Source organism: Coffea eugenioides, chromosome 11 (genome assembly GCF_003713205.1).
Source record: "Coffea eugenioides isolate CCC68of chromosome 11, Ceug_1.0, whole genome shotgun sequence".
In the NCBI taxonomy this organism is placed as follows: Eukaryota; Viridiplantae; Streptophyta; class Magnoliopsida; order Gentianales; family Rubiaceae; genus Coffea; species Coffea eugenioides.
The window spans coordinates 50,247,507-50,526,439 of NC_040045.1; the positions used below are offsets into that span (position 1 = coordinate 50,247,507).

Below are 278,933 nucleotides of genomic sequence, written 5' to 3' on the forward strand. Positions count from 1 at the left end.
TTTAGTTAACGTGTCATGAAAATTAATCCCAATGAGTGCAAAAATTTCAACTCGATGTTTGGGGTGGAGATGAGATTTAACTCCCTCTAATTCCTCTTCTCCCAAAGGAATGATTTCACAAACCCCCCTTGATCTGTAATAATTGCAGAGAGCTCTCCCCAAATTTTAAAAATTATATTTACCTCCATTATATTTACTGTTTATATAACGATGTTGGTCCAACGATCCAGATTTTCTTTCAAAGACCCTAAATTGCTTTTTTGTACAATACTAAAAAAGAAAAATAAAGCATACTCGATCACTTTCTTTCATATTTTACACAAATTTACTATCCTAATCCTTTGAACAACCGCCCAAGCATAAATTCCAATTCCAATTTCGAGCAGCCACTTAAAAGTTCCTAAATTGCATATATAACATCAATATGTGCCACGTCAAAACACACACACACACACATATACCTGATAATCAATTTTATTCTCAAAAATTAAATCTCAATGCCCCAACGCCTTTCCAATACTAATCTAAGCTAATCTTGTCCTTAAAAATATTAACATCTAAGAAATAGAGAATAAATTTTACCTCCACAACAAAATCATAAACAACAATTATTAATCCAACAAAAGAAATCCTTATGCAAATTATTGATATTTTAAAAAAAATCTTGATAACAGATAAAATGCGATGACTTTCACATTTTTGGTCATTCTTCCTATTTTAATCATCAATTCATTATTTATTTCTCTGTCACTGCAAATCTCTTCATTTACTTTTAGCTTGACATATAATCTTCTTTGTGTGTTGATTTTGCAACTTCAATTTACTAATACCCATAAAACTCAAGATAATAAAAGAGGGAATAGCAGCGTAACATGTAAAAAAGAGAGAAGCAGAAATGGACATGAGATAGAGACACAGGATTTTTTTTGGGGGTTTTGTAAATCATTGTCTTAAACCGTGAATTGTCCACTAAGTGAAGGATATCATAGGTACTTTACTATGTTAAGGGAAATAAGTGTAATTATTTAAACCAAAGGGGAGCTAGATGAAATTGTTAGAAACTTCAAGGAAGGTTTGTGAAGTTATCCTTTTCCGAAAAGCCTGTTAGAAACTTTCTACAAGTAAGGTAATAAGAGAAGAACTTTTGCCCTTTGTTCGAAACAACAATACTAGTGCTTTAATATTTTCTTCCCTCAAACTTCTCACTTCAGATTTGATGGAGAATGAAAAATCGGACGGTACATTCTTCTAGATATCATGCAAATATATATCCCTCATAATATTTTCATTTTCTAACAGGAGTAGTTGGCAATCAAAAGTGCCTTATGTTTATTTCTTGACCTACATTTTTTAATCCATAATTTTCTGAAATGTTCCCCCAATGGGTACAAAGGCATTCATCTGAGTCGGTGGTGGTTTAATTCCTGTCGAATTACCCCTTTGGGGGTGCATAGGCATCCGTTTGAGCTGACGGTGATTCAGTTCTCATCGAGAGTCGATGGTGGTTTAGTCCCCCTGAATTATCTCATTATAGAAGAATAGGTATATCATAGGATTTATCGTGTCCGACAAAAAAAAATAACATTTTCATTTCCTCGAAAAAGAATCTTTAGCATGAATTGGTAAGTGGCTTACTAAGTGGCCAAAGACAGTAACTTGTTTTGCACAGCCATAGTGGGTGTTTTAATAGTGGCCACTGCCCGTCTGAGCCTGCTTTTAGTTCGAACGTACCAAGACGGTCGCAAATGCAATGGAGCCTGGCCAAGAGATTTTAATTGCTACTTGGTACTAACGAAACAATAATAATAATGGCAATATTTGTGCAGAGCAACAGAGGTAAGGAATGGCAACTGGCAAAGGAACCAACCACCACCTCCAGCAGCAAGCTATGGGAAAGGATGAGGCGTACGTACGGGCCCTATGTTTGGCAGACCGACGAAAGAAAGGCCAACAATTATTGGAGAAGACATGGAGGGGTTCCGTTCCCTTACATATACAACATGCTCCTATTGTGTGATGCTTTATGCCCTGCAGCTAAGCCAAATAGTAGCAATTTCTTGGCTTTGTTAATAAATGTTTTTCACTGTTAGACTTTGGCCAGTACTGGCCAACGAAGAATGGTGCGATAACAGAGTGTGAGTATGATTAATGTTGTTTACATGATTTAGTACGACAATGATACTTTAGTGGTGGTCAATTGTCTCAACAACTCAGTATATAGTAACTATTTTTTTCCAATTACATGTGGCTGATGAGCAAAACTTCCCATGACACAGTTTTGAAAATTTCCCAATATCCTTGCCCTTTAGTTAGATTAGGAGTTAAATCCAAATATGGGCTCGCGCTTGTTTATCTCGGAGCCTGTAGTGTTACATTACATATTTACATTACGTACCCTTGGTGGGTTGAGAAACTCTTCCCTATTTAATTTGCATGACTAAATAATTCCATATATTGCGTTTCTCTTTATTTTCTCAAAAAAAAAAAAGGTGTCATTACTGCAAAGAAATTTATGAAATCTGGTACAAATTATGAGAAAGTGTTAGTTATGAAGTGTCTATCTTTCTTTTTTCACGTACAATTGCCAAATATATCGTAACGAGAAACATGGTAGTACTGGATATAACAGGAAATCCGTGACCTTTATAGTCTATTATCAAGAAAAAAGAGTTCAATTTTACCTAATTCAATCACTCAACAAAATCAATCAATTGGCCACCACCATAGTCTTTTAAGGCTTGATGTGGTGGAAGGTTAAGGATACAAACATTACCTCCCACCATGTGCCCACTGTAGTGGCTTAAATCCACACGAATGCACTACGCATCGCATGTGCACTATGCACCGTTTGGCCTAAAGTTGATTTAGTTCCCGTCGGTTTCTCAACAAGTCCAATTGGACTTTCCTTTTTAAAATAGGTTAGAATAAAAATAGAAGTAAGTGTGGAATATGCAAACCGCGATTGACCAAAAATATATATATGTATATATATATATATATATCAGTGAACAAAACCAGGGAGCCTGAATATATGAAGGACGTCCTTCTCTTTCTTAGGTGACTGATGGTTTTTAGCAGTATTAATCTAGCAGTCTACTACTGCTATTACCGAGAGCATATCTTCGCGTGAGACAGACGTTACTGATTTTCTGTTCCTTTGCTAAACCCGATCTCTTCTTCTCCTTCTTTGAAATCCCAAAATAAATAAATATACATACATACATATGTATATATATACTGTACATCTTCCCATTTTTTAGTTGCAGTGTTAGTACAAGCATACGGAGCGGCTTAACTCGCGAAGTTTCAACTTTAATGTTGTTTATGTTTGATGTTAAAATATTTTACAGGAGACCACATTTGATTTGACTACTTGGTTTCAAAGCTTTGAATTTGATGGCAGCGGTCTTTCCATCGCTGAGTCCATGGGAAATGTACTCATTTATACCGCATTTTTTCGTTTCTTTTTTTTTTTGTTTGGAGGTGGGGAGAATGAGGGAGCAATGTTGAAACCAACTTGTTTTAGACAAGTTAACCACAAAAATAGATTTAGAATCTTTCATTGATTGGTAAGTTCAAGGTTCAAGTCTCACGTTTTAAAGTTAAAAAAAATTCAAATTATGCGTCAAAACATACTTTTAAATTAGATGATTTCTCTTTTTTTTTTTTTTTATTGACAAAGGGGTAGGGGTGAGCAAATTCGGTTCTTACCGAATTCATAACCGATTTCAAATTCAATTCGGTAATTTGAAATCGGGTATTTGGTAATTTGGTACAAATTCGGTACGTACCAAATTCACCGAATTCTAATATGGTATGAAATAGGTAATGAGATTATGAATTAGGTAATAACCGATTTCGCATTCAAATTCGGTAATTGAAATCGGGTACCGCATTACCGCATTCGAATTACCAAATTGGTATATAAAATTATATAATATATAGATAAATGCTATTTAGTATTAGTATATACTACTAATACTTTATTATATTATATAGGTAAATGCTATTAATATTAATTAGTATATGGTATTATCAATTTATCATCATATCATGTACTTATAATAATAATAATATATAATAATGTACAATATATTATTTTAGTATTTGTTAATTGTTATATGACTATAATAATACCAATATATAGTAATACATAACAATATAAGATAACTATAATACTTATTATTTTATACATGAGTAACATGACTAGAATTAGATAATAATTAACACATATATGTATAATACTAAATATTAAACAATAAACATAATTAGTAATTAAATTTAGATATTGGTAATTTGATACATCATTCATGTTTGAATTTATTGAATATTTGAATGCGTAATCTCTAACTTGCAAGTATTAGTGTACTTTACATATTTAACATAAAAATTCATATTATCTATTCACTAATCTTAATTCTTAAGACTTTACGTACAGATAAGACAACTAAGTAGTTAGCAGTGTAAGTGAATGCATATGAATTGCAAATCAATGTACTAGTGTATTGACTTTCACAATAATATATGTAAGTAAATAAGTTTTATTTTGATTTGAAATAAATTATAAGTTTGTAAGTAATATAACTTATCACTACTCATTGTAATTTGTAAGTTTGTAACTAATATTACTTATTATTAATCATTGTAAATTATAAATTCATAAATTATCACTAATCATTGTACAGTCTAAGGTTTATTCTAGTTTAAATTAATCACTTTTTATGTGTTCCTTAAATCATAGACTAATGATTTTAGGCATAAGTTATCAAATAAGTTAAAATTCATATTATCTATTTACTAATCTTAAGGCTTTAAGTATAGACAAGACAACTAAGCAGTGTAAGACTGTAAGTGAATGTATGTGAATTGCAAATCAATGTATTAGTGTATTGACTTTCACAATAACATGTGTAAGTAAATAAGTTTTTATTTTGATTTGAAATAAATTATAAGTTTGTAACTAATATAACTTATCACTAATCATTGTAGTTTGTAAGTTTGTAACTAATATTACTTATTATTAATCAGTGTAAATTATAAATTCATTGTAACTACTAACTAATATTGCTTATAATTAATCATTGTAAATTATAAATTCATAAATTATCACCAATCATTGTATAGTCTAAGGTTTATTTTAGTTTAAATTAATCACTTTTTATGTGTTTCTTAAATCATAGACTAAGGATTCTAGGTATAAGTGATCAAATAAATGCCAATTAAACCACAAAATGATTAGAACATAAGTAATGTGTTCAATTATGAATAAATTTAGGGATCAAATCAGTAATAATTTATAAATCATAGATGAATTCGGTTAAACCGAATTCATTACCGTTTTCGAATTTGAAATCGGTTGCGGAATGAATTCTGTTATGCCCAATTCGGAATTGAAAACGGTTTAAATTTTTACAGGTAGAATAACCGAATTCACCGAATTCAGTGCACCGAATTACCGAATTTGCACCGAATGCACACCCCTACACAGGGGTGTCCGGATCAATCCTTACAGGGCCCGACTAATCCCCTGCGGCCCGGATTCGGCGTCCCAACCCGACCCGAACGCATTAAGTGCGCGGAGGAATCGAGCGGAACGGAGACTCGAATTTGTGACCTCACTTCACTTAAAGCTTTCTCGATAAAAAGAGAGAGATAGCGCAATCACAATCGGGGCAGGTGAACGGAGGAATCAAGTTCAACATTTATGTTTGGTGAATTAGATCAAATTTTCTATCTACCTTTTCATCGAAATTAACTAAGCATGAGCAATTTTTTTTCAGCTTCGCCCAAACTTCTATTTGAGCCTCTGCGGAGCACAACTTTTCTTTCCTTTTGTTTTTTTTTTAAAAAAAAAATTTAAAAATTGAAGTGTTTGTTTTCTTTTCTGGGGTAATTGGTCTCATTTGGTATTGCACTGAAGGTTTTGTAGATTCTCGTGCTAATTAATATGAGCAGAATTAGTAGGTGATTGTGATTTTGTTCTTTTCAAAATTAAAATTTTTTTAACGATATTTTAATTGCTTCTTTTGATGTTTTTAGCATAGTTCAAATAGAACGGTTGATGTTGATAATCACATCACATTAGCGTTAATATATAGTAATTAGGTTGGTAACCTCAAAACTTCAAACATCCTGAAAATCGAGAGCCCCACAAAATTTTTCCCCAGTCCAGTGTAAGACAAACGGGGACAATTGACAAACCGGGTTGGACATGGTCAACCCTTTTGAGTTTCTCCCCAGAGCTTTCCACCCCCCGCCCATCTCAATCACGTGTAGACCGTAGACTCTACACACTCCCTCCAAAAAATCCATCCATGATTAATTCCATAATCAAGCCATTAGAGGCGCATAATCTGAGATGTGATACTACCATTATTCATTGGTGTTAGCTAATTCATTGTTAAAACCACAAAAGAAACCTTCTTAGACTAGAAATCTTGTGTCTCACTTTTACTTGGGAAACAGTTATAGGCACCTTTCTTAGACTGATTTGCACTTACAATGGGTTTGTTTAGATGATTTATTTGAGATAATTACTGTAGCACTTTTTGTGATGTAATATATGTGAAATAGAAAGGTGATTGAAAAGATAAAAAAGTGATTAAAATTTGTGAAGCAAATTATTTTACTTGAAATTTGGAAAGATAAAAAGGTGATTGGAATGTGTTTACTAGTATTAAGTTTTTACCAAATACGCACGATCATTGTGCAATTTATGCTTTGATGTTCCTTGATCAAAAGATTTAGTTCAACACGGTCCCGTTTGGCAAGTGAGTTTTTTTTGTGTTTGTTTAAAACTTTATTGTAGTTTCCTGTAGAAGTTTTTTAAAAAATTTTTGAAGTGTATAATTTAAAAACTTTGAGAAGTTTTTTGAGATTGCCGTAATTAGGTTGTGTTTGGATTGCATTTTCTAAGTTTTTTTGTAGAAAAATTACTGTAGTAATTTGATGTATGCAAGGAAAACGATGCAATTTTTCGACGAAAATGACTATTCAAACAAGGCCTAGTTTTTAAAAAACTTGTAACAGATAAACTTGGCAAAAAACTCAAGTGTCAAAAGGGCCGGAGTTTACTTGGCTGACTGCAATTAGGAAACTTATGGCTATTTGTTATCAATATCAAGACCGTCATGTCTTGTAGACTACCAAACCAAACGAATTGAATTTGTTCAAATGCCTTGTAGGTAATCACTTAAGATTCACTCTGTTGGTGGTAATATGCTTCACTTATTTAACTGTGTGTATATACACACAATCATATATATATATATATATATATAGATACATATGTATCTATACATATATATATTCTTGATATATGTATTTAGTTGGTACAGTATCCTCAGTGTACTATCAAAGTTTTCATGCTCTATTTTCAATTTAAAGACTTGTAATAGTCCGCTACCATTAATTGGCAAAAATAGGAGGATGTGGAATTATCTACAATGGGCTTGGGCGAATGTGCCGTTACACAAGGAGTTACATGCTTGTGGTTCTGGTCCAGTATCTATCCCCATCTTGGCTGAGCGCCAAAATCCTCCGAATCACACTTTAAAGTTTAAAAACTGAGACAAAAATTGAGAAAGAAAATTCATTAAGGAAGAGAGAGAAGTCTAAGGGGGGGAAAAAGGACAGGCGTGAAAGCTATCCCAAATAAAATCCATCCTGCGCTTCCTTTCTTTGGTATACGCCACCCTTCGTTACCAAGCCCAGTATCCCACCCCCACCCCTCCTCAAACCCCAAGCCCCCAACCCTTGTCTCTCTCTCTCTCTCTCTCTAGGACAGAAAAGAGAGAAAGAGGCAGATATGTTACTGGGTCCAAGATTGGGTTAGAGTACTACTAGTATGAGGAGCTTCTCCTCCTAAAGATAATGAGAATAGCCTTCACTGTCTTCTTCTCATCAGAAGAAGATGGTTACCCTTTCACATTCTCAACAACAGCCACCACAAATCCAGCTCCAAAATCTAATCTTTGATGGCCTTTACTGTGAGGAAGAGCGTTTTGATGAGGTTTTGGGAAGTGGGCTTGGTTTTGAACAAGATGAGAGTGACTACTACTACTACTGTGACAAAAAGAGCTTAACTTTATTAGAAAATGACCTATTTTGGGAAGATGAGGAGCTTGTCTCTCTTTTATCTAAAGAAAAAGAGGCTCATTTGGGGAATAATAGGAGCAGTAATCTTGACTCAGATGGGCTTTTAATGGTGGCTAGAAAAGAGGGTGTTGGATGGATGTTAAGGGTCATTGGACATTATGGTTTTACCCCGATGACTGCTGTTTTAGCTGTGAGTTACTATGATAGATTCATATCTAGCCTCTGTTTTCAGAGGGATAAGCCATGGATGAGTCAACTCGCTGCTGTCGCTTGTCTTTCTATTGCTGCCAAGGTGGAGGAGATCCAAGTGCCCCTTCTGTTAGACTTTCAAGTATGTACTTCAATTGTAATTTTTTAAATCAGTACTGCTCTCTCTGTTTTCTGTGTACTTATAACTTGATTTTGGAATGTGGGGTGTTTGATTTGTTGCCGTGTTGCTTTTCTGTTTCCATAAGGTGGAAAGTGCGAAATTTGTTTTTGAGGCGAAGACCATTCAGAGAATGGAACTTCTGGTGCTGTCTACTCTTCAATGGAAGATGAAGCTGGTGACACCTCTTTCATTCATTGACCACATCGTGAGGAGATTTGGATTGATGACTAACAGGAATTTGGAGTTTCTTAAGAGGTGTGAGGACCTCCTTCTCTCTGTCATTGCTGGTAAGGAGATCAAGTCCTTGTAGCATTATTGCTTTGGATTGAAACCATGGATCATTTATCCGTTCTTTCTATGGTGAAGTAATCTATACATTATATGATGAACCTACTTGGAATGCAGATGCTAAGCTTGTGCATTATCTCCCATCTGTGATTGCTTCTGCTACAATGTTGATCGTTGTTAAAGACATTGATCCTTGTAGATTAATGGAATATCAGAATCAGCTGATGGATGCTCTGAAGGTTAGCAAGGTGGGTGCTAATTTGATAATTTCGGTCCTTGCTTCTGCAATTTACAGATTTCGATATCCTTATTTCGTACTAAATTTGCAATTGGTGAATCTTGATTGTTCATTTGAATTAATGCAGGAGACCATAAATGAGTGCTATAAACTCATCCTGGAGATAATGGATGATCAAGGAAACAAGCATTACCAAAATGGCAAGCGCAAACATCAGCCGATACCAGGCAGCCCAAATGGTGTCGTTGATGCATACTTTAGCTGCGACAGCTCTAATGATTCGTGGGATGTGGTACTTTCTGCATCACCATCGAAGCAGATGTTCAAGAGAAGCAGAGTTCAGGACAAGTTAATGATGTTATAAGTTCACCTAGCAGTTTGTCTGTGAGTTTGGATAATTGTCCTTTATAACTCTCACGCTGTTGTTGGTAGATTCTGTTGGCAATATTTATCTAATATACTGAGGATGGCGCTACATATAGTCTCTTTTTTATGTGCGCTCTTAGAATGCCATGCAATATTATGGAATGCTCTCATATCTGACTGATTTTCCGGCCAAATTCATGTAATGGATCAGAAAACTATTTGCTAGAGGGAATGAATCTTGAAATTGAAAGAGAGCTTGGTTAAACTTTTTCTTGCATTGTATCCATAGTTCTGATAATTTCATAGACTAGCATCAATGGCAAAGGACATTAAGCAGAGACATAGTACTTACTTTATATCTGCCTGTTATCCTCCTTTCACCCATTCACATGAGACATGAATGACACCTACACAAAAGGTTGGTTAGAATCATAGACAGTGATGGGTGTGGGAAGTCTTTGGTTGTTCCTTAAAGGACTAATTAATGGAGTGACATAATTTTCAACTTAGAACAGGTTGGCACTAGACTATGTGCTTGTAACTAGTTAAGTAAATTGTGTGTAGAAAGATTTATTCTTGGAGGCAGGAATAGATTGTCGGCCAGTGGGATTTCAGTAGTTGCTGATATGCTTTTTCTTGCTGGCTTTGACCTTATGTAGAAAAATTGCGGTTGTAGTAGTAATCAAAGCTTGATAGGTTGGGGGAGGGATGGGTTGGGATAAAGCTTGATAAAATGTTGGACTTGTGTCTTTGGATCAAAGAGAGGCTAGAATAATCTGTATGATTAGATGCAACCAGAACATGTTATCGGACTGAAGAGCTAGCTCTTCTGTGAAAAACATGATGCGGCAACTACCTTGTGAGAGTGGGTTATGAATCTGAGAATCAGTCAAAAAGACTGTGAAATGATGATTCAAGCTTCATCGTGACAATACAGAAGAGACCTCGGGAAAGAAGGGTGATCACAATGGTGAGATAAAACTTCCAAACCAAAATAAGAGAGACAGTTTAAAAGATTTCAAGTCCCTGAATTAGCTCTTCTCTTTTGAAATCAGATGCGTAATTGTCAGTCATAATTGTGCTTGATGTTCATGAGGTGATGACGAGTGAAATCACAATACAAGGAATTTCCCTGATTATGCTTTGCATGCATAAAAGGATTCTTTCTCATATGCTGTACCGGCCAATGATATCTTTGATTGATCCATAAAAGTTCATCTGATTCCTGATTAACTTGTTTGGCCACTCTATGGTTGTGGGTTTTCAGGTGTCTAATAATTTGGCTATAGTGGGAACCCAAGAGAGAGTCATGGTTTTGACAATAGTTCTTGCGAGCCAATAGGTACCTCACCTTGTGGGGTGTGTTTGGATACGTGGTAGCTCCTTGAGCTAGGCTTGTAACATTATTTTAACTTAGAAAAAAAAAGAAAAAGAGGAGTTCAATTCCAGCTCAAGGAGGAATGTGATGTTGGTTGGGACTTGGGAGGTTTTTAAATATGGATATTGATGGACTTGTCCACCCTTTTTGATTTTGTGGGGAAGGGCTTGTCCATATAGAGACTTTTGGGGGGGAAGGAGGGGGGGGGGTCCTCCCAGACCCTGTTCCAAGGGCTTTTCAGCTTTTAAGGCCGGTACCGGTATGGCCTGATGATGGTTGAGGATCATCAACAGCAAAATGATGGATTTTTTTAAGGAAAATGATTTTTCAACTTAACAGCTACTGTAATTCAATTGGACCCACCCAATTATTCCGGAATGATAGTACGTAAATAGTACATTATTACTTTCGAGCATCGACCATTAGTACAGAAGAAGACTAGTAGCCTGCTTGCCCTCCTTTTTATTAAAAATAAAATAAAATAAAATACGTACTCCTCTGCTGTTTGACCGGTCAGTCTGACCACTTTGGGAAGCCCCGCCTCCGTTACAGCCTTGCAGGTTCGCAACTTTCTGACTTTAGCATGCCATGAGCAAACGGCTTCAATAATCAATAGTACTACTAACACTTCTATGTTTTTTTTTTTTAATTACACTTCCATTATCATTTTAATTATACGGTTTTAATTGATTAGATTATGTGATCAAACTAATGATGAAAGTGCAAATAACAAAAATGGAAGTATAAATAACATTCGATATGATGTTAAATAATTTTATGAGTTCTTATTATATGGTGGGAATTAAATATCCATTCGATTTTTACCCGAAAAGAAAAGATGGTACGTATTTAAATATGATTTCACTGTCATGCAGTTCTTTTTTTTTTTTTTTCATTTTTATGATAGGACATTCAAATTTTAGTTTGTATATAAAAATGATTATTATTGTCTCTCTTTTCCATATCAAATTATTTACTGCATTAAATTATGAAGATCATGTCCCGTCTTGATTTTAAAAGTTATATACTAACAAGTTTATTACATTAGCACCTAACATTACATGAACCTCAGAGAAAATGTTTGGCATATGATTTTGCTAATCTGAAAAATTCCGATCTAACAATACGAAGAGGAAAAAAATGAGCAATAAGATCCAAGCTATTCTATCTAAGCAGTAGATAGCGGGCGTGAAAGTTCTCCTAGTGAGCTGTGCTACATAGGAGAGAGTAAAAACTAAAAGCAAAAGGAGATTAAACTTTAGCATTAGTCGTAGAATTTTTTTAATTCGTTAATTAATTGGGGAATACTCTTATTCTTATAGGGGCGTTAAAGAAAATATCCACATAGTACAAATGCATGAACTTTCAAAGAGGATTCTTTTAACATGTGTCCAATAAGTATCTGGTTAGTCCACTTAATTTATCTAATTTACCATTTAAATGCAGACAACCATATGTATAGTCTTCTTGCATTTAGTCATTCCTCAACCTAACTTTAAATTTCTAAAAAACGAACACGTGTTTGATGGAATCACGTTTTACCATGAACTAGTCTTTTTCTCCTCTTGACTATGAGAATGATAACGGATAGCAGATTATTTACCAAATTTTATTTACTTGCATTATCAACACATTTTTTAGTCACCTTTTTATTTCATATACATCACATCAAAAAGATACTGTAATATTTTTTTTCAAAAAATTATTCCAAGTAGTCTACTATCCCAAACCACTCACTAATTGGAGTACTTGTCAAAGCAATACTTCTATGCACACACACACATATAAATATATATATATATACATATAAATGCTTTCCAAGACTTTGATATGATATATCAAACGGTGAAACTGCAAGCATGGAGTTGGGGGAAAGAAACAGTGGGGGGAACATGAGATGCGGATTCACAAACAAAAAAGGGTTCTTCAATAATAGTAGTAGAATGGTCAGATAAGAAGAACATTCAACCAACGAACAGATGAAATTATTTCAATCTAAACTTTTTCCAAGGGAATTGTAGCACAGCTTGCTTTCGTGTCAGCACATTACTCGCAGAGTTTTCTGAAAAGAAAGCTGGACGATCATTTAAGTTCTATACAAACTAGTCCATATATTCATTCCATAAATGTTGTACCTAAGGACCGAAATTTAGTAATGGTTTTAGTTGAATGTAGTCCCACCCGTATGACTCCTGTGCAAATGAAGTTGATTCTTCAGAATCGCAACATCTTCATCCATTTTTGTCTCTCGTGATACTTTTAGCATTAGCTTTTAACTTTAATGGGCTCTCGTAAAACGTCATTAACCACCAAAGAAAGATGTTAATCACATTCCACTGTTTGTTAATGATATTTTTATTATTTATTTTATCATATAGTCTAATAAATAAAAATTGAGGAGACCTCACTCAGTCTAGCAATTAAAATTGAAATCTCACTAATTACAAATCCTGCAGTCAAATTTTCCTCAGATTGTTATCTCTCAGCTTCTTTAAATCTCACCCTCTCTCCTGCCAAAAAAATTCTGAAAAAAATCTTATGTTAAAAATGATAGTGAAGGTGTCATTAACAAAAAGTTGACTGCACTGAACAATTCTCTTTAAAATTGGAAATGTTAAAATTTAAAAATTGGGAACCGAGGAGTGATGGGCTAAGAATGAAAAGCCGTAGAGCAAGCTGTACGATAGTGAATTAGTGAGGAAACTTCGCATTTTGTGGTATCGAAATCGGCGCCATTTCCGACGACTTTTTCTTTTTCTTTTCTCCATAGATTTCTTTCTATAACTCCGCAATTGTTTTATCCATTATATCGAACTTTCACCTTTTCTTTTTCAAAAGTTTTTCTCCACAGAATTAATTTAATTCTGCAACATGTGATAATATTCATGAGTGCATTTTTAATCACAATAATTACCGCATTTGCAGCACCATTGTATGGTTTTTGCCGGGGGGCTGGGAATCCTAAAGAGTGTGTTGGTTGAACTGCCGGTGCCACGGCAGATTAGTTCTATTTCCCTTTTCCTAATTTATGGCCATTTAATTTTTGTTTCAACGTGATCTTTCTTTGGTGGTTAGAAAAAATAAAATAAAATCACTGTTGCTTTATTCTCCCCCACCCTTCATTGTTGTCTATGCTCGGATAATAGGTAAAATTTCACTTTGAACCCTTAAATTATAAATGCACTTCCATCTCAAATTTTAAGCTTTCTTGTTGGAATCTTTGCCCCTAAAATATGAAATCTATTTCACTTTAGTTCTTAAACTTCAGTTTTGGACACACCACCTTTTAAAGTATGAAAATCTAAAATAACTTGTTCAACATCTTAACGAAATTGTTCCGGGTTGTCTGGTCTTTGCCAGAATCACATAGCTTGACAATCCTTCCAGGTTCAGTTTAAAAAGGATCATTCAACGGTTTATTTGTTCGGCTGCACAGATTCTTAAAATATTGCAGCTGTGCCAGATAATGTATTGTCCTAACTTCGTCGATGAAATTCAGATCACCCCGGTTAATTTGCCAGTGGTTTGGCCATTTCTATGAATTTAGTTGAAGCCCTTGCTGCATTTTGTATCAGCTTTCGATACATTTAATCACACATAACATTTATCCGGATTTTCACATACAAATCACAATTGAATTCTCCAACGAAAACTTGCTCCCTATAAGCTTACATTTTTCCAGGCTACATTTCTTGACATATATGTATACGTGGCAAGAAACGTCTGCTTTTTAACTGCCTGAGTAATTTTGTTCTTCAGCTTGGTGCTTCTTGAATAAATTTAGGCGTGCCTTTTCAAGCAATCAAAGTTTCACTTCTTAAGTGTCTAAGTGCGAACAAAACTAGTTCAGGCAGGGGCTAAGAAGTGATTCATTACCATCACAGCAAAAAAGGCAAAAAGAAAAATAGGAACAGAAGAAGATGCCATTTCGCACACAGTATCAGACCTTCTGCATTACACTTACTCGATGCAAAATGACAGGGCTTAATATCTAAATTTTACATGCTTTCACTTGCTCATGCCCGTTCTGCATCCTAAATTTCTTTAGCAGGAATTTGTGATTCATTACCTGTCTAGACGTAAGGAAATAAGTTCTGGAGGCGCCAAGTTGACAGCTTCTGCAGTTATGCCTGAATGGCAAATACAAAACACGCTTAGTGGTAGTGCATAATTTGTTAGGGAATGGGGATCGGGTAGGATCTAAGTATTCAGTTTAATTGGGAAAATTCTAGAGAATCAAGATGCCATGTTAGTTAGCTTGCCTTGCTTGAGATATTGCTAGACAACCAATCTAGGCCCTCGTAGAGTCCCTGACCCGAAGTTGCGCAGGCACTCTGGATATACCTGCATCAGTCATATCCTATAAGATAAATCCCATAGAGTAACTCCTCAGGATTTCTTAGAACCGTGTTATGGTGTTTTTATGTAGTCTTATAGTTTCTCTTTGTGCACATAATTGTTGATGTGTCTAAACAGCACTACTTTAGGCAGATCGATTGCACAGGTTTAGTCGTGCATACCAGCGGCGCTGACGGAGTGAGTGGAGGCCAAGTTTATCTGTGATTTCAGAAACTCTCATGGCATTTGGGAGATCTTGCTTATTGGCAAAGACAAGAAGGATGGCATCACGTAGTTCCTCCTAGGAAAAGAGAAGCAAATTGTGGGCATGAATCTCATGACAACTACTTCGTGGAGGATTTTTTTTTTTTAAACTTTTTTGGGTAAGCACTTCGTGTAGGATAGTCGATTCGTGTTAAGCGTTCTACAGAACGTACCTCATTAAGCATTCGATGGAGCTCATCTCTTGCTTCTGAAATTCTTTCTTTGTCATTACTATCAACTACGAAAATAAGGCCCTGAGTGTTCTGAAAGTAGTGCCTCCATAAAGGTCGAATCTGTAGATGAATGAGTATAGTAGTAAGAGAAGCTCTTTCGATGTGTGATTAGCATGCCTGATATGCAGATAGCAGTGATTTGTAACGCATGCGTGCATGAGGAGACCATAAGACGTGCATGGGTTTTGCCCTTGGCTAGTAAAGATTTTTGCCAATTGATTTTCATAAGTAAAGAAAGATTAGGTAATTGATAAGAAAAAGTACCTTATCCTGCCCTCCTACATCCCATACTGTGAAACTCGCGTTTTTGTATTCCACTGTCTCTACATTGAAGCCTGTTTGATCCCAAAAAACCGTTGAGACCAGATACATCATACAATTTTCAAGTTTTACAAGCACCCTCTGGGCAAACAAATTTAATTAGGGAAGATTGAGAGCTTTGTGTAGGATAAATACAACATCCTAGTTAGCAATCCATGTAACTAGTGCTTACATATGAACTTGAAACACATACACAACACACACAGTAAGAAGTTCCAAGCAGATACCTATAGTGGGGATGGTAGTAACAATCTCTCCAAGCTTTAACTTGTACAGAATAGTAGTTTTGCCAGCGGCATCAAGACCAACCATCAGAATCCTCATTTCTTTCTTCGCAAAGAGCATTTTTGCAAACCTTGATATTGCCAAACCCATTTCTGTACCAAATAATCAGGAAAATAGAAAAAGAAAATTAGGTACGTCGTACTTTAAGCTGTCCAAATTCACTCACTTGAAAAATTTAATAGAAGATGCCAGTGGAGACACACAGAAAATGCATTGCTTTCTGTTCTTGCTTGTATTTAATTGACGAACGTGCTGAGAAGCATAAAGAGGAAAGGTGGATGGGATCATGGTTCGAAGTCTCGGCCGAGACCGAGACGACTCGGCCGAGTCGTCACCGTCTCGGCTCTTACCGATACGATACCGTGACGAAACAATACCGAGATACTTGACTCGCCGAGAAATTGGCCGAGACGTCACCGCGACGGATTGACTCGGCCGAGTCACTCCGAGTTATCCCGAGTCAAGATGAAAAATCGGCCGAGTTACATCGTGACGGATTGACTTGGCCATTTCTTTTGCTATTTTTTATTATTTTTGTTTAGCATACTTTTTTTATATTATTAATAATTTTTAGAATATTAAATACTTTAAAATTTGCGTCTCACCGAGACCGCGACCGATATGCCGAAACCGATGTGGAACGTTCCGGGCCGCGACCGTGACCGCGACCACGACTTTGAACCATGGATGGGATTCAGCCAGGGGCCGAGGTAGAATAAAGGGCACTGAATTGTTATGCTTTCGGCTGTGAAGAAAAATTCGATTTGGCATATTCCTGGAATAGCCTAATACCAGTCCAGATGAGTGACATGAGCTGAGATTCGCTCTTTGAGTTGGACGTTTATAGAATCTAATGACGCCCAATTTGCAGGGAATCGGATTCACTTTTTTTTGGATGAAGAGCACCACATAAAAGTAAACTAGTTGGCCGGTATTTCCTTTCAAGATTGCTTTCTTCGCTTGGACTTCTATTAAGCGCCATATTGCTCTACATCACCATATGCTGATACTGGTGTGTGGTTTACGGGATCATCTCGCTTGAGGGTTATCCTTTTTTGTGGGGATCATGATTACGTGCTACATTGTTTTTTCCTTCCCTTGGCATTAAGAATTACATCACTTTGTGAATCGGTTGCTCACGGAAAAAAGCAACGAAGAGGCCTTTCTGGCCAGCTTCTTCAGGAATTAATAATCGTCAATCCTGACCTTTGATAATAAAAGCATCAACAAGGGGTTTAATACATTAATGTTAATATATAGGCATGTTCATGGCTGCCAGTCTACGGATGCCAACCAAAGTACGAGCAAATGAATTGGGGGCATAAGTCATAACAAGTGACGTGTCCATAACATTTTCGGTAATCAGATTGATTAGAGAGAGCAAACAAAGATACCCAACATTCCATAGACAGCAAGGGAAAACAGATAGTAAATCATAAGCCAAAGTCTACTATAAATAATTCACTTGTGTAGTTAAAAAAGGCGTTATCCTTGGTCCTGGAGATGGAGTGATGAGTAGTGAAAAACACTCTCCAATCAAACATGAAATTCTTGAACTAGAACTAAACCTGAATAAACAAGCGAAAGCTGACACAGAGATGAAGTAGAACAATAGAAGTGCCAAAAAAAAAAGGGCCTATTGTGAAGTTACTTCCGAGAGATAGCCTCCTTGGCAGACTCTAAGGTTGAGGCAATGGAAGCAGCAGCATTGGCCAAGACACCGCCACTAGTTTTTGAATCCGGGGATGAGTCATGATGCTGATGTATGACCTGCACTGGCTTCTGGTCTAGGCCTCCTCCGGCAGATGACCTATAATCTGTTGAGTCCACCCTCCTCTCAACCTGACCTTGTGCATTTACAGCGCCAGTTTCCTAGCACAACAAGAACCTAAATAAATCATTTATGCAACAAATTAATTCGATGCGGAAATTATTAGTGAAACATGCTGTCCAACATGGATACATGTACATACAGTCTTACCCTGTTCGCCGATGGGTTCATACTGCTGACGTTGGTGATGGGTTGTCCTAAATTTAGAAAACGAGGTCTTGACTGCGTTTGTTTGGGTTTTTAACGTTCCAAATGAAACATTTTTGCCATTTATTTATGCGTGCATTGGCCGAATCTGTTGGCAGTCGAAGGAAGAAAAAGTCTTTAGGATTTAGCAGCAACCAACCGAAGGCGATTACTGCGTTTCAGTTATGGCCAAGGTTTTTTCAAAAATTTTCCCCTTCCGTGTTTTACATAGTTGTGATGGAAAGATTATTATAGCTTTTCAAAGCGGCAGCCAAAGATTATAGTCATGCGAAGAGATGTACTTGCCATTAACCAGGAAGTTGGTCTAACAAAATAATTTTGCCAAGATGAGACATTTGGCTTCTCCAGCTCCTTCATTATCTTTTTCAATACCTCCACTCCGACCCCATAAGCATCCATCCTCATTGCGTTGCATTGAGGAGAAAGGAGACCAAGACCAAAATCACAACCATGTCATCACAAGGGGTTCTGCACCAGTAAACCTCTTGGCTTGCCTAACAACTGATACTACATAATAGATTGAATTTAATTCGCTCGTTTCTCTCTTATTATTATGTTTTGGCTCAAAAATGCCAACGTTATACAACCACTTCATGAAATTCACCTGATGGCATTTGAACATATTTCTGGGCATGTAATAAAATTGTAACTACTAGCTAGTAATCAGCTAACTTTTGAAGTTGGTTAAAAACTTACTGTTTTCCCCTTGCATTTTTTAAGACCTTAGGTTAAATGGTGTAAGGTATCGCTTAGAGCTACCATGGAAGTAAGCCTTATTCTGCTGATAAATCCTAAATGAAGTGCTCAAGGACCTCTTCTTACAAAAATATATTTCCAGTCATGCAGCATGTCCCTAAGATATACCCAGACAGTTGTTCCTACTTTATGTTCTAAGTAGGACTATTTGCAACTAAAAGAAGCAAAAACTTTGAGATACACTAAGTAGTTTTTGAACAGACAACAACGACTAGCATAGCTGCTAGATTGTGTACACCATTGAAGTCCAAATTCTCATAGACAATCAATATGTCACCAGGGGTGATCCACTGCAATGGACATCAGAAGCATCAGAAATCCTTTGCCTCGGGGACAAGGTACTGTTTGCAGCTGCATCCACATCAACATTGATGAAACTTTTCCTCTTTTGAGTTTCTAGTTTCAGCAGGTCTTCCTCCTCCTCAGGTATGGTATCCAATGGTTCTATTTGCTGCTGGTTCTGAGATATCATAGCTTGAGCTTCTGCAACCACTGAAGCATCATCATCTGTAGCATATAGAATCCTCTTTATTGCCTCAACCACCTGCAACATAGAATGCTATCAGATGAAACATTTAACCACAAAACCCTATGCTTGTACAATTGCTGAAATAAAGATGGTCGGAGAATACTACAGGTAGGTTCTCAATCTCAGGGCACTGGCACAAGATTTCAATGTCCCTCAACTTGGCGAAGTAGAAGTCCCTCTCCTTCTCAAGACTATCCACGGATAATTTCAACTCTGTTATCTGCGTTAGAACATATTCATTACCCCTTGAAGTCTCAATATCTTCAGATCAAAATCATTTTCATAATGGATGAAGTATAGTACCTGTTGTTCATATGCAGTTCGTTCGGCTTCAGAATAGACTGAAGACCCTCCGCTTGAAGAAGGCCTAGAGGACTTGACAGCTTGACTTGCAATATTGACATGGGGTGCATCACTTCTTCGAGCATTGTGAGGAGCATGTTTGGCAGCAGCAGGAGCTGCACTTTTAGTTGAAGGCTGTGATGGAACAGATTTCTTGCTAGTATCTTTTCCACCCTTGGAGGCCTCTCTTCTCCTCTCAAGAGCATTGTAACTGTTGTTTGACATTCAAGAGTTACAAAAAAAAAAAAAACATTCGTCAAAAGCTGAGTCGGAGTCCTTTAAAATAACAGCTAATGAAATTCTCAATTAGACATGGATAGTTGAGGCTCCGACCACATGATTAAGTAGTGTCATGTAGCTTAACTATTTCTGAGCAATTACAGAGATTCAGAGATAAATATATAAGTATCTGCAACATGTTTACATTCTTGTTTTGTTTTGCATAATTCTGAGTTCAAGTACCTTGGTGATAAGTAAAACTTACGAGCTACTAATTTTACAATACTCACACACAATACCAACGTAGTGGCAGATCTAACCTACTTGAGAATGAAGAAAACTAAAGTAGCAAACACAAAGTGCTTATCAAATGATTGGCGTCCAGCCCAAAAATAAAACATCCCATAAGCTCAGCAAATTCACAATCCAAATTCATGCTGGGAACAGAGCATTGATTCTTAGGAGATCTTTAAAATAGAAACCAAATAAACAGTACAAAGAAAAGAGATGATACAACATTACCCCAAAAGAAGGGAGGAAGAAGAAAAAGAAGAAGAAATAAAGCAGCTAGATATACCAGAAATTATTAAATGAATACAGCAGAGTGAACCACAGAGATAGTTTTCCTCAATTGAGGTAAGACAGAAAGGTCAGGGAGCAGTCAGGTTCAGAGAAAACCTGTTGATAGATCCTCCATTAACAGTGTCACAGTAGCGCTTCATCCACTGCATGAATTCCAAATTGTCCAAAGGCCTTCCTTTGATCAGCTTATTAACCTCAATGTGCTATACTACGACAAACAAAGACTATTAATCAACTGGTTAAACATAATTTTAGGAGAAAACGAAACTGCTACCATCTTCAAATCTCAGCACCAAAAAAGGAAAAGCAAAGAACCTTGTAAAATTGTCCAATTTCATATTCTAGGAGACAATAAATATGTTCTTCTATGAGATCAAACAGGACCTTTCCCCCAAGAAAAAAAATCCTTAAAAACTAGAGCAAAAGGGGGAGAGGGAGAGAGGACCTTGGTGATTTTGAGCTTGTTGAAAACGTCCTGGAGGACTTTGTAGTTCTGAATCATTTCATACTCGGTCTTGGCATCGAAATTGACCTTGTGCATCGGCACAGTTCCTGGATGAACGGCGTCCATCAGCTGGCACTGGACCGCACCTGTACATGCCTGTGTAGAAATGATTTTACGAAAATTCACAATTTGCAAGGCAAAAAAAAGAAACACAGAGAGAGAGAGAGAGAGAGAACGGCGAAAAGGATCTAGGGTTCGTAAGGCATGTCGAGAGGGAAATGGGAAAGTAGTGTACCTCTTCGACTTTGGTGAGATTGAGATGTAGCGTGGAATTAATCCAAGTTAAGATCTCCGATCTGCCGACGAAGTAAGCCGAGTCCATCATCCCTATGTTCGTCGCCATTCCTCTTCGAATCTCTCTGCTCCTTCTCCTGAATCGATATCGGCGATGTGTGGGTGCGCGTGTGTTATTTGAAATGAGGGGAGAGCGGGATGGAGTGTTCTTTTTCAACATAAGTAGATAACATGGCAACTCCATTCAGCCAGAATTTTCGTCGTCCTCTCACGTGCCCGGCATGTGGATTGGAATCATCATGTTGTTCGCGCATCGCGCGTTAGTTTTCCCATCTGGCCTCGCCTGCCAGTGTCCCATGTGCCCGCGCTTCCGTCTTTCTGTTCTTCTGCTGCATTTGCTCTCTTCCCGCTGCATTCTCTCTCCCACTACATTCTCTTTCTTTCTTTTTTTGGTTTTTTTTTGGGATAATGTTGCTCTATCACTTATCCGCATCCTCTGGAAACTGGTACAAAATTTTGTTGACCTCCTCCTTTGTTGTAATAGGCTTTCTTCTTCATCTCCGGTGAGGTCAGATCTTCTCTTCAGGTTGCCTCTGCTCTGCCCCTCTTTTTTTTTTTTGCTAAAGTTCGTATTTCTTTTGTCCCTTGTCCACTGACGTGCAGTTTTCTGCTTTTTTTTTTCTCATCCACGGGCTTGTTACCGCCCAAGGACGTGTCATCTTCACTGTTGGTTACAGATCTTGTGCTTTCTTCTTCCTCTCCAGTGAGGTCGGGTCTTCTCTTCAGGTTGCCTCTGTTCTTTTTTTTTTTGTTTGTAAAATTCGTGTTTCTTTGTCCCTTCTCCACTGACGTGCAGCTTTCTGCTTTTTTTGCTTAGCCACAGCCTTCTTACCGCCCAAGGAGGTCCCATCTTCACTGTTGGTTGCAGATCTTGTGCCGTTCGTTTGGAAAAAACTTCGGTCTCCTCCTCCTTTGTTGTATTAAGCTTTCTTCTTCCTCTCCGGTGAGGTCGGATCTTCTCTTCAGGTTGCCTCTGCTCTGCCCCCTTTTTTTTGGCTAAAGTTCGTATTTCTTTTGTCCCTTGTCCCTGACGTGCAATTTTCTGCTTTTTTTTCTCATCCACGGGCTTGTTACCGCCCAAGGACGTGCCACTGCTATAATAGCGTCCATGTCGATTTCTGGAATTCAAGGTCAACCCCTGGAGATCACCGGTAGTATGAAAAGTCAATCTGGAAACTTGAAGCCTGTTGCAGGTGACATGAGTGTGGAAGCTGAAAAATCAGTGTCACTATCTACAGAATCTCATGTTGAGACTGATGCCATTGAAGACATTCTTGTCTGATTCTGCTTTTACTCGGTTAAAAGAGTCAGAGACTGGGCTTCATCGCAAGGTACAAGATTTTATTTTTGGCAGTTGATATAAAGATTCCCTAAACTGCATGATTTGCACTAACCTGCTACTTGCGATTGGTAGTCAATGCAAGAGCTGATTGGCTTATCACAGAAGTATTACAATGAAATTGCTCTTCCTAAACTGGTAATAATGGAATATCTTCTTCTCCCTCTCTCTGGTTCTGTTTTAATTTTTTTTTTTAACATAACAACCAAATTAAGTTTCCCTGGCATTTCATTATGCAATACAGGTTGCTGATTTTGGTTCTTTGGAACTCTCACCAGTGGATGGTCGAACGTTGACTGATTTTATGCATACAAGAGGCCTTAGGATGCGTTCTCTTGGACAAGTTGTAAGTGCTTCTCCTCTTTTGTTCTGGTTCTTGCTTCTATCTCTATCTCTCTCTCTGGTTCATTGAACTACATTTAATGGCACCTCTGAGTCCGTGTTCATATTTTTGAAAAAGTGCTTACATTTTTCTTTTCATCCTTGCAAACTGGATATGTTTTATTTGATTTCCATCACTAAAATCTTGAGAAAGTGGAACTTGAGGTCCATTGCTCTCTGGTTGCTTGTTGGCATCAATATCAGTCTAACTTTCTTCGCTGTTGTGAATCTTCTATTTTGCATCTGATTTAATTTCAATATTTAAAAGATTAATCAATGGTTTAGCTGTGAATTATAGCAAAAATAAATTTAAGTTTTGAACTTTTATCAAATTATATTTGTTGTTGGTGGACTGCAATGAGCATAAGAGCCTTTGCAGCGAATATGGTGTTTCTGTTTACCCCCACCGTCCAATGGTTTGCAAAAGGTTCTTTGGAACCCAAAAAGTGAGTATATGTGAAATATTGGAGTTTTCAAAAAGGCTTGTTTTTTTACCTTGCTCTGTTGAAATTATATTTGTCCTGATGTTGACTCTATGTAAATACAACTTACATGGCTTGAGTTCATACAATTGTATTCCTCATGAATTTATTTTTATTCTCAGGTATGAGGGTGCACGATCTGCAGAAGCCTTGCTAAGTTTGTGAACAGTGAAAAAGGTAATGTTATTGGCTAGCTGGCTTGTATTTTGTGGTCCACAAGTGTAATCCATGTCAACAAGTTTGATAGATTAACGTTAAACCATATTTTGGTAAAAGTGTTGATTAATCCATGAGATTGTTAAAATCCAATACATATTACTTGTGAAGATTAGAAATTTACTTCACCTTAAGATATCACAACGAAGAATTGTGCGGTGATTTCTTAAGGGGCAAAATATCAATCTTTTTTTTGTAATGTTTTCTATATTGGTTAAAATCTACAATGGATTAATTCAGGTTGTGATAGCACTGAAGGCTACAATTAAGAAACAGGTTAGTTATTAATTTGCTTCTTATGTTTTTTTTTTTTTTGGCCTCAGTTGTCTATTACTAACCCTCACTATTTCTTTAATTCTTTCTTCTATTTCGATTTTTCCCTTACCAAAAGGTCTATCTACAATGGATTATTTCAGGTTATGATAGCACTGAAGGCTACGATTAAGAGACACGTTAGTTTTTAATTTGCTTCTTATGTGGTTTTAATTCTTTTTTTGGGCTCTGTGGTCTATTACTAACCCTGAATTGCTACCAGTGATGACAAAGAAACTATTCAGATAATTTTAAGGAGTTCCAAAGTAGCTAGCTTAAAAAGTTGTATGAATTCGGCCTTATTCTTTCAACTACAATTAAATATTAGGACCTTGGCCATGTGGTTTTCTTGTTTTATTCTTTATTGTTTATTTCATGTGACAGGTACACCTTGATTACCTAAAAATTGGTGGTAATATCATAATATCTGCATCATATCAGGTTATATGGCTGTCTTTTTAATTTTTTAATTTTTCGAGCCTTCCTATGGCTATTGTTTAATTATTATTGGAAGTATTTATCATGAAGTTGAGGACTTTTGATTTGCCTTTTTTGGGAGACAGGCTACTCTTCAGGAATTTGCAACTAAGGGGATATCAAGAGAAGATGGTGAAGCTTTACTCAGGAAAAGTGTTGAAATAGCCCGCGAGATACGGGATATATATTATGATAGAGCCAGCAAAGGTTCTTGGGATGTTATTGGAGATCCAAAAGCTTTAAACGTCAACTCCTTGTTGCTGTTTCTGTTGGAAGCCAATGCGTATCTTGCTGATGGTTCTAAATATAGGTGAATCTTTTAATTCTCTTCTTACATTGGAAGCAGAGTAGTATTTCAGTGCCCAAATACTGAATTGAAATATTTGAACTTGTGCTAGAAACTTTTCCTCTCGAGGACTTGTGACCTTCTCATGCATTGCAGTGGCATATATGGGGATGCAGTGACTCTAGAGACTTTGAAGCATTTCCATAAAAGAATGAGTTCAAGTTCTTGCTGACTCTGGTGCTGACCTGATTGCATTTGAGACAATTCCAAACAAATTGGAAGCTATGGTATTGTTTTTGAGTTGTGACTATCTCAGTGTACCTTAAACATTTCTTACGCTAGAGCAATTTAGATGATTTGCTGTCTATTTTGCCTGATTGCTTCTTGATATAGGACTATGCTGAGATTCTTGAGGAAGGGGATCCTATATCAGATTGTGCTGCAATTGCTGATTTATGCGACTGAGTTGTTGCTGTTGGAATCAACTGTACTGCTCCTAGATATATATTGATGGACTTGTCCAATCAATCAAGAAGGTATAACCAATTCTAGGATGCATTTGAAATGAATGAAATTGAAAATGATAATCAAATTTAATTAGGAACATTGATTTTAATTCTCTCGGGAAATCCAGGTAGTTTGTTGTCATGTCTTAGCTCTAATTGCAGTCTTTTAATCACAAGATCTTTTTTTTTTTTTTGGTTTCTAAGAATTCTCATTAGAGAAACCAATTCTGGGTCATGATTATTAGATGAATAAATTAGAAGTCAGAAAATCTTGGATGTCTATTTATGTACGTGGAACTTATTGCTTTACTTGCTAATATACTGAACCGATCCTGATATATCAGCGTTTTCCTTTTTTTCTTTCCATAGTCTTCCCAAGTTAAGGGCTCAATTGAAAAAAAGAAAAGAAAAAACCAGAAACCATATATATGTATATATACACATTCTAAGTATAAAACTATGAAGTGAAGTACATCTTTAAACAGATGTACCAACATTTCAGCTGTGTGTGAAGTGAAGATCATCCTAACAATGTTAGTTATTCTAAGCATAAAACTATGAGAGTGTTTGCTGATACTTTTTGTTGGCTGATTTCAATTACCGAAGAAAGGAAAATGCTGTGTTATTAGGATTTTATGGTTCTTAAGGTATTTAAACTTGCTGAATTGCTACTGGGTATTTTCCTTGGATTTCTTGTTGGATTATGCATCTGTTTGCACGACTGTTTTCAAATCACTTATTCTTAGGGTGAGGATTACTGATCAAACTTTTGTTTGCTTGTACTTGTCAAATTAGATAATGTGGAAGTGAATAAAGAGAGGCTGGGAGAATTCCTTGAGGAGTTGCAGAGGAAAGAGGACACAAATGACAGCTATGTTGCTGCTCTGAAAGGGGAAACGTTGATTAGAAACTCATATGTGAGAATGCAACCTTTCCCGGAGCAAAGCACAGCTAAAGTTAGCAAGGAACAAGAGTAGATAATGAGACTGCTTTTGGCAGATTTTTGTACCCAGAACTTTTTTCTATTTTTCTCCCTTTTCACTACCATTGTAGAGCACTATTATGTGTGTCTAACGGTGTCTAACGGTGGCTTCTGGTTTACTGGTTCTTTATTACAATGGGATCGCCAAAACTGAAGCTTAGCTTGTATACATTTGTACTTTATAAAAAGGACAAATATTAAGTGGTATAAGGATAGATATTATAAAAAGGACAAATATTAGCTTTGTTATAGCTTCAGAATTTATCTTTAGTTAGTTTATGTAAGCTAAGAAAGTGTCCCACCGCAGGATGATTATTGATTTTTATATTGTTAGTATATATTTGTATCCATCCCTTTGTGATTTTCGTACTTTCGCTATATTTGAGTTATATGAATCAGTATTTGAGTTCTTATATGAATGAGGAAGATTTGAAATATGGTCTATTTTCTGCATTAAAAGCTCAAAAATTATATTAATATAAATATTTTCACTATTTTGAGAGCATATCCATTTTTGATTAAGTATAAATCATTTTATCAAATTGGGCATGTTCATTTCTTTTTTCCACCGCGCACAGCGCGGTTTATGCCTCCTAGTAGTATTTGAGTATGATTATAGGTGGACTACTTTTTTTGACACTGAGACTCTTGTGGTTTTTATACTAGTTTTGGGCCGTAATGATCTCAGGGCCCAACAAGTCAAGCAATCTTCAGTCTGGCCCATTGTTTATTAGGCACCATTTGGGATTTTGACACTGATAGTTTTGTTTTTCCCAGCCTCATGGATGCCTCTCTCTGAAACAAACAATGGGTCTTATTCCATAATCGAGTTGGTTTGTTTTTTTTTTTTTTTGTCAGACTTTTTCAAGTAAAGCAATTAAACCTAATCCCAAAGTCCACCTCAAAAGCCGGCAACTCTTGAGGCAACCTTGGGGACTTAACTACCCGACCCTCAAACCCCTTAGAATCGATGTGGGACAACGGGAAGGTTGGAAGGGAAGCTTCTACTAGACCTTAACTAAGACCCACTTACCCCAGAATTCCCCCCTGACTTACGTCTTTGTCTTTTTTTGTCAGACTTTTTCAAATCGAGTTGGTTTGTTTGGATGGTAGATTATTGGTAAATTCTTAGTTGCTCGCATTATTGTCAACATATTTTTTAATTATTTTTTTATCTTATATTTATCATATCAAAAAATTGTTACAATATTTAAAAAAAAAAAAATCATTCCAAATAATCTACTGTTCCGAGCACACTCACGTGACATTTTAAAATGATCCTGTCTTTTTTTTTTAAGATTTAAAAAAAAGGCCATCTTATTGCTATGTACGATCATGTATGCAAGTAATTTTTTTTTTTTGTATGAAAGTTTACATCAAATATATTATCTGAAAATTTGCTATAGATGTATTTCCTTTGAAGATAAGATATGGCGGCCGCTGGATACTTTCATATTTGGTCACAAAAAGACGGGTTAATTCTTTCCACGTTTCCCTAATGCTGTTAATGGTGACCTAAAAAGATCAAGTTTTTGTTGGTAAATATTACAGTACATGCAGAACACAGTGGTGTCCCATTACTACCAGTTTACTTTCCTCAAACAGAATTCCTTGCGTTAACTGCACCACCCATTAAACTGTACCAACAACAAAGAAATTCCACATGTTTGCTTTCCTCATTGCAGTAACCATAAAAGTCTTATGGCTATACATATTCGAGGGCTGAGCTTTAGTAGTGTAGTGGAGTATAGTTTATCCTCTTCTCGTAATCCCTTGACCTCGATAAAATGATGCGCTTAGGAGGATGCCAAACTCTTTTATTAGTGCCATTATAGCATCTTTATGCATCATTAAACCATCAAATTTGTTCATCTAGAAAACATAATTCCCACGTAATCCATGCCAATTATCATAAACCCATTCCTGCCATTAAAAGTCCCATTAGTCGGGGATGCTTAATAAGAGGATTATCTTAAATAAAATCCCATTAGTCGTCACCTTTAAGCGATCTCTTCATCCGCATTGCGTATCTAGTCAATTATGTCAAAGTGCATTTTAAGTCTAAAACCACCTAGCAAGGTGTGCCATTTTGCCCATGACATAACCATCGGAAAAAGCTACTGGTACAATTCCCATACTGTTCTTGGTCAAATTACAAACACATACCTGAAGACTTTTCGAGTCCAAAAGCCCAACTACTATTTAATTTTTTTTTTAAAATCCTATCCTATTACAAAGAGAGGTTTGGAAAAGGGGAAATCCTATATTATTATAATGGGAGAAGCTTTTTTTTTTTTTTTTCCTGTCATATTACAAGGAGGGGTTTTTGGGGATGGCGGAACATCCTATTCTATTACCAAGGGGGAGGCTTTTTTTGTTTCTGTTTTTTTAATCCTATTCTATTGTAAAGGATGACACTTCGTGCGTCTTTTGAGTGGCACTTGCCTATTATCCTATAAATTTGTGATGATATTTGGAAACCTGACAAAGGTAGGAATCGAACCCCCAACTACTAGAAAGGAGTCATAGAGTTCAAACCGCTCAACTCATTGTCCATTCCTTATTTGATTCACTGATGTTCCCCTCACTTTTTAGATTGTCACTCTAACAAGATTTTTGTATATGATTGGGTGTGTTTGGATTGCAATTTTTCTTGAAAAATTGCTACTTTTTCGTGGACATATTTTTCAATTATTTTTTTTTCTCACATATATCAAATAGCTATAGTAATTTTTCTATAAAAAGTACAGAAAAATGCAATCCAAACAAAGACAATTGCTTTTCTGTATTTGGTTTTCTTATCATTTTAACCCCCAAATAGGTAAATAACTCTATTATATATATAAAAAAAAAAAAAACAGGTAAATAACTCTCCGGGGTCCAACAAGACAAAACTGGAATTTTACAAAAAAGAAAATGAATATCATAGGGAGAAACATGGGTTGAGTCCAAAATTAGCAAAAGTTACTTGATGTTAGAAGACAACAATATCTGAGTGTGGCTTTGGACATGACAAATTCCTATCACCAATCTTCACAATCAACAGCACTCCCTAAGAAAACCACCTCCACCTACCAGTCAATAATCTACATACACAGTCCTCTCTAATTGGGCCAATTTATGATTGGACTAGTGCCCATAATAATACGAGGAAGAACTTGAACAAGGAAACTTGTCAAGTGCTTGAAGAACTTCTTTCATGGTTGGTCTCTTCTGCGGAACAGTAGAGATACAACCGTAACCTACTTTCAGAAGGGCCAACAAAGCTTCCTCCTTGCCTTCCAGGTCAGCTCGAATTGCCACATCAGCCATCTTCAGTACCTTACTCTTCTCTTCATCATCTAGTGCAGTTGCCCCGGTTATCGGGCCTGGGCCTGGGCCTGTTTCATCAGAAACAACGATTTTCGCTGTCAACAGTTCAAGTAAAACCACACCAAATGCGAAAACATCCCACTTGGGGTTGGGTTTGATGCTACGGAGAGACTCAGGTGCGTGATAAGGCGAAATGCCCAATGTACTAGGGCTCGGGCTTGGAGTAGGCCCAAATGTAAGGTCTTGGAAGCTATCTCGTGAAGCTGTTGACCTCTTGCTACCAAAGATGCGCGAAGATCCACCTGCCTTGGAGCTGTTATCCCCAGCGACCAGTCTTTCAAGCCCAAAATCACCAATCTTCGGTTCCATATCGACACCCAAGAGAATGTTGTTGGGCTTCAAGTTCCCATGCACATGTTTCTTGTCGTGGATGTAACAGAGCCCACGAGCCACTCCTTTAGCTATCTTGAGCCGCATCTCCCAGGGCATAGGACAAGGAGAAGAGCCGGCTTTCCCTAAAAATTAGTAGAAGCCAAAACAAAAAGATAGGTTTCCAGATTAGCCAAATTAGGTGGACACAGATCCACAGAAATCAAATGATAAACTATACCAAAATATATTTTTTAAAAAAAGGTTATGCACAGTCCTTTTCCATGCAAGTGACCACTGAAAATGAGCCTGGCGTATTAAGTATTTATGGATACGTGTATCAATCACTATCGGGCACGTGGGCCCGGTGGAGGAAGTGCGAACCACGGGCTACAGATATGGTTGACTTGTAGTAGCAGTTCGCCTATTCACCTTTCAGTGCATTTAAAAACAAGCTTCAGATACAACCACTCCACCGTAATAGGAAAAGAATTTATGCTACGCCACATACAATTCTCGTACTGCTAATGTGTGAAAACTTGAGTCAAAATTCTCTCATTTTGGTCAGATTCCTTTATTATCATATCCGACCCCTTTAATGTGTAGTGTACTTTGACTAGATTCACGAAATTTCATCAGAGCAGATTTTGCTTCATTGTGCAGCGTACCCGGATTAAAATGTACCGTCCATATGGGAATGGAGTAAAATATTTTGGTGCACACATTCGAACGGACGGCCGTGGAAGTTGTAGCTGTTGCGGTCACTGGGTTGTGGGGAGAAAAATTTAGAGGGACGAGGGTGGCCATTGCTGGTCATTCCATGCCCACTTATTACAAACCAACCACATGACAGACATTTCCCTAACACCACGTTACTAAATAAAACAGCAGCCTAAAGGGTTTATCAGTAAACTTGCAGACTCTGTGATCTGGTGTTTTTGCAGAAACATAAAATTATTGTCGGCGCACATATGTGTGACATTATTATGAATCTTAAACAAAGGGTTCCTCAACTTGACTCTCTTACTTAGTGTTTATTATTTTGACCATGTAAGATTAACCAAGAAAAAAGGAGGAGGAGCAATTTGCTAATTTGAGCATCAAGGGAGGGTCGAGGGAAAGAGGACTTACTGTGACGTGCATTGGCAAGACTCCCGTTGGGAACAAAATCGTAGATGATCAATTTCTCATCAGCGCCCCAATAGAACCCACGAATTTTCACCAAATTTGGATGCACCAACTTGGCAATTACTCTGATCTGGTTCTCAAAGTCTCTGAACCTTTCCATGCCACTCTCGCCAATTCTTCGAACGGCTAGAGTAGTCCCGTCTTCAAGAACGGCCTTGTACATGATACTGGACCCCGTGGCACCCAAAATGTAAGCAGAGGCCTTAAGCAACGTCTCTAGCTCGAGTTCCTTCTCCCCATCAACGGTAACAAGTGCCCCATCTTTCTGTTCCTGTTGCAAACTGGCATTATTTTCCTGACCCCCTTGCAAATCTTCTTGATCCTCACTTTCTGAATTGGTGGCTTGTGATGTTTCTTCACCGTCTTCTTCTTGTCTTTGCTTTCTCAAGCAAGTCCACGCCCTTAACCAATTGTACTCTCCCGAGGATGCCGATGACGATGACGATGATGCCCAGTCAAAGTCCTTGGCACTCTCGGCCTCTTTCTTTATGCTGCTTTTGATGCTTTTCCTTTTCTTTAACTGATACAGGTAGATGAAAACCGACGCAAGAATCCCAATTCCCGCGATGTCACCCACGACGATACCCACAATAGTGGTGATTCTCATCCCACCACCCCTTTGCGGACTTGGTGCAGCAGCTCCACCGGGGGACAGTGCCGCAGGGCTGGAGTCAATGGTCTTGGGAATTGCTGCAATTGCTGGCGGGGATGTTGGAGCAGAGGTATTTGGCTGGGTGTCAATGCTAGAAGGAATAGGACACAAATTTTTCAGTGGTAGACCGCATAATTCAGGATTCCCAGAAAATGACTTCACATCTTGGCTTAAGAAAACACTAGAATCTGGAATTTCACCCGTAAAGTTATTGAAAGAAAGATCAACAGTTGCATTTGAGGGGAAATTGTCACCAAATTCTGGTGGGATTTCTCCAGAAAACCTGTTAAACGACAGGTTGAGATAACGAAAGCCACTGCCTCCAAAATTTGAGGGCAGTGATCCATTCACAAGGTTAAAGGACAGATCTAGAAACTGGACTGATTCAAAACCACCAGGAAGTGTGCCGTAAAAGTAGTTATTTTTCAAAGAAATCGCGGTTAAATTAGAGAGAGCAGACAATTTTTCCGGTATATTACCCGCCAAAGCATTTTCAGAGAGATTAAGAAGCTGGAGACTCTTTAGACCTCCAATATTCTCCGGCAGCGGACCAGAAATCAGGTTATTAGAAAAATCAAGAACTCTAAGCTGGGAAGCACGGAATAGATACAAAGGAAGAGAGCCGTTAATTGAATTGTTGGAAAGGTCGAGACTTGTTAGGTGGGGGATCATACCAAGATTAGCAGGGAGAGAACCAAGAAGCTGAGAGTTTGGAAGAGAGAGGTTGGTGACTCGGTTAGCCTCAGGTGAGCCAGGTGCACCACAGGTGACTCCTTTCCAGGAGCAAGGTGTCTCATTGTGGAAGTCCCAACTCTGTAGCACGCCAAGGGGGTCCTTGAGAATGCTGTACTTCAAGGATAGCAATAAAACTCCATCTACGTTGAGCCCAGCAGAAAATTGAATTTCTAGAAGAAGAAGAACAAGTGCAATAACTCTCCACCATAAATGGAGATCAAAGCTTTTGCAGGAGGCAGAGGATGAGGAGGAGGAGGAGCTCATCATGTCATCTCACAGCGATCCCACATCTCTGTACTTTCTACTAAAACAACTGTGAAAGAGGGGCAATTGAGGGAGGGGTGGGGGAGACTAACAATAACTGAGATTTACGATATTCAGGGGACCATGTGAGGGAAGTTTGTATAATATTGAGAGCAAGTGCAGCAAGACGCACAGCTCACCCAAAACCAAACTTCCCTCACCAATATGCTCTCGCTTCAGACTTCAGGCTACGTTAAATCTACAAATTAATATTCTAGTCACCATACTAATATGATATCGTACTAGAACAAATATGATATTAAATCTTATACTAGTAATCTTCTCATAGTTGTTGGCTCCCTGTCTCTTATTATTATTATTATTATTATCATTAATTTTATTTTGGTGCCATGCCTTACCTGCAAAGATTGGTGAAAACAAATTACAAAGTCTCACAGACTTGCACAGGATTCTTTAATGGATTACATCAGAGATAATAAGGCGCCCCGGAGGGGGGGGGGGAGGAGGGGGGAGATAGCATCTTTGCTAGGTGACAGAAAGGTGGAGTTGGAAAGTGCAGAACTCGCACTTATTGACTTTGCTGATGCTTCTTAAATAATTAAAGGTTACTGGTGTGTACTTCTGTTGTTATTCGCATCAGCATTAGCCCGGAACTGAAAAGTATTCACGTTTATATTGTAGCATCCCTTCTAGCCTGTGATTTCTTGAATTTTAGCAGGCCTGTGAAAGTGCCAAGAAAATCTGATTGAAATTTAAGGAATCATTCGTATTAAATGTTATAAGTAGTGCCGTCTGATGAAGCTACTGGTGACAAAAGCCAGTAGGGAACTAGCTTTGCTTATTTGGGTCTATCTAATTCTTTTGTGTAGTGCAGTCACCGGCGTTAAACGTAGCTGTAAAGGGGTGTGGCATTCATTACTGCCCTCATAAATAATCTCCAGAAATTCGGTGGCACAGTTTTATTGCACGAAGCTGTTACGTTCATTTTCCAAAAATATGCCATGCTATGGAACTCAAGCATGCTGATTTAAGATGCGTTTTTGATCATCTAAGACGAAAAAACACATAGGGCCTAGTCTTGGTAGGCTTCTCTCTTTCGGGAATTAGGAAAATTATGGTGTTTTTTAATTTTTTTTTTCCGACATAAAGAGTATTTCAATTTTGACAGACTAATCTTCCTGCGCCCGTACACCCACCCCCAAGGATACATAGAGCAGTAAAAGGGACGACTCGAACACATGACCTCAGGATTCAAAGGTGTTACCCCGATGCCATCCAAACCAACCCTGAGGGGCTAGGAAAACTAGAGTTTGGATTGCAATTTTCTATTAAAAATTTTTTTATGCTTTTCTCGTTATTATATTTTTAAATTTCTTTTTTACCTTATATATATCGAATCATTGTAATATAGTTTTGGGTAAAATACAAAAAATTCCATGTGATAAATCTAATACACATAAAAGCCTCCCATGATTTCAAAATATATAACACGACAACTCGTATTTTGAACTAAATTATAAATGTGACGGAATCCGTTAAACTTAACGGAATGAACCTAAAAAAAAAAAATTTATACCTAATTTTTAACAAATATATTTGTTTTACCTCTTAACGCTCAATTCTCTCTATCTAGAAAATAAAACTATGATTTTTTAAGCTGTCTTTTACTTAATTATATCAGGGCATTTTTGTCATTTCATCCAATTCCGTTAAGTTTAACGGATTCCGTCACCTTTACAATTTAGTTCAAAGTACGGGATATCGTGTTGTAAATTTTGAAACAACGAGAGGCTTTTCTATGTATTAAGTTTACCATAGTAATTTTTTTGTTTTTTACCCTATAGTTTTTTACAAAAATTTCAAAAAATAGCAATCCAAATGGAAAGCGCCAGTAGTAGAAAATTGAATTAATGCCATTCATGTGCTTAGTGAGCACAATGTGCACGAGCTACATCAGGAAACAATTGGCTGGAGCATCAAGAACCCGCTCAATTAATCTACTAACATTTTCAAGACAATTGACTCGTTCCACTGACCAAATCTTGTGGAACAAATCCTTGATACGAGACTACCGCGCCCCATGCATCGCAATTCCTCATTTTCTTTCACAGACTGGATATCTAGAATAAGAGTGGTCAAAGTTGATGCATGATGGATTATCTCTCCACCAACTGAACTTGACTTTGTATTAACACATTAAATTAGGGAATGTATTACATTATTAAGAGCTAGCGCCTGCTACTGGTCACAGACATTTGGCTCTCGAAGACCATTTAAATCGTCATCCAATTAGATGGACGATCTAACTAATTTTTTCTAAAAGAGTTGACCACCACATGTATTGTCGGGTGGGAGGTTAAGAATTTAAACCTTACTTCTCATCAATGTGTCACTATATGTGACTTCCTCTAAAATCATACGAGTATGTGATACATCCGTCTGGTTCAATAATGGTTCAATTCCCATAGATTTTCTCGATTTGGTTGGGCCACCTCTTTAGAGTAAGAGTAGAAAAAAAAATTAGATGGACGACCTCATCGCAAACGGACATCCACCAGGACATGCCCTTTTCTGGTCACGTTTAGCCTTTTTTCCTCTTCTTGGTCCATAAATTCCAGAAAAGAAAAAGTGAGGCATTCACTTGAAATAGACACTGGGGGACTTCAATGATTTCGCTTCTTTCACTTACTAACGGACGATAAAATTTTGGACCACCAAAAAATAGTGTGGACCTTAGTACAAAATCATAATACTTATTGTCCCTTAGCATTTGGCTCCAGTGGTAAGATTCAAACTTGAGTTCCTTATCAGCAAAGATGTCTGTTGGGTCTGTATTCGAAAACTTTCTGATGGAAATACCACTCCCCGGACAGGATGTGTGGTGATCAGATGTTGCAGTACACAAAAAGTCTGTGTTTTTGCATTATAATTCGACCCACAGATGATTATGTATACGCCAAAGTGAAATGCTACGTACTTCGTTTTGATACCCCCTGTTTTCCTCGCTTGGCCCTTTTCAAAAGTGGTTGTTTCAGCTTTTACTTTAATAGTGTACTAATCAGTCAATTAGGAACATGACGAACCTTTAACAAGATTTCCATTTAGTCCAGCTGAAAGGGTCTTTAGGCTAATAAATTAATTTGGTGGACCGCTCACCTTTTTTGATGCAGAGAATAGTAGTAGTACTGAAATATATATATATATATATATATATATTTATATCACTAGTGTTAGACGTCTGTGGATCTGCTGTCTCAAGGGGAAAAAGCTACAAGTGTTAATTGGAAAAGGGAAAGAAAAGCTTCCCTACTGATTCAAGCTCTCTCTCCAAACCCATCTTAATGATACTTAATTTTTTCTTTCCCTGACGACTATTTGGAAAACAGACACAAAAGTACTCTCCATCAGTCATTGAATTTTGGGTTCTATAGGACAAGCTAGAACACGAAATTTTACAATCCTGCAGGGAAAATCATTGACAATGGAGACACTCCAAAAAATCAAACCGTACTCGAGGAAAAAATGACAGAAAACGATAGCCTCAAGCTAAAAAATCATCCTCGATGTCATAAGCTCGTGCAAAATTATGAGAGTAGGACGGGGATGAAACTATGGGGTACAAATGCGGGGATGCCCGGTGTCATAGAATTATACGTTGTCTTAAAATCTCTCTTAAAGCATTAAATTTGTAACATTCCAACATTCAGAAACTGCAGATTCCTGCAGCCGGGATTCTACAGATCCACTCCTGTGGATTTTAGTATAACTTCGTTGACTTATAACACACTAGTGACATGCTAACAGATACTCGTTCAATGTCAAGCGGCCATCATCTTCCATCCCTATCAATGCTTAAGACAGCTTTTGTTGAGCGGCAAGATGCCACAATAAGAATTTCACGAACTATTATCCTCTGCCGGTATCTTTTTCATTTATCAAAAAATGTCTAGCAAAAATAATATGACGCCATGTATTTGAAAAAGACTCCGTAAAAGGGAAATCAATCTTGGGATGAAAAGAAAAGGCGTAGGGATGAGAGAGAATGCATTTGGAATCCAATTCTCGGATGGTTTATTCGTTTGCACCGACACATAAAGGCACATTCCACAACTAGCCCATGTCTGTACACCACTTCCGAAACCATCAAACCATGTTTGAACGAATTATTGGAGCAATGTAGCTTACCGCAACTTCCCCCTTTTTTTCCGGACGCAGGGGTATTGGGGCTTTCGACCCGACTAAATCCTTCTGTGACCTGAGAGGAGAGGTCCCATCCCCTCGAACACGTTAAACTTGGGACTCAAATCCTGGGGAGGGAGATAGACAACGCTTCCTGAGGAGGGTACGTGGCCAACCGAGCTACTCAGGAGTGGCGACTTATTGCAACTTCCCTTGAATCGTCATATTTATTAGATATATGATGAAACGGCCAAAGAGTCTCTTCTGATATAGACACAAAGAATACAAGCGAAGCTCAATTATCAGTCCAGATATTTGGATCAATAGGCTGCTCATTCTCTCTTTCTCTAGCACTAGAAATTAGTACGAAAAGAGAAAGAAAGCAGAGACGTCCATCTTAAAGTCTTATTGCCATGGTGGGACTTGGGAGTTTTCCTTGAAATGATGAATTGAAGCCAAAAGTATCAATATTCAATTACAAGGCAGATGTGACTTAACTAGGACCGAGTACACAGTGCATATTATTCTCAAAAAGGCTAATCCAATTAAAGCAAAGTCAAAAGAAAGCTAAAATGAGATGTAAGTGCACGTGGGTTGCTGCTTCTTTACTGAGTAGGAGTTTATTAACAAGTACATTAGCCTTCAAATGCGTACGAGTATTGGTGAAAATGAAGAGACCAGGAAAGCTGGCTTCAGCAGGTCGTAGCCTGAACTTGAAATGAAGTGGGATTAAGGGAATCCATTAGAGGACAATATCAGATTCAGATGCAGTTAACCATTGGCCTTAGCTTCGATTATTGAAGTTCGCTTTTCAACAAATAGGACTTGAATCATGTGATGCGAGTGTCTGTTTTATTGACCACCCAACCTTAAAACTTGCGACTTTCGGTGGTGACTTTTTTGTCCGGACTCTTAATGGTGTCTTTGAGGCAACGAGCTCTTCACAGGAAGAAAGAAAGAAATATATATCAATTTCTTTCAGATCAAAACTCAGGCAACTGTTTTAAGTGCGATATAAGACGTTTCAGCCTGTGAATTTGTCCCAAATTTTGGAGCAACATATGTTGTTAGTGTGGTATTGGCGTTACCGAGCGGAGCGGATAAATATACGGATCCCAGAATTCGTGGAAAACTAAATATAACTGATGACTGATTCTGTACTGATGAGAATGAATTGTTTTCCCTCCACTTAAGGTAAATTAATCTCCCCAATTCCCCAAAACACAAAGTTGGATGCGAAGGGGACATAAATTGGTCGGTGTTGCGGGCGTATGAACTTGCCAAACGAGACCTCATCCAAATCAGGTTACAAATAGGTATTTGTGCGTTGGAATCTGAAAAATGGGAAAATACTCGTACGAGTCTAGTGATGTAGTAATTGATATTCAATTATCTGGTCTGGTGTAAAGGGTAAAGGGTCTTACACACTAATTTAAGAACTAAGACCAGAAACCGGTGCCAAATTAGTTAAAAGAACAATAATAAAGGAGTTCACAAAGGAAGTGGATCACTTTTACATCCTGAGAGTACAGAACACACTAATTAAATTTGACCAGTCCATTTGTATCGAACATCGTGCATGACGTTTCTCCTACGCCATCCATCACCACCATTTTCGCTCCCTGAATCTCGTGTTTCAGCTATGAGCTAACTTGTCCCCCATTTTAAAGAAGCGATGAAATGCAGATTACAGATTCAGTTAAAAAAAAAAAAAGCACTACTCTTGGCTCTGATGTCCGTTTGATGAATAGTTTAGAATTTAGATTACATCACTAATGACTGAGCCGTCTGTGCTGTGTCTGTTCCCTTCTTCATTGGAGAAATCAGCTTCCCAATACCCCCATAATCACTACTGATATTTACTAACCATGGTGAATACGCTTTAAACTGCACCATTACTCACTTGAATCTATGCATTAATTACGGCTAAATGTTCACAACGAGTTGGGCTGGGCAGCAACATTGATCAGTGACACTGGCCTAAGCCCGTGCATGACAATTCGTACAACAAGACAACATCCACTATGGAAACAGAGAGACGACGGATTCACTCCCTAGTCTGCAACAACATCTCAATTATTTAGGCTAGCACCTTTTCTACCGCTTCCTAACAAGAGCAAATCTGTATGGACTAAACGGGGTAATATCAACAATGCTGGAATGACCGACCACCAACCACAAGCTCAGCCAAGGCGGCACCAGTGGCAGGGCCATTCACCAACAGCTATGTCCAGTCCCCACAAAACACCCCTTTACACCAGGCATTTCCCCTATAACTGGCACTCCATCATCCGTGCACGGCAAAGAGCACGGTTGCTCTGCCTTTACTGTTGCTTCACCTTCTGTTAGGTGGCTTGATACATTGCCAGCTACTCTCTTGAGCACTCCTTGTGGATTCTGGGACAGGTGATCTTTGCTCCGGATCATCCGGAACCTCAGCCTCTGCTGACATTCCACATATGTAAACTTCCCCGGACAAAAATTTAACCACCAAAAAACACCACAACCTTCTTAATCAACACAACAGGGAACACCAAATAAATTGTAATCATACTCATTACTGGCAATTGTCACCTTCCATTTTATGAACTACTTGTTCAATAATCACTACTAATTTCATTTTTGTTTACTACAAATTTAGGATTGTTATTTCGGTATTTTTAAGAGTTTTTATAGAAAAATATACTGTAATAATTGATGCATGTGAAATGAAAAGATGATTGAAAATTATACCGTCCATAGAAAATGCGAAAATGTTTAGAAATACATGACCAATGACAGTTTTGCTGGTACGATTGGAAATTCGTGGTCGTATACTGTGGACGAGGATAGACTTCTGGGTCCATGGGCTTCCCACCTTGGGCCATACAATAACTCAGAAACAGTGCATGCGGAGTCATAGCATATGGATCTTTGGGTTTCAAGACGTCACGATACTGTGGGCTTTAAGCCCAGACACGCTAAATAAGGAGCTTAACGGCGACAATTTTAAGGCCCGAGAGGCGGCACAACGGCATTAGCGTTGATCCTTGTCCCTCCCTCCAGCACCGCCGCCCTAGCTCTACCCTCCACGACCTCCACCTCCTCCAGCTTCCCAGTCACCACCTCAAGGCCATATTCCTCAATCGCCTTGTTTAAAAGCGTTTTGGCGAAGAGCTGAGGATGCACTTGGGCCGTTGTCTCCGCTGTACCGATAGTCCTGGGGCTTTTGGGTGGGCCGTCGATCCAAGAAGGGAGTTTTGACCCTGGAGTTTTATACAATGGGCTCTCCGAAGATGATGATGATGATGCTTCGGTGATGGCTAGATTGAGGGGACGGGAACCGTACGACTGGGGACCATTGAGCTCCTCGGAGAGTAAGCGGTGGAGAATCAGATTGAAGCTGGGGGGTGCGAGGGACGAGAGGGGCCTCCAGCCTTGCCTGTGGCAGCACAGGCGACGGAGGATTTCTCGCAAAATTGGCACAAGGAATACCCTTGCTCCAGAAGTTGGACAGGAATCAAGAGGGTGAAGGAATTAGTGTTGCATTTTTATTAACCCAAGTCCGAAAATTCTCAAGAATCTCAACTTAATTCTGTAGATTATATTACTAATTTGCTTAACAATCCCTTTTCAACTTTCTAGTTTTTCCAGAAGTTTCCAAAAACCACCACGAACGAACGAACGAATATAGCAATCTGGGACTGTGAGTGGTCACTGCTGAGTTGATTATTCCTTGACTTCTTCTCTCTTTTCCCGGAGCACAGAATATTGAAAACCAACAAAATTCCAGACCAAACCAATGGCAACTGCTGCCGCAATGGAACCACGGGATAAATATAGCATAGGCTTGCAGCTTCAAAGCCACTCTATCACCCGTCAATATTATTGATAATCATAAAACTCCAAGCAAAGGAAAATCAGTGGGAAATGGTCCGTTATGTATGGTCTGTATTCGGATTAATCCATAATTTTATGGATTAAAATCGTCAGCACATTCCAAAATGCTATGTATCTAGTCTGAAATCATCAAAAAGAAAAAGCAAAGACGCCTCATTTGTTTCTAAGTTGTCTCAGTAGCACTTTTTCAAAACTTTCAGCTGCTGTTGCCATGCATGCGGAGCTCTTAGTCTTAGGGCCCTCCTTATCTCAAAGCTACGCCGGTCTAAGACAGTAGCCACTAAACTAAGGCGACAGAAATTCCATTAGCCGAACATTAGCCATTCCCTCTTCTTTTACATCATCAGAGGAATGATTAGTTTTTGCCATTAACGACTTCTTTTTTTTTTATTATTTATTAAAATGACATTAACCACTTAAAGAAAGCAAACTAGTGCTTGCCAATTCGACTGCATGAATTAGGTGCATGATCTAACACCTCTATTATCGGTCCAAACTAACCTTTTTTTATTTTTGTGGGCGTTGAGATAAAGCCAGTATAAATATCTTGCTTAAATTAATTGACGCAAAGATTCTTGAGCAAATTGTTAATCTGCAGCAATCCATCCACTAAAATAAATTACAGGGAGCATTTCTTTTTCTTTTTTTTTTTGCCTCTTGTTCCTCATAAATCAATCATCCATAAAATTAATTTGGTTACACTCTCCCTTGAGTATCTAAGAAAATATAAAGGTATTGAGAAAGGGTTGGATTAGATGGAAAAGTAGGAGAAATTGTAAATAAAAAAAATTTGATTTTAAGACTTTTCATTTAAAAAAAATAAAGAAAAAAAAAAAGAGCCTTTGAAAAAGTTCGCCGACAAAGCCTCCCGTAAAGACCTTAAATAGTCATACACGTGAAATCAAACGGAACAACATGTAGCATCACGTCGTAATCCAAAAAGAAAAATAAAAAACATGGATTTGGATGGAAATGTTAAAAGTTTGAATTGCTGCGTACCCCAAGACTCCTCTTGCTAAAGCATCTGCAATAATTTTATTTACCTCTAAAATAGACTCAATTTACATTCACAATCTCGACAAAGTAGCTCGCTAGGTGCCATAACCCACCCCCAAAAAAAACAAAACAAAACAAAAAAACTACTCAAATGCATCCTCTCATTTTGTATCAAAACTCTTCTGCCTGCCATGCCTGGATTCTTCCTCCACGAACCATCAGCATTAATCTTCGCCCCACCACCACAAGCAGGAAAAATTCCAAGCCAAAAAAAAAAAAGCTCTTTTGGCAGAAAAATTTTGTATGCATTCTCAATTTACTCGTGCCCATTTCACCAAACAGGAGTCAGAAATGGGCGGTCACGCATAAGGACCCACAGATCCAGAGTTAACATCAAAATCACAGTCGCCCGCGGCCCACAAATGGCAAAAGTCTACGGTCCTCCAAGTCGCAAAGCCATCTTCTTAGCTTCAAACCCTAGTAGTTGAATTGCGGGCAAAATTATTACAACAAAGAACAAAAGGGTGTAAGACAATAATTCCCCGTCCAGATAAAATGTGTTTGGGCGGTTGTCATCAATAAAAGCCGGAACGCCCACAAATCGAATGGACAAAATTTTAGCAGTCTTACAAAATGCTTTAATGCTCCTAGTTAAGAAAAGGCAATAAACCGGCTTTTATACCAACTTATCACTCCCTAACTCGGTGGGACTGGCACCAAATATAAGTTTAAAGCCTAATTGAAACATGAAATTTCGATCCTTTTCCATAGCACTTTGGTCCTAACTGATTCATTGGCGCATTTTTATAATTGACACGAGATGAAGAACATACAAAGAAAAAAAAAAGCAATCGTAGCAAAAGCACATGAATTCGATCAATTTACACGAGAACACGTATATTTAGCGCAATTATGAGTTTAATGGATGAAACAAAGCAACACCAATACCGAAAGATCAGAAAATGGGTGGTGGAGGTGGGGGGGGGGGGGGGGGAGTAAAAAGAAATAAATGCATTTCTTGATTAATAATATGGCCAGATAATTAAGACAGGTGAACAAGTAGCTATTCTGATTTCTGTCCAATTAGGCTGCGTCGAATGTCGATCACTGATTTTTGGATGTGTTCGTGGAAAAAGGTAGCATGTGTAGCTGTAGCGGGTGAGAAGTCATCATCGGTTTTTAAGTACTTTGCTGTTGAAATGAGATGCTACAACGAAATGGAAGCTGATATCTCGTCAGAAAAGCTCTCTCTCCAATTTCTATCCTTCTTCACAAGATAGACGGTGACTCTTAACCTAACTCTGAAGATTAAGGGGCTCCACCCATTTGGACAAATTCCCTTCCATGTTGTCGTGGGACTTTTAGCTCTTGTTTAACGCTGCATATATATATTTTTGCTTGCTTTGAGTTTTCGGTCCCTGAGAACTTGGAAGAATTAATGGCGGCTTCCATTTTCCAAACTGCTCGGCTTGGTTAATTTTCTGCATGCCCTTTGTTTTCTTCATTAGAAGGATAAGAGCTAGGAGAAAAGAAGACAAGCCAGAATACTTGCCCAAAACTTTACTTGTAATTATAATATATGTTCTCGTGAGAAGTACTACACTGGAAGTGGAAACTCTCTCATCTCTCTCCATGAAGCTACTGAGAAAATCAAATGCATGAAAGTGAAACTCACTATCACTTTCTTTTCTTTTCTCGTTCTTTTTTTTTTTTTTTTGGAGCTAAGTCAATACCCCTTGACTCTTGATTAAAATTTAAGAGAAAATAAAAAAAAATTAATGGTAGTTACAAAAAAATTTTATGTCCGACTAAACTTCTTTGCAATCTTACGACACAAAATGCAGGAAGCTGTATGTAAAACTTTTCTTTACTATCTCACGCTTGCAAAGGTCTGAGGTTGGAGATTGGTCATGTTTGATTGCCTCTAGCTTGGAATGGCTTGCGCTTGAATTAAATATGGTAGAATCCCATTTGATATATGGATACTGTTCTGGATTTGGTTGATGGCGCTTCAATAATTGGATGACATAATTAAGGAGTTGGGCTCCTCGATCGCTAGCCCGCAAAAGAATTTTGAACTATACAATCAGATGAATAATGCAAGCCATTATCGACTTGAACTGTCTAATCAACGAACCATGTTTTTTAACTTTAATGATGCCATCACAACTGTTTCTCTTTTTAAGTGGAACATTTTTGACTGCTATCTGTTAACTAATCCCTCTTTGCTTTGCCTAAGAAATAATGACCCCATGCCGAAGTAGGCAATGACATACACGGGATTAAACATATAACGCTGATGGCGACTTTGGCAGCTGCTAGGACTATTTATTGTTACGATAAAACCATGCAAGAATTGCCAGTCAACCCCATGCATGTTGAGACAAAATTGGCCAGAGCAGATTACGAATTAGGTAAAAGCTCTATGTTCTTACCTCGATGATTTTCAGAAAGTAATTGTGGACTAAGTCAAAAGCTCGATGAATGATCGCTACTGTTAGTGATCACGCTGGAAGCCACAGCCTTATTGACGAAGCTTACCAAAGTTTCGAGGATAAAAAAACATGCCACAGAGATAAACACTTAGCGGTAAGCTACATCTTAGAAACTCAACTTAGCACAATTAACTTAATATAGTCAAGTTGAAATGCTAAAGCTGTGTACGGAACTGCAAATGTTAATTAATGCAAGATCTGAAGCATTTCTTCAGGTTTCTTAGTCAACCGTATCTTCATTTGTTTTATATCCTAGGTCACTTTTTCTACATTAATAAAAATCTCGTGCTTTTGTGATTTTCTCCAAAATTGATCGAACTAGAAAGGAATATTCCTTCATTTTTCATCGTTAAATGGAAACCCTTTTTCAGCAAATCACTACTATGTTTTCATAATTCAATTTTTTGTACATTAAAAAATCTAGCCAAGCACTGTGTGACGGACGGATGTGACAGGAGAGGTTCGAATATGAGTTAGCAGAAAGGTATGATATCAATTCTAACATCTCGGCAAATTCAAGGAACTTCTTTTTCACCTTTATTGTCAAGAATGAAGATATATGAGTTACGATGACTAGAATCCTGTAGTGCCATGCTCGAGCTTTTAATCCTCTTCTTACAATTGGTACTAGATGATGCGCATGTCTACCGAGAGAGGTAGAAAATTAGAGCACTTCTCCTTTTAGTGAAAAGAATACTTATTAATGATAGAATTTGGTGAGGCGTGTGTCATGTTCATAATCGCTAGGGACCTGTCATCTGTTCCTATTATGTTTTGCAGTACGCGAATTTCTTTGGTGATTTATAGATGCAAGACATAGACCAACCTTACACAACAGAAAATGCCAGTTACTGTAGAGTACGATGACCAGAAAGGTCAAACAAATGGTTGCCACAATATTAATTGTTTCAAAAGTGTTGCAGTGTGATTTATCAGTGGCAATGGATACAGAAACCCCTGATGATGCAGAAGAAATGCATGCATTACAAGGCGCTTACAAAATACAAAGTACTCCCACACCTTCTTGTTTTTAAATCTTTAAAGAAGCTTTTGAAACAGAGTCAGAATGGTATCCCCTCGTCATTCAAGAAGGGTCCATGATGAAGATGGTTGAAATAAGTGGTTATGCTGGAAACCTCAGATCATGTCATATTTGTCTCTGTCTTTGTTTAAGAAATGAAATGGATAAAAACCAACGGCTTCCCCTGTCTTGAGGTCTGGTGGTATGCAGTTGGAGGATGACAGTTTTGGATTGAAATGCGGCTTTTTGGTAGCTTTCCATCTGTTTTGATGCGACTTTAGTTACTAAGATTGCTATATAATAAGCATTTAGCACATACTTTTCAGTTAATAATTTCGCAAATTGAGGCAAACAAATCCCCAGATTGGATATTCAAACTTTGATCATTTAAAAGTGGAACAAAAGCTAGCAGCTTTTAAATGTTGGACTATTAAGAATACCATAATATTGTGACTGCAGTAGTTGCTTTTCTGACATGTATACGGACCAAGAAGATCAAGGGGTTTTAGATCTCCCAGCTAAGCCATCATGATTTTGTGGCACAATGAACTTGAATAGATCTCTTTCCAGCAAGGTTCAAACCTTGCCTCCTATCAAAAATATCACTCTTGTGGCTCGGGTGCACTCGCACCCGTCTGGTCCGGTGATGGTTCTGTCTCTATCGATTTCTATAGGCTCAGTTGAGTCTCCCCAGTAGATAGAGTAGGAGTAGGAGTAGGAGTAGAGATGACAATAAAAAAAAAAAAAAGAATAAATCTCCTTCCAAAAAAAAAAAAAAGAAAAGAACTTGAATAGATGGTGGCACTATGACAAAAGACCATTTCTTTCTTGGGGCTTCTATGCTATACTTTATGGAGTACGACTTATTCCGGCAAAATTCGTTATGAACTTTGATTTTCCCGAAGCTAGGAGGAAAAAGGCCACTTCAATATCCAAGTTGATTTGCATTATGCTGTCCTCTTAACTTAGATAAAAGGGAGAAGAAAAAAATTACTTCAAGAAAGAAAGAGAATGAGTTAACGAAAAACCTCCAAGAAAACCAAACGTTTTGTTATTATTTTGTTATTCGCGTTTGTCTCTCTCTTCCCAGCAATAATTAGTAACAGTAATTCAGAAGAAATGGTCAAAATTGTGAAACACAAGTGCCCCAATACATTATTATTATTGATTTCTTCAATCAAATCAATTGACAAGATGCAACTTCTTCAGCACTTTAGAAAGAAAGCGTTTTGCTTTGCCTTGCTTTTTTGTTCTCTTGGCGTCTTATCGGATTACGTGGACAATTTTTATTTTGCCCCCCAGCAAAAACACCTTATTAATAAATACCCATGCAATATCGGAGAAATTAATAAGCCATTCTAATCTAACTAATCATTTAGATCGCTATCCCCCGGAGAGAGAGAGAGAGAGAGAGAGAGAGAAGCCCAGTCCAATTATAGGGGAAAGGAAAGCATTCCAAAAAAGAAAGTGAACAGGATTTAATCAAAGTGGTTAGAGTGGAGGAGCGCTGGATTAGAAATTAGATTAGCTTAGAAGAAAGAGGGAGACTGGGGGCGGGGGTAGGAAGGATGCATACGGCTTACGATAGCGGGAATCATGGGATGTGTGGGTGCTACTAATTTGCACCTCCGTCCAAGTTTCGAATCCCAACGAGCAGATGCTGTCTTTTTCGAGGATCGTTACATGCAATAAATTATACTGCTACCAATAAAGGAGGAAAAGATTAATTATTACTAACAAATCTTCATCTCCATTCTCTGCTGCTGTTATTATCATTCCCGGCCAAAAGTTTAATGCGATATAGCTGGCGATGGCCCCATTCTTTTTTCCCCTTTTTTTTATGTGACGTTGGTCGTCCTTTGCCTTTCTTCTTGCCTGCTGCCCACTGGTGCTAGTATTGTTCGGCATAGTTATCTCCAATGATGGTTCAAAAGCAGACAGCTGCAGTTTACTCTGAAAAAAAAAAAAAAAAATCTTCATTTTTTGTTTCGTTTATTTTTATTTTGCATCACGGGGTTGAAGAAAAAGTCGAGGTTGTTGCGGATGAGCTGCTAGACACCGTGCAAATGTGTTTATTATTTGCGACGCTTAGCCCATTTCTTTTTTTTTTTTCTTTCTTTTTAAATGTCCCGTTGTTTTGATGGAAAAATATGCTTCAGAATAGAAAAGAATATGATGTATATAAAATTAAAAAAAAATAAATTTCTGAAAAATTCGGAATCCAAAGGACCTTTACATAAATTATTAACGTCGCCTTAACTAAAAACGCAGGGGGAGGAAAGAAAGAACAGTAGTGCTGACTGCTGAGTAACACATTCCCGCGAGCCAGTTGGGGGAGAGAGGTGACAGAGAATTTTGTGGTTTAATAAATGAGTGAGGTGACAAGTACCACGTCATCTAACAAAACGACAAGATGGTGGTGGGCAATGTTGTCAACTAACTTTGCTTACGTGGCTTTTGAACAGGGAAAAACCCGACGTGACTGAGCTGGACGGCTCTGTCTGAGGTTGAGTTTCAATAGTCGGACACGTGGTGCCCGGAAACCTCCTCCGCCATGTGTTTTGCGTGAGTTCCTCAGAAAGAGAAAACCCCACTGCCGTCTCGTCGGCGCCCTTTGCCCTTCGGGAATCGCTATGGAGTATTGTATTGTATCCCCTGCGCTATATATTCACGTGCTTTAAAAGTTCCTGCCCCACCCGCAATAATGCAGCGACTCGCCAGATTAGGACCGGTGAAGCAATTTGAATCGCAAGAACTGCAACAGAACAGCAATTGGATTTTCATTTTCCTCTCGTTGGATTAGATAAATTGCTAGCTAATGAGGAAGAAATCTCTCAATCTTCTCTAACATGCATTTATTGTCTTATATAAAACTTTTTTTGGTGTCACATAAACTCAAAAGGTAAACCCCTTCTGACTTTTGCCTTCCCTTTATTAGCATTATTATGTCCGAGAATAATAGCCTATGAAGATACGATGCTCAATCTTTTTTTTTTTAATCCATGAATATATATATATATATATATATGTATATATGTGTGTGTGTTTTCCTTCTCTGCATGAAAGGGCAACCCACATATACCACAAAGTCAATCTAAATTGCCACTGGACACATTGAGATAATTGTTTTGAGAAAAGTTTTGTCTATATGTTATCTCCAAAATCGACATTGAAACATTGCAAACTGCCATACGCATCGTCAGAAAAGCATTAACAATGTTCCAACACAACCACAATACCTATAGTAAAGCTTCAAATAAACACTTGTTAAAATAGATTTTTTTTTTCTCCTCAAAGAAGAACTCACGAGTTTAGGTTGTGTTTAGATTGCATTTTTCTAAATTTTTTTGTAGAAAAATTACTGTAGCGATTTGATATATGCGAAATAAAAAGGTGATTGAAAAATGTGTTCACGAAAAACGTAACAATTGCTGTCCAAACAATGCCTTAAGTTGCTTACAAGAGATATCAAATCTCGAAAATACGTATAAAGAATTTGGTATTTCATGTGAAAGAAGTGCGTTTGGACAGGAGATTATTCGTCCAAACATATTTGTTTACATCACCATTACAATTTCCAATATATATTTTTATCTTCCCAATTACCTTTTTATCTCACATACATCACATCAAAAAAAGTGATACAGTAAAAATATCTCAAATAATTTACAATCCAAACACATTCGCCCGCGATTCGCACTCAAATGTTGAGAGTTTTGTCCATGGAAGACTGATCCAACATATAGGATAATAAAATAAAAATGAGAAAAAATAAGAAAGAAGAAAATACAAACTAAAAATTCCAAAAACTTTTTTCAATTTATTATGTATCTGTTTTTGTGTGTGTGTAGCATCAATATTGATACAACCTAGACAGTAAGTGGGCAGCTCTTGTCTAACCCACCGTATTTATTGAAAAAAAGGGATAAAATGTTAGATCCCATTTCTAATTAAATAAATAAATTGATTTATATTCATTTTTGTTCTTAAAAAGTATAATTTTGACCTGAGTCATATTTTTTCTCTAAAAAAATAGAATCTGACTATGTTCATATTTAGTTTTAATACTAAAAAAGTGCGATCTGACATTTTTATACATAAAAAATGATTGCATATAAATCACGTAATGATTTTAGATTAAAAAAATTAACAAATACTTAAGTTGAGATCAAATTTATTAATTTAAATTTATAAAGCACGTAGAATTAATATTTTAAAAACGAGGAGAAAATTGTTTATCAAAGTACAAAGAATATGTTTGAAACGATTTTCTCTTTTTTCCTTTTAAACTTTAAAACGTGGGAAGGGGTGGGAGGTGGCGTTTTGGGGAAATGGATTCTGCTGCTCCAATAGAGGACGCAACCCGCACGTGTGTCTCCTTTCATGAATGTCTCCAGCACGTGATAAAAGTACCATTTGCACATGCCTGCGGTTACGGTTAGTCTGTGGGATTTCCTTGCAGATAAGAAAGAGACGGATCGGCTGTTGTGAAAAAACCGGTTTAGAAAACAAAACCCAACAAGTTTACGACATTAACCCTTTTTTTTGCCCCCTTAACGACATTTTCTTACAAGAACACGAAAGATGGTCCGTGAGCCTGACACGGACATCTGTCTCATTGCAACGGTGAGGTGTTCAAATACGATTTCCCCTCTGTATCTCTCTCTCTCTCACTCTCTTCATTTTGTTGATTTTCCTCTATACTTTCCAGACCCCACCCCCCCACCCCCTTTTTTTTTTTTTTTTTCCTGTTTTCTTCCCAAAAGTTTGTACTTTCGTATTTATTTATTTATTTATCCATGAGGCACTAGGATGGATCATGGATGGGCTCCACTCTGTTCATTTTTGTATAACTTTGTCAGTCCAAAGTCTATCTATTTGATTTTTCATCTGGCTATTTATATCACTTGAAAGGTAGTAAGTAGCTCAACAACGGCTATTGGCAATTTCATTGCCACTCGTTGATAGCAATAAAAATGTTTTTATCTTCCAAATTGGTGCTTTATTAGCCTCATTTCAGTTATTAGTTGGACAAAATTTGGAAAATTTTCATCCCAAAAAAAAAAAAGAAAAACAAGAAACCCTTAATTACCTTTGTATTGCATATAAATAAGGATTAATTTTTTCTACATTGACAGTGTATACACCATCAATATTGGATGAATGACAACTATATAAAATTTGAATTTAAAATCTAATTTTCGCATATGTGTCATGAATTCAATAATGATACTATATACACTGTCAGTGTATATAAGAGTTACTCTGTAAATAATAGGAATTTCGTAGTCTAGATGCTTATTTGTAACGAGAAAAGCAAGAACTAACTCAAAGAAGAAATAAAAAGAAAAAAAAAAAAAAAAGCTTCCAGTTGCATGTTTCAGGATGAAAATGTGCTGTATTCAACGCTAACAGGCCAAATTTCAGGGGTACCGATAAAGTTGATCTTCAGTGCTTTACTTTCCTGTCCAGGTGTTAAAATGTTAGTACTGGTAAATGTATCATATGATTCATGACTTGATGCTGCAGCTCATATATTGGTCATGACCGATTGGCAGACTTTGCCTTGGGTGGTTTAATACTTGAAGCAATGTACGGTCAGATGAGACTCATAAGGATCAAAACTGGTAGAAATTGAAACAAAAGAAAAAGAGAGACCAGTCTTCATCAAACAGGAGACAACAATTCAGTTGGGCATCTATTTAATTCAGTTTCTGGTTTCCGATCATGTTAGTTAGTTGTGGAGAGAATATCTGAAATTGAGGCCGGAAAAATATCCCTTTTGAGAATTCGTTTTCCGATGCCACCACCAGCAGGCAGCGAAAGGTAAAGTCAAAAGTTCGGACCTTATGCAACCGAAAAAGAAAAAGAGTGTGCACGAAAAAGTAGTAGCAGTGCACGAAATTTGTCCGAATTTGCGATATTAGCCATTAATTTTTTTTCGTTTTACATATTTTAAAGAAGATATTGATATTCTACAAAAGAAAAATAGTTCAAAACGTCCTTCACAGTTTACAAAATGATTTTTTTCGTCACTTATTTTTAAAAATATAATTTTACGTCCCTTACAAATTTATATTATCAAACTTGGTCCCTACCTAAGTTTCTAGCAAGTTTTTGGTCGGAATCTATCACATGCTTTGCACGTGATCATTTTTTAAGGGTAAAGTTGTCAAATTAATTTTACACAATTCGATCCATAGTCCTTCATATTTCACAAAATAAATTTTTTCGTCCCTTACATTTCACAACATGAATTTTTTTGTCCCTCACATTTCATAAAATGAATTTTTTCATCCCTTACTGATCATGTGTATAAATAATTTTTTTAATCCATATATATATATATATTTAATTTCACCTGAATAATACGAATAACATGTGTACAACTATAATTAGTTTATTTAGATGTAATCAAATAATTTGGCCATTATTTAGTGTTTATATCGAATTAAATTTGGATAAAAAAATAATCAAAGAAAAAGTATGATAAAAAAAGTAAGTAATTGACACTTTCAAATTTTAAGACAATCACAAGGCAAGTAATTCAATTATTAATTTTAAAAGTGGCGAGTAGAAATTTCAAATTTAAATTGCAATTCATTAGCATGACTATAGAATTCGAGTTAGGACTCATTAATTAGATGGCTTTATTATACAATTCAATAAATAAATTATCACTAAAAGAGAAAAGACCACAAATATTGAACAAATTCACATGGCGAACTCAAATAAATATATACATGGGTTTAAAATAAAATTGTTAGTTTTAAATAGCATGTGTACAATTACAATTAACCTGTTTATGTAAAATCAAATAGAGATATATTACATGTTATTCGTCTTATTCAGGTGAAATCAAATACACATACACGTATATTAAAAAAAACTATTCATACACATGGTCAATAAGGGATAAAAAAATTTATTTTATGAAATGTGAGGGATGAAAAATTTATTTTGTGAAATGTGAGGGACTATGGATCAGATTATGTAAATTTTGATTTGATAATTTTGTCCTTAAAAAATACTTATGTGCAAGGCACATGGTGGGTTCCGACTAAAAACTAGTCAGAAATTTAGGTAAGGATCAAATTTGATCAATGTGAATTTGTAAGGGAAGTAAAATTACAGTTTTAAAAGTGAGAGACGAAAAAAGTTATTTTACAGAATGTGAGGGATGTTTTAAACGATTTTCCCTTCTCCAAATATCAAAGGTGTACTAAACAAATCGAGTTCTATATCAACAAAACCTAAAAGCTCTCTGTTTTAACAAATAGAGACATCAATCACTCACATTTTTGTATTATTTCTATCATTGTTCAACATAGTATTTCACCGTGCCATAGGAATTCATAATTTTTTGTGATTGGTAAATCTGTCCACACAAAGAACTAATCATAAGAGTAGTATTTTTCAAAAGAAATCAAGTAGGAGGTGTTTGGATACTATACACGAATTTCATAACTTTTACAGGGATTCAATTGCTCGGATCTATATTACTATTTAAATTGAAAACGATATTGTTTGAATTGTCATTTTTTTTTCTAAAAGAGTTATATATCTTTTGGGATTAAATTGTTTCAATCACTTTTTTTATTTTACATACATTAAATTAGTACAGTACATAATTTTATAAAAAAACTCAAATAATATTTCGCTTGCATCATAAACACATTTTTCAACCCACCTTTTTATTTCACATACATCACATTACAAAAAATGCTACAGTAATTATTCCAAATTATATTTCAAATAATACCCTATCCAAACAAACCCATTAATAATCCATGAATCAATTTAGGGAGTAGATTGTTAGTAGGAGGGGAAAAAAGTGTAGAGCTACCAAACAGTAGGGGGCTTGAGTAATAGGCAGGTGGGTTGTAGGCACTACATACGACTACGAGTTGCAGTAGCAGATACCGACCACTTCTAACATATTTTTCGGCTCTACTGCCCCCGTAACGCCCAAACCCGGCCCTCCGCCACTGTCTCCCTCATTTTTAAGTTTTATCTGTCAATTACTCACAAATTTAGGTATGTTAGACGCAAATTTTTTTAGTTCTTATTATTTTTTTGGGGCGGGAGGGCCGGGGGTGTTGAATTGTACGGGGTAGTAGAGAGATTTAGTGGCGATGGAATCCGTATAAATTAATCAATCAAAGCAATTATGTTGGGTTTATTTGAGGGGGGGATTGATTAATTAAAGGTGAGGAGGAAGGCTGTAGGAAAGTCGCTGGGCTTTGGGAACCGTGTATGCAAGCGTGGGATTACCTGAATCCGTACAATTTCTTTCTAATTTTATTAATTTTCTTTTTTTTTTCTAGGGTTAGGGAGTGCTACTTGATTTTTTGTGTACTACTCCATGAAAAAGGAGTGGGAGAGAGGTAACCGACTGACCGGTTACAGGTTACAGCCGGTGAAGGAGAGAAAGGTGTGATGGGAGGTGTGAAAAGAAATTGGGTGGGAAGCCGTTACAAGGAGAGAGAGAGAGGGGGGGGGAGAAAGTAGTAGTAGATGAAGTCGAGGGAGTGAGAGAGAGAGAGGGATTTAAAATATCACAGGCTGGACTGACAGGATAGCAGTAATGATTCGCCCTCCGATTAGGCGACCAATCTTGTCGTTTTCTGCCAGCTCAGCAATTCCGTGCGGCCGTTTTGATTTTCTCTTTACTTTCATTTTATTATTAGAGTACACCTAAAATTTTAAAAAAAATATATATATATTAAAATATTGGGCCGGGGGGGGGGGTTAAGATAATAACTCATATCATAATATCCTTCCCACCCACACGAAAGCCAAAATGCTCGCCAGCCTGGCCCTCCCTCTCTCCCTTCGGTCAAAGCTGATCGGCTCCCTATCTTTTCTTTCTTCCTCCTACCGCTACCGCTACTGCCAGGAGTGTACAGTAGGTAGGGCCGCACCAGAGCTACAAAAATTCAATAAAATAAATACAGCTGAGTACTTCTTCGTCTTTTTCTACCCGTTTTGCCACCTCCGAAAATCCACTCACTCTGTTACTGTTACTAGCAGCATGTACAAAAACAAAAATTGGATATACCCAATTGAAACAGCCAAAAAGCAAGCGAGTGTAATACTGCTTTGTTTGGATAGTAAGTTATTTGAGATATTTTTACTGTAATATTTTTTATGATGTGATGTATGTGAGATAAAAAAATGTATTAAAAATTATAATGATAATGTAAGTAAATATATTTGAAAAAATAATCCGCTGTCCAAACAAACCCAATACTGTAATGGGCTTAGGTCCTGTATGAATTGCCATCTTCTAAATTTTTTATTTAAAAAATATAGTATTAAAAATTTATAGTAATGACTCTATCTATATATATAAAATAAAAAGAGTTTGTTGGCAAATGCGATCGCAAAAAGTATGAATTTTTTTTTTTTTTTTGTCGAAAAACTTCAATCCAACGCAGGGAGAGAGAGGGAGCGTTTGAGAAAAAACGTAAAAGTGGAAAAAAGAAAAAGAAAATCAAATGAGAAGACTACGTACGTACGATTCGATTAGTTTTTTGATGTGTAAATCAGTGCAGGGGGTCGGACGTGACGCGTGTCCGTTTGCCAGCTGTATCCCAAATCCCCCAATACCCCTCCCATCCCAAGCGCCCCGCACCCCTCTGCTCATTTCAACCGCTTGCCTCGAAATAGCGGTGCCCATAACGCCCACCATAACCAACTCCCCCTCCCTGTCCCCGTTTCTCACCCGTCTAACCGGTCAACCCCCTGCTCTCCTTGTCCTCCTTCAACCCTATCTCTTCCTCCACACGACCCTTCCCCCCTCATATATTACGGTAGAGTACTACTCTCAGATATATATAAACCCATAATCCCACCACTCCCATTTCCGTCCCTCTCAAACTCATATCCCTAAGAAACACTAACCAAAACACACTGCCCCTCTCTCTTTTCTCTTCTCTTCTCTCTCTAACTTACATCATCTCTCTCTACTGCCCAGAATATCCGATTACATGTTCTTCTTGCTTTGAGAAAAAAAAAAAAAGGCAATGGCAAATATAAACAATAATATCAGTGCTAGTACTACTATTACCGTGAGAAAAGATGCTGATCGAATCAAAGGTCCGTGGAGTCCCGAAGAGGATGATCTCTTGCAACAACTGGTTCAAAAGCATGGACCTAGAAACTGGTCCTTGATTAGCAAATCCATTCCCGGAAGATCCGGCAAGTCATGCCGCTTACGCTGGTGTAACCAGCTTTCTCCTCAAGTCGAGCACCGGGCCTTCACTCCCGAGGAAGATGACGCCATCATCCGGGCTCATGCCAAGTTCGGCAACAAATGGGCCACCATAGCCCGATTGCTCTCCGGTCGCACCGATAACGCCATCAAGAATCATTGGAATTCCACTCTCAAGAGAAAGTGCTCTTCCATCACTTCCTCCGACGAAGCTACCAACGACTATTCCAACGACTTTCCACTCCACCACCACCAACCCTTGAAGAGAACCGCCAGCACTGGGTCCGGCGGACACGTCTCGGGTGGCTTGTCCTTGAACCCGGGCAGTCCGTCCGGCTCCGACGTCAGCTCTTCAAGCCTTCCCAATACCTCCTCTTCTCACGTATTTAAACCCGTTGCTAGGGCTGGCCCCGTTTTTCCTCCTCATCAGGTGGTGGAGACGACTTCGGAAAACATTACTGATCCTCCTACTTCTTTGAGCCTCTCCTTACCTGGAGTTGACTCCACCGAGGCGTCCACCCGCTCAACCGACTCAACTCAACCAAAGGCTCCGATTCAACTCCTTCCTCCTCCCCCGCCTCCATCACCACCAGCACCGGTTGACCAGCAGAACGGCCGTAAACAAATAGCTTTTGGGTCTCAGGTTCAGCCGCAGGATAAGGTATTTGTTCCTTTCACCGGGGAGTTGTTGGCGGTGATGCAAGAGATGATAAGGAACGAGGTGAGAAACTACATGATGGGAATGGAGCAGCAGCAGAATCTTCATCAACAGCATCAGCAGCAGCAGCAGCAGATGATGATGATGCACGGCGGGATTGGAATGGGGATGGGGATGGGGATGTGCATGCAGCAGGCCTCTGTTGCTAATGAGGGGTTTAGGAATGCGGCCGTCAAGCGTGTTGGAATCAACAAGATCGATTGAGGGTAAGATGTTGAAATTCGATCAGTTGAAGCTTCTGGGATGTTCGAGAAAGAAACGACCTTTGTTTCGGTTTCTCAGTAGAGTCCCAAATGGGCCTTCATAAGAATGATGGAAAGAGACGATTTTGGCCTATGTACAGAAGAGAGAGAAGGCGTAGTAGGCAAGGGGGAAGATAGCAGGAGTGAAGAGAGTTTGGGAAAGAACCGGGAGAGAAACAAACACCCCCCAAATTAACTCCCCCTCCCCCCAGCAAAAAAGAATTAAGTTTATTTTCTTTCATTTTTTTTTTCGCCCTTAAAAATTGTAGCTCCGGCAGTTTAGGAACAGAAAACATGGGACAGAAAATGTGAAGTACCCCAAAAAAAGAGGAAAAAAAAACCTAATTTTAAATTTTCAATCAATCTTAAGCTTTTTGTATGCATGCTCGGATATCACTTTACCAGTTTTGTGATATTTTTTTTTGTTTTTAAATTTTTGGCCATTTTGAGTTTTTGATAACTGTGGGCAGTGGTAATGATTATTAAGCAGCCCGGAAATCTGGAAAGAATAATCAAAGGTGGGGGAACTGAAAGCAAGACGGTGAAAAAGTAGGAAATTTTTGTCGCTGCTCTGCTCTAGTTAGTGTCTATCCTATCCTACCAATAGCGATAGCGGTGTAGCTGAGGAGATTACAGCTGGGATCCATGGTGACAGAGGATAAAATGGACTGTCAAGACAGTAAATTGCACCGCTACTGCTACTGTTGTGAGAGGGACTGAATGGTGATATTCCCCCGGCCACAGAATTTACCCTATCGGTAAAAAATTGTTACAGCGCATAGATGATATATCTGTGTTCTTTTTGTTTTTTTGGGCATCATAGAGAGAGAGAGAGAGACTGAAAGCTGAAGCTTCCTGATCGGAATTAATTCTAGAATCATAAAATGTCGAGTGACAAATACTTGCTACCTAAGGAGGAAGAAAATACTTACTACTATACCTCGAGTATTAATGATGGATTTGAAATGGACAAATTCCATAAACGGATTATGGAAGGACTCTCTGGACACTGCTAACAGATACGATGGTAACCCACAACAGAGTAGCCACTTAATTGAAGCTTCAAAATCCAAATTATCTATCTTTATGGGATGGGAGGGCGTATATATATATATATATATATATATATATATATTTTTTTTTTGGCATTAAATAACTGACTCAAATGTACATGATTCAATCCTCTCTAGGTGCTACTGCTCTTAATTGCAACATATTGCTAAAGATTCAAACATTAGTATCCCCTCTGTCTCTCTGTTGACGAATGAGGTTGTCCTGCGTTATTATATGGGTCTTTTTCTGTAGGGATCAGTAAATGCCGAATTCTGATGGCTTTCTTTTCAATTCTTGTCCGTGTACGATGATTTGATTGTGTATACACCATCATCATTGGATCCATGATTTAAATTTAAAATTCAAATTTTGTATAACTGTTACTAACACAGTGCGTGTGTGTATATAATATTAGAGGGCTGCGGTTAACTGAAGGTTGGAGGAGGATGAGGCGTTGTGAGCTAACTGAATTTGGTGGTTAGGTTACAGCTGAGGCAGGAAATGTAGCTGGTATGACGCTGCTGAAGTTCTTCTCTATAACTCTCGGCTTGAGTTGCAAAAGTTGCAATGGCCAGCTCAACCATATGACCCATATAAGCAAAGCAATTATACAATACTGGTAGAGATCCGATCCACCCTTGAGAACCTTCAAAGTCACACAGAAAAGAGAGAGGGAGAGTCCAGGACGTAACCGTACCAACTGCAATTTTTTAGATATCGGATCGGATCGCTACAGCGTGCGTGTTGGACTCCCCTTCTCATCTCTTCCGTGTGTCGACGCGCAATGCCGGTGGCCCGGGAACAAGCATATGAACTGCGTCATCTTTGCAGTTGGGCTATCTATGCATCCGGGAAGCTCAAGGAATTTAAAGCAACCAAACCTGCAATTCCACAATTAAATATCAAAATCCAAAGAGGATAATGATCGCAGCGCAACAGAATTTGATTGGGACACAAGAAAAATAGGAGATGTCATTTCCTGTTTTGATCAGGTCATCATTGTCGCCATTAAAAATCGTCTGTTGGAGAGAAATTTACAGTTGACAACTAATGTCTGTCTTGTTTCTAAAAGCTATCCACAACTCCAGAATGAATATGGTCCTCCTTCTACCTATAATATTCATAAATCACAATTCACAAAAGCCTGGAGGGTTATGGCTTCCAACTGAATGACTCGAGGCGGTACATCCATCCATCCATCACGAGGGTGCCGCCGCCTGTGCTGCGCTTTGGGTTTCCGGGTGGCTGACACCCATCACAAACATAAATACAGATCTCAATTTGTTAACAAGTTGTGGAATGTCGTCTCTCCATGACCATGTTGGGGGATTTAAAGCCCGGATGGAATTGAGACAAACAAGTAGAGTACCACCTTCATGCAGAAGCACCTGCAATCATCAACAAGAAAAGGCAACATGTGAAAACATTTTGTTCTGGGTGCTTCTGAGGCATTTCTTATGGTCATATAGTATATATCATCTCCATTGCCTATCATGTATTGCAGCAGACCGTTTACAAGTTGATTCATACCGTTAACCACAATGGAAGGTATCCCAAAACTGACGTAAGAGATGCCACTACAATGCTACATAAAGCTAGGGCCACGTTTTGCTTGACCTGCAAGGAGTGTTACAGCCAATATTAGGTTTACGAAGCATACATATTTGCAATGAAATGGGAAAAGGAAAACTACCAGGGAAGTTGTTTGCCAAGATTTCGCTATACAAAATGGGACACCAGAAATGTTGTCCTGGAGCAATAGCACATCTGCAACCCCAATAGCAGCTGCACTGGCCCGACCTGCTAGCACAATACCCACAGTTGCAGCAGCCAGGGCTGGGGCATCATTGATACCATCACCAACCATTATAAGCCCGCCTCCTGTCGGGAATATTCAAGGCAAATATTAATGAACTAAAATGCAAGAATTTGAGCAACACGATGCTTTGATTGGAATTCCAAGATTGTAAAAACACAAAGCCACGTGAATAGGCATACGGTGAGAGTAAGTTATTTGATGGAGTTAAAATGTTAATCTTACATAGCATAGAAAAAGTAATTTTTCAGAAGAATGAAGAAATCTTACATGTATAAGATCTTCACTACACATTCCAACATATTTTTTCTAAATGCTTCACAAAAAAATTTATACTGCATAAATTCACATAGCATTCAATTGCTGATTCAGTGGAAATCTCATTTGGCCTATGGTTTGTCCACTGCCTTGACTAAAAGTCAAATTGAAGAAAAGAAACCAGATATATAATTCTTACTGACGCCAAAAAATATTTTACATCTCTATTAGTGGAAGGCAGCAGATGATTCAGCATGATGAATTACACAGAATGTAAATATCACCTGTATTTCTAGATATACTTGTCACATGATACAGCTTATCCTCTGGCTTAAGGCTGCAGTATACCTCATCGATACCCACAGCATTGGCCACTCTCCGCGCACTTGACTTGTGGTCACCAGTTAACATCATTACACGGAGCTTTGCTTGATCTTTTAATACCCGGACAACATCAAAAGCTCCAGGTCGAGGCTTATCTTCAAAATGAAAAAGGGTCACCTGTAGTCCCCAAATTCAACCCAGATTTAGCATCATACGGTAAAGAAGTCTGCATAACAATTCACTACAACATGCGCATGGAGATATCCAATGTCAACTCATAATCCTAATTCTTATCTCAGAACTAAGTCACCAAACTTGAATGTGATTAAGAAAATCCACTAGTGTCCATTTCAATAGGTTTTAAGAGGTATCCAAATCCATTTGCAAAACACATGAAGAGTTAACTACATTTATTTAACAATTATGCCTATCCAGGGAAAAAATGCTTGCCTTCTTATTATTAACAGATAGAGCAGCTCGAACAAAATCGCCTTCATAAGTAGAAGCGCTCACTGCATCCTTAATTTTACTTGATTCGTCTTCAGAGTTATAAAGCGAAGCAATGTAATCCACAGAGCCCAGCGAAGCTCTTAATGTTTTACCGTCACCAAGTCCTGGCTGTAAACATTACAAAATCCTACGAATTAAATGATTTCGACCTGGATAAAGCAGTGACAAACTGAGAAGATCTTTACGAAAGGAACTTAAATTCAATCGTCATGCCAGAATACTGAAACACATAATGAAAAATGACTACCATGAATCTTCAAAGGACCATGATGCATAACCCCATATAGGAGATACCTATGGCAAAATTACTTGGTGGAATATATGAAAAGTTAGAAATTCATGCAGCATGTCTGTCACAAGGGGGAAAAAGGAATTAAGTAAAAAATCCAGAATGTGAAGATTTTGATGTATTTAGTGCATCATAGTTGATAATCGAAGAAGACCACTAGTTATTCCATTTTAGGGTGGCCAGCATGGCAGCCCGGGATCTCTCATGGATCTCCACATCACAAGAAGTTTGCAAATAGTTCCTAGAAGCACAACAAACTCAATAGAATACCACATCCAAAACAGAAGTCAGAGCAAACAAAGAAAAGTTAGCAGTGCCGGTAAAATGAGAAGGGCATGTGTTTGACCCAAAAATTGGATAACAGTTCAATCTCTAAATGTAAGTCAACATAAACAACTAGTTAACCAAATGCTAAAATACAACACTACCTCAATGCTAGATAATGTTGCAAAAAGACCTCTACCAGGCAAATTCTCAAAGCTTTCAACAGAAACAGAAGGAAGATCTTTTCCCACACTATGATCCACAACAGCTCTGCATCACAAACAAAAACAGCTAATGTTGCAAAACATAAAAATCAACAATTCATAACAGTTGCACTCATCAGAGAAACCATTCAGACAGCATAGTTAAGCAATCTGAGGGATAAAAAACATTCTCCAGCTAATTAAAAACCTTCCAATTGGGTGAGTAGTACCCTTCTCCATCGCAGCAGCCACAGCAAGCGCTTCTTTTTCACAGCTGGGTACACAACATGAAGCAAGTTGTTTTTCAGCATTCCTGAGATGTCCACGTATAGGTTCAATTGCTTTACATGTGAACTCTCCAGTTGTCAAGGTACCAGTTTTGTCAAACGCAATAGTGTGGCAAGATGCTAGAGCATCAAAAACATGTCCACCTTTGAGCAGTATTCCCTGTAAGCCAAATTGATATTGTAGAATCATATTAAGTCATTTTCAAGGTGCTAGTACATATTATAAAAGCTTGATGCTGTCATTATTAGAGACATTGCTCTTTAAAAAACCTGCAAACATGAAGCGTAGGTAAAAGTAGATCAATAGCTTAGTTCCTCATAATTTGTTTTGCCATCAGGCAACGTAGAAGAACAAGATACCCCCATTCTTAGGACAAGAAGGGCTGGTATATCAACAGTTCTGTTATAATGGTATTTATATTCAGATACTTAAAAAAAATTGCAAGAACTTGTGATAAATTAGGTATAAATACAGTGGTTGACCCATAGACAACCTTTCAAACCATACTAGGACTTCAATGTAAATGTGTATGGGATAGCAAATACCTTTTTAGCACAGGCACTAATTGCCGTGGCATAGGCCAACGGTGCTACAGCTAGTGCACATGGTGATGCGGCCACCATAAGCCCCAATGCCCTATAAATTGATCCTCTGCAAACTACAGTCATAAAATATATAACTATAACCCAGTATGCTATAAATCCATCCTCTGCATACTACAGTCAAAAGACATTACTATTATAAAGGTGGACATTCAAAAAAAATAAAGGAAAAATTACTTCCAGAGCCAGGTCTAGGTCTGCAAAAGTCCAAGACACCATCATCTAACTATATTTATAATGCCAGAGCTGGTTTACAACTTCCATTAACTTGTTAATGATAGCAAAGTTTCAGTGCTAGTTGAGATAGCAATGTCATATGAGAAGCCTTTAGACAGTGTGAAGCGTCCTCAATTGTATTGATTACATAAAAGAGCAAAGAGCATAGTTAAAAGGCGACCGTGAATGTTATTTTTTAGTATATTTCAATTAACACATGACAATCGTTCCTCCTTAGCCACTGAACACGGTATACAACAAGACTTCATTGATCTACACAAATTTTCAAATTCTTCCTATAAAATGTTGCTGATGAAGAAATAGTGTAAACTCAACATGGATAACAAACGACCTCCACAAGTTCCTTATCTTGAGTTTTTAGCCCTCTTCATGCGATGGGCTAACAGAGTACAATTAGCTCAAACGAAATCTAGATCAAGGTAAGCATTTTGGATATTCCGGCATTAACGATAAAATAGGAAAATGAAGATCCTAAAAGTTACCTGACGTGCCAACCAATGGCCACTTGAAAATAAGTGGCCCAAGGAGTGCAACAGCTATAGACCAAAATACAACTGCTTGACTGTAGATCTCACCAAATTTATCCAACCACCTCTGGAGCTTTGGTTTGCTTAGCTGAGCTTCTTCAGTCAGCTGGACAATCCTGCTAAGCATAGATTCTTTCCATGTTTTCTTTGCCTACAAGAGTTGAAATGAGGAAGGACTACGATGATTTAAAACAGCTTTAAGGTAAAAAAATCAAAAAACAAAATAAAAATTTCATCTTATCACAAACTATTGGAGACTACTATTATAATTTCGAACATGAGAATATGTCACCTAAAAGAAAGACATGGAAATATGTCCCATATGTCAAAAACCAGCAGGAACATACCTTACGCATTTGTATATCTGAAAGTATTTACTTATTTAGTATTTTACTGGGAGTGTTGGAAAAACAGTCCTTACCTTTACTATCATCATACCATCCAAGTTTCTTGCTCCGCCAGGAATGCTGTCCCCAGTTTTTCTTTCAATTGGCTTGACTTCCCCAGTCAAATGCTCAATTGTAATTGTTGATCTACCTTGGTAAACTTCACAATCCACTGGAACTGACTGTTTATATCAACAAACCAGCATCAATCAAGGTTCTAGACAGTCATGTAAAGAACACATTTGTGCAAAAATAGAACATAAGGAAATTAACATAACCAAAATTCTGCATAAAACGTAAGGAATTCAAGGAAAAGAGAAAATAATAATTGTGCAGGTATTAATCCTCAAAATGGAAACTTGGTCAAAGGTGAACTGTCATGCCAAGTATGACAAGCTGGGACAATGAACGAAGTTTTCAGTCTTGAGACAAGAAGTTAAGACAAAAACAGGCCTCTTCTGCTTTGACAAAGTCAGGACAAGTTAGTTTTGAAACCAGAACACAATGTCACCAAGTGATTTTGACATTAGGCATGAGTTTTAGCTAATAAAACAAGTATTAAAGCAAGAGGTTAAACTATTCATCATGATAAAATAAAACTGCAGGTTAGGCACATCTTATAAGCATTACACAATAAAAATAGTAGTACTACAATTCTAAGATCAATAAATTGCCTGCAGAAAAGTATCTGAAGATGTTAGTCTGTGAAAGCAAAGAGCTCAGTATATTGTCCGATTCTTTTACCACCCCATACTGATATGGTTATCCATATACATTCAATAGATCAAACAATCTGAATTTCCTTTTTATTCTTCTTGTAAACATCCTTTGTGTAGGCAGTGGAACTTTAACAACAAAGAAGAAACCAAGATTATTAGACAAGGTACCTACAACCTTCCTTTTGTAGTGCATAATACACTATTTTCACCAGCTACATCATCAAAAATCAAACAGAAAAGCATAAAATATTTCATTGACAAAAATTCACGTAATAAGATCTCTACAAAAATGAAAACGAAGGCAACAAAGAATCAAGAAAGAATTTAAGGGCAAAAAAATTTTTTATGGACAAATTAAAGTGAGGGACTTCAATGTCATCATTCACAGGGAAAAGTAGCAGATGAAGATAAGGCTATAATATTTTCAAGTACGAACCTCACCGGCTTTGACTAATATATATGAGTTAACTTCCAGATCATTCACAGGGACTTCATGATATGTCAAGTCTGAAAAACTAGGCAGTTTTCCATATTTTGTATCCAACACGAGAGCAAATTCTGGATGATTCTCCTTCAACTCCTTGACATCAATCTTTGACTGGCTGGTAAAGTACTCCTCAGCTGCAAAATCCATATATTCAACCTACAGAAACTTCATTTATAGCTAGATTCAAGCTTCTGCTATCTAATCTTGTACAAGAAACTTGCCTATATGAGCCAAATTAAACATTGCCAGAAGCAAGCCTCCTTCCAAGAAGTTCCCCATGAAAACTGATGCAAAGGCCGCAAGGGCCATTAGTACATGAATATTAATTTTTCCCCCCGCTATGTCCAATATAGCATCAAATGATGCTGAGACCTGACAGCAAAAAATTCCAAAGATAACCAATTTCAAAATACAGTAAATAGACAGTTACAGGTCCCTAGCCTTAAGTTAAGAAATCAACAGCATGCTGATAACAATAAATGCCTACAAAGACACACAATATCCAAACTAGTTTTTCAGTGCATAAGGATGATTAAAAAGTGTTGACATGCTATAACCTTCAATTAAATGCAGGGAAAACAAAAGGAAATTGCTGATTAACCTGTAGTGGCTTCTCTAATATAGGAAAGGTACAGGCTTAATAAGATTTAAAAGGTAGAATAGAAATGTGAAAACAAGGTCTTCTAATCTAATCAATTGCAGATATCCCCCAACGTTCCACCTAGGACATAATCTCAGAACCATTCAAAAAAAGATTAAAGCCGTAAGGATTTCTTGCGCTGTCATAAGATAACATGTAGCCTCTAAAAGTATTCAATGTCAAACACACAAATAGGGACTAAAATCAACTAAGAAAACATATTTTGCCCACTAAAAAAAGACAAAATGATAATCATGAAGCTTAGTTAAAGTATTCAGTTAGCCGCAATGAGCTAAAAAGGTCAGTTCATACACATCGATGAAACTTAGCACGATCATTCACTAACACAGTAATTTTCCCATTCAACCATTTGCACGAGCAACAACTTAAAAGTCAAAAGGAACAAAATCATGTCAAAAATTGCTTCTTTTTAGCAAGCCATAGTTCATTTACACACACAAACATGGACTTAAAGGTCATAAGGTACAAAACCATGTCCAAAATCAAGTACCCCTCTCCCCTATCTCCCTGTATTCTCTTCGACAAAAAGAAGATAGTCAGATAGGGGTTCAATTAAGTGCTTCAAACTCGCAGTCTTACTAGTAGCAAGTAATGAAGATTGAAGGAATCCAAAATGAAGAAAATGAGTATTACCCCGACAAGAGGAAAAGCAACGAGAGTGAAAACTTGCTGGAGAGTCCTGGCAACAGCCTTGGGGGCCAAGTAAGGGGAAGCAGCAGCCGCAATGAACAGAGCAGCGGAGCAGCAGCACAACTCCAAATGCTCTCTCAAGAAGTTGGCCAATTGGGTCCATTTAACCGCCATGGCGAAATTCAGAAACGCCAACTGGGATTTGGTTAGCTTCACCTCAGACCCCACATCATCATGATGACCATGGTGGTGGTGGTGGTGGTGGTGGTGAGATTCATGAAGATGTTCGTCATGGTGCTTGCAATTGATTGGGGTTACAAAAGTAAGCTTGCGAGGAGTGGTTAGGGAGGGTTTGGGTTTGAGGCGGAGATTAAAGGGGGAAAAAAGTGAAAACTGGGGTTTGACTTTGATAGCTTTTCTAGTGATATTTTGGTGGGTAGGGAGGATCAATTGTGTGAAGGTAAATTTGGGTTGTAGACGAAAGGCTTCCATGTTTGAACAGGGCAGCTTGAATTAGAGAAGAGAATCAAATTTGTAAAGAAATCGACATCAACTAGGACATTGCTAGTGTTTGAAGAAACAAACTGCTGGAGGAGCAGTAATCATCCAAATTACGATCATAATTATAGTCAGCAGCTTTTCCTTTTTTTGGGTTAATGAAGTGTGGACTAGTAGACTATGAGTGATGGAAAGCAAAGTAGGTGGATACCTTGCCTGTGTATTGCACTAGTGAATATGGCAAATGGAGACTGAGGGAAGAGGAGGCTAGATGGAAGGGGACGGGACGGGACGGGAGAGGGAAAGGGGAGGAGGGAGTAGGACCGGTGCGTAGGAGGCTAGAGGCAGGAGGGTGGCCGATGGCTTTCAGTTTGCAGAAGAGAGGAGCGCTCACTTTATTTTTATTTTTTATTTTTTCCCCTACGATATAAACTGATGTCGAAATGAACTGAAGTAGATTTCGACATAAGCGTCAAATTGCCCATTCTTATTTCTTCTTTTTAATTTTTTTTTTGAAAATTTTTCTTCTTTTTATTTTTAAATTAATTTTCTAGATACTAACAATATACACTATAAATATATACAATATTAACCCTCTCCTTATTTTTGTGCAAATTTGCCCAACCCTTCTTTTTCCCAGTCAAAATCTTCTTTTGGATTTGATGAAAACTGCATCCGCTCCTGAAATAGATCATCGATTTCCTAAATATTTTGATCCAAAGGGTGTGCTAGCGGTATCGCCATCTTTGCCACAGAATGTGCTCATTCATTCAGAATTTTTTATCTACCCCATTCAAGCCCGCGTAAATGTCTTTTACCAGTTAGTAGTAGTGTTACTTGGTATTTCTGATTTTGATTTTACAGTTGCTTCGATAATATATATATATATATGTATGTATGTATGTATTGTAGAGAGGGTTTTTAGGATGGTTAAATCAAAATATTTCTAACTCCACATTCTTTTCTTTTTTATAGAATTTTGAATTTTTTAATTATTATATAGGTTTACAATTACTCTATCATGTAAATCATTATAAACTAAATTATTTTATTCAAATTGTGCTCATATATCGACAAACAATAATAGGTAATCAAATTTTGGTTTCAACTTATTGAGATATTAAATTTTAAAAATTCCATTTTGTACTTACGAAATAAACTTTTGTTAAACATGTTCAATATACACATCTTTGAATTTTTTTTACCTTTTCATATACTTTATCCTATACTATACTATATAAGTATATATATTATTGTTTTAAATTGAAATATAAATCCCATATAATATATAAGTATACATATTAGTATTGTTTTGAATTGAAATATAAACCTATACATAACATGGATCAAAATGCTAGTCATATAGGACACTTCAAAGCAAAATTATATAGTTTTACTTAAGTGCTGATATGTCCATTATCTTAACCACTAGATTTTGAGAATTGATAGAAGTCCAATGGTATGCATAGCTAAAGATTACCTCATCCTCTGAAATGGACCAGATGCACTAAGACAATAGGTAATTAAATTTTGGTTTCAACTTATATCATGTCAATCAATAATATAAACTAAATTATTTTATTCAAACTGTTATCATATATCGACGGACGATAGGTAATCAAATTTTGGTTTCAACTTATTTGAGATATTAAATTTAAATCTCTTAGATTATAACATAAGTTCAGTTAGTCCCCGTAAAATACAGCTTCATTACACGTGCCAACCCGGAAAACCAAAAATCCTCGGAAAGAAACATTCGACGGAAAAAGCTGAACTTTTATTGCAGGTACTCAGTAGAACAAATTGAACAGCAATAACTGGATATTCCTATACTGATAGTTCATAGGACCAGTTTTGGTCCTTCGAATGCACAAATCTATAGAGAGCATGCTGCTGCTTTCTCCATGTATCATTACAACATATCCCAAGTCCTCCACCCAAATCTAATGGTATGGACTGTTATCCTTGATCCTCATTAGAGTTTGCCAAAAGCTATACAGCTTTACTTGGACGGAAGTTTCAAAAAACAAACAAATAAAGCACTGTACAAATATAGCGGTGGAGCTGCTCGGCCCGCTGGGGAAGTCCAACTGTTCAGAGGTGTTAAACTAACTATAATCATTCACCATTTACTGTTACAACATCTTGGCGGATCATCAATTGTCTTCCATTTCCAAGTCAATTATCTTTCCCTTTTCCACTTCCTTCAGAAACTTTAGGGCTGTCATAAGCTGAAAGAAAGAAGGTGCCCTGGTTTTTCTGTAGAAACCTGCCATGACAAGCACCAAAAAGGCCACAAAAAAAAAAGCAGTCAGAATTGCATTACAGCTTTCAAGAAATCAGGTTTGATTCTTTCAGAAGAGATAACCACAGTGACACCATACATCAACACCACCACCTCCTTCTATGTGCAACTAAAAATTGATAGAAATGCAAAAGCATGATATGTGTTAAAAGTTATAAATTGAAAATATATACGCAACATGATTGTTCTCATCATCTTAACAAATTCATAATCCAATCTTCCACAAGGATAGGAAGCAGCAAATAAAAGATTATGTAAAACATACTTGAGAAAGTCAAGCAGTTTCTGCTGGAGCTGAATTTGTGTCTCCTCTTCAATTTTCACATAAGCCAATAACTCCGGTAATTTTACTGCAAACAAGAGCAATCATGACAAATGCTCCTCTCCATAGAGCCAGCAATGAAGACAAAACAGCATTTGGCATCTAAGGAAATAAACCTACTGAAAGTCCAATTTCTCGGTAATTCATTCAATTTAAAGGCATTGAACTGAGTACACATGTTAAACATTTTCTTTTTCCAAAAAACATGGAATACCTCCCTCAAAGATAACCAGTTTCACTACTTAGCAACAAAAAGGTCCTCAATCTCATTAAAGCAAGTGAAATAGTATCAATTCCAGTATGATAAGTATTACATAAGATGGTTCTATAAATAAGTATAAAGCATACCAAAGAGGCGCAAAAGATGTTCGGCACCATAAACACTAGATGGAGAAACATTATCTGAAATAGCTTCATCATACTGCTGGCGCTCCTTTTTATATAAAAGCATGACTCTTAATGCTTTGTCAAAGTAACACCGCAGTCCATTTAGAATTTCTCCAACTGAATCAGTCATCCTGAATCCAGAAGAAACAGATTCATGGGGATAATTCACAAAGCAAATCGCATGCCCTTTAAAAATCATTTCAATTTTTACCAAATGCGCAAAATTTGACATAAAAGTGCTCAATATCAACCTTGTCAAAACATGGTTGAGCAACATTGCAAACTGAATCTGATAGATTTTTAAAATGCTCAGATATGCACTAGTCAATTATGCACGGTAGGAACTGAAGCTCAGTTGGTCAACAACTGAAAGTTACATATATACAACAGGAATCAACAGTAAGTGTTGTAGAAAACATACACAGAAAGGTCACACTTCATACAAAGCCCAAAGGTGTAAAAGAAACTTACATGCCATCCTTTTTTGACCTGTAATCAAGGTACTTTGTCAATATGTCATCAATTGTGGGGGATCGTGGAAGTTTTACCAACTGCAACCGAAAAAAATAAATCAACCTCTATGAGAGCTGCCACGCCCAGCACTTTAATACAGAAACCGAAGCCAAAAACTAAACTACTTCAACTTGAGCATAAGAAGCAGAGATGTAAAGCTTTGCAATTGTCAAAGTTGCTTGTCCTGTCGCGATGATATTTTTCGTTTAAGGACAAGGAAAGGCAGAGTCAGCACAAAATCATAAGATAGAATTACTGAATGCTGAATAAAACATTGATACAATATCATTCAGACTGTATAACAGCATGCCTAGTAGTCGTCTGGCAAGTCTTATTATTGGTGTTGGGTCATGCTACTTAATTTTCTTTTCCATGCAAATGCCATTGTTATGAATTCTCTTTTGAGAAAGAGAGAGAAAGGACCTTATTCTGCTGAGTGACCAACTCCCAATCATCAACCAGTTGCTTCTTCAAAGTTGATGGAATTTGAATCTTAATGAGTTTCTCTGCAGATACATTTTCCTTCTACAAATAAACAAATTCAAACTTCATCAATCAATCTCAAAGACAACTCTCACAAGAAATTGAAATGAAAACCAACTTAAAAGATGCCCAAGGAAAAACCATATAACAAGATATGTAAGAGGAAGCGAAGAACTAGCAAAACAGAGAACACAACCATACAGTGAAGACAAAAATACCCCTGCATTTGAACCACCTAATCAAAGTTAACAGACTTGCAAAGGAACAATTAGTTTGAGTCTAACTGAGGGTTGAGATCAAACGTTTTAGAAAGGTGACGAACATGCAGGCCTTTTGGCCCAAAATCCTCAGAACAGAATCTAAGAATTCAAAAGAATACAGGGTAATTTAAAATGTTTTAGTAAGTAGGAAACTCCAAGTGACAAATGGGAATGAGAACAAAACAGCTTTGGGCAAGTATGAGAGAATGGCACTATCATACTATAGGAAAGATAAACGGACACTTTGAATATAAAAACAACAGACTGGAGCAAACCTCTGGTCCTGAATCAGCCTTACGCTTCTTTCCTTTTGATGCTGCAATATTTCAAGGGGAAAAAACGGAACACGGAGAAATTAAATCCCTTTAAAGTACATATATCACAAGATTGCCTAAAATATGGTGCAGCCCAAACATTTTAAATCATTATCAACAAACTATTTGCCTTGAATTTTAGCAATCCTTCACATCACGAATCTTAGTAAATTGCAGAAAAGGCTTTATCTGAAGAGAAGCCATTACACAAGTATATTGACCACATTACTATACTTTATAAGCATATACTCGGTAAAGCAATGCTACTCACAAAGTTTAGAACTTCTTGAACAACAGCTGCTAAAAACAACAACAAATTATGTCCAACAGGAGCTTTGTTTTTCAGGAAAATATCAGGTAAGCACATGGAATAATAAACAAACAACAAAAGAAAGGCAATATGGTATATTTGCCATTAGGCTACTTCAGTGCCCGAAACTCCACCCACTCAACTTGACAGCATTATTATCTGCTTTATTATGACAGAGATAAGGTTATCAAAATGAAAAACAGAGTTCAGAAACTCGAGTAATACTAAACCCCTGACTTTAGAGATTAATATGGAATTCTACCTTAACCAGTCACTCCATCCTTCTAGTTACACATAACCTACTTCATAACAATATTAATACCTTAAGATGGTGATGCCCAAGGTTCCAATACAAATATGCAAACATTACCAAATATCCAGAGAAAGGAGATTTTTCTTGGTGCAGTGGACAAAAAAAAAAAAATGATTAAGCTAAGGTCTAAAACAGCAAGCCAACAAAATCCAAGAAAGATGCACTACCAGTGTTCTTGATTTCCTCCTTATCCACTTTCGTATCTGTTGAATTCAACAAACAAACAGCACACAGAATGTAAGACAACCATATAATTAAGCTTTCAAAGAATATACAAAATTGGCATTTTACCACAGCTGAAAGAAAATCAAAAAATCAATTTTTATTTCAGCTACATTTGTAACTGACACAACAATCTTTGCTTCACCTGTCCATTCATCAAGGTACTTCGAAAATTTTGCGTAAAACAAATGTGAAAGGAAAGCACAATGTGGTACAGATATATACATATGCACATGTCAGCATGTGGTTGGGCGAACATGTCAATATGTTTGTACAGATGGACGAAATATAGATGTACAGATAGTGTAGTCTTATATATGTGGTTTTTCCTGCAGTTGGCTTTAAAACACAGATAGTGTAACATACCAGCAGAGGTTTTGGGTTTCGATTGTGTTGAACGACCTGATTTTGTGTTCACTCCTTTTTTCTTGTCAAGAGCCTTCTGCTTCAAAACATTTTCTTCGGTGTATTTCATCAGGCGCCCCGCATCTACCCATTCATCCCAACTGTTGACCCACCAAAAAAAAAAAAGAAACAAATGAACTTTACAGTTGGTTCACAAATCCCACACACACATTGCCTTTCAGTAGAACATTTTCCTTTCTTATCTTCCCAGGTAAAAGTTACACCAAATACATTGTCCAGACTCTTCTATTTCCCTACACATTTCTGTATCAAACACATATCAAACAAGCATGATGTTTTTCTGGATCAAAAACGTAGTATGTTTAGCACACAAATAAATCTCCAAATTCTTGTGCCTGAGTCTTAAGCTAGTAGATTGGTCAAGTACAAAAAGCTTATGTATATTTCAACACTTGATTTCTTAAGCTTCTTCTCTAGCTCTATCAATGTATATAACATGGGCACAAACAATGTAGCCAAACGCTAGTCAAAACTCCTGCTACAAATAACATATCGGCCCCATTCACAAGGCCAAGTTAGATACAAACCGCCTTAACATGGGAAATAAAACACGAATGGCTTTTTAAGCACGTATTCTTAGGATAAAAGGCTGAAGAAAGCTGGGCAGCTAGTCTAGAATTTAGTCAGAATGACAAGAATATCATACTCTGTATATACCTCCAAAAATAGTTTTCAAAGAAATTTGATTTAATTACAACACATACTATTTCAGGGCTTCATTGTATATCTTCTCAGAGTCAAAACCACATGAAGAAACCTAAATGGAAAGGGAATGTCTAATCAGGAAACACAAGACCCAACATCTAACTCGGACAAATTCTAATAGCCAACACTGATGTGCATCTCATATCTCATAGAGCACAAGTATCCACATTTGACATTATGACGTTACATGAGAGCCCCAGAAAATGGCAAGAGCAAATCGAAAGAAATGGGTCAGATTTCAATGGAATAATTAAAACCATTTTTGAGCTTAACAATTCTTTAGAAGCAACTCACTTCTTATTCCAACCCTGTAAAATAAAAAAGGAAGTGTGTTAGGTTGATGGCTAAAACACAAGCTCTGCTCAAGGCAAACAAAATGGAAACATGGATAAAAGTATTATCTATCGGACTTACAAGGTAATGGACAAAATATCTCCACTCATTTTTGCGAACTTCAGCTTTTTGAACCTACAAATTGGCAGATAGAAGTTATAAATAGCCCTTGGAGTGCTAATGGACAAACTATAAACTATCAAGAGAAATGCTAAATAAAGAATCTTTACAATGAAAAGAAGCAGTTCAAACAATATAGAGGCATTAAAACACACGTACTACGTGCAAAACAAGGGTATTCAAAGTGTTAAGCTCGTTTTAAAGAATCCAATGCACATAGTTACCAGATCTCAGCTATATTAGAAGTAGTAAGACTAAAGCAGTTCTAAAGCATTGATTAACCCTGTAGGAAAAAAAAGAAGAAATTAGTTCACCCAAAAGCTCATTTACACTGAATTACTTGCCCCTAAACCCTAGAGTAATGTCTCTACGCCAATAGTTCCAAGTCTCGGAAATGGAAGCGAACAGAAAAATCATACTACATTCAGAAATTTATAACAAATTTCCACTAGACCATCTCAAATCCTAACAGAATTCCAAGAAAAAGATGCATAATCAGGAATTTGACATTGATAAATTGAATAGAACAATATCGCAAGAGCAAGATTCACAAACCAAAACTGAAATTACCACCAAAACCCGCACAAAAGTTGACTATATTTAAAATTAACAAATAAAAAATTAGTGGTATGGAAATTTCTATTCTGAAAATAGAGAAAATTAGGGTTTTAGGGCATGCCTTGGCTTCGTAAATTTTAGGGCCATGGTAAGCTAAGACTTTTTCGCCTTCGGAGAACAGACAGGACTTCTTTGACTCCGGTACGTCGCCAGATGAGTTCTCGCCGTCGCTAGCTGAGTCATCCTTGGAACTCACCATTCCCTTCTTCGTTTTACGCTTTTTCCCTATCAGATTTATATCTTGACTAGAAGGAACAAGAAAATATGGGGTTTTAGCAGGTGAGGTTGCTTGCTTCAGTCCTTTGGCTGGGGGATAACCTAACGCCAAACAAGAGCGCTTGAGCGTCAGGTTTGGAATGGTTAGCCGCGGCGGCGTACGGTGGCGAATTAGCGAGTAAAAATTTTACGTTTCCCACCTCTTTCTTGGTCCGTTCAATTGAGGCACGAGTGGGTAATCCCCGCGTCACGTGCGTGCTGTGCCTGTATGCCTCTATGTTGCTTTTCTACGGGTCTCCGCCCATGTTACATGTGCTAGTGGCTAAGGCTCACCCAGTGATAATAATAAACGGTTTGTATAGTGAACTCGTTAAAATGTATTTTCATATTAAAATTTTATAAATATAAAATTAATTAAAAAATTATATAAATATAAAAGAAAACAGTAATTATTAGTGTGTATATACATGATTGATTAGGTGAAATATAGGTGTATTAACAAAAATTATAGGGTACTTGTTAGAAAAATTTCTAGTCACCCGTTAGAAAAACACCTTAATAAAAAGATATTAAAAATTATTAGAATTATTTTTTTGGTCAGACAATAGTAATAATTTAAAATAGTTAAATTGTTGTAATTTTAAAAAAAAAAAATTTTGGAAAAGTGGTGGTTAATTCAATACATATGGATTTATTTTTTTTTTAGGGGTGTCCCGCTGGGAGTGGACCTCGCAAACTATTCCCTACCCTCCATAACTTGCTAGTAGTAAGATTCGAACCAGGGATCTAAGGCTCCATCTTCAGCAACCTCAACCACCAGACCAAGCCCCGGAGGGCAATTCAATACATATGGAATGATTGTAGAAAAGTGAGTAATTAAAATAATGTAATTCTCTTTAGAAGTAAGGGCATATTAGACTATGTATTAAAGACATAATTTGTTTATCCCAAATTCCTCCCCCTCACTCTATTTTGGATTAGTCCCAATCTCCAACATAAATACTCCCTCCCTTTTTTTATAACTAACGTTTAAGATTTTGCACACCAATTAAGAAAAGTTTTTCATTGCTTAAATCTGTACACTACTTTCCTTTTGTACCCTCATTAATTGTCCAATTACTAGGGTTGTTACAAAGAGAGAAACAATAATTACTAGGAGTAGTAATTAAGAACCCTGTATTGGAAAAGAGAGATAAAAGGGTAAAATTGTGAAAAAATAATTAATACTGTATGGGGATAATAAAACGACAGATAAAAGTACACTAGAACAAATTTCTTAAACGTCAGTTATAAAAAAAGGGAGAGAGTAAATAATAACAATGATTGATCTTTTATACATCAATAGTGTATACACTTTCAACCTTAGATGCATGATACATAATTCGAATTTGAATTTGAAATTCAAATTTTGCATTTATCATATATCTAACCGTGATGGTGTATATATCGTCAGTGTATATAAGATTTACTCTAATAATAATAAGATTTATTTGCAAATAAATAATTTTAATTCAAAAAAACTAAAATGCAAGGTGCAATAAATATGTCTATTAATATACTGAAATTTAAGTGTACTAACAAATACTAATTGCACACCAGTTAAAGAAATCCATAATCAAAGTAAGATGACCATTTTGAACTTAAATTGACGATAATTTGTTATAAACATCAATAGTACTTGTTAGGCTCACGAGTCTGATAAAACTCTCCAAGCATGAGAGCATGCCTCGCCTGAAAGCTGACACACGCATTACAGATCCATACAGTTGACATCAAAATCAAAAGCCTTTGGCCTTCGGTGAACCTTAACTTGTGGAGAGAATTTCTTAACAATTTAGTGAAACAATTTTAAACAAAAAAAAAGACAGAGCAAAAGAAGAAGAATATGTTGTTTAACATGTACACATACAACAACAAAATAGGGAAAAGACAGATAGGAAAGGTCTGATGAAAAGAAATGCAGTTGCGCCAGAGTTTTTTTTTTTTTTTTTTTTGAAAAAAAAAGTGGCAGCGAGATCTTTGATTTTATCATGTCGCCTCATGCAGGTGTTTTTGAGTTGTACAATCTCCATGCATTATGCCGCGGGGTTTACGAACGATTTACAATGGAAGAAATCATTTTTGTTCTTAAAAACTACTACTACCACACTAGAGTGTTAAGAAGCAATAAAGCTCGTGACAGAAAAATGCAAGCAAGCAACAGAGAGAATCATGCGATGCGAACTTGAACGCTAATGTTTTGATCTCCGGGCTTCTTTTTTTTTTTTTTTTTTTGGGTCTGGCCGTCTGAGTCACAAGCCATTATCTCTAACTCCGCAATATGACTTTCGATGAACACCTTCAAAGTTACGTTTTAATCTTGTGGAGGAGATCAACTTGAACTAGAAGGGAAGAAATAGTAGCGCTTTCACTCAATTCAATTATTTATCTATGTATAATTGTTCCACCGAAGATGGAGTCGGCGGTAATCTGCACAGTCGTATCATGTATGCATGCATGTACATACATGTGCAGCTAACATGGTTGGTACTGCTTCTGAGATGAATTATTCCCAGGGAATGTAGTTCATATTCACTCACCAATCACCATCGAGACTTAATTACTACTGTTGGTTGCTTCAGCCAGGGGAAGCATACCGCTAGTTCCTGAGAAAAAAATCTACTACATGATCAGAATTGGTGGGAAGAGAAATGCGTGCTTCTCTACCCTCCCTGTTCTGGTAATGGGTGAAAAGGAAAGAAACAAACTGGAAAAGGCAAGGAAAATCAGATTGCTCCTGCTTTTTCAGGAGATCAGGCACCAGAACAAAATTGTTGGAATTCATGACTATGGTATTACTACGGACAGGGCAAATGTTCAAGTTCCCCTCTGGCGACTGCTAATAAAGTATACTTTCCCACTGGCTACATCTAAAGTCAACGGTGCTGGAAAAGGTGAAGCGCACAGGGCAACTAACTACTAGCAAACTTGAAGAAAACTCAATGATCTGACAAACACAAAATAGTTAAAAGGTGCATTATTGCTTTCAATCTTATTACCGACCGAAAATCCAGAGCGGAATGATAAGGTCCCACCCTGAAAAGCTAATTCACCCGTCCTTGAGAAATTTATTCGACCATGACAAGTTCAAGATCTCGGGCACAACTGGCTTAGACCATAGAGATGCCATGCGCACCAGTTCCGCAGCTTCAACACCAAAAGCTGACGCTACATATTGAGCCAAGAGCTGGAGAGAATGACAAACACAAACATGAGAGGCATGTGGGCGATGCTGATTCTATTAGTCTCTCTTCAATGCACATTTCTTCCATGTTATATTGACTCTAGAATTCTTCTTTCGACTTGTGCAGCAGGGAACGAGACTGCAAGCCCCGAAGTTCCCCGGGAATCTGCCAAGCTATGCCCATCTTCTGAACCATGGGAGAGCACGAGAAGCCCCTTTGGCATGAGATCCAGAATGCGTTCCCTCGCTTCTGGCCCAAATCGAAGGGGCAATGGGCACAAGTGAAATTTGTTTCTACTTGGAGTCTACCGACGAAAGATGTTTTCCAGTTCCATTTCATAGAGTCCAACAATGCAACTGCTGCATGTTATACGCATTCCATCTTATGAATCAAGAAAATTCTTATCAAGTAACAGCCCTTATCCAGCAAGCAATTGCTGATGAGTCTTTTTTATCTTTGTCACATTGCAATGGCGATTATCAGAACTAGATATTTGGGAACAATCCTTTTTCTTTTTTTTTTCTTTTGGGTTACAACCATGTATTAGCAGAAGTATTCTTTTCGTTTTATCTCCATAAGAAGTCTCTAACTTTTTAGTCAAAGCTGTTAAAGAGATGCCAACACCAATATGCGGAATCTCATTACCTTCCTAAGAATTGCTAAACTAATTAATAAGCTTTTGGTAGCTCGACTTGCATTCCGCATCACAGAAAAAATTTACTAATGCCATTACAGGAAGGATTCAAAATATTTCTCGAACAGGCAATAGATCTACGCGGATAAAACAAAGTAGACGGCAATCACATATAACTCACAACATCATCTAGCATCATCCATCCATAGCTGAGAGAGCACCTCGCTATCTAGTATTTGTGCTACTTTTGTCAGATGAGTACCTGAACCCATTTCATCTTCACTGATGGCAATGCTGTGAGAAGGCAAGCGACGAATTACTGGCAATGGCGAGTTGTATGAAATATCCGTATTGCCGTCTTCATGCGATTGTTCTGGAACTGCAGTGTGTTGAAGCTGCAATGCATGCTCAAGATCCCACAACACGTCAACCATATTAGGCCTATTAACTTTACATTCTTTTAAACGCTTCTCAACAGTTTCCCCATATCTTCTCGATGAATTCCAGTTAATCTTACCAAGAGTAGAGGGTCAGCGATTTTGTGAAGTTCTCCTTTCGTTAGACAAGACATTCCCCAGTCAGCAAGGTTTACTTGCTGCCTGGGAAGTGAGTTATCAATGGCTGGCCTTGCACAAAGCACTTCAAGAAGTACAACGACAAAAGAATACGCATCAGATTTTTGAGTTAATTGAAGGCATCTAAAGTACTTCGAATCAAGATAACCAAACCTGCCTTTCACCTCCGTACTGACATGGCTTTGATCAAGAGGACCAAATTGAAGGCATCTAATTAGGCCACCTCCGACACGTACAATAAGTACGTCCAATTCAACGACTAATTAGTGCCTTTTAATTATAGATTGAGGCCACCACCTTTTTTTTTTGCTATATATATATATAGAAAATTAAAATTTAGCCGTCATATATAGAAAATTTAAAATTTGGCTGTCGACATGTACTACTCTCATGACTAGATTCCGGTAATAATTTGCCAAAACTAGTTAATTAGACTAAATGTGCTTAAAAATTAAAACATTCAGTACTAAATTTGCTTTCGTCTAAACTTTAGGAACTAAAATTGTGGATCTGCAAATATTTGGTACCAAAACTTCAATTTTCTCTTTCATCTAAGAAAGAATTGCAATTTTGATCCCAAATATTTCGAAAATGAGCCCTTTTAGTCTCCAAAGTTCTAAAAAAATAAATGTGATTCCAAATGTTTTAATCTCTAAACACATTTAATCTTATTAATTTATTTTTACCAATTGATATCGGAATCTAGTCACTTGCTATTATGTATTGGCAGTTAATTTGTTAAAAAAGAATTTAAAAAACTTGAAATAAATATTGTTGACCATAATTTGTAGTAGAAAAGAACTAATTACTTGCATGACGATTGTTTGAGTAATTAACCTTTAATCCATAAATACAAAAATTCAATTGATAAAAAAAAGTTAAAGGCTAAGTAGTCATGTAACCAATATATGAGTAATTAGTCATATTTTATTATAGATTATGGCTAAAAAAATTTTATTGATTTTTTTTTTTCAAAAATTAGTTATTGACACTTGACCATGATGCAGCAGTAATTGATAAAATTCGTCATTAGGACTACATGTGCATATAAACTGAAATATTTGGGACTAGTTTTACTTTTATTCAAACTTTAGATCCGTAACTTTGGGTCCATGGCTTAGTTATTACCCATTGAAAATTCAATAAACTATATGTTTTTTTTTTAGGAAAAATTCAATAAACTATTTTGATACCACTTTTACCCCCACACTTCCCATTGTATTTACCTCATTGCAGTATTAAACAAATTAGATGACTTTCGTCAACTCAGATGGTAAAAGAAAGCCTGCTCCCTCTAAATCATCATCGTATTCTCAATTTCTCATTCTATCCCTCAACTCCTTTCAACACCAGAAAGAGTATCAGCTGGGTCTTTCAGACTTCCCTTTCTTCACCATGGTGGGACAGCCGACGGTGACCAAACCTAGCCGGAGCGATGAGGTGGTAGATGCAGATCAGCAACAACAGATCACCAACCAGGTCAGAGCCCACTTCGAGTCCCTGGCACCCAACCGACCCACCAAGCCCAATAGAAGCGAATCGGATTCTACATCCACCCCACCAATAACATCCTACGTCCCTGATCAACACGGCTTCGCTGTCCCGGAGCTGGACAAGCTTAGATCTCTTCAATCTCAATCTCATGTCTGCTTCTTTCTCATGATTCCCCCCCCCCCGGGCGGCGGGCCTCTTCTATTTATGTCCTTTCAATTTTAATATTCAAATATTGAACAAAGATGCATGATTTTTTTTTCTGTAGGCAACTTTATTTGGCACGAGCCCAGTGGTGCAAGAAGAGTTCATGGAGACCCATTACTATGAAGAATTGGATTCCGTTGACAAACAGCACCATAAGGTCCAGTCAATGCACTGTTTGCCTTTCTTCAGAAGATCTTGTTTTGTAATAGCAAAAATTTTTTTTTTTGGGGTGTTAAAAAAGTGCAGTGACGATATTGCCTAAAGCTTAATTATAAGTGGTGCTTTATTGGCCAGACGGGAAGCGGTTTCATAAAGGTGGCGAGCGAGATCAACGGAAATGATTATGATCTTCGGCTGGAGAATAATCACGGAGGAATTAGAGAGGTGGTTTTCAAAACCAACCCGGCAACGAACGAGTGGATTCCCAGCCTTGATAACCATCAGGTGCGGTCGAGCTGAAATGCTATTGCTAATCAATTGACAAATCCGTAGAATTACGAAACATATACTATTAAAATTAATTAACGTTAGTACAACACGGATTGGTATCTTATGTTGTTAACCTGTTGTTTTGACTTAGGTTGCATGCAAGTCTTCCAAACCCGACCGGAGTGAGAGCTCTTAGATGGTCTTGGATTGGTATCTGCCGTTGGATTCATCTTTTCACCCTGTTTATGATAATATTCATCTGCAATTCAGATTATTGCTATTATTATATACTACTATTATTGGAGAGAGATTGTATGGATGAGACTTTTTCTTCTTTGTTTTTTTTTATTACTACCGGCGATGAACATTTGTGGACTGTGGAGTACAATAAATTCGAGGGCTTTCTTTCTTGGATTAATAAGGGAAAGGAGTAGAGGTGGCTCCCAATGGCCACCCATGCCGGTGGGGAATTTGGACGGGATGAGTATTGTAATTTGATATTGGGTTTAAAATGAGACAAATTTTAATTATATCCATTAATTGATGGGAAATTTTGGAAAATACTTGGTTATCCATTGGGTCCAAATATCTCACCAAAAAATTTAGTTTATTCAAAAATTATCTCTAATAGTTTTTCTAGTCATACCAGCGAATATAATCTAGCAGTCTTTCTAGTCATTATTCACAAGAATTTTCAGCATTTCAGTTAGTTTAGACATGCTATTCTTGGACAATGATGAGGATAAATATTCAACATTCTAAGTGCCTTGGTCATCTTGATATCTGTTGGAATATGATTATATATCTATCTTTTTCTTTATTTGTTAATCCAATTTTTGGTGGGAATCCTGAGTATAAGGCACTTGCATGTTTTTTTTTCTTGTTAGCTATTTCCTTAACCATTTTGTTTTCATGCTTTTGAGGAAGTGAAAACATCAACTTCATATATGAATAAACCAAAATGTTCATTCTTTTGATTTAATCCAGGGAAAAGATATGTGTATTCTTACCAAAATGTTATGTCTTTTTTAAGCAATTATTGATCATTCTAGAGCGTAAATCAATGTTATTCAGACTCGGTGGACTAATTCGATTACCCAATGCTACTACTTGCTAACTCAAAGATCATTTTTTATGGTAATATGATTTTGTCGGAAATTGCATTACATTCCCTATTTGATGAAAAAATGAATTCATGAAAATATAAATTCACAATAAGACTAAAAAAATTTAATAAATAAAAAATATTAAAGTTATATAAAAAATAAAAAATGAATTAAAGGAAAAAATATATAGAAAATAGATTTGAATATTGGGCAGGATTAATCTAAACTCATCTCAAAGTGATCCCGCCCAAATTAGTCTTAAAATACATATGGGTAAGGTTGGATCCAAATCCATATGACTCGATTCCATCTCAAACCCAAGTAAATTTCGTGCATCTCACCCATTTTGCCACCTCTAGGAAGGAGGTCTTGTACTGGTGTTGGCCTGGCGCATAGGGTGGTCGGTCGGTTTAGCATTGGATCTTTAACAATTTAATTCAGAGTTTTGATTGGAAAAGGATTATCGAGGAATAAATTGATTTGGCTGGAGGCATCCAAAGCTCAGCCATTGGAGGCCATGTGCAAAGATCGCCATATGATTAACAAGAAGGTTGTTTTACAAGCCTCCTCGTCGAGCACTTAATTTTTTTTTTGTTTCAAGGGTATAGCTAATAAATAGGTGCATTATGATTCAACAATAAACTAAATAGATGCTAGGCAATTTATGGGATGATATAGACGCCATTTTGATGAATAGTCTTCAATTTTCATATATGGAGCAGCATGTTGAGCTTAACCATCTGAATGAGCTTGTGTTTGGGGTTCTTCATGATAACAATGCAGTTAAGTCTGAGAGTAAATTATTTTTTTTTGGCAATGAATATTCAATTAAATTGTTTTTTTTTTTTTGTTACACCTTAACGTATACATTTGTTTCATATCATAACAAAAAAACTACTTCGATTGGAAATTGAATTTTTTTAAAAAAACAAAAGTAAGAAGAAAGAAAAATGTCTAAAGAAAGGAAAGAGTAATTCCTTCCTCGAGCTCAAACTCAATCACGTGCTTTTGAGATTCTTACATGCTTTAAGGCGGTGACATAAAGATATGAAGTCCAAGCAAGTATCTCTCCAAGTCCCCATAATGTCATAGATTAGCTACTGTACATGAAAAATGATTACATATGTATGGATCATGTAGTGATTTTAGGCTAAAAAATAGTTAAAAATTTAGGTTGAAATTAAATTTTGTTAACTTAAATTTATAAGGGATGTAAAGTTAATATTTTAAAAGTGAATGACGTATAAAAATTCATTTGGCGAATTTTTTGAGATGTTTCAAATGATTTTCCTTATTTAATAATTCGTAAAAGTTTAAATTATTTTCACTAAAATTTTATCAATTCAGGGTGGTTTATAACAATATGTGAAATTTATAGTACGGTTGTTCCATTTATTTTATGTGCTTATCTTGCAAATATGATAAATCTTTATACAAATATTTATTCAATTAATGGTGTGTACAAGTTTTACCATAAACTAGTATACATGCAATAATTGTGGAAAGAGCTACACATTATTCTTGTTCCAGAAACATAACAATACATTCGAAGGACTTTCTTCAATAAAGCCGGAAAAAATAGAAAAAAGAAAAATGGTGTAGTGACTTTTGTTTGCTTTCACTGGTACACCAAGTAAATTGAACATGTAATTACCAACAAACAATATATACATATATATTGAAATATATATTGAACATGTAATTGAATATTCTATCTTCTCCCCAAACAGGCAATCTAATCACACTTGTCGTCAAATTGGCCACCCCCACCAACACTTATTTGTTACAAAACGAAATTGAACTCTTGCTTATTGTCACGTATTTACCGATCCTCCACGACTATTTACATCTCTTTATTAGTATTGGGTAATTAGTGGTTTAGATTTTTTTTCCTCCAAATTCCGAATCATACACTCAAAATTTTTCTAGTTTCGATTTACAGTCCTTGGAGTATAATTTTTATGGGTCATTGATGGTGATGCAAACCATTCGAAACGACTAAGAAGTCACTTGCATGCACTGCAATACTAGCAAATGTCAAACATGCAAAACTAAACATTCTTATGTTTAATTATTTCTTACTTGAGATGAATCCACTTTTTATTTTTTATTTTTTATTGTGTAAGTGGGAGGGTTTGAATCCGGATTTCCCATTTACACTTCTTCCAGTGCTTCACCCAACTCATTCCCTTGAATGAATTCACTTGACTGTTGTTATTCTTCTGTAACCTTTAATTTTAAGTAATATAAGACTGACAATTTTTTTCCTTTTTATTTTTAAGACTTTTTTTTTTAAAAAAAAAATTGCGCTTAATACTACTAACTACTAAGGACATTTTTGTTTCCCTTTTCCTTTTACCGTCCAATTCCATCACTAGCCTACTGAGAATTTTCTTATGGCATCACCTTAATTTAATCTCCATACCATACCAGTGACTTCTTTGACAAGAGGAAAAGTTAATTATGGGAAAGTGAAAATAGCTAAGACTGTCTGTGACAAAGAAATTTGCAGAATAGGTTTTCTTTTTTTTTTTTAAACACTTTGCGTTTTTTTTTTTTTATTATTTTTCCCCTTAGTCCGCAGAGCAAAATAAAATCGTGTAGAATTTGGATAAGGAAGAGCACTGCTGCTATTCACGACCCTGTCTGTATTGTATCAGGACTCAGGGAGCTGTTTGGCTCAGCTGTTGAGAATATCTCCCTAAACGTCATCATCTTCCCTATTCTCTACCTCCACACCCCCTCCCGTCGCGCCTCTGAGGTAACGGCAAGAGCGTAACAGTCCACCTGAATTTTCTAACCGGCAAATAGCCACCAACTGTTATTTCCGCTGAAAACCAAGCCGCTTAGGTCTCACATGATCCTGAAGTAGCAACAGCATTGTCAACTTCGGGTGGGGCTCTGCTAGCATGGCCTCCATCACCTCCGTTGAATTGAATTATCTCATCTTTCGTTATCTCCAAGAGTCAGGTCTATATCTTTTCTCCCTACCTAGTTTAATGGAGCGTTTTCAGCATGCTAGGGTTTGTGTTTCTTTCTCTTTTTTTTCCCCGTTTTTCTTTTCTTTTCGGTGGGTTTTCTTTTCCTTTTGTAATGTCATGCATGTAATGCTGTTAATTTTTTCAATTATGGTTGGGTAAATGACGCCCACATTAAGCTTTTTGTAGTGAAATTTTGTGCTAAAGTTTCTGATTAGGGCATGTCTAGCTGTGGTTAGTATTTCTGGGAGGTCCATTTGGGTTCACATCAAGAAAAGTAAAGAACTTTATTGTTAATTTCCTATAATTTGATTTATTTTTGGGTTAATCTTTGAAAAGAGGATAAAAGAGGGGGGAAATAAAGGATTAGGCCTTAATTGACTGTTAATTCAGAGTGATTTACTATTGGTTGATAGGTACTGGCTGGGTCTTTTTTCCTTTTCACCCTTCTGAAATGCTTGAGAAATTTCACGCATCCCTCCTCTGTCTGTGCCCAAAATGAGAAAAAAAATGGAAGATTGAGGAAAAGAGGTTTCTCTTTGCTAAGCTGGAACATGTTATAGCTGAAGTGGAAATGGTGCTGATAACTTATTTAAGCTATTGTAGTTTAGTTTTATCTTATTTTTTAAATGAAGACGGTGTTTTTTTAAAGCCCCGTAAAGTACTTTCACAAAGTAGCTTATTCTTTTCAGAATATCTAACATAGTAGTATCCTTTCAATTTGTTAACCAAGTTTTTCAAAATTGAATTTTCATAAGCAATCCTTACAAATACAATTTTTTCTTATATACGCTTGTGAGATAGAAATGGATTTCCAATCTATCAAACAACTTTTTTTTTCCTTATAGGATTTAATGCAGCTGTGACGGCTTTATGGCCATTATTGTATGCAGCTAGATGTATTGAGTGCTGATACCAGTCAAAGTGTTTGATCACTTAAATGTCCAAAAAGTGATCTGCAATAACATTACAAAATTAATAGTAATGGTTTAATAATTACTTTTTAGTTTCCATTTAATATTGTTAAAAAAAAAATGTGTCATTTCGTCAGTTTTGGACTTGTTGTTTGTCATAGGAACACATCTTAAGGTGCTCAGACAGAGTGTTGTTTGTAACTGTGAACAGTAAAATATCCTCACTGGATTTACATGTCAGGATCTGTTGATCCATATTCCAGAGTCTTGTCGAGATGCATGGCATCAACCTAGTACAATTTACCAGGGCTCAGTTAGACAGGAGGAAACTGGTTACAATGCTAAATGATCAGAGGAATCTCTAGCATATTTTGAATTTAATAGCAAACCTTCTGCAGGGACCAAGAGATTGGATCTAACCGTAAGAAGAATATTTGGTATAAATAATTCACTTCTTGGTCACTAACCCCCTAAGTCACTATGACTGCCCCCGATCAGTGCAATGGGATAGCAAAATATAGTTCAGTTTTTTAAATTACATCTTATTATTTGTAGTTAGTGGGATCTACACTGAACAGGATCACTCTCTGCTATACACAATAGATGGCATGATTTTCCAGGAGCCAAGTTTGGGAAAAAGGTGGAACTTATTGATTATTTGAGTCAAGACAAAGAAGAATGTCCGTGTTGTTTTTTTTCTTCTTCTCATGGATTGCAATAGACGCTTCTTTCTCTCTTCTTGTCTGTACATTTTGTCACTTGTTATACTTTTTGGCAGGTTTTACTCATTCAGCTTTTGCTTTTGGGTATGAGGCATGTATCAACAAGTGCCAGATTGATGGCAGTTTGGTTCCACCTGGAGCACTTGTCACTTTTGTACAAAAAGGACTTCAGTACTTAGAGATGGAAGCAAACTTGAGTAATGTTAGGATTGCAGGATTGCACTGCACTTGTTTGTTTCTTTATCAATTCCTAATTTAAGTTGGATGGATCTATAAATGTGTCATTTTGGCTTGATATAGAATTTGTTTTAAGCCTGCAGGCTGACTCTGATGTGGATGAGGATTTTTCATTTCTACAACCTCTCGATCTCATCACAAAGGATGTTTATGAGTTGCGTCGTACAATAAAGGAGAGGAGAAAGAATGAACTGAAAAAAACAAAGGAGAAAGAATTGGATAAGCAACATGAAGAAGCACATGGGCTGGTGAAAGATAGGGAAAAACAAGTGAGGAAAAGAGAGCGTGAAAAGGAGACAGAGCGAACAGAAGAGAAGCCAAGAGAAAAGGAGCATAGCTATCACAATGACAAAGAGGTTGATACCAATCATGAAGACCAGAAAAATGTTAGAAATGAAGAAAATGGGGTTTCTGGGGGTAAAGCTGCATAAACTTCTTCATTTCCATTGGGTTTTGGGATTTTGCATGTTAATTTGATGTGGATTTGATACTTGAAGACTAGTCAAGTGCATGTGATATCTTGATATTATATCTATGCTGCAACTTAGAGGCAAAATGTTGTAGTTTTCTCTTGCCTTTTCTCTTATATTTTCTTTGCTTAAAGATAGTTGCCTTGGCATTTTGTCGGGCCATGGTCACTTATTCGATACAGTCAGGGATCTATAGTTATTCATACTACGATTTATGATTTTTCTGTACATTTTCTTTGCATAAAGATTGTTGCCTTGACATTTTCTGGTGCTGTGGTCACTGATTCAATCCTGCCATGGATGTATAGTTATTCATACTACAATTTATGCTTTTGTGGAAATTTTCCTTTCAAATTGAACCTGGTAGATTGATCCATTTACTCACCTGGTGCGAGCCACATTTCTTAAATTATACATGAAAGTTATATATATTTTACTTAGATGGTTAGTTTTTTATCTAATCTTTTTAAAAAATTTTATTTCTTTACCATGTCCTAGTATTTAACTTTAATCCACATTCTGGCCTTGGATAAACGTTAATAATTAAATCATGGATTTGGATTGGCATCTTTCTTGTTCCAGACACGTCATCTCTTGCATGGTCAAAAATCTGTCCACACTAATTGATTAATTTTCTGTAATTCTTATCAAATAGAAAGGGATTCTGTTAGCACAATTAGGCAGTCAAATGTTAGTATTCAGGAAACTGTGCTTATATTAAATGCTTAGTTCCTGCTTAGGTTTGATTTTCATAGTTTGGATTCTTTCCCACCAATTGCTGTTTTCTGATGCTGGTCAATTATCTGTAAGTGATTTTTCTCTGTGATTGGCTATTGGACCAGAACCAATGGAAATCTCTACCACCTCTACATCTCAAATTGTTGAACTTACTAGCTGTGATGTCACGATTTTGGAAGGCCACACTTCTGAGGTTTGTTATTTCCTGAATTTTTCATGTTTGCAATTTTACTATCTTGTTCTATATTTCTTTCATATCAGTCCTGGTGATTTTCTTCTTTGTAGGTCTGTGCTTGTGCATGGAGCCCGTCAGGTTCACTCCTTGCATCAGGGTGGGTCTTCATGTTTCAGAACTTGTATTGGAGTGACATGTTTGTCTTTATTTAAGTTCCTAATAATTCTCAAGTTGAATCAATTTTTGGTTAACTGGCTATATTGCTATAGTTGTCAGTTTGCTTCTAGGAGAAGGTTGTCATTTGTATTCTATAGCTATGGCAGGGAAATGACAGTTAATTTTTGCTGATTTAGGTCATTTTTTCAAGTAGTAGTTGCTGAATTAGGTCATCTTTTCATGTAGTAGTTTCTGAATTAGCTGTTTGTCTCCATGTTTAGTTGGCCTGCTTATAGTCACAAGGAACAAAATTGGTGAAGAAAATTTATCTTGGAAATATTGGTACTTAATTTGAAGACTTTTCTTGGGATTGGTTGTTTGTTTCAAACTAGGTGCTTGTATTCAAAGAAGAGTAACTAATTTTAACAGTATAGTGCCAATAAGAATTTAGAATATCAGGCAAATGCCTTACACTAGTTATACAGGGAAACTTTTTATTCGTTTGTTGGGGACTCCATAGTTAGACCCCCTTTAAGCAGTTTCTTAAATAAGTTCCTCCCTTTGTGAGTAACAGTTTTCAGCATAAACAGCTACTTGTACTGGCTTAGGAAATGATATTATAATGTAGTTACTTTTCAACTTTTGCTTGCAGGCATAAATTTACCTGTGTCTTTTTTGCAATTTCAGGTAAAATACTAGAGTTTGTTCTGTGTAGCTCTTAGCAAATTTTATTTGGTTGCACAGTGAGAGTCCAATTTTTACTGTTGATACTTATCGGCTGCACATCCACATTGGGGAAGTCCTATCTAGGCCATTCTTTTACAGCTATTCTGTGGCTTTCTATTATCTTTTTTTTTTGGATGAATATTTTCCAAATTTTAAAATTGTGTTTTCATTATCTTTCTCTTCTTGAAATAAATTGGGGTCAACTTAGCTTGGCAAATAATCATCTAATTCATTAAACCAGAGTCTTTTCCTGTGTATACATAGGGTACCCTTTGCACAGCTGTAAGAATTATCATTGGTAACGGTAACAACCACACTTGCAGTGTTCCGAGCCTCCTTATTGAAATTCTTCTTATGTTGTGGCTGATTGTTTTATGCAACCAGATCTGGAGATTCAACAGCGCGGATTTGGAGAATTGGTGATGGGACCAATCAATCAAGTTCACAAAATGGTCCTGCTGGTGAAATAGTATTGCTGCATGTAAAAGCTAAAACAAATGAGAAAAGCAAAGATGTCACAGCTATTGATTGGAATGTGAGTATTAAATTTTTTTGGATTGGTTTCTCGTTATTGCTTAACATCCTATCAATTTAATTGATTACTTAATGCCCTGAGAAAGAGGAGTAATGCAAGCAAAGTAGGCACCACAGAGTGACTTTCAGGTCCAGGGATACCTTTTTATATCTTTATACTGGGTTAAAATCTCTCTGTCAAATTAGACTAGTGATCTATTACATTTCTCTTAGAAGGGGTTGCTTTCAAGGGCACCTCCTGGTTGCTATCGGTTGGTGACTTATCTGGACTCATGATTATGTCTTTGGAAAGGCTTTACTGTCTGTAACTAAAAGCTTATATAAACCAAACAATCTTCTATTCCTTATTCCCACTTTAGCCTGTTCTTCACTTGTTTGTTCCTATATGCTCCAAACCTTCAAGACCTGGATTCTCATGCCTAAGTCAGTTTTCTGCTTTCATTCTTAGATTGATGGGACGCTGCTAGCAACAGGATCTTATGATGGGCAAGCTAGAATTTGGAGCACAGATGGTGAGATATTTGGCTGGTCCTTTTGTTATGTCATTGGTAGTGGAAATTATGCTCTTTATGTTGTTTTCTGTTCAAGATATTGCATTTAGAATTTTAGATTCTAATTTTGCCTTTCTGGAATTGTCTCAAGCTTATAGTAAGTGTACATAATCCTGCGCTTTCAGGTGAACTGAAAAGTACTTTAACCAGACACAAGGGACCCATTTTCTCCTTGAAATGGAACAAGAAATGTGACTATATTGTTACTGGAAGCTGTGACAAGACTGCAGTTGTATGGGACGTAAAAACTGAGGGATTCAAACAACAGTTTGAGTTCCATTCAGGTGCTGTGTTGTTAATTTTGTCCTTGAGAAATCATTTCTTTGTGGAGCAGTTTTAGCATAATTGCCAACACCTTTAAATGTGTTTCTTTGTAGGCCCAATACTAGATGTTGACTGGAGAAATAATGTTTCTTTTGCAACCAGCTCCACTGACCATATGATCTATGTGTGCAAGATTGGAGAGACTTCACCAATAAAAACCTTCTCTGATCATCAGGTTTGCACTCACAATTTGGGCCCCTGCAATTGTGAATTTGTTTTTCCTAGTTACTACAGGTCATGTTTGCATTTTATACAAATCTCAGACTTATTATCATTGTTGCAATGCCTAGAAAATCTTACAAAAGGTTCAAAGTTTGCCTAGCAGTTTCAGTTTTCTAGTTGGGGCTTGCCAGTTTTGTTAGGCAATCTTAACTTTGGAAGTTTGTTTAGCTTTGCTCTTGTGGTATTCTGATTGGACTGTGAGGTTTATCAGATGGAGGTAAGCGTAGCATAAAACTTTTGAAGAAGCTGATGCCTCTGCCTCGACAATTTTGATTTCAGGGTGAAGTTAATTGTCTCAAGTGGGATCCAACTGGTACGTTGTTGGCATCCTGCTCCGATGATGTCACTGCAAAGGTTTAATATGGCTCCCTTTTCCCTCGATAAATGTGTTCTTTGCTTCCTCATTTGTCATGAAATTAGAAAGCTCTTCAACACAGTTAGAATATTTGTAGCCTCATTCTTTTCTGTAACCTTTAGTCGAGGGTCTTTTTTTTTTTGCTTAGGAATGGCACTGTCTTAAGTTATGATCCCATACAGCTAAGTAATATACATGCGTATTTCATGCGAAATGTGTGAGTTTATAAGTTCCCCAACAAAAATACACATAGACTTGCACGTTTTCTGTAAGATATTCCGATATTCTCTTCAACGGCGTGGGAGTCATATTGCAGATATGGAGCCTGAAGCAGGACAAGTGCATTCATGATTTTAAGGAACATGATAAAGTACTACTCTTTTTGAATTCTGCTAAAATTCACATTCTTTAGCTCTTGCATTCCATTTGAATCTCATTTGTGTCATCTGTTAATTACAGGAGATATATACTATCAGATGGAGTCCCACCGGACCTGGCACAAATAATCCAAATCTGCCGTTATTGTTGGCAAGGTTGCTTTAAATGGTTATACTGTGCACTTGTAGCTTTTCATGATTTTCAATTATCAACTACGTTGTCTGATGCTGATGATTATTAACCGCAATGCAATTTTAAAATAAGAAGCTCATGGAAATTGTTTTTCATTAGAAAGCATTTCCATTTAGTGCATCTCATTCTCTGTATTGCTGTGTCTCCTGAAACGCGCATCACAGGGGGAATGCCCTTTTTAAAGTAGAAATTATGGGGTGCTTTTTTTAAAAGAATTTGGTGAAAATTTTAGTCAGGAAGCCTGATTTGGGCTCTTGAGTCCTGTTCCCTCTATTTGATGATTAATGGGCTTCCACCCTCAAATGCAAGTTTAGGACTTTTGCATTCACTCTGTCTGGTCAAGAGTGGTTTGATAAGATACATTAGGCTTTTTATTTATTTATTTTAAATAATGGGACTTATATTTATCCTTTGGCATTGTTAACCATGTATTTATCCTTCGGCATTGTTAATCTGTCCAGAGTGAGATTACAGCTGGCATCTTTTCATGGATGGAGTGTAGTAAGGGGGATGCCATATAAAACTATTTTCATTTTTAAATGTTTAGGCATCCTGAGAAGGGCCTAAATTAAGATAAATCAGTTTATTTACTTGGTATTCGAATATGATTTATTGAAAAATAAAATTATCATTCATACACTAGAGTTAGTGGAATCGGATCTTGGTCAAGGAATTGTTCCTTTGCAAGAAACATGCACTAGCTTCTGCAGACAGTAGATCAGTTTATGATTATATGAATGCCAACCTATTTTTTATATATTATTTGACTTTTCTTTGTTTTTCTCCTTGTTTATATGTAATATGCTATTGGGCTAAGTAACTAGGTGAAGTGGTTTTAGGATGAAAAGTGCTATTTTTCTTGCAAAGACTTGTAGAATAAAATCTGCTCACCCATTCCCACCTGCAGTGCATCATTTGACTCAACAGTTAAGCTATGGGATGTTGAACAGGGGAGACTTCTCTGCAGCCTGACCGGTCACAGGTGCAAAACCTCTAAAATCTTTTGTCTGTTGCATTGTAGGTGCAGGCATTACAAAGCAGAATAGGGATTTAATGTTTTGTATCGCATAATCACATTGTTCTTTGGGTAGAGAGTTCACTAAATATCATGATAATTTAAGGAGAAATTTGGAACAATTACAATTTGTGTACCTAGAGGCAATTTACCTAGGTATAGAATCACTCAGGCTCTTTGCAGTTTATCTCACCTTCTGATCTAAAGCATGGGTATATAGTGCATGCCACTAACAGTCTGAATATATTGGAGATGTTTCTAAAGTATTAGTTTCTGACTTCCAGGGCTTGGATCAGTTACCTTCTAAATGTAAAACAAATTTCATCTTTATAAAATTGTTCAATTCTTGAAAGTTTTTGAGTTTTTAGAGATTAATTGTTACTAGCTTATTGATCTGATGAGTTTACCTTGTTTTAGAAATGCTCAAAGGTCTATGTGGGGGAAACATCTTTGTTGATTCTTGCTTTTTGACCACATACTTGTGCATCTGGGTGTATAACTACAGCAGCATTTTGATTGGATTGGCAGGGAACCTGTGTACTCTGTTGCTTTTAGCCCAAATGGTGAGTACCTGGCCAGTGGCTCTCTTGACAAGAGTGTGCTCATTTGGTCCCTGAAAGAAAGCAAGATTATCAAAAGATATACTGGCAATGGAGGCATATTCGAAGTCTGCTGGAACAAGGAAGGTGATAAAATTGCTGCTTGTTTTGCCAATAACGTAGTTTGCGTTTTGGATTTCAGAAGGTAGGATGAAGCATTTTTTAGATGATCTAATTCACAATTGAAAGTCATGGACATAGTCTGGAAGGGGGAAGAGTTTCACTGATTTCAAGGTTGATTTACCATGTAGATGTGTGGTTTCATTGTCTAACCCAGAAACTGATATGCTCTGAGGTAATTGGCGAGCAGTCATGTACAGATTAGAGTGAACCATGAATAGTTAGTTAGAGAAGTTCCCTTGGATAGACTCTAAATTTTTTTTTTTTAAATTTTAGCCTTTTAGGTCTAAATACTACTAGCTTTTTAGTTTCATTGGTTGTTGAAAATTTAAAATTGCTCGTCATGTAGTTGGATGGATGTTTGTGCTGCGGAATTTGATTCATTTCATGTCTAATTCAAGATTAGAAAGCGTTGCAACCTTTACATAAATCTGAAGTAGACATAGTTGATGAGCTTAGTCTATGTTGAGCTCTCACGTATGGTATAATTTTCTTTGTTGAACGCTTGGATAGATTCGGTCTATATAAATCTAGTGGCTCAAAATTTGTCACATTATCTCACCAACTTAACTCAAGTTCTGAAGACTTGACAAAGTATGGGTCACTAGACCTACAAGACTAGGTCTATCCAAGGTTTTACCCTTTTCTGCTGTTCGCCATAAGTAAAAATGCTGACATTACAAGATTTGTCAATCTAAAGATATTCTGTTCTACCCCATCTTTTCTATTATAAATATAAATCTAAAACCAAACCAGCAGCCTGCGGTGGCTGAGCTGTGATGTAAGACATCGAAGCTATAACCAGCTCCTTAGTGATTTTATTATCTTTCCGACTCACTACGCCTTGGTTGTGTACGTTATAGAAGACTAAAGTAAAATTCAGAACTAACAGGAGCGACTACCTACTATGGAAGTTCTACCGTCACTGTGAATATTGCAAATCTAAGTAGCAGGATTCAGGTGGTATGGATAATCCCATCCAGGCATGGTTTTCTCTGTTTCTCCTCAACTCCCACTGTATATTTGCACCTGGCGAAACGATAACAGTTCTCAAAGGATCGTTACCTTGTCAGTACATTCTCATCATCTTCGTCATCTTTCCACTCTTCATTCCATATTTTTTCGTATCTGAGCTTTCCGAGAACACCTTCAACGGCAATCTCAAAAGCATCTCCAATACTCTCTGACGGATCTTTAGGCCTAGCATACACAAGACTTGGTACAGTCTCGATCACTTTCTCTCTCATCTTCCTCACCTCCTCTTTGCTATACCCCTCCAACACTTTCCTTATCGACTTCCCTTTCCTCACGTCCTCATGGTCTATGTAGACCGAGTAACTCTTGGGTTTCCCCGGCAAGAACCATTGGTACTGATCATAAGCCGTTCTCTTCCAGAAAAACACCGGGATTGAACCTGCCACCATGCAATCAAAAACCCCTCTCCTCGTATAGCTATCGCCTTTGGGCTGTAAACAGAAATGGGAACTCAAGGAAGCCTTCAACACCACCGACGAACCGTTGTTGCAGGGAGTCAGGGCGCAGTCCACAACATGGCAAGCCGTCGACTCGTTGTAGCAATAACTCAGCAGTAATGACCTAAAATCGTCGTCTAAGCTGCCGTGTGAGGCCCCGATGAACGTGAACAAACTGGTGCGGTTTTGTTTGCGCAGGAAGCTTTGCCATTGGAGGATCTGTTTCTTGGAGTGAGGGTGGAATCCAGTTGGGTAAGGTACGCTGATATCCAGGTCGATCCCGGGGGCTTTCTCCAGGTTGAAGCGCATGACTTTCTCCATCTCCGGCAAGTTGAGGAAGCTGGAGCCCCACTCTCTTCCCGGATCGGATAACCGGCGGAAATCCCATGTGATGCGGCCCAGCGTGATGAAATGATCCGAGCCCTTGTTCTTCTGCCAGTAGGTTTGGTTCTTGACCCACTTGAGGAACATATTGCAATGCCAATCACGCTTGGCAGTGTCGTTGATCCAGAGGTACTTGGCAACCGCCAGTCCAGCGTAGAAGGGCATGTAGAACGCCGTAGCAGACTCTGGCTCCCGAGTTCTGCACCTGTAGTTTAACATGCGGTAGTGAAAGATAAGTTCTAAAGAGAATTGGTTGGTACGGTACCAGGCCGGAACGAAATTATCCGGCAGAATTCCGGCGAGCTCAACGGCGTCTTTGCCGTAGCCGTCGTTGGGACCAATGCCGCATTGCCATCTCCACGGATGAAGATCGTTGCATTCGGAAAGCACCAAGTCCTTGGTGAACATAGAAGGGATGTCGTAGATGTAGACCCTGCCGGACTGGCATTCCGGGTCATCGGGAATGGAAGGCCTGTTGCTGCGTTGGTCACGGACATCACTTTCGGTAGGGAAGCGATGCTGGATAAAATGGGGTTGGTTCGTTGCTGGGGGCTTAGGGGAAAGAGAGAGCGGTGCAGAACGAGTGATGAAAAGAATGAGAGCTTGGGCAGAGAGAAAGGCGGCTAAGAGCCAGAATCGAGGGTTGGCAGAGATGTGGGTGTGGAGGAAATTGAAGGTGGTGGCGTTCTTCATGGGAAGGTGGTGTTCAGGGGTTTTGGGTTTCTTTAAATTATGGAGGTCCGACGAATAAGATGATGATGATGATGATGAGATTGGGTTGTTGGAGCAGGCCGGAAGCATTTTTCTTATAAATTTTTTTGGACGTGGTGGTGGGAAAGAAGTGGAAATGTTAGCAGGTATGGGAGCTACTGACTAGGGAGTGATTGAGGGCGGATGTGGGTTCTGATATCGTGAGGGAGGTTTCCACCGACAGAGACAAGGTATAGTTTTATTGGTTCATGCATTTGACGATCGATTCTCTACTACTTTGTCCAGCACACACGTTAGTCGTCTAAAACTAAAAGATTTTAGGAAGATTTGGGGGTAAAGTGAAATGAAATGTGCTCATTCACCATTAATTATTCACCAGCAATGTCCCTCTCCAACACCCCCAGTTTAACCTTCAATCACTACCCAGTGACTATGGTACTAGCAGGGTAAGTTTCCTTATTCGGACTGATATTCTTTTATTAGAAATCGAAGGACTGGTGATTACCCCCTTTTTGTTCTTTTGCTTGGGCAATGAAAGGGAGGGAAGGAAACCCGCCGTAAAGAGCACGCAAGTCTTATCCTTTAGTAGTTATTTATTTATTTTTCTTGTTTTCTCAAATAGTCGTAAAATTTTTCTTAACAAGGGAACTTTAAACGAGGCTCCTCCTCCGAGTTGGTTCGGTTGGTGTTGGGATTGTCTAGTTAGATCTTGGTACCTTGTGGTCAGGTTTGATTCCTTCTATCGTCTTGTATATTTTTTGGGTCGGGGTGCATATGCGCAGGAAAATTAGTTTGGTAAAAGGTTGGAACAGTAATATCTATGTTGACAAAGAAGAGAAAGAAAAAGAAAAAGGGAGCTTTAAACGAGGGGTTTGCCACCCTTGTCATCCATCTCGGGACTAAGTTTGTCCTTTTAAATTATCCGGTTGGTACTATATTTACTATCTCCTGTGCTGGCGCCACAGGATAGGACTTGTACTTGTTTGCAATTCTGTAGCTTCCAACGGATCTGGGGGAAATAGTAACTACTCCTGCTACTACTATAAGAAGTTAATGCACTATTCGAAAAGAAGACTTGACTTCGCCCGGTGGGCGGCGGCTGTGGGTTGACAAAGAAAATTCTGGAGCCCCGCTGATGAAGGCGTGAGTGCGTGGGGTGTTTCCCCTTTGGTCGACTCATTTCCTGAAATTATGGCTTAAATTACAGATTACACTACCAAAATTCAGGAGGAATTAAAAAAAATTTATTGTACTCCATCTTAAAAAACATCATGGACATGGACGTGGGCTTAAAAATACGTCCTCCTCTTCTCTGATACGCTGTTTGTTCAAAGCATTGAATGTTTACCACTTATCCCCACCACGCTCTTCTTTTCTTTCTTTTTCTGCTTTTGAGGCGCTCTGTATCTTTAACGTGAGTTGGAAAACTTTCATTAAAATGCAGACGAAACATTCAAGTGTGATCTGCCTGAGGAAAAAGTTACCCATGGAGAAATTGTTTTTTGGCTGGAAATGATTTGTCAGAACAGAAAACATAACACCACAGACCAACAGAAGAAGAATATTATTATGTGACGTTCGTTGAAGCACTAATTTAACCAAGCCTTCTGGAGCTTAAAAATTAAAAAAAAAAAATTGACTATCAAATGCAAAAGCTCGCGTGTCTTTTCTCTTTCAAATACTGGGTTGTAGCCCTGAGCTGATGATGAAGCCCAACAAAAAAGTCGGCCTCAAATTACGAAGGCTGACCATGGCCCAAAGTTCTCTAACGGGCTTGAGGTAAGTCTGCCCCAATAAGTATACATCTCCTGGTCATTTTTACATTTTTGTGAGCCTTCTGGAACACTGGGCTTTACTCGCCGTCCATTGCCCGCCAAAGCTCTTTTTCCAAAAAAAAAAAAAAAAATTTTTTTTAGCTGACACCAATGCAAAACTGACATTCTTATTAACAGAAAAGTTACGAAGCCCTAGCTGAAACAGCTAACTTATGGGCATGGTACATTGTTCTAGTCGTTGAAATACAAATCGATGAGCGTGTTCGAATATGAGTATTTTTAAATTAATGTGATGTATGTAAAATAAAAAATATATTTATAATAAAAAAATCATGTACGTAAATTTGTGTACCTTGCTATCTTGAAATAGTGCCACGACGCTTTCGTGGCCTTTGGAATATTATTTGTAGCACCCCCTCAACGGCAATGTCGCAGGCATCTTTGGCGTCACTGCCCAATCCTTCGCTGGGAAAAGCATACACAAACCTGGGAATAAACTCTCAATTATCTTGTCCCTCATCCTCTTGATATCTTCTTCACTAAAACCCTCCCTCCAGCACTCTCCTTACTGAAGTCCCATCTCTCACCTCTTTCCGGTCTATGAACACAGAAAAGCTCAGGTTTTGAACCATCTTTGGAGTTCCACACCACCAGTTCTTGAACTGGCATTTAGTAGAAAAAGTAAGGAACCTAATTCAAGGATTCCATAAAATCTAATGTGGTTCATGCCTGTAGAATTGGAAATGTCCCAGCTCATTTGCTCGCTAAGTTAGTTTTAAATTTCGAGAACAGATTTGTATGTTGGGATAATTTTCCACCCCCATTATAAAAGCTGCTAAAACTGATATGCATTAATGAAAGTTTTCTTTCCTAAAAGAAAAAAAGAAACTGGCATTTTTTAACTTTTGAAAACCAAGAGGACTGCCAACATGCGGCATCATACATGCACATACTTCTACACCCCAGGCCAATACCTTATTCACCGCTCACTCGTCAACAGAGAGGATACTAACAAAAGTTACCATATGTATTTTGCTAATTTTAGATAAGTAAATATACTAAGAAGAAAAAGTTCTAATTACCTGCGTATTGTACTTGTGACTCTCATTTATTTCTAATTATTGACGTTTCCTATTTTTACTTTAGAAGTTATTATTCTAGTCAAATTTTAGTAGTTTATTTGTTTAAAACATAGAATAATTATTTAATCTCTTCTTAATTACTTTTGAATCTTTGTTTTGGAGTGTTTTAGTATTGTACTACTGGAATCTTTGAAGTAATAACGGCGTTATTCAATGTGTATCCACCGGATTGCCAACTTCGGACAAAGAGAAAGGAAAAAGGGAACCACCCACAGCTTTAAAAAGTAAAGATAAATGAAAGCATTGATCATAAAATCAAAGGGATCCATATTGGAGTTGTCCGACTTTGAGACCTCAAACTTTAGACGTCTTAGATTCAAATATCCCTTCTTTTTTTCATTCAGCGATCGACAGAATGCTGCTAATTACGTAACTCCCTCCTTAATAACTCTAGCAAAATATCATTCCACGAGTCGATCGGTCCAGGCAAACACCAATGCACACAATCTCTGGGCAACTCCAACTTCTGACCAGCCAAATGGCCATACACGCTGGGGTGACCATCCGGTCTCAGCAGCATAGCTTTCGTTGCATCAAATAACCTAAACCTCAATCCTGGTTTCCTTCTTCCTTCTTCCTGCGCAATTCTAAGTTCCTCTAATTGGATCTTGTACAACTCTAAATTATATCCCTCTAAGACGGCTTCATTTCTCTTGTAAGGCCTGGTCCTAGGACAGTTTCCACCGCTATCCCAAGTTCCATTTTCAAAGTGTGAGGGGGCAAATGTCCTCAGAAATATTACACTCTTGAAATTTTGCAGGCTATTAATGGCTCTAAATGCTGTTCTCAAAGCCCTTTGATAGCTAAAGTATGCTGTCAAGCGAGTGACATTCTCCTGTGGACAATATTGGCAGCCGACCAAATTGCCCTTTTCGTAGAACATGGTTGGACGGAAGAACCAGTGGCCAGCGGAGATGATAAAGTAGTCATATTCTTCAATTTTGGTCGTCCAATTTTCATCGAACTCGTCAAGATATAGACTAAAAGAGCGGGTCCTGTCCTTGGGACCAGTTACCTCAACTGACCTTACCAAATAAGGAGCCCAAAAGATTGACATTCTAAAATTGTATCCTTGGTACTCCCAGTGCCTGTTCTCATCAGTTGACTTTGAAATTTCTCGAGGATAAAGCACCTGGAAATAACGTGAAAAGATTTAATTTCTCCATCTGATCATAGGGAGAGAAGTTTAATTTACACAAAATCAAATGGGACAACAATAAGTTTCTCTCCCCACCCCACACACACACACACAACAAAAAAAGGGTTTCCTTTTTGGGGGGTGTCTGTGAAACGCACTACATTTTTTTACTTGTAGTGAACTATGATAGCAATGATTTCTTTGATGTATGAAATTAGGTAGCACTTTAGCTTCAATGCTAATTAGGATTTCAGTACTAATACGTGTATATTATGCCAAAGGTGACATTGATGCATTTAATCTCAGTCGTAGAAGAATTCAGGGAAACTAGCAACAACCGATCAAATATTTTGCCTGCTGTCCACCAATCATCGTAAAGCCTCACAAACTTTTCTTTTAATTATTATTTTTATTTCCAGAGATCCTATCTTCTGATATTGATGAAAACAAGATGTAACAATGAGGTGATACTGGTGATCTTGGACAATAAATTAGATCTCGGACAATACGTTGAATTAGCAAATTTTTTTAGAGGTGATAGTTAACTTACACTGGACAAGAGACACATCAATGACTGCAGGTGATTTCTTGCCACGGAGTCTCCGACAAAGGCAATAGACTTTCCCCTGACGAGTTGCAAGAATTGGCGTGGATCGAATATGGGCAGTTCGCAGCCGTCTGGTTTCCACCTCCATTTCAAGAACTCTATGTCAGGCCTTCCATATTTCATGCAATTCTGATGTTCTTGAATTCCATAACAAGAGTTGGTATAGTACGGTGCCTCAGGGTTCGGAACCCACTCCCCTGAGAATAAGTCACAGTATTCTTCTTCTTGTGATCCCCGTGCTTCTATTTCTGCTGACTTTGTAACCTCAACTTCCTCTCCCTTTAGTCTTGGTGGCTCCTCCTCGTCCGCTTTTGTTACTTTTTGGTCCTCTACTTCTGTTTCTCTGTGGTTACAGGGCTCAGAACCATCATGCTCATTACGACATGCCTCCAAAAGGGCACCCGAAGGAGCAGTTGGCTTTACTGGTTCCTCCGCAGAATCAAACTCAGAAGGAAGTTTGGATGCTCTCTTCGTATGGAATTGTGTTGAAGGGGAATAAATGGAGATAACTGATAACAGAATAGTTAGGGCTACAACCGAGGCTATCTTTGGTATTTTTCTTCTAGTTTGATGTTTCCTTAGTGAATGCTCAATGGCTCGGAACTTCATTTTTAAGGAAAACTAATTAAGCCAGAGAAAGAGAGAATGAGGGAGAAGGAGCCACCAAGGAATTACACACAGCAGTAGATCAGATTCAGAAAGAACTTGTAGCCAACATTCCACTCGAGTTTTTAATAACGGCACGTATTGGAAGTGCCTCCACAAAACCAAATACAAATAATAAAACACGTATTAGCATGTGAGAGTTGGAGGTTTTTCTTACGCAGAGCATGTGAGACATAAGGAGCAGAAAACTGCAGAGCAGTGCAATTCATAGTTATTTTCTCTGATTACACCCAGAAACAACAGTACAAGAAATAATTTTAGTAATGGAAGTTCTGCATTGACTCTGGCACAGTTGCGTATAGATTAATACTGTACTTTAAAGTTGAAACTAGGAAATGATAAAGAATGCCTCGTATGCAGTCAATTCAGATCTGAATAAAAACTGGAAAATTGTGGACTATGGACTGTGGAGCCATTATGTTTTCTTGGTATTAACAGTTGATGTTACTGCAACTGAAAGTATCACCAGCTTAACTCAAGCATCAATGTATACAAAGTTAAGAACATGATTGCTACAACTTCAACGACTCCTCTTTTTTTCTTAACTTTTTTTTTTTTTAACTAACATATTGTACAACTCGGTAAACAAGCTTGGGCATCTTTTCAATGCTGAAACATGATAAAAGGGTTAGCTAAATGACCTATTTGTTAGTGGCGAAACATGGAAGAATTTAATGGTTAGATTTGAAAATTCCGAGTATCAGTTCCATGGTGAGAATATAACCGTACGAACAAAAAGCCAATTTAATCTGTCAGCAGGTTAGTATAACAGTCTTTAGATGTTACTTAATGGTTAGTAACAAAGAGTCATGCAAGATGAGCAATGATTAATGGAAGTCTTTAGATGTTTCTTTCAATTATGAACAGAATCGATGCACATGCACATGCACATGCGCATAGAAAGTCAAATTTTAGTAGTTTAGTTATTTAAAATATGCAATAATTATTTAGTAGTTTCTTAATTACTAATTAGGCTTTGTTTGGATCTCCTGTTTTTGGAGTGTTTTTCAAAAACTAGTTTTTCAAATACAATAAAAGTTACAATAAAGTACTCTAAAAGATAATCTAAAAATTAGTTTAAATTTTTTTTAAAATTTTACCAAATATCTCATAATAAAGTGCCAATAAAAAATATTTCAAAACATTTTCTAAAAATATTTCAAAATATACTCTAAAAACTCTGCTACACCAAAGTTATAGGGTATTTTGTAGGGTATTTTAGTGTTGTATTAATGAGGTGAGAAGAGTGAGACAGAAAAATATTTTAGTGTTGTACTCTATAAGTCTTTGTTATAGGGTATTTTAGTGTTGTATTAATGAGGTGAGAAGAGTGAGACAGAAAAAAATTATTATGAAATGCTAGTAAGAGTTTCCATTGTTTATAAAGGTAATTTTGCTTTTTATATGTGCCAAATATGCTTTCATTATGTACTTTTTATATGCTAGCAGTATTGTAAAATTAAATTTCCGCAAAACTAGGCAGTAAGCACTAATTGTCATCAACTAAAAGACTAGGAGTATTACTAAACGACTTCCAAAATATCACAAAACAATAAATGTCCTTCAAGTATAACCAGGGTCCATATAAATTACTACATATTTTCTATAGATATTTTTGAAAAATTCTACTGTAACCTTTGGTGCGTTGCAGTTTACTACTAAAAATGCACTCAAGATCATCATCCAACCCCCACTTTCTTTGTCAACTTTGTGAAATCAGAGTTTTGGTACTTAGTGTACCACTCATATCAACACTAACAACAAAAACGTTTGACATGAATATTTCTTCCCTCTGTTTTACTGTACTTTTTTCCCCAGCGAGGACCCTGTTAAGCTAGCTTAAGTATCGAATGTATATTCAACACTTCAATCAAGAGGGAATGCTTTGAAAAGATAAGGAAATAAAAAGAAAAAAGAAAATGGCACTTGGGCATTTTAAGTACCTATTTTAATTGGCTAACCAAGAATTTTAAAAAATAAAAAAATAAAGGCTTTCGTATCCTTGGTCCCTAAAAAGGAAGCTTCAGCCAAATGTACTCAAAACTTTTTGCATTATTCTTGGATTTCCTTTTTGAATAAAGGACGTATTGATCACTTAACTGTAGATCATGACCAATGACATCCGCAGTTAACAACATATTGGTTTACTCGACAGATGAGGGGAAAAAAAAAAAAGAAAAATGCTCTAGAAAACGTCTAGAGAAAGGGAGGGGGAAGTAAACACACTACTATTAACGACCGCAAAAGTTACATCCATTTGTCTTAGTGGAATTATCTCTTTGGTACTGCCATGGCTGGCCAAATGTGGCAACTCTTTCTGTAAAATGAATTGCAGAAGGTATAGGCAAATATAAACTCGTCCAAAACTAAATTTTGTTAGCTTGAATTTGTAAGGGACGCAAAATTAACATTTTAAAAGTAAATGACTAAAAAATTCGTTTAGCAAAATATAAGATACGTTTTTCCCACAAAATAACACAATAGTTTAGCAAGTGTATATGGTTAGTCAACGATTGGGATGGGCCTAATGGTTAGAGGAAGGCTTTAGCATTCTCTCTACTGTTAGATTCAGAATTCGAATTATGTATTTGATAGTTGGGCACCCAATAGCAAGAGCAGAGCACTTAGAGTTCATTTCACTGATAGATTCAGGATTCGAATCATGTACCTGACGATTAGAGTGAAAAGGATATAAGGAGAGGTGGTAGAGCTCAGATGTTAAAATTTCTATTTAAATATACTTTTGAGTGGAAAGTATGTGAAGAGAGAGAGAGAGAAGAATTCAGGTATTAAAATATCTATTTAAATCTATCTTTATCGGATTTTTTTTTTAACTTGCAGGCATATGAAGTACTCAGTTTGGTTGAGTGGTGGATCGATTGTGAAGTCTACATATAAAAAGGAACGAGGACAGATTTAAAAAAAAAAAAAAAAGAAGATAGTAAAGTGGTTTGACTCGATAATATTTGTTGCCAATCTTTACCTTTTTGTTACACTTTTACAGTTTTATTCATTCAATTCAATATGCCATCAAATTTGTCTAGTTCCTGCCCTCATTTTCTTTTAAAAATTCTGCATGTCCATTTTTCACGATGAATACTTACATGCTTTGAACAAGCTTTAACACGTCGATAATGGCAGTAACATTCCAATACTTCAAAACACCCATTATTTCTAAGGAATGTGAACAAGCCTAACAAATGAAACTGGAGGCCAATTCCTTTAAACTGGAGGACAAAACCCAGCACTATGGCCACTGGAATGATATACCCCAACGTTGACATTTGCCCCTAAATGCTGCCACCCACTTCCTTCCTCTTGCAATTCCTGAATCGACAGAGAAACTATCAGGTTGTGTGCTTGATTATTGATCAAACCTTAACATAAAAGAAACAAGACAAGGCAAACCAGAAAGTGCTCCTTGAACGCCATCTATGACAACCAAAAGACACACCAGCGGAGTGAGCTCCTTGACTACTTCCTTCGCATCGCTTAATGCATATCCCAGAAAATGACGGCGGCAGAGGAGACTTGTTGCTGCAATGCTCACTTCTGCAATCGAAAATGCAATCGCTACCCAGACAGCAACTCGAGCTGCCTCTGGATTCTTAGCTCCCAGTTCATTTGAAACTCGAGTGCTACGAAAACAAAAGAGTTGGGTCGATGTATTCTTTTTCTGGGGGCAATAACTCTGTATACAGAACTAAAATTAGAGCTGGAGGGAATCAAGGCAAACCTTGCAGCAGCACAACAAAGAGAGTACGCTACATAGTAATGCAACGAAGTAATCGAGTGGCTGTTGGATCATTGGAAGGAGAACTAAGCATTAGTATCGAAAAAACTGGAGCTTCAATACTAACTAAATATAGGATAAATGTACTTCTAAAATGCGGAAAAATACCATATCGAAATCACTGTAGCTTCAAATGGGACATTTGACATAAGTCCAGAAGGTAAAGCCAGTACTTCAAACTTCCACCATTCAAGACTGTAATCATCATGATAGTATTATAATCCATAAAAGATGATGTAAAATCAGGAACAATTTCTGCTCCTGGGAAGAAGGATCCAGAGAGTTACCATACCGTGACCGCTGAAGGGATAGCAACTTTGATGAACTCTCCCATGCTTAAGAAAGCATCTGTTGAGAAAGAAATACGGGTCTTTTCACATATAAAACAAGCAATATGACATTAAACCAATAGGATAACCCAAGTGCCAAGGCAGCTCCAGTATTCCCCAGTTTCAAGTAGAACACGAAAGCCCAACAAACAGGCAAATGGAAACATAGTGCTGCAACTGAACTTAAGACCAGTGGGAGGATCAAATTCTGAGTCTGCAAGTAGCGAATCAGCGCTTGGAGAACAGCATAAGGAAATAATGCAGGAATGAGCCAAAATGCATATCCGCTAGCTTCGGCTGAAATCAAATGGTTTTGACCAGTGAAGATCAGTAGTTTGTCCAATAAGAGCCACAGTAGTGATATTGGTATGCAGACCATGATTAGAGATATGATGGCACCATAAGTATTCATCCCTAGCTTGTGGTAAAGCCCTGCTCCACCAGCTTGGTAAAGCCCTGCTCCACCAGCTTGGCCACAGAGAGATTCCAATGCACTAGCCATTCCAAACTGCGTGGAAATCAATCGACTGTTGGATTAGCTCTGATACGATTTGCGCAAAAATCACAATTTCATAATGTAGAGTTGTGCAATAATTTAATTGTGACAATTGCATGGTTGCTTCTAATCTCATGTGAAAGATTGCGAGTTATAAGGAAATCATAGACAAGGGAACCACAATTTAGCTACATCAATGGTGGGATCCAGGTGCAAAGGGTACCTGCTTAAAATCATTTTACCAAAAGCTGTTAATAATCTCATCAGATTTAGCATTACAACAGAACCACTAAATTAAGCTTATAATCTACTAGCCTCCTGGACAAATGCCTACGCATTCTAATTCAAATTCAAAACAAGCCTTTACGAGTAATATCTTTATGAAAAACATCAGAAAAAACTAACAAACGACGCTGCATTAATACAGGATTACTTTAAAAGATTACTAATATTGCTACAGAAACCGATAGCTCTGGAAGATATCATAAGGAAAGAAGATATTACAAGGAGAGTGAAGCCGGTGACATCGGTAAGGTAAGTAGCAATTGATGTGCCAGAGAAGGAGTCTTCACCAAAATGTCCAACCATGATCATCGATGCAATCCGGGAGAAGTGCTGTGAAGCTGTCACCACCACCAAGGGCTATGCTATGCTGCCAAACATCTTCAATTCTTGGAGAAATAAATCCCATCTTGGAACCACCCTTTTCCTCTGTACCATATCTCCAAGCAGCGGTTCTTCCATTCTCCAATGTATTCTTGCACTTGCAGTGACTTTTTTCAATCTGGTCTGTCAAAGAGACAGAGTGTGGCTTTCACTTGTACATTTACTTATACGTTGAACTAACACAGTGGATTCCGAAGAAGTTTATGAGTTATGATAGGTTGATGGGGTATTGAACTTGAACCGCACTCTGTTGTCAGAGCAGGGGGAAGCAACAAAAGAAATTGTACAACTAGTTAGCTACTTAGCTCCCCATCGCTGGTTAGCTAACGTGCATGTGCCGGACTTGGAGCCAACCCTCGCAGTTGACTTTGAATAGCGTAGACAATTAATGTTGTGAGATTAAGAAAAAAACAAAGGTAAATAAAATACTAGGATAATTTAAGAAACCTCCCTTGGAAGTCGTTTTGACAATTTCAAGGAGCTCCTTTGAGGTTTTTATAATTACAGTTAACTCTCTTCATTAAATAAAATGACTAAAGCAACAATTATATACATCACTGGAAAGTAAAACAAAGGCTAAAGCCAACGGAACAATTTAAAGCAACTCCCTCTCCTTTCTTTTGGTTCGTTGCCTCCAATTTTTCCCCACCAAAGTTCACCCCCTAACTTTCCTCTTCCTTTCTATCCCTTTATTTCTTATTCATTAAGCACCTATACCTTATTTTTTGCCAAGCACCTAACCCTAGAATATACTAAAATTTGTGATTTATTTCTATACACACCCAATTTCATATGTAGTGCCATTGATTTATGGTTTATAGTATTTTATTGACAGAATCTTTAATTGGTGAGGCATAGATAATAAGCAAAAAGAAAAGAAAACTAGAATGGAAATCCAGGCAGGAAAAGAGGGCTAGGGTGAAGAAAGGGCAAGAGGTTAGGCATGAATTCATGAAGATTTTTGTTGCATGAGATGAGAAGTAAGAGGATTATCAATCAATCCTTGCAGCTTGGATAGTTATAGGAAGCAACAAGTATTATTAGGGAGAAGTGGACCAGGGAGAAAAGCAGTGGCTTTTTCCAAGTTTCCGTGTTCAAGAAAGGAGTCCTTTGAGTTTTCCAAGGAAGGAAAACTTGGAAAGAGGCCAATTTGATGGTTGTGGAGCCAGTAGTGATGCTGATGGAGAGGGATTGTAGAATAGACTTGATGATCTAATGATTTCGTTAGTTTTGGGAAGCAAAAGAGGTGGTGAATTTGTTGGGGAAATATATGACTAGAAAAATAATTAACACAAGGGATTTTTTAGGACATTCATAATTCTTTCTTATGTTTTGTTACTTAAATAGTGAAAGCAAGGGGGTAATTGTAATTATGCAAATCTTAGGGGAGCTCCTTGAAATTATCGGAAATCTCAAGGGAAATTTCTGATATTATCCTAAAACACTGCTAGCATAGTACCATACGATACACAATAGATTAAACAATTTGGCAAAGTAAGCCTTGTGTGCCCATTTTGGCTTCGATTCTCTTTTCTCTCGTTTTCTTCAGCAAGCAAAATTTTCCCTCTACCATCACGTTTAGGAGAAATGTTGATTAATCAAATTGGCAGCGTCTGTAGGCGAGAAACGAAAAAATTTTGCATTGTTCAGATTGTTTGTTGACACTAGTTTATGAATTCAGTTAGCATAGGCAAGGTATATACGGATGCTATAAAATTTTAGATTTAGTGCTCCACGTGGCTTAAATGAGGGGACAGTGCTACAGTGCCTATAGTTATGGTAACGATATTAGGGAAACCTGCTATTATAGGTTTCTATTACCTTTAGTGACAGATTAAATCTTTTAGTGACTTTTTAAATATTATATTAAAATAATTAATATTAAATTTAGTAAGTTTTTAATTAAAACTAGTAAGTATATGCCTGAAAGATAAGATTTAGTCAGAAATAGAAATTTACACTTTGAGTAATTTAATTTACTTATTATTTGACAAAATTTACTTATGTTTAAATTAAACTTACCAATACTGAAAGTAAAAAATGTACATATTTAAGTAAAAAAACGGTTTTGGGTTCCTGAAAACGGTTTTGGGTATCACCTTTCTCTTTAAAGTTATCTACCTTCTTCTTATTCAGTTCCCAGTTCCAATGATACGATTGAATTCCCAAGCAAAGGTTTCCACTTTGATCCACACTTTCTCTTTGTTACAATTGAATAAATCTTCTCACTTCAAAATTTTCATCTTTAGTTCACACTTTGCTTCTATCCTTTCTCATCGTTCGGTTGGGTTTGAGTGCTGCCATATGCAAACACAACAAAAGGGTTAGCGACGGTGGTAGCCAGCCAAAGAGCATATGAAAAATAGCAGTGACGAGGTTAGATCATCATGTTCTCTTGAAATCGTTTGATTATATTGCTGTAATTTATTTATATTTCATTTGTTTTATTTGTCAAGATTTTCTTGGGAAATCAAGGCTGAGAATTTGAAGATTTTATTGCAATTTTGGGGCCGAAAATGTCCGTTGAAACATCTAGGAAATGGTTGTAGTTTTGATTGTCTACGGGTAAAATATGTTTAATAGCCATGTGAAACATCTAGGAAAGGACTTGAGACCAGGCGTTTAAGTTAAATGTGATTAATTTGTGAATGCATATAAGATGTTTGGTGAAATGTCAAAGAGAAATTTGTATGTTGTGATTGCTACTCTGTGCGGGTGAGAATTAGTAATATATTAGTAACTCAACATGAGCTTTATAACTTGAATTCTTCAGGCAAGAGAGGTTTCTCCCGTTTTGGAATTCTAAGTTGATACGCTTGATGGAGCATATGTTATTGAACTGAACTGATCTAGAATCATTGTTGCGAATCTGTTGTTTCTATGGAAATTTATTATCAGCCTCTTGAATTTTTTACTCCATTGTAACGTCTGCAATGCCACGGAAATTTGGCCATTATTACTCTTGTAAATCTGTGTTGCAGAAGCAATTCTTATTACCATCCTATGATACATGTAGATTTTGTAGAATCACATCTTCCCTCTTCTTCAGTCAGGAAAGGAGAGAAAATTCATAGAACAGTTTCCGACCATCAATCAATTATGGTGTTATACATACTTCATATTTTTGCATTTTTTTGTTTATTTTTCTTTTGAATGGTGTTGCATGGGGCAAACCTGCGGAATCCAGTGGTCTTTGAGCAAAGGATTGTCAAATGCTGGTTGTTGATACATATAGACACAATCAATTATATCACCGTCTTTGCTCTGTCATGAGAAAAAATTTTGAATTTCATTGTAAAGAGCCAAAGGCATTCAACATAATCTAATCTACCTACCCGCAAATTTGTGACTTTCATTGAACTAAGGATTAGATTATGCTGGTTGTTTCGATATTTTGGACATGTGAATAACTCATCTTCCTCCTAAAAAATTACTAATACGTAAACCCTTACCGGGAGAGTCAAAATAGCTTGTTAATGCCATTGCTATATCATAACGATTAGACTGGAACATAAATCTGTTGAATGGGTTGATTGGAACAAAATTCAGATGAATGGTTTATATGAGAATTGAGGTTTTCAATTAGTTTGATGATGGTTTGTAATATAGAGAGAATGGAGTTCTAATCATAAAATACCTAGAAAAGAAACGGGTTGCCAAGTCGAGAAGATAAGTAAGTTTTTAATTCAAACTAGTAAGTATATGCCTGAAAGATAAGTTTTAGTCAGAAATAGAAATTTACACTTTGAGTAATTTAATTTACTTATTATTTGACAAAATTTACTTATGTTTAAACTAAACTTACTAATACTAAAAGTAAAAAATTTACATATTTAAGTGAAAAAATCACCGGGTTTCTAAAAATGATTTTGGGTTGCTGAAAACGGTTTTGGGTTCCTGAAACACTTTCGGGTATCACCTATCTCTTTAAAGTCATCTGTCTTCTTCTTATTTAGTTCTCAATTCCAACGATACGATTGAATTCCCAGGCAAAGGTTTCCACTTTGGTCCATACTTTCTCTTGGTCCAATTGTTGTTGCTACAAAGGGACAAAAGGCAAAACAGTCCACTCACAAGCGAAAGCGAAGACGATGCAAAAATTGCAAGTAATCACCTACTCTTAAAATTGACTTATTCTACGGTTAGAATAGCTTTGCAAAACCAGATATGAATGAGCAATGCTAAATTTCATCCACTCATTGGCTTTATGTTAGAAGGCCAAAAATGTTAGTTATATATGTACACTTCATATACGCCTTTATAAATTCAATCTTATTGTTTATGGATTGTGCTTGGCAATTTTTTTCCCGCAGGTCATTTGGACATGATAGACGAAAATGTACTAAAGTGTGCACAGATGCATATGAAACTCACAATTATGATCATGTTGGGGCACCCAATAATGTTGAGAATGTAAATTTGAATCTGATAGGATCATCCGATGGCCTATTGCAATCAGATTCACAGCATGGATGCCATACAGAATTAATGGATAGTAATTGGTTTCAGATCATTCCTCCTGGTCAGGTAATGTATAGCTTGCTTTTATTTATTTTTGTGTGAAGGCATGAAATATAATGGTGCTCTATTTGCATTTGTATGGGCATTAATGTGGGCATGCAATCCTTCATTAATCCAAAGTCATGTACAAAACACTAGCTTGTTAGGAGATGAAAAGTATTCAGGTACATTTTTCCTTCTTCACGCCTAAGTTTTATGTTATTTATTTGCTATGATTATGTGTTGTTGTGGCCTTTTTTTAATACAAATCTTGTGATGGTTTTGTAGTGAATGAACCAGATTTCAGCCAAGACCATTAAGGAATTTTATTCTTGAGAGAGTACAAATGTTTTTGCACGTCTTTGCTCAAAGCTTTTAGGATGATTTAAGTTTCTTCGAAGGTAGTTTAATGCGTTTTGATTGTAAATCTGAACATAATCTCCTTAGTTTGCAATTTCTGGTGTTTACTTGTTTTAATGTGAATAATTTCAGCTTGCTTGGAAAAAAGTTTGGTGATCAAATTTCAGATATTGTTAGCATCCAAGTGCTCTTGGGTTTGTAAACCAGAAATGTCAATCCAAACTGAAGCTTTTGATAGTGATATCAGAGCCCTTGATGCTGGTGATCAAATTCTCAAATCAAGTTACTAGCCTTTTGATTGCTTCAGATTTCTGAAGCCAAAGTCTTTGTGCTCTAAATTCAGTTCTTGGCCATGTAATCTTGTCATGCTTAGATAGCTATATCTAGTGTCCTGCCAGCTTAATTTTGATGCGTAAGTATCAATTATTAAAAGTTAGATTCATTCTGATGCTCAAAATGAGCCGTTTTCTCCTATTTTGAAATACCAATTTCATATCAAATGTCTTGTGCATGTAGATTTTGCTGTTTACTTCAAATTGGACTGGCTTACTTGATGAGCAGAACTCGAAAAGCAACTCAAATACTCATGTTATACAATACTCAGCACACGGTTTTTTAGGCTTTAAAACGTCATTAATGAAAGTTACCCATTCGGTTGTTTAGGAATGTTAGGAGATTCGTCAAATTCAAATGACGATGCCTGAAACTTGTACTTATCCCCAAATTTGTGTTGTAGTACAGTATCAAGATCTTGCACCTATTCCATTCACCTATAAAAATTATGATTATCATAAAATGACATTTTATAATAATTTACATACTATTTGCCAATTAAAAGCAAGTTTCATAAAAAATGTGCATGTAAATCCATATTGTGAATGATACGAAATATATTTGAAACTCACGAAACTTAATATATGGGTAAATTTACTATAATTTTAAAAGATTACGCTACATTAGATACGATCACTTTACCTTTTATACTTGTGACCTAGAAAATAAATTTATTAAAACACATAACATTTATAAATGATGCATACATTTATTAAAATGCTTAAAACGCAAAACATTTATGAATGAAACATACAATCATTATTATACATTTATGTTACCAACAACTACTAACTATAATATTAAGTTTCAACCATTAATAAAAAAATCTTAGCACTAGTTTAAATAAACTTCTTAATACTTGTTTCATATAAGTTTCTTTAAGTAATATAGTAAATTTATGCCACAAACTAGTAAGTTTTGATGATTAACCAAATTATTATTCTTTCAACAAGATTTACTATTAATCTATAAAAACTTACTATTACTTGAACTAAACTTACTCCCCACAAAACTAAGTTTCGAATGTAGAGTAGTAATTTAATTTTTAAAAAAAGTAACTTTCATTTTTATTTCGATTTACTTTTTGAAACATAAATAGGATAACACTTATATGACCATTTTTGATTTATTTTTTATTTACTTTTAGCGGCCATTTGATTATTTGATAGGCCTATCCACCTAAATAGGATAACACTTAAAAATAAGAAAGTAAGTTTTCCATCTAAAATAGTAAGTTAACAGTAATAAATTAGTAACTTTTATACTTCAAAATGTAAATTGGAATAAATATTAAACTTACTTTTTAAATAAATAAATTACTACTTTATATCCCAAACTTACTTTTTATAGTGTGTTTAATTCATGTAATAGTAAGTTTTAATACATAAATAGTAATTCTTACTGATAACATGGTAAAATTGATTAATAATCAAAATTTACTGATTTATGAGACACATGTACTATTTTACTTTAAAACATATTTCAAACTAGTGTTAGGGAATTTATTTGAAATAACGATAAGATGTTTTATTAATGATTAATTTTTAGTACCTTAGTTAGTAAGTACTCATAATATACCTGTATAATACAAGATTATAGTTAACATTTAAAAAAATTTATTTACATATTTTAAAATACTATGGAAAAAAGTTTGACTTTTCACATAATCTCGTAAAATATGTAATAAAATTTTGTCGTATTATAAGTTTTTAATTATTTTCAATTTTTGAAAAGTTTGAAAGTTTGGATAATAATAACAACAAATCTTCCTAGTTATATATAGAATATTACTTGTTCATATATCAAAATTTTTATAAATTAACACCTATGAATATAATAAGATGATAAAGTTTTAATAAATTTACATCTGAGACACAAGAAATAATAAGAGTAAAAGCCTAAACAAAATGAGAAATAATATAATAACAAAAATTATAAATTTAGTATAACAATTAATATAAGAAAATTAAATTAAATTTAGAAGGTAAATTAAATAACAATGTCAAGGTTAGAGGTCATGGTAAATGTTACAAATTTTAGGAGAAATTATGTACTGTAAAAATGGTTTAATAATTTTCTATTAAGCATAACTATTGCATACAAAAGGAAAAGATATTTGATTTTATTTTGCTTTGATTAGAAGAACTTGTACTAGTAATAAAAGAAATTTCAATTCAACAATCAACGTGTACATGATTACAGTAATTTTTTAGTCATTTAGACTAATATATGTCATAAAGTAGTCAGATTTAGTCGTTTGTGAATTCATAATTTTAACAATTTACATAAAATTCATCTATTAAAAATTATGATTATTATAAAATGCCCTTTCATAATAATTTACTTACCATTTGCCAATAAAAAAAGAGTTTGATAGAAAACATATGGATACAAATCCATAATGTAAATGATACAAAGTATGTTTGAAAGTCACAAAACTTAACATATGGGTAATTTTACTATAATTTTCAAAGATTATTCTATGTTAATACAACTTTAATTTTTATACTTGTGACCCATAAAATAAATTTATTAAGATTTTACCATTTTATTAAATTCATAGGCATTAATATATGAAAATTGTGGACCATTTTATTATATTCATCGGTGTCCATATATGGAAATTGTGATGTATAGATAAGTGCAATTCTATATATAACTCAAAAGATTTTTTTTTACTGTCATCCAAACTTTTTAACCTTTTACAAATTCAAAAATAATTCAAAATTTATAATATGACAAATTATTCTTACATATTTTATAAGGTCATATGCAAAAAAAAAGTTTTCATAGTTTATTTAAAATGCTTAAAACATATAACATTTATAAATGATACGTACAATTGTGTATCATACATTTACATTACGAGTAATTACTAACTATAATACTAAGTTTCAATTATTAATAAAAAATCTTAGCATTATTTCAAATAAACTTCCTAATACTTGTTCCATATAAGTTTCTTTAAGTAAAATAGTAAATTTATGCCATAAACTAGTAAGTTTTGATGATTAACCCAAATCTACTATTCTATCAACAATATTTACTATTAGTCTATAAAAACTTACTATTATTTGAACTAAACTTACTCTCCAAAAAGTAAGTTTTAGATATAGAGTAGTTATCTACTTCAAAAAAAAAGTAAGTTCCATATTTCTTCAAATTTACTTTTTGAGACATAAAAGTTACTAATTTCTTGAGTTAACTTACTATTTTTAATGTAAAACTTACTAACCATATTTTTAGGTACTATTTTATTTAGATGACCAGTATAACAGGTAATCAAATGGTCGCTAAAAGTGTTTTTACCTGTTATATCAGGTAAAAACAGTTTCGTTATCATAACGCTCGTTACTTCAGACTTTTCCTAAATGAGGAGTATGAAACCCAAATCGCAAGTATAACGGCCACAAAATAAAAGAAAGAAACCATCATCCTTTCCAAAGTCTTTGACGTCTTTGACCTCTGACCCAAAGAAAGTTTCTGTCCCAAAACTAATTAGCATATATACACGAGATATTGAGAGGGAAACTGCAAAATTCAAGAAGAAGTACTGAGCTGCAGAGTAGGACTAGCTCCCGAGAATTTATACCAATCAGCTCTTCACAAAGATTAAGTAGAGGGCTAGAAGAAATCAAGGCTTTTCATTAAATTATATACTTAAGAGCGTAGGTAAAATGATGATTAATTAAGTTTGACAAATGTATTTGTGCATTGCGTAGGTTAACGGATTGAAGGGTGTCAAATAAGAAGGCCAGGAAATTTGACAAAAGGAGGGCAAAAGATTTAATTCAGATTTATAACAAATTTGTCTATGGAATAAAATTTAAAACCTTACATAATTCGTAAAGGTGAAAAACAATTCAAATGGTAAAAAACAATAATGCGAAATGCATGATTTTATGTTTTATTTGGTAATTTCTCTTACATAATAATTCCTTGTTTTACAAGTCTAAAAAGTTATAAACAGGACATCAGTTGAAATACGTTCTCAAGAGAATCTACTGTCAAGAGAGTCTAATAGAAATCTGGTGTTTCTTTTATTATTTGAAGTATTAATACTATCGTGTATTATTTATTTCTTCTCTTGTACATGTATTTTGAATAATTAATCTATCCCTTGAATTTATAACCCTACACGTAATTTATTATTGAAACCTTAAATTTAGATTCTACATGGGGTACATATGATACAAGGATACCGCGAAATGTTGCACGCTAAGGATTTTCAAATTCATGAAATTAGTCTTGTGGTCATTTTGATTGTTTCTGCGACTTAATCATGGCGGCCAATTGCCTCAGTGTAAATCCACCATTGTCCATGTGCGCACCGGCCCCCCTCCTTTTGACAAACCCAAGGCATCACTATTGCCGCCGCCGCCACGACGCATCCACACCATAGCTCGGACTAGGAGAACTACCAGCTCTTCAGCCGCCACGCCATGCATGACTTCGACTTCGAGCAGTATTTGTTCAATACTATGAAATATAAATGTGTCATATTAGTAAGCTTTATATATTGTAGCTTGTACCACCTAACCATATTTATGCTTTATTAAGTTAAGAAGACAAATGTTTGTTATTATTCTCACGACGCAAAGTTGTCTTGCATAATTAGCCAAAGAAAAAAGTGTTAGAAGGTGATTACAATGGTGAGGTGCGAAAATGACAAGGTGCTTAAAGGTGATTGATTGTGATGTCCTGTATACTCGCCGTCCATTGTCTGCCACATTGTTCTGATCGTTGAAATACAAATAGATATTTCAGGCTACGCTTTCTATCATTTTCCATTCGGTGTACCACTACTATCCTCTTGTTCTAAACTCTTTTCCGCCTTAGTCTTAATAATCCTAAAGGATAAAACACAGCAGACCAAGGAGACAGGGCAAACGACAGTAGAATGACGATAGAAGTAATTTCCTACACAGAAAAAACAAAAATAAAAAGATCAAAAAGTTGAACAAATCAAGATGGCACTCCGGTTGGTGACTGTTGAAGACCGGCGGAGTTGAGCGTCTTTTTACGTTTCATCTCTGATCCTCTGCGCATCAATGAATGTCTACTGAACTGAAAGACGTTTCTAGCAAACTACCCCACCAAGTCCTTAGTACCAGAGAGGAAAATCCAATTCTCCCGTCGAAACCAAAAACTGATAATGAAATCTCTGTCAAATTCCCTACGCTTCATTCATTGTCCCTAATATACTGTTCCGCCATGAAGCTTGGTTTTTTGGACTATTTTTTGTAGAACTCCCTCAACAGCTGTGTCGAAGGCATCTTTGGCATCATTCCCCAACCCTTCGCTAGGAAAAGCATACACAAACCTGGGAATAAGCTCAATTACCTTGTCCCTCATCCTCTTGATATCTTCCTTCCTAAAACCCTCCAACACTCTTCTTACTGAAGTCCCATTTCTGACCTCTTTCCGGTCTATGAACACCGAATAGCTCTCCGGCTCGCCCGACAAGAACATCTCGTGCTGTCCCCGGAAACTGCCTTCCCAGAAAAACACCGGTATCGAACCGGACAACATGCAGTCGAACGTGGACTTCCTGGTATCCGAGTCACCCCTCGGCTGCAAGCAGAAGTCCGAGTGCAACAACGCTTCAAGAATCGTAGAAGAGCCATCGGAGCACGGGGTCTTGTCACAGTCCACGAGTTTGCACGCGTCCGCCTCGTTGCGACAATGATCCAATAGCAGAGTCCTAAAGTCGTTCTTGACCTTTCGACGCTTTGCTCCTACAAACGTGAATAGGCTCGTCCGGTTACGACTCCCCGCGAATTGCTGCCATTGCTCAATCTCAGGAGCGGACCTGGGATGGAATCCCGTAGGATACGGATAGCTGATTTCCAGGGGGTCCCACCGGTGTCGTTCAACTGTCAGCCGTAACATATTTTTCATCAAGGGCATGAGAAGAAATCTGGTACCCCAGTCGTCGTCGGTTTTCCGTCTGAAATCCCACGTCATCCTCCCCAGCACGAGAAAATGATCCGAGCCGTTGGATCGCTTCCAGTAAGGTTGCTTCTTAACCCACTCGAGGAATCTCTCGCAGGGATAATCGCGCTCTGATGCTGTGTAGTTGGTGAATAGATACTTGGAAACCGCTAGTCCAGCATAAAAGGGGACGTAGAAAGCCGTAGCGGATTCTGGCTCCATGGTTCTGCACTTGTAGTTTGACATCCGAGTGTGGTAGATGATCTCACCGGAGAACATGTCCGTCCACCACCATGATGGGGCGAGCTCCTGAGGGACAGTTCCCGCCAGGGTGGCAGCGGCGTTTGGGCCAAATCCATTGTTGGAGACCGCAGGGCATTTGGATTTCCAAGGATCTAAATCGTGACAATTGATCACTAGTTCCTTGTTAAAGATGGGAGGAAGGTCGTATGCGTAAACCTTTCCGTATTTGCATTGTTCATGGTTATCATCTTGATCAGAAGGAGAAGCAAGCTGGTGACCTTCGATGGCTTGTTCTAGTGGTACTTGTTTCGTATTGTTATCACCATCTTCATGATCAGAAGGAGAACCCAGCTGGTGACTAACGTCATCTTTTGGTTTGTTCCCGTCCTCAACAACTTCTTCCTGTGGTTGTTGTTGTTCTTGTTGAATTTTATCATCATCAAGAGGAAGATCCGGCTGCTGAATGACCCGTGGCTGCTGCTGTTGTTCTTGTTGTAGATGGGTGGGCGGATATTGCTCATGTGTCGGGGGAGGACTAGGACCACCACGAGTGGTGAGGAGGACTTGGAGGATAGAAAACTGGAAAAGAATGATCATAAGAAGCCATGCACAGTGGTAGAAAGAAACATAAGATTTCACCAATCTGAAAGTGTTTTTCAAATTAATGGTGGTCTTCTTCATAGGGTGACTGTCAAGAATATTATGGCCTTTAACCGTTGATGAGGATTTGGAAAAGGGATTCATTCTGCCCGCCCCCGATCAATTAGAGTGGCTTGGCTTGATCTCTAGTACTGTTGCAGATGTATACATATGCAGGGATGCCCGAATATAATAATCTTTCTTTGCTTCATGTGTGTGTTAATTATATGTAGTTGGGTAAAGCACTACAACTTCAATCATGATGATGTAGGGTCACTTCTTGTTAGATTTTGTTTTTAACAACCTTTTGCTGTTAGAATATTTGTCCCTTACATATTGTTTTATTTGTGTGCGTAATGTACAGGAGTACATAACTATTTTAAAATTGTATAGTATATTTTAAATCTTCAAAGCCAATTAATCATAAACAGGTACGTGCTTTGCTAGGAATCTCTTTTGTTTAGGGGTGGCAGCAGTCAAGGTAAGGTCCGATATCCGAAGGTTAATCCAATTAAACGATTGAGGGGTAATCCATTAAGATTTGATATTGACGAGCGCTTAACAACAAACAATCGGACAGGATTTGATAAGAGAACCCTAGGAACTCAATGTATACATACATATATATATATATATATACATAAATGTAAACACACATATACGTATACGTAAAAACACATGCCTCAACGTTATAGTCCAATGAAATATAATTTTAACTCTATTGAAATTTAAAGTAATGTGTTAATTTAACATGTATATATGAATTATAGTTTGATGATAATTAATACCCTTTTTTTTGAATTATTTAGATTAACGGGTAAAGGGTATCCAATCTATAATCCAAACCAGAAAGCAAGAGGGATTGATAATAATGGAGTTAAAACTCTAGGATTACACGGTAGAACTTGATAAATGATTTAGACATGATTTGATAAAAAAAAAAAAAAAAAAATTTAGAGGGCACCTAACCCGTTCCATTCTTACTTTCGTTAGTCTTCACCGACAATTTCAGCACACGGAATGTAAATGGTTGACATTGCTGAGTTTAGCTGAAATCCTACGCCACCGAAAAAAGGGAGAAAGGAAAAAAAAAATGGGAGAAAAAGAAAGCTGTATCGTTTCATTTCCATCCAGTAGCTAATATTTGAGTGATGCAAGTTCGGGCCGTGTCATGCGTTTGTTTACTTGTCAAATGAACGATGCACAATATGGACAACATGAAAATTCTAAAGTCAGTTGCTTTCAATAGTGGCTGGCTTAGATTTTCCTTTCTGTAGTAATCAAATACAGACTGAAGAATTTCGCTGGAGATGCGTAGCAGCTGAACTGGCAACGTCACAAATCAAGACCACCGAATCTCCCATCAAAGCTTTATGCACGAAATCAACGGCACTGGGAAAAAACGAGGAAGGATTCATAGTTGGGAGATTTTTGTTTTCATATTCTCAAAGGAGTGACCAATCGACCTCTAATCTTCTTTCCCATTTGAAAAATGGCACGCGTTGCAGAGTAGGTTATGAATGAATTTTTTTTTTTTTTTAGGTGTGTCCCGCAGGGAGTGGACCCCGCAGACTATTCACCACCCTCAACAACTTGCTGGCAGCAAGGTTCGAACCAGGGACCTGAAGCCCCATCTTCAATGAATACTAATGAAGGATTTAAATGTATTGGAAGAAACTTGAGAATTGTTGAAAAAAAATATCTATTAGCAGAACAAGGTTTTCAGCCTCACCAAAATGGGCAGCATAAGATGTAGATCTCCCTACAGACAAAAAAAAAAAAAAAAAAAAAAAAATGATGCAAGAACGACTGTCTGCTCTGCCCAACTGACCAGTAAGCACTAATTGTCTTGCAAACAAAACGAAATTTCTACAGTTCAAATATTACCTATTGCTAATTTTGGAACACGACGAGTCTGGAAATGAAACCATACCTAAACTGGTGACAAAGCCCAGATGGAAGTATGCAGAGAGCAAAGGCTGGGCACAGTCCAAAATTTCCTGACAGGTTTTTCAGTGAACTACTATCTGTTAGATAAAGTGGAGGCGAAACCATTCAGACAAGGCCTACCTGAATGAAGGCTGTTTGAACTTTGAAGTGCAAGTTGTGAAAAAACATTTATTTGACATTTTATAATTTTTTTTTTTATAATTTCAATCATCTTTTTATCTCACGTGTTCATCACATTACAAACAGTGATGCTACTTGAAGTTATTTCAAAGAATAACTCAAGTAATCTCCTTTCCTATCCAAATACACTCAATAAAGATTACATAAGATACCAATTTGACAAGCTAATTAAAAGCGAGTGTGATGTCTCTCATACATCCTTTTCTAAAATGGTTACAAATTCACTTTGAAAAAAGAGACAAAAAAAATAAGTAATTGAACAAAACAATCAAAGTATGTATGGGAGAAAAAGAAGAAAAAATAGAGCCGTGAGTTGCTGAGTGCAACCCCCCGGCGGCGGGGGTCGTTGTCGTCCGTAGCCATCGACTTACTCTGGGAACGTGATCTCATTCATGATACGGGTCCCGACCCGTATGGATTTTGGCATTTTTTACTATTCTTCTCAGCACTTCTTCCACGCCTATGTCGAAGGCATCTTTGAGATTGCCCAACCCTCCCTCCGCAGCTGGAAAAGCGTACGAAATCCTCGGGATCATGTCAATCACTTTCTCCCTCATCCTCTTGACGTCTTCCCTGCTGTATCCCTCCAACACTTTCCTTATCGAAGTCCCGTTCCTCACTTTATTCCGGTGGATGAAGACCGAAAAGGACTCGGGTTGATCAGACATGTACAGCTCGTACTGGCCCCCAATGGTTCCCTCCCAGAAAAAAACGGGTATGGAGCCGGCCAGCATGCAGTCGAACGTGGACCTCCTGGTGACCGAGTCCCCCCTGGGCTGCAGACAAAAGTCCGAGTCCAGAAAGGCCTCCAGGACCGAGGAAGCGCCGTCCAAGCATGGGGTCTTGGCACAGTCCACAGCTTTGCACGAATCCGACTCCTCGTAACACTGATCCAGCAACAAAGACCTGAAATCGTTCTTGATATACCCGCGTTTTCCCCCAACAAATGTGAAGAGGCTCGACCGTTTACGACTCCGAACAAATTCCTGCCACTGCCCAACTTCGGAGGTGGTCCGGGGATGGAATCCGGAGGGATAGGGTACGCTGACTTCCAGTGGGTCCCCAAGGCTCTTTTCTATCGTTAAGCGGAACATTTGTCTCATGAGGGGCATGAGGAGGAAGCTGGTCCCCCAGTCTCCATCGCGGGCCCGTCTAAAATCCCACGAACTACGCCCCAGCATAAGAAAATGATCAGAACCGTTGGATCTCTTCCAGTGCGGTTGGCCCTTGATCCATCGGAGCAAATTCTGGCACGGAGCATCGCGCTCTTTCGCAGTGTAGTTTGTGAACAGATACTTGGAAACCGCCAGCCCAGCGTAAAAGGGCACGTAGAATGCCGCAGCCGATTCTGGCTCCATGGTTCTGCACCTATAGGTGGAAATCCGAGCGTGAAAGATAATCTCGCCGGCGAAAAGGTCGGTCCAGTACCAAGCATGAGCGAGCTCTCGCGGGACCGTGCCGGCGAGCGTAGTGGCGTTTGGTCCGAACCCGTCGTTGGACACCGCCGCGCACTGGGATCTCCGGGGGTCTAAATCCTGGCAATTCTCCAGCAGTTTCTTGTTGAAAATTGGAGGAAGGTCGTATACATAAACCCTTCCATACTTGCATTGTGCTCGGTCATCGGGATGATGGGGAGGAACCAGCAGCTGTTGACTAACCTGTTCCGGCGGCGTCCCCTGGAGCTGGGGACGACGGACGGGCGACAATCGGTCGGCGGCTGTGGGAGGACTGGGAGCACGAGTGGTGGCAGTGAAGGCTAGGAAGATACAAAATTCCAAGAGAAAAAGAATGAGGGCCCATGCGAATTGGTGGAAAGAAACATGGGAGCGGACAAAATTAAACGCCTTCTTGAAATCGAACGCAGTAATAGTACGCTTGGGATTCCCATGGACACCGCGGTCCTTAACTTGTGACGAGGAATTGGAAAGGGGAAGCATTCTGCTCCGACTCTGATCTGAAGTGGTGGCTTTGGTCCTCTCTTTTGGCCTTCGTCTCGTCTTGGGAGTGCAAATTGCATATGCGTATGCTCGTGTTAGTTTGTTAAAACGTTAATCTCAACCGACGAGACTAATTCTAGCGCAAACACCATCAAACCGAGCGTTGTCGGATGAATTAGAGAATGATACAAGTCTGTCTGCAACAACAGCAACTAGGGTCAATATTTGTGGATTGCGTATAAAATTTGTGTTTGTACTGGGCATCGTATTACTATGTGCTTGCACCAATCGATTGTCCCCTTCATCTTCACTGTCGAATCGCGAGGGATTGACATTTGTCACAAAATTACACCGTTTAGTTTAGGCGAAAGCAGGAAGCCAGTGGCTGGAACGAGGCATCTTCTCGCCTCCTTTATAAAAGAACAACAAAGACGTTCGATATGAATTGCTTCCTTTTATTTTATTCTTTCCCCCAATGATAACCCGGTTGAGCAAAATAAATCAAGCTTCCAGAATTTTTTTTTATTCGTATTTTTGTAGTTTCTTTAGTGTCATGCTTTTAGTAATTTTTTTAGTTGAGTAATTGATATTTTATTAAACGGTTACTCGTGTGGTAATTTCTAATTGTTCAAGCATTGTCAGCCATAGATAGGCGGCTACTTGCTAAATATATAAATTACCAACTTGTTAGTTTCTTATTCTTCTTTCGTTTGAGATATTAAAGAAATTATTGTCAGTAATTACGTTTATTCATCTCCTCTCTCCCATAAATTCTACAGCCTTGCACGTTAATATTATTAGAACTCATAAAAAATGTCATGCTAGGCATCAACTATATATTGATGAGTTGAGTTCTTCACTCAGGGAGCTGCTGACAAATGAGTGAAAATGAATATTAAAGAAAGAAAAGAACCAAAAAAAATGAATTCAATGATTTGAAAGAGAGAATGCAAAAAAGACTATCCTTTCCCTTATATTAAAAAACAAAAAAGGGCAATGACTATCCCCTGTCTTAATCGCGTACAATTTGGTTGTCCCTTGTTTCTTTTGTATGGAAAAGTCAAGTTGTTGCCAATTTCCAGATTCTCTATTTCCGAATACAGTTGGATTTCGATTTCCCGGAAATATGATGTCGTGTTGCCCTAAGAACTTGTGATTTACTCTTTATCATCAAGTAATAATTGAGTTACACATCTTTTAACACCTAATATATGCCACCTACCAGACATTAATGGAACATGTGAAGAATCACAGAGCAAACAGATAGTCTGTAATGGATGGAAAAAGATGTGTAATTAGATTAAGTGCTAAGATGTTTGTCAAGTCAACAACAAATGAGTTATGGTTGAAAAGAACATGTATGATTAGATTAAGTGCTAAAATGCTTGTCAAGTCAACAACAAATGAGTTACTTCTTGCACCGAAGCTGATCAAGACAGCCATTAGTCCCCCCCCCCCCAAAAAAAAAAAATCCTCTAGCAATAGAACCAACACATTCTTTAGAAAATCAACAAATCATGTACAGCTAGAATCTGTGACGTTTAATAGAAGGAAGTGTTTCGGCCTTTATTCCCATGAGTGGATGCATGGGTGATCAATTAGCATCCATTGCTAATCGATTGCCTTTAATGAACATTTTTCTTATAATGGACGTGTATGTAAACTGAGGGTCGCACTGATCAGATAACCGTAGATCATGATCAGTGATTTTTATAACGTAATGCACTGGAATTTCACGATTGTGAAAAAATTGCTATAGATCATACAAATCCAAGTCGCTGAACGGTATTGGTGTTTCCGATAGAGAAGGGAACAAACAATCTTTAAAGAACAGTTTAGAGAAAGAAGGGAAAAAAAAAAACCGGCACTATCATCGATGGAAAAAATATGAATATCCATTTGTCTCCTTGAAATTATCTCTTTGGTATATGTGGCTGTAGCTGACTAGCTGTGGCTGGCCAATTGCGGCAACTGTTTCTGCGAAATGAAATCCAGGAATTATACCCAAATACTACTCCTATACCAATGATTTTCTTGCTTCCTCCCTTTCGATTAACTCTTGCAAGAAGTCATTCCAGGTGTCAATGGGTCCAGGCAAACACCAATGCACGCAATCATTAGCCATTTTCTCATTTGCCCAGTGGCCATATTTACTTGGGTGACCATCCGGTCTTAGCAACATGGGTTGTGTTGCATCCAGCAACCTAAATTTCAAACCTCTCTTGCTTCCTTCTTCTTGTGCGATTCTGAGTTCCCGCTGTTGAATCTCGTACATTTCTACCATGTAGTCCTCCAAGACAGCCTCATTCCTCTTATAAGGCATCGTTCTCACACAGTCTCCACCTTTGTCCCAAGATCCACCTTCGAAGTGTGACGGGGTAATGGTCCTGAGGAATGTCACGCCCTTAAAATTTGCTAAGCTGTTAATGGCTCTGAAAGCAGTTCTGAAAGCTCTTTCATAGCTAAAGTTCATTCTCAAGTGAGCAACATTGTCCAGTTGACAGGCGAGGCAGCCAATCAGAGTGCGATTTTCATAGAAAATGGTTGGCCGGAAGAACCATTGGCCAGCTGAAATAACAATGTAGTCGTACCCTTCAACCTTTGTTGTCCAGTCCTCGTCAAACTCATCTAGATATAGATTGAAGGGGCGGGTGACGTCGTTGGGATCAGTTTTTTCTGACCTTACCAGATACGGAGCTGAAAAGATGGAAATATTGAAGTTATAATCCTTGTATACCCAATGCTGGTTCTCATCATTCCCAGTAGAAACATCCAGAGGATCAAGAACCTGGATATACACGAAAAGATGTTTAATCCCAACTTCCACAGAGCATAAACTAATGATGTTTTCCAGTTGGTTGGTTGATTAGCCAGGTATTTTCTTTGGGTTGAATTGTGTGAATGATACATTCTCAATGTTTACTCTGTCTCAGTCTTGGTAGAAGAAATCAATTCGAGCTTTTACTAGAAACAATCTGCCATCTAGACGATAGCCATCATCATCTCGAAAGTGCGTATTTCCTATTTACCATATTAGATGTAAAAAGAGATTATATAATCTTTCCGTTTCTTTTTGATATATAATCAGAGTTATTAAACTTAGAATACTGAAGTGGATGGTCGACATTTCTAGATCCTGCCTTGCTAGCCTGACCCAGATTTGTAATTCAGATCATTTACGCAGGTGGTTCATTACAGCTCCTAGATGTAATCCTGACAAAATTAAGAAGAAAGATCCATGGACTACGGCAGCCAAATGTCTTGTATGGATAAGCTTCTAAAATGTCAGAAGCCAGAAAAGGGATGCTAGCCAAGTCACTATATGTGATTTTACTAGAAGATCCTAAACTCCTCAGCCATTCAATTTGTTTCAAAAACCCAAAATTAACCGGCAACTGCCTATCAAAGCCGCAACTTCCCAAGGAAATGCAATAAATCTTCAACAGTAGGTGCTGATTACCTTAACCGTTTTCACCGAACCAAAGGAATGCGACGAATATTCACTTTGAAGTCTTAATTAAACCGTATTGAAGCATTCAAAACCATTTGGGTGCCAGAACATGAGACATCGTCACCTGACAAGGATTAGGGACAACTACTAGGCCAAATGGACTTTAAATTCTAATGACCCCTTTCCGTTGAGATTAGCAGAAATGGCGACAGAAAAAGTTCTACTCATACTGAAAACAGTGAGGACCATTGGTTAAATAAAGACTAATTAAGAAGATCAGAGATCGTAATAGTGAACAGTTTGGGGAGGACTTAATTACCCTGGACAAGAGACAGATCAATGACTGCATATGGTTCCTTGCGACAGAGTCTCCAATAAAGGCAATGGACTTTCCTCGGACCAGCTCCAAGAAATGGTTGGGATCGAAGATTGGCAGCACGCACCCGTCTGGTTTCCACCTCCATTTCAAGAAACCCGTGTCGGGTCTTGCGTATTTCAAGCAATTCTGATGGTCTTGAATCCTATAACAGGTGGCGTTGGTATAATATGGCGCCTCTGGGTTGGGAACCCATTCCCCTGAAAACAAATCACAGTAGTTTTCTTGAGTAGTACCTGTTGGATTCTGGGAATTTGTCCTGTTGTAACTATGATCAATCTGAGCAGGAGAGCTTGGGCTTGGAATTGATGAGGACGTGGTGCTGCCGGCAGCTGCTGTTTCTTGTGCTGCTTTTTGGCTTCCGGGCTCATCGCCGCCTAGAATTTCTTTGGACTTCGTTGTATCATTAGATTCCGGCCATTCGGGATCTTTAGGCCTCCTTATCGTTGACTCCTCGAGAGAAGGGGTTGCTTCAGATATTTCACCGAGCTTGTACCAGAATGAAGGAGGAGAATACACAGAAATGACAAGAGACAAAAGAATAGTTATGGCGATGAGGAAAGTGGCTACTTTAGGTATCCTTCTTAGCTTTAGCTGTAAGGAAAGCTCACCGGCTTGGCGTTTCATAACTTCAATGACGATAACACAACAGGAGGGGGGAAAATAAACGGTGCGACTCAACTTTTCCAAATATTGACTTTTCCTTTCCCCAATAAAGAGAAGGATTGGGAACAGAAGGAAGGCTTTGCGGCTTTTGGAGCTTCTTCTGGGTTTAAGTTTGTAAAAGCCGTAACTCTAACTTGGTTAGAAAAGGTCGAGAGGGGAACAGAAGGAAGGCTGCAGCAGTACAGGGGATATAAGGAATACTTACGAACTTCAATCTGCTCAAAAAAAAATACGAACTTCAACGAGACAGCACCACTAAAATTAAAGGCCTTCACTCGTACATGCTACAAAAGCAACAATTTGTCTTGCCATATATTAAATCAAGCCTAATAATTATAGTAGTTTCTATATTATATTATTGTTTAGCAGGTTTTAGGTCAAATTAAGTTTTTAATAATTTTATTATTTAGTAATTGAGTATTATACTAAGTAATTACTTACTTATTAAATTTGTTTCTTATTTATCAATTCATGTTGAATATATATATGTATATATATAATGTGTTAAAGTATTGTTTTCAGTTGAAAAGAGCAAAAGAGTTTTGATTGTTGTAAAGATATTTATTTATGTCGAGATCATGATTAATAAACTTCTCCGAGAGAGGAAGTATTGAGTTGAGTGGTAAATAGAAAAAAAAAACTATTTTCTCACATATGTTTATATGCATTAAATATCCTCTGCCGCTGCAAGAACAGACATGTTGAAACTTGAAACTCAAAACCATCCCCGTTTAGTCAAAGATGAAATTAGTGTGGCCATTTAATCCGGGGTTCCCAAGTACTACTCCAGCTTAAAATATGACTGCAAGTAAATACTACTACTACTAATAAAATTTTTGTCTACTTACTGCATACACATATTATTTGCCTGGCCGGCTCAAAAGTTAAACCCGCAGGATTCAAGAATGGAAACAAAAAATTTATAATTTTAGTGCAGCGTATCAAAGAATGGTTGTGCAGCATATAATTTTACTGTAGCATAACTAGAGTAGTTAGCCACCACGTGCCTTATGGAATAGGAGGTTACCTCCTATCAAAATTGTTACTTACTGTCATTTTCCTTAAATTCATATGGGTGCATGATGCACCATATGATTCGATGATTCCAATCAATTTTTCGTACCCTGTTGGGTTACTCCCAGAATAAATTAGAGTAGAAGTAGATATAGATGATAACAATTGAACAAATATATATATATATATATATATATATATATCAAAGAATGGTTGTTCACCATCCATATGGCATTCACAAGTTCAGGTTCCTGTTACTATTATGATTTATGATTTCAAAGGTAACCAAAAAAAAATGTATACATTGAATACAGACAATCCACAACCTTCCATTTATCGAACTCAACAGAATTCAACGGGCGAACGTGCCTAGAAAAGGTCGACAAGAATTTCTTTGTTTCCGTACGTACGTGCGCATGTTTTAAGTTTTGCTGTCCTTGTAATTAGAAAGGTAAGAAAGAATAGGTAAAGCTTCTTCTCTAAGTCAAAACAAAACCATTTTTGCGGCGCGGCTCAACCATTCATTCATAACTGATTGGATTAGTTAGGCCTCGTATAATCGCCAAATCCGTATATAGTTTCCAAGATCTCACCATAGCAATGTAATACAAAATCGACAAGCTTCGTTGGCAGATCAAATTCGAAGGGGCAAAAGAAAAAGGACAGGACATACCTAAAGCGATGCGGCGCCCCCAGGAAGAAGATGAATCGAGCAAAAAAATAGTAATCAATCGACTAAGCAGCTGCGAAGTGGGGGAAACAGCTAGCCCAGTCTCGCAGGAACAAGTCCGATGCTCAATGGCCGCCAATCCATCCAACAAGTCCTATGCACGAACGCCGGCGTATGCAGGCTGTTTTATTCTATGAAAGCCCTCTGACGAGGCCTAGGTACAACCGTACAAGTATCCTGCCGCTTTATCAGAGGAAGCCCAACCCCATGCCAAACAATAAATTATGATTTCTCTAATGTTTCATCTCTGTCTCTCTCTCTCTCTCTAACTTGTATAAATAATAATAATCTTTCTGCACTCATAATTAACAAATAGGAGTATGTAAAATCATCCATAGTTGAAAATTAGAAGGGCTGCAAAAGGTGTAATTAAAAGTTACAGACAATTACACACAATTACATACGACTCCAAACCTATATAGACAACTATGAACTACTAGTTTTCCTATAATTATTATTCTCTCTCTTGATTCCTATAATTTAGGTATTTTCACTCTCAATTCTACCCATGTTGTGTAAGTATTTTGACAAATCTTTAAAATACCAAGCAATATAAAACAAGAATTAAGAGAGTTTTAATATGTCCTTTGACTTATCAAAGCCACTGGAATCCGTCAACTAATAACGGCATTATTCAATGTATATACATCAGATTGCCAACTTCAGAGAAAGAGAAAGGAAAGGGGGAACCACCAACCACCTACGGCTTAAAAAGTAAAGATAAATGAAAGCATTGAACATAAAATCAAAAAGAATCCATACAGGAGGTGACCAACTTTTGAGACCTCAAACCTTACACATCTTGAATTCAAATATCCCTTCTTCTTTTTTCCCGGCTTTTTAAGCCTACCCTCTCTGCTTGACCCCAAAAAAAAAAAAAAACCATACAGCTTCTGGCGGCATGGCTTTTGTCAATTTGTGCTCCCTAATGAATTCAATGACTGTAAGCAGTTTTTTCTTCTTTAAATCTTTCGATAATCAAATGTCATTTCATTCGGCGACCGACAGAATACTACTAATTAGGTAACTGGTTTGTCTGATTCCTCCCTCCTTAATAACTCTAACAAAACATCATTCCACGAGTCGATCGGTCCAGGCAAACACCAATGCACACAATCTCTGGGCAACTCCAACTTCTGATCTGGCAAATGGCCATACACGCTGGGGTGACCATCCGGTCTCAGCAGCATAGCTTTCGTTGCATCAAATAACCTAAGCCTCAATCCTCGTTTCCTTCCTTCTTCCTGCGCAATTCTAAGTTCCTCTAATTGGATCTTGTACAACTCTAAATTATATCCCTCTAAGACGGCTTCATTTCTCTTGTAAGGCCTGGTCCTAGGACAGTTTCCACCGCTATCCCAAGTTCCATTTTCAAAGTGCGAGGGAGCAAAGGTCCTCAGAAATATTACACCCTTGAAATTTTGCAGACTATTAATGGCTCTAAATGCTGTTCTGAAAGCCCTTTGATAGCTAAAATATGTTGTCAAGCGAGTGACATTCTCCCGTGGACAATATTGGCAGCCGACCAAATTGCCCTTTTCGTAGAACATGGTTGGTCGGAAGAACCAGTGGCCAGCGTTGATGATAACGTAGTCATATTCTTCAATTTTGGTTGTCCAATTTTCATCAAACTCGTCAAGATATAGACTAAAAGAACGGGTCCTGTCCTGGGGACCAGTTATCTCAACTGACCTTACCAAATAAGGAGCCCAAAAGATTGACATTCTAAAATTGTATCCTTGGTACTCCCATTGCCTGTTCTCATCAGTTGAATTTGAAATTTCTCGAGGATAAAGCACCTGGAAATAAAGTGAAAAGATTTAATTTCACCATCTGATCATAACGAGAGAAATTAATTTACACAAAATCAAATGGGACAACAATAAGCTTCTCCTACACCCCCACACAACACACACCCCCCCCCCCCCAATTTAAAAAAAAAAGGCTTCCTTTTTAGGGTGTGTCTGTGTAACGTACTACATCCTTTACTTGTGTGTACTATGATAGCAATGATTTCTTTGATGTATGAAATTAGGTAGCACTTCAGGTTCGACATTAATTAGGATTTCAGTACCGATATGCATTATCTTATGCCAAAGCTGACATTAATGCATTTAGGGGTGCAAACGAATCGAGTCGAGTCGAGATTTGGTCCAATCGAGTCAAGCCTTGAGCTCGAGTTTGAGTTCGATAAAACTAAGGCAAGGCTCGAGCTCGAAAAAATAAAAATAACTATTTTTTTAAAATAAATAAAATAATATTTTTTTCTTAATAAATAATAAAAATATTAAGGATATATATATAATTTTACTATTAAAATAAAAAATATATATATATATACTCAAGCTCGCGAGCTAATGAGCTTAATATTTTGAGCTTGACTCGAGCAGTGGCTCGATTCGTTTGCACCCCTAAATGCATTTAATCTCAGTTGCAAAAGAATTCAAGGGAACCAGTAACAACCGATCAAATATTTTGCTTGGTGTCCATCAATCATCGTAAAGCATCACAATCCTTTTTTTTCCTCCCTACAGATACAATCTTCTGATATTAATGAAAACAACAATGTAACAACGAGGTGATAGTGGTCATCTTGGACAATAATTTAGACCTCGGACAATATGCCGAATTAGCAAATATTTTTAGAGGTGACAGTGAACTTACCCTGGACAAGAGACACATCAATGACTGCAAGTGATTTCTTGCCACAGAGTCTCCGACAAAGGCAATAGACTTTCCCCTGACAAGTTCCAAGAATTGGTGTGGGTCGAATATAGGCAGTTCACAGCCATCTGGTTTCCATCTCCATTTCAAGAACTCTATGTCAGGCCTTCCATATTTCATGCAATTCTGATGTTCTTGAATTCCATAACAAGAGTTGGTATAGTACGGTGCCTCAGGGTTCGGAACCCACTCCCCTGAGAATAAGTTGCAGTATTCTTCTTCTTGTGATCCATGTGCTTCTATTTCTGCTGATTTTGAAACCTCAACTTCCTCTCCCTTTAGGCTTGGTGGCTCCTCCTCATCCTCTTTTGTTACTTTTCGGTCCTCTACTTCACTTTCTCTGCGGTTACAGGGCTCAGAACCATCATGCTCATTACGACATGCCTCCAAAAGGACACCTGAAGAAGCAGTTGGCTTTACTGGTTCCTCCGCAGAATCAAACTCAGAAGGAAGTTTGGATGCTTTCTTCGTATTGAATTGTGTTGAAGGGGAATAAATGGAGATAACTGATAACAGAATAGTTAGGGCTACAACTGAGGCTATCTTTGGTATTTTTCTTCTAGTTTGATGTTTCCTTAGTGAATGCTCAATGGCTTGGAACTTCATTTTTAAGGCCTTAAAGGAAAACTAATTAAGCCAGAGAAAGAGAGAATGAGGATGAAGGAGCCACCAAGGAACTACACACAGTAGTAGATCAGAAAGAACTTGTGGCCAACGTTCCTCTCGAGTTTTTAACAAAGGCACGTATTGGAAGTTCCTTCACAAAACCAAATCCAAATATAAAACACGTATTAGCAGGAGAGTTGGAGGTTTTTCTTACGCAGAGCATGTGAGACATAAGGAGCAGAAAACAGAGCAATGCAATTCATACTATTTTCTCTGCTTAAACCCAGAAACAACAGTAATACTTAATTTTAGTAATGCAAGTTCTGCATTGCCTTGGCACAGTTGTGTATAGATTAATATTTTAAAGTTGAAACTAGGAAACAACAAAGAATGCCTCATATGTAGTCAATTCAGATCTGAATAAAAAGTGGGAAATTGTGGACTATGGACTATGAAGCCGAAGCCATCATGTTCTAAAGTTATTCAACAGTTGATGTTACTGCAGCAGGGCTACTGAAAGTATCAACAGCCTAAGCATCAAAACATACAAAGTTAAGACCATGATTGCTGCAACTTCAACGACTCCTCTTTTTCTCTTAACTTTGCTTTTTCACTAACATCTTGAACAACTCATTAAACAAGCTTTAAGTATCTTTTAAATGCTGAAACATGATGAAAAGGTTAGCTAAATGACCTATGTGTTCATTGCAAAACATGGAAGAATTTAATGGTTAGAGTTAAAATTCCAATTATCACTAGCATAACCAGTTCGATAGTGAGAATATAACCGTATGAACAAGAAGCCAACTCAATCTGTCAGCAAATCAAGGTTAGAATAACAGTCTTTAGATGTTATTGGTTAGTAACAGTAGTTATGCAAGATGAGCAAAGATTAATTCCAACTAGCATGTCAATATTTGGGTTGGACTCTAGAGAGAACAACTTCTTAACGTGTTTCCACAGCCACATTGTCAGACAAACCTTCTTTGTGACTTGTGGTGGTAAGCATGTGCTTCTTATCTTCACGCCAACCAATAAGTATGAGTTTATTCATGTGAATCTTTCAAATGATTCACAGAGTTTCATCTTAGAAATACAAGTAGTTAAAAGATCATTTTATCTTGGAATTTTATGTTCAATTTTCTCAAGAAAAAATATACCTTATTTCATTTTTGTCCATAAAACGACCAAAGTCAATATATATTCCAATTCCAAGTTGACGACCAGAGTCTTACTTATACATTATACTACCAAATCAATAACGAATTACTAGCAGTTAAACTCAAATTATTACAAGTGTGACAAAACGAATCGACCTAAACGAATTAAGTGTATACTGACAAGTCCAAATCCTCATTAAAATGTGGTACTGCCGTTGTTTTCTAAGTGTCAATCATGCAGTATGGTCGTAGTTTGGACGGTCCATTCAGTTTAGTCATCAGTCATCAAAGAAGGCAACAAATACTACCAAGCAGGAGTTATGCTCTACATTATCTCATGCACCAGTATACCGCATAAAAATCATGATAACAGACATGACACTGGTGATGTATATGATAATCAAGATAATTACTACTCAATTAATTAACAGCATACAAAAGTGTCAGACCTAATCAGCAAAAAATGGAGTTACCTCCAAACTTCTCCTGAGCATTCCGCCTTCGGACCAGAATTCGTGCGATAAAGAGAGTCAATCGTGTATAGAGATGCACAGTTGAGCAAGCTGTCATGTACTATGAAATTGTCAAGGGATGGAGAGGCAGAATGGCAGATCCAGTTTAAAGAGAAGTGAGGCTGGGCTGTGGCAGGTTATAGGAGAATTAGGACCCGCGGCAGCTTGTCAAGCAGAAACCGGCAGTAGAGTGGGTAATGGGGGAGGAGAGGAAGAAAATGTCCGGAAGGAAGAGGAGAAGAGCTCTGTACGAAGATGGTGATGAACTTTGGCTCTTAGCTTGCCTTGGTACTTGGCCCGGGTTCGGTGGTTTGTTCAAATGTGGGGCCATAGTACAAATGCATGTGTCTGCTCCCACGACATCAGTGCACGACGCTTACCCATATATAACTAATTCTAAGCATTACAACTACCAATGTAACCATTACTATGCGAATAAATTAAGAAATTAAAGTTTGCTTTGACAATAAAAATTTTATATAAAATTCATTTATCATAAATATTACTCCACCTATTTTTTTATTGCACGCAAATCGAATCGAATGTATTAAAAGCACTAGTAATAATTATAGTAGAGTCTCATATAATAAAATGCCAAAATACAACTTGCAATGCAGGTATAAATAATATGAATATATCTTAATATCTAGATTTATTTAGTTTGTTTAAATATATTGCATAGTACAATTCTTACTAACTATTGTAGGAGATTCTAATCCAAAATTGCTTTGGTCACCTACAATACATAAAGGTAGAGTTTTAGATTTGGTGTAAACATTTCTTTGTTTTGTCGTCATTTTTTAAATTTTCAATTTCGCCCTTCTAATTATGTAATTATATCAGTCGTGATTGCATATCATGCTAACTAACATAACTAAAATTAAACTTCACCCTTACTATGTAGGCATATGTCACCTACATAACTACCCATAAAACATTTTAATCATCAAGTTAATTAAAATTTTATTAAAAAAACTATTAAAAATCAAACTTTTTTGTTTATAAAAGTTTTTTTACTAAATTCTTCCGAATAAAAAAACTAATGTTTCTATTTTTCCAAAACGGTAAAGCTAATGTTTCTAAGCCATACAAACATGGAGTGTGTCCTTGCCTCCTTGGCACTTGTTTGAAACTAGGTGCTGGCTACTTTAGCAACGATGATTCAGCTCAACTTGAAAGTTTCCAGCTCAAGCTGTTCGAATAAGTAAACAAGTTTCTACGTACCCCACAATCTCAAGTATATTACTATTTCCCCACTTCTAGTTTTTTTGAATATAACTTTATATAAAAAAAAAAGGCCGTAAAAGTTACCAAAAGCAACTAACTGACGAGGATATCAGTAGATTATGGGGTATTTACTCTGAGTTTAAGGTCCATAGGGGTATCCTCTTGTCACCATTTGGCTGGATGGGTATTTCTTGTAGGTCCCCCTTAGATTGCTTTCTGGTCGATTTGCTGATGTTTGCTGCATGTCTCTCATTGTTTGGGTGTGTGTGTAATGTTTCGTTTCGGACAAAAAAAAAAAGAAAAAGACGTGGACATAAAATATATCTAAACATTATCAAAACTTCGGACATGTTTTCATGCTATTGTGCATGGTACATTTTTTGGGGTTAAATTTTGATAAACCTATAACCTCGTAGCATGCAAAATTAGTTCTTTTTAATAACAACCTACATTAAATAAGGATATTTTAGAGAAATTAAAAGATAACTATATTTTTTAATTGAAAAATGGATTACAATTTGGGACAAATAAAAAAGGAAAACAGGACTATCAAAATGGGACGGAGGGAGTAGTTGCCAAATGTTCAAACTTTCTCCTCTTAAGGTCTTGCGTTTTAACTTTTAAGCATACTTTCTTTAAAAGTGAAATTTCAAATATTTGGAGCTGTTGTCAATTACTATTCTCTTATACATTACGAAGGGAAATCATCAAATTCATAAGAATACATTACGAAGGGAAATAATTAAATTCATAATATTCTTTTAAGACTGGCCCACCCGTCCTTTTTATGACGATCTCTTCTGGTTGGTTTTTTGTCTGCATCGAACCAGAGGTCCGGGTGAACAGTAAAACCCCAACATAATGCCATTATTGCTTTCACTCAATGCATGGAAAGCAGTTCCCTACCACGTGCTTTCTATCAGCCCATTGTCTCCGTCTAGATGGCGACATGTTCTCTGCCGGATCCATATGTAGATAAATCAGATTTTTGTTTTATATAAATATTGCATATGTTACTCTGGGATTAGCTATTTTTGGAGATATTTTTGAAATATTTTTCTGTAATAATGAAGTTGAAAAACTTTTACAGTAGATGAGGTTATTTTTATGTTATTTTTTGTTTTTTTGGTGTTTTTTAAGGTTATTTTTTTATGTTTTTGGTGTTTTTGAAGTTATCTAAATTCTAAACCATAGATGATAGAACGCATTACAGTGCACTTTCTGGATTTAAGTGGTCTGCTATATCAAACACAAACGCCCTAAATTACCTCATTTAGATGCCAAACTTTATGAGTACTATTGAAGCAATTTCAATTTTTCCTGCAAAACAGTACGAATAAGGCCACGCTCTTTTTCAAAAAAAAGGCTGGACCAGCCAACAAGCCAGTTTTTTAGCTACTTTAAACGAGATCTTGGGTTTTTTTTTTCCCCTTTCCCCCTCTCCCTGACAAGGATCCTTCACTAAAGTTTGCTATAAGGAATAGAAAACTTTAGGACTACTTAGTGCTTAATTAGCACGAGTAAAACTTCTGTTGCCTCAAATTCCATTCCACGGCGACGTAATACAAAGAGAAGGAAAAAATCAGGGACATGTTTGAATTGCATTTTTCTGAATTTTTTTGTAAAAAAATTATTATAACGATTTAATATATGTAATGTAAAAAAATGATTGTGAAATATATTCACGAAAAATATAGCAAATTTTCAATTTTTTCCAAACAAGGCCTTATCACAAAGATCACCGACAGATCGTCCCTGCACTTTATTTAATGGTAATTGGCAGGTCTGTTTTTGGAAGCCCCCTCCTGCGTGTGCTTGGATGTTAGAAGATGAGTTTTAAGGACGAACAAAACCAAAGGTAGGCCCCTGAGATTATGCCAAATTGCGGCCTATCCAGCTGTGGCGTCCGGTTTGGTTGGGGCCAGAGGGGACTTTCTCCAAATCTCGTTTAGTTTTTTCTTTTCATTGGGCCAAGTTGGTTGGAGGGGGTCTCTAACCCCTTAATTCTCACAATTGAATTGAATTTTACTAGACAACAAAAGCACAACAGTTTAGTTGATATTCCCAATCTTAACTAAAAACTTTCTATTCCCGCAAGAGTTCGAGTTCCATGGTTATCGTGTTCGGGGGATGGGGCCTCTTCTCTCGAATCGGTGGGGGATTAGTCGGGTCCGATTTACCCGATGACCCGGATATCCTTCCGTCAGACAAAAAAAAAAAAAACTTCCTATTCATTCTTCCCTATGACATGATGAAGTAAAAGATATGTGAATTGATAAATTTTTTGTCTCTCGTTTGGATCATGAATCTGATAGTAAACCATACACAATCAGGCCAACGTACAGGAATCAGAAAAGAAATTTGGATATTTACTGTATTTTACTTTTATCAACTTCTCATGGTTTGTGATTAACACATTTGCAAGGTCCGATGTTGTATAGGGGGGGAGAGATAAATATACACACTAACAAATGTATAACGGGAGATTGCTATATACAACACAAACATACATACGTGTAGTCGAAGAGGAATAAATAACACATTACTAATGACACACAATAATAATACTCTTAACTTTTTTATTCTTCTCAACTGAATATAATAATTAAATGCCTTATATAACCTTGTATACAGTCAAAATAACTCGATGAATAAAGAACGACCATCTAGTACAATTTTCAACTATTATACAATAAATAGAAACATCTAAATAAGTAATATTCTTCTGGAAAAGTAATTATCTAATTTAATATTCAATTATTACATAACAAATAAAAAATCTAAAAGAAAATATTCGGCTTGATATATATATAATGTGACAGCGCTATGTATTCCATGCTAATAACTTTTAAGATGACATGATGGATGCACCAAATTCCCAAAAGCTTGCGAGTTAATCATTAGGAACATTTAAATGTTTTAGAGATTGGGAGGATCCACGAGTATTTCATCGGTGCCCTTTTGTTTTAAACTATTTTTGGTTGAAACTACTCTATATAACAGTAGTGTCACGTAGAATATAGCTTAACTACTGAAGTAGCTTGACTCCTCGAGTCCTCATTGCAATAGGATCTGCGGCCTCACACAATTTCTAGCTGGTTTCTATATATATATATATATATATAAAAGAAAAGAAATCCCATCAAGCACAATAATTTATCCGGCCACCAGAATATTTGAAGAACCATGAAAATGCACCCCTTTGCCAAATTCTCATTATCGTCGTCTGGCACTAGTAGCAGCAGTAGTAGACGCAATTTTGTGGACAAACCCAAGAACCGTCGTGCATGGCTTTTCGTTGCTCTCGTCTTTCCTATTCTCATCCTCCTAATGTTCACCAGTGCTCCGAGGCAATATCTATCCATCCGTCGTCTGAAGCAACGTTTCCGAGCTCCGGCTGGTTCTGAGCAGTGCAAGTACGGCACCGTCTATGTATACGACCTTCCTCCATCCTTTAACAAGAAATTGTTAGACAACTGCCGCGCTATAGATCCGCAGAATTCACTTTGCGATGCTCTCTCTAACGATGGATTTGGCCCGAAAGCCACCGATCTCCAGGGAATCATCCCCGAGGATCTTACTCCCGCGTGGTACGCCACTAGCATGTTTGCCGGTGAAGTTATTTATCATACCAGGATCTCCAATTACAAGTGCAGAACCTATGACCCAGATTCTGCAGCAGCTTTTTACATACCCTTTTATGCGGGACTAGCCATCGCCAAGTATCTGTACGCTAATCGCAGTACTGAGAGCGAGAGAGAATCGCAGGGCGAGAGCTTGGTCAAGTGGGTAACTGAGCAACCGTCTTGGAAGAGATCCAACGGCGCAGATCACTTTATTATGCTGGGCAGAGTATCTGGGGATTTCAGGCCTGGGGATCATCATATGGATGCAAAATCGGGGTCGAGCTTCGTTCTCATGCCTCCCATCAGACAGACGCTAAGGCTGGCACTTGAACGAAGCCCCTGGGACCGCTACGAGATTGGGGTGCCGTATCCTACGGGATTTCATCCCAGGTCCAACGCTGAGCTTGAGAAATGGTTGAAATTCGTGAGAACTCGCAACCGGTCCAAGCTCTTCACATTTGTGGGAGGGAAAGAAAAGAGGTTGAAGGATGATTTCAGGGGTTTGTTGGTGGACCAGTGCCGCGACGAGTCTGACAGGTGCGCAGTTGTGGACTGTTCGGAGACTCGGTGTTCCGATGGAAGCCCGGCAATTCTTGAACCCTTCCTGGACTCCAACTTCTGTTTGCAGCCCAGATCAGGTGATTCTTTCACGAGAAGATCCACATTTAATTGCATGCTGGCTGGTTCAATACCGGTTTTCTTCTGGAAAAGAAGCATCTTTGGTCAGTATGACTGGTTCCTGAGAGATGACCCCGAGCGGTTCTCGGTATTTATAGACGAGAAGCAAGTGAGAAACGGGACAATTTCTATTAGGAAAGTGTTGGAGGGATATGGCATTGAAGAGATTCAAATGATGAGGGAAAGGGTCACTAATCTGATACCTAGGTTTCTTTATGTTATGCCCGGTGATGATGAATACGATGATGGTGGTGTGGGGAGGTATACCATGAGAGATGCAGTTGATATAGCTGTTGAAGGGGTGCTGCGACGATTCAAGGAGCTAAGATTAGTCGAGCGACAATGAGCGCAAACAAATTACCCGCCAAAGGCTCGAGACCTCAGTTCAAGGCCTCCAGTGGGTGATTCTTCTGGGGTCCTCGTTTGCGTGGTTCAACAACAACAATTTTGCTGTTCGGACCTCTAATAAGGTCCGGTTGATGAATTCACAGCACCAGTGTATTGCTGATTGATTAACGCTGGAAATTAATTGCTTGATTCAGAGGATCAGGCTTCATTAGTGTCGTAAGTATGCAAGTATTTATGTTGTCAACAAAAGTCAGTTTGTACTTGTGGATTAATTGAAGAAAAAATACCGTGATAAAAGAGTAAAATTTACTGTACGTAATAAGATGAAGGTATATTGATGATCTATTTGTATCCTCATAGGAAACGCAAATATTCAAACCGTTGAATATTAGGTAAAACAACTATTATTTGCAGAGTTAGCTGCGGAACTTGGCTCCCTCTCAAGACACCACTTACCGAAGTCGTCGGTAATGAAAGTTCCCACAAGTAAAAAAAAAATACTAGCGTGGTAGTGTCATGGTAATAGCTAGGAGCCAACCCATATGCAACTTCTAGAGCAGAGACGAGGGAAGAAATGCAGCCCTTAGCCAGATTCATAACATCTAGACGGAATTTTCTCGACAAACCCAAGAACCGTCGTGCCTGGCTCTTAATTGCTTGATTCAGAGGATCAGGCTTCGTTAGTATCGTAAGTATGCAAGTATCTAAGTGGTCAACAAAGTCAGCTTGTACTTTTGGATTAATTGAAGAAAAAAAATACCATGATAAAAATTTAGTGTATGTAATAAGATGAAGGTATATTCTATTTGTATCCTCATAGGAAACACAAATATTCAAACCGTTGAACAAAACTGCTTCATAGGAGTCAAAAAAAAAAAAGAAAAAAGCAAAGAGAAAAGGATAATGGAAGAAACAAATGCATGCTAGAAGTTTATTGCTGTCGCAGTAATAAAATTTTTGGGAGTACGTTTTGTGGGGAGAATCCCAAATGAATTCCTCAACTACTCTAGGTATACCTATATGATGATTTTTTTGTTTCCTCCCGTTTGATTAATTCTTGTAAGAAGTCATTCCATGCGTCGATCGGACCGGGCAAACACCAATGCACGCAATCATTAGTCACTTTCTCAGTTGGCCAGTGACCGTATTTACTGGGGTGACCGTCTGGTCTCAGCGACATAGCCTGCGTTACATCAAATAATCGAAACCTTAAACCCCATTTGCTTCCTTCTTCTTGAGCAATTCTAAGTTCCTTCAATTGTATTTTGTGCAGTTCTGAGTTATAATCCGCCAAGACAGTCTCATTCCTGTTGAAGGGCCTCGTTCTCACACAATCTCCACCTTGGTCCCAAACCCCACCTTCAAAGTGCGACGGGGCAATGGTCCTAAGGATTGTTACACCCTTGAAGTTTGCTAAGCTGATAATTGCTCTGAAAGCTGTCCTGAAAGCTCTTTCATAGCTAAAATTCATTGTGAACTGAGTAACATTGTCTTGTTTACAGGCCAGGCAGCCAACGAGGGTGCGATTTTCATAGAAATTGGTTGGCCTGAAGAACCATTGCCCAGCTGAGATGATAATGTAGTCATACGCTTGAACTTTTGTTGTCCAGCCATCATCAAACTCATCAAGATACAGATTGAAAGGGCGGGTTATATTGTTGGGATCAGTTCTTTCTGACCTTACCAGATAGGGAGCCCAGAACATGGAAACGTTGAAGGTATACTCCCTGTATGCCCAGCGTCTATTTTCGTCATTAGCAGTTGAAACATCCAGAGGATAAAGAACCTGAAAATACACGGATAAAAATTATATATTCCATTTGCAGCACAACATTTTCATCTTTATTTCTTATTTTCCTTTTTGTAGGGAATAATATACGGTGGACTGATGTTCAAGAACTGCAAAAAAGTGGTGGTAATTTGCCTCGGCCAGTTAACAATTACTGTCAATCATCCCATAATTCGTTTTCTCATTCCATCATATCTTCGTTTTTTCTTGCTTTAGGAAGCCATCAAATTGATTTAGGGAGTGGAAACACGGAATCAGTTTATCCTCTTTTTTTTTTTTTTTAATACAATGAGTTTTGTTTTCGTGTAAATCCTGCGCTGCTAACTTACCCATTTTGAAGGAAGATGAAATAAAAATAGGAAATATTTTGGGTTGGAGCACTAAGTTTTATGCTATTGTTCATAAAAGTTGTGCGCATCAAAGTTATAAGCACATTAAAAGTACAACTAATGCAAATCTTTAGTGAACGACGCAAGTTTTACAACAAAACGGATTAACTTAATCTCATGTGATGAGGGCAAGCAAAATTAAATTCCTCAAAAGGTGGAGCTTTAAATTTGATCACATATAAGAAAATTAAGCAAAAACAAAATGCACAGCAGAGCATAACCAATTCGGACTCATACGGCTGCTATTCTGCCTTGTCTTACTCAAGGAAGCCTGGAGGACCGTTCCTACCACACAAAGAAATTGTACAGATTGCAAGGAGATTTTTTTTATAAAAAAAAAAAAAAAAGATAAAATCTGCAAGCATGGAGTAATCTGAACCAAAATTTTAGATAATGCAAGTATTTCACCAACAAATCAAACATGACTGAGCTAACATGATGAATGTGAAGATGGACTTTACCCTCGACAAGAGGCACATCAATGACAACATGTGATTTCTTGCCAGAGAGTCTCCCACAAAGGCGATGGACTTTCCCCTAACCACTTCCAAAAACTGGTGCGGATCGAATATGGGCAGCTCGCATCCGTCTGGTTTCCACCTCCATTTCAAAAAGTTAGTATCGGGCCTTCCATATTTCATACAATTCTGATGATCGTAAATTCCATAACACGTGGAGTTGGTATAATACGGTGCCTCTGGGTTGGGAACCCATTCCCCTGTAAACAGGTCGCAGCTTTCTTTATCTCCCAATTTGCTATGGTCAATGCCGCCAGCAGGATTAGGAACTGGAGATACCCTCTTAGTTTGTTCCGGTGATCGTTGGATTGGAATTCTCGTTCTTCCCTCGTTTTCGTCCCCTTGGCTTGGGCTTGGAGATGGAGCAGACCGCCTTTCAGAATTATTTCTATCCAATGTAGTCTGGGCAACTATCAAGTCACTCTTGATGGAGCTTGGTGGTTCGCTTGGCTCTATTTCCGGTGAATTTGCAGCCTCAGGTTCATCATCTTTTTCAGGTCTCCTTATCGATTCCCTGAGAGAATCAGAAGAAGGGACCGCTTGAGGTACATTCCCAGGATTATATAGTAGTGAAGGAGAATATACGCAAATAATAGTAGCAACGGATAAAGCAATGCTCAAGGCTACAAGAGAGGCTACCTTGGGTGCCTTTCTTCGTCTTTGATGCGCTCGAAGATCAAACATTTGAAGATTCATTCAGGAGGCCTGGAAAGAAATCAAGCAAGAGCCAATGAGAGGAATGGAGTGATCAGAATCACATATAAGTTTGTGCTGAAGATCTAAAACAATTGGTACTCCATACATGTAGTGTATATATATGCATAGAAAAATGGCACGGCACGTGACTAAATGAGGAATGAGGAATGAAAATATGAAATATAGGTCGGGGTGAAACAAGATCGAATCCTAGTCCAATGCAATGGTACGATAAAAAGTTTCTTCTATGAGTATGACATGACGATGGAACAACTCTGCAAATCAAATGAACTTCAGTTTATATGCATGGTAAGATAGAAAACTGCGCGGTGTAATTAATAGAAAGCAGCTTCCGAATGGTTTGACCATTTATAAACTACAACTGGACAAGCTGGATGCTTTTCGTTTCCATTCGATCGAGTAGCATTCGAGGACTGGTTGTCAGTTTATATATATTTTTTTAAAATGTTTAACGAACAAGTAGCTTTTCATGCAGAAAATAATCCCAATCACTTCTAAAATTTTATGTGGTCCGGGCGCTAACAAGTTGCAATTCCAAGTGTGTGAGATAGCAGTAATTAAACGCTCCATATGAATGTTGAATGTTTAATTGTGTTTATAAATGTAAAATAAGTCTCTAGGGCCAATTTTGTGAACATAATCATTAAACTTGCCCCTGGCCAAAAAACCCAAGCGACAGCACCATTGACGTCGTTGTTGCTTCATTCATGACATTCATGGAAATTTAGGACCACCGTGATTGGATCCGTCAAAAAGCCATTTTTCTCTAAAAAATTTATAGAGTTTTTCATGAACATATTTTTTAATAATTTTTTTACCCCATATCCATCAAATCTCTATAGTAAATATTTCTACAAAAATCCAAAAAACAATTAGTGGTATTAAAAGGTATAAAGTAAACAAATTTTTTTAGGTAATCTATTTAAATGTACAATTTATTAAATAAAATTCGCAATACAAGTAATATAAAATATTATTCTATTTATGATATTTTTCCAAGGAGTTTAAGAAGTGAGTGTGAATTTATGTGTGTGAAAATATATTTATGTCTATGAAAATATGTTTATGTATGTAAAAAAAATCTTTTTATTTGTGTAAATATATAAGAAAGATTTTATGTATCACAATGTATTAATTAATATGTTGGATCATGAATTTGAGATGATCCAATATGACCCAACCTAAAATCAATCCAATTTAAAGTTGGATGGATTGGATATAACCCATTTAGGTGAAAATCCAATATCAACCCGTCCAATTATCAAGTATATCACGCACTTATCTCTACAACACTTTAAAAACAATATATACTCAGCACAAACTCCGAGCCTCGGCCTGGGAAAAATGGGTTTGCTTGAAATAGGGTAAAAGAGGCATTATTGGGTAAGCTGTAAAAGAAAACCATCAAGACCACAAAAAGAGAGAGAGAGAGAGCTAAATAGTGGGGGCGTGGGAGTTGAATCCCCCAAATAAATTTAGGTAAACTCTAAGCAACCGATTTTTCAGATTCCTCTCTTTTTAACAGCTCTAGGAAAAAATCATTCCATGTATCGATTGGTCCAGGCAAGCACCAATGCACACAATCATTAGGCATTTCCACGGTCTGAGATGGCCAATGACCATATATGCTGGGGTGACCATCTGGTCTCAGCAGCATAGGTTTTGTTGCATCGAATAGCCTGAACTTCAATCCTCTTTTGCTTCCTTCTTTTTGTGCAATTTTGAGTTCCTGCAGTTGGATCTTGTACATTTCTAAATTGTTATCCGCTAAAAGGATCTCATTCCTCTTATAAGGCCTCTTCCTCACACAATTCCCACCGCTGTCCCAAGTTCCATTTTCAAAGTGTTGGGGAGCAAAGGTCCTAAGAAACGTTACACCCTTGAAGTTTCCTAAACTGTTAAGAGCTCTGAAAGCAGTTCTGAAAGCTCTCTGATAGCTAAATAATGGTGTTACGTGAGTTACATTTTCCTGCGGACAGTATAAGCAGCCAACAATTCGGCCATTTTCATAGAGCATGGCTGGTCGGAAGAACCAGTGGCCACCTGAGATGACAACGTAGTCATATCCTTCGATCTTGGTTGTCCAATTTTCATCAAACTCATCAAGATATAGACCGAAAGAGCGGGCTTTATCATTCGGACTGGTGGTTTCCGCGGATCTCACTAAATAAGGAGCCCAAAGAATTGAAATCTTGAAGTTGTATTCCTTGTATTTCCATTGTCTGCTCTCATCTGTTGTGCTTGAGATCTCTTCAGGATAAAGAACCTAGAGACACGGGAGACAACTTTGCAGTCTGTGATAATTATTGTTGTATAGCACAGTAATTTGTTTTTCTTCATTTTGTATGCTCTTGTAGATGTTCAACTCCCATTATCTCTATTCGGTGCATTTTCAAAAAGACCAGAGTTTCCACTTGATACTTAACTCATAGCTGCTTTGTTGAAGTCTTTAATCTTTCAATACGTCTGTTAATACATTTTATCTCTTATCCCTAAAATTTAGGTGTATTTCCTCACCTGATTTATTAACATCCCTAGAGATACAAAATCTAACGATTAAGAGAGTGTAGTATATTTGTAACTCTGAAAGTTACATTATATGTGTCACAATTAGCCTTAACCATAACTTTCAAAAATAATCAGTGTCTATGTCAAATAAGTAAACATTAGGGGGAAACAGACAACTACATCTGTGTTTTGGATAGATATCATTGAAGTAAATGACCACTCAATCACTAATATAATTAGCGTGGAATTTAATTCATACGAGAGTCGCAGAGACAGATGAATTGGACAACAAACCATGATTCAATCCATAATTTTCTTTGGGAAAAGTGAAGATGAACCTACCTTGGACAAGAGGCAAAATAGTGACTGCATATGATTTCTTGAAACAGAGTCTCCAACAAAGGCAATGGATTTTCCTCTAACCAGTTCCAAGAATTGGTGCGGATCGAATGTCGGCAGCTCACATCCATCTGGTTTCCACCTCCACTTGAGGAAATCCAAATCGGGCCTCCCATATTTCAGGCAATTCTGATGTTCTTGTATCACATAACATGTGGTGTTGGTATAATAAGGGGCGTCTGGGTTCGGCACCCACTCCCCAGCAAACAAATCACACTTTTCAACTATCTCGGGCCGGGCCTCCGGTTCACCTTCTTCAGTGTTGCTGCAGGGCTGAGAACCGTCGTCCTCAGGACGGCATGGCAAACTCTGGAGAGACGTATTAATTGACTCCTTGAGAGAATCCAAAGGAGAGGATGCTTCGGAGAATTTTCTGAACCGTAAAGGTGGAGAATATACAGAGATAACTGATAAAAGAATAGCTAGGACTATAAGGGAGGCTATCTTTGGAGCCTGCTTTCGCGTTTCGTGTCGTTTTTTCCTCAAGGGAAGGTCGAGGGTCTGGAACTTCATGGATGAGGGGGTCCTGGAGTTGGGAGGAGGACAAGTACAGGAGTTGAGAAAAGGGAAGTTGCTTGTCCTGAGTCCTGCCCTGATGAGAATTACATGTACACACCTGGCTGTGTGTAGATCCAAAAAAGAAAAAAAAAAACAATTTCCAGCGATCCTGACCTGTTTCTGTTCACAAAAGGTAAAAGGCAAAGACCTGTTTCACAAAAGCAAAAGCAAAAGCTAAAACTATAGGCAGGAGCACGTACTAGTACTATGCTATGAAATTGCGATGCGGCACCTTCTATATTAGAATTTAGTCAGCAAGCCCAACCTGCCCGCCCGGATCCGGATGGACACATTTCAGATTGCTGACTTTCATTCATTTATTTATTTTGGTAGAAAAGAGAAATTGCGTAAAATAATACTACTTAATAGACGAGGTCAAATTGCTGACTGCTGCGCATGTTTACTGGGTTAAATATTAGGATTAATATATTTACCTCCTTTAAAGTTTACCCACGTTACGAAACAGATTTTTTCTATAGTTTTACCTTCTACCAGTAACTCTTGTAAAATGATAAAAATACCTTAGTCTAAAAGGTTTCCAAAATAAAATAAGGAACTCGATAAGAGAGCATTTTTTAGCAAATTAGAAAATGTTAAAAAAAAAAAGGAGGAACAAAGGAGAGTGACGCGATTCCATAATTAAGCATAAACGTAGATAAAAAGAATGAAGCAAAAAAGACAAGAAAAGAAATGTTATGATACATGAAACAAACGCCGAAAAAGAAAAAAAGAAAAGAAAAAACTTGTGCTTCATTTGGATTGTTGTTCTTTAAGAATTTTTTTAAATTTTTTCGTCAACACATTTCTTAACCACCTTTTTATTTTCCATGCATCAAATTGCTACAATTTGTTTTTTTAATAAAAAATCTAAAAAATAACAATCGAAACGGATTTTGATATTATCAAGATTAAAAAAAAGGAAAAGAAAAGCGGTTCATCTTCTCCATATAAGTTTATTTCTTTTTCATTCCTTTTCATGACCGATTCCGCTCCAAATTGCATCAGTGTTTTAAAAATTGGATCGAATCGATTGGCTCGATTGATCGAATCGCAAACCCGTCATACTATCAGTTTGATTTAATGAATAATCCACAAAATCAATTGAATCGGTTTAAAACTGGTCAAAATTCACATTCATTCAAAAGCACGCAAAATTTTTGCTCTCTTTCCATTTTCCTCTTCCTTCTTTCTTATCTTAAACCACCACCATTGACATTGGCACTGTTGACTAGCACAAGTTAAAAAAACCTCATTTTCTTTTCCCTCTTCTCCTCCTTTCCATCTCTTCTCTTACTTCTTTTCTCTTCCTCCTCCCTCCTCCTTTTTCCCTCTATTATCCTCTTATCTCTTCTTCTTCCTCTTCCTCTCTCCTTCCTATTGCCACCATTCCCCTTTTATGGCCTTTGGTCGCAAGAGAGAGGAGAAAGAGAGGTAAGGAGGAGAAAGTAGGAGAGAGAGTAGAGGATAGAAGAGGAGAAGACGGAGGGAGAGAGAGACAAAAAAATAAAAATAAAAAAGGGGATTGTCAACCTCCACCTACGATCGGTAGCCCATAGTCGGGAGATGGGAAGAGGAAAAGTAGTGGTGAAGTGGGAGAGAATAAAAGGAGAAGAAAGAAAAGCAAAAAGACAAAGAATAAAAAAATGTTTTACATAATTTTGTGATATATTAATATTTTAGTACGTGATTATTTATTAAAATTTGATTATAATAAAACTATATAATAATTTTTTATTAATTTCGCAGGGAAGTGAGGCAGGCGGGGCGTGACGGGGGAGTAGGGAATTGGAGGCGGGGCGGAAGGAATTAATGAGCAGCCTAAAAGGTTTTTCTATAAATTTTATAGTAAATTATAATAAAATTTTATATAAATATCCAAAAAATTCAAAATCCAATCAGGCCCATTTTCTCTCCTGCCATCCACTACGGTCAAGCTTAGCTCGCTTGTTAAATAAATTTTTTCTCTTTTTTTTTTCCTTGTGAAACGGTCATTGTTAAATCTTTACCCCAACCAACGCAACGAATAAGAGTATAACGTGCATCCTTTGCCCACCCCTCCCCCACCCAAAAAAAAAAACGAAAGCGAGCAAGAAAGAAAAGTGCGTGTAAGGTGCATCTTCAAAGCATTACCCCTGTAAGAAAGGTGGAAAGGGATGGTACACCATACAGAAATCCATCAGTCGTAGTTACGATTATAATTAGGGATCGGAAGGACCGGGGCAAAATTCACGTTCATTCCTTCTAAATTCACACACTTGATGCATTGATGATATTTATAGTTAGTAATAAACCCGTACAAAGTGTCGATTTAGAATTGAAAAAAACATGAATTTAGCCTTTTTATTTTATTTTGCAGATGCATATTATGCACATCTATGTACAAAAGTATGACTCAAAATTCGATGCAAGAATACAAAATTTGCAAAACTATGAACATATTTGAGATCGTAGATACAAGTAAATTTATTAAAATGTTAAAAAATTATGTTACGTTTACACTAATTTTAACCCTAACGCGTGTGTACGAGGTAGTGGATTGATCAAAAGTGTATTACTTTATTCGTTTTAAATGTGTAAATTTGTAGAAATTATCATATACATTATTGTTACTACTATTTTAAATAAAAGGAGAAATATATATCATTGTGGTTAGCTAAACATAAAACTTTATAAAAAAAAAAGAATTATTATTCGTGAAATATAGCTACGCTATCAATAGGCAAGTTAATAGCATCTTAATTGGGTGCACAGAAGAATTTATTTGTTCATAGCAGAAAGTTACGGGTCTCAAATTTACGGTGAAAAATATGTAAGGAGGAGCTGATAATTATCAACCAAATCACCGACAGTGTTGGTGGCACCGCTTATGCAGGCCCCGTGATTTGTGAAAAGAATTCAACATTAATACCAGCGGTCCAGCTGTGGTGCACTTGCCAGTTGCCACAAAAGGTACTTGTCTAGCCACGTCACACGCTAGGATACTTTCGAGATGTAATTTCGGGGTTGACGTACTATTCTCCAGCAAATTTTCTTTTCTCTCGCCAAACTCATCTCTAATTAACTACTGCTCAAGGCCCCCACGTGAATGGGCTGGTGGTTGGCCCCTGCTCCTCGGGACCGTTAGGTCCTGGGGTCGAACCTCCGCAGCAACATCAGTTCGCCGTGCATTTAACGTGCTAGGTCTGGTTGGGGCGCTGGGCCGGGCCGGAGTGGGGATTAGTCGGGCCGCCTTTACGGACTTGACCCGGACACCCCACTCCGTCGAAAAAAAAAAAAAAAAAAAAAAACTACTGCTCAAGTAAACTCAACAATTGCATAATTTAATGAAAACTATTTACTGCTTCGATAAATAAACATCAGAAAAAGGTCATTCAATCCAATATGTATTAATTCATTAATTCTATCATCGTCAGATTGTGACACACATGCATCTGTAAATTAGACTTGTGAAGGCGCATCCCCTTATGTACGATACTCAGTGCATCAAATGCAAGGTCGCAGCCTTCAAAAAAAAAAAGAAAAGGGAATCCGTGCCCCTATGCTATTGGTCTACCAGACTGTAGTTCAGATGCAAAGTATATACATTTTTTTGAAAAAAAAAATATAAAGATTAAAGGCAAAGATTAGCAAAAGAAAAAAAAAGTATGTATTTCATTTATAATGTCATACGTGAAATTCAAAAAAATTTGTTTATATCTTGCTGCGTATTGAAAGTGAATTGCAATTTTTACAAATCAACTAACATTCTATTGCCTCCGCGCACTTAACGTGCTAGGGTCGGGTTGGGGCGTCGGGTCCGGATCGCAGGGGATTAATCGGACTCCGTAAGAATTGATCCGAACACCCCTGTGTCGACAAAAAAAAAAAAAAAAACTAACATTCTATTGAATTGAATAAAATTATTCAATAAAACGATTCAAGAATGAAGATCATTTGAGCCCCGGATTACGTACGGTGTGGATATCTTGCCAACAAAAATGAATCCCCAAGTTCAAGTGTGTATGCCAGCTCCATGACGACTTAAACTGCATGCTTTTAAGACGCCACTTGCCGAAGTCATTGATTGGGTGTGAATCGGAATCGAAATCGATAATTTAAAAATTTGAAATCAAAATATTTTAAAATTTTGGCATCAGAATTTTTGATCGAATTTGATTTCGAATTCGAATTCATTCTGAATTCAATTTGGAATTCGTTAATTCTGATTTTACCGAATTCAAGAGTATAAAAATTATTATTATTAATAAATGTTATATTACATATATATAAAAATATTATATATATATATATATATATGAAAACGAATTTGAAATCGAAATAGGAATTCCGAATCACTACATTCAAAAATATAAAAATTATTATTATAATATAAAAATTATATTACATATATATAAATATTATATATATATATGAAAAGCGGATTTGAAATCGAAACAAGAGTTCCGAATTCTGATTTTGATTTCAATTTCGAATTGTGAATTCAAAATCAGAATTTCTAATTTAAAAAATTTTATTACCGAATTCGACCCATTTCCTCTAACTCAAAATCGAATATTCCAATTTTTATTTCGAATTATCTAATTCAAAATTTTGAATTCTATTTAAATTCAATCGACAAATCAAAATTTTTTAATTTTACACGCTCCTATTCGTCGGTAATTAAAGTTTCCATAATAAAAAAAATACTAGCGTGGTACTGGTAGGAGGCGGTAGTGTCATACTAATAGGTAGGAGCCAAACCCCTAGGCAACTTTCGCCGATTCTACCAACTGTACACTAGAGAGTAGAGGCAAGGGAAGAAATGCAGAATTTCGCCAGATTCACGACATCTAGACGGAATTTTCTCGACAAACCCAAGAACCGTCGTGCCTGGCTCTTTGCTGGTCTTCTCTTACCCATCCTCCTCCTCCTCTTCTTCACCAGTGCTCCAAAGCACTACCATTCTTTCCGCCGTCTACGACAGCGTCTCCAAGCTCCCCAAGATGGGCAGTGCAAATATGGCACCATTTACGTTTACGACCTTCCTCCGATCTTCAACCAAAAGCTGTTGGATAATTGCCACGATCTAGATCCGTGGACTTCCCTCTGCAAAACTCTCTCCAACGATGGATTTGGCCCAAAAGCCACCGGCCTCGACGGGATTATGCCCAGAGATCTTACTCAAGCTTGGTACTGGACTCACATGTTTTCCGGGGAGGTTATGTTTCATGCGAGGATTTCCAACTACAGGTGCAGAACCTACGACCCAGATTCGGCCACGGCGTTCTACATCCCCTTTTATGCTGGATTAGCAACTGCCAAGTACCTGTACGGTAACTCTAGTGCGAGCGAGCGAGACTCTCAATGCGAGAGCCTGCTCAAGTGGGTCACTGGCCAACCCTCTTGGAAGAGGTCTAAAGGGGCTGACCATTTTATCATGCTGGGAAGGATGTCTTGGGATTTCAGAAGGAACACCGATGAGAAGTGGGGGTCCAGCTTCCTTCTCATGCCTCCCATGAGGCAGACGTTAAAGCTCTCAATCGAGCGTAATCCTTGGGATCGGTCGGAGATCAGCGTTCCTTACCCTACGGGATTTCATCCCAAGTCCAAAGCTGAGCTGGAGAGCTGGCTGAAATTTGTCCGGACTCGCAACCGGTCAAAGCTCTTCACTTACGTTGGTGGAAGACGCAAGAAGATAAAGAACGATTTCAGGGTTTTGTTGTTAGATCAGTGTCGGAAGGAGGCTGATTCGTGCAAAGCGGTGGACTGTTCTAAGACTCCCTGTGCGGAGGGAACGCCGGCGGTTCTGGAGTCGTTTTTGGACTCGAATTTCTGTTTGCAGCCTAGAGGTGATGCTTACACGAGAAGATCCACGTTTGACTGTATGTTAGCGGGTTCGATACCCGTTTTCTTTTGGAAAAGGAGCATCCACGGTCAGTTTGAATGGTTCATGAGGGATGACCCGGAGAGGTTCTCGGTGTTTATAGGTGAGAACAAAGTCAGAAATGGTACTTCCATTAAGAAAATTTTGCAGGGCTATGGTATAGAAGAGATTCAGATGATGAGAGAACGGGTGACTAACTTAATACCTACAATTTTGTATGCTATGCCCGGTGATGATGGGGAGAATAGTAGAGATGCCTTCGAAACAGCTTTTGAAGGGGTGTTACGGCGACTCAAGGAGCAGAAGCAGCTCAGCCAACAATGAGCAATAAAAAATATTGGAGCATGGAAGAAGAAGGAAAAAAAAATTCACCCCGTTTTGCAGAGGTCTAGTTGGTTCGAATTCGATGGAGAAGAAGCTGTCTGGTGGTCCTCCTCCTCCTCCATCACTTGTGCGTCGTCGAGACTTGAAGACGTCAAGAAGAAGGTTTGATCAATGAAATTCAGATTCCGGTGTTACAAAGCAATGAAATATGGATGGCGTCAATTCAATTCAAGGTTAACATCTCTTTTAGTGTTCTACAAGTGACACTGCAGCAAAATTTATACAAATTGTTAAACGCGATTCGTTTGTTTTCGAGATTTATTCATGTGGTCAACTACATTAGTATTTGTTTAGACAAATTGAAAACGGGTGGCGCGGGGGATTCACGGAGGTAGGAATAGGCGGTGGTGGGCGAATCAAAATACTCTCTGTTCACTGGTCTCAAAAGGGAATTGAATGTTGTGGTGGGTTGGGTAGCAGCAGCCTTAAATGTTAGAAGTAATTAGAAGGACTACCCACTTCCATTCCATATGCGCTAGACAAAATGAAATTCCCCCGGGGGTTATGGATAGGAAATTAATTAGTTAACATTCGTTTTAAGTTGTAATCATCATCGTTGTTGACTTCTCTCTGGCTTTTTACTTCACGGTTACTTCTTTTCTTGGTGACTGGTTTTAGTCTTAGGCGTTTAGCAGGTCAAACTTGGTTTTTTTGTTTTTTTTGGTGGGGAATTTGGCGGAGGTGAAATTCTTTTTCTTCGTTCTTACTTGAATTAATTCCTGTGCTTCTTATTAGTATTAAGTACTCATATGTCCTTACGAATGAAACGGTGAAAATTTCGAGTTAAGCAGGCGTGTATATCGAATTTGTGAATTTTTTTTTGGGGGTGGGCTGGGTGTCTGCTACGAAATACTCCCTCCGTCCCACTTCGATAGTCCAGGTTCTTTTTTCACACAATTTAAGAAAAAATAGTTAACTTTATTGGAGCAATCAATTTAGGTAGCTATTTTTCTAAAATATCCTCACATTAATTAGAGTACAATTTTATGGGAACTTGAATTGATGGTAAAAAAAGAATAAACTCTCATTAAATGGAGTAGGTTTATAGTAACAACAACTTACATTGAATAAGGGTATTTTAGAAAAATTAAAATACAATTACATTCTTCAATTGGAAAGTGGACTATAATTTGGAAAGATGAAAAAGGAAAACAGGACTATCAAAGTGAGATGGAGGGAATAATGCAATGTTTACAAGCTTCAAGTGCGTTGTTATTTGGGATTTTGGAGTAAGCCCAAAAAAATGTGAAATCCAACACAGAAAGCAAATCCAGCGGGGTTGGAGAGATCCTCATTTTAGTCCAACTTCAAGGACCCAAGCTATATCAGTAACTAATCAGACTAATCTTGGTTTTTAATCTCACCCTTCACCATTACTTTTTTTTTTTCCTTTCTTTCCTTCCTGATAAACATCCTTCACCATTACCTAAGCGAGAGAAAATTTGTTGCAATGCAAGTTTCAAGAAATGGATGAAGGCGAATGGCGCATTTTTAGATATCAAATTGAGTGTTACTAATTTTCCTCATTAAGAAACCGTGCGAAAAATGTTGATTAAATTTTGCTATTTATGACGAAAAATTGGGGAGTCAAACTACATGGAAACAAAACTAGCATGTTTTGGGTAAAAGCAATCTCATCCACGAGGCCGTTCTACTGGTAGACTCCTGGTTTAGGCTGTCCGATGCACCAAACGGGCCGAAACAAATTACTGGTTTTTGGCGGGGGCCCGACGGGGTGGTGCGGATGAAAAATGAAAAAGAGAAGGAAAAAAATCACATGCTAGGCGGAAAAGGAGGCGTAAGTTTTGAAGCCTCCCAAAGTTTATTAAAATAAAACAAAAATTCAAAAAGTTCATACGATGCACTCTGGCAACCAAAAAAGAAAAGAAAACAAGAGAAAAGAAAAAGAGTTTGAAAGCGGACGACGTCGTCGAGCTGTTACAGCTCCAAAACCCTACTGGGCATTTCTAAACCTCTTGTTGACGGGCTCAAAATCAGAATAGCACGAGCAACGAAAACATGGCTTGGCGCGGGTCTCTCTCAAGGTCTCTCCTCTCAAATGCAAGAGCTTCCACCGCACGCTCTTCCTCGCCGTCCCTCCCCCGTCTCCGTCCTACTTCGTCAGCTCCTCTTCACGGCCAATACGCTCTTTCTCGCCGCCTCTTCTCTTCCGACCTTCTCAGGTTCCTGCTTCATTCCCTGTTACCTTTTTTTTTTAATAAAAAAAATCCCTGGCCTGTTAAATCTTAATCATGTACACGGTAATTTAAACTTATCTGACTCTCAGGAGCGGCGGTTTTCTCGCTTGCACTCAGTCACTACTGCCTCTGCACAGCGTGGTAGCCGCCACTCGTCTCACGTCGCACATCGCTGTCGAGGCGCGCACTTGCTGCGAGTTGTCTCAGGGTATCATTTTCTCTCGCACTTGCCCTTGTCGCTAACGCAATATGGCCAATTGCCTAGTATGTGATTTTTCATGTTCATTTCATTTCCGATTCACTTGGATTGAGAAATCTTCAGATTTATCCAAAACACAAATTGTCCACTATCAAACGCATGCAGAAAAAATTTCCATATTCTTAAAATGCTCTTCTTTCGATCTTTCTTCTGTTTGTAAGTTTTAAAGACTTCATCTTAGAAGTCTGAAAAGTCTCTATGAAGGTCAATTAGTAGTAAATTTTGACAAAGTTGCTATTCTGCATGTACTGTGTATACTTGTATTATGTGCTTTGTGAAGGGACCAGTAATAATATGACTGACGGAGCATGAGGGAAGTTTCAGTGATCTGTACTAAATTATTCAACTAGTTGCTGCTGTTGCTAATTCGTATGTTTCCCTTTATCATGGCAATGGGCTTAATGTAGTTAAAATATGATTTACATTCAACCTTGAAATTGTTGAGCATCTGCCGGTTTGAATATTGGGAATGCATGTATCTTTTGCTTCCCCCCATCTTTAGTGCTTGGAAAACCATTACACAATTGCGTTCTGCTCTATAAGACATTTATTTGTCATTTAGTATCCGAGTTTAGGATTTTCACATTATTTGCCAACATCAGATTGTAAAGCTTTGTTTGACTTCTTGTGTACATGTCTAGCCAGTTTTTGTCATTTATTTTTAAGAAAATGTAGAACATATGGAACAAATAGGAAAAGTTCTTGATTGATTTTCGCTGTCCTGCTTAGTTGAATTCATAAACTCTGCTAAGAATGTCTGAGATCTTTATTTGTGGGTCAGTCCTGTGCCGTTGGAAGAATAAACCTACTTGTGTGAGATGTAGCTTGCTGTTGAGATGCTGAAATTTGTTTGCATTATCCATGGTATTCACCAATATCTGATGTTCTTCATATCTAGGTACTTAAGGTATTGACTTATGGACCAGCATTCTAAGTGCTGGATGTGTCATACCATGGAGCTTGCTGTAGGGCCTTTTAGTTGGGGAGCAGAGCTGTATGCTTTGGGGTCTTCCTTTTTTGTTGCTTCTGGAAAGTATTTGAGATTGTTTCCTTTGTCTGTCATAGAATCCCTCTTCAACCCCTCTTCAAAATTTCCTGCCTATCTGACATTTATTTTCTTAGGGAAAGTGACAAATGTACAGTTCTGCAATGTTTATTATTTACTGGAGTTTGGTATCACTGTGCCTTGATGCTTTACCTGCAGTACAATGTTAGAAGAACTAGATTTGGATGTTTGGTAACTGGATGTCTGTTTGTGTTTTAAGTGGCACTTAAACCTTTTTATGGACCAATAACTCTTTGAGATTGCAATTGTAAGCATGAAAATATGTTTTTAGATAAATAATTGAAAACTAAATGGTCTGCTGATCCAGTTCTGACTCATCATTCCAATATATGTGCGGAAGCTTCTTCCTGAAAGCTCCTTCACAGTTACTTTTAGGAGAGAGAGATTGAACTCAGGACATACTTTCTTTATTGTATTCGGACTTCTTTGAATTTCTGGAACTCGATTCTGAGAATAAATGCGAGCTTGCTCGGGGTTGTGGGGGGGTCTAACAGGTTGTTTCCATAGGCCGCAATTGCAGTTGTACCTTTAATTTACTTTTGATGGCTATTTCTGCAGATGAAGTGGTCTTTTTTTTTTTCTTTTTGGGGTGGGGGGTGGGTGGGCGGTTGTTGGTACAGGCCCCCAGTATTTAGATCATTTGGATCACAATTTGCTGAGAGCTTTGCAAAATATTTTCCGACTCATTTATTGGTTGGCAGGGATGCCTGTATGTTAATATTTTGTTGTGATTAGTCTTAGTATTATGTTTAATTTCACACGACTGCGCATATGTGAATATAACCGCAAATACACGCCTCGAGAATTGGGACCTGATATCTACGCTATTCTCAGTGAGTATGAATTAAGAGCGTTAGAATTTTGTAATTATGATTTCCCTCAAGTTCAAGTCTTAATATTACGGAAACAACATCATTAGAAAGGGAACAGCAAACAAGGGACTAACATTGTGGCAACTCGTGAATATAGTTGGCCTTATGCTCCGGCAGATGTTTAAGTAGAATCATGGTGTTTATGCCATTAAGCTCATAAAAAACTTGCAAGACAAGTCGAGAATCCTACATTTTTCAGGCAAATAGCATAAACTGACATGAGCTGCGCTTCCTAACAAATCATGATTAGGTGGAAACACGTATCCAAAGATGAGACGAAATTAAATTATGCCTCTTGCCCCTTCTGATGCCTTCAGTATTCCTCCCTTTCTTCTGTCCGCTAAAGCGGTGATGGCGTCTATACAACTCTATGAGCCTCCGTCGCTCGCTTGAGCACCCTGTAATCGAAATGCCTGCTAAATTCTTGCAATTCTGCAATGGGCCAAGACTATGAACTGAAAACCAATAATGACAACGATGGAGGGAATGTTAAAGATGACAGCTTTTGTCGCGAGTAGTTGAGTTTAAGCCTCAATGTGGACGGGCCCATCTGTGGTACGGCCATTAATATACCTCGTGAAAGGCGACCACTGGCAGTAAGGTTCTCTCATGCAACCTTTAAGGAAGTTTTGTCGTTCACAAGCATTGGGTGGTCACCAAAATGCTCACAAAACAAGAGACAAAAGGAAGGCATTCAAAAGGTACCAATCCCAGACGATGATGGTGTTGTGCAGCCCCACGCTCTGGTGCACAAGGCAAGCAGAGATGGGACGAAGATGGTGGCCAGATTTAGTGACTCCTGGCGTTGGTGCGGCATGGAAACCCATTGTGCTTGAGGATGCAATTAATTTGCTCTGGCCCTGCAGCTTCCATACGATTAAAGCTCCTACAGAGCTCGACCCAAGTCTTACATTGTAAATTTGACACCATCTATAACGTTACGCTTTTGTCTTCCGAAGCCGAGCCCCAAGAATTTTACTAAACACCCATTAACAAGATATTCAATCGCTTCTTTGATTCCGCGGAAGGGAGCTTAGTGTTCTAGTTTTAGGCGGAACGTTTTAATTTACATTTTCGTTAGAATGAAAACTTGATCAGTCGAAACAATAAACAGGGATCCTCTTTGTCGGTCTACATTCTGGATTTTGGTGAAGGAACAAGGGAAAAGAAGAGGAAAGAAGCAAAATGAAGATGTTCTTTACGTTTTTCTCTTCGCAGATAGGCATAATAGTAAAAGTTACGTCAGCGGCAGTTCAAGACTTAGATAGAAAAGTTACTTCATTTTCAATTAGGCAAAATAAATATTTTGTTTATGAAATTACTGTGTATTTATATTTTACCAAATTCTAAAGTTACAAAAACAGTTATGCGAAAATAAAATATAGTAATATTAACAGGGTTATGCATTGGCATGTACGATTGGATTTAATATTTCACTCCCAGGGCAAGCAGGTGCACTTGCTACGCGTTTTTTTGATATGCATTTTAAATTCCTTCTTAAATTGAGAGAATTTTTTGACCAGATCCCAATAATTTTAGTTTTTTTTTCAACTGCAAATGTGTTCACAAGTGAAGCATCTTTAATACGACTCCTTTCATATATATATATCAGTGACCAATTTAAGGGAGAGAAATTTGAACCCTGCCTGTAATAGTTTGGCAGAGTTTTAAAGGTTTATCAGTGACCAATAGACTTCCCCAATGATTGGTTAAGAATATTTCTTTTTCTTTTTTTTTAAAATTTTTTTTTAAGGAAATGGAGATTTCTTAAAAGCGCCCTCATTTTCTTTGAGGAGGATATTCTAGAAGGCCTAAACCTACCTAGACCCGGGCACAGGAAGAGAATAGTCCGGGCGAAATTTGGCTCCAAGTTGGTGCGGAACATGGGCATAGGGCTACAGGCTTTGGGTCTTGGGCCAATATCTACACCATTTTTTCGGTTTGTCGTGTACGGATTCGACCTCACCAAAGCCTACGAGTACGTGTCACGACCCAAAAAGTCAAAATTTAGTTTTAAACCTTCAACAATGTTGGCTGGCCAACAAACAGAACAGAACAGAACACTCCAGCCAGTAGCCTGGGGGATTAGGCAAGAGGCTTGGAATATTAACAATGATCAATAGCGCGACACAAATCCCGCAAAAGTCAAACTGGAAAACAGGGACTAAGCAAGCCTGTCGTGCTGCGATTTGTCAACTCAATAGCCTTGACGGAATTCCTAATGAGAGTTCCAGCAAAGCTATTACTGTATAGTTGGAATTTATTGTAAAGATTTTGTATTTCTTGCAACTGCGGTGCAAGGCAAAGGATTCGCCAATTTAAGAATAATTGCCTTCATAGTCAATCCAAACGCAGGCCCAGGAATTGACCACAGAGCGAACCCATGGCGTCTGTGGACTTGCTACATTTATTTATAGGCAAATTTGACTTAGATTTTGATGGGTAGAGAGGGATGTATGAGGATTTTTAAAAATCTAATGGCTGCCGTCCGAACCCATCTTTCCCCGTTCAAACTTCAATTCCATTGACTCTCGATACGTACATCAATCAACCCAAATTGTTCTGCAAAATTCATGCACAGTTCTAGCCGATTAACTTTCAGTTTTTTATCCCAATTGCAATCTGGAGGCAGGCTGGAGGAAAATTGCAATCCCATCAGACTGCAAAACAGCCACCGACAAAATGAGGAGCAACGATGATGTGCAGGACGGACATCTAGCAACCATCCTGGAAGACACTGGTGAATTAACACCAGGTTTTGAGCAATATACAGTTTCTTTTATAGCTAAAATAGCTAATGTAGCAAGTCATACGCTAGCACATTTTGTAACCAAACCAGTTGATGACATAGAATGGGTAAATGATTTTCCAATTTGACTAATAAAAAAAAAAACTTACCCAGTTTTTTTTTTTTATTCTAGTTTTTACTTCTGATACGCGTTTCATTTGCTTTCTCCATTTTCGTCATGCTAACTAAATAGAAAAAAAATAATTGAGAGCATAGCTGCCTAATTCCCTGTCCTAGTACAAGACTTAATCCCAGGAACAGGATGGCTGGTCGAGCTGTTGTGTTCCTAGGGAACAACTTCTATGACTAATCATACAAGGTGAGAAGATTTGTTTTTTTTTTTTTTTCAACTCAAAAAAACAACCCAAAATTATCATGTTCCTTCCTGGCGGGGATCTTATGCGCGACTGGGTGGTTTGCACTCCCGTTGTTCTTTCTTTCCTCCAAAGCATGCAGGAGAAGATTGATTTTTGTGAACAAAGTGCATGCATGGATTCGTTACATATTATCAACGGAAAGTAGCTAGTATTCACCAGCATCTTAAGATCAATTCCCTGAGCTGTCTTTATACAAGAATACTCGCACTTAATGTTCATCAAAAAAAGGGCTTCTGTGAATATATTAATATACACTCTAGGATCCGATCCATCTCTCAAATTTGCTGACTAACTCCTAAATTATGATGCAAAGGTAAGTTAAGATCACACAAGGCTACAGCCTCGAGTTAGTTTATTAAAATTGAGCCCTGCAAAATCTGTAGGTTAGATAATTCTAAGGCCCGGCGGAGACATACCAACTGTGGTGACGGAATTGTATCCGAGGTGTCTCTAATACTACATAATAATATCACGGGATGGAATCAAAATCCAGACCATGTTTCCTGCAACAGCCAGCCAGGTCAGGTGCCTGTGATTATAACGCCAGTTCCTCAGACAACAAGCATTAGTAACTCCAGATATAATGCACATACATGGCAGTCTGCCCTATTGGTGCTTGTGATTTCTCAACAAGAGCATTATACACCCGCATTGCAACTACCGCTTTCAGGGAATCCTCCTCCAAAGTCCAAGAGACAGAATTTCCGCTGGTTGCCTGTGTATTTTTTTAACTTCACTGCTCCAGACCAGAGAGAGCAGCCGTGCCAGCACAAGTCTTTATTGACTTCTGTCTTACTAGCATTAAACTGTTGAATATCAACATAGGGTTCCGTGTGAGCGGCCACATCAAGATGGCATGACTTGCTCTCTTTGTTTGGTAAAATAGAAGCAAGCACCATGTTTGACAGTTCAAGTCATGTGGCTTGTGGATTTGAATTGTCGCATGAGCAGGCAGAATTTTCATTCTCTAGCTATTTATATATTTTAATTTTTTTGGGGTGATGTTCGACTCTTGAACCAGGCTTAGCTCTGATCAAGTATTAGGATAAGGAAGTAGGAAGTCCGCTATGTTTTTCACATTTACTAATATTCAATCATAGAACAAATAAATTAGGAGTTGGTCCTGATCAGCAAGAAAGTTATCAGCGGAAAATGAAATTCAATTGACGGGACGGGCTTTGGAAGTCAATTGCCACTACTTTTGGCCAAATCAATTGGTGCATAAAAGTAGCACTTTAGTCATAAAACCCTACAATACAGAATAGCTAGCTAGATGCAGTGTACTGTACTATCGACCTGTGGCCCGTCGGGACGACATTCATCGTCTGCCACAAAATCATTCTCTGGAAGAGGAGTAGACATAGATCTGTCATGGTTTGAAACGAATACGGGGACATGATGGTAACAACAGCTCCGGTTCCATACTAGATACGTGCAGAGCTATTGACGAAATCGGGCCAGAAAAAACCTGAAAGCACCGTGATGTAGCCAAATTCAGTGCCCCAGCTGCTCAAAGATTTGGAAATGGCCAACAGAAGTCGTACTTGCGATTGAGCATAAATTCATTGAATCCAAAACAAAATCAGATGACTCGTGCTGATCTGCACAGATTTTGCTACGTTCCGCTATTTTGGTAGGTGCTTTTGTTACCTTACAAAGATTGAAATCTTCCAAAAGAACACAAGTAGGATACTTGTATAATTTGTTCAATGAGGGGTTGCTTGTTAAATTCACTCAAGTGAACAGGTGAATCATGAAACAGTAAAAAAAAATGACCGGGAAATTGGTTGGAATGGTGCTACTAAATAATAGAGGTATAGATGTACACATCTTAAAACTGGAGTTGGTTGGAAGATAGAAGGAAAAAAAATCAACGAGATAACTTCAGATAACGTGAAACGTCAATTTGGAAGTGGTTGGGAGATTCTAGAGTCGAGAACTAGATGAATTGAATATGACCTGGAAAACTTTTTGAATGGATTCTAGCCCTACCTCACTACTAATCAAACCGGACTGGGGCACTTTTTTTCTTCTTCCTAGCACCTGGAGGAATCTAGGCTTTCACTTCAACATAGCCCGTAAACTTTTGCCTTTATATGCTAATCTCAAGCAGATTTTGCTAAAGAGAAATTATTTTTTCCAATTATTACATGGTTCACCAAGCGACTAAAACTTCAAAAGGAATGAATGGCTAATAATATTAGAAACTAAATGGAGATTTGGAACCAATGGAGAGAATAATTCAGACGCAAAGTAGTAAGCATATCGTTTAATTCTCAAAAGCCCAAAAAAAAAGAGAGAAGAAAAACAGAGTAACTATATGATTCTGTCGTGGGAGGAACCTTTCATTAACCAGTGAGGAGGTATCATTATCAACCAGCAATATAAGCTAGGCTCAACTTACGAGAACTTCATTATCCCTAACTGTTTGAATGTTCCCAAGCAGTTGTTGTTGTTATTAAGATTGTAAAAATCCAAGCTGCACCATTTTGTAAGGTAGAGAAAGGTATCAAACAAATGGTTACTGGTAAAGTTTTGCAAGATTGGCTTGGAATATGCGAGTCGACAATTGCACAGCGGCTTGCTTGCAGGCTTGAAACGGTTCACCATCCGGGTGACGTATAATTTACCTAGCTATTTTTTCATGAGGCAGTTCTAGAAGGTATAAAGACGGTGGCAGCAGTGCCAATAAAGGGCCATGGATTGCTTTTTGTCTCTACCTAGATGCCTGCCATTTATGTTCCTCCATTTTTCCAGATACATAACACTACTTGCAACAATTACGACACCATGTACGTCTGCAGTAGAAGAAGGGTCGTCCGTCTCTCTTGATTCTGATCTGACTAAAATTTCATATTCATCCGCATTTTTCCCAAGTGCACGTGCAATATAGAACGCAGAGCAGCACGTTATTGCTAGACGCAACCAAAGATGTCAAGTTCTGCAATTTTCATGTGGGGGAACAACAAAAAAACTGGTTTATTAATCAGCCAATGTGGGAGATGGGATTTTCAAACTTCTCGATTACAATCACAGGTTGGACGCAAGACTGTCTGGATTTAAAGGGCGGTTTTTCAAGGCGTACTTAATCAGTTGCCCGTGCTAGTGCACAGTAATGCTGTCTTAACCATACATTTCCATCTAGATAGATAAATCCTTTTACAATTATCCATGACAAGAACAAATGATGCCAAACTTTGTCTATTACGTGGGAACATATCAACATTGAATAAGTCTTATGACGTTACTCAAATGTATTCAATTGATTAGCTTCTCTGACGCTTATGCTATTTTGAAGTTCCGTGCTACTAATCACCAACCATTAGTTAGAAAAAGTCTGTACTTGCACCGGTACCGTACCGTGTAGAGTTTTCCATGATTTTGCGTATGCAGATTGCAGATGTAAACAATTTCCTCAGTTGTACCAGTAGTTTCATAATTAATCTCGATCCTTTTGTCTTGTGGCCTAAAAGTCTTTTTTTCTTAAAAAAAAAAAAAAAAAAAATTCAACCGCCAAAACAACACAACACGCAGGCAGGCCGCAGGACCGTAGAGCAAGCAAAATAATGCAAAATTTGACTTGGTTATGCGTAGTCGTATTCAACTTGATTACTCTTCAAGCCGGATGTCTAAACCCGTAATCGCGAGAAGCAAACAAGGACGCGCAAAAAAGTTTCGCTGTTCGAACCCTTATTATCAAATTGGTACCAGCACTAAAAGAATAACTAAACACAGACTCGCATATAAAGCTCTCAAATTGGTTATACATAGCAATGAAATTGGAAGAAAATGAGATTATTACGATGTGCTAACTTTTCCTGCATTATGACGGGATGGCAATGAAGAATCTTTGCCACTTCGACACATGAAATTTACATAACATAATGTGCTCCATCTCTCAATGGACAACAACCTCCTCTCTATTTCGGGTCTAGCACAACATGCGGCTTTTCTTTTAACTTTTTGTTGGAAAAAAAAAAAGAAAAGCTACACACTATCTTACTAGAACCATGCACGTTAATTGTGAAAGTCTCTACACTAAAAAAATTTGATCCCCTTGCTTTTCAACTTCGTCTCGACTCCTATCCAGTTCACATGTTTAAGTAGTACTACTTTAGTTACTCTCTTTTTCTTAAAAAAGAGTGTGGTAAAAGAAAAGAACGAGCTACAATGTATCAGGCCCTCAGGATGATTTAAGAGATGTTCTCCTAGGTTTCTAAAAGTACTAAACCATAAATGGCAAATTAACCATTTATGATCCCAGTTCCATTTTCGTTTCGGCTGCCATCGACAATTGCTTAATCAAGGTTCGTTACATGCATGAATAATGTCAGCTTAATATACGGCATCTTGGACATCTACATTAAGGATTGAGGTAAACACGGATGTTACCAAGTAATTAAAGATCGTAGTGTTAAACACTGCTTTTTGGGTGTCCAAGTTCTTCGGCATCTCTCTCGCCCTTCTGTGATAAGAAGTACTTTGCCTCCGATCAATGTTTATTTTTATTTTTATTGTCCGATTGGAAACTTCTTCTCTTTTTCTCCTGTCCCAATCGCCACTTTACAAATTCCAATCCATCTCAGTGGGCGAGATATCTGCCCTAGTAGGTGAGGAAACTTCTGGATTGTAGCAAGTCTGGTTTTCCTCATATCAGAAATGCATTTGAGGCGTGAAAAAAACCTGCCATTTTTCAGTAATAGGATGAGGGTAGTATGGGTCAAAGGTTTCAGGCTACGCCGTTCGAGAAGTGCAGCTGCAGCCCTTGATTGCATAATAAATGGTAAATAAAACTTAGGTATCCAGATTCTTATCCAAAAGACGAAAAAAATATATATATATTTTTTCCGGAATGTGTCGTAGAGTTTCAAACTGTTCCGTTTGTGAAATGCAGCCCCTAACTTAATCACACATGAAAGGAGTATATCAAGGGTCTCTCCCAAAAGTGGGGGAAAATGTATATCAAAATGTATATCGCGTACTAGAGCTGGAGACATCTCCTTAACTCGTATCTTCGAAAAGGTCAAGTCAATCTTTGTGAATGGATGAAACAAAATCTCCTAAATGACATGCAATATCTATGTCCTACATTAAGCATACTTGTGCAATAACGGATCAGCCAAACCGGGTCGTTGGACTATTGGATTGGATCCGGCACTCGCAACAGAAAGAAACAGGGCAGGAGAGGCTAGGTCACCATTCTACCTCCGATGCTTAAGTTAGTAATCATGATAAGGCTCAAAATAAAAAGAGCGAGATAGATAAGGAAAATGAGTTACCTCTAGCATTCGGAAAAAAAATAGGAAATTTATAGAAGGGTGTTGTCCAGATCTTTGGAAGCCGATGATCGCTTTAATGACAGTAAATCGACTGTAGGCTGCTGACTGAAACACATCAATCATTTATTATCAGAATGCTTGTGAATCTCGGGCCTCTCCTGCTAAGATCTGAGGTCCGTATCGGAGAAGAAGTGGGTCGGGTAAGTCTCTTACCCTAGGAAGGCATTGGACCCCACAATACTCAATCTCTTGCCATTAGCACAAGATTGTCGAAGAATTAAAATATTTAAAACAGAGAATCGATCGGGTTTTACCCGCCGTCTTTTGGTGTAGTAGTAATTATGATCATGGCTATCCTGAAGAAGGATGCTCCTCAATTTGTCACACCCTGGAGGCACATCAGAAAAGAGCATACGGTATATAATTAGCTTATTATCATGGTTACGGACGGCCATCAATAAACCCTGCCCTCCCTCGGGATTGCTATTAATTGGCAACAGCAGCTACCCGAACGAATGAGATGGTCTGATTGATTGGATGAAAACCACTCGGACAATTCGGACACTCGTAATTGCAAGAAGCTTTAGCACTAAATCAAAAGTCTCCGTGACTTGACATTAGAGCTGTAAACGAATCGAATCGAATCGAGTATCTCATGTTTGAGCTCTGTTCATTAAGCAGTTCGAACAACGTTCGTGTTCGTTCGTTAATTTTCGAACTCCAAACCTGTGTTCGTATTCGGTTCGTTAAGTAAAATTCGTGTTCGAGTTCGAGTTCGAGTTCGGCTCATTTAACATAAACGAGTCGTTCGCGAATATGTTCGAAATGCTCGAATCCAAATTATTTTATGCCTTAAATATGCCATGCAAATTATTAATCATTCTAAAAAATAATTAAAGCACTACGTGACTAAATTCTATTATTCATTAACTATATAACTAACATTAACATAAAAATAACAAATAAACAAAGAAATTTGCCCTCCAAATATAAAAATCCAGCCATAAAATTAACCCTAAAATTTGTTAAATGATAATTATGTCTATGTTCGCGGACGTTCGTTAAAACTCGCGAACATGTTCGTGTTCGCGAACGTTCGTTTAGCATGTTCGCCAACGTTCGTTAAAACTCACGAACATGTTCGTGTTCGCTCGATTATTAATCAAACACAAAAATTCGTTCGAACTCGGTTCGTTTTAAATTTCGAACGAGCCTTTCACGAACACGAACGAGTCGAAACGAACCGAGCTACCGAACAGCTCGGTTCGTTTTAACAGCTCTACTTGACATGACCATTAAAAAAATCTGGCGATGAAAACATTGCATTGTGATGAAGGGATAGTCATATGTTATCCGCTTGTGCTAATCTTATACATAGAAAATACAAATAATTTCATCACTTACACCATACTAAAAGCTGAAAACCAATAGATATATATATATATATCTCACTCTACAACAGCTATGGGGACATGGAAATTCCCACGTGATTACTTGTGTACGAAATTTTTTTTATTTCACTTTATTAATTGATTGCTAACACGATAAACCACCAAATTCCTAAACATTCCCACTCTACCGGGTTTTTTTTTTTTTTTTTTTTTTGTCGACACAGGGGTGTCCGGGTCAATTCTTACGAGACCCGACTAATCCCCTGTGGCCCGGACCCGGCGCTCCAACCCGGCCCGAACGCGTTAAGTGCGCGGAGAAATCCAGCGAAGCGGAGACTCGAACTTGTGACCTCAAGATTCACTGGTGAGAGGCGCTGCCGCTGGACCATTCACGCGGGGGCACCGGGTTACTTACTTTAAAAGAAATAGAAATGTTATGACTTTGAATGTTATTCCTATATATATATATATTTTAGATATTTTCACTCCTTCTTATCCGTAGATACTTTAATCCGAGCAATGCAAATTAAATTGTAGATACTTCAATTTTAAGCAATACAAATTAACCATTGACGCAGTTTTTTTTTGTATATCTGTAATTTTGAAAGTTAATATGTGTTAAGCTACTAGAGTCTCTCGTTGTTAGTGATTTGGATTGGCCCTTTTTTTTAAAAATTTTTGTTTGTTTGGTTTATTTGGATTGGCTATAGCGTAAGTAAATGCTATTATTATTAGATAGCGGTATTATTGATAAACAAATAGGAGGCTGCATTAGGCGGTGGCCAACGCCCGGCCTATCCCGTTGGAAAGGAAAATATTAATTATATGCGAACCTAGGATTGGATTGTAGCCATCAAGAAATGTTAATATTCCCAGTGGAATGGTATGGTAGTATATTTAAACGGAGGCCTTGTTCGCCGGCGGGGTATCGTTGTCCGTGACCAACAACCTCACCACCAGAGAGAGAGAGTACCGTGGGGAGGGAGCTTCGGACAAATGTAGCCAAGCTGGAGAACGCTGACCTGGATGTCGTTGTGGGTCCACGTTGTCTATCTCGGGGGGACAAAGGTGACGTCCTACGGGCCCACGTGTCCCCTTCCTTTGCTACATTATGTACGACAAATTGTATTCCACGTCCAAAAGTAAACCACAGTAACTATAAACTCCGCCAAAAGTAAAATACTAAAAATCCCGACCGGCTCATCCATCCATCCATCCATCCCAAAGTGCACAACAACTTCTTTTACGTGGAAACTGACGTCAACAAATAATAAAAACCTATCGATGGCAGCAAGCAATCGTAATCCTCCCTCCCGAAATGCTACCCGGTTTTCACTATAAAAAAACCAACCCTTCCTCCCCATTCCAAATCCCACACCCCACCCTCTTCATTTCTGATTTCCCCACCCATTAATCCCCTCGCTTCCTCTACAGTTTCTTATTTCTTTCTCTCTTGATAATTAGTTACTCGCTCGGATATGGCTGTTGACTCCACCCCGCTTGGCCCTCCTGCATGTGAGAATGATGCCAAGGCTCTTCAGTTTATTGAAGACATGACCAGAAACTGTGATTCCGTGCAGGAGAAGGTTTTGGCTGAAATCCTTAGCCGGAATGCCCAAACTGAATACCTCAGGGAATTCAAACTTGGAGGGGCAACCGACAGGGACTCCTTCAAGTCCAAAATTCCTGTTGTGACTTACGAGGATCTTCATCCCTATATCCAACGTATTGCTAATGGTGATCGCTCTCCAATTCTCTCGTCTCACCCCATCTCTGAATTCCTCACTAGGTATGCTGAACTAAATTATCTTACTAGCTGGTACAATTTTGTACTCGGTAGTATGCAAATTATTCTTTTCTTTTCTTTTTTTTCTTAAAAAAAAAAAGAGGAAAAAATAAACAGAAACATGATTTTTTAAACTTTCATGTGGCAAATGAATATCGAAAACGGTTTCGTTAATTCTGTAGCGTATGTGAAAATGGGTTTTGGCAGTTCTGGCACATCTGCTGGAGAAAGGAAGCTGATGCCAACAATTCATGAAGAATGGGACCGCAGACAAAAATTGTACAGTCTTCTCATGCCCGTCATGAACCTGTGAGTAGAGCACTAGCAGTTATTAGTATGATTGTACTTTGGATTATTACTATTGTGAACCCGTCATGACCCTGCCAGTATAGAATTATTCAGTTGCTCATCTTTAACTTATTTGGCCGTATATTATGATTGCACTTTGGTTTTTGTCAGCATATATTTATTGGCAGTTACAACAAATAAACAAGATCTGATATTTTAATGACGAACAGCCATGTCCCGGATTTGGACAAGGGGAAGGGTTTGTACTTCCTTTTCATCAAGGCAGAAGCCAAGACACCAAGTGGGCTTGTTGCTCGTCCGGTGCTCACTGGCTACTACAAGAGTGACAAATTCAAGAACAGACCCTATGACCCTTACTTGGTTTACACCAGCCCTGATGAGGCCATTCTTTGCGCTGATTCCTTCCAGAGCATGTACACTCAAATGCTCTGTGGCCTCCTCATGCGGGAAGAAGTCCTCCGAATGGGCGCCGTCTTTGCCTCCGGCCTTCTCCGTGCCATTCGCTTCCTTCAACTCAACTGGAAACAACTTTCTGAGGACATCAAAACCGGGGTGCTAAACCCTAAAGTCACCGACCCATCTGTAAGAAAACGCATGGCGGAGATCCTCAAGCCAAACTCTGATCTTGCTGACTTCATCGTCAAGGAATGTGAAGGCGAAAACTGGGATCGGATCATTACCAGAATCTGGCCTAACACCAAGTACCTTGACGTGATTGTTACAGGTGCAATGGCTCAGTATATTCCCACTCTTGATTATTACAGCGGTGGGCTACCACTTGCATGCACCATGTACGCATCTTCCGAATGCTACTTCGGCCTAAATTTGAAGCCCATGTGTAAGCCTTCTGAAGTCTCTTACACCATCATGGCCAACATGGGCTACTTCGAGTTCCTCCCCCACGACCCGGCCAATCCGGTTCAACTCTCTCGCGACTCTCCACCCAAGCTCGTCGATCTAGCTGACTTGAAAGTCGGCAAGGAGTACGAACTGGTGATCACCACCTATGCCGGGCTCTGCCGTTACCGGGTGGGTGACATCCTTCGAGTCACTGGCTTCCACAACTCAGCGCCACAGTTCAAGTTCATCAGGAGGAAGAATGTTCTGCTAAGCATCGATGCGGACAAGACCGACGAGGCCGAGTTGCAAAAGGGGATTGAAAATGCTTCTGAACTCTTGCGCGAGTTTGATACGCGTGTGGTTGAATACACTAGCTATGCGGATACTAAGATCATCCCGGGGCACTATGTTATCTACTGGGAGTTGCTGGTGAAGGATCCGGCCAACCCACCGACTCATGAGGTGTTGAACCAGTGCTGCCTGGCAATAGAAGAGGCTCTGAATTCAGTGTATCGACAGGGGCGAGTGGCTGACAACTCAATTGGACCACTAGAAATAAGGGTAGTGAAAAACGGTACGTTTGAAGAATTGATGGACTATGCAATTTCGAGGGGTGCTTCGATCAACCAATACAAGGTCCCAAGGTGCGTCAGTTTTGCACCCATCATGGAACTTCTTGATTCCAGGGTGGTCTCGGTTCACTATAGCCCAGCTGCACCACATTGGGCCCCTGAACGACGACGTTGACGGCTTTGGAATGGAGGAGATACGTAAAGGAAAAAAAGGGTTAGTAGTATGTGGTTAGTCACCAATAAACCGTGCATGCCCCTTGGCACATGGACAAAAAAGAAAACACTCTTTCTTGCTGTGCCCTCTCTTTTCAGTGTCGTTGCTGCTTGTGATCTTAGTCTTAGCTTTTGATTGGGCCCAGAAGAAAAGAAGAAGAAGAAGAAGAAGGGTTAAAAGCGGGCTTGGCTTCTTTAATAATTATCTTTTGACATCTGCGTTGTCTTTGGACTTGGGTCTGTTTGATAGATAGGTTCATATAATCTGCCGTGTTGTCCCATGATGTTATGTAATTACTAATTCGTATTGATATGAATATATTGACTGAATGTATGGTGGTCTTCGTCCTCTACCTTTCTTAAAGCATGTCAGAAAGAAAGACAGCAAATATAGAAAAAGTGTTGTTGTCGCTCGCTTTGTCAATATATATCTATATATATATATATGTGTGTGTGTGTGTAGAAAAAGTGTAATAAAATTTGAGTAGCCATATGAACTTTTCTTCGTCAGCACTTGTTAAAGATGGCGGATATGAGGCTATTGTTGTCTCTGCCTAAAATATATCTGGTCTTTATCTGCATGGATTTGAATTGCGCAGCAAGCACGTGCTACACATTATTCTTGTTAACTGGCGTTTTTTTTTTTTTTTCCTGTGACATATTATTAGAGTATCCTCTCATTGTTTTCTTGGACTAATTCTGGCTGCTGATTGTAAATTTCTTACTCGTAATAAAATTTTGCAAATGACCTAGCTAGCTCAGTCAACCGGTTTCTTTTGCATGGAAGCTGCAGTGTCTTTAGCCGGCTGTGGATTTCTTTTGTACGCATCTAAAAATCAGCAGTGATGATTCTCCTTGAACTTTATTTAGTTTAACAGGGTCCTATAAACTTCATCAAAATGATCACGCTGGGGAATTTGCTTCGAGTAACAAATTATTATTTATATGAAGGATGAGTAGAATGTAGAATGGCAGTGCAAAGTTGCACGCCAAAAGGATCAAAAAAGGGGAAAAAGTAGTGCAATACAAATCAAAATCAGTTTTTAAGAAAAAGACGAACAAACCTTTAGCATCAATTTTCAACTTTCTTGAGAACCAAAATTATTGAGACACAACCTTTAGCAGTGTTTGCGCCTCCCTATCTCCTCTAGTTAGCTTTGTAGCTCACGAAAATGGGTTTTGCAAGGAGTGCTCAATTGGCGCCAATTAGTCCAATTTTATTACTCCTTTGCATATAAATACTTCTTGATTTAATTTACTTTTTCGAAAAGCTAACACATAAGGCTTCTCTTTCTACGTGTCCATTGGTCACCTATGAGACAAGCGCTACGATAATTAGAGGAGTATCGTTGCTGGGCTGCTTCTAATTTGAACCTTCATGTTCTTGCTTGCAGCTTAGTTTAGTCTTTTAAATTCCACAAAGAAAAATATATATGATTCGTGCCTTCTGACTTCTAAAATTTCCGTCAATCAATGTCAGACACTCAACTGAAATTGATAGATAACTAATTAGTTGGAAAGAAGAGCCTGTAAAAGTAGTTAGCTTGAGGGAGCAAGTTGCTTAATTAAATGTCCAAATAATGGAGATTGACAGATCAATTTTAGTTAATTATCCTCGGACTTCAGAATTTACAAGTTAACGACTTCAAGGATGATTATTGTCAAAAGATTTCAAGACTTCACGTCTCCTTCACTTTGTAATAATTTTAAGGGATAATATATAGTAGAGTTTGAGGGATTACTTGTGGTGTGATTGGCTACAATTATAGGCAATGGTTTGTGTTAATTTGAAAGCAAGTTGATAGATGAGAACGAAGTGATAGAAAATAAGAGACAATTGTCGTTTGCTGTAACTTGTAAACATGATAGTCGAAAAGGTCGGGTTTCTTTTTCTTTTTCTTTTTAATCTCATTTCATTATATTATGAATTATTTATTAAGTGAAGGCCATTATAGTCATTTATTGTGACAAGGGAGGTTTGTGTAATTTGAAAATTTTGAGGGGAGCTGAGTAAAATTGTCATAAACCTCAGGGGACGTTTGTGAAATTATCCCTAATTTTAATGCATTCTCTAATAAATCAGGTAGGGAAGTCCAGGCAATTTCCGAGAAGTATTTCCTCATTTGCGTTGGGGGCTCCGTAAAATAAAAGTAGAATCTTCGTAATCCAACTAGAATTTGAATCAAATAACTGCATCGAGACCCTTTAATAAAATACTCCGTTCAAACAATTTTCTCAACTTAGTACTAGTTGTTAATCCTAGCTAAGTTTGGCTGATGTGTCAGCTTCTTGCACAAAAATTAGTTGTTAGGCTGGATATTTGGCAGCATATACATCACAGGACTCAATTTCTGGCAGCACCAGTTTCCTTCCTTCACCATTAGAAATGAGATGGGCGTTGTTGGTCTTCCGTCTAGCTCCAGCTGTGCGCTACGTTCATTCTGAGGAACTTCTCGACGTAACGCTGCATAAATCATAATCTCACGTCAAAGAAAAGTATTCCCAACCACCACTTTCGGATGCCTTCATTTTGTTTTCCTCCTATGGAGCTCCTACGATGCATCAAGACCCCATGCATGTCGGCTTGCTTATAAAACTTTGTCACCCAGTAGTCCCAAGACTGCCACAGGTTGCATTTGCAAAATCTATGTATCTGATTCTATCTTCTTCTCATATGGTAGTTGAAATCACGGGCACCAAATCCCGCCGCTCTTATACTTGACTTATTGGAAGGTTTCATTCCCATCCATGCCACAAACAACCGAAGGGGTCCTTAATTAGTTACACAAAAGTTAGCTAGCGGTAAGTTCCTAGCTTCCAGGAATCATTCCGCCTGTTGAGAGATTGTGTGATGATCATGATCTCTCTCTCTCTCTCTCTCTCTATCTTTAACGGGGAGACTTCAATGATGCCAAACTTGCCTCCTAACAGGTGGCATTAATAATTACGAGATTACTTTGAAAAAGAATGATTATTGTATGAAACTTTCTGTCATCTGTAAGCTATAGTTGAACTTAATTAAATAAGGCAGCATAATACAAAATGCGTATAAGTTATGGTCTTGGAAGTTGGATCGGTGCACAGTCAAATGTGATGGAAGTCTCTTCGGACACAGCGAGATATGTGACTATTTCTTTATTCTCAATAGGCAGGGGGAAAATTAAATTACCTCCCCCTTCATTTGTTAATTTAGAATCGAGCAATCGGATTTTGGCAAAGAACCCGCAATTCCATAAATGTTCTAAATATTCAAGATTTTCTAAAGAATCATTACTACCCCTTTAGCAATGCTATTTTACGTCCGTAGATTAGATCTAAATTAGATTTGTGGATTAAATTAGTTAATAATTAGTGCATTAACAGTCAATCATCCTAAAATTTGCTGGTACTTGCGGGACAAAATGCCAATTCTTTGAATCATGAGATCATATTATTTTGTGAGCAGACTTTAGTCTAGAAATTAGATGTTTTGAATTTAAAATCTCCCATTTTTTAAATTCCACCTCTCCCTTATCACAAAGACAAAGAGAGAGTGTAGGTAGATAATTCGTTTGATATGTCTGTGTGTGTATTCTTTCAAAATCTCTGCTCAAAGCGAAGGAGGTCCCTTTTATCGAGAGCTAGAGCCGATCAGGCTTTAAACATTTTGGGCTGTCTCGGAAACAGAAAACGGATTTATCCCGGGCAGTTCATGGGTCCTTCTTCAGATGCATTGGGCCACCTTGAAAAGAGGTACCGGATGTCCATCCCTCATTAACTCTTTTGCACGGTTGTCGAAGAATAAAATTTATGTTGCAGAAGATGGTCGTCCAATTTTCCCAAGGCCCACCCAAGCTAATTGGGATGGGATCCAGAGAGGGAAATCTCGTTGATCGCCTAGTTCTACGTACGCATCATATGCCGGTCCGACATATTAATTACCTGCCCAAATGCTGCCACGCAAGAAAGTGACAGGGAGAGGACCACGTCGTATCGAGAATATCATCCTACATTAGGATCTGGACAAACGTACCCCTGAGCTTGGGCCCTCTTCGGTCTTTCATCCTGCAAATGTTGTTGATTGATTCACATATCTGCACCGGAAATTCGGGATCGGGACGAGAACACCCCTACCCTCCTTCTCCCTGCAAATCTGGGACTGACGTCATTCATTTAAAGCATAATCTCAAGAGTAAAGCTAAAGGCTGCTGAATTGATTTTACTTCTTGACAGATTTCAATTTGATGCTCTTCATTTTTAGCCTCTGATTGGGATGATTCCACCTTACTCTCATCAAAAGCCCATCAAAGTGCTAAAATAACTCTCAAGTACAGCTAGTACATTGAAATGCCAACCGGACTATTAATGGGTTTTGAAGTTATAGTGGTATAAAAACTTAAACAACGAAGATTAATCCCACCGGACATCCAAGATGATTAAGTAAGCAATGGTACGCCGTTGACTAAATTTTCACAAGAAGCTGCCTAACTGCTTATTGTCTTGTAACTAGCGCCCCACGGCACCTCCGCCCCACCCCCTGTTTTCAACTTCTTGGTCAACAAGTAATTTCGTTTTGTTTACGCCATCAACAGAAATATGCGTTTTCCTCCTCTGTTTGTCATGATTGCATTTCCAACCCAATTTGCTTTTTCTTTTTTCTCTATTTGTTGTGCGTACCTATTATGCCATGAATTTGAACGCTCGTCTGAAAGTCATACGGATATGGGCCGGTGGAGTGGGAATCTGTCAAAAAAGACATCTACCATCAGACTTCACAGGATCACGCCTCCCAAATTCCAAAACTGGAGAAGTGAAACTAGTTAGTTTAGTGAGCAGCTAAAAAGGAAAAAAAAATATCTTTGTCTAATTTACCTATAGTCCTCCCTATTAAAATTTCTTCCCTCGTTTCTTCACATTATCAGAGCAAGCAAACTACCAAGAACTCCCCTTCCCCCCAAAGCCTTAATACAAGTCTCAGGTCCATATGACTTCATTCGTCTTCACGGCGCTGCGCTCGTTTCTTTCTTTGTACATTTCAGGACAGAGCGGTGCTCTGTTTTTTGCACTTCTCATGACCTTCTTTAAAGCTCTATCCTCCAATTCTCGAAAATTTAGCCTGCTTGTTCGGGGGGTATTAAACTCATGTCCAAGAATTTTGAGGTAAATTTCTACAGTAATCTTCTTTGTTCATCTCTGGTTTTGAATTTGTCCTCGTCCTTTATAATTATTCTGTCGAAGAAAGTAAGGGAGAATGGTGGGAATTTGCTTTATGTTTTGGCGGGGAGGGTTGAATGCGGTTTTTTTTTCCTCTTGCTGTTTTCTTGAGTCAATTTTACGCTAACCCAATCAACTTGGTCTCTTCCCCACTCCCCTCTGTTCAATTTTTTTTTTTTTTTTTTTTGGGCTCTAGAATTAGGTTGAATTCTTGGAACCATTGAACTTCCCCTGCTTCCGTGTTAAAATCCCGTCAGATTCTCGGACGGAGGAGGAGAAAAGAATACGTTATCTCGTCTTTTCCAAAAAGGAATATAGAGAGAGAGAGAGAGGTGGGTCGGGTTAGATTTGAGGGATTTATCGGTGTTGAAAAAAGAATAAATTCTTTCACTTTCAATAAAAAGTAGTAAAAGCTGGTTTTCCACTTTCCTTTCCTTGGAGGAAAGAAGTGGAGTGCTACAAAAGCAACAGTTATAGATGCCACAGTGCACGCCCCACACATGCCAGATTCTCTAATCTATGGCTCCCTCTTCTTACTTTTTTCCCGTATCTTGCAGCAATATCAAACTCCACCGCTTCCACTTTCAGAGGAGGAGCGAGCCCAACAGAAGATAACAGCAGTAATACCCACAAAAACCTGTCAAATGGCATACCGCTTTCCAACAACTCCGGGTAGTGAACTTCACATGATGACCAACAACCGTGCCATCCTGATTACAACCCATGATGTAAAAATATTTCTCATTTTTTTCTTCTTCCTTTGGCAACCAATTTTACCTCAATTTCAAGATTTTAATCTGTTTGGTCCGTCTCATTGATTGCAGGATGAACAGAACGAGTGGAGCATCGCGCTTGCTTTTGCCAGCCGCATCGTCATTTATGTCGCAATCTTGGGTGGGTTTCTCCCACATTAATGCTTCATCATAGAGCATTACTAGTTTATATGAAAACGAAGAACTCTATAGAGCATTAGTTTATTACGTTGCTTGTGGCTTCTGACATCGCAAAAGTCAATGGAACATTCCCCAATAATAATTTAGGATTTGTCTTGCAACTCAGTGATGCAGGGAAACTAATTTTGTTTGTACATTCAATTTTTTTTAATGGTTTTTCAGCCTTGCTGATGATGATTGTTGCACTGATCATTAAACTTTTGGGACATTGCGATGGAGATGCTAGCAGTAGTAGCAGCAGCAGCAGTATTCACCGCCAGGCCACGGCGGCTCGGGCTGCAACTGAAACTAATACATTGCTAGCAAAAGAGGTGGTTCCGTTCACCTATGGGACCTGTGAAGAAGATTTAGAGTCTGCAAAATGCAGTAGCAGTCCCTCGGACGATTTATATGATGGAAAGATTTGTGTAATTTGCTATGACGAGCGAAGAAATTGCTTCTTCATCCCTTGTGGTCACTGTGCTACTTGTTCCATTTGTGCCCGAAGGTTTGACTTTAAAATTTTAACCCCCCAAAAAAAAAAAACAATTTTTTTTCCCATATTCATTCCCAGTATTTCTGAAACTTACAGAGGGATTAATGGTGCAGGATTACCGAAGGGGAAACCAAGACTTGCCCTGTATGCCGCAGATATATTCACAAAGTAAGAAAGCTGTTCATTTCCTGAAATGATGCCCGTCAAATTTTGCTTCAGTTTTTTTTTTAGTTTTTCCTTTTCTTTTCTCTTTAGTTGTAAATAGACTGTTTGTGTAGTTAGTTTGTCGGAAAATCACAAAACGATGTAAATGGGCCATTATTATTGGGCCTTTGCTGCTGTACAAACTCGCCCTGAACTATGGGGCAAGTTTTCTTTTTTCTACCTTTCCCCACCTGTACATAAATGGGCAGTGGAAGCTAGATTTCACTCTTCTTGTCAGAAGCCCAAGCCCAATGTATGAATGTAGAAAAGGGCTACAATGTTGTTGGCAAGTTAAATTAAGACAAGATTAGTCGAGTGCGATTGTCTATTTATTTGTTTTTGTAAAGGGTCGAGTCCAATCAATCGTTAACAACTTGAAAGAGACTACTCTCCCAAATTTGGTGCGGCATATTCATGACGTATAAAACTTTAAAAAGGTCTAATCACTTAACATGAGCACTATGAAAAATTAACAGACTAACTCTAGCTCTTCAATTTTATTTTATTTTGTGTGTATAAAAGTATTGTTTGAAGCATTTATTCCCATTTGCTTCTGTCAGGATGTACTAAGGTGAATAAAAAATTTACCCAAATAAGAGAAGAAAATAGAAAAAGAATTTTCCTGAACAAAAATACGTTTTAATTTTATTTTAGACCTCCAGGGTAGCAAAAAAATTTCTTGTTTAGAGGTTAACTTGATTTTTTTTTTTTTCTTTTTTCTTTTTTTGTTTAGAGGTTAACTTGATAGTTTGCCACTTTTAATGTCGTAATCGAAATTTCTGACTACCTCTGAAGGGCCAGAAGAATAACATCGCCCCAAGTAAAATTAAAGTGTAGAAGACCGATAAATATAAGAGGGTTTGAAAAAAAAAAAAAAAGGAGGAGGACTAAACAACACACTACTAAGGATAGTGGGACAGCCTGGTATCCGTATGAACGGAATCCATTGAAAGCGTTGTTTTTAGAATCAAAATCGTTTTGCGTTTCAAGCTTGACTCAGAGAAAGAAAGAGAAAACTCGCTATCAAATACGAGTCCAAATGGTCATTTCACGAGAACGAGACCATTGGGATTGCGATTTTTGGAAAGCTTTTGAGGGAAATATTACTACTGTAACACTTTTTTAAAATAGGATAGTATATGAGTTAAAAAGACAATTAAAAGTAAATGAATTATTTACAAAAAAATGTAGATTTTTTTTTGTTTTTTGTAAATAATCACATTCCAAACAAGGTCTATTATTATGTCTCTAACTCCCCATCTCCGCATCATCCAAGAATCAAATCAAGCCTAGAATCCTTTGCTATCTGCCAAATGATCAGAGTAATGAGTCCCAAATCGCAGTCTAGAATTAGCTTTCAAAAAAAAAAACCACAGCAGGAAACCATCTGTTTAATAATGAAAATAGATCAAAACCTGACGCTTTTTATTATTGAAGTGCTAATTTAAAATTTTGAAATAAATGAGAAATCAAAAGTTGACTAGTATTACAACAATTTAGACGTTCCCTAAAATATTCTCACATTTAATATGCTTTTGCTTCACGCAAGATGCTGTGAAAGGAATATGACGTCCATCAGCGGGCAGCTTAACGCCAGATAAAAAAGTAAGCACCAAGAAAAAGAGAGCCGGATTAAAGAGTAAGCGAAGAGATGCTGATGCTTTGGTACTGTTCTATTTTCCTGCCTCTATGTGTCGCCGTTGTTTGTCGCTAATTGAAAAAGCCGTACTCTCGCCATTTTCGATGGTCCACCGGAAGCCATCTTCAGGTCCCACGTCATCTCGATGGATAGAGCCTCGTCACCGAATAATAATATCTACAAAATATATCGTGCCAAAAGAGTGGCAACTGGGATAAACAACATACACTCTACTGTCACTTCATATTATTATTTCATGTTTATCTTTTATTCTTGAATACAATGCTCTCTGGTTTGATTATAGATTTCCATCACTAACATTATGTTCGATAATCCGATCACTAACCGGGACGCCTAAGTCGTACAAAATAATTTATTGACGATACTTTATACGAGACGAGAAAATGGTTCGTACAAAAGCAATTTTTTTTAATTTAAAAATTAATGCCATTGGCTGATGAATTCCTTTTTTAATATGCAAACTTTTTTTTTTATAACCTCACGAGCGCAAATACTTGAAATTACTTATCTAACCAGTGGGCTATTTTTCATTGTCGTACTTGTTTGTTAGCCAATGTCAAATTTTGTTGTTTGGTAGTAGAAATGGCCAGTATTAATGTTTTAGTTAATGTAAATCTTTTAAAATAGCGTTAATGTTTTACGGGTGCAAACAATTAACTTACAAAGTCAACCAATGAAAAAAAAATTATTTTAGCTACGATTTTTAATTTCGAACAATGTTCAGTTTTACTATTTGGAAGTACAAAATAGCTTCCTTTTAATTTTAATGCGACGGAAGTGGTTAAAAACCTATTGCAATAGCAAAAGATTGGCTAAATTACAATAATTTATAATAAACATTGATAATTTGACAGTTGAAGAATCACTCTTTTACCGTTCATATTTCACAGTGGTACAATCGTACAAAGCTATGGTAACAAAATACGGCATGGTGTTCAGCCAAAGATTGACTTATAAACTTAACAATCTATTTTGAAAACTAAATAAATTTTTTGCCACAATTATTTTTACAAACTCATTGTAAATTTAACTATATTATGTTTTGTGCGAAACATATGATTTGTTATTTTTAATCTAAATGTATCATGGAATAGGACAAGATTTCTATAATCAAATATTAGTGTCTTTTTTGTATTTTATTGAAAAATTTGTATCCTTTTTAAAAAAAATTTGTTGGAGTCGAGAGAGAGAGAGAGAGAAATCTGGGTACAAAGCATAAACACTTCTCATCTTTGTTTAAAAAAAAATAATAATAACGGCATATCTAACCTAATATAGTTTACTCCTACTCCTACTGGGGGAGTCTACTCTAAGAGGTGACCTTACTGAGTCGAGAGAATCTGATGGAGATTGAACCTCATCTTATTTTCATATGGTTTAATCTTCTAAATATTCGGCAATCAAGCATTAGTTCCAATTATGATAAAGACTATCAAATTCTGAGTAGTTAGTTAAGACATAAATTGCCAAAATAGTCAATCTCATGTGTTGATTGCCATTTTATATATGTGTCTATCATCTAAAGATGTATGTATTGAGGGAAATTGGAAAAATGAAGCAATGGAGAGGAGCCTAATCCGGGTACATACTCATGAAGGTCCTTGTGGATAATTATTCATGCGCATCAAATTGTTGCAACACCGACATACGATGCCACAAACTTTTTTCCCATCCATTTTCCCCCCTCAAGACGAAAATTGTGTGAGCTTATGACCGATAAAGGGTAGCGGGGGTTTGTCGCTACGATCTTTATTTAAGCTCTGCATTCTCACTCTTCAGCACACGCTAAACCAATGGCCTCCTCGCCACAATGCATGATACTTTTACAGTTAACTACTCTACGACATGTGCGTATTAATCCCAAGTTCCCAAATCCAGCGTTATTTCTCTTCATCTAGCTAGTCTCCTATTTTTGCATAGGCTTTATTACAGTATAATACTTTTTCCTTCTAAACTTTAAATATATATATATTTTGCCCCCTTCATTAATTAGTCAAACGTTAATGATGAATTCTCCATCCAAAATGCACTAATTAATTTTATTAAAGAAATGAGTATTTATTATGTTACAGTTATTATGTGTGTGTTTACGAATCAGTCAAGAATATTTTGGTCATGAAAAATATAACTTCATTTTAATCCTGACAAAAAGCTGATCACAAGGTGTAAAATGTACATATTTAGAGTTTAGAGTTGCGAAGAATTACAAAGGCTCAAGTTGAAGGGAACAAAGTGTAATCAACGGGTTTACATATTATGAATAACCCCAACAATGATAACTTCAGCTTTTGTTGAGTGCACATGACGGCCTCTAACAAACAAATAACCTTCACACTCATTTATGCGTAGGTCACGATCACCAAAACTTATTAATTTAAGCATAAGTAATATTCATACACCGATTTACGATTCTTACTATTCCGTGAACCGACAGGCCTTCGTCACCACCCGCTTCGTTATTGCCCACTTCATTTCCATTCCTCTGTCATTCCAGCTGGCAGTGATTTCGTTTTTTCCTTTCCCGCCTGGATTCCCATGCCTCACCGGGTTACATGGGTCCACCTTACTTTCACTCCACACAGCCATAGAAAACGCCAACATCAAGGCTTCCAAAACATGGCTGCTCGTATGTCACTTCGCAGCTTGGAATGATCCGAGGAATAGGACATTAATGTTGTCTGATTATTGGGTCACATCCCATACACCGATTGAAAGGAAGAAGTCATATTCCCCCATCAGCAATTATCATTTCAAAAGGACAGCAGGATGATCTTTCATTTGTGTTACTACAAATTACACAAGTCTAAAGCCATACTAAGAAGTTTCAAAGTCCGTTTTCAATCTCCCCCGTTCCAATACTATAATTGCAGTTTAGTGATTTCAAAGTTGATTTTTTCGGCAAATTTTGTGTATTTTGTTCATTAACTTTTCAAAACTAAAAAGCTTTTTTGCCGAATCTCGCAATTCTAATTTTTTTTCAAATATCAAAGGCCTGTTTGTTCGGATTCTCAATTTTCTCATGCCTACTTTTGGATCTTAATATACAACTGCCGATGTGAGTAATAAGTTTTGCTGAACTATACTCTTGAGAGTAAACATCTAGAGCCTTGTTTGAACAGTCATTTTTCAAAGAAAATTTCTTACGTTTTCCATGAACATATTTTCAAATCACCTTTTTATCTCACATATATCAAATCGCTATAATAATTTTTTTTTACAAAAAATTTAGAAAAATGCAATCCAAACACAACCTAAATTAAACCAATTTCTAGTTTTATACGAGATTAGCACACTTAATATTAGTCTTGCAAAGATGGTGAACAATGATATTTATTTTCACTTTAAACGCACTCTAAATTATCCACATAATGCCAATATAATTATCCAGATGGAGAAATAAAGGTCAATCCAAACGAAGAGTCTGATCATGGTAACAACAACAAGGTCTAATAAATGAACGGCAAATATTACTTATTTAAGTTTGAATTATCACCAAAATTTTTTTTTTTTTTTATCTACGTGTCCACTTGTAGATTATACTATGATTTATGCAATAGTCAGTCACCGGTGTCATCACATCACAAGATCAACAAGAGTAAAAGTAAAATGTACTAATGACTTGGCGTTAAGACAAAAACGTCGTGCTCTATGCTCTCTGCTCTGCTTTTGTCGTCAAAGGGAATACGATGCGCTCGCGCTACGCCAGGACCCGCACGACAAACCCACACGCCTGCTTGCGCTGCACCTACACCACATCCCACCCCTCTCCAACCCGGCCCCACCAATTACACGATATGTGGCGACAGGAGCGAAGGAGTCGTCTCCTCGATCATTTCATTCCTCCTCCAGCCTATCCGTTCAGTTCCACGTAAAAATTTTTCATGGATCGCAGTTCCCATCAGAATCTGACACGCGAGGGGAGTTTCTGGATAATTGCCGCAACCTCAATGGTGGTATATATTTTCGTGGGCCGGGGCCGGTCCCGGTGAGAATTTTGGAGACTTCCAACAGGTACTCTAATGTCAACTGTGTGTGTTACGACTTATGAGGTTTGGGTTTTAGCTTCATTCAAATTCTTACTCAGCAGCGTTAATCCCGACTAGAATTTCTATTCGAAATTTCGGTGTCGAATAGGACTATATATAATTGACACCAACCATTATAGCCTGCGTCATACGTTAGGGGCTTGGCGGTAATAAATGTGTAAATCCCGGTGCCAAACATTTTACAACATTCTAACTTTCACCCTTTATTTATGAAATGAAAAAAAGAGTAATCAATTTTATATACATTCGTATTATATATATATATATATATATATATATACTGTCACTCACTGTTAATTGAAGAAATTGATCTAAGACTTTATGAGATTAGTTTAATATCAAAAGTTTCGAGTCATGGCATAGTAAATTATGATGAATTTCACGTTGGCCTTTTAAAAGCAGTACCTAAGCATACAGATGTGAATACGATTTATTTTATTTCTTATAATAAGATGCCATATGAAACAAATTGATTGCAACGAGTCACATATTAGAGTTTACTAAGATGTCACATTCAAACCCTTTAAATATGTGCTATTTTCCTTCCATGAATTTAATCACTATTCTATGCCAAAAAAAAAAAAAAAGGTGGGAAACAGTACATTTTCAACCGCTATAATTAACAATTTCCCCATTTTGTTTGAAAATGAAAAAAAAAATCTCCTTTTTAGTTGCTACGTACTTGATAAAAAACAAAACTTAGCATCAAAGACAGACATGAAATCAGGGAAAAATATACTGGACAGCCTTCTTCCGTGGTTTGAAAACGAATTCCAAAATGTCTTAGATGCGAGTGATATAAAGGTTTTAGGAAGATTTAGCAGAAGGAATCAATGCTCAATCCTAAAACATGATGTTTTATTCTTTATTATCTGTTTCTCCATAAACACGGTGGACCCAAAAACCCATAAAAAAGAGAAACTGAAAACCAAAAAACAGGAATCTGAAGACAGATGTCTTACAACCCACTAGTTAGTATGAGCAGCTTCTGAAATTATCTGATTTTACATAAAAAAGAAGTGCCCGTTGGCATTAGAAAAATAAAAGAGATTTGTTTGGATAGGAAAAATTTTCAAATAATATTTTACTTGAATCATAAATTCATTTTCTAATTTACTATTTTTTTATTTCACGTACTTACGTTACATTATAAAAAATATTATAATAATTATTTAAAATAATACTTTATCCAAACAAATCCGAAAGAAAGTAGTAGGATCCATCGGTCAGTTCAATGCCCAACCTAAACTCCGCGGTGGGATGAGATTTGTAGCCAATTGCAGCCTGCAAGTAATCTCACCGCTTACCACTGGATAAGATTATATGAGTTTGTTTGGACAAAGGAAATTTGGAAAAAACAATTTGGCCTCACAAATCCCAATCACCTTTTTATCTTCCCAATCATCTTTTTATCTCACATACATCACATCACAAAAGTACTACAGTAAATATCTCAAATAAATCATCCAAATAAACTCTTATCCAAACAAGTTTGTTTGGACAACTTTGATTTCAAATAAAAAAATTTACTTCACAAATTTCAACCACCTTTTTATCTTCCCAATCACCTTTTTATCTCACATACATCACATCACAAAAAGTGCTACAGTAATTATCTCAAATAAATCATCCAAATAAACTCTTATCCAAACAAACTCAAGTTGCATTTCCAACTTACAGGCAATGATTGGCGACCTAAATTGTCCGGCAATGAGAAAATGCAATCGAAATATTATTTAAAATACTATCGAGCAGCTGAATCTAAATTTTAATTTTGCGATTTGGATGAAAAATTGTCACCGATATCACTTGGAATATACACATTGCGTAGTGCCCTGAACCGCGCGATGCTTTCCTTTGAGAGAGTAAAACAAAGATATCATTTTGATTCAAATTATAGATCACCGGTAAAAGAGGAAAATCATTCCAACAGACAGTTCTACATTCCAAATCAAGAGAATGTTCAGGTAAGATATGAATGGTGGCCAATTTCCAGTTCACCAAACACGTAATTGTAATTCTCTGATCAGCGCAATGCCGAGGATCTTTGAACCATACGAAGATGATTAAAAAAAGAAACAGAAACAATCTTTTTTTTGTCTTTTGAGACTAACAAAAACAATCTTGAATGACCGTTATAGCCTTGTCAAGTGACAATCCTCAAAAGCTCACGGGCCCAAAGATTTATATATTTGTGTCCTAGCACACTACAAATAATAATGCAGAAAAGAAATAGCAAGAGAAATGATAAAAAAGGGAAATATATAGACTAGGTGAAAGAGATGACCATCTGTTAACCGTCTTATTCTTCGCTTCCTTTCTTCATCCCTGTTCCTCGAACAAAAAGAAAAAAGGGGTCGAGAAGAAGCAAACCCATGTATATATAGACCTCCCCGCTGTCCCTGTATCCCACTCCATCACTGTGTTTTTATGTGTGTTATTCTCCTGTAATTAGAGAAAAGCGACCCTTCTTCAACAGCGAAGGGTTTTTCCTTTTTTGGAAAAACAAAAAAAGAAGAAGAACAAAACGAGAGACAAAAAAATGCCTCCCCGGGACGAAGAGGAACAGAGATTACTGGTGAACCCACTTCTGGATTCTTCCGATGAAGAAAGAGCCTATGATTCTACAGAAAAAGTTCACATAATAGGAGCGGACGAACCTAATGAAGGAGGAGGAGATAACAGCGACGTTTGCTCCACCAAGGCGCCGCCATTCTCTTGGAAGAAGCTCTGGCTTTTCACTGGGCCGGGTTTTCTGATGAGCATAGCTTTTCTTGATCCGGGTAACTTGGAAGGGGACCTTCAGGCGGGTGCCATTGCTGGGTATTCTTTGCTATGGCTGCTGTTGTGGGCCACGGCTATGGGGCTTTTAGTCCAGCTCTTGTCGGCTCGGCTCGGCGTGGCTACTGGGAGACACTTGGCTGAGCTCTGTAGGGTGGAGTATCCCACGTGGGCTAGGATTCTTTTATGGGTCATGGCTGAAGTGGCTTTGGTTGGGGCTGATATTCAGGAGGTTATTGGCAGCGCCATCGCTATTAAGATTTTGAGTAATGGGTTGTTGCCTCTTTGGGCTGGTGTCGTCATCACTGCTCTGGATTGGTAAAATGCTTTCTTTCCCCCTCTGCTCTGAGTGATTTATTTCGATTTTTATGCTTGTGTTTAGTGGTTGTCTGTTCTAAAGTTTTAAGCTTTAGACCTTTGAATGTGAAAGACTGATGCCTTTTTTGTGACTCTTGTGATATGCTGATGATGAATGGTTTTTAAGAATATGATGGATCGTTTGTTTATTGAGAATTTTAGGTAACCAAGTAATTAGCTTCTGGGGTGGTTGCTATGTGAAGTAACCATTTGATTTTACTAGATTTTGGAACACTCGTATTTGTTAGGTCTTTTGTTATTACTCTCTGTGATTTGTGAAGATGTTTCCCAAGATTTGACTTGCTGACTTGATTTTCCACCATGATGTCGTGATGCAGTTTTATATTTCTATTTCTCGAAAATTATGGGGTCAGGAAGCTCGAAGCACTTTTTGCAATTCTCATAGCAACCATGGCGCTCTCGTTTGCATGGATGTTTGGTGAAACAAAACCAAATGGTGTTGAACTTCTTCTTGGTGAGACACTAAATTATTATTATTATTATTATTATTTTAACGATATGTGGTACCTTATTCAATTGTGTATTTTTAAGCTTGCCTATATCTGACATTGTCCATTGGGATGTTAGGTGTTTTGGTTCCAAAACTGAGCTCCAAAACAATAAAGGAGGGAGTGGGAGTTGTGGGTTGCATTATCATGCCTCACAATGTATTTCTACATTCCGCTCTTGTACAGTCAAGAGAGATCGACGCCCGCAAGATAGGCAGGGTTCGAGAAGCAATCAACTACTACTCCATAGAATCCGCAGCTGCCCTTCTAATTTCTTTCATCATCAATCTGTTTGTTACAACGGTTTTTGCGAAGGCATTTTATGGTACTGAACTAGCCAATGACATTGGCCTCGTGAATGCAGGCCAGTATCTTGAGGAGAAGTACGGTGGAGGATTGCTTCCAATTATATACATCTGGGCTATTGGATTATTAGCTGCTGGTCAGAGTAGCACCATCACTGGCACTTATGCTGGTCAGTTTATCATGGGAGGTTTCTTGAACTTACGGTTAAAAAAGTGGCTGAGAGCACTGATCACTAGGAGTTTTGCCATAATTCCTACCCTGGCTGTTGCTCTTATTTTTGAAACCTCTGAAGGATCATTGGATACTATGAATGAGTGGCTGAACATACTTCAGTCAATTCAGATACCCTTTGCCCTTATTCCTCTACTTTGTCTGGTCTCCAAGGAGGACATAATGGGTGTATTCAGAATTGGCCCCATTCTGAAGGTATGTTCCCTTCTTAAAAAGATATGACAATTTTGCATTTAATTGTGCATTTTCATCATTCATTATAGCCTACATTGACAGCTAACTTTATAAAATTAGATTCCTTGATGTTGGTAAAGAGAACTATCATTGCAATTTTATAGTTCTACAGGGATTAGTTTCTTGATCAGCTTGCTTAAATGTTATTTTGCATTGTGCTGCAATGTTGATGACATTCTGATTTTAGTTGTATTAAATTCTCATTAGATATGCAGTAATTGGAATTTTTCCTCCTCGTTCTTGTTTCAATTGGTTTGCTATGATATAAGTGATGTGTAACTTCTGTGGTCATTTGCTAGAGGCTTATGAACAAGTTCTGTGTGTATTTATCCAAATTCTTGGAGTTCTTAGGTTGACTTCTGCTGTTGTGTGACACTTTGGAGTACTTTACTGTAGAGGAATGAAAATTGTAGCTCCTCACATTAGTCTTGCATTCAACTCAACATTGTCTTTGGCATGACAAACTAATTTGAGTGTTCTGTCCATCCCATAATCTGGCTTTATTAGGAGCACGTGGTATTATATCTAGTACTTTCTAAAAGCTTAAAACGTATATGCCCTCTACATCATGGGTAGAAACTTTAAATCTGAATCCAGGACATAATATAACTTTCTAGTTTTGATTTTGTCATTCCCCACTCCCTATTTAGTCCTTGTAACCACCATCTGATTTGTAATTTGACTTATAGTTGAAGAAACTGTAATTTGACCAAAAAACAAGTCAATTTTTTTTTCTGTACTAATTTATTTAGCTTTTGGCATGTTTGCCGGGAAATAGGTTTGATTGTACAGATACTATTTGTCTTTGACCAATGACCTGTCTTTGTGTGGACTCTTCTCATGAGGACCTAATGTTCTTGTTACTAGAATTAGTTTTTTTACCAATCACGAAGTGCACAAATCTTGCACTTTTCTGTTCAAAAATTCCACATTACTGCCACAAAGTTTCGAGAACTTTTATAATTAATGTTCTTGCCCATGATCAAGCAAAGGCTCAAGTATGTGATGATGGCTCCAGGTCTTGTGCTTGTTTTTACCTTCTTTATTCCGTGACCTCTACAATCTGCACGTTTTGATATTTTTCTTTTGTTTTTGGTTCGTTACTTCTGGTTTGTTAGTTATTCCAAAGTTACGTGGTCATACTAGGTGCCATAACATTTCCACAGTGTGGTATATTTCTGGAGCCTTTGTCATTTTATACATTTAATGGTCAAACACAACTAAGAGACCAATACGTGATAGTTGGATCTGGCATCATCAGAATCAACATATAGAGACACAACTTATACACAGATCTTTTGAATTTCTTGGGTTTCTTCTTGCAGATAATTTCATGGCTAGTTGCTGTTTTGATCATATTGATTAACGGATATCTCTTAGTGGATTTCTTCTCATCTGAAGTCAGTGGAGTGATACTTACATCAGTCGTATTTGTTTTTACGGCTGCATATGTGGCTTTTATAGTATACCTTGTATCACGAGGCATTACCTTTTCTAATTTTCCATTAAAATTCAAGAGGCTCACAAACTCAGGAAATTAATCGATGATTCTGTCAATGACTTGCCAAGTGCGCAGCACTCAGGACTTTCCATCTCTGGTATTGCCAACTGTTTCTCTGCCAGAAAGATCCCTTGTGCATATAAATGTTTTCCATCTCTGGAACGCGCAATAGGTGTCTACAAAGATGGTGACAATCACTTACCTGAATCGCTTGTGGGAAATTTGTACTAGTTTCTGTGCAATTTTGCAATTCTCATCCCTCTATGTATTGGAGATGGGAAAAGCAAGGCCCAATATAGATCTGAGGTGAAGTATTGTATGTAGTAGTAGATTCCAATATACATTTTTTTTTTCCTAATCTGAAGGGTGGGGGTGGAGGTTGTCACTGTTGATATTGGCCAGTGTAGAGTATTTTGGAATTAATCCTATGGCAAGGAGTCCTTAATTTTATCTAATGTTTTTTGGTTGCTCTTTTTTTCATGTTAAAAGTGGTTTTGCCTCGTTTTGTTCTCCATTTTTATCTTGACGAGTCGATATAAGCAGTGGAAAAGATAAAATGTCACTCCGAAGTTCACTTTGCCTTCTTCCATCATAGTTAAAGGCAGGCCTGCCTTGCAACCTGGAAGTCTAGTTTTCTTCTTGACTCTGCATTGGGCTGAGGTGTCCTTGCTTTCTTTCATCAAAAAGTGTAAGAAGGTCCAATCCAAGATTGAAGGTAATGTTTTAATCCCTTCTAAATAATTGAAGGATGCAATCTAGTAAAAGGATGTTGGTATCTATCTGATTGGCATCTGTATACTTGCATGATCATCTTTGCTTGCCTTTGATGCAAGTATACGAAGGCAAGAGATGATCATGCATAGCTGCATTTGGCTAGTTTCCTAGTATGTGAGCTATGAAATTTCTCAATAGTGGCATTCCCTTTCAATTTCGAACGTTTGCATTTTGACAAAGGCTGATTCAAGTGTCACTCACCCTTTGAACCCTGAAATTTAGCAGTATTTGAGGGTCGCTGCTGATGAATGGCAGCCTAAGTTGGCGCTCTGCATGCATGGGGGCTGCCAGTGGTAATCCACTGGAAGCTGAGTTTTTGTTACAGCCACTACAGGCTCTAAGCTAAGAGTTTGGCAAAAAACTCTACAAGCTTGTTCTTGCCATTTTCTTACCTGCATTAGGGACCTCATATCTGTTGCTGTTTCTAGTTACGAGGCAAAATCTAGTATTTGTGTTTTTTGACTGACCTGATGGGTCTGGATTGACTATCTTCCTGGCTTCCCTTTGCAGGATTCTTCCTGCGAGTCAAGTAGGTTGTTTGTTGGTTGGACAAGCGAATAAGTAATCCGAGCATCTAGTATGTTGTACTCCATTAATTCTTCTGTTCAGGTCTACTGCAAGCATGATCGACGGGACGAGGCAAACTGAGGCAACATGACTTCCAGCTTGCTGATGGAGGCAACATGACGTTAAAAAAAAAAAAGCAATCTAGGATATACATGGTAATTGAATGATTTCTGTTATTAGTTTAGCAAATGGAGAAGCCACGTTGTTAACCTCAATTAGAGTTGAAATTTCACTTTTAGAAACACCTAGAAGAAATTAGTGGGCTTCAAATAATTTTTTTTTTTTTTAATTTTTCTGCTAATCCAAGAATTACGGAGTCAAAGAGTTACGTTAGAAAGAAAATGCGATGATATTGTTATGGCTGGATATTTTCTGACCTTCCCAAAATATCCTCCTCCCAAGTCCTACCCCAGTAAAATACGAAAAGATAATTGTGTATTTTCACCTTGTTATTGGTGGGGTGAGAACGACAGAAATTGGAAGAATATAAAAGTTGACCGACCACCTCAAAACTTTGACATGTTCGACTACGCTGGTAGCAGACTTTCACTCGAGAGACAGCAAGCGTGCAAGAACAGGCCGCCAACGCTCTACCCTGGGAGTCTCTCATAATTGATAATCCTCGTGGTTTTTAAGTGGTCAAAATGAGAAAGTCGGAAGTGGCGCGCGCGGCAGAAGATGCACTAGTAGTATTTAAAGAAAAGAATTAGACTCGGATCACTCTTTCTCTTTCCTGTTTATTTCCAAAATTAACACCTTAATACAAAAAAAAAAAAAAAAGATGCACCACCATTTAGTATTTGATTGGAGACGCATCTCATCTCACCACTGTTTTGTGTTATTTGATGCATCCGAAAAGGAAAGGTAGTTAAAAGAAAACTCCAATACAACGGAAAATTCCAGGTAACAATGTGGCACTTTTGTCACCCTCACGGGAGGCATTTGGAATATTTCCAGCAGACCTCTTTCATCATCTATCAATTCAATCTTGAACGGATGAAAAACATGAAGCTGTTAAAAGTGAAACCAAATGCAACAATTATCAAACCTTTTATCAAACAATCCGGCAGGCGTACAAGCAATTCTAAATCTATCTGGGCTTGCGTATCATTAATTACTCGTCTAGCAGTTTAACTATGTGAATTATCTGTTAAATACTTGTCATTAAGACAGTGCTTATGAGGGAACGAACGATATTAGCATAGTGAACGGAGCACCACTTAGAAATTTTGGAATACTAAGGCCCTGTTTGGACAGTGATTTTCCTCAGAAAAATTGCCACGTTTCCCGTGAACACATTTCCTTATCACCTTTTTACCTCACATATATCAAATCGCTACAGTATTTTTTTTTTTTTTTTTTATATAAAAAATCTAGAAAAATGCAATCCAAACAAGGCATAAGTATAAAGTTTGTGAAGATGAGATGATGTGCTATTTAATATTGGGTTATAAGTAAGAAGATTGATTTTTATTACAAATCTCACCAACAATACACGCTCAAATTTGGACCCACTGATTTGAGGGTTAAAAGCGTTTAAAATGTATCGTCCAACCGTTCGACTTTTGCACATATGGAATAAACCCACCAACTCCTACCTTTGCTGATTTGGACATAAAACCTGAACCTTTTAACAAAATATCTCTTCTTCAACCGCTTTCTCCCTAATTCCATGGTATCTTTTGAATTTCGGTTTTTTTAAATATATATATGTATATTATCCCCTTTTTCTATATATATGTTATTCAAAGACACTGCAACATTTTCACACGGTAAGTGTTGCAGAGTCAAATAGTCTCGCAATATTATTGATTGAGAATATAATTGTTGGATTTTAATACTACAAACATTATTATTCACATGGTAAATGTTGCATAGTCAAGAGTCAAATATCCTCGTAATACTACTATCGATTGAGAACTTAATTGTTGAAGAAGCATGGTTCTTGAATGTTAAACTCAATCTCCATTTGATTAGATGAATCGAAACTGTCTTATGCAAAATGGAGAAGATTTTTTTTTTTTTTTTGGGGTTGAAAGTTACCTATTAAATAGTAGTGTTTGTGAGTCCTAAGAACATACAAAACTTGAAACAAAATCTTAACATAGCATAAGAATTTAAGTTTTTGGGGGTGGGGGGGGGGACAATTTGAATGCTTTTCCAACCTTTTTTTTAAAAAAAGAAAGAATAGATTACAAATTCGTTTATTTGAGCCCAAGACAAATATGGTTAATTGTTTATTCATGTACACAACCAAAACTCCGGGACAATTAAAAAAAAAAAAAAAAAAAAGAAGGACGTGGACAAAATAAAAGCATTAAGTAGTAAAAGAGAAATAAAATAACACGGGAAAGACGATGACAGAGAAAACCACCAGCAGGAGCTGAACGACGAGGAAATTTTACAGAAAGTCTTTAGACGGGGAAAGGTTACCAAGTTGAACCAAACCCCCTCCAGAAAACGACGACGTTGCTCTCTTCTTCTCCAACCAAGGTATTCACTTTCTCCTTTCTTCAGCAAATTTATTTGATCCGTCGCCTAGGGTTTTTCTTTTTCGTCTTCTGTTCCTGATCCTTGTGGTTGTGATCGCGTTTGTTCTTCCAAAATCATTTCAATTAAAATTAAGCTCAGAAAGAGAACAAATTCATCTCGGGAATCCTAATTCCATTGCCGTGGACGTGAATTGGACGCTTGTGGATGTGAAATGTATGCTCATGTACTGATTTGTTACTTACGAATTGGTTTTTCTCACTTTCTATATGAATAGGAAATTGCTTATTTATGTTGCTTTTGCTGATTTATCTGGTTCTTTTGTTCGAGTTCTTGATATATGTCTAAATTTTTTGTATTCTTGAGAAGCACTTGGTGGTTTCGTTGAGGTTTATGGGATAGTTGTTGATTTTAGCCTGCTTTTTTGAAATTTCAAGTGGTTTGCGTGGAAATGTTTGCCAACCATAATCACTTACAGGAACCTCACCCAAGGCTTGTCACTGTTACTTTGAGGTCAAACCATAAAAAATTCAATTGCTTTTAGGCAAGGTAAGTATGTTTGTCAGGTTCAATTTTCATTTCTTAAAAGCAGATTTTTTTTTTTTTTTAAATATGTATTTTCTGGTGCTGTTGCTTGTGGTACACCTCAATGAAGTCGATGGTTCTGCAATTGAATTTTTATAAATCTGGTAGGGTTTGATAGAGCTTGAAAAGTACTAATATTGTATAATCCTTCATTTCTTCAAGAAATTCATTTTATTTTTATGGGAAAAATTTACTAAGCATTTGCAGTTTTAGATAATTGTCTCAATTGTCATGCTTTGTAAGACATCGTCCTCCTTTTACAATTGGTGTCAGTTCTGTGTCATTTAGAAAGTGTCTGTGAATTTTATTTTTAGGCTTCCCTATTGCCCATTGGAATGCCTTTATACCCTGGCTGCGGCATACTAAATCAAGTAATATCAAGTCATGTTACTCATTCTTTTCCCAGTTTTTGCACTTATATCATGAATACTTGTTTTACTGAACCATATGCTGGCATGAAACTCATTAGGCGCTTGAAGCTAAATTTTATCTTGGTTCCCTAATAGGGATTTATAAGCTTTTCCCGTGGTCATATTTTTTGGTCCTTCGGTTTCGGACTTTAGATTTAGAAGTTGGCTCTAGTTTGAGTATGCACTCTCAGTAACCGAGTTTCTTCGATTTGTTGAATAGTGTACCATGCAACAGGAAAGCATCCAGACCTGTTGTTTGGTTTCTGACTAATCTCTTGCCGTCTTTCATTCCTCACTTCTCTTCTCCACCCTTTTTGCAAAGCACATCCATAAAAACTTCTTTAAATGTTACTATGCACTCTTGTAAAACTTTCTCATCACATTCTATTACCTATTGGCTTTCTGAAGTGGCAAGAACAAGCTACAGATCTTCTTTTTTAGAATACTTATTAGGAAAGGAAATACATTGGGGCATAGGTCCCCTGTCCCCTATCCTTTATCTAGACGTGTTGTGGTGTAAAAAGATGCAAATCCAACAAGAAGAGAAGGCAGGGTTCGGTGTTTGAAAGGTGGGGCCTAGTGGTTCAAGTATCTCCATTCTCGTGCAAATGTCTATCCCTACGCACCAAAGCTTCTCCCATACTCTCTTATTTTGACAACAAATGATGCTTCTCCCTAGAAATAATGCTTCAAGTGATTGCCAACAATTACTTATCTCTCACCACTTTGACAACTTAGTTGCAAGTTGCACTTCATTTTTTTTTTAGTGAAGTAGTGAGAGCAGATTACCGTATCTAAAGTTAATTTGCATTCTATGGGATTCACGGTTGACAGTTTTCTCTTGCAGGTTATCAGCATTTTGTTGTTCCTTCTATAATAGCCCAATTGACCTAAGTCATTTTAAGGATACTCTTCTTCCCTCTGTTTACTTTATCAGCGATCAGCACCATACGAAAGATTGCATGAGGGATTAAATTTACAGCTTTACGAAGTAAGGTATTTTTTCTGTTTTGTGTGAATGGTGGCTATAAATTTTTGTTGAGTTGCAGCTAATCTTAATTGTTCGTCTTGCATATTACTATACAAGTGAGCATATAAAAGAATCAAGTTATTTTTAAGGTGCCCTTTAGGTTTTGAATTACCAGATCTGTCTTTTCAAAAATTTCATACATAAATAGAAGAGATCATTCAAATTTAGGTCCTTCAGGTTTTCTCAATGATAGGAGGTGGAAAATGCTCTGAATAACTGGATGTGATAATTTATTTCTGTATATTGTCAACTACTCAGGCAAACAGTCTCTCTCTCTCTCTCTCTCTCTCTCTCTCTCTCATGCACAACCTACTGACATACACACAAGTTGATTCCTTATCTGTATAACTGACTTGCTTGACTGAAAGCAGATTAGAAAACCCGTATGTGTGGATGCGATTTTTTACACACAACAATCAATAAAGGTGCCACTCTTTCTCTATTGACCAAATTTTAGGGAAAAGATGTTTTATTATCTGTCAGAAGTTCTCTTTCTTCCTGTTGCACTTGTTATAAAACAGTGTAATTGTTGCATCTTGGTTTAAGCTGGAATAATTCTCTTCCTTTTTATTTGTTACCTATTTGTTGTAGTGAAAATTCCATTTCTTTATAGTCTTGTTTTAAAGTTCACTAAATTTTGGTAAAGGAATCTTTCAAGAGAGTTCATTCTTGATCTCTGAACCCTTTCTCAATTCGATTGACCAGGTGGAATGGAGATAAAGTTGCTAAAAGTGCTTGTAAACAGTATATCATCTTTTTTTCATCTGTCAGCTCGTGAAAACTTAAACTTGCAACCAGTTCAGAAGTATTATCAAAAGATTGAAGAGATACTGAAGTTGGTAAAGCCAGTTCTGGATGCCATCATTGATGCTGAAGTAACTTCTGATGAAAAGCTTCAAAAGGCATTTACTGGGCTTGGTAATGCTGTTGAAGATTTGAGGGAGCTCTTTGAGAACTGGCAGCCACTGATGAGTAAAATTTATTTTGTATGTGTTGAGATCCTCTATTTACAAATATCTTGAAAATATTAATGCAAGGAAGAAGGCAGAACAGAATATTTCAGCTAATTTAATATGTTGAAATAGAATCTGTCTTTTCCTGTGCTGCATGTTAATTGGGACAACTGATTTTGGAACCATTGACTAGTGGAACATAATATTTGCCTGATATGTAGGTTCTGCAAGTTGAATCACTGATTGCAAAAGTGAAAACTTCTGGACTGGAAATTTTTGAGCTGCTGAAGTCTTTTGATGGATTCCTCCCCGCGGAATTAAGTGTGGCATCTTTAGAGGTATTGATTCAATGAATTCTATTTTGCTGGTGTTGAAAAATTGGCTGTGGGGTGTGTATATGATGACTTGTTTGCCTAATCTATTGTTCTTTGAGTTGCAGCTCTGCATACAGAAACTCAAGCATTTAGGTAGTGAACAAACATCAGCAATTATTACAGAAGCTATTAAGGATCAAGTGGAGGCATCTGGAGCAAGTTCGGACAGCCTGGCAAAAATTGCCGACTGCTTGCGCTTAAAATCAAATCAAGAGCTTCTCATTGAGGCTGTAGCCCTTGAAAAATTGAAAGAGAATGCTGAACAAGCTGAGAAGAATGGAGAAGCTGAATATTTAGATCAAATGATTGCTCTTGTCACCCACATGCATGACTGCCTAGTTTTGATGAAACAGTCCCAAAGCTGTAGCCCTGTACCAATACCTGCCGATTTCTGTTGCCCTCTGTCACTTGAACTCATGACAGACCCTGTAATTGTTGCATCTGGACAAACTTATGAGCGGGCATTTATCAGGAAATGGATTGATCTTGGGCTTACTGTTTGCCCCAAGACACGGCAAACTCTAGCACATACCAACCTCATTCCTAATTACACTGTGAAGGCACTAATTGCAAATTGGTGTGAAACAAACAATGTGAAGCTGCCTGATCCCTTAAAGTCTATGAGCCTGAACCAGCCTGCTTTGCTTCTTGCACATGCTGAGTCTGGTGTACCGAAGGATTCCCATGTTCAACCACATTCCAGGAGTAATCGTTCTGCATCACCAGATTCAACTAGGTCTTTAGGTTCTCCTATCGGGTCCTTAATCTCATCTAGTGTAATCCAACAAGAGGGATCACCTCCATCTCATCCACATTCATCTTCTGAGGATTCTCTGCCTGGAGTAGCTGGAAATGGACATGGGCTGGATATTGAGAATGTGCCACGGAGAAGTTCTGAGGATAGATTGGTCAACTCCGGAGATAGAAGTGGTCAGCTTTATTTGTCCCCATCTAGAGACAACAGTGCTGGGGCAGATGAACAGTCATCTCAGGGTCATAATAGAACTCAATCAGCTTCTAGCACCCATTCTAATTCAATGCCTGGTGATGGCAATGAGGCACCCTCCCAGGGCTTAACTTATGGTTCTGATGTTTCGGGGGAGGTTACATCGGCTCCCCAGCCAGCTTCTAATTTAATTACACCACAAAGAGAGCCAGAGTTTGCGTCAAGACTGGAGACAAGATCTCGAAGCCAAACTATTTGGCGTAGACCGTCTCAGAATTTTGTTCCAAGAATTGTTTCTTCTCCTGCAGTTGAAACAAGGGCCGATCTTTCTGGTGTTGAGGCTCAGGTTAGAACACTAGTTGAGGACTTGAGGTGTACTTCCTTGGATGTGCAAAGAAATGCCACTGCTGAACTTCGCCTACTTGCTAGGCATAATATGGATAATCGAATTGTGATTGCAAATTGTGGTGCTATTAGCTTATTAGTTAATCTACTTCATTCAGCAGACACCAAATTACAAGAAAATGCAGTTACGGCTCTTCTCAACTTATCAATTAATGATAACAACAAGGCTGCAATTGCAAATGCAGATGCAATTGAACCTCTGATTCATGTTCTTCAGACTGGTAGTCCTGAAGCAAGGGAGAACGCTGCTGCCACTCTTTTCAGTCTTTCAGTCATTGAGGAAAACAAGGTCAGGATTGGGAGATCAGGAGCAATTCAACCTCTAGTAGATCTATTAGGAAATGGAACCCCAAGGGGAAAGAAAGATGCTGCCACAGCTTTGTTTAACTTGTCAATATTTCATGAAAACAAGGCACGTATTGTGCAGGCTGGTGCAGTGAAGTACCTTGTAGAATTGATGGACCCTGCTGCAGGTATGGTTGATAAGGCAGTTGCTGTTTTGTCGAATCTTGCAACTATTCCAGAAGGAAGGACGGCAATTGGCCAGGAAGGAGGAATCCCAGTTCTGGTTGAGGTTGTTGAGCTGGGTTCTGCAAGAGGTAAGGAGAATGCTGCTGCTGCTCTCTTGCAATTATGCACTAGCAGCAATAGATTCTGCAATATGGTTCTCCAGGAAGGTGCAGTTCCACCTTTAGTAGCATTGTCACAATCTGGTACCCCGAGAGCCAGAGAAAAGGTATTTTATTAAATCGTTTGTGGTTTCTTTTTCTTTGTTACCTTTTTAGGCGTTGAGTTAAATGTAACGAGGCTTTGGCTCTTTTGCAGGCCCAAGCACTTCTTAGCTACTTCAGAAACCAACGAAATGCAGGCCGGGGTTGATTTTGAGAGTGGAGCTTTGCTTCCATGGAATTGAGGTAGAACATGAAGTGTGTAAATCATATGTTGAAAATAATTCTTATGGATTTCCTATTTATTAGATGATTGTTGACTTGTGGAAAGACTGATCCTTTGGGGTTTGATTGATCCCTCTTAAATAACTTTGTTGTGAATGGGAGAAATTCTCTGGCAAGTTTTGGTTTTGCTGCCTTTCCGTGGAGTCATGACTCTCGTGAATAGTTTTCTTTCAAAAAATAGATATTTTGTAAATTTACTTCTCCAAGGTTTTTCACACCGAATTGATACAGCGAGATTTCTGGGTGCTATTCCCCTGAGCGTACTTCGACTGCTTCGGAGTTTTTTCTGGGCGCATTTGGACTTGTGCCTGTGGCGATCTCCTTTTTCAGCCATCCATGTGTTTCTTTTTCTCTTTACTTGGTTTTGCTTTTGTATCTGTATATGAAGTTGTAATGTGATGGAATGTAAATTTGTCGTTATTATGAGAGCATTCAAATTGTTACGCTGCTGGTCTTGCTTAGCAGTACTCTGATATAATCTTGCCTTCAAAAACTTATTTCAAAGGTTCTAATCTTCATTTTGTGATACCTGATAGGAAAATTCTTGCTCATCAGAGGCCCACAGAAAGGGAAAGGGGAATGGGGATGGCGGATTGTAGATCGATTCAACGAAATTGTTCCAACTCGGAAAGAGTAAAGTAACGCAAAACAATAAGGGGGAAACCGGGGGGGGGGAAGGAATGCATCATTGTACTTGAACATAAGCATCTACACCTGTATATTCATTTAACCTGGGAATTTAAAGCCAATCATTTCCTTGGAAAGACTAGAGTTAAAAGTCTTATTTGAACTATTATTGGGCTTTTACGTGAAGTTATTCTTGTAGAGATGACATTTGGTTTAAACTCTCTGAGAAAGGATAGGGAAAAGTTGAAGAACCAACGGAACAAGTTTTTCCTTTTAAAGCAATGTTGAATTTTGAGGACCGTTTAAACATCTTAAATGAGGAACTTTATAGATACTCTTCTAAAATGAAAGATTTTGTTGTAAACTTTAATGATTTAAGGGTTCCATCATCCATGGCTCTCCGAAAAGTTAAAAAACGAAGAAGAGGGCGTGGGCAGAGATAATTGTTAGATCCACCGTTCATGAATGATGTAATATTTTTGTACATCCTTACAACAGATGTATGATATTCTGTTAATGTTTATATGGATTCCATGTACAATAATTGTATTTCTATTGTGATGGATCTTATGTACAATAATTGCATTTCTGTCGTAAAGTTTTACAAATAGTTCAAATAGAATTAGAGTCGGTTCAAAAAATGTTATACTATTCGGGACAATTATTAATGACAATTGTCTATACCCTTATTCCCCAAGAAAAAAAGTATGTACAGGCAGAAAGAAAAGAAGGAAAAGAATTGTAGGTTCAATTTGAAAAAAAAATAATAACAACAATTAGTTAAAGCAACCATTTTGAACACTCCACCCTAGGAAAAGTAATAAAAAGGTTCCTCAACCAAAAAAAAAAGGAAAAAGAATTAATAATATTCTTTTCTTCAAAACAGCAACATGTGAATTAACCAAAAGAAGTAGTATAAAGGTTTGTACAAGGCCATTGTCTTATGCCAAGAATTAAGAGTTCTTGATCAAATCCTTTTTCCCTTCTTCCCTCCAACCCCTTCCCCGGTTCCTTAAATCCCACAATTCTAAAAAAAAAAAAGAAAAGAAAAAGAAAAACTTCCTCGCAACTAAAATGAAAGGGAAAAAAGAATTAATAAATGATATGTCAGTTTCCTATTTTTTTTATGTTTACCTTGTATATATGAAGAATGGGTGGTTTAATATTTTGCCTTCTGTTCGCCACGTGACGTTCTATTGATGCAACAAGTGATACATCTCTATATTCAAAACAATGATATCCTTTATTGTTAATGGGCCCGATGACTCAAAAGATTTCAGCCTAATGAATAAATTTTATACGTCATATTATAACTGTTTGGCCCTTAAAAGGGGTGGCCTTTACCGAAAAAAAAAGAAAAAAAGAGCGTGACCTTTATGTAGTTCTTTGAGCCCCAGTGAGTTAATCTTAACTTAATTAAATTATAATTAATTAACTTATTATCTGGTTGGATGGATGTGCTGTCTAAACCATGACTATTGAATTAGGCTTAATGGACTAATAATAGGTTTCAACCCTAAGATAAATTTTAATTAAATTCTAATTACAGTTTCTCTATTATTACCTACAATCACATTCATTAACACGTGAATAACTTATCACTTATTTTTAGGATAATTTCAGAAACCTCCCCTGAAATTTCTGACAGTCTCACTCACCTTCCCTGAACTTTGCAAAATATCAGCTACTTCCCCTAAAACTAAGTAGAATGTCTCAAATCTCACCCAATTCAAATGCATAAACAATTTTAAATATATATCAGGAGAGAGAAAAACACTTCATCCCACATCTGCCCTCAAGATTATCATTAGTGACTTAGGACTTGTTTGGCACTTGAATTTTTTGCCAAGTTTGTCTGCTACAAGTTTTTTAAAAACTTTAATTACAGTAACCTCAAAAAATTTGTCAAAATTTTTAAACTATATATTTCAAAATATTCAAAAATTTACATACTTCAAAAATTTTGTTAAAAACTTCTTCAGTAAGTTACAGTAAAATTTTAGACAAACACCCAAAAAACTCACTTGTCAAACGGGGCCTTAATTTTGTTGAACAGTATAAACCATCTAATAATAATGAAATTTCAGGGGATGTATCTGAAATTGATGGAAAAGGCAAGGTGCCTATTGCATTTTGGAAGGTAGAAGCCAATACCTTTTTGTGCATAGCTAAACCAACGATAAAGAGCAAATAATAGTTAAGTTGGTTGATCATTCGCTATTAGTTTTGCATCTAAATTATAGTTAAGTTGGTTAATCATTCGTATTACTCATTTAACTAATTCTGTCAAAATAGTTTCGAAATATATCATAAGTTATGAGGGTATATCTGTCAATTCATCATTAATGATATCACAAATAGGGCCCAATAACCTGACAGGGGAGGTATCTGATATTTTACAAAGTTCAGGAGAGGTGAGTGAGACTGAAATTATCCCTTTATTTTTTGAAGCAACTTTTATTTAGAAAATTCAGTGCCACTTAATTAATTCAAATGTTTCTCTAGCAGTGACGTGACATGAACACTTAACAATTTTAGTGCTCAAATTATGCGAAGTAACAGGGGCATAAAAACCACCTTGATCATATTCTCTAAAGATTCATATTCTCAACCCTATAAAGTTCCTTATTGCTACTAGAGTAAACCATGATTGGCTCTTTCAAAGTAGCAAAACACTACTACATTTCTTGCACATTGCTATTCTTGCTATTGCACATCATTTTTTTTCTTTTTGCCTTTCATTCATGCCAAATCAAATAAGTCTAGCCCTGATGTTTATGGGTGTTCATTGGCCAATAATCGGGAATTTGGTAAAAAAAATTTTGGTAATTCAAAAATTGATTTTTTAAGACCAATATTCAATCACTGTCCAAACCTTAGTTTGATAAATTGGACCAGAGAACCAGTAATTCGGTAATATCTGAAATATCAATAGTGAGTTAATATATTTTAATTTTCTCTAAAAAATTATTGTAACAAAATAATATCTTATATGTTTTTCCAATAAAATTCAATCAACTCAAACAAACATAATATGTAAAAAAAAAAAAAAGAAGGTTCATAATCCTAAATCCTAACTCATAATCTCAATTCTTAAATAACATTGAAATATATAAGAATTTCAAATTTAATTGTTAAGCTAAACTTCAGCGTATCAACTTCCATTAAAATTTTACGTCCAATTATAGTTATAAATAGTTTAACTAATTAGTATTTAGTGATAGGATTAACATTTACTCTTATATTTAGTAATATAGATAAGTGGGCAAATATTCTACTTTGACTTCTGTTGATTTTAAGTGAAAGAATGATTTTACTTAATTATTCTTCAAATTTTAAGTGGGCATTGGCTGTGCTCAGCACAACCTGAATTCTGCTTGTACTTCGTATTGGTTGCTCTAGTAAATCTCATGCTGAGTCTTTTGGCAGCCGATTAACCACTGGGCCAATGGCTCAGTGTCCACCTGGAAGGGGCTTAAGTCCCTTCTTGGATTGTAGATGAGGGTTCAAATCTCACCTGCAGCAAAAAAAATCTAAGGGTTGTGTCAGAGCATTCCCTTGATCTAGTTGGGTCTGTATACCTACTAGCCTCCTACCACAGCCTCCTTAGGCTTCCCTCCCCCTAGATTAGGATAGAATAGGTTATACAAATGTATACAAAAAAAAGTCTTTTGGCAACTGACACGTGTGATCACAGCCCCCATATGAGTGGACCAGATGCGTGCGACCAAGACATGTAAATGCACTAGTGTTGCTTCCTCTTCCGGGCACTTAAAAATTTCTTTCTTTGCGGCTTCCGACCCGATTTCCCTTTCGGATTGATATACACTGCAAAAATCCCTCCCCTGCCAAGCTCCCAACATACATATTCTTTTGTAATTAAAATTTCCCAAACCCTAGAGAAAAGCTTTCCACGAACTTGAGATCCAAAGCGAGCTCCTTTTCATTTCTTTCCAAGGTATCATCAAATCGTTCTGGGTTTTTTTCTCTTTTATTATTTGCGCCCCTAAATTAGGTTATTTAGTCTCTTTTGTTTATTGAACTTTTCTGTATGTTGGTTTGCGTTCTGTCTTTTTTCCCCTCCTCGAATTCAATTCATCATCACATCCCATGAAGAATTGGTTTAGATGCTAGATTGGTTATCTTTTTCTTCATCTACTAAAAGTTTGATATTAGATGACCATTCATTCGTTTCCTTTTCAATTGATCTTTAATTTTTTTTTTCGGCTGGCTGTTATCTGTTATCGTTTCCTTTTTTGTTGATTTTACGGGTCTGTGCCTCATTTACTTGTTAATTTTGGTTGTTTATTTTTTGGTCATTAAAGCACTGCGATGGGTAAGAAGAAAACGGATGATGTTGGGGCTAAGCCAAGTGGTAAAGACGGGAAAAAAGAGAAGCTTTCAGTTTCTGCTATGCTTGCTGGTATGGACCAGAAACCTGAAAAGACCAAGAGTTCATCTTCTTCGTTGAGCTCTGTAACTAGTAAGCCGAGGTCAAAATCAGCTCCCAAAGTGTCAGCTTACACTGATGATATTGATCTCCCTCCTTCTGATGATGAAGAGGAGGAAGGCTATGGTTCTGATAAAGAGCAGGGACAGAATGCTTCTCGTACGCATCCAAGCAGACAGAACAGAATTGATGGTAGGCCGCTTGAAATTTTGGTTACTGACAAAGAGTTGAAGAAACGAGAAAAGAAGGATATGATTGCTGCCCAAGCTGCTGAGATTGCTAAACAAGAGGCCCTTAAAGATGATCATGATGCTTTTACGGTAGTTATTGGTAGCCGTGCTTCTGTTCTTGATGGTCAGGATGAAGCTGATGCCAATGTCAAGGATATAACAATTGATAATTTTTCGGTATCTGCTCGGGGAAAGGAGCTCTTAAAGAATGCATCAGTTAAGATATCTCATGGAAAGAGGTATGGATTGGTTGGTCCCAACGGCAAGGGCAAGTCTACTTTATTGAAGCTTCTTGCTTGGAGGAAGATTCCCGTACCCAAAAACATAGATGTCCTTTTGGTCGAACAAGAGGTGGTTGGTGATGATAGAACTGCTCTTGAAGCAGTTGTTGCAGCTAATGAAGAACTCATCAACCTCCGGCAAGAGGTAGCTAGTTTGCAGAAGGCATCTTCAGATTCTGTTGGTGATGAGAAGGACGATGATGATGATGATGCAGGGGAGAAGCTTGCCGAGTTGTATGAAAAATTGGAGCTAATGGGTTCGGATGCTGCAGAGGCTCAGGCATCAAAAATTCTTGCTGGGTTGGGTTTCACCAAGGATATGCAGGCCCGTCCTACCAGGTCATTTAGTGGTGGTTGGAGGATGAGAATTTCACTAGCTCGGGCACTTTTTGTTCAGCCAACTCTGTTGCTATTGGATGAACCCACCAATCATCTTGACCTGAGGGCCGTTCTCTGGTTAGAGGAGTACTTATGCAGATGGAAGAAAACTCTTATTGTTGTTTCGCATGACCGTGATTTCCTTAATACTGTTTGCAATGAAATTATTCACCTCCATGACATGAAGCTGCAATATTATCGTGGAAATTTTGATAGTTTTGAAAGTGGATATGAGCAGCGTCGCAAAGAGATGAATAAGAAGTATGAGATTTATGACAAGCAGTTGAAAGCTGCCAAGAGGTCTGGAAGTCGCACTCAACAGGAGAAGGTCAAAGATCGAGCCAAATTTAATGCTGCCAAGGAAACGTCCAAGAGCAAAGCTAAAGGCAAGGCTGATGAGGATGAGCCGCAGCATGAGGCCCCTCAAAAGTGGAGAGATTACACTGTGGAGTTCCATTTCCCTGAGCCTACAGAGCTAACACCTCCCCTCTTGCAGCTCATTGAAGTTAGTTTCAGCTATCCAAATCGACAGGATTTTAGGCTATCTAATGTAGATGTTGGTATTGATATGGGAACTCGTGTTGCTATTGTGGGGCCTAATGGTGCTGGGAAATCTACCTTGCTGAATCTTCTTGCTGGTGATTTAGTTGCCACAGAGGGTGAAGTTCGGAGGAGTCAAAAGTTAAGGATTGGCAGATATTCACAGCACTTTGTGGACCTTCTGACAATGGATGAGACGCCAGTTCAATATCTTCTTCGTCTTCATCCTGATCAAGAGGGCCTGAGTAAACAAGAGGCTGTTCGTGCAAAGCTGGGGAAATTTGGACTCCCCAGCCATAATCACCTTACTCCAATTGCAAAATTATCTGGAGGACAAAAGGCCCGGGTTGTCTTCACTTCAATTTCCATGTCAAAGCCACATATTTTGCTATTGGATGAGCCAACTAATCATTTGGATATGCAGAGCATTGATGCACTAGCTGATGCGCTTGATGAGTTTACTGGCGGTGTTGTCCTAGTCAGCCATGACTCAAGGCTTATATCACGCGTATGCGAAGATGAAGAACGAAGTGAAATTTGGGTAGTGGAGAATGGGACTGTCGAGACTTTCCCCGGCACTTTTGAGGAGTACAAGGAAGAGCTCCTCAAGGAAATAAGAGCGGAGGTTGATGAGTGATGTGACATGTAAGATTTATATTGCACAATTTCTGATATACAGTCCTGGCAAAGCTAGTTAAACTTTTTTCCAAGTTACCAGTCTATCTGTGAGAGCAATATTTTCTTTAATTTTCTTTTCTAAGTTTTTATTTTCTCTTGCTGTTAATCATTTTGATACATGATTTTTGAGTGTACTCACCTGTGGCGATCTTAGGGAACAGGTATATTATATTGTACTTGGTGCAATATTTTTGGCTGTCTTGGATGGTAGGCCAATAAATCTGCTGGAGAATTTTCCCTTTACGTCAAATGTGTTTGATTTGTTTCATTTGCATCTTGAACTGATTTATCTGTTGTGTGGCTTCTAATTTATTATCCTTCTCCAACTCCTGTTTTTGCTTTTAAAGAAATTAGAAGTTGTTGAGAAGATTTGGAACCTTGATAATTATGGCTTGAGAAGATCAGAAATAGTGTTCCAAAGTCCACACTGAGATTTTCCAAATGGTTGTCTGTTTGGGACAGAAAATTAGCTTGAAATTTATTAGTCATTAGAAAATTGATTGAGTTCAATTAATTTTGCGATCTCTTGGTTCTTTCTGTGATTTACGAGTCTCATTGTAACCATTAACTCGTCCTGGTTTTCATTCTGTTCTGCTTGCGACGTGTGATCTCTCGAGAGGCGGAAAATCTCAATAAAAATAAAAAGAAAAAGAACGAAAGATACAGCAAATGCATTAATTTTCATGTGGCCGCTTGGAGTTGGAGGTAACAAATCTTGAAAATCTAGAATGACCCTCTGGAGATTACATATGTTGAAAATCTGTTAAAGGTTTTCTTTATCATAAATTAGATGATTTCTAAGGCCATTGGCATGGTGAGCTTCAAATCAAATGCCGATAGATGAATCAAGGGCACTTGGGAATTCCTTTAGAATTGAGCATGTCTCTGTAACAAGGGCACTCGTGACTTGTTTCCATAGGTCCCTGAGGGAACGCAATTGCATCTCTGGCAATAAGGTTCACTCCTGCCTTCCCACATCTATCAGCACACTTTTGAGCCGCAGAAACACGATCTAAGAGACGGCAAGCAACCCTTCAGTTCATTAGTTTGAAGTTATCAACTCTAAACCTGCCGTTAAGCAGTCACATTACGAGTCCTGGCGCTGCAGTCTAAGTACTTACAGGAGGTTTGTTGCATTAGGAAACGACATGAATCAGTGTAAAGGGTTTCCCGGGATGGGATGGGAGAGACAGAATGGGACGGATTTGGGGCAGGGACGGTTATCAGTATGACCGTCCCTGCACGGTTAAGGGCCAAGATTTGCCCTCAAAATTTTGTGCGGTTGAGATTACACCATGTAACTCGATTTTCGCGTCAAGTGTGGGGCCCACCACTATCTGTTGTGAAAATACATCCTGTGAAAAAAAAGTTACACGATGTACAAAAAAAGTTACGCGCAGTTGATAATGACCAAAATTGCCCGGGACGGTTACACCTGCAACCGTCCGTGCCCGGAGTCCGAATGGAACACAGGTAAGCAGTATTCAAAAGAGAAAAGTGCCTCAAAGAAGCCGGGCAAATAATTAGATGCTTTCGACATGGCGTGACCCAGTGGGCTTGCTGACACTCGAGGAGACAGTCCTAATTAAACAAAGCTCTTCGTGCAAAGAAGGTTCCACACAGCTTGTCCGTCAAACATCTTACATACATTTTCCGAAGGCGTAAAGCTCTCTGCATTCTCCTAACTACCGTCTACAACTTGCCATTGCCTAGGGAAACCGCACAGGATATCGACATTATCATTGTAAGAAGTTTGGCCGCACTTTAGGTGCCAAACCTGGTACCTCCCAATGCATGTTACCTTTCAAGGATCTTTTTCTTGGGTGTTTGTGTGGGGTGGGGGAGGGCAAAAAAACATTTCCCCTCCAAAAATACTCTTCATAACCCAATGGATTTTGATACGTCCATTTTGAACATATCACTGAACAAAGCAAAGATTGGTCTTTGAAGGAGGTCCTGGTAACAGGACTTGTGAGTTCTAAAGTATAATCAACCTCCCCATCCAAAGCGAGGGCAGAAATCTTGGGATTCAGAATCCTGTTTAGCATGATGACTTGAAGCCAGCAAATTGACCTGTGTGAGGAAGTACATTTGACTGACCATCATAAAAGATGACGTGTCATCATTGATATGAAGAATGAGGGGGTTTAACTTTTACCTTAACAATCCCCCATCGTGAGCTTGGACGAACATAGGCAGCTAAAACAGCCATATGAAAGTGCTGTTTCGAAAAAAATGAAAAATAAAACATAAACATTGGCAGTGAGTAGGAACCGTTCACTTGCACGGACAATAAAAGAGACTCGGTAATAAAATACTTCAGGAAGACGCCATTTTGAAGCCGAGACAACTTACACGAAATGGATCACTTCTCAAAGACTGCACATACATTGAGCTCCCCAGAGTCCTATCCTGTAAAAGAAATCAAGCAAGCTTTCAGGACATGCTATCGTGATTTTTCAGTTGATTGTTCTTAAATTTGTCTTTTGCAGGAAGTCACTGCTGATAACAAAGAAAGGCACGTATCTAAAATGCTCCAAGACTGCACTATACCTGCAGATGGACATCCCTTAACCGCCTTCCCGTTTGGGCACAGCAAATTCTTAGAATGGATTCATCAGAACTTCCACTGATGATATAGTCTCTACCGTTCATGTAATATGATCTAGTGAAATTATGAGAACTTCCTGTTGAAGATATTTCAAATCTTGTGTGAAGCCTCCCATCAACGGCCAAAAGTTGTCTCACCTGTGACCATGACAATTAAGCCTCATGTTAAACTGGCACAAGATCATTAACTAATTACTGCTAGTGTTTTTTAAAAATTGGTGGCTCAATGGTATTGACATCACGTGACATTGATAATTTGGTTGTTCTTGACTTTGTTACTTGTCACATTTAAATCTACTAAGTCACACTCTGGTAGCATTACAAATCCTAACTGAATTAAAGGGGGAGACTTATCAGGCTTCTGGCAGGAATTTGCATTTTGCTCTAATCTAATGTATATTAGTAGTAGCTGTAGTTAATGCCAATCTGACTGCTTTTAGGGCTTGAGTTACAATCTAAATACCTCATTGTCCACAGCTGATACAAGCAGATAAAGGTCATCAGGTGAAAAGCAGACCATTACATTTCCTCTTGAGCTTGAAGAAGTATAGCAAGGTAGTGTTGGTTTTTGTCTTAAATCCCACATCTTGACATCACAGTCATATGATGAAGTAACAAGAAGGTGTGGAGAGCAATTGGCAAATTTAGCAACATTAATTGTTTCTCGATGTATATCTGTCAACAACTGCAAGCGTCTGCCAGTGCAGAGATCGTATACTGCAAGTTTTCTCGAATAACCACTAGCCAAGAACTTATCATCACTTGAATTAACATGAACTGAAGTCAGCTGATCAAAGTCATCATAGAATTTAGTGCTGGAAGTCCAACGGCTATCCTCAACTTTTGTTGTCACTTGATTGATGTCATATAATCTCAAGGAACCTTTCTCAAAACCAGCAAGAAGCTAACATAGCAAAATCAAGAATAAATAATCAGCAGTAGCCCCATAATCCTGTAGTTTGAAACTCCATAATTTAGAGCCCTCAGTTTGTTTGTACTAGAATACTTCAATGCGGACAAGCACCGAAGCATCAGATTGTACGTCGAGCTATGATAAAGTAACAAAATCATGACAAATAAAACAGCAGTCAAGGCAAGTGCCTACCTTTGCTGGATGCTGATTAAGCCAACATAGTGCCATTGCACTGTTAGAAGTTTCCAAGGCTGGAATATACTTGAAGAGGCTTCCTTTATCATGATTGATGACAACCACTTCCCCATCCAGTGTTCCAAAACCCATTAGAGAAGCATCAGATGGGTGATACTCAAACTGCCTAGGCCGGAGGCTTCTGCTACCTTCTCCCAAAGTACTGCAGATCTGAGACATAGGAAGGTGGACGGGCCACACTGAAGAGCCAAATTTTGCCGCACAAATGGACCTGGTATAGAAAAATTTACTCTTTTGGGAAGATGACTGCTTCTTTATGGTAGACCTTTCATGGTATCCACAACTTGTTCCTGTCTCACGCATATACAAAATGTTGCTAACACTCTCCCCATGCTGTCGTTTATATGGCAAGTACTCAAAATATTTTGAGAAGACCATTTTGGCCATGTCCCTGTCCACAAGTCTTATTGGGATGTTATCTAGAACCTGTAAATGGGGTAGTGATGCAATCATGTACTCCCTGTAGTGGTTCTCAAAGCAGATTGGAGAAGGATTTTCTAGAACTTTCATTTTAGAGGCAATTGAGGAATCTTTCACATCCAAGTCAAGCACACTTGTAGGGGACTCACCATCCTCTTCAGTCTCCAATTTTGCATGAGAAACCTGGCATATGCCAAACAATTGATCAAATAACAGAATAATTGTGTTCCATCTATCAATAAGACAAGTAAAGCTGTTTCAGACCTCAATCTGCAGCATGCTCAAGCCAACTGATACAGGATGAGCATTGGAAGACCGACCAGATGAGCTAATTCCATGAAGATTATATGACATCTTACCTATTAATCTATCATCTATTGAGTTGTGAGATATGCTGTGAGTATGAATATTTACTAATGAATCTCCAACAGAGACAAATTTGGGCGATTCATCTTGAATAGAAGATTCAACATTCCCAACAGAAATAGTTGTTTGTTGACACTTTGAATGCTCACTCGTGTGCTCTGCCACATTTCTGTCACAAGCAAGATCTCTTCTCTCTCTGGACAAAGTAGGACATGATCCAGTGTTTTTGCAGCACGCACAGTTTTGAAACCGGATTTCAACCAAGGAATTTAATCTGGACAAGGCAGCACTAGTTGTCCACAGATTTGCAACTCTTGTTCCACATAGAGATATCCGCATCAGATTTGGCATGTTAACAAAACAATCATTCTCCAATGTAGAGAGAGAAGAACAGAAGTCAAGACTAAGGGTGTGTAATAGCATAAAGCCTCCAGCGAAGTTGAAAGCATGGAACTCATTGAACCTTAAATTCATTACATGACATTTTAAACCACCATGGAGAATATCACTGTAAAAATACATGGAGGCAAAGGATAAGTTTGGTTGGATAGGAGAAGCTAAGTCTTGCCAAAAAAAAAAAATTTGATTTCTTTTAGAATTTTTTTTTTATTGTTTTTTAGTCCCAAGTTATGCATTCATGATTGCATTACGACCACAGAGGAACTAGCAAGTCAATAATGCAAAATCCTGTTTTCGAAGTTTCTACTTCTGTTTCTTGTAGCTGTTTCGTCATGGAGGAAAGTAAGCAACATAAGGTGGACCATATGAGTTTTAGAAGATAGTCTGGGTAAGAGAAAGCAACTCTCATGTGGTATGGAAACTAAATCGTATAGGAGAGCTGTAAAACATACCATAAGATATCCTTCCGGACAGATGCATCTTGGAAATCAATGACTTCAAGTTTTGAATTGGCTGCATTTATTAGAGACAATATAGATTCTTGGTTTAAGACACTGGGTGATCTACAAAGAATGTCAACTGCATCACACTGCACATCAAGGAAGACATCTGTAACTGGAGATAAATCACAATCCTCAAGTTGGTCTAAGAATACTTCTATAGTGCATTTCTGGTGGTTGATTCTCTGTATAACAGCCTGGAAAAAAAAAAAAAAAGTCATCAGGGTAAAGTCCAAGAGTTAGGAAGTGTACAAGGATGCTATATCCACAAAATTCAGCACTGTAGCTATGTAAATCAAGGGATATACCTCATAGTGGCACAGAAGTTTGAAGCTTCTTATCAGAATGAAATAAGATAAACATTTGAAATCTACTTACAAGAAGAGAAATACTTAACCCCTTGGAAGGAAATAATTGAGGACTGTAGTTATCCACAAGAGTTGTGGTGTAGTTACAAAGCACGGAGCAATAAACACATTCATGAAACAAAGAGAGCTTGCCACCAATTAATTCACCCACATATATAAAACCAAACGTCATCCAGAGCTGCTGAATGGGAAATCAAAAATTGCCATAACCATGGGTTTTACGTCATTCACTTCTAATCTTATTCCATCAACCCAGAAAACTTGAAAAATGAAGAATAAAAAATAAAACTTTATTCTATCAAGAAGCAAACAATACTATGTAAACTGTTCCTGCAGTAGAAGAATTTGGAGAAAAAGCGAGAAAAAAAGAGAAAAAAAAATAACAACAACAAAACAAGTTGAATGCTAGGAAACCTTATGAAGCCATGACACGACTGCAGTATTTGGTAGCGCCTGATGCCTCTTGCAGGAATCCAGATACCTAGCAACAAGTTGTAACATAATGCAGGTTAACAAAGAATTCAATAAACCAAAACATTATCAAATGATTCTTCCTGTTTAACGCAGGCATGTAAATTTTAAAACCATGAAAGTGCATTATTTCACCTTTTAACACTAAAGGCCATGAGTATTGGCCAGACAGCAGTACTAGATTCAAAGAAATAGATAAATAAAATGAGAATGGGCCATCACCAATAGAAAATTCAAAGAAATTAACAAAGAACTAGTTTATCTAAAAGAAATGCCAATCACTGCTCAAATAATGGTGATGGATCAACTTAACGAGTTTTACAACCTCCTTCAGATACGACCTAACAGCAATAGAAGACTTTGAAGTAGCATTCGTGTAATATTTATCCAAAAATTATTAGTACAAGTGGGACGAAGCCTTTTCTCTACGAAACTGAAGAAAATGACAGAAACCTCCCCTAAGACCATTTTCTTTGTGATAAGTTTTACTACCATTGAAGAGGTAAAATTTTCAGCTTCTGGGCAGTGGCATTGTGGCATAATTCTTTAGCAGTTAAAGGAAATTTGCACCTCCCCATCAGCGAACCTTAAAAGCACAAAACTTTTAAAGAGTTATCGCTTTCACACTTAATCGTCCATCGGTATCACAAAATGAACCAGGTAGCTCAGCTTCTTCTTCTTCTTCTTCTTGTTGTTCTTGTTCTTGTTCTACTTTACCCCCCCCCCCCCCCCCCAACAACACCCACACCCACAAAAAAATAGTAGTAGAAAATAAAAAGCACTTAACCAGCATGCAAAACTCATAATAGCATCGGAAAAAATAAAAAATAAAAACCTCCACTCGTCATTGGGAGCTAAGACAATATCGAAAAGTATAAAGAGAAAACAGAGCAGAGGGTGCTTTATTAAAAATTTTTTAACCAGATATGAATTCCAAAGGGTAATCCTTTCTGGAGCCAAAAGAAGGCAGCCATTACAGGGAAAATGGCCATGATTCAGCTAAAATAAAAATGGATACGCTACTGTGAGAAAGAAACGCGCAGCATAAATTGAAAAAAAAAAAAAAAAAAAAAAGAAAAAGAAAGGTTGAAAGCTAGCTAGAGGAAGAAGGAGAAGGAGAAACCTGGATTCTAAGCTGGAGACATTATTATCAAGAGACATGGCTGTGCTGTCGACGAATTCAACTTCTTGGCTTTGTTGAGCGCTAAAGAAACAAGGAAAGAAAGAAAAAAAGTAAAAGAACCAATGGATGATTGGTTATTGGTTGAGGCGTTGAAGAGGAAGTAATGGCAATAAAGTTAGGAAAATTCTACTACTACTATATAAGCAGAGTCAATGTTCACCATTGAGTCAATCATTATACTATAAGAGAAGAGAGAAGTGGATAAGCACAACCCACTCACTCACGATTCAGGGATGGTAAGCTAAACTTGTGCGTAGTCTTTTTTTCAAGTCCAAAGGACTTTTGATATTTGTACGTAGTCGTAATGCACGTACTTATCATGCCATTTAACTCTGCCCACCAAATTTAGTTGGCTTTTTGAAGCTCCGTCAACATCGGTCCACCCGCCTTCATTAATTAATTAATGTGCGTGGATATTGAACGTGACAAATTAATAATAATAATAATGCCTAGTTACTTCTACGGGGGATTCCAAGAAAGAAATCATGCTAGCAGTAATTCACCATCTTATTCATCACCATGGATTCATAATCATGGACACATTTCTAGTGTCGTGTAGACCAAAAAAACGTTTGTTATTGACGTCGTACAAGGTAAAATGTACAATTCTTTAGATTAAGTTTCTAATTTTCCACTAAGAGAGGCAGGTGTTTTTTCTTTAATTTACCACCTAAACCCCCCCAAAAACAACTGATGTTTCCTTTTTTATTATTATTATTATTTTGTATTTTTTTTACCATTTCGAGCTTTTGACCAACAACCGAGTGATGCAAGGTAAAATGTTCCTCAACCATATACCACTATTTATACAGCAGAAGATAATGTAGACGGTAGTAAGACAGGTGAATGTCATCGCCGATCCAACAAGTGCAGATGCTAAACTTTTAAATGGCTATGGTTTCTTACCGCAATTTCACAAGACCAATGCAAATCCCGAGCGACCTCTATTGCGACTAGGGGTGCTGTCGAGTCGAGTCGAGCTCGAGTAGTGTAGTGAGCTCAAGTTCATTAAGCTCCTCTATTACGACTAGGGGTGCTGTCGAGTCGAGTCGAACTCGAGTAGTGCACTGCACTACTCGAGCTTGACTCGAGGCAAAATAACCATGCTCGAGCTCGTCAAGCTTTTAAAATTCGAACTCGAGTTTAATTAAATGTAATTAATTCAAATCAAAGTCAATCGAGCTTATTCGAGTTCAATCAAGTCTAATCAAACTCAAGTAATAAAAATTAATATTTTATATATAATTTTAAATAAAGGATATTATTGACATTTCACAATAATTAAAATTAAAGGGATAATTGCAGAAACCTCCTCTGAGATTTCTGACATTTGCACTGACCTCCCATCTAGGTTTAGAAATTGCATTCACCTCCCCTGAACAGTAACAATTCGTTGCAGAAACCTCCCTGACAGCTTGATGTCCCATTAAAAAATTATTTGTAGAAGTGAGATAAAACATTTCTTCCAATTTTGCCCTCATCTTGCTTGACAATTATTATTTGCTTGACAATTGCTTAACTAATTATCTAATTAGTTAATAGTTAAGCTAATTAACTATTAACTATTAACTAATTAACTAATTAACTAATTAATTAATTAACTAATTAACTAATTTCTATTTATCTAATTTACTAATTAACTAATTATTTAATTAACTAAAGTTGTTGTCTGTCTGAAACTAATAAACTATTTGCATGTTAAACTAATTAACTGCTTAACTAATTAACTAATTAACTAACTAACTGATTAACAGACTATTTGCATGTTAAACTATATGCAGTACGCATTACCTATTTAAAGTATCGGCTCTTTATGGGTATTTTACTTTCAAACATTTAATTTATGATAAAAACATCAATGTTTGTAAGTAAAATTCAAAAAGTGTTACAGTAAAATTTAAATTAGTTAATTAGTTAATTAATTAATTAGATAATTATTTAGTTAATTAGTTAAGCAGTTAATTAGTTAATTAGTTTAACATGCAAATAGTTTATTAGTTTCGGATAGACAACAGCTTTAGTTAATTAGATAATTAGACAATTAGTTAATTAGATAAACAAAATTTAGTTAATTAGTTAATTAATTAATTAGATAATTAGTTAGTTAAGTAGTTAATTAGTTAATTAGTTCAACATGCAAATAGTTTGTTAGTTTCGGACAGACAACAGCTTTAGTTAATTAGATAATTATTTAATTAGTTAATTAGATAAATAGAAATTAGTTAATTAGATAAATAGAAATTAGTTAATTAGTTAATTAATTAATTAATTAATTAGTTAATTAGTAATAGTTAATAGTTAATTAGTTTAACTATGCAGAAATAGTTTGATTAGTTAATAACTATTAACAATTAGATAATTAGTTATTAGTTTAACTATGAAGAAATAGTTTGATTAGTTAATTAGTTAATTAGATAATTAATTAATTAGATAATTAGTTAATTAGATAAAATAGAAATTAGTTAATTAGTTAATTAATTTAACTATGCAAAAATAATTTGATTAGTTTAATTTGTTTAACAAATTAAACGTTGGTTTTGATGAAAGTACTCAAACCTTTCATCTGATAAAGTCAAATCCAATAGGGGTACTCTAGTAATTTCACACACTTTTACCTTTTAAATTAGTTCCAACTTTTTCTAGTGGAGGTTAATGCAATTTCAAAATTGATAGGGGAGGTCAGTGTAAATATCAGAAATCTCAGGGGAGGTTTCTGCAATTATTCCAAAATTAAAATATATATTATAAAAAAACTCGATAGAGCTCGTCGAACTCTCGAGTATTATATTTTCAAGATCAAACTCGACTCGATAGTTCTAACGAGCAGTTCGAGCTCGAGATTGAGCTTGGTCAACTGAGCTCGAGCTGCTGACCAAGTAGCTCGCGAGCAGCTAGTTGGTTTAGCTCCAACCTTCTCGAGCTTGGTCAACTGAGCTCGAGCTGCTGACCAAGTAGCTCGCGAGCAGCTAGTTGGTTTAGCTCCAACCCTAATTACGACCGTGTGGTGGTTTAAGCAGGTGCACCGACATTTCGTCTTAACCGATCTACGTAAGGTAAAAGTAAACATTCGAGTGGAGGAAATGCTGCGTTGAAGATCATTAGCGCTACAGAGATTGGAGTCAGACGACTCGGCTTGTGGGCACCACTGCACCAGTGGACGATACTTTCATTTGTTTCGATCTGCACAATTCTAATCCGTCTTTTGTTTTCCCTGCGCTGCTCGCGGATATGAACTACTATAGAATTGTAATGTGTAGTTTGGACTTCACTCCTTGTTATTTACACTCCCTCTATCATTTTTATTATATAATTTTTATTTATTAAACTATATGATATAATAATAAATGATGAAAATGTAAATAACTAAATATGGAGTGTCAATAATATTTTTCTTTTTCAATAACAAAATGATTATAGCGAGCATTGTTGAATATGTTTGATGCGGTAGCAGAAGCGTAAATTTTGGATTCATTTTACGAACAAAATTGATAGAAGAACAAAGGATCAAATTACGTTCAAACCCTAAACACGAATCTTTGAGTCAATGATAACGAGAGAAAATTTTCAAACAATTGGAATAACCAAGCAAAAATTCATTAATATTTGATGAAAAAGGAATCCCTTACAAAAATCCTAACTGTGCCTTTATAAGTCACAATGAGTCCTACTCTTACAAAAGGAAACAAAACATACGTAAAACCCAAAACAAACAAAAGTGCGTTATTTGACTGGAATGTTATCTGACAATAATGTTTGACTCTACGTCCGATTTAATGATAATCATCCATTTATTTTAGTAGTTCTACAAGCTAAACAAGAACTAGAATATGACGGGCCATATGTCGAGTGCCTGACTCGACTTGACTTAGCTTCATTCGCGACCTTTTCTCTTTCAACATACAATTACAATCCTTATGCATAAAATTAATAAGAAAACTAATAAATATACTACTAAAAATAATATGATTAACCAAATATTCAACTTAATCAATTTTTTTGGTAGTTATACTGATACATAATGATGGATTGAAGAACTAAAGAATCCTCGAACCGTATCAATGTTAAAACTATTCTATTATCAAATTTTCTCCAAATCTCGGTATATACATCCAACCTTTACCATGAATTCCCGTCAATCAGTATTAGGGGTAATTACATGTACTTCCCTTATGGTCTGGCAAAATTACAAAACAAAACCCCCGAGGTTAGGCAAAACTACAAATCCCCTCGCCCCAACAAAACAAAAAGAACGGGCAAAAAGATACCCTCTTAATGTCCATGGACGTTAGACATTGAGCCGATGTCAGCAAAAATGTAGCACCAAAGCCCAGAAATACCCTCATAGTGCCCGTGTCTCATGAACAGCAAATATTAGCTTCCATATTTACCCTTTTCCGCTAAAGGGCCGCATTGTTTGCACACAGAGTAAAACACGTGTACGAAGAGTCGGTTAATAAAATAAAGAAGGAATTCTCCTGTCCCAAATCGTAAAGCTGCAAGTCGGGTGGCAAGCGCTAAAAACTATTGCGGGTGAGTTTTGGATCCTTTCACTTTGGGTTTAGGAAATCTTTTGGGTTCTACAGATTTGGGATTATCAAGCTAACTGCAAAAAGCTAAAAAATGAATGAAATTCTTGTATCAAATTTACAGTTATGATGATTACTTATGATTTGGAGTTCTTATCAAACAACAGTTACAGCGACGAAAAGGGCAGAGTGGTTCTTACCTTTCATTTTCGACTGGTTGGGAAGCTCTTTTTTTTTTTTAAAAAAAAAAAATTTTCAGTACTTTTTCCTGAAATATGTTTTATAAGATCTGCAACTGGCCTGTCCATATTCCATAACGATTATGGCGCGTCGGTTAGACTGGCTCTATGTGTTGTATCGAAACAACATTAATATCAATTGTTCATGAAAATGTTACTGTTTCAGATTTTTAATACACGGATGCATATAGTATACGCACCATTGCAGCAATGAGGGCTTCAAGGTATGCGTACTGGACGGACCTGGTGGTAGAAGCTTCAACTTAACCTGAGATGCTCGACTTGGACTTCTGCAGAATAAATGGACTTGAGAGTTTCGCTGCTTAGGAGCTTGAATAACATCAATTTCCTGTAAAAATGTCTCCTTTCGTTTTAAATCATCAACAAAGGCCATTTTTTTTTTTAAGGTTAGAGCCCTCGACACAACCATACAAATCAAGATCGGGTAAAGGGTTACCAATTTTGCTTTGCTCCTTTCTTGGCACAAACCAAAATGCTTTGACAACGAGTGCTCTCTGATTTTGATGAAGCAGTAATCATGGTCTTCAATCCAATTTTTCCTGTGCGATTTTTTCATTTTTCTTTTGGATGAAAATCATCTATAATGTGGCTAGGTTGGTTTGAGTGGCCTTAAAGAGGAGAGAGGGGGAGCAGGGGACGACAGGACAGGCTTTAAGAATCTTTTGATGGTGTGAGTGATAAAATGGCTTTTGGATTTGGCGCATAAGGGGTACGTTGGTAATCTAGTAAAGTTATATTTTTGGCTCTGTCTTTCTACATTTTCCATCGGGCAAAATTAACAGACGTTAGTGGGAAGTTGTAATTTGATCAAATCTCAAGGTTCATTTGGTAATTTGGCCAAACCACAAGGGAGGTAAATGTAATTAAACTAACTGTCAACTACTGTGGCAATTTGGTAATTTGGCCGAACCAGAGGGAGGTAAATGTAATTAAACTAACTGCTAACTGCTAACTGCTAACTGCTAACTGCTAACTGCTGTGGCAATTAATATGCCCCTCAAGCTGTGCTAACATGTCTGATTGATAATCTTGGTGGGAAGGATCAATAAATCAATTATAGATAAGCTCAAATTAGTACTGTACATAATTAAATATGAGCTCTTATATTTTGTGCCCTATTAGAGGTAGGTCCTGTATTTAGTTGTTTGCAAAAGTCGATAAAGTTTACGCAATTTAAGAGGTGGATGATAATGTTTGAAATTTATAATGAGCCCACTCTATATATTTTTTGTACTTATTATACGTCTTAAGAGCACATAATAGAATAAATCATTTAATATACCACATTTTTTTGTATAGGTACTTGGCTTGGAAGAATTTTGAAACAGGTAGAAATCATACTGTCTAAGTAAGGCCTGAGGATAGTCCTTGTTCTTTGAAAGAAAAAAAGAATTTACTAGCATCAATTTAGTGGAGTGGATGCTGTACTAGTTACAAGTAAATTATGGAATTGGTCCTCAGTTTATGTCTGGCATAAGCTTTTTGGTTTTGTACTGCTTTTCCAAGCAGACTAACCGTGATTCCTCACTTACCTTGATACTTGAAGTCGTAGCCTAGTTTAATTTTGTACACTTTTTGCCCTTCCATGCAGTAATTGTCCTTGTTCTTACTATAGAACTAGTGCATTATATAGGATAAAACTGAATAACATCAAGAACCATGCATCCAAATTTTCTAATTTAAAAATATATTTACACTGACAACCAACGTAGGAAATATTCCTCTTATATATGCTGCCATAACATAGAGGAAAAATGGCAGTTACAAGAAATTTGTATCCAATATGTAGGAGAAGGTGATTCTGCTAATGGGAGAGACCGCACCTATTGTGAAGAAAATTTATGATAGAAGTTTTCCTTCATATCATGAGTGGCAATTCGGCGTAGATTTGAAGGTTATGAGCAGGGGCGGAGGGAAGGGGGGGGGGGCCAGGGGGGGCAACCGCCCCCCTCCAATTGTTAAAAAAAAAAATTTCTAAGTAAAAAAAAATTTATTATTATGTTTTGCCCCTCCAAAAATTAATCAAAAAATTTACTTTGCCCCCCCAAGAGCCCAAATAATAATATTTGAAAGTTCAAATAACAAAGAATTATTTTCTTAACGTATGGAGTGCAAAGAAAAGATAGCCAGACACCAGTTAGTTAACTTTGGCAATTGACTGCCACAATTCTTCTTCCTAAGTAGAAATGTCAAAGTAGAAAATAGAAACGTCAAAGGCTTGAGCCTTGAAGAACTTTCTCCTGTGAAGGCTTGAAGAAACTTTCTCCTGTGAAGACCTTCCCCCGCTGGCTAAGGAATGCCAGCCCTCAATGTCACCGTCAACATTCCCAGTCGGAAATGGATCCCGGTGGCTGCCCCTCCAATCGAAGATCTTCAGTTGCAACGCCAAAATCTCCTCTGATTAGGCACGTATTAGAACAACGCCAGGTGAGTGTTTTTCCGCACCACCAACTCCTCTGCTCTAGCAACTTCAGCCAGGAAAGAAATCAATTCCTCGTTAAATCCCCACGTCCTGATTCTTAATTTTCCTCAATCATCATCGCCCATATCGAATATCTTCTAACCCAGATTTTACTTTTCTTGCCCCCAAAATCCCCTGTTCGCTTCCGATGAGTTTCCAAGCAATGGCTTTTGATCATTTCCAACCCCACATTTTGCGGCCTTCATGCACGGCGATATTCCCTGGAGGACACTGCATCTGCCCAGACTGCCCTCTTTCTGATTTGCAATAGATGAAACCCCCGAGCTGAATTTCATTTCTCTCAAGAATGATTATGTGAATTCAATGAGTAGCATCGTTTTCCACTTAGGTGATTTGTTTGATAATCATAATGGTGAAGTCAGGTTTGACTTGAAGAATGATTATAGAAGAAAGTAAGGATTGTACATTTGTACCATTGCATTTTGCATGGTCTAGCCGTCTAGGTAATTTTTTTTTAACAATTGGAGGGGGTAAAATTTTTTTTTTACTTAGAAATTTATTTAGTGAAATGTGGGTGTAAAAAAGTTCGCCCGCTAGTTGTTTGATGAATTGATCGAGAGGGACTTGTATTATTTTTCGTACTTGTAGCATTGAGTTTTATTGGGCAAATAACTTGTCGCATTGAGTTTTAGTTTCCTGCTTGTCATTTTACTGATTTTATTTTATCATTGCTTTATTTATCATGGTTTTCTAGACAGCAGGCAGTAAGACCTCCTGAATATTTGTTCCTCTAGAATTGTCTATCTTTGTTTCTCGACATTGTGCTGAGAATTTGCTATGCAATTTAAGGAGTTTAAATTGTACATATTTATTATGGTCGGTTTCCGTTTATACTTTATAGTAATGCTTGTTTAGACTATAGAAACTTTTACTGGCATGGATAGTTATTGATTATTTTTCGGATTACAATAGTTGATGAGTTCAAGTAGGTGTTAGTTGTTCAAGTTCAGCCGATTTAATAACAAGCTATGAAAACTTCCTTGAGATATGTTTGAAATGAGAACTTGTTCTGCTCTAATGGAGATCTTTTATCATTTGTTTGCATTTTATTATTGAATAATACTTTGTGCATGTCACTTATGTCTACTTAAGTTGCAAATGTTCTTGCTGCTTTTATTCCATCTCTATAGGCCATAATCAGCATTTCTCAATCAATTTTATTTCGATTACAGGTTGTTGTTTGTTGCAAATATAGTGGTAATGGCCAACAGGACAATTGATTCTTTTTTCAAGAAAAGACGTCTAGAACCAAGTGGAAGTGGTGAAATTCCTTGTCCTCTTCGTGATTCTTCTCCTAAGCATCAAACAAAGAAATTTTGTAGAGCTGAATCATTAGAGTTTGATATTTCATCCATAGAACGTGATCCTGGAAAGAGAAAATCCATTTGGGAATATCTAGAGCATCAAAGGGATGAGGTACGGAGAGCATATATTAAGTTTGGGCCATACCAACCTGAGCTTCCGATTGAATCAATGGTTGTTGACAAGAAGGGCCGACGTTTCCTTTTCTCTTGGTATAAATTGTTTCCAGATTGGTTGGAATTTTCTCCAACAAAGAATGCTGCCTTTTGTCTTCCTTGCTCACTTTTTTCCAAGCCAACGGACCGTTTTGGATCAATGGCCTTCACAACTAGTGGATTTAGATCATGGAAGAAGGTAAATGATGGAAAAAATTGTGCTTTTTTAAATCACATTGGAAAAGATCCTAACTCATCACACAAAGTGGCAATGCAATGCTATCATGATTTGGGAAACTCATTGCAACATCTTGACAAAATTATTGAGAAGCAAAATTCTGAGCAGGTTGCAAAAAATCGGTTGCAACTTCAAGTTTCCATAGATGCTGCAAAATGGTGTGCATTTCAAGCGGTGGCTTTTAGGGGTCATGATGAAAGTTTAGATTCTAACAATCGAGGTAATTTTATTGAGTTGATCAAGCATGTGTCTTCTTATAATGAAAAAGTGGCTGCTGTGGTTCTTGATAATGCTCCTCGAAATGCATCTTATACTTCTCCTACGATCCAAAAGGAGATATTGTCCATTTGGTCGATCAAGATACAAAAGCATATTCGAGAGGAGATTAGTGATTCAAAATTTTCTATACTTGTTGATGAGGCTCAAGATAGATCAAAAAGAGAGCAAATGGCTATTGTTCTTAGATTTGTGGACAAGCAAGGCTATATTCGAGAGAGATTTTTTGACATTGTTCATGTGCACGAAACCAATTCCTTGACTTTGAAGAAGGAGATATGTGATGTCCTTTCTCGCCATAATCTTAGTGTGCAAAACATTCGTGGCCAAGGATATGATGGAGCTAGTAACATGCGTGGAGAATGGAATGGACTGCAAGCATTATTTATTCAGGAGTGCCCCTATGCATATTATATTCACTGTTTTGCTCATCGACTGCAATTAACATTGGTAGCAACATCTCAAGAGGTAATTCCTGTGGAACAATTCTTTACAAACTTATCTCTTCTTATAAATTTAGTTTCATCTTCTTGCAAACGGGTGGACCAACTTAGAGTTGCTAGAGCTGCTAGAATTGCTGAATTGATTGCTATTGATGAACTTGAGACTGGTAGGGGTCAGAATCAGATGGGTACCTTAAAACGGCCAGGGACTACAAGATGGGGGTCTCATTTTAGTTCTATCTGTAGCTTATTCACAGAATATGAAGACATTTGCTCTGTCCTAATTGATGTTATCAATTATGGAAATACATCAACTCAAAGAAGTGAAGCTAACAGAGTTTATGATTTCATGACATCCTTTGATTTTGTTCTTGTTATGCATATGATGAGGGACATTTTAGGATTTGCACAAGTACTTTCTCAAGCTTTACAATGCAAATCTCAAGATATTTTGAATGCCCTTAAATTGGTTTCAGTAACAAAGGATCGACTTCAAAGTTACAGAGATAATGGATGGAATGAATTGTTCACCAATGTAAAGACATTTTGTGATGCACGAAATATAGAGATGCCTGATATGAATGTCATTTATAAAGCAGGTCGAGGAAGAATTCGAAAACAAAATGATCCAATTACCATGGAGCATCACTACAGGATTGATGTGTTTTTGGCAACGGTTGATTCTCAAATACTTGAAATGAAGAATAGGTTTAAGGAAGATGTAATAGAGTTGCTTATTCTTAGTTCAGCATTGCACCCCAAAGATAATTTTCAGGCTTTCAATATTGAACAAATTTGTCAACTTGCAAACAAGTTTTATTCAGCTGACTTCACAGATCAAGAGAAGTTACACTTCAGAACTCAATTAGAGCTTTTCCAGATTGAGTTTTCCTGTAATTCTCAGCTTCAAAATTTGTCATCACTTCAGGAGTTGTGCCAAGTGTTAGCGAAGACAAGAAAGTCAATGTGCTATACTCTTATTGATAGATTGATTCGTCTTATTTTGACTCTTCCTGTTTCAACAGCTACAACAGAGCGTGCATTTTCTGCTATGAAAATCATCAAGACTTGTTTGCGTTCTAGGATGGAGGAAGACTTTCTTGCCAACTCTATGATAATGTATATTGAGAAAGAAATTGCTAGAACTTTTGATGTAAATTCAATCATTGATGACTTTGATAAAATTAAAAGTCGTCGTGCACAATTTCATATGTCTCACACAGTCAAATAGATTTGTAAATATGATGATATTTTTGTATATGTGAAGCGTATAAGTAATTTTCATTCTATATAAGGTTGTTTCTAATCTTATGGTATATATGTTCACATTATTTTTTTTGTAAATATATTTTACTTTCATTGTTATAGACTCGCCCCCCCAAAGTTAATTCCTGGCTCCGCCACTGGTTATGAGCATTTTATTTATTTTTTAATTAGACATTTCGGAATTTAAGTTGAGAAATCAAACCCTATGCCTGTTTAAGGTTTAAGAAGAAACAGAAGCATCTGCATAAACTGAAAAGATCCGAAGTTACTAACAACAACCGCGATGAAGAGAGTACGGTCGACTTTCTCGCTGGTTGAATAAAAATAGTATCGACGAGTATCAACCATTGAGACCCACGAAAGGAATTGAAGATTAAAACACTAGTGGTAAAAATGGGGATTCAGTTTCCAGCAGGTGTTAGCCAACTGAAATAATCAGCAATTTTGTCACCTTAAAGATTAGGAAACGGAGAGTTTAGGAGAATAAAGCAGTTCTTCCCACGGAGCTGCTAGCTTTTTGTGGTATTCCCGTTCTCGTACATCAATGAGCAATTGATAATCTTTTGTTTTCGTCCACATTATTATTTTTCTTTGTCTCCTTACTGAAACGGGAAGACTTTTGCTTATTATTTTTCTTTGTCGCTGCTGCAGTTAGCAACTTTCAGGAGGGTAATAAGAAAATAAGAGAACAAAAAGGAGATTGAAATTCTCGTCAAAAGGGGGGTGACAAGAGAATTTCACAGACGAAAAAGGGTAAAAGTATTCTTGGATTATATATATATATAGAGTCCACGGGGAATCAAGCAGTCAAATACAAAAAGCTACAGAAGCCTTCCCCTCGAATACTAACCAAAGAATTACAAAGCCAATGTGGCAAAATCCCCCAACGGATCCAAATCGAGCTGCTCATCATGTGATAAATAAATAAACATAAACCAAGGAATATGTTAACACCAAAATGACAAAGATGGGTGGGGACAAAAACAGTAATGATACACCCGCGTGATGTCTACATCCCTAGAAGAAGAGCCAGCCAAACACACCCCATCCCAGAACCAAGCTTCCTACCACCTTCAATTTCTCTGCTCCACTCTGCAATTCAGATCCAGAATTCAAGATTATTAGTGAATCAGAACGTGTTAGCAATTTAAATAGACTGTTGTAATTCTAGTCTACCAATAGAACCCAGTTGTGATCTGAACTGATGAGTAGTAGAGTATATTTTTCCACTTGTATACAGCTTATTATATATTATTGTTATTTTGGAGGGAGCAGTACTCTGTATTTTTAATTTCTCTCTGGTGGAATTATTATGTTCAGCGTGATGCGGGTGCATCGATTGGCCCAAGTACTTGCTGCATGTGTTGCCTTTTGGACCGACCCCAGATCTTTTCTTTTGCTGTTTCCATCAGAGTTGGTTCTGAAGCGCTACAGTCGAGGATTCCATGCCGTTGGTTGGGCTATGGGTGCAAGCCTCAGATGCCCTCACAGCTGGGCTCTGGAGGACCCACGCCGCTATTATTGGTTTAACACCTCGAGGCCTTCTTTCCGAGTACGTAGTACATAGCTCAGTAAAACTTGGGCATAATCTCAAACCATGAACTGAACTTAACTAGCTACCCAACCTGTTTTGATCTTAGACATTAAACAAGTTGAAATCTGTTTAGATCTTAGACATTAATAATCAAGTTGAAATGCTGCTAGTTTCACCTGTCAGTATGGCGCTTATCTCAAGTACAAACTTGGAACCAATACCCCCACCGACAACTTGAAAGGCAATTACAGTACATATATTTGTCCTTGTTTGCTTCTATAGATTAGCGACCAGTGACCACACGCGCATCGCTGTCGGTAGACGCTACCATATACTACCATGCGCCGCCTACTGGCCAAATACCATCTAACAAGCTGTGTGTGGACGTTTCACAACTCGTGCCAATTCACCGCTCCCGGCATTAAAATCCTCGGTATAAACACTACTATATTCCAATATTTTTAACTAAAAGTTGGTACTATGATTTTCTATAGCGTTTTTTTTTTTTTGGCTTTTTGGTTTTCTAACCAATGAACAAGATCAATGAGATGCGAGTGGAAACGGAAAATGAACAAGTAATGGTGAAGTGAAATGCGTAAAAATAACAGATCTAGAATAATAACAGCAAAAATTTAAAAGTAATGAAAGGGCACGTACGTTATCGGGAAGTGATGGACCGGGAGACCCCGAGTCAAGACCAGGTCCGGGAGCGTCGGAAGGAGGTGCGGGTGGCCCGTGGAGCTCTGGTGCGGGAGCCGGTGATGGCGCATGGTGCTTCTTCCCCTTCTTCTTGCTTGGAGCTGGAGCCGGAGGCTCGGAAGCCGGAGCTGGAGTTGCCGCCGGAGGAGTAGAAGCTGCAGGTGGAGTAGCAGCCTCTGGAGCCGGGGAAGGAGGAGACTGCACTGGCGCAGCTGCAGGTGGCGAGCTCACCGGCACTGGAGCTGGAGGCGCGCTCCCGGGAGCTGCGGCCTTAGGTGAAGACGCCGGAACAGGAGTTGCGACGGTCGGCGGTGCACTCACCGGAGCTGCAGCTGGAGGAGTTGAAACAGCTGTTGGAGGGGCGGCAACAGGAGCGGTGACCGGAGCTGCAGGCGTAGTTGGCTTAGCAGTAGGAGCAGCAGCTGGAGGATTCGAAACTGCAGTTGGAGGGGCGGCAGCAGGAGCAGTGACCGGAGCTGCAGGAGTGATTGGCTTAGCAGTAGGAGCAGCTGCTGGAGGAGTGGGCACCGTAGCCGCGGAAGGAGATTTAGCAGGAGCGGCGGCAGGACTTTGACCGCCGACGGTGGCGACGACAATGCAGATCAATGCAAGTCCGAAACAAGATTTCCGATCCATGGCTCTGTCTTTCTTTGGGGGGGAGAGAGAGAGCGCCAGAGAGAGAGAGATGAGTACTTAATGAGGAGGTGACCGGGGAAGCAGAGCGGAGAAGGCGTATATAAGTAGACGTGTTAAGGTGTAGATGAGGTGCATCAACGGCAACAAAGGTTCGACGTTTGGGGTGGGCCCGTGACAAAAAAAGAGAAGAAAGAAAGAAAACTAACAAACAAACGAACAAAAGTGGCCGCGCGATTAAAACAGACTGGAGTCACTGGGCTGGACTAATTTCTGCGGGAAGGCCCAATTTGCATGTGATTAGGTTGGGGATGGCCACGTCATGACTTCCACATAACGCGCTGTTTTTAACTTTTTTTTTTCTCTTTTAATTTTGATTAAAATAACGCGTTGTACAGTACGGCGGGTTTTGGTGTCGTACTAGGCTGGATTTTGGTAAAAAATACTTATTCGGTTTGGGGGTCTTCGATCGTAAGCATTTCCTACTACAGCTGGAAATGGGCTTTTGCGTGGGACCGCATCGGATGAGAGACCAATTACAAGAACGCACGTGTGCTTGCTGGCGATAATTGTGGAGTAAGTTTACTGTAAGGAAGGCTAGCTTTAGCTGGACTCTCATGGCACCGTCAAGGGGGCGGGGCCCTCTTTGATGGTGCGATCTTTTTAATTTCTTTCTTGTCTTGTAAACAAATTTTCTTCTCCAGTTCTCTCTCTCTCTGCTGCTTCTTCAGCTAACCATGAGGATGAGGAGAAGAAAGGGGCAAAAAAAAAAGAAGAAAAAACAAAAAGAGGAAACCAAAGCAGAGCAAATCAAATCTTGTATGGAATTTTGGTAAAGATTAGAGTCCGTGGTGTCTTTTTCTACTATTGTTGAAACCCTTTTGCTTTAGTTGGGTGGAGGTGCCTTCTGTTTTAAGGCATTGTGAGAGTAGTTTTGGTTTTTAGAGGGGGAACTTATTGCAGCATCGATGGTATAATGAGTGATCCCAGTTAGTATAAGTATCATATGCAATGATAGAGAATTATGAAAGAAAAGAGGCGTACAAGTTGGACAGCTGGTAGATTGTTTCTTAGGAGTTGAGAAGGTGATCAAATGCCATTGGGCCTTTGGTCCAGTGGTCATCCCAAGCCTTCTTAAGCTTGGTGGTGCGGAAGGTCAAGTGTTCGAATCTTGCCTCCCACAAAATTTGTTACAATATGTGACGGTCTTCATTTGACCAGTTTCGACGGAGTTTCTACTCACGTCGAGATAAGCTAGTTTAGATTATAGGAATTCCATCGCGTCGAAAAAAAAAAAAAAAGAGAGAAGGTGATCAAATTATTCTATACATTTCCATTACTGTACCATATTCATGTCACCATTACTTTACTCTCCCGGAATCATTGCAATCTCATAATTAGCATTCTTGCCTTCGTCTATAGTAATCGCATGTGAACTCCATTTTGTGCACCCTCATTTTCCCCTTTCTTTCTTTTTTTTTTTTAATGTTTTCCTTACATGACTTCACGCAAAAGAAAAAAAAATTATTAAAAAAAATGAGGACCAAAGGCAAGGAGAAAAAAAAAAAAAGTGATGAGCTTTCACCGGTGGTATCCATTGTTGGATTGTATATCTTATTCCTGTTTGTATGTAATATATATATTACGTTGTGTACTGAGAATACAAAGTGCAGGTCTAATAAACCGAATAAAGAAGAGAGAATTAACTGTCATTGACATGAATTGCTGAAAAGGAAAAAATATATATAAAAAAATTGTCTTCGATATGAAGTTTCCGGTTATGCCACTTATAACTCTTCTCCAAATGTCCTTTATTTTTTATATATTTTTGTTCAAAATGAAAATTTAAACCTAACGAGGAAGAGTGGAAAGGAAAGGACTCGAGAGACTTGACTAATTATCCCGTTAAACTTTGGAGTCTTTTTATGCCAGTTAACTGGTTATCTAAATTTCAGTCTAACAATCAATCTAAACATTCGACAATTGTCTCAAATCACAATTAGGAAGCACAATTAGGCAGACATAAACGTCATTTGCCCAAATAACCATATTATAGTCAAATCTCATATAGGACAATTAGGAAGCTATAAACACAATTGCGTTTGCCCTTTTACCAGCAAGGCCGAAAGAAAGAGACGCACTTCTTCTTTTGGTCAAACAAACAAGAGATCGACAATTGACCTTCTGAGGATTGTTGGTGGGTACATTAACAGTACCAGGTGGTCCAACTCCCTCTTCTAACGTTCCTTTGTACTCTTCTCTAATTAATTTTGTGTTTGTTACGCAGGGTAGTACTAATCAGCTCAACCCACCTCTAGCCTTTTTGTAGATTCATCAGGTTTGATTCTGAATTTGTTCCTCTTGCTCTGTCAACGGGGCCGGAATGGGTTTGGGCCTTTCTAGATTGTGGGGTCCTCCGGTCCAGGGCCAGTTCTGTTCATTTCTGCTCAGGCCTGAAACAAGTTAACGAAAAGGTCCAGCGGGGCGCCATTGATGACGGAGATGAAGATCTCACTGCGGGATGGCCTTGGCCCGTGTGGAAGTAAATAACTATCAGTCTCTGTTTACACAACTCTAAAGTACATTTTAACTGGTTAAACATATGAACGCCTCATGATTCACACGGAATCCTTGTTCTAGGCTTTTTCGTCTTCCCGTTGACATATTTTAAACCGAGTCTTTTTAGAAGTTCAGTAGTTTTATAATTGTATTTATCATTTGATAATTAGATTAGAATTGGTATTAAATTTGATTTAAAAAATAGAGTTAGGTTGTATTTTGATATTACAATTACAATAAATTTATGGCAGTAATTTAGAAGTTCAGTTAGTTTCTTTCCTAGATATACATATATATGTGGCCTTATGGTCGAATGTTCAATTGGACAATTCCATGTGAAAGTTGAGTCAATATATGTTAAGCATTGCTCCCGTATCTTTCTTTTGGTTGCTTTTGTGATTGATTAATCACCCGAGCCCTACTCTTATTATTTTATTTTTTTTGACTAATCAAAGTCGCGGTTTAATGATATCATTGTGAGTTTATTTCTTGGTTTGTAAATTATTTATTTTCTAATTTTTGAGATGACATGTTTACTTTTACTTCGTGATTTTTTCTACTAACACTTCCTTACTTCTACGTGACAAAATGCAATACAATTAAGGATCAAATACATGGAGGTGAGACAGATGCGATTGAGGTTCTGTGCGATTCGTATCTTTTACAATATTTGGTGTATCTTTAGACAAATTGTTATTCTTTCTCATAGTGTTTTGTATACATAAACAAAATCAAATAAAAAAAAAAGTCCAAAATTCACGAGTAAAACAAGATAATTTAAATACAGACCAAAAATATGTAAGAAATACGATGGTCCTACACAATTATACCTAATGCAATCTCACATGTACCCATTCCTCGATGTATCATGCAACTTTCGATTGCTCTACATTTTTTTAAACCCCGAGACCAAGTATATATTAGTATTATACACCAAAAACCAATTCATCATTTTAACACTTACTCAAGCTTTTCTTGATTTTTCTCTATTTATTAATGCTAAGATCTACTTCTCTTTGTCGCTGTCATAATATTTTACCATCCTATTTAGCAGGAAAATATTTTGTCACTAGTTACCGCCGCGTGATATGGTCACGTGCCTAAGAACACGCTGTTCCATAACCCTTTTCGGTAAAAAGTTCTACAGCAGAGGATGCAATGCCTTTTTATTAAGCCTTTGACGGACAGTTGATGCTGACAACAGATGTTAAGATATGAACTAAACTACGGAAGATCTGGGCATGATTTATGTTGTATACTATTTTTCCCTTAGTCGGAGTTTTGGGTATCGGTTGATATGTGTTTCTTGAAGATATGAAAAGTATGCTTTTGGGTTAGGTAGCCCTCCAATAATCAAACTAGGTGGTGCTTAAGACCGAAGAGATTCAACACTCTCGCGCTTTTTTCTTTAGGACGGAAGCCGCATTTTCTTGAGACCAACCCCATTTGTACTTTGGTCTTATATAATATTGCAATCTTTTGCATTTGGGGTTCAAAGTTGGATAAAATTCTAATGGCTAAGCAGCTTTTTCAACTCACTCTGGTTAGAACATACGAACGCCAATTACTTTTGAAGCCATTCGCTAACTTCTTGTGGACTCTAGACGGGGACCAGAGCTAGTTCTTAGGGTAGGGATGATATGATCCATGGCAAACATCATTACACTCTCGAGTCTCGACCTGGATAGTGGATATGCCCCCATATCTGGCAGGTTATTTTTGACGCTTTCTTTCTTTGGCCCTAGTTTTGGCTTCGAAATTACATGTACAATACGGCTGCCATTGCCTCGTTGGAATGGAGCCGGGAACTCCAGATCTTCACATATGTCTTGGTTTCTGATCTGACGTTAAACAGTCCTGCTTTAATTTACCTAGCCAGGCACTTGATGCATTAACCCAGTGGAGTAGCCAAAAATCTTTAAAATGAGTCTTACCAGGAGTCTTACTCCAGTTGTCGCTTACTCTTTTCCCGTGTACCCTAAAGCCAACTTATGTTCGCTATTAAAGCTACCCTTACATCTCTTACAGTTCCAACGATGGACTTTGCTTATTCATCGATTGCCCACAAAGCTAGAAAAGTACTAAAATGTTAGTAATCTACCAAACACTAACAACAATTGCCAAGGTTGATTTTTCGATGCAACCCTCCAGAAAGTGTACGGTGATTATATTGAGTCCTGACTAACTCAAAATTGAGCATTTTCAAACCCTTTTTAATTTGCGGTAGCTCTCTCGACATTAATTTTTTTTGTTTAATTCACAAGACTAAGAAGGGTGCCAAGGCTGATTAGTTGATAAATAGAGCATATCTATTAGATATAAGTTGGCATCAATCAGTTTAAAATGGAGTGGCCCATCAATTGTCATCAAATTCTCTCTCGCCATTTGGCATCCGGTCTTGAATTCACCACTAGTCCTCAATCCTTAACAGTCAATCCATTTAGACTCTTGATGTCGTGCAATATTCTAGAAAAAAGCCAAATTTCTCCCATATGGTTAAGGAGACACAAAAACCTGACCAGAAAACACCGAATGCAGCTCAAGTGCATCAAAACTTGTTGCCTCTTGTGCACCATGAATGAGCTTGATCCATTTGTAAGAAGATCAGGGTTAGCTAAATGCTTCAGTCAGTTGCATCTCATAGAAGATGAAGACCTAGTAATCACCTTGAATGGCCTCTGGAACGTGGCACTGTCGCAGCCAGACGATGCTGAATTCCCATCACTCGGCATCTTCAAATGCATGGCTAAACTCATTGATAGAAGCATCAATGACGGAAACTGGCCATCAAGGGGAAAAAATGCGTGCGTCCCTTATTACGCAGCGCATATCATTGGTTCATACACCATGAACAAGGCACAACTCGCGGATATAGCTATTAAATCCGGGGTTATAGGGCCACTAATGGAGCTTCTTAGAGGTAAGGCCAGTTGGATTGAGCAAAGAGTCGCTGTTAGGGCCCTTGGACACCTTGCTAGCCATAGAAGAGCATTTAGAGCCATTACCATCCATGAAGAGGAAATAATAAGCTTATCCAAGAACATAGCCTCCACTTGCTTTGGTACTGTCTACAATGAATTTGTAAGATTGAAAAGTCACAAAAGAGTGGAATATCATCGTGATCTCATGACGAGAGGGTGCGGGGGTTTGGAGGTGGAGAATAAGAAGGCTGAGGAATGGGCTAGCCAACTCCAATGCTGGTCCCTCTATCTTCTCAACTGCTTTGCTACCAAAAAGAGGTCTCTTAATCTCATCTGCGACAGAGAGTTCTTGGAAGACTTGACTGGTATGTGGGGGGGCTTACAGAATCAGAGTTCTTTTTCTGGTGTTTGCTTAATAAGAAGCCTTTGTCTCACTAAAGATGGTAGAAGAAGCATTGCCAATTCGAAGCAAGTTATAGTGACTCTTTGCAATCTATCTAGGTCTTCTGATAAAAGGCAATACAAGGCAATTGAGAGCATTCTTTCACTTCTTCAGGATCAAGAAACAAGATTTGTAGTGATAGAGTTTGTCGTACCTTTTCTGGTCGATTTGGTTGAACTTAAAACCATTAGAGGAGGAGGATCAACCACTGTTGGAGACAGAATCACACGAGTGCTTTTGCAAGATTATGGAAGAATCAAGTGCGGCCAATTAGCTCTGAAGAACAAGAAATCTCAAAATGCTCTTGATGAGGTGTGGAACTTAAAAGTGGAGAGAAGAAAGAAGGATAGCATGACATCCGAACAAGATGTCAGTGAAAGAAAAGTCATGGTGGGCATGTTGAAACGTGAGGGAAACCAGAAATTTTTGTCAGGTGATACTGAGGAAGCTGTGGCAGTTTACACCAAGGCTCTGGAGTTGTGTCTTTTAAATATGATAAAAGAAAGAATTGTCCTCTATAGTAATCGGGCTCAATGTCATCTACTCCTCAGAGAAGCAAAATTAGCCATTAGTGACACAACTAGAGCTCTATGCTTATCTGGTGCCCTGGGTCCTCACAGCAACAGCCTATGGCGAAGATCACAGGCTTATGACATGCTAGGGATGGCCAGACAAAGTATGGTGGACTGCTTGATGCTCATCAATCAATGGACCAAATTTAAAGCTAAAGGGCACGTGAAGATCCCATACTATGCAGTCCGCATGTTTAACAAACAGATCAGTGCAACGTCTCCATTTGGGACTTCGACACCCAACCTTAAGATCATCGACAGCGGGGCACGAGAGTCTATGGCTTCAGGGGACCAAGTTGATCAGCATCGGAGAAGATGAGGGAGACGAAATAAGTCCGGCACTGCTAAGTGCTAAGCTCAACAATCTAAATTAAGAATGTAGTCCATAATATATACGTGTTATCAACTTATCATAGTTAGCTACAGCTTAATTTTGAGTGGCACGACGTTCTCTTCTTCTTGTCCGGTTCAAAGCTTGTTATCTCTTTGTCTAAATTCTTTCAATTTTCAACCAGTTGTGGCAATTTTACTCACCGATTCTATGTCTAAATCAACTTACTTGAATATAACCACAGAAAATTATCTATAACCATCCTCGCGCCTGAGTGAGTAATTGTTAAAGAGAGCCAACCTCACCAAATACGCACCCACCATTAAAATCTAGAGATACTGTTTGTTGATTAGAAGGAGATGGATTTTCTTGCTGGATATCGTATCCTACCAACCCCATCAATTTAAAGATTTCGTGGGAGCCCATAAGCGATGGCTCTATGATTTTCATATGTTTGGCATCTTAGTAGGAAGTGTCCAAATAGTTAAAAGATAAGCTGGTTCAACGTTAGGAGTACTTTACAGAAGTTTTGTTTCAGCCCCTCCTGTTTTCGCCTTCTACCTGCCCCGTCTCTTCAGCCAAAAGCCTAAAAGTCCATGATTGAATTGTAGACCGCGAGTGTGTTTGAAACCAAAATTATTTCAAATAAAATATTTTACTTGCATTAAAAACACAATATTCAATAAACGTTTTATTTTTTCAACAATTTTTTATTTCACATAAATCACATTTTAAAAAGTATTATACTAATTATTTTAAATAATATTTCAAAAAAAAATCTCCTATCGTGTTTCTGCACATGCTTACTCAGATCGGCAAAGTTGTAAATCATTTATTGGAACTCAAATATTTAAATCACAATATCACCTTCTCAATCTGAATCTGATTTCATCTCCATCCTCATGTTATTAGTAATCATTAAAAACTCAAAGATTTAAATCACCCTATTAGTTCCTCAATTGGCACCTGTTTTGATCTGTAATAGAGAAAAGATGGCCGAGGTGGTTTATCCCAGACAGATGTACAAGAGCATGGTTCAAAGCCACGATTGTGGTCGCGATTGTGATTCGGACCATTTCACATAGGTCTTAGTATATCGATCGTGGTCTCGACGAGACACAAATTTTTGAAACATTCAATATTCTAAAAGTTGAAAAAAAATGATAAATAAAAAATAAAAAATTAGCAAAAATAATAAAAATTCAAATTAACTCGGAATGACTAGGGACAATTCAGCCATTTCCATCCGTCTCGGAGACGTCTCAACTGAATTCTCGATGACTCGATCGAATTCTCGACAATCCATTATTTCAGAATCATCTCGTCCCGATATCAAAACGAAAAGCTCTTTTCCGATAACGACTCGGCTAAGTCATCTCAGTCCCGGCCGAATCTTTGAACCATGTATGAGAGGCTTGCTTTGAACAGCTCAGGACAGAGTAGGAGGCTAATCTGCGTTACTTTTCTAAGGCTTTCAAAGACAAATCAATATTATCTTCAAATGATAAAAACATCACTTTTTTTTTTTATGAATACTTTTCCTTGAGTTAAACGCTTCTATCGAATTTCTGTATGGCACGTTACTTTTAGACCACCCTCATTTGCTAACTTATGGTTGTGGGTAAAGAATTCGATCTGAACACAACGTTCTGTAAAAGCACCTACAACTATTAAAGATGAAGTAAATACCACTGGAGCATTATGTGCACGTCTGGAGTGGAACGAATATCAATTGGCTCAAGAGATAGGGACAGTAAAAGAGGGACAAGGGGCAGGAAAAGTTGAGGTAAATAGGGGCTGGGAGAAACCACAAGATAACTGGATCAAAATTAACACGGATGCAGCTCTGAATAGGAAGACCTGCAAATAGAGGTGCAAAATGGGCGGGATGGGCGGGATTTGCTTGGGTTTGTGATGGAACCGGGTCATATGGGTTTGGGCCCAATCTTACCCATATGTATTTTGGGACTAAGTTGGGCGGGATCACTTTGGGATGGGTTTAGATTGATCCCGCCCAATACCCAAATCTATTTTCTACATATTTTTTTCCTTTAATTCATTTTTATTTTTTATATAATTTTAATATTTTTGATTTATTAAATTTTTTTTAATTTTATTAAATAAACATGCAAGTGCTTTATACTCAGGATTCCCATCAAAAATTGGATTAACAAATAAAGGAAAAAATAGATATACAGTCATATTCCAACATATATCAAGATGGCCAAGGTACTTAAGGTATTGAATATTTATTCTCATCATTGTCCAAAGATGACAGGTCTAAATTGACTGAAATGTTGAAAATTCTTGTGGATAATGACTAGGAAAACTACTAGATTATATTCTCTAGTATGACTATAAAAATTGTTAAAGATAATTTTTGAATCTAAGACTCCGTTTGGATTGGCTATTTTTTCAAAAAATAAGTTTTTCAAATACAATGTTACAGTAATATACAATAACTCAAAAAACATCCCATCCATATTAGTATATCAAATATTTCAAAAAAAATTTATAGTAAAAATTTTTCATATATACTGCTATAATAAAATATTTCAAAAATACCCCCCAAAAATAGTTAAACCAAACAGAGCCCTTGTTATTTGAGCCCAATGGGTACCCAAGTATTTCCCAAGTATTCCCATCAATTAATGGGTACAATTGGGATTTGTCCCATTTTAAACCCAATATCAAAATCCAATACCCATCCCGCCCAAAGTCCCCATGGGCATGGGTAACCCATTGGGACTTGGGACAAATTGCCACCTCTACCTGCAAAGCTGGATGGGGCATTGTGGCAGGAGATAGGCATGGAAAGCTGATAGGCTCCTGGGCGTGTCCAACTACAAGATGTGCAGAAGCAAAAGTGGAGGAAGCTTTGGCGTTAAGGGAGGCAATGGTATTGGCCAGGCGAGAGGGGTGGAGGAAGGTGGAATTTGAATCTGACTGCAAACTGGTAGTAGATAAGGTCAATGCACATGAGGAGGAGATTAGCATAGCTACTATACTGGCAGATATATGGAGATTGAAAACTGAATTTGATAAATGTTGTTTTTCCTTCACTAGAAGGACAAACAACTCTGTTAGTCATCAAATAGCAAAATATGCGATAGGCTTGATAGATATTGCTGAATGGAAGTGTGACTTCCCAGCATGGCTGCTGGAGCTAGCTCAAGCAGACTTGGAGGAGCGAAGGCTCTGACTTTGTAATGTTTTTGTGATTAATATGATGTTGCCGTTTGGAAAATATATATATATATATATATATATATATACCACTGGAGCATTATGTGCACGTCCAGCCAAAAATCCATGTGCATGTCCAGGCATAAAGAGTTTAATTAGAACATGTATTATTTCATGGTATGTACAACAATTGAATAAATACATCATCATTCCTTTTCTATTGTATATCAAAACGTGGTATTTGTGATGCAATGGAAGGATAAAGTTACAAATTTAAAAAGCCTCACTAGACTTCTAGAAAACGTGCCTGTTGAGTAGATGACACCTCAGTCAGAATAGGTGCTCAAAGCAGCAACAACTGATCCTGTTGTCTCAAACGTGGATGCAACATCTGGATAGCCTTTCCAGGAGGTAGTGACCTTGAGAGATGGATATAACCAACTCCTTACAGAAGCCATAAAGGAGTTGGGATCAAAGTTCAGAATCGCTTCCCAGTCCAACTGCAAGCCATCTGGAATGCTGCCAGTGAACTCCATGTTAGCAGCAAGCAGTAATCCAAGTAATACTACAAAGCCAACCGCAGCAGATCCCCTGGAAAGTGGCATGAAATTGTACCTGAAAAGCATATTAAACTCATCAAGATAAGGAAAGTGATGTTCTAGAGGACAAGTAACTTTGCAGCAACGATGTTTACCAGTAATATGTCATCCTCAAGACTGCTTCTCTTACGTTCTCCAGCATATCAAAGTCAGTTGATCCAAAAGTTTCACCACAATATGCATCACATAGTGCCTGTACATTCTTAAGTTAGATTTGGAAGGCAAACAGATCAGCTGAAGATTAATTGAAGCACCTTTGTCACAGCCCTGCAACTCCAAGTGAAAATGAACAAGATAACTAGGCGCAAAACACTAGGATGAGGAATTTTAGCAACAACTCTGTGTTTTTGCAACACACATTTGGAACCACTTTATCAAGCATATGGTTCATGGTTTTAGTTCAATTAAGTACAAGAAAAAAGGATACAAAATATACTAGGCGGAGGAATCATAGCAAAAATTCATTTGTTATTAGTTACACGTTTGGAAGCAATGAGATAAGGATATACTTCAAGTTAAAAACAGTCATTCTTTCAACATGTTAGAGATTCAAAGATAATAACATATTTACAAAGTTGCATCTACAGTTTAATTACAAAAATTCATGTTTGTGATGAGTTACATGATCGGGAGCAATTACATAAGGATATGTTTCAAGCTATAATCAGTCATTTTTTCAAAATGCACAACATATTAGAGATTCAAAGATAATAAATAATTATAGTTTAATGCACTGGAATACTGTAAACATCATTTGATTTACTCTAAGCCATTGTGTGGTTCTACCTGCTTCATTTTACTATCTCTCAGCATTTTTTATGAACCAAACAAAGGATAAAAAAGTAATAACCTGTTTTCTTACTGTGAACAAATGAAGCATAAGTTGTTCTTTGAATGACTCAAAATGAATATCTAGCCTCCAAAACCCACTTTGAGCTCCATTTGCTAGTTTTGAGCCCATCCTTAATTGTCCTCTTGCAACCCCACCACCTTCACCCCACACCCCACCCAACAAAAAAAAAAAAGAAAGAAAAAGAGTAGGTCCCATGGTTCTATTGTACGCTTTTAATACCAATATGCAATCACCCACCATTATTATTCATATTATTATTATATAATCAGCTCTCATGATAAAGAACAACATAATCTGTAACTGGGAAATAAGTTCCTAATCGATATAAAAAACCCAAACAAAAATACCAAGAATAATGTTATCTAAGTACAAAATTTGATGGCAAACCATTTTGAGTCCATTATAATTATGGTTTGCTTGGTTTTAGGATGTAAGCTGAGAGCATTTCAACCTTGGCAGTTACCAAGTGATCTTCCAAACTTTGACTCATATGACATTTAATTTTTCATTTGTCTGAAAACCTTAACATTGTGTATAATTTAAGAAGATAATTAATACAAGATACCTTGAATACATGAAATACAAATAAAGGGCAACATACCTCCCATGCAGCTGTCATTTCCAAGTCAAAGTCTTCCCATCTAGATGGGGTACAAGGTGTCCTGACAGCAAAGTCAAATCCATTTCCCCTAAAAGCCACAACATAATATGATTAACAACCGTAGGATGCCAGAAGGAAATTTAATATAGATAATAGAATAAAAACTGCATTACAATTTCACAAGGGTGATTCTTGTTCCTTCAAGACACTTCCTGAAACAAAAGATTAACAATAACTATTCATGTTAAACAAGAACCTAAAGTGTCACAATGTTGATTAAACTTGCAGGTCGGCATACTGAAATCATAATAATGTGATGGGAGAACAAATACCCCTCAACTGCTGTACTATTACACCAAGTAGCCACCCAGAAGTCATCCCCAATGGCTTGGTAAAGATCAGAGCAGGACTCTGCATTCATTACCTAAAAGTTGCATTTGAGATGTAGTCACTAAGGTTAATACCTTGACCAGTAAAGGAAAATCAAAAGTGATTTATGGACATCTATCTTTTGTTAAGTATAGCATGACCACAACACAACTTACCTGCTGCAATTTCTTATCTTCAGACAGGAGAACAAGGTTATCCTTCTTGTCACATACATATTTCCTTTCCTTAATGACCATCTTGGCAGTATTTAGCATCCTACAAGATAGCAAATAGTAAGCAACTTTCAAATTAAAGTTACTTTAAACATCCATTTCATTCAAAACTTTACCTTGGAAAGTTTGGAAAGTATCGAACAACCTTGGCTTGCCCAAGGACAAGTGGAGTATGAGAACCAAATCCAGAATTGAACTCTTCACTGCATTACAGAAAAGCCGGCACGTAAACAAACTATATATTTCAGCCAAATAAAATAACATATAGCATTAAAGATGGTTGGTCTGAAGCACCACAAACAAATTCGCACGCTTAAAGAAGATTTTATTTCCTAGCAGTCGAGATTATTTACATCCTTTTACATCTTAACTTTTATCCTGTAACTCATCCGCTCAGAATGGGCATGCAGATTCAGGGTCAAAAGGAAGTGCTTCTTGACACATAATAGAACAGTATTACTATCATAACAGACTCCATAAAAAGATGTCTGAATTAACATAGCAAATATGGTAGGACTTGTTTCCATCTGAATGTTATGAATACATACAAGACTTTCCATCTCCAATTTACTTCCTTGTACAAATTAGACACGTCATACCTTGAAATATACCATATCAGGAACAAACAAAAGTACCTTAACTTGTTAACCCACACAACAGGATCACAAGGTTCAGATATTTGTCTCCATTTGACGGCCAAATTGTACACATCATGCCATGACATTGTGGACCGCAGAGGTGATCTGTCTTCCAATAAGCTATATGATGTTGATATTTCAGACAAACTACTAGTACTACAGCCAGCACCACCTCTGTTCTGACTAGGTTGATTCAGTTTTTCCTTTCGTCGGACTTTCCTGCCAGATTTTGCGGTACCTTTACTTGAATGTTTCCATTCTGCCTGTAAAGAACGCCAAGCCTTTGAGACCTTTTGTGCAATCTCGATAGCTGCCAATCCTGCCATCCGATGCTGGAATTCCAGAAAATAAGAAAGCATCAGAGGCATGCAATAGATAAACTCAAAAGAAATCATAATGGGGAATCATAATCATGAAAAATAGCCAATTACTAAATAAATCTTATAATGGAACTAATTATCTTCAAGAAGAGCAAATGAAGTCATGTACATAAATCCTCACACACAAAGGATGGTGCAAAGCTGAATTCTTTAGCACCAAAAATTGAAATGCAACAGTGTTACAAGAAACATAGTCCTTTTTGCAAAAAGCCAAGATCAGATATCCAAGGGAAATTTTACTTCAAAATCAATAGATATGTAGGAAGAGCAATTAAGATATTGGCAAAGGCAAAGTCACCTTGCTGGATTAGAAACAAAAGGAGGAAAAGAAACTGAAGCATGACATATAACGCGTAAACCTTTTCTTCTTGGAACAGAAGCATAAGCATTCATCAGCATATGAAATAATAAAGGGGGGAATTATTTTGGTCAATCACCTGACGCCTGTTGGCCAAGAAACCAGAGCAATGACATTGGATCTTCTTGCCAATAGAATCTGCGGCTTGAAGAAGAGTTGTTCTTGGCTTAGTTATGGAAAATTCTTGCTTTCTCAGCTTTGCCTTTCTCAAAGAATCACGTAAAGGTGGTTGCCGGTAAACCTTTTCACAGACATTTTTTGGGTGCAACCTTTTGCACCAGTATTCCTGAAAATACAGAAGAAAGTCAATGATGCACAAGAACTTCAATAAGCAACATGCATACAAGAAGGAATAATGCACGACCAGAAATCAATAATTTTTATGAATTGCAATACTTTGACAAAAATGCTTTGGTACATCACAAACTCTTGGAAACATTTAAAGCAAGTAGATGCCGCAATTAAAGTAAGCTAATAACTGGTTCAATAAGAAGACTCAAAAGGAAATTAAACAATTGCTTGATAAATTTTGAACTTGATATTCATATTATCATGAAGAGAATAATTGTAACTCCATATGATATTCAAATTTGCATTTTAGCATCCAACCACCACTCTCAGAAACACTGGGGTTTGCAACTGACTTAAAGTGCAAAATCAGCAAGTCACATCTGAAGACGCATTGAAGTGAACAACTTTCACTGATTACCTTAAATAGAGGATCTATATCTCCATCAATATCAAACCAACGAAACTCGCTGTTCAGCTTCGATGCTGTGTATAAAGCAATCTCTTTCTGCAAGAAACAATAATAGAAAAGGTGAAAGGAAGGGCTGTAAAAGTTACAATAATTGAAAGTGAAATCTGATGAGGTCCTGTTTTGCTCAAGCTGGGAGAGCATGATCACTAGAGCTTTGGGTGAACCAGCAATTAGATGAAAATGATGAGCATATTAACTTCTATTAACTTAATGTTCACAGGCAAACAGACCAATACCAATTGGCATTATACAACATTGTATGACACTGCAATAGATAGTTTCTGACAAGACATGGATATTTGGTTCTCTCTCCAACTGAGATGGATAAGTATTAAAGATACATACACAAACATACATGTCTATGTTTTTCATCATAAGTGCTTAAGAAGCACGCCAATGAACGTGTATAAATTACAAGATGTATAGTGTGCATAAATAATCTGAAAAACATTTTACCATCACCAAGTTAATCTTTCATTTCAACATGAAGACATATATATTATTGATTCCATCAGTGTAACAGCAGCAAAAGCAACCATCAAAATTTAATGGACATTCAGCAACACAGAAAACCTAGTGTCCTCCCAAAATCACACAGGCATGATTAACACACCTCCAACAAATGTTAAAGGCCCAAAATAGTACTGGCCACCCTAGATTTGTGAGAATTCATAACTTGCTCAACTAGAAAACAGCCAAATTGTAACATTTCCAACTAACATCAAAGACCCAAAATGTCATTATGCATACCGCATTGTGACAGATCTCACAAGACTTTCCTTGCCAATATCAGTTCAAAAAATTTGATTCTCAACAAATATGTGACAGCCTACAATGCATTTTGGGATTCAAGGGACTATCTTTCCTTCAACATAATGTGACAAAGCAGAAGTAGGAAGTCTAAGATTGAAAACCCAAAACATCCTTATGCAAAAGAAAAAAGATGAAAACCAATAATGTATTCCAACATCTCATTTGGCTCATCGTCATCCAAGTATCAAACTACCTGATAGAAGGCCAAGCATTGAAGAACAAACTTTTCCATTGAATCCAGTTCCAAATCCAAAGCAGCATCATAATCTTTCACCTATGACATAAAATGCCTACTCAGACTATAGGAAGCAGCATATAATTCTCTGGTAATAAACTTTGGCGGTATGAAAGAATATCAGAATATCCACGAATATCCACATACTGCTTCTCTATATTCTCCAATTGCATGATGGCACGAAGCTCGTAAATACAAACACTCAATGTTAGAGCTCTCAAGACTCAATCCAACTGATAATTCCTTTATGGCATTCCTGAAACAGTCAATTCAATTAATTAAAACAGAAAGTTCATTACTACCAACAAATAATCGACTTCAATTATATGACATCCAAAGTGTGTGCAGTAGTGCACCTCATTGGTCTAGAGGTGGGATCCACTCCCTCTAGCCCCCCTTGGCCCAGTTGGGTCCTCCCCTAGTATAGGTTAGACTAGGTCCGCCCCTAGTATAGGTTAGACTAGGAACAGGAGTAGGAATTGACAATTGACAAAAAAAATAATAATAATAACATGAAAACCATACGTCCCCACTTATTCCAGGGGTTAAGAAGGAAAGAAGGAAAAAATGAAGACCATCAGACAGAAAATTTTGTTTAAAAGGTAATCACCAGTATTAGATGAAACAAAAGACTTCTACAACACTTCTGGAGATGCACAACTGCATTATAAACTGAAGATGCTTAAAGCAGTGACATCCAATAACCACAATCATCAGCTTTATCCTCTATCAAATACCCCCATCAACTTTATCCTTAATAAGAATAGCCCCAAAATTCAGCCCTTATATCCATTCAAGCCAATCCAAAACATAAGCATTACATACTCAACTTGGGCATCCAAGACCATCCCAAACATAAAATAAAAGGATCACAGCACAAGGAAAAGTCTCAGGTTACAAAATTAGCAGTCAAAATGACTATACATGTCCTGAGAAGCAACTTTCAGCATCAGAATTGATTAGATAATTTCCGAAGTTCCAAGAAATTCTAGATTCAAATCTCTAAACGTGAATAGTAAAGCTTTAGCACTCTTACTTGTGGTCTCCCATCCCATGAAGAAGTAGTCCACGCAGGTGATAAGCTTTGGTAAACCTATCAAATAAGCATTGGCAAAACCCAGTGTTTTCCAGTCAAGTGCCAGAGATAGGAGTACATCCACAATTCAGCAATAGGTCACAGTAACCTCTACAGTCTACAACATGGACTTCATAGTATGTACCTGCCATCGATTTCCAGGAGTTGCTGGAGACATTCCAAAGCTTTTGATGAATTTGCCAGCTCTTGATAAAACTGTCAAATCAATGAACACATTCTTCAAAAATCAAATCAACAAACTGAACCCCCAAAACTGAGGAATTTGCTAGTGGCAAAAGGTGTCAACCAAGTATACATTTATGAAAGTTCATACTTTTGACCATGAGATTTAGTTTTCTGGATCAAATCTCTATTTCTCAAGTATCAATTCAACTTTCTACATGAAAAACATATTTGCCTGAGTCTGCAAGCCAAAATATTGAATCTTTCTTTTCAAACAACACACATTCCACGGGAGAAGTTTCTTACAACATTCAAATGCCTGCCCAAACCGTATCAATCAACCACCACTAAATCAACGGCTGTCATTGTTTTTAATAGAAAAAAAAAGCATACAGAGATTACTCGAAAAATGAGCATCCATGAATACATGGCAAGTACAAGAAAGCTAAAGGGAATGTTAATAAACAGCATGCCCATGATATGGTTATGCTCCCCTACAAAGATATTGAACAAGTGTAAATGTAGGTTCTTTCTTGAGGGATGAAGAAAAAATAAAGGCTCAAAAGGATTACAATTGTAGATAATAAAGTTAATTATACATTTATATGGAATAACCAATTAGAGGCAAGAAAGAGTAGAAGAAAGAGCCGGATCCATTTGTTTACCCCTAACTGCCAAACACAGTAGTTCTTTCAATGCAAAAAGTAGAATTCTTTAAGCGTTCAAGAGGAGTTAATCTCCATGATAATTTAAAATACAGATGAAAAAGAAATGAACATTAATGAGGTCTCCAACAGTAAGTATAATAACTAAAAAGAAGGTAATATTCTATAATGAGAACTAGACAAAGAATCAAAATGACGACATAAATAAGGAACCTAAGCTGAAAGAAAGAAGCATCTAAGTAAATAGACAAGTATGACAACCTCCTAAACAAGGCCTAGTTTGGGAGTTTAGACGAATGACTTGAAGCTATGAGCAAAAGAAGAGGAGAAAGGAAAAGAATAGGTTCTCATGTATTTGGGAGTCAAAAGAAATGGAATGATTTGGCACATATAAGTCTTCCCCAACCCTTTTCTTTCCAATTTGGAGAGAAAATCCTTGCTTACTGTAGCACGAAAACTCATCCCCTATTTCCCTGTTGCTCTCTCCACCTCTATCCAACTAATTCACCCAAACAAAAAATTTTAAAAAAAATGAACTTAAGCTTCTCTTTTCTTTTCGCAAATCCCTAACTACCCATCAAGCTGTAAAATAGCATTGTGGCAAAAAATTGAAATAAGCAAACAAAGCAGAAAAATGTAGCTTTTGGTGGCAGCTGAGACACCAATTTCTACTTTTATGTAGATACCTGTGCCAGATGAGCCCATGCCTCAACGAAACTCCGATCAAGTTGAATTGCTTTTTTATGTGCCTCCTCCGCCTTCGCATATTCACCAAGTGAAGACAATGACAAACCCTGCAAAAATTCTGAAATCTCTAAAGGAAAACCATACGACAGTTTTGGATATGCTGAAGATAAAGTGCCATCAATTTTATTTAATAATAAAAAAAGGACAAGCTAATGTCTTGTGGACTCACCAAATATGTGTAAGCAGATTTGTTGGACTTATCAAACTTTACACATGCAGATAAGTCTTTAACAGCAGCATTGAAATCCTTAAACTTGAAATTAACAATTCCTGCAGTAACACAGACCTTGTGACGACTAGCATACCATGTGACATCACTATGTCAAATAAGGAATTCCACCATTATCGCAATTTGTATCTAACATGAGATTGGCAATCTAGAGCTCACGAACTATATCATATCAGACAGCCAGTTTTGTAGACAATGTTAAAATTTGGATGCATGACCATAGCCACATTCCAAACAATGATGCAATCACTAAGATTAACGAAATTACCTCTTTCATGTAATATATCTTCCGAATCTGGCTCATATTCTAATGCCTTGGTCAAGTCACCAATTGCCTGGTAGAACAGATACATAGATATGCCATAAACATGAAACAGGAAAGTAAACAACAGCAAAAGAAATGTAAAATCGTGTCATGAAGCAAAAAGCAAGCATAAATTTGATTTCAGAAATAACTATAAATAATGATGCCACATGCTTCAGATTCAACACTCATCCTTCCCATGGAGTAACTTTGAGTGCTAAAGCAAGCAACTAGTCAGACCTATCATTTCTCCCCATAGCACCACAAACACTGGAGTAAGCCCAAAAAGAGGAAGCATCTTATGGACTTCAAACTCTTCAATCGAAGAAATTTACACTACAACATTAAAGTTGTAACGCAAAAGTTGCACAATCTAGTAACAAATACTGCATCAAAGATCCCTCAAAATTTCTGCACTCAGAAGTAAGTTTTCGGAGTTCTCATCTTCTTGAAATCAAGCATAACAAATATCTCAAAGTATAACCAGAGACTCTTAGCTCCACCTTCCCCAGATGAAATAAACAAATAATATCTAATAATTTATCATATATATGGAACATGAAGGAAAATCAAACCAAGCAAGCTCCAGAACAGAAAGATTCAAGAAGCAAGGCAAAAGGCTAATTACCTCACCAGAGTCACCCAAGGCAGCTCTGGCCTGTCCTCTGCGCTTCCATGCCTCACCAGCTGCTGGATTTGATTGTATGGCCTAGATAAACCGTCAAGTTATTATTAAAATTTAGCACCAACAAAAGGAATGATCACATGTAGGACAAATGTTCCACATACTTTTGTAAAGTCAGCAATAGCAGCATCAAGTTCACGTCGGAATGCATATGCAGTTCCCCTTCCTATAAGTGCTTCAGGATAAGTAGGATCCTCTTGAAGTATCTGCAGATGTAGCACAAGACAATATAAAATTCTCTAAACAGAAGGTAACCAGATTTTACAACCCCTTTCCACTGAGCCACTAGCTGCAAAAAGGGAGGGATAAAGACACCAATCTGGAAAACCAAGAGAACAACTCTTCAAGATAGGATAAACACTAACCTGGTCAAAGATGGATATAGCATGGGCATAATTTCCTTCATTTACCTGAGAAAGATATCAGGTTATGTTCCATATGAGAGTCTTTATAGGGACAAGATAAATAAAAACTAAAGTTCATGCAGTAAAGAAAGGCCTTTTAACCAGGGCATCAAATTATTTCTTGCATACAAATATAATAGGATCTAATATTACGATTAGAGGGGAAGTAAAACAATCATAAAGACGCATGCGGTTTTACAATCCTGCCACCATCTAGCACATAGATAGAAATACTCCCTCAAGAAAAGCTAAACAAAATTGTGTTATATACTATTGAAAAGTTCCCGTACAAGTCTTTGCCCCAACTATCTAGATGAGGAACATTAACTAGCATTATACAAAATACAATTGGTAATAGTTTTACCAGGCTACAAATTATGTTGGGTATTCTGTCACCGAAGGGCATGCATGCTATATTCTCTGTTAATATTGGGCCTTGTGGAAGAATGTGTACACGAAGTTTCTTTTATAGGAAGAAATTCCATTTTCTTTAGAAACCCGTTAACCATGACCTATATATGATGCAATCCATAGAGTGACTTTGACTAACAATCAATACAACTGTTACCATGTTTGTTCACATATTTTCAAATATGACAAAAACAAAAGAGAAGACAAAAAATATAATTCGACCAAAGACCACCAACTCTTTATCTCATGTCCTTCAAATAATACTGAACACTCCAAGAAAATATTTTAAGACTCTGGTTGTTTGTTAAGAGAACATGCACAGTATAAAAGTATATATTTTTAGCGAGAAAACTGGAAACATACCTGTGCTATTCCCCTTGACAATCGAAAATCGACATTTATTGAATTTGTCTTTGAAATCCTAGCTACACAGAACTTCTTGCCTTTTGTAGCTTCATTGGACCATTCTTCATGCATTTCCAATTTATTGCTCGGTCGAATTTGAATCTCGGGTATACCACTTGTTTTAACAGAAATGGTTGGACCTTTGATGCAAGACTGAGTTGGATCCTTTGACTCACCAAGTAATAGAGACTCATCACCCAGTTTATCATCAATTTCTTCAGTTCCAACATGTTTTTCTTCAGTTCCAACATGTTTCTCATGAATTCCATTTGTTTGGTTGTCAAACTTTTTATTCTCTGATGTACTATCATTTAAGTTACATATACCAGAGCTACCATTTGATGATTCACAGCTCTCTAACTGATCATTTGACTTGCTTAATGGTACAAACTGACCATTAGACTTCCTGTAGTCGTCACAAGTTTCATCTGATTTGACAGAGACAACAGTTGCAGATTCATTCACACAATAACTGGACTCAGAGGATTCAACTGTAAGGTTCTCGTTTGCAGCAGAATAACCTTGTTTGGCACCAACGAGAAGCTCTTCCAGCTCCAGCAATTGTTTCAAATCTGCAGACTGACGAAGAGCATGCTCATAGCCTTGCTCCCATACCTGAACAGCTTCTTCTCTTCTTCCCAATGAAGAAAATGCACGACCTATGTGCAAAGATGAGCAAAACCAAGTTCAAAATGTGCCTTAACATTTAGAATAGGCCCAACAGAAACAATGAAATGGCTAATCCATTTCAAGCCCCAAAAAAAAAAGAATTAGGTATCAATCCTGCCAATAAAGAGAGATATTGTAAAAGGAATGTCAAAGTAAAGGATCTATAAAGGATTTCTATAAATTTTTTCTATGTTCTCCATATTTTATACAGTGATATAATTTCATAATATCCTCCAGACAGTATGCGGCATGGTATGAAAAGAAGAAGGTAGGCTAGTTCAATTCATTGACACAAATCACAAGCCATGATATCAGAAAAACCAGTTCTTACTTTAGATACCCTTACAAAAACATATAAAATCATTCTTAGTTTACTATTTTATTTGACAAATTAAAATTCCTTGAAGAACAAATTATCCTTCCAAGTGTATTTTGTAATGACCCTGTACAAAGCTATTGAAACAAAACTTCAAATCCTGCCTAAACAACCAACAACTTACAGAGACCTGTCCTTAACACTACTTAATTTATTAGCAGTACTTCGGCAAGCATAAAATAGCCGTTCAAGATCTAAATGAACATAGCAGTCAGTACTATCAGTCGAAGCCTAAGTAGTCAGAACAAAGGGAACATTGATGCTGATTAGTTATGATTCTGCCTTATTCCAACAGCAATCAACTCACAACTGCAGGATGAAGAAACAAGGCAGGAGATTTACAGTGCCACTATGACATCAACTAATCGAAAAGAACTTTTATAATTCAGAGCAAAATCAAATCTTTTTCATTTTCATATATAGTGAAGCATAGAAGGACTGAATTTCACAATAGATTTGAAATTGCAGTCTTTATCTATTTGCATCACTAAGATAAAGACCCCAACATTATGCAACGACCAACTATTGAACTTAATTAAATCATAAATTGTTGACACAAATTCAAGGAAAAAAGAAATAAATTATTAGAAAGTCAATTACCTTTGAGAATGTAGGCTTGGAGAAGAGTAGGATCAAGCTGAAGGGCCTTATCGCAATCTTTAACCACGTGTTTGTGAAGCTCCAATTGACTATAGCAGAAAGCCCGATTACTACAACCACCAGAAATTCACAAAACAGGTCAAACTTTTTCTTTCCCACCGAAAAAAAAAATTACGGTTATAAACAATCAATTGGAAAATGGTACAAAAAGATGAGGTTAGAAGCTGCATGTATGGAGTTTGGTAAACAGAGACGGACCAGATGTCTTGAATGGCGCAAGATTGAGCAAGGAGATTATCCAGTATGCGAATTGCCTTGGACCAATCTTTGGAGGTGCAAAGCTTGGCCAATTCAATTCTCTCGGACACCGTTGACGCCATCTCGGGCTCCCTCCTCCAGTCGTCGGAGTAGAAGAGGGAGAAAGTCCACTTAACGGATAGATCAGAAACGCCCGCACCGCACCGGAAAGAAGAACAGGGGCCAAAGTTCAAAAGTTTTGCCACAAATCCTTTTCTTGTGATCCAAGGGCTCTGAAATGTCTCAGCTGGATTTTTATTTTCCTCGTTTTCTTATTTCTTTGATATTCGAGGTTTCGGCATCCTTTGGACTTGTATTACTATATATTGCATCAGTAGGGAAAGGAGAAAATGGGTTGAAGTTGAAACTTGACTCGGGGGGAAAATGGGAAAGGAAAGTAGAGTTGGGGGGCGTGGATCATATTTGTTTATTTCTGGGGGAGATGATAGAATATTAAATTCCAGGGGTGAAAGATGTAAAATCGTGGGGAGTAGAGTCTACGCACGTGTCCGGTTGTATAAAATAAAATCGGGGGATTGAAGACAGTTGGCATGGCCGAAAGTAAATTGCTTCCAACAGCGGCTGTACTTTTTATGTCCGCAGTTGTACACTTGTACTTATAGCTTCGAGTTTTGTATTAAGGCAAGTTTTGTGTTAGATTAGATCATAACTTTTAGCCATTTCTACTATGCGGACAAGTAATCCTCGATAGATCGTAATCCCTCTTTCTTTTTTTTCTTTTTTTCCTGTTCGAAAGATCAATAGATACTAGTCCAGCACCAAGCAATGCACACAAAAATAGAAAATGGTTAATAGTATTTAGTATCTTCCTATGTACAATGCACGAGTCCTAAATTTGATGTTAAAAAATTGTGTCATCAATCCAATCTCAATTTTACCTTTACATGATGGAGTACTATGCAATCGCATCTCATCTTCCATAATACCCCAATATTTAAGCAACTGTTGTCACACACTCACAACAATTACCAGAATGCTCCGTTTGGATTGGTCATTTTTTAAAAAATAAAATTTTCAAATACAATGTTACAGTAATACATAATATCTTAAAAAGTATTTCATCCATACAAAAAAAAATTTCATACTGCTACAGTAAAATTTTTTAAAAACACTTCAAAAAATAGCTAATCTTTTTTCTTTGAGAATTTTTCTTAATGCGTACACACATTACTTGTGCCTTTTCCGCTAGTTATTACTAATGGAAAGCTAATTGCATACTAGACCGCGGAGATAGAGGGAAGGGGGGGGGGGGGAATCAGTAAATTTCAGGGAAGATACAAGCAACTTTTAGCCCACTTGGCAGCGTAAAAGCGCAACAGACTGCAGACAAGTAGACAGGCCTTTTCCCTGCGCAAGGAAAGAATTGTGGAAGCTGCGTCACCGCCATACGCGATGAAGAGCAGAAGATCCCTTGCTTGAGAAACAATTGTACAGGCCTGCAGAGCCCTGCACGTGAACGGATAAGGGCTTTGCATGAGGTTCGTCACTGCAGAGGGCCAGGGCTTGTAGATTCGTGGGCTTGCTGTCGTGTGTGTCTTGAAGAATAAACGTAGTCCACAACAATACAGGCCCGTCATTCGTCCCCATCCCTTCTAATCCAAAGGCTTGAGCTTGAAGAACATGGAGGATCGTTCTCTCTGACTTTCTTGAGATCCTGCTCCCTTGGTGCTTACTTTTGGCCGAATATCAATTCCTAAGACCTAAGCTAATCTCACAAGTCCAATCGAAAGATAATTGCTGACTTTTAGCTACACTTATGAAATTTAAATCCTAGATACTCACATCCTCACCAGACGATGTGGGACTCATGCCCCCTTGGTGCTTACGAGGTGGAGAGTTTTATCTTTTCTTCTCTTTGCTTTGGTCAAAAGGTGGGTTTAGGCACATACACGCGGGGTTGCGACCCCAAGTACATCAAAGTCCTATATAAACTGCGCAGAGACATGGCGAATCTTCTGTCCAGATACAATGAATATTCCTACTGATTAGGTGTTAATATTTCTTGTATAGGCATCGGTTAGTTACGTATCGGGGGCCTTATAAATAGTTGTAATGGGATAGAAGGGTCTCTTATGCTATAACAATATTTTTGGCTCATTTTTTTTTTTCACTGCCCTAGGCTCTTCTTTCAATTCCTCTGCTTTAATCTTCTTCTTCTTCCATTCCTTCCTTATTTCATCTTCAATTTAATCTTTCCCTCGATTCTTCATCTCTGAGATCCTAGCATCTTCCAAGTGAGTCGCCCATGCAGTGCTTGAGTTTTGGCATATACTGCTTTTCCTCCGTACATATGAACCAGTCTGCATTCCCAATCTTTGCGCTTATCCAACTCATGGCCATTTTGATTAAATTATAATGACCTTGTTCTCGGTTGCCTTAGATTTTACGAAATCTGAGTATAGAAATTGATTATAAAAGAAATAATCAAAACCGGTAAAAACTATTTTAAAGTTGATTATATATTTTAACTTTTTTGGTCACTAAAAAGTCTATACTCAAGATAGAAAAGCAGCCGATAACATCATAAAAAACTGATTATTCAAAATTAGAATCTATACTCAGTTAAAATAATCAATCGAAAACAGTCCCAACGTAGACTACTTACAGGCCCTTCTTTAATTAATCAGATCCTAGCTCGTGAGTCTGGCTCTATTAAGGGTCTCTCTGAATCTCTTCTCCAATGCAAGCTTCATTCCCTGTATTATAGTCCAAATTTCTGGCACTACGTTACTCGCCTTCCCCAATTTCGTGTAAAATCCCCCCTTTCCAGCAGCCCCATTCATCTCATACTACTCCACCAGCTCCCTGCAGCTCCCGGATCATTTATGCATTTAACTTCACTGCTGACTCCCTGGTTATCCTTTCTTGCTAATTCTTGCACTTGTTTTGCTTGGGCCATAATTTGCTTGTAGGGTAATATTTATACTTAGGAGTGATGTTTGTTTTTAACCCTCATGACATAATGAAGCTACAATTTGCTTGCGAATTTGACCAGAGGCAAGAGCTACCGATGGAGTGATGTAAAATTTGTGTATTGGTTTCCGTCTTGAGCTTGAATAGGGAAAAAAACAAATCCATTTGTGCAGTTTTTTTTTACCCCAAAATTTTCGTAGGGTTGTAAGAGTGTTTCTCAACAATTGAAATGCAAAAAATGACGATATTTTTTTTTTCTCAGCCAGTTCGTATTTAATGCAATTTTTAAAAGCTACGAAAGAACTCACCAACTAAGAATGATCTATATAATATAAACAGGGATGGATCATGAGTTTTAAGGGTTTCAGTAGAAAAAAAAATCATGAATATCCGAAAAGAAAGCGGAATTTGGAAAGTTTTCTAGAAAAATTGCCTCCAGGTGCTGTCAGTGCTAAGCGTCGAGTCTTCAAGACCGTTGAAAGTTGGACGCGGGGCTGGAGCGGTTGTCAGAACAACCGCTCCGGAAGGTGTAACACCATTTGTATATGGTATAACATCATCTGTACAAGGTGTAACAATAGAACAACAGCGAGTAAAATAGAACAACATTTTTGTAGGTCCTACACGGCGTGAAAATCGAGTTACAAAATGTGATTTGAGCCGCACAAATTTTTGAGGCCTTATCCACCCTCGTCCTTGAAAGTTGGGGATTGTGACATTCTTTTTTATTTTTAATAAAAAAAAAAAAATCTTATTAGACGCATCTAATACTCCACTGAAAGATTCTTCATTTTTTTTCCCTTGGATTGCCTTTTCTCAAAGGAAACTTGCGAGCATACATGTACCGGAAAATCACCTTCTCAAAAAAAAAAAAACATTTCCCACTAAACAAACTTCGTTGCACAAATTAACCACACCATTTTCCACAAAGACGCTGCAAATAAACAAGAGTACAAGTAAATAAAAATTCCCTAAACCATAATATTATGACGAATGTGCCTGAGCAGCACCGGAACGACGACGTCCGGCGAGCTCAACTGGGGAAGATGACCGTCGGTGGACATGACCTCCACCACGGACTCACACCCCAGATTTTGATGAAGGTACTCGGAGACCACCACCGGTACGGCCAAGTCCTTCATGCTCTGGATAATGTGACAAGGCACCCTCACATGGGCTAGCAAATGTCTCGTGTCACTACAGAAAATGGTTTGAGCAACGCTGAGTGCTATGTCAGGCCTCATGTTGAATAATGTCCTGCTGAATTCTTGCACGGCAACCGAGTCCATGTCTCCTCCAACGGCCAAGGGTGCAAATCCGTCGCACCATGCCCTGTAATTTGACTTCATGGCTTCGAATAACTGGTCCAGACCTTCCTGCTCGAACCCTCCATAGTAATCCACGTCGTTAAGGTACCTGTTTGATTGGAGGAAATTTGTTTTTAAACAAAAATAAAAGCAAAATAGAATGACGAAAGAAGTGTAGGAAGAAAAAAAAAATTAATTTAATCAATTGACTACACGTAGAATTTCCTTTTTATGTTTGTCGGATTATGAAGGGGGTGGGGATGGTTTTGCTATTCCAGGCCCCACTTCAAAAGTCATTATTCTTTTCTACTAAGTGGAAAAAACAAATGGAATGGAATACATCAATTCCAACTTGTAAGTCTCAACCCGAAGGCTGCGTCAACTTGAGAGAAAATAGATTGCTATTGTATTACGTTCGCTTTCATGATACGGGGTTGGGAACAAATGGAAAGCAGCAGACGGTATCTGACATACCTGCAGGTGGTAAAATATAGAGCTTGGTTGATTTCACATTATAAAATTTTTAGGATAAAATAATTCCAGAAAAAATTTTCCCCCTAAAAGGAAATGAAATTTCTTCCATCATTAGGAGTTAGAACAGTAAAAGCAACAAATATTCCGCAGGATTAGACGACGTGATTTTTTTCCCCTTGGCCTGCAATTAACCCCAAAAGATGGAAACCAAGGATTATGGCTGCAGTTCTTCTTGTAAACAACACCGACCCCTTGCCTGAATATTGTACTAAACTAGCCCATAAGAAGTAACGAAATTTTGGGAAAATTTATGGGTTTGTTAGCTTAATTCCAGTACGTGTTCAGTATACTTTGTAATTCAGGTGTACCAGCTGGGCGTTGTGGGAATTAATTTGCAGCAGCAGCAGTACTAGTAATTACTATTTAGTTACCTAGGAGAGCCAGAAACCATGACGAGTTTGGTGAAGAGGTCAGGGCGAGAAATAGAAGCGACGGCGCCAATCATGGCCGAAACGGAGTGGCCAACATATATGCAGGAATCCACCCGGAGCTCCTCCAGTATTGCGATCACATCACAGGCATAGCCCTCCAGAGTAGCATATCTTTCGAAGTCAAAGTAGTCCGGATTGGTGGTTCCGGCGCCCATCTTATCGAACAAAATAACCCTGTAATCCTCCACTAGGTGTGGCACCAGGTGCTTCCACACCGATTGATCCGTCCCGAACCCATGCGCCAACACTATGGTCTGCTCCCCAGAACCTACGACCTTGGCGTTGTGAGCTTCCTCCACTATCCCCATCTGATTTATGTTACTAGTACCACTTATTCTCGTTCCCTTCTCCTCGCAAATTTGGTGAAAGTGATAACTAATTAGGTCTAATAGCAAGGCTGGCTAATTTTTAAGGTCCACAAGACTCGAAAACTTGTTTATATTGGGATTAAGCAGGCACTTGGGCTTTGATTGTCTGTTACTTGACTTACTATCTGTGAGAATTTTTTAGCACTTTTCTGGGCGGTAATGGAGAGAGAGCTTTATAGTGGGATGAAGGATGATGACTAACGACTAAGAACCACATGTGCTTCGACATTGTTCTTGATGAGAATATACGTACATACGAATGGTCATGCTGTGTACATGCCTATACAAAGTTAATTCTCAAATTATTAAAAAAAAAAAAAGTAAAAAATCTAGGGAGTTCCTAAATTATTATCATTGTACATTTTGCACTCTTGATATATTTTTTTATTTCAATTGGCCCCTGAACAATTAAAACTTGATAGTTTAAGGACTTCTGATCATTTTAGACATAAATCCAAACGGAACCGATGGGCATTGTTGTCCAACATTAATCAAAAGCATCGAGAGAGAGAGAGAGAGAGAGCAGGAGTAGAAATTCTGAGAGAAAAAAAAAACCTTTATTTTACTTAAGTTCTTCATCAAATTTCTCCATAAAATTCCCAAATTCATTGATTTCATACTTGAAAAGGACATGAAAAATCTAATGAAACTTTGGACACTCGAGTATGAAATCAATGAATTTGGAGTTTTTGTAGAGAAATTTGATGAAGAGTTCAAGCAAAATAAAGGATTTTTTCTTTTAAGGGTTTCTGTTCTTACTCTCGCTACTTTTTATTAAGTTCTCAATACCTTTGATTATGGTCAGACAAAAATGCCCTTGTATTTCGGCAGAATTTATGTTTAAAATGGTCAAAATTCCTCAAAGTATACATTTTAAATTGTTCAGGAGCCAGTCGAAGACAAAAAAATAAATCAGGGGTCAAAAGTGGACAATAATGACAGTTTAGGGACTCCCCCAACTTTTTTACTCTTAAAAAAAATACTAGAAAATTAAAGAGAAAGGTTAATTCGCTTAAGTGTTGATGTTTGACGCGTATACAAATTGAAATTATTCGTCTGCATGTGGTCGTCATCCATTTGTGAGCTGATCGAGGGATCACGGACAGCTGTTTATGCATTTTGATTAATTCAATCCTTCTGCATACCACAGAGGGTTAAGAATTTTATAATACTAATCAAGAAGGATCAACAAATTTGAGAGACAATTGAAGTTTGCATGACGGGCAGTGGAATCTTCTGGGGCTGTGACGGGGATTGGTCGACGAAATTGTGTGAGATTCCCTCCTAATGGAGTCAGCAGTTTTATAAGTGTTGCCCTGCGCGGACTCCATGCTCTGAAGATTACGACTCATCTTGCTTGATTGGATCTTCGAAATTGGCTAGTTTCTTTAGTAACACAATTATTGGGTGGTTGTTGATGCTGATGTTTCTGTTAGTTTACAAAAGTTCTGCACGTAATCGTCATAAGAAGGTTGTTACTGTACTTAGCGGCATACTTTAACTTCCATGATGAGGATATGCATCGAGTATTTGTCGTAGCATACAATTCGAAAGACGATACCAGACGATAAACATATAGAGATAATTCTCTGTAGTAATTAATCTTTGCTGAAGTTTGGAAAAACAAAAAAAAAAAAAAGATTAATCTTAGCTGAAGTTGAGAATGCCCAACAGGTCACATCGACTGTAATTTCACAATAGACAGCCTTGCATTCGTCTCACTGTTGATGAGGTATTATTTTCATGTTGGAGCCCAACTGAGACTGACATAATGGGCTTCTCATTTCGCTCTCCAGCAACCAAGAGGTCTAGGCAAATGCTACTCCATGGTGAAAGTGCACTAATGCAGCATATTCCGGTCGATTGCACGCTTTTGTGCGGAAGTCTACATCCACCAACGTCATCGTAGTTTTACCAAGAATCAAATTAGAGAAAGTTACGGATGCTGTTTTTAATTAGAGGTGATTTATGATTTTGTGCAAGAATTTAAGGCCTTTATCTAATTTTAGAAGCCGGACACGTCAGAATTGAATTTGAGAAATCAAGACAGACTTCCGACCTGGAAAAATATTAGCTACACCACGTCACGTCACGTCACGTGACAATACACTAATACCAATCAAAACTACGTCAAATAATGCGGTGAATCACTCCTTATCTAGCATTTACTATACAAGAAATGACCGATCACCATTATTTAATGATGAGTGATTGATATTAATGTACTATACGACTTACTTACGTGGCACACCTAATACCTTTTCCTTGAACCTCAGATGCTTATGGAAGGTTTTGCGAATATTTATGTTAATAAAAAGAAAATTTCCAATCTCCTGTTTAGAAACTAATTAAACAAAACTGAAGATAGTTATAGGTAATCTAAAATAAGGAAGAACTGAGCAAATTTCTTCTGCAACTTTAAAATAATGTGGACCAGTTCATATGCTATAACAAAAAGAAGAAATAAAACCGTTGTTTTGTACTCAAATGAGACTAGTATGATGAACGAACAATAAACTACGCCACGACAGGAATATGACAACGTCCTTTTCTCTTCTTGCTCCTGTCCAAGTCTACAGTTCACGCGTAAGGAAATTTCATTTGAATTGTTTCGAGGGATGCTCTGCTCATTTTGATGCATCAATTTGCTGTAAGATCAATCTCCCATTCAGATCTCCTGGGATTCGAGAGGACTGTGGAGGGACCAGAGAGAGGAAGTAGGTGCGATTAAGGCCCCTTCCGGAAAATATATTTTATTATAGATTAATAGAGTTATAAACGAGCTGAACTGTTCGCTTTCAAGTTCAGTTGATTAGGTTATCAAGTGATGCTCAAGTTCGGCTCCTTTATGTAACGAGTCAAAATTTTTGTTTGAATTTAACTTGTTAAAATTATCTTGAATTCAAACTCGAACTTGATTTCGATTCATATAACATGAATGAGTCATTTGAACTTGAAAAGTCTAAATGTGTTTAAATATCTTATACAATTTTACAACTCAAAAAATATAACCAATTTAAGCCTATTGAATGAGAAAAATTACGCCAAATATAAAAAGGATTTGTAATATTTAAACAAAATAAAATCTTAAGCAACCAAGACAAGATAAATCTACATAATTACTAAGAAAAATTAGTAATATTTGTTCGAATAAATGTCTAAACGAGTTTAAACAAACTATTCTCGAGTCAAACCTAACTTGGTTCATCTAATTAAACAAGTCTAATTTAATGTTTGAGCTTGCTCATTTAATTAAATTTACGAGTTGAACTCAAGCTTACACGAGCCAAAGCCAAGCAGGCTGTACATTTAACAGATCTACACATTAATCAACTATAGTAGAACATTTTTAGTTGCTTTCCTTACATGTTGTCCCGAATGATACTAAGCAAACACGCATGTTGATTCCCTAGTAAAGAAAAACTACCCATATTGAACTGCCACGAGCTAGGAGCACGTCACATTATTTGTTCTGAAAATTTCGGATTAGTAAAGGTCCGGTTGACCTGATGAATACATTGTAAACTTAGTAGGTCATTGGGTCAGCACGACTCCTTTATTCGTATGGCCATTTTTTTTTTTCCTGTTAACCATCGACTTCTGCGGATGAGGAGAGTTAAAAGAGATAGGTTATGCCTTTAGACCAAAAGATTGTACTGCTGCGCATGATTTAAATTTTATTGTAATTGTAAAAAATATATAGTATTTCACTCGGTGGCTAACCCGTCAAGGATGAGAGTTAGTTTGGGGCTGAGCATCCTGATATAGCAAGACTGTAGTCTTGTCACCTGCCGATTGACTATTTGAGACAAGTATTTAAAGACTCCAGAGTCCAAACGAAGACATCTTTTGAAGACTCGAGTGTGAATTTCTCATGGTATATTATTATTGGTGTTACCTATGATAAGAAGGGACATACCTGCATATATGAACATGTATGTTAATATGATAAAGACCTCACATGCATCTTTATACTTGCGTCTGATGACGAGAGGCATGTGTGTATATTTGTAGTCTGTTATAAAAAATGGTGCAAGAATTTCGTGTATGTTCATTATTGATCAAATGGGTCATGAGACCAACAGCTAATTTAGGCCATTTCCCTGATTGATTGATATATATGCGTACCGAAGTTTTATGATTTTCACGTCTGAGATGTTTTATTTTTCAAGGAAGTGTATATAGAGAGAGAGATAGATGGTAGATGCTGTAATTCATAGAGTTGCAAATTACTCTTAGATCCTGTTTGATAACCCAATTCAACATTTAAACTTAATAGATTCATATTTTAATATATTCAGACTGTTTGATAATAAAAAATTGAACATTTGAATTAATTAAGTGATACTGAATTTTCTAGGTAAAACTTGCTTTGAAAATTAAGTAATAAACTATTCACTTATCACTGAATGTGATATGTACTCAAATGTATTAGATTTAATATTTAATAATTTAATAACTTTATAGATTCATATTTTAAATTTCAGGATTCAGTTTTCAGACTTCAGTTTCATTACTTCTTTTTAAGTCTTACCATTTTCCTATATCTTTATCCCTAAAATATATGTATTTCTACTATCTAATTTGTGGATGCTTTTGTGTATTCCTCTTCCCTAAAAGTTATCGCGTTGGTCACCTAACTCCTATCCAGTTCTTAATTTGGGCTTATATTTGGAAAATCCCGTACGTTTGTGTGACAATTAAACTGACCACAAAGAAAAGTTTCTTGTTCCATTTGTGGTCTGACGGAAAGCCCAATTACAGGAGTTTTTGCTTCCACACTTATATTGATAGGTCTGAAAACAGTAGCATGTTTTGGGCTTATCCTATTTCAGACATAATGAGCTGTATGCCAGAATGTCCGCTTAGCCCAACGCAAGTTGGCCCGCTTATATGTACCCTTCTGATTCAAACATGCGCGTGGCATTGCCCACGAAGGTTATAATAAATACATCTGAAGAAAAGCACAACGGCCATGCGGTCCTACTCTTCAAGTAGCGCCTTCGGATTTCGGATGTTGTCCGGCATTGCAATGTTAATTAGTGAAACTTATTCTGGAGTTTTATTTGTGAAACCTTCTTTTAGTTTTAATTACAAGCACTTGGTAATGTTTAGCTCTTTTTTGGCAAGTGGAGTTTTGTTAGTTTAAATCAATTTGTGTAATTCTTATTATCATTAGTATGAACTCATACAATGTTGGTGTAATCATAAATTGTACGCTAACTTGATTGTATGAATTGTAAATTCAAGTTTACATAAAAGAATTACATTAAACGATTTGAGTTGAACTTTTAATTTGTCGGACAAGGTTGGTATCATGTTTTTTTTTTTTTTTTTTGTCAACACGGGAGGTGTCCGGGTCATTCCTTACGGGGCCCGACTAATCCTCCTGCGTTTTGGAAAAGGAGACCCCACTCCACACCGAACAGGTTAACAACGGGACTCGAACCCTGACCGAAGTTAAATAGGTTGCCATACCCTAAGAAGGGGAGTCAGAAGCTTGAAACGTATCGTCCCCTCACGGTCACATCAAGCGCGGGTCCAGTGTATCTCTTTTGCCACTCTCAATTCCAGCTCAGCTCATAAATTACCCACCCTCCAGGGCAATTTCTACAAGCTGCCAATTTTAGAATTAGTTTTGACTTTTCAGTTTGAACCACCGTTCAAATCTTATCCATTACAATGAGCTAATAATCTTGTCAAGACTGAGCCTTTAGCAATGAGAATTCTTAGGATCAAGTTTTCACTAAATTGTAATTTGTCTGCACGAGCGTTATGATCATTATGCATCAATTGTAATCTCAAATAACACGATTGAAAAAAACGATCACTAAAACATACAATTACCTCTAAGCTGTAAGAGGAATTGAAAATGGAAACAAACGTTACAAATATTTTTTTTACAAAAAAAAAAAAACGCACGCACACGCACACAGTCAAAGCCCATCTACGAAGCTTAGTACAAATACAAGTACAAACGACGTCCGCTGATCAGAAATCACTCATTTCCAATATCATGTCGAATATGTCGGAGAATGACCGGAATTGTGATGTCCGGCGAGCTTAACTGTGGCAGGTGACCCTCCGTAGAAATGACCTCAACCAGAGACTGGCCCCCAAGATTCTGGTGGAGATACTCCGACACTGCTAACGGTACGGCCAAGTCCTTGGTGCTTTGGACGATATGGCAAGGGACGGTGACGCGGCAGAGAAAATGCCTGAGGTCGAACGTAAATATGGTCCGAAACACGCTCAGTGCTATGTCCGGCCTCATGTTGAACAAGGTCCTGCTGAATTCTTGGACGGCAACCGAGTCCATGTCTCCCCCTACCACAAGGGGTGCAAATCCAGAGCACCACGACTTGTAATTCGTCTCTATTGCATTGCAGAGTTGATCCACATCTTCTTTCTCAAATCCTCCGAAGTAGTCGTCAGTGTTTATGAACCTTCAAGAAATCAAAAGGTTAAGCAACTTTTTTTTTTTTTTGGAAGTCATGGTACATAACGACTGCAATCAATCCTAACTACTGGATTGGAAGCGAAACTTTCTTTACCGCGGGGAAGCCGCAATCATGATGAGTTTCTCGAAAAGATCAGGGCGAAAGATGGAGGCAATTGCACCCGTCATGGAGGACAGAGAATGGCCGACAAAGATGCACGATTGAATTTGGAGCTCCTCCAAAATGGCCAGTAAATCATAGGCATAGCCTTCAAGAGAGGCATATCTTTCGAAGTCGAAGTAGTCGGGGTTCGTCGTTCCAGCTCCCATGTTGTCGTAAAGGACGACGCGGTACTCATCAACAAGGTGAGGTACGAGATGTTTCCAAAGGGATTGGTCGGTGCCGAAGCCATGGCCAAGGACGACGGTCTTCTCGCCTGACCCCAGGACCTTCACGTTATGTGCATCTTCAGCCACTCCCATCTTCTTCTTCAGTCACTAACGGATGCCAAGCCTCTCTCTCTCTCTTTTCAACTTCTTCCTTCTTGCCTGTTTGTCTGGGGAACACGTTAATGTAATGGGACCGTAGCCGTGGACTATTGGGAGGCCGCTTGGACTTTTTATAAATCGCGGACCGGTGGCAGGGATCAATGAAAGGCATTGATCACTTTCATTGATTAAAAAATAATGAGATCGATGATATTCTTTCCAGCTTTTAGGGCTTCAGTCTTCAGGACCATATGTGTGTGATATTTGTTCATCGCTCATCCGTTAATATCTAACCGTCCACCACATAAACTCGTGTAGGTGGTTAATTCATTTGGTTGGTTGATGCCATTGCTCGCTTATGAGTTGCAAGTTTCCCAAAATCTATTCTACCACCTAAAAATAATTATTGGAATTTGAGACGGGCATTCGTCAAGAGAAAAACAGCAATGGCATTATTGGAATTTTTTTTTTTTTTTTTTTTTGTGTGGCTAAATCATTTAGTCCATGAATATTAATTATATCAGGAGGCTCTAACTTAGAGGTCTTGTGTTTAAATCTCCCTTCCTTCCACCACTTCTTAAAATACCACTTCTACCTTACTAGAATTTTCTTTTGTCCTGAGTAATCATCATTGGGCTCGTTAAGATTTTTTCCAGGTATTAAATGTTTGAATAAATAAGATTAATTAGAAAAGATATGTAAGTGCAAGAGGGAGCAATCCTATTATTATTAGTGGTGTATGATAGAATTGGTGGAATTCAGGTGTGCTAACGGAAATGATTTCCAAAGAAAGTAAATCCATTGTTTGATTTGTTAATTTTATGCAGGAATTGAGATTTTAAATTATCACGACACGGGTAAGTCAATTTACTTTAGTATTTATTGAAGGTGATTAAAACTCAAATACTTTACCTTTTCATTCCAAAAAGCAAATAGGGTCATACAATAATTTTAAAAAGTAAAGTCCATTTATGAATATTACAAACTAAAAGTCTTGAGGATTGCTATACTGCATTGTCTAGAATTTTTGGGGCCAATTTGAAAATTTTTAAAATTTTAGCATATTCCCCATCTTTTCTCAAGGGAACTTTGAAACCCTTCACAGCCTCTATTACTCTACTAAAACTTCTGGCGCTGATGGTGGAGGAAATTGCAGCTGGCAACAAGCCTTCCTAACCCTGCTCTCGTAGTAAGACAAAAACTCCCATCTCCCTCATTTTCTTGTCTTGACAGAGAAAGAATATAGGTCGATTCGAGGGAAAGAAAGTAGAAGCTTCTTTTTTTTTTTTTTTCTTCGTTGGATACGATAGACCTACACTATTATTTCTATACTAAAGGGAGGGAGGCGTGGAGAGACCCAAAGATAACTCAGAGAGGACTAAACTACCACTGAATCACACGGGTACACTATACACTCGTATAGATTTTTTAAGCAGACCCATATATAGTGGCAATTAGTGGGAGATTAGGTTTGAACCCACCAAGCCTTAATGTTTTGATGGTGATCACCGGCCAAAGGCTGAAAATTAGCTATGGATATCTACGGGTTCAAGACAAGAGGGGGAGAATTAAGAAGCATATTAGAAAAGATTCGAATAAGAGATTTTACCTGAAAGTAGATCACAGGTGGTTTCTTTAGCCATTTCCTTTGAATTCCTTTCCCTGTGCTTTCCACCTCAACCCAACGTGGGAATTCAATTATGATGGAATCACTTTCCTTTTTCTTAGTGGTTTCCTAGAACCAAATGGGGCCTTAAAATTCTATTATTATTATTTTTTTATTGTATGATGAGAAATGACACATCCTGTTGTTATTACATTGATAGAAAATCTAACTTTATTTACTTAATATCCACTAAAAATTGATTTTAAATATATAGTTATTTTTAAATGGGTGAATCGAGACAACTCACTATCCACCAATAAAATGGATTTAATTGGATACCAATTAAAACCCATTTAAAATTCACAGCATACTCAAATCCAGTGGATCAACATAATTGAATTATGTTTAACACCTCTAGAGCAGTCCGTTTCAAAGAAAATGAAAACATACAGATATATGTTTTTGGGCACTCGGCACTATAAAAATTAGTTCAAAGAAAAGGATTGAAATGGTAAGTGGGCACTGGACTAGGAGGAACTGGTTGCGCCACGGTATTTTTGGGTTGTTCTGGCGGGTGGAGCACGATGACTCACATTACACCAGAATGTGCATTTTGGTAGATTCAGAGTACTGCTCCATAAGCTGTGCAATACACGAAAACCCGATAAGCGCATTATGATTCTGCGATTGGTCAGTTGCGCCGCATTTAATCCAATGGAATAAATAGAATATTATTAAGTAGTTGGAAATGTCTCATTCAATAGGTAACAGAATCACCATAGAAGAAGAGTTTTGAACGGCTCCGCCTATTTAGTTTTTACTTGTTACTCGAGCTCCATCGCCTTTCACTTGGTTTGATAAGCAAATCCATTTTTGACCCAAAACGTCGAGTTGTGATTATCAATCATATTTATTTAACCCAATAACTGGCATGTTGTCTGGTCCTAGTTTAAGCGGCCAGGAACACCAGTTCACTTTAATCATCCAATTTGACAACACCGACTTCCTTTGAGAAGACAGGTTCAGCTTTTACGGTGTTGTTGATTTAGTAGCGAATAGATGCTGCTTGAGTTTTTCTTTTCGGTGAACTAAATCCATTTGCATTCCTCAATCAAACATCACTCGTTGCCATGCCCGTGGTTCCTTCTAGGAAAGCAAACTTCTTGCCTTCTCTCTTGGGTTGAAGAGAATGCAGACAATTTACCAAATTACAGAATTGATCCGCACGACACTAGTTCATATATCACTTCATTGATGGAAAGGATGGAACATGCGAAGTTCGAAAAAATTCAATCTGAAAAGAAACAAATTCAAACTCGGGAAATTGCATGGCATTTTTGGTAAAGAATGAGGGCATCACATCACATAAATGTAAGACCAAGCATGGCTACCGTACTCTTTGGTACCACTATGATTCCAAACGAGATGACTGATCAACTTTATGTTCCCTATCCGCAAGCTGAAACGCTGTTTTATTATTCTACATGGTTACACGGGTATGTCTGTATCTAACAAATACAACACTCCCTAGGACAGAGAAAGCAAGATGAGGTGAAAAAAACCCAGCGGGGAAGTCATTAATTTGGACACAACCCTTCCTCACAAGGGTAATATACATGACCCCTTCCTTCTATCAATGGCTCCGAAAGCTCCATCCGAACCCTGTTTCGAAAGGGAAACAATATTTACAGGATAGAGTGATTGTGTACCCGGGATTGTCAAGGAGAAACCTGGGGTGTATTGTCTGCATGATCCGAATTCAGAGAATAGATATCAACAGGGACACTAGTGCAGTCGAAGATTCCATTATCCTTCAGTTTAAAAGTTGGAGAGCCTTGATGATCAAGATAAATCACAATCACAGTAATGTCATCGTGGAAATGGCGCCTAGCTCCTTTTTCTAGTCTTTTTATGTCATTATATTTCATTTCTCTTTTCTTAGCGGCCTCTTGCAAGGCAGCTCTCACCAATCGCTTTGCAATTCCCTGCATCGTGTAACAGACAAACCCCGTAATGAGAAGTGATTAAAGTTAACCAACCATATGCATTAATAACAAGACAGTTATTCTCAATTCTGCAGATTATAATACTTGAGCTTTAAAGATCATGCAGATTCTCACAATTCTGGGATTCTTAAAGACAATTTCCACAGCTTCCTCATCGGTCAGTTGCTCCCACAGGCCATCTGATGCAAATATTAAGAACAAGTCTTGTGGCCTTAACTTTCGAATCAATATCGACGGCTCAGCTGAAATGACAGCCCTTTTCAGAGGCACAGGGTATCCAAATTGCTGGAACATAGGGTCTCTGTTAAATTCGGGTTTCTTAAGATATATATCCCCAATGGACCTAGATACCTGACAAGCAAGAGGCGATAAGCAGAGATGCCATTTTCAGTAGTCAGAAGGAACAGACAAACTTCAGCATGAATAATAATATAAATAACAGCTATGACAACCATTTTAGCTCCACAAAATCAGATTGCAATTAAACAAGTCAAGCTATCATCACATGTAATCCAAAATAGAGTTTTAGATGCAGCTAAGAACTAACATATCCATTAATGGAACAATCCAGTGCAAAAGGGGAGAAGTGTGCAAGGGATTTGGTCAGTTAAAATCATGGTAGAGATAAAAGCAAGAATTCTGTCGCATCAAAGCATTTAGGGCCCAATCAAACTCAAGGTTGTTGGCTGCCATGAAGATAGTAAAGGGACTTGGTAAACCATGCCCAATGTAAAAAGCAGCCATATTTGATGTTTAAACTAGGTTGATCAGTTTTGAAATATTAACTGCCTCAAAAAGAGTACTTTAACAAAATAACTCAACTCAATTACAAGACAAAATTAATAAAGAAGCATAGGAGGAATGGATGATAAGGAAAATATTTCAAAGCAGCACATTCCCTGAACAAATCTGGCGGAATTTATTCCTATCTCTATGTTTACTTTCCCTCGTATAGTAGAAATTATTTATGTTGCACAGTGACTCCTAAGACATGGCCTTTCAGGAAAAGTTAAACGCAATTAACCTCCTGTACTGAATCACCCGCTTGGTTCAGTAAAAAACCAGGAAGTTGTTCATATGAGCTAATGCAAAAGTTATTTAGAGCAATAACAGGAGCACCATGTTACTTCTGGTTTAAACATTAAAGAAAACACAAAGGAGAGAAAACTAATATCTGATGCAAATCCAAAATGAACCCAAAGCAATTCCGTAGCCTGGTAAAAGGAAATATTCGGGCAAGCTCAGAAATACAACTTTGCTGAACAGATATATCCACCTCCCCAACCAACTCTTTTGAAAGCATCTACATTCTCGAGGATGGAAGTATAGACATTCATCTAAGTTTACTTATTGCAGCGCAAATCCCAAGCCTCAAAAGCAAACATGACAGTAGCCATTGGAAAAAAAAATGTTACACAAAGTGCAGATGGCCTAATAGTTTTTAAAGCTTACTAGGCACCAGGATACTACCAGCACTTACTTGAATTAGTGTTCTTTCTTATGTAAAAGGAAAAGAAAATCCCATAGCCTGATTCATATAAAATATAAAAGTAGTTGACCCTATTATATCTATCAATCAAGAGCAGAATTCTAGTACTAGAACAAGGCATATGTTCCTCCTCTGCATCATTTTTTTTTTCAGTTGAGCTCCTCCTCTGCATCTTTACCGTGCCTGTCCTACATATTATTGGTACTCTTTAAGCAGAGACACTATCTCAAAGCATGAATGACTTCACATTCCTAAGCAGTGCATATTGTAGAAACATTTTGAAGAAATTAAAAACAAAACATAGAGGAAAAGGTTCTTTTGACGTTGAAATAAACGCCTCAGAAGCTGATTAGAAATGAACAAAATTTCCACTTCATTGCTATCGAACTACAACAAAGTTGACTGCTATACCTCCTTATCGACCATCAATAGAAACTGAAAATGGAAAAACTGGCGGTTTTATCTCATGTAATCAATCGAACTCCAGGCAAAAAACACCTGAATTCATTGCGAGATGATAATTATAAACCTCTAAAGTGGGGAACGGACAAGAAATGCACCAAATCCTTGGGTAGATGATTAATCATAATCCAGAGCCTACAAAGTGACTCCAATAAATAAACACAGAAAGTAAAGAAACGGCAGTGGGATACAAACTAAAAGATCTTGATAACAACCACTCCACCCAAACCGAGGATTCCAAAACAAGCAGCTGTACCTGAATAATGCCCTTAATTCGCCAAACTCCACGAGTATGAACAACGATGTGTGCATCATCAGGATGAAGTGCCTCAATCTCCTTCCTCACCTCCTCGATGCCAACATTATGATCAGTGGACAAACGTTCTGCCACCACGGTAGACGAATTACTTTCAGGGCCACCTATTACTCTCTTACCTAGCACAGCCCTCGAGTCACCAACGTTTGCCACATATAAAACACCATTTGCTATTGCTCCAACAAGACAACATGAGCCTACTGACGCGATCTGTGGCTGAGACAACCATGAACTCTTCACGAAATGCAAAAATTCCTCCTCAATAGCATTAAATGCCTTCTTTATCACCTCCTCAGATAAACCTCCTTGTTCCAGTGCAAACTCTATTATTGCAAAATCAATTAATGAACAACGACATTCACCCATTCCGACAACTTGCCAAAAACGTGATAAAAATTAAGTAATAATCAAAGCTTTCATCTTTCCAATTTCGTAACATAGATGACAAACAATAAATGCATTTTCGAGGTAAGTTGTCTTTCCTCCATCCTTTCCTTTATCAAATCATACAAATGAGTAGCCATATGCACTCATAACTCCGAAACTTCAAACAAACTTCTATGACATCCCACAACATTTCTGAACCACAAAGAATCAAAATTAAATTTTTTTTTTAGAAATCACGTTAATGATGAGAATCATTTTGCCAGCAATATCCCATAGTGAATGAAATACCAAATCGAAGGGAATTTTTTTTTTTTTTTTTCAAAGGAAAGAAAAAAAGACGTAAAGGGTCATAAGGAAATTACTCTGGAGGAAAGGAAAAAGGCGGTTAGTGATGAAGCGGGAAGCTTGAGGGCCACCATGGCCATCATAAACGCCAATATAAGTAGCAGAAGGAGATGTGAAAACTTGACCCTGGTCTTCCAATGAAGAATTAGCTTGTACAACTGCTATGGAATAGTCACCAGAGGCATGTGGCTTCAAGTCCATGTGCCACAACAGCCCATCACCGCCGCGTCCGCCACCAAAACAGCTCTCCCACGGCCTGCAACAAGCCCCCAACATCTCCCTCCGCCTTACCGCCGCCTACTTGCCGAATTCCGATGATCAAGCATAGAAATGAAGAACTAATCTATGTTTGAAACAACAAAAGTATACACTAATTTTTTCCAGTTTTACTTTAAAATGTATGCTCCAAAGGCAGAGGGCAGAGTCCAGAGTCAAGTCTTTGCCGTAAGCAGAAGTAGTTGGATGGTGTTGAGGCGGGGTGTTTTGGTCAGTGAGGAGGAAGTCATGGAATATGCATTTAGTTAGTACTTAGTAGCAGTAGTATTAAAAGTTATACACTGACTGCTATAGTAATCTTATTTTTTTTTTTCCCCTTATTCTGCGATCACCGAGAACCTAAGAAGCTTGTTTGGCATAATGAAAATTATTTTTCGTCAACGGATTTGAAAACATTGGCAAAATAGAATTATGATCAGTAAAGGAAGCAAGTTGAGGAATTATATAATATGAAAACTCATACACTAGTATTATTTAACTAGAAAAGATCGCGTCTCACTGATTTGTGTACTGTCCCAACCAATCTTTTTCTCGTCCCATTTCTTTTCTATCCAAAAATAGCCTTTTTTAAGTTTGAAGAAAACCAATCTGAAATTCCAAGTTTGGCTGTGGAAGGAAGAAATAATAGTGCGTGGAAGGGGCAAAAGTGAATATGGAAACCGTGGGAATTCCGCGTTGAAGTGAGTGGAAAATGGAATACCCCAAGCCCCCAAGCCCCAAGCCCCAGCCCCAGGGTGGTGGAAAATATGCACAGTCAAGAATGAGTAAAGAAACTGATTAAAGATTGGATTGGAGGTCGGGGATGGGAATTTGGGAACGGGAACGAGTCAAGGAAAATTGGTTCAAAGTAAAACGATCAGATGCCGTTGCGTTGACTTGGACGGGGACGGAGAAAAGTTATCCCATACGTCATTGTCGTCGTCGACTTCATGAAGCTGAATTGCTCCCAATTTAACTTCTGATCCAGCAACATTCTACTGAATTTTACGATATACTACTAATTTTTGTTTTTTTTGATAATTTCAGGCTAACATAAATAAATCAGCTTTTAGCAAGTTGAAACAATTTCTGATATCCCATTCATCTTATGGATATGGAAGTTTTTTTGGTTTTCACACACTTTTATTAGGCAAATGCTCTGTTTTCTGATATCCCAATGATGACCAAGTGTAGGGCTCAAATCCTGAATCCAACGACAAGACAAGAAGAAAGGCTTCTTCTCCTGACTATTAGGCTAACCCAAATAGTTTGTTGGAGAGCGGTTTGTAAGCGTCTAACAAAAACGTGTGCCCTACGGCAGATAAATTCTGTAATGCGACTGTGCTTTAATTTCTGTAAGCAACAAAGGAGTTATGGGCTTAATAAATGAAATCCCCAGCTTCTGTTGACTTTTCTCCGGGGCCTCTTGCCACATTAGACTTTGATTAGAAAATACTTTAAAATATTAATGTATTGTTAACCACTTTTGAAAAACCATTTCTTTTAAGAACTTATATCAGAATAGATGTTGGACGAATATGTTTGTTATTTGGATATAAGTTCATGTACAGAAACAAGTTGCTCCAATCTTGTTCTTTTTTTTAAAAAAAAAATAATAATAATATAATAAATTGTGAAACCGGATACTCTTAACGTAAGTCAGCTAAACCAGGCTTCTACATATCACGGACTTGATTGGTCAAGAAAAAATTGTACAGCTTAAATTACAAGTTATACATTAATTCTAACGACTCGCAACAAAAAAGTAACTAAATTTATATTGTATTCAAATTTATTTACATTTGGAACAAATTTATGTTCATTTTGTTCAAATGAATAGTTCCAGTTCGAATCTCTACCTGTTTGGTCGGGACATAATTGTTTTCAATAAATTCTCTCTCCATTTTTACTAGAAAAGATTAGTTTGCTACAAGGAATGACGATAGCAATAAAATATCAACTACCGGAGCTCAACGAAATAAAAAGGTTATCAATAATGCTTTTTTATTTTTTGAAGCAATGAGGTTATCAATACTTAGCTGTTTGGATATCCTGCCAACAAAACTTTTAAAGTTTTATGTTGGTCACACACGGTTGCTGAATATTTCTTGGCCCAGAGAAAACATGCTACCGCACAAATATTAGCCCAATGCTTAAGTTGATGGATGAAGAAATGTGGAGCAAAATGCTTCACCTTCGCAGTGAAGTTTAACCTTTACTTTTTTCAAGAAAAATGAAAAAAAATAAATAAATGAAATAGTTTACCTTCTACTCCCTTTATCCCATTTATGTTCAGAAGTTATGAGAGCAGAGGGTGCTAGTTACCTCACAAGATGGCTAAGCGGTGATATTTATACCTTCTATTATCGATATTGTTTTATGGGTCGGTGATTTGCATTAATTGTCCCAAGGAATATACCTTACAATAGTTTTTTTTCTCCTCTTCTTCATGATTCTGTTGCCTGACTCACGGATTATTTGCGCCGTCCGAGTATTTTTTTCACAGTTACATTTATGATTACTCTTCCAGAAACGAGCCAGCCAGCGTGTATGAGTGGGTTACAAACTACTACTACAATAGAATATCGCCATCGAGCTGCCAGATGCTGGCTGCTGGACGTTACAGCGACTGCATTACCCCCGTACAAAGAGGGACTGAAATTGTAGCATGCCGTACTTCTTACTTAACAAGCTAGAAATCTTTGGTCCAAATCTCCGCGCGTCGCTTTTCACACACACTAATGAATAAATAAATCAATCAATCAAAGGTTGTTTCTTGATTCTACATCTGTGAATGGGGATGGGATGATACGCTTTGAAAACATTTGGATAACAGTAGGGTTTCTTATAACAATTCATTTGAAATTTAGAAACTGTGTGTGTTTGAAGATGGGAATGAAGCAACCCCGATTTGACATTGACCTGAATCTTGCTGACTTTCGAAACTGTGGGTGGGAACAGATGCAACGATTAGTCAAATCACCACACGCAACTCCCATATTCTCTTAGTTTCAACTTCTCACAAACTGAATCCGTGTGAGGTAATTTGCATGCATAGAGTTGAAGGCTGGTAAACATGATGATGATCTTGTCGTCGATAGATTATCATCTTACATAAATTACGTCAATAATAGTTACTATAATGCTAGATATTGATGAAAGAAGCAAATCTATGGTAATAGATTATCAACAACAACATAACTAGTATTATTGATGACACATCGTCTTTCGTCAGCAATTTGCAGACCAGAAAAACAAAAGCAAGGTTGTGAATGGAAGATTTGGGAGATCAGCCTTCCCAGATAACTTATCGTTGTTTTTTTCTTCCCCCTCTTAAAGTAGTTATTGTGAGTGAAAGTTGTTGGTTAATTCAACAAATCTCTCAGAAATGTCTCAAAATGCTTCTCTTCTCTAATCAGTTAGAAATGTCTCAGAAGTTCGTGTTCGGTTGACTAATTTTCAGCGCTCATTTCCATTGCAGTTGCAAGTTTGCAGATCTCCAATTTCTAACTGTTGTGGCTGCGGAAGTTGAATTCTCGAGAGTGAGTTCCAACTCCAAGTGTTTTCCTTTAAATTTCTTCGTCAATATGAAGCTTTTGCGCAACAATTTTGAGTTCTTGACGTTTCAAGGCAATTGAGGAGCTTTATACTTTGGTAGTTCTTTCAAGTTTAATTGTCCGCAGCCATTTCGCAAATCCTGTGCATTTTTTTTTTTGTCGAAAAGGCACGTTCTGCTATTTCACGTATCGTATTTTAAATACTCTCTGTGTTTATCGATAAGCTCCAAAAAGTACCAGGAAGAGAGGTAGATTAGGTTAAAAATGAAGGGAGGGAGCAATTTAACTCTAAATCTATTTTGCCTGCCGGAGCCCGAAAGGCGTATTTCATAGTAAGTATTTCTATGTTGAAATGTACCTGCTTTACAGACGTAATACCGTTGGATGTATCAAAATGGTTGTGATAAATCGTACTCCAATTAACTACTTCCCAAGACCAAAATCTTTATGTAAGAATTCGATGGAGGATAAAAAAGTGATACAGATACTCAATGCAAGAAGCCATCCAGACTGGTGATCAAAAAAAGAAAGAAGCGAACCCAATACTAACATAGTACTAGTATTTTCATGGCTTTTTTTTTTTTTTTTTTTAAATTTGGTGGGCTCAATTGGATAGGGTCGGTTGGCGTGCCATTTCTAAGCCCGACATGCAAGTCCCTTCTCTCTGTCCAGTGTTCGATTAAAGGTCAATCATGGGCCCCCATTTCTCCTTCCAGAACAAAAATATCTGTTACCAATTCCATTTTCGTCTTCATGAATCTTTTTCAACAGTCTCTCTCGTGGTCCTTTTAAAGTTCTTGAAATGCCATTTTCACACGCCAGGGATGAAAAAAAGCATCACCACTTTTAATCATGACCGCCACCACCATTAACCATTCTCCCACCCTCCCTCTCTCCCTCTGCCACCGCCCCACCCATCACGGCTTCAATCATTTATTCACCCAATTTTTTTGTTTTCAAACAAAATTCTGCATAAAGCTAACCATAACTTAATCACCTTAACTCCCCCAAAGTTTTACTTTTGAGTGGTTCCAGATTTCAAATTAGTAAAACAATAATATGTAATCAACTTAGTCAAAGTTAATCAAATCAGACTAAAGCAACCTAATACCAGCCCAACAAAAAGTTACTGCAGTGGAATGTAATCGAAAACAAATCCTATGACCTTAAACAAATGACCCCAAAAAAAAAAAAAAAAAGGAAAAGGCTAATTAGACAAGCATGCGCGTTGGCAGACCAGCATTCTTGATTCTATGCTTCATCAACTACAGCAGCAGCAGCAGCTTCTAGCGAAAGCTGCTTTAACCATTCAAACGTACGATGACGTGACAAGGCCTGCTTTCCTGTTTGTTGCTGATCATGCTGCCTTGTCGTCCTCGTCAGACTCTCCGTCTCTTCTTCTTTTGCATGGGCCTCGTTTGCACTAGCACTTCTCCTCATGCCATTCTCCGCAACCCTCGAATGAATTGGTCCGACCACTGCATTTGACGAACAGTTGCAGCCGCTGAAGAACACAACCCCGTTTTTATCGAGGAATTTGTGCCTCTTCTTGATCTTGTCCTTTTCCTCAGCTTTGATTCTGCCGGCGCTACCGCTGCTAATGGTACTGCTTGTGCTATTGCGACTGCCGAAACCGGCGTTCTTACTGTTGTTTCGAAATTTGAGGTCTTGAATTGCAATCTCTGGAGCTGTCACCAACCCGACCCGGAAAATGCTCCACAGTGTCGAATTTCGGCTGGAATTCATCCCATTCTTGATGCTATTTGAGGAACGAATTTGGGGTTTGGGACTGGGGTGCGAAAATTGGAAGTGGTTACGAGTTTTGGGTCTAGGCGTGCGATTAATGCACGAGGAGCCCGTCCCCGTCGTGGTGGAAGTGGAACTAGTTGTACCACTGCTCGAGGAATGGTGACTATTTAAACTGCTACTTCTACTGCTCAGACTCGTGAAGCCAACCGAATAACAGCGATCCATGGACTCGGACCTGGAAATGCACCTGCTCGTTGTCCGGCTGTCATTTTGCAATTTGGTGATCAAGCCGCTTTCGGAACTGACCGAGTGGCGCAGAGGAAGAATTTGGCCCTGGAAAAAGACTTCATCAGCTATACACATTTCTGATTCTTTCGACAGAGAATCAGTGGCCAGGGAGGAGCAGAAATTGAATTCCTCTTGAGAATCATGAATGATGATGGGTACTGGAGATTCTTTTCTTGATGCTAAGAACTGATTCTCTTCATTGGTGGGAAGGTCAGAAAAAGACAATGCTTCTTCATCTTCCTCTTCTCTTTCCACAACATGACTATTGCCAACGGGATTGGAATGTCTCCTTGTTTCATCAGCATCAGCGTCGTTTCCACCCATCTCCAAATTTGAACAAAGTCAGCAGCAAATTATGTTGAGATGCAAATTAAAGACGGAAGGAAGAGGACCAACTGGAGGGCAAGGAAGTAAGAAGGAAGAGAAAACTGAAATACTCTACTGCTGGTCTAAAACAACATGAGTGGAGCAGGGGAACAAATTTATGTAATGTTTTCTTGTTTGGAGGAGAGGAGAGGAGAAGGGGAGGGAAGGGAGAGAAAAGTGTTGTTAGCGAAGGATACAAATAGAGCCGGCCTTTTTCGCGGGCGTGGCTCGGTTCCTTTGCTCTCTCTTCGCTTTCAAATGATTAGGTGAGAGAACAATAGCATCTGCGTTTTCATTCGGTCTTGTGGCCTTGGAGAGAAGAAGTAGGGACACTATCTTTGTAAAAATCGACATTCTATAATTAGCACGCTAGATGGATGGATGCAGTGACATATTAAAAATGTACTGTACAAAATTTTGAGAGATTTCCAAGTGAGGGTGGAATTTAAATGATTGAAGCAAAAGTAAAGAGAGATAATTAGATAGGCTGTCAATTCCAGATTTTGTTGGGTATTTGTCCCATTTGAGCGGGAGAGTGACAGAAACGTCTACTTCATGAATGCTAATAATATCTTTTCTTCATTTGTTTTTTCTCAGCCTACAGCCTGCCCAAACCAAATGTTGCTTGATCCGCATCGTGCTTTGAAAATCTCATCCATTTATTGGTGCGTAGGAAAGATTCAAGAAGATTTGCGTTGCGGAGGTAAGAGAATGAGAGAATATTTCATTCTACAAACTGCCTGCAAATTATATATGAAAGGTCTCGAGTCGGCTGCTTTAATTAAAGAGACGGGAGTTTTGTGGTACTCGAATATTTTTTTGCTGGAACTTTTTGAATTTTATTTCATGGGAAGCCTGTGAGTGAGCCATTACTTTATAACTTTCCTTCTTGTTTATCGTTGCCCAGATCTCAGGCAATGAATAACCAAGAATCATTCTAGAGGTAAAACAATAATCAGGCCGCTTGGGTTGGGGAACCTTCCTTCCGTTGATTGTTTTTTTAACGCTCCGGACGTTTTTTTTTTTTTTTTAATGAATTTCTGGTAAAGAATCAAGGGGAATATATGATGAGCTATTCTGCATAACATTCATGCCGGATTTCCTGTCTATCTATAGTACGTAGAACCGTACGGGGAGGGAAGCTAAAGTCTAGCATCAAGAACCCTCGAGAAGTCGCAAATTTTCTTAAAGGAAGGTAAGAGCCCGATTGATTGAATCGTGAGCTTTTGTATAAAAACTTTGAAATGTACTATTTTCAGACATTTCAAGTCTTTTTTTTTTTTCTAATAAAAACTCCAACCACTTACTTACAATATTCAATATATGCTCCAAGTTTGGATCATGTAGTACCAATTGAACTTCGAGAAGAGGCAACAAAGAATTGATCGTTCGCTGTTTTGCACCAATTAAAAGTGTCTCCTCGTAAATTCCTTCTCTTCACATGTAAACTAACTGCAACTTCATGATTAACCGGACACGTAAGTATCCGTTTCATTTTTATACGGGATCCTCAGTGTCACTTTTATATTTATGTCAAATGTCTTATTTATTTAACTTGTCATGTGTTGTTTATTTAAATTTTTTCTATCATTACGTGATAAGTGAGATTCACACTGAAATTGATGTAAAATGCAATGTGAGGCTGGCTTTTAATTATCCGTAACTTGGTTGGGGGTAATGCTCTCATTTTCCTTCTTTTTCCCATTTTACAAAGACGTGATCCCTGACGCAGACCAAAAAGAGAAAAGCCAGAGAGGGCACTCACTACCATTTTTAAAGAGACACACCTGAATATGTAATGTGGATGAGTGATCCACAGAATGCCACCCAGTTTAAGTGTTGAACTCACATGATTCCTGGGGCATGGCGGTGGGCCTGGGCCAATAGATTTCTTTCTGATTCAAGTCGTGATCCGCCCAGTTGTCTTCATCCACGGTCCTTGAAGAAAATCAATACCATTTCCCCTTTTTTGATTGTCTTTCCCTTCTCAGGAGAAATAGGAGCGGTAAAACGTAACTCTGATATCCACAAAAGGATTGAGATCGAGAGCTTGCGTTCCACTGGAGGTGCGCTCAATCCTCACCTCTCAATGTGCCCTTCTATTCTATGGAGCCACCCCACCCCCTCTAATAATATTCCGTCTTTGAGATAAGATTACAATCTTTATTTCCGTTTTTGTGTCACATGCTGTCAACATTTTAAGCAGTAAAAAGTAATGCATGGATTTTAAAAAGTTAAAGTGGAGCAATTGTCACCCTTCTTTTTTACTATTAACTTTTAATTAGTCATTTCAATTGTATGTTATGTTGCAGCCTTCTAAATTGACAATAATACTCCTAATGCGCTACACGTCATCTTCAGTTATCCTCTCAATCGCCCCTCCTTCAATTCAAATAAATACCGTACCAAATATAGGTTCGTTTGACACGTGTGTTTTTTTAGGTGTTTGTCTAAAATTTTATGTAACTTTACTGTAAAAGTTATAAAAAAATTTTTAAAGTTTGTAAATTTTTGAATATTTTGAAATATACAGTTTAAAAATTTTGAGAAATTTTTTGAGATTACTGTAACTAAAATTATTTAAAAAATTTGTAGCAGACAAACTTGACCAAAAAACTTGCTTACCAAACAAGGTTATACTTCCAAGGAGAAGAAAACAGTTAACGACCCTCCCCCAACAAAAAAAAAAGGAACAAACCCAAAAAGAAAAAAAAAGACTAAATCTTTCTTATATTATAGAGCAACCATGAAAAGAAAAAAGAAAAAAAAAATCTAGCTAAGGCTATGTAGGATCTTTGTCGTTTCAAAATATGCAACGTAGTTGCGGGCACCGTGAATTGAAGCGAGAACATCTTAAATTAATCAAGTAACCTTAGTTTCCGCTTAATAACGCGACAGCAAAGAGAATTCAAGACCTAAGAAATAAGTGTTGAGAAAAATTCTGCTAATAAAAGAGAAAAGGTCCAACTCCAACTAGACTAAGGGACGGCGTGGCGGTTGACGACATTAATGGTGGAAGAAAGCTGAGCAGCAGGGGGTATAGCATCCCCGGTAGGAGCATCAACGGAAGCAGAAGCACCGCGACCAGGTTGAGGTTGGAGGTGTCCTTGGGTCCCATACCCCTGCTGCTTGTAATCCTCCAAGTCCTTGTACTGCGTGTAGGGACTAGTATTCACCGGCAGCCCTTCCAACTTCCCTCCCTTCTCTTCCTTGTCTTTCCTCTCCATTTTGCCCTCCACCTTTATTATTATCACTTCTATTTGCACAAAAAAAAAAATTTACTTTTTTTTTGTCGAATTTTTCCGGGCTTCAGATTGATATAGCTGATCAGTAGGTGGATTGTTCTTTGATTGATTTTGTGAATTCGAGGAATTCGTATTATATGATTTCTCCATTTCGGTCTGCGGTTGCCACGAGTCATTGACGTGTTAGCTGTTGAGGAAAGGGAGGCTAGGGTCATGTTGAGCCGCAAATTC

General features: G+C 37.6%; 35 protein-coding genes, 3 long non-coding RNA genes and 3 pseudogenes across 45 annotated transcripts; 17 read left to right on the forward strand and 24 right to left on the reverse strand.

The window, feature by feature from the left end:
* Positions 1-7,705: 7,705 nt before the first annotated feature.
* Positions 7,706-9,634, forward strand: LOC113751360 (cyclin-D3-1). Its single transcript, XM_027295341.1, has 4 exons — positions 7,706-8,428; positions 8,553-8,754; positions 8,873-9,003; positions 9,121-9,634. The coding sequence occupies exons 1-4, from the start codon at positions 7,913-7,915 to the stop codon at positions 9,355-9,357; spliced, it is 1,086 nt and encodes a 361-aa protein (XP_027151142.1). The 5' UTR covers positions 7,706-7,912; the 3' UTR covers positions 9,358-9,634.
* Positions 9,635-14,589: 4,955 nt separating this feature from the next.
* On the reverse strand, positions 14,590-16,454 carry LOC113753893 (ADP-ribosylation factor 1-like). Of its 3 annotated transcripts, none has more exons than XM_027298169.1 (6): positions 16,121-16,371; positions 15,837-15,907; positions 15,513-15,632; positions 15,258-15,376; positions 15,000-15,081; positions 14,590-14,867 (listed from the first exon to the last, which is right to left on the reverse strand). In XM_027298169.1, the coding sequence occupies exons 1-6, from the start codon at positions 16,266-16,268 to the stop codon at positions 14,862-14,864; spliced, it is 546 nt and encodes a 181-aa protein (XP_027153970.1). In that variant the 5' UTR covers positions 16,269-16,371; the 3' UTR covers positions 14,590-14,861. The 3 variants fall into 3 exon arrangements, with proteins under 3 accessions (XP_027153970.1, XP_027153969.1, XP_027153968.1); XM_027298168.1 differs by lacking the exon at positions 14,590-14,867 and adding an exon at positions 16,382-16,454 and having other exon boundaries at positions 14,991-15,081; positions 16,121-16,270; XM_027298167.1 differs by lacking the exon at positions 14,590-14,867 and having other exon boundaries at positions 14,991-15,081.
* A 1,371-nt stretch (positions 16,455-17,825) lies between these two features.
* LOC113752834 lies at positions 17,826-18,621 on the reverse strand. The gene is made up of 3 exons (XM_027296885.1): positions 18,502-18,621; positions 18,160-18,231; positions 17,826-18,050 (listed from the first exon to the last, which is right to left on the reverse strand). Exons 1-3 carry the CDS (start codon positions 18,619-18,621, stop codon positions 17,826-17,828), a joined length of 417 nt encoding a protein of 138 aa, XP_027152686.1.
* Positions 18,622-19,017: 396 nt separating this feature from the next.
* On the reverse strand, positions 19,018-21,591 carry LOC113751059 (microtubule-associated protein RP/EB family member 1C). The gene is made up of 6 exons (XM_027294911.1): positions 21,385-21,591; positions 21,090-21,245; positions 20,741-20,847; positions 19,805-20,054; positions 19,608-19,721; positions 19,018-19,516 (listed from the first exon to the last, which is right to left on the reverse strand). Exons 1-6 carry the CDS (start codon positions 21,490-21,492, stop codon positions 19,238-19,240), a joined length of 1,014 nt encoding a protein of 337 aa, XP_027150712.1. The 5' UTR covers positions 21,493-21,591; the 3' UTR covers positions 19,018-19,237.
* Positions 21,592-21,985: 394 nt separating this feature from the next.
* Positions 21,986-26,419, forward strand: LOC113752835 (annotated as a pseudogene).
* Positions 26,420-29,331: 2,912 nt separating this feature from the next.
* On the reverse strand, positions 29,332-33,361 carry LOC113754191 (probable LRR receptor-like serine/threonine-protein kinase At4g37250). Its single transcript, XM_027298547.1, has 2 exons — positions 31,237-33,361; positions 29,332-30,251 (listed from the first exon to the last, which is right to left on the reverse strand). Exons 1-2 carry the CDS (start codon positions 32,945-32,947, stop codon positions 29,554-29,556), a joined length of 2,409 nt encoding a protein of 802 aa, XP_027154348.1. The 5' UTR covers positions 32,948-33,361; the 3' UTR covers positions 29,332-29,553.
* A 5,859-nt stretch (positions 33,362-39,220) lies between these two features.
* LOC113752836 lies at positions 39,221-41,371 on the reverse strand (annotated as a pseudogene).
* A 13,860-nt stretch (positions 41,372-55,231) lies between these two features.
* On the forward strand, positions 55,232-57,098 carry LOC113751038 (transcription factor MYB73-like). Its single transcript, XM_027294887.1, has one exon. It carries the CDS (start codon positions 55,543-55,545, stop codon positions 56,650-56,652), a length of 1,110 nt encoding a protein of 369 aa, XP_027150688.1. The 5' UTR covers positions 55,232-55,542; the 3' UTR covers positions 56,653-57,098.
* Positions 57,099-58,684: 1,586 nt separating this feature from the next.
* Positions 58,685-66,824, reverse strand: LOC113751245 (probable cadmium/zinc-transporting ATPase HMA1, chloroplastic). The gene is made up of 13 exons (XM_027295181.1): positions 65,948-66,824; positions 64,875-65,025; positions 64,603-64,787; positions 63,483-63,629; positions 63,017-63,212; positions 62,241-62,353; positions 61,616-61,854; positions 61,369-61,474; positions 60,592-60,759; positions 60,102-60,318; positions 59,437-59,624; positions 59,274-59,360; positions 58,685-59,131 (listed from the first exon to the last, which is right to left on the reverse strand). The coding sequence occupies exons 1-13, from the start codon at positions 66,434-66,436 to the stop codon at positions 58,943-58,945; spliced, it is 2,475 nt and encodes an 824-aa protein (XP_027150982.1). The 5' UTR covers positions 66,437-66,824; the 3' UTR covers positions 58,685-58,942.
* Positions 66,825-68,197: 1,373 nt separating this feature from the next.
* Positions 68,198-74,550, reverse strand: LOC113753820 (protein MRG1). The gene is made up of 11 exons (XM_027298071.1): positions 74,135-74,550; positions 73,417-73,470; positions 73,297-73,310; positions 72,238-72,377; positions 71,817-71,852; positions 70,988-71,028; positions 70,393-70,494; positions 69,928-70,007; positions 69,418-69,587; positions 69,013-69,097; positions 68,198-68,711 (listed from the first exon to the last, which is right to left on the reverse strand). The coding sequence occupies exons 1-11, from the start codon at positions 74,270-74,272 to the stop codon at positions 68,621-68,623; spliced, it is 951 nt and encodes a 316-aa protein (XP_027153872.1). The 5' UTR covers positions 74,273-74,550; the 3' UTR covers positions 68,198-68,620.
* Positions 74,551-80,039: 5,489 nt separating this feature from the next.
* Positions 80,040-81,145, forward strand: LOC113753983. Its single transcript, XM_027298276.1, has 4 exons — positions 80,040-80,366; positions 80,482-80,577; positions 80,715-80,864; positions 81,001-81,145. The coding sequence occupies exons 1-4, from the start codon at positions 80,118-80,120 to the stop codon at positions 81,043-81,045; spliced, it is 540 nt and encodes a 179-aa protein (XP_027154077.1). The 5' UTR covers positions 80,040-80,117; the 3' UTR covers positions 81,046-81,145.
* Positions 81,146-84,598: 3,453 nt separating this feature from the next.
* LOC113753398 (WD40 repeat-containing protein HOS15-like) lies at positions 84,599-93,785 on the forward strand. Its single transcript, XM_027297538.1, has 14 exons — positions 84,599-84,925; positions 86,626-86,771; positions 86,890-87,223; positions 88,119-88,207; positions 88,300-88,346; positions 89,456-89,606; positions 90,054-90,117; positions 90,282-90,440; positions 90,534-90,655; positions 90,982-91,056; positions 91,374-91,427; positions 91,517-91,590; positions 92,535-92,609; positions 93,171-93,785. Exons 1-14 carry the CDS (start codon positions 84,865-84,867, stop codon positions 93,388-93,390), a joined length of 1,671 nt encoding a protein of 556 aa, XP_027153339.1. The 5' UTR covers positions 84,599-84,864; the 3' UTR covers positions 93,391-93,785.
* Positions 93,786-93,956: 171 nt separating this feature from the next.
* LOC113754235 (xyloglucan galactosyltransferase XLT2-like) lies at positions 93,957-96,431 on the reverse strand. The gene has a single exon (XM_027298607.1). It carries the CDS (start codon positions 96,016-96,018, stop codon positions 94,423-94,425), a length of 1,596 nt encoding a protein of 531 aa, XP_027154408.1. The 5' UTR covers positions 96,019-96,431; the 3' UTR covers positions 93,957-94,422.
* Positions 96,432-99,206: 2,775 nt separating this feature from the next.
* LOC113752837 (protein trichome birefringence-like 19) lies at positions 99,207-101,199 on the reverse strand. The gene is made up of 2 exons (XM_027296887.1): positions 100,534-101,199; positions 99,207-99,977 (listed from the first exon to the last, which is right to left on the reverse strand). Exons 1-2 carry the CDS (start codon positions 101,197-101,199, stop codon positions 99,207-99,209), a joined length of 1,437 nt encoding a protein of 478 aa, XP_027152688.1.
* A 2,581-nt stretch (positions 101,200-103,780) lies between these two features.
* On the reverse strand, positions 103,781-106,618 carry LOC113752838 (annotated as a pseudogene).
* Positions 106,619-108,744: 2,126 nt separating this feature from the next.
* On the forward strand, positions 108,745-111,005 carry LOC113751564. Its single transcript, XR_003464841.1, has 3 exons — positions 108,745-108,916; positions 110,530-110,646; positions 110,854-111,005. It is a non-coding gene; the product is annotated as an uncharacterized LOC113751564 (long non-coding RNA).
* Positions 111,006-111,080: 75 nt separating this feature from the next.
* On the forward strand, positions 111,081-111,847 carry LOC113751565. Its single transcript, XR_003464842.1, has 3 exons — positions 111,081-111,225; positions 111,329-111,441; positions 111,533-111,847. It is a non-coding gene; the product is annotated as an uncharacterized LOC113751565 (long non-coding RNA).
* A 4,573-nt stretch (positions 111,848-116,420) lies between these two features.
* LOC113751559 (xyloglucan galactosyltransferase XLT2-like) lies at positions 116,421-118,918 on the reverse strand. The gene has a single exon (XM_027295613.1). It carries the CDS (start codon positions 118,652-118,654, stop codon positions 116,930-116,932), a length of 1,725 nt encoding a protein of 574 aa, XP_027151414.1. The 5' UTR covers positions 118,655-118,918; the 3' UTR covers positions 116,421-116,929.
* A 1,806-nt stretch (positions 118,919-120,724) lies between these two features.
* Positions 120,725-123,119, reverse strand: LOC113751560 (xyloglucan galactosyltransferase XLT2-like). Its single transcript, XM_027295614.1, has one exon. It carries the CDS (start codon positions 122,614-122,616, stop codon positions 121,066-121,068), a length of 1,551 nt encoding a protein of 516 aa, XP_027151415.1. The 5' UTR covers positions 122,617-123,119; the 3' UTR covers positions 120,725-121,065.
* A 1,270-nt stretch (positions 123,120-124,389) lies between these two features.
* On the reverse strand, positions 124,390-127,267 carry LOC113751562 (protein trichome birefringence-like 19). The gene is made up of 2 exons (XM_027295616.1): positions 126,387-127,267; positions 124,390-125,404 (listed from the first exon to the last, which is right to left on the reverse strand). The coding sequence occupies exons 1-2, from the start codon at positions 127,068-127,070 to the stop codon at positions 124,634-124,636; spliced, it is 1,455 nt and encodes a 484-aa protein (XP_027151417.1). The 5' UTR covers positions 127,071-127,267; the 3' UTR covers positions 124,390-124,633.
* Positions 127,268-129,451: 2,184 nt separating this feature from the next.
* Positions 129,452-134,180, reverse strand: LOC113751563 (protein trichome birefringence-like 19). Its single transcript, XM_027295617.1, has 3 exons — positions 133,817-134,180; positions 131,518-132,334; positions 129,452-130,652 (listed from the first exon to the last, which is right to left on the reverse strand). The coding sequence occupies exons 2-3, from the start codon at positions 132,181-132,183 to the stop codon at positions 129,873-129,875; spliced, it is 1,446 nt and encodes a 481-aa protein (XP_027151418.1). The 5' UTR covers positions 132,184-132,334; positions 133,817-134,180; the 3' UTR covers positions 129,452-129,872.
* Positions 134,181-138,268: 4,088 nt separating this feature from the next.
* Positions 138,269-139,732, forward strand: LOC113752839 (xyloglucan galactosyltransferase XLT2-like). Its single transcript, XM_027296888.1, has one exon. It carries the CDS (start codon positions 138,269-138,271, stop codon positions 139,730-139,732), a length of 1,464 nt encoding a protein of 487 aa, XP_027152689.1.
* An 875-nt stretch (positions 139,733-140,607) lies between these two features.
* LOC113754038 (protein trichome birefringence-like 19) lies at positions 140,608-142,938 on the reverse strand. Its single transcript, XM_027298354.1, has 2 exons — positions 142,374-142,938; positions 140,608-141,520 (listed from the first exon to the last, which is right to left on the reverse strand). The coding sequence occupies exons 1-2, from the start codon at positions 142,551-142,553 to the stop codon at positions 140,741-140,743; spliced, it is 960 nt and encodes a 319-aa protein (XP_027154155.1). The 5' UTR covers positions 142,554-142,938; the 3' UTR covers positions 140,608-140,740.
* A 1,639-nt stretch (positions 142,939-144,577) lies between these two features.
* LOC113753238 (protein trichome birefringence-like 19) lies at positions 144,578-146,780 on the reverse strand. The gene is made up of 2 exons (XM_027297342.1): positions 145,998-146,780; positions 144,578-145,413 (listed from the first exon to the last, which is right to left on the reverse strand). Exons 1-2 carry the CDS (start codon positions 146,565-146,567, stop codon positions 144,634-144,636), a joined length of 1,350 nt encoding a protein of 449 aa, XP_027153143.1. The 5' UTR covers positions 146,568-146,780; the 3' UTR covers positions 144,578-144,633.
* A 4,633-nt stretch (positions 146,781-151,413) lies between these two features.
* On the forward strand, positions 151,414-152,799 carry LOC113752841 (xyloglucan galactosyltransferase XLT2-like). Its single transcript, XM_027296889.1, has one exon. The coding sequence runs from the start codon at positions 151,414-151,416 to the stop codon at positions 152,797-152,799; it is 1,386 nt and encodes a 461-aa protein (XP_027152690.1).
* A 2,021-nt stretch (positions 152,800-154,820) lies between these two features.
* Positions 154,821-156,557, forward strand: LOC113753697. Its single transcript, XM_027297919.1, has 3 exons — positions 154,821-155,042; positions 155,147-155,265; positions 156,215-156,557. The coding sequence occupies exons 1-3, from the start codon at positions 154,879-154,881 to the stop codon at positions 156,220-156,222; spliced, it is 291 nt and encodes a 96-aa protein (XP_027153720.1). The 5' UTR covers positions 154,821-154,878; the 3' UTR covers positions 156,223-156,557.
* A 12,010-nt stretch (positions 156,558-168,567) lies between these two features.
* LOC113754185 (probable indole-3-acetic acid-amido synthetase GH3.1) lies at positions 168,568-171,143 on the forward strand. The gene is made up of 3 exons (XM_027298541.1): positions 168,568-168,878; positions 169,083-169,184; positions 169,394-171,143. The coding sequence occupies exons 1-3, from the start codon at positions 168,568-168,570 to the stop codon at positions 170,769-170,771; spliced, it is 1,791 nt and encodes a 596-aa protein (XP_027154342.1). The 3' UTR covers positions 170,772-171,143.
* A 5,345-nt stretch (positions 171,144-176,488) lies between these two features.
* LOC113753486 (baculoviral IAP repeat-containing protein 3) lies at positions 176,489-177,959 on the forward strand. Its single transcript, XM_027297647.1, has 4 exons — positions 176,489-176,730; positions 176,827-176,896; positions 177,118-177,442; positions 177,544-177,959. The coding sequence occupies exons 1-4, from the start codon at positions 176,503-176,505 to the stop codon at positions 177,620-177,622; spliced, it is 702 nt and encodes a 233-aa protein (XP_027153448.1). The 5' UTR covers positions 176,489-176,502; the 3' UTR covers positions 177,623-177,959.
* Positions 177,960-185,570: 7,611 nt separating this feature from the next.
* LOC113753123 (metal transporter Nramp3-like) lies at positions 185,571-189,760 on the forward strand. Its single transcript, XM_027297220.1, has 4 exons — positions 185,571-186,439; positions 186,817-186,953; positions 187,067-187,719; positions 189,084-189,760. Exons 1-4 carry the CDS (start codon positions 185,883-185,885, stop codon positions 189,297-189,299), a joined length of 1,563 nt encoding a protein of 520 aa, XP_027153021.1. The 5' UTR covers positions 185,571-185,882; the 3' UTR covers positions 189,300-189,760.
* Positions 189,761-192,964: 3,204 nt separating this feature from the next.
* Positions 192,965-199,166, forward strand: LOC113751594 (U-box domain-containing protein 4-like). 5 transcript variants are annotated; one of them, XM_027295648.1, is made up of 8 exons: positions 192,965-193,093; positions 193,528-193,639; positions 194,933-195,081; positions 195,487-195,540; positions 195,821-196,101; positions 196,290-196,406; positions 196,508-198,529; positions 198,619-199,166. In XM_027295648.1, the coding sequence occupies exons 4-8, from the start codon at positions 195,501-195,503 to the stop codon at positions 198,670-198,672; spliced, it is 2,514 nt and encodes an 837-aa protein (XP_027151449.1). In that variant the 5' UTR covers positions 192,965-193,093; positions 193,528-193,639; positions 194,933-195,081; positions 195,487-195,500; the 3' UTR covers positions 198,673-199,166. The 5 variants fall into 5 exon arrangements, with proteins under 5 accessions (XP_027151449.1, XP_027151450.1, XP_027151448.1 ...); XM_027295649.1 differs by having other exon boundaries at positions 193,569-193,639; XM_027295647.1 differs by lacking the exon at positions 193,528-193,639.
* A 3,986-nt stretch (positions 199,167-203,152) lies between these two features.
* On the forward strand, positions 203,153-206,173 carry LOC113751081 (ABC transporter F family member 4). The gene is made up of 2 exons (XM_027294944.1): positions 203,153-203,331; positions 203,699-206,173. Exon 2 carries the CDS (start codon positions 203,706-203,708, stop codon positions 205,887-205,889), a length of 2,184 nt encoding a protein of 727 aa, XP_027150745.1. The 5' UTR covers positions 203,153-203,331; positions 203,699-203,705; the 3' UTR covers positions 205,890-206,173.
* A 1,220-nt stretch (positions 206,174-207,393) lies between these two features.
* Positions 207,394-213,539, reverse strand: LOC113753729. 2 transcript variants are annotated; one of them, XM_027297957.1, is made up of 10 exons: positions 213,356-213,539; positions 212,176-212,242; positions 211,346-211,590; positions 210,393-211,002; positions 209,646-210,311; positions 209,004-209,444; positions 208,484-208,678; positions 208,286-208,342; positions 208,089-208,151; positions 207,394-208,003 (listed from the first exon to the last, which is right to left on the reverse strand). In XM_027297957.1, exons 1-10 carry the CDS (start codon positions 213,391-213,393, stop codon positions 207,920-207,922), a joined length of 2,466 nt encoding a protein of 821 aa, XP_027153758.1. In that variant the 5' UTR covers positions 213,394-213,539; the 3' UTR covers positions 207,394-207,919. The 2 variants fall into 2 exon arrangements, with proteins under 2 accessions (XP_027153758.1, XP_027153759.1); XM_027297958.1 differs by lacking the exon at positions 209,004-209,444.
* A 4,651-nt stretch (positions 213,540-218,190) lies between these two features.
* Positions 218,191-218,878, reverse strand: LOC113754245. Its single transcript, XR_003465157.1, has 2 exons — positions 218,638-218,878; positions 218,191-218,529 (listed from the first exon to the last, which is right to left on the reverse strand). It is a non-coding gene; the product is annotated as an uncharacterized LOC113754245 (long non-coding RNA).
* Positions 218,879-221,883: 3,005 nt separating this feature from the next.
* Positions 221,884-224,328, forward strand: LOC113752842 (zinc finger MYM-type protein 1-like). The gene has a single exon (XM_027296890.1). It carries the CDS (start codon positions 221,884-221,886, stop codon positions 224,326-224,328), a length of 2,445 nt encoding a protein of 814 aa, XP_027152691.1.
* Positions 224,329-225,109: 781 nt separating this feature from the next.
* Positions 225,110-227,375, reverse strand: LOC113751482 (lysine-rich arabinogalactan protein 18). Its single transcript, XM_027295509.1, has 2 exons — positions 226,555-227,375; positions 225,110-225,455 (listed from the first exon to the last, which is right to left on the reverse strand). Exons 1-2 carry the CDS (start codon positions 227,230-227,232, stop codon positions 225,381-225,383), a joined length of 753 nt encoding a protein of 250 aa, XP_027151310.1. The 5' UTR covers positions 227,233-227,375; the 3' UTR covers positions 225,110-225,380.
* A 4,945-nt stretch (positions 227,376-232,320) lies between these two features.
* LOC113752843 lies at positions 232,321-234,042 on the forward strand. Its single transcript, XM_027296891.1, has one exon. The coding sequence runs from the start codon at positions 232,321-232,323 to the stop codon at positions 234,040-234,042; it is 1,722 nt and encodes a 573-aa protein (XP_027152692.1).
* Positions 234,043-237,373: 3,331 nt separating this feature from the next.
* LOC113752996 (suppressor of RPS4-RLD 1) lies at positions 237,374-250,421 on the reverse strand. The gene is made up of 23 exons (XM_027297069.1): positions 250,091-250,421; positions 249,833-249,942; positions 248,146-248,846; positions 247,333-247,377; positions 247,072-247,173; positions 246,911-246,991; positions 246,247-246,313; positions 245,919-246,019; positions 245,689-245,796; positions 244,300-244,370; positions 244,116-244,172; positions 243,227-243,335; positions 243,038-243,118; positions 241,981-242,067; positions 241,351-241,557; positions 240,531-240,865; positions 240,012-240,098; positions 239,839-239,938; positions 239,626-239,717; positions 239,467-239,505; positions 239,294-239,381; positions 237,935-238,032; positions 237,374-237,855 (listed from the first exon to the last, which is right to left on the reverse strand). Exons 1-23 carry the CDS (start codon positions 250,210-250,212, stop codon positions 237,567-237,569), a joined length of 3,177 nt encoding a protein of 1,058 aa, XP_027152870.1. The 5' UTR covers positions 250,213-250,421; the 3' UTR covers positions 237,374-237,566.
* A 3,407-nt stretch (positions 250,422-253,828) lies between these two features.
* Positions 253,829-255,903, reverse strand: LOC113751515 (probable esterase KAI2). Its single transcript, XM_027295551.1, has 2 exons — positions 255,276-255,903; positions 253,829-254,479 (listed from the first exon to the last, which is right to left on the reverse strand). Exons 1-2 carry the CDS (start codon positions 255,641-255,643, stop codon positions 254,035-254,037), a joined length of 813 nt encoding a protein of 270 aa, XP_027151352.1. The 5' UTR covers positions 255,644-255,903; the 3' UTR covers positions 253,829-254,034.
* A 5,582-nt stretch (positions 255,904-261,485) lies between these two features.
* Positions 261,486-262,849, reverse strand: LOC113751612 (probable esterase KAI2). Its single transcript, XM_027295676.1, has 2 exons — positions 262,258-262,849; positions 261,486-262,149 (listed from the first exon to the last, which is right to left on the reverse strand). The coding sequence occupies exons 1-2, from the start codon at positions 262,623-262,625 to the stop codon at positions 261,702-261,704; spliced, it is 816 nt and encodes a 271-aa protein (XP_027151477.1). The 5' UTR covers positions 262,626-262,849; the 3' UTR covers positions 261,486-261,701.
* A 2,694-nt stretch (positions 262,850-265,543) lies between these two features.
* LOC113754505 (probable protein phosphatase 2C 63) lies at positions 265,544-270,003 on the reverse strand. Its single transcript, XM_027298950.1, has 4 exons — positions 269,260-270,003; positions 268,451-268,833; positions 266,358-266,594; positions 265,544-266,222 (listed from the first exon to the last, which is right to left on the reverse strand). Exons 1-4 carry the CDS (start codon positions 269,516-269,518, stop codon positions 265,956-265,958), a joined length of 1,146 nt encoding a protein of 381 aa, XP_027154751.1. The 5' UTR covers positions 269,519-270,003; the 3' UTR covers positions 265,544-265,955.
* A 4,111-nt stretch (positions 270,004-274,114) lies between these two features.
* Positions 274,115-275,601, reverse strand: LOC113753575. Its single transcript, XM_027297763.1, has one exon. It carries the CDS (start codon positions 275,413-275,415, stop codon positions 274,306-274,308), a length of 1,110 nt encoding a protein of 369 aa, XP_027153564.1. The 5' UTR covers positions 275,416-275,601; the 3' UTR covers positions 274,115-274,305.
* Between the last annotated feature and the right edge of the window lie 3,332 nt (positions 275,602-278,933).

What these genes read in the sequence shown, in the direction of transcription:
- LOC113753238 (XM_027297342.1), bottom strand. Translation starts at nt 146,567, where the DNA reads ATGAAGTTCCAGACCCTCGACCTTCCCTTGAGGAAAAAACGACACGAA. An exon ending in TATTTTGCCTCTTGTCCAAG is followed by an intron (nt 145,414 to 145,997) that starts GTAGGTTCATCT and finishes CCGTGTCTCTAG; the next exon opens with GTTCTTTATCCTGAAGAGAT.
- LOC113753983 (XM_027298276.1), top strand. Translation starts at nt 80,118, where the DNA reads ATGGTGGGACAGCCGACGGTGACCAAACCTAGCCGGAGCGATGAGGTG. An exon ending in CTCTTCAATCTCAATCTCAT is followed by an intron (nt 80,367 to 80,481) that starts GTCTGCTTCTTT and finishes TTTTTTCTGTAG; the next exon opens with GCAACTTTATTTGGCACGAG. An exon ending in TTGACAAACAGCACCATAAG is followed by an intron (nt 80,578 to 80,714) that starts GTCCAGTCAATG and finishes TTTATTGGCCAG; the next exon opens with ACGGGAAGCGGTTTCATAAA.
- LOC113751360 (XM_027295341.1), top strand. Translation starts at nt 7,913, where the DNA reads ATGGTTACCCTTTCACATTCTCAACAACAGCCACCACAAATCCAGCTC. An exon ending in CCCTTCTGTTAGACTTTCAA is followed by an intron (nt 8,429 to 8,552) that starts GTATGTACTTCA and finishes TGTTTCCATAAG; the next exon opens with GTGGAAAGTGCGAAATTTGT. An exon ending in CCTTCTCTCTGTCATTGCTG is followed by an intron (nt 8,755 to 8,872) that starts GTAAGGAGATCA and finishes CTTGGAATGCAG; the next exon opens with ATGCTAAGCTTGTGCATTAT.
- LOC113752842 (XM_027296890.1), top strand. Translation starts at nt 221,884, where the DNA reads ATGGCCAACAGGACAATTGATTCTTTTTTCAAGAAAAGACGTCTAGAA.
- LOC113753123 (XM_027297220.1), top strand. Translation starts at nt 185,883, where the DNA reads ATGCCTCCCCGGGACGAAGAGGAACAGAGATTACTGGTGAACCCACTT. An exon ending in GTCATCACTGCTCTGGATTG is followed by an intron (nt 186,440 to 186,816) that starts GTAAAATGCTTT and finishes GTCGTGATGCAG; the next exon opens with TTTTATATTTCTATTTCTCG. An exon ending in GAATTGGCCCCATTCTGAAG is followed by an intron (nt 187,720 to 189,083) that starts GTATGTTCCCTT and finishes TTCTTCTTGCAG; the next exon opens with ATAATTTCATGGCTAGTTGC.
- LOC113751562 (XM_027295616.1), bottom strand. Translation starts at nt 127,070, where the DNA reads ATGAAACGCCAAGCCGGTGAGCTTTCCTTACAGCTAAAGCTAAGAAGG. An exon ending in TGATCTGTCTCTTGTCCAGG is followed by an intron (nt 125,405 to 126,386) that starts GTAATTAAGTCC and finishes GTGTATATCCAG; the next exon opens with GTTCTTGATCCTCTGGATGT.
- LOC113753697 (XM_027297919.1), top strand. Translation starts at nt 154,879, where the DNA reads ATGGCTTGGCGCGGGTCTCTCTCAAGGTCTCTCCTCTCAAATGCAAGA. An exon ending in TTCTCTTCCGACCTTCTCAG is followed by an intron (nt 155,043 to 155,146) that starts GTTCCTGCTTCA and finishes TCTGACTCTCAG; the next exon opens with GAGCGGCGGTTTTCTCGCTT.
- LOC113751038 (XM_027294887.1), top strand. Translation starts at nt 55,543, where the DNA reads ATGGCAAATATAAACAATAATATCAGTGCTAGTACTACTATTACCGTG.
- LOC113753893 (XM_027298168.1), bottom strand. Translation starts at nt 16,268, where the DNA reads ATGGGTTTGGCAATATCAAGGTTTGCAAAAATGCTCTTTGCGAAGAAA. An exon ending in TCCATCGAATGCTTAATGAG is followed by an intron (nt 15,377 to 15,512) that starts GTACGTTCTGTA and finishes CTCTTTTCCTAG; the next exon opens with GAGGAACTACGTGATGCCAT. An exon ending in TCACTCCGTCAGCGCCGCTG is followed by an intron (nt 15,082 to 15,257) that starts GTATGCACGACT and finishes TGACTGATGCAG; the next exon opens with GTATATCCAGAGTGCCTGCG.
- LOC113751081 (XM_027294944.1), top strand. Translation starts at nt 203,706, where the DNA reads ATGGGTAAGAAGAAAACGGATGATGTTGGGGCTAAGCCAAGTGGTAAA.
- LOC113752996 (XM_027297069.1), bottom strand. Translation starts at nt 250,212, where the DNA reads ATGGCGTCAACGGTGTCCGAGAGAATTGAATTGGCCAAGCTTTGCACC. An exon ending in TGCGCCATTCAAGACATCTG is followed by an intron (nt 249,943 to 250,090) that starts GTCCGTCTCTGT and finishes TGGTGGTTGTAG; the next exon opens with TAATCGGGCTTTCTGCTATA. An exon ending in AAATGACAGCTGCATGGGAG is followed by an intron (nt 238,033 to 239,293) that starts GTATGTTGCCCT and finishes AAGAATGTACAG; the next exon opens with GCACTATGTGATGCATATTG.
- LOC113752841 (XM_027296889.1), top strand. Translation starts at nt 151,414, where the DNA reads ATGCAGAATTTCGCCAGATTCACGACATCTAGACGGAATTTTCTCGAC.
- LOC113752834 (XM_027296885.1), bottom strand. Translation starts at nt 18,621, where the DNA reads ATGAGGATGGATGCTTATGGGGTCGGAGTGGAGGTATTGAAAAAGATA. An exon ending in GACCAACTTCCTGGTTAATG is followed by an intron (nt 18,232 to 18,501) that starts GCAAGTACATCT and finishes AAACAAACGCAG; the next exon opens with TCAAGACCTCGTTTTCTAAA. An exon ending in TGAACCCATCGGCGAACAGG is followed by an intron (nt 18,051 to 18,159) that starts GTAAGACTGTAT and finishes TTGTTGTGCTAG; the next exon opens with GAAACTGGCGCTGTAAATGC.
- LOC113754191 (XM_027298547.1), bottom strand. Translation starts at nt 32,947, where the DNA reads ATGATGAGCTCCTCCTCCTCCTCATCCTCTGCCTCCTGCAAAAGCTTT. An exon ending in TCTTGCCAATGCACGTCACA is followed by an intron (nt 30,252 to 31,236) that starts GTAAGTCCTCTT and finishes ACTAATTTTTAG; the next exon opens with GGAAAGCCGGCTCTTCTCCT.
- LOC113751559 (XM_027295613.1), bottom strand. Translation starts at nt 118,654, where the DNA reads ATGAATCCCTTTTCCAAATCCTCATCAACGGTTAAAGGCCATAATATT.
- LOC113752843 (XM_027296891.1), top strand. Translation starts at nt 232,321, where the DNA reads ATGCAGCTCAAGTGCATCAAAACTTGTTGCCTCTTGTGCACCATGAAT.
- LOC113751245 (XM_027295181.1), bottom strand. Translation starts at nt 66,436, where the DNA reads ATGGAAGCCTTTCGTCTACAACCCAAATTTACCTTCACACAATTGATC. An exon ending in CAACATTATCTAGCATTGAG is followed by an intron (nt 60,760 to 61,368) that starts GTAGTGTTGTAT and finishes TAATGTTTACAG; the next exon opens with CCAGGACTTGGTGACGGTAA. An exon ending in TATCTGTTAATAATAAGAAG is followed by an intron (nt 60,319 to 60,591) that starts GCAAGCATTTTT and finishes TGGGGACTACAG; the next exon opens with GTGACCCTTTTTCATTTTGA.
- LOC113753398 (XM_027297538.1), top strand. Translation starts at nt 84,865, where the DNA reads ATGGCCTCCATCACCTCCGTTGAATTGAATTATCTCATCTTTCGTTAT. An exon ending in TCGTTATCTCCAAGAGTCAG is followed by an intron (nt 84,926 to 86,625) that starts GTCTATATCTTT and finishes ACTTTTTGGCAG; the next exon opens with GTTTTACTCATTCAGCTTTT. An exon ending in TGGAAGGCCACACTTCTGAG is followed by an intron (nt 88,208 to 88,299) that starts GTTTGTTATTTC and finishes TCTTCTTTGTAG; the next exon opens with GTCTGTGCTTGTGCATGGAG.
- LOC113751482 (XM_027295509.1), bottom strand. Translation starts at nt 227,232, where the DNA reads ATGGATCGGAAATCTTGTTTCGGACTTGCATTGATCTGCATTGTCGTC. An exon ending in GTCCATCACTTCCCGATAAC is followed by an intron (nt 225,456 to 226,554) that starts GTACGTGCCCTT and finishes TCTGAATTGCAG; the next exon opens with AGTGGAGCAGAGAAATTGAA.
- LOC113753820 (XM_027298071.1), bottom strand. Translation starts at nt 74,272, where the DNA reads ATGGTGAGTTCCAAGGATGACTCAGCTAGCGACGGCGAGAACTCATCT. An exon ending in AGGTCAAAAAAGGATGGCAT is followed by an intron (nt 69,588 to 69,927) that starts GTAAGTTTCTTT and finishes TTCTGGATTCAG; the next exon opens with GATGACTGATTCAGTTGGAG. An exon ending in ACATCTTTTGCGCCTCTTTG is followed by an intron (nt 69,098 to 69,417) that starts GTATGCTTTATA and finishes TCTTGTTTGCAG; the next exon opens with TAAAATTACCGGAGTTATTG.
- LOC113754235 (XM_027298607.1), bottom strand. Translation starts at nt 96,018, where the DNA reads ATGCTTCCGGCCTGCTCCAACAACCCAATCTCATCATCATCATCATCA.
- LOC113754505 (XM_027298950.1), bottom strand. Translation starts at nt 269,518, where the DNA reads ATGTTGGGGGCTTGTTGCAGGCCGTGGGAGAGCTGTTTTGGTGGCGGA. An exon ending in CCTTTTTCCTTTCCTCCAGA is followed by an intron (nt 268,834 to 269,259) that starts GTAATTTCCTTA and finishes TTGCAATAATAG; the next exon opens with AGTTTGCACTGGAACAAGGA. An exon ending in TCTTTAAGAATCCCAGAATT is followed by an intron (nt 266,223 to 266,357) that starts GTGAGAATCTGC and finishes TACACGATGCAG; the next exon opens with GGAATTGCAAAGCGATTGGT.
- LOC113754038 (XM_027298354.1), bottom strand. Translation starts at nt 142,553, where the DNA reads ATGAAATATGGAAGGCCCGATACTAACTTTTTGAAATGGAGGTGGAAA. An exon ending in TGATGTGCCTCTTGTCGAGG is followed by an intron (nt 141,521 to 142,373) that starts GTAAAGTCCATC and finishes GTGTATTTTCAG; the next exon opens with GTTCTTTATCCTCTGGATGT.
- LOC113753575 (XM_027297763.1), bottom strand. Translation starts at nt 275,415, where the DNA reads ATGGGTGGAAACGACGCTGATGCTGATGAAACAAGGAGACATTCCAAT.
- LOC113751515 (XM_027295551.1), bottom strand. Translation starts at nt 255,643, where the DNA reads ATGGGGATAGTGGAGGAAGCTCACAACGCCAAGGTCGTAGGTTCTGGG. An exon ending in ATGGTTTCTGGCTCTCCTAG is followed by an intron (nt 254,480 to 255,275) that starts GTAACTAAATAG and finishes CCAATCAAACAG; the next exon opens with GTACCTTAACGACGTGGATT.
- LOC113754185 (XM_027298541.1), top strand. Translation starts at nt 168,568, where the DNA reads ATGGCTGTTGACTCCACCCCGCTTGGCCCTCCTGCATGTGAGAATGAT. An exon ending in ATCTCTGAATTCCTCACTAG is followed by an intron (nt 168,879 to 169,082) that starts GTATGCTGAACT and finishes GGGTTTTGGCAG; the next exon opens with TTCTGGCACATCTGCTGGAG. An exon ending in CTCATGCCCGTCATGAACCT is followed by an intron (nt 169,185 to 169,393) that starts GTGAGTAGAGCA and finishes AATGACGAACAG; the next exon opens with CCATGTCCCGGATTTGGACA.
- LOC113752837 (XM_027296887.1), bottom strand. Translation starts at nt 101,199, where the DNA reads ATGAAGTTCCGAGCCATTGAGCATTCACTAAGGAAACATCAAACTAGA. An exon ending in TGATGTGTCTCTTGTCCAGT is followed by an intron (nt 99,978 to 100,533) that starts GTAAGTTAACTA and finishes CGTTATTTCCAG; the next exon opens with GTGCTTTATCCTCGAGAAAT.
- LOC113751563 (XM_027295617.1), bottom strand. Translation starts at nt 132,183, where the DNA reads ATGAAGTTCCAAGCCATTGAGCATTCACTAAGGAAACATCAAACTAGA. An exon ending in TGATGTGTCTCTTGTCCAGG is followed by an intron (nt 130,653 to 131,517) that starts GTAAGTTCACTG and finishes CTTTATTTCCAG; the next exon opens with GTGCTTTATCCTCGAGAAAT.
- LOC113752839 (XM_027296888.1), top strand. Translation starts at nt 138,269, where the DNA reads ATGAAAATGCACCCCTTTGCCAAATTCTCATTATCGTCGTCTGGCACT.
- LOC113751059 (XM_027294911.1), bottom strand. Translation starts at nt 21,492, where the DNA reads ATGGCGACGAACATAGGGATGATGGACTCGGCTTACTTCGTCGGCAGA. An exon ending in ACAAGCTCAAAATCACCAAG is followed by an intron (nt 20,848 to 21,089) that starts GTCCTCTCTCCC and finishes GTCGTAGTATAG; the next exon opens with CACATTGAGGTTAATAAGCT. An exon ending in AATGGAGGATCTATCAACAG is followed by an intron (nt 20,055 to 20,740) that starts GTTTTCTCTGAA and finishes GTCAAACAACAG; the next exon opens with TTACAATGCTCTTGAGAGGA.
- LOC113751594 (XM_027295648.1), top strand. Translation starts at nt 195,501, where the DNA reads ATGTGTGGATGCGATTTTTTACACACAACAATCAATAAAG. An exon ending in ACACACAACAATCAATAAAG is followed by an intron (nt 195,541 to 195,820) that starts GTGCCACTCTTT and finishes TCGATTGACCAG; the next exon opens with GTGGAATGGAGATAAAGTTG. An exon ending in TGATGAGTAAAATTTATTTT is followed by an intron (nt 196,102 to 196,289) that starts GTATGTGTTGAG and finishes CCTGATATGTAG; the next exon opens with GTTCTGCAAGTTGAATCACT.
- LOC113753729 (XM_027297957.1), bottom strand. Translation starts at nt 213,393, where the DNA reads ATGTCTCTTGATAATAATGTCTCCAGCTTAGAATCCAG. An exon ending in TGAGCATGCTGCAGATTGAG is followed by an intron (nt 210,312 to 210,392) that starts GTCTGAAACAGC and finishes GGCATATGCCAG; the next exon opens with GTTTCTCATGCAAAATTGGA. An exon ending in TAAGGGATGTCCATCTGCAG is followed by an intron (nt 208,343 to 208,483) that starts GTATAGTGCAGT and finishes TTTCTTTTACAG; the next exon opens with GATAGGACTCTGGGGAGCTC.
- LOC113751560 (XM_027295614.1), bottom strand. Translation starts at nt 122,616, where the DNA reads ATGCTTCCCCTTTCCAATTCCTCGTCACAAGTTAAGGACCGCGGTGTC.
- LOC113753486 (XM_027297647.1), top strand. Translation starts at nt 176,503, where the DNA reads ATGCCAGATTCTCTAATCTATGGCTCCCTCTTCTTACTTTTTTCCCGT. An exon ending in TCCTGATTACAACCCATGAT is followed by an intron (nt 176,731 to 176,826) that starts GTAAAAATATTT and finishes CATTGATTGCAG; the next exon opens with GATGAACAGAACGAGTGGAG. An exon ending in CATTTATGTCGCAATCTTGG is followed by an intron (nt 176,897 to 177,117) that starts GTGGGTTTCTCC and finishes ATGGTTTTTCAG; the next exon opens with CCTTGCTGATGATGATTGTT.
- LOC113751612 (XM_027295676.1), bottom strand. Translation starts at nt 262,625, where the DNA reads ATGGGAGTGGCTGAAGATGCACATAACGTGAAGGTCCTGGGGTCAGGC. An exon ending in ATGATTGCGGCTTCCCCGCG is followed by an intron (nt 262,150 to 262,257) that starts GTAAAGAAAGTT and finishes GATTTCTTGAAG; the next exon opens with GTTCATAAACACTGACGACT.